The sequence below is a fragment of the Peromyscus eremicus genome, chromosome 20 (genome assembly GCF_949786415.1).
Source record: "Peromyscus eremicus chromosome 20, PerEre_H2_v1, whole genome shotgun sequence".
NCBI classification, from domain to species: Eukaryota; Metazoa; Chordata; class Mammalia; order Rodentia; family Cricetidae; genus Peromyscus; species Peromyscus eremicus.
This window is the reverse complement of record NC_081436.1, coordinates 19,648,491-19,922,675: the sequence shown is the minus strand read 5'-3', so window position 1 is coordinate 19,922,675 and position 274,185 is coordinate 19,648,491. Positions and strand designations below refer to the sequence as shown.

At 52.2% G+C, this 274,185-nt stretch overlaps 6 protein-coding genes, 1 non-coding gene and 1 pseudogene across 10 annotated transcripts; 3 read left to right on the top strand and 5 right to left on the bottom strand.

The window, feature by feature from the left end:
- Positions 1-22,670: 22,670 nt before the first annotated feature.
- Ttll1 (TTL family tubulin polyglutamylase complex subunit L1) lies at positions 22,671-49,775 on the bottom strand. The gene is made up of 11 exons (XM_059247741.1): positions 49,641-49,775; positions 45,253-45,300; positions 44,019-44,135; positions 40,909-41,117; positions 38,143-38,323; positions 35,630-35,764; positions 35,146-35,254; positions 32,770-32,913; positions 30,624-30,710; positions 27,797-27,960; positions 22,671-23,155 (listed from the first exon to the last, which is right to left on the bottom strand). The coding sequence occupies exons 3-11, from the start codon at positions 44,129-44,131 to the stop codon at positions 23,026-23,028; spliced, it is 1,272 nt and encodes a 423-aa protein (XP_059103724.1). The 5' UTR covers positions 44,132-44,135; positions 45,253-45,300; positions 49,641-49,775; the 3' UTR covers positions 22,671-23,025.
- Positions 49,776-53,364: 3,589 nt separating this feature from the next.
- On the top strand, positions 53,365-53,471 carry LOC131897268 (U6 spliceosomal RNA). Its single transcript, XR_009375624.1, has one exon. It is a non-coding gene; the product is annotated as a U6 spliceosomal RNA (small nuclear RNA).
- Positions 53,472-69,065: 15,594 nt separating this feature from the next.
- Positions 69,066-89,665, top strand: Bik (BCL2 interacting killer). Its single transcript, XM_059247448.1, has 5 exons — positions 69,066-69,170; positions 85,847-86,018; positions 88,048-88,146; positions 88,663-88,780; positions 89,224-89,665. The coding sequence occupies exons 2-5, from the start codon at positions 85,852-85,854 to the stop codon at positions 89,314-89,316; spliced, it is 477 nt and encodes a 158-aa protein (XP_059103431.1). The 5' UTR covers positions 69,066-69,170; positions 85,847-85,851; the 3' UTR covers positions 89,317-89,665.
- Positions 82,507-83,293, bottom strand: LOC131896686 (ATP synthase F(0) complex subunit B1, mitochondrial-like; annotated as a pseudogene).
- A 2,682-nt stretch (positions 89,666-92,347) lies between the features above and the next one.
- On the bottom strand, positions 92,348-101,241 carry Mcat (malonyl-CoA-acyl carrier protein transacylase). 2 transcript variants are annotated; one of them, XM_059247103.1, is made up of 5 exons: positions 100,919-101,241; positions 100,241-100,749; positions 98,742-98,829; positions 97,061-97,278; positions 92,348-92,988 (listed from the first exon to the last, which is right to left on the bottom strand). In XM_059247103.1, exons 2-5 carry the CDS (start codon positions 100,652-100,654, stop codon positions 92,566-92,568), a joined length of 1,143 nt encoding a protein of 380 aa, XP_059103086.1. In that variant the 5' UTR covers positions 100,655-100,749; positions 100,919-101,241; the 3' UTR covers positions 92,348-92,565. The 2 variants fall into 2 exon arrangements, with proteins under 2 accessions (XP_059103086.1, XP_059103085.1); XM_059247102.1 differs by having other exon boundaries at positions 100,241-101,241.
- Positions 101,242-106,669: 5,428 nt separating this feature from the next.
- Tspo (translocator protein) lies at positions 106,670-113,973 on the top strand. Its single transcript, XM_059247583.1, has 4 exons — positions 106,670-106,848; positions 111,676-111,886; positions 112,505-112,643; positions 113,533-113,973. Exons 2-4 carry the CDS (start codon positions 111,705-111,707, stop codon positions 113,719-113,721), a joined length of 510 nt encoding a protein of 169 aa, XP_059103566.1. The 5' UTR covers positions 106,670-106,848; positions 111,676-111,704; the 3' UTR covers positions 113,722-113,973.
- Positions 113,974-117,301: 3,328 nt separating this feature from the next.
- Positions 117,302-135,610, bottom strand: Ttll12 (tubulin tyrosine ligase like 12). Its single transcript, XM_059247826.1, has 14 exons — positions 135,408-135,610; positions 132,053-132,222; positions 129,353-129,551; positions 128,324-128,483; positions 128,102-128,235; positions 125,680-125,756; positions 123,163-123,279; positions 122,811-123,005; positions 122,381-122,492; positions 120,837-120,988; positions 120,419-120,500; positions 119,039-119,107; positions 118,312-118,450; positions 117,302-117,556 (listed from the first exon to the last, which is right to left on the bottom strand). The coding sequence occupies exons 1-14, from the start codon at positions 135,567-135,569 to the stop codon at positions 117,405-117,407; spliced, it is 1,920 nt and encodes a 639-aa protein (XP_059103809.1). The 5' UTR covers positions 135,570-135,610; the 3' UTR covers positions 117,302-117,404.
- Positions 135,611-147,285: 11,675 nt separating this feature from the next.
- Positions 147,286-270,509, bottom strand: Scube1 (signal peptide, CUB domain and EGF like domain containing 1). 3 transcript variants are annotated; one of them, XM_059247358.1, is made up of 23 exons: positions 270,422-270,509; positions 267,273-267,404; positions 247,279-247,407; positions 219,738-219,872; positions 201,817-201,942; positions 196,990-197,106; positions 194,398-194,487; positions 180,355-180,471; positions 176,461-176,583; positions 171,106-171,222; positions 169,653-169,775; positions 162,609-162,728; positions 162,233-162,337; positions 161,165-161,281; positions 159,922-160,059; positions 157,462-157,665; positions 156,397-156,558; positions 154,853-155,020; positions 153,819-153,980; positions 151,061-151,258; positions 149,525-149,677; positions 149,023-149,102; positions 147,286-148,209 (listed from the first exon to the last, which is right to left on the bottom strand). In XM_059247358.1, the coding sequence occupies exons 1-23, from the start codon at positions 270,507-270,509 to the stop codon at positions 148,057-148,059; spliced, it is 3,057 nt and encodes a 1,018-aa protein (XP_059103341.1). In that variant the 3' UTR covers positions 147,286-148,056. The 3 variants fall into 3 exon arrangements, with proteins under 3 accessions (XP_059103341.1, XP_059103342.1, XP_059103343.1); XM_059247359.1 differs by lacking the exon at positions 194,398-194,487; XM_059247360.1 differs by lacking the exons at positions 194,398-194,487; positions 196,990-197,106; positions 201,817-201,942.
- Between the last annotated feature and the right edge of the window lie 3,676 nt (positions 270,510-274,185).

The window sequence follows — 274,185 nt, the reverse complement described above, 5'->3', positions numbered from 1 at the left end:
TCTGAGAAACTGACAGCAGGTAATTTTCCCGGTACTGTGTGGAGTAAGGAGTGAGTAGGGGTGGATAGTGGTTTGTAATCCCAGTACTCAAGAGGCTGACACAGAAGAATGGCAGGGACTTCCAGGCCAGCCTGGAACTTACTCTGTTGAGTAAGACTCTTAATTGGAAGAAAGAAAAAGAATAAAGAGCCCTTACAGCACAAGACACTCACACAAATGAGAAAATGAAGCTAGATATGATGATAGATGCCTATCATCCCAGCACTTGGGGAGGCAGAGACAGGAGAATCATTGAGAGTTCAAGGTACATAATTAGACCCTGTCTCGACCTCCCTGCAAACAAAACTAAACGGAAAAGGCAGGTGTGGTAGATAGCACTTGGGAGACAGAATGGGAGGGTCAGGAGTTCAAGGTCATCCCAGCTATTTAGGAAGTCCAAGCCCAACTTGGGCTATATAAGACCCTGTCTTAAAAAATGAAAATAAACCGGGCCATGGTTGCACATACCTTTAGTCCCAGAGACAGGCAGATCTCTGAGTTCAAGGCCAACCTGGTCAATGGATCGAGTTCCAGGACAACCAGAGCTGCACAGAGAAACCCTATCTCGAAAAACTAAAATAGATAAATAAATGAATAAGTAAAAATAAATAAGGGCTGAGGAGGTGCCCAGTGGTTAAAGCACTTGCCACAGACTAGAGTTTGAACCCCCAGCTCCCACACAGAAGCCTAGAAGGCATGGCCTGCCTGAAGAGTCAGGACTAGACTAAGCTGAATCAGGAAGCTCCAGGTTTAACAAGTGATCTTGTCTCAGTGAATGGGGAGCAAATCCAACAAGGAAGATAACCCGATGACAACCTGTGGTTTCCACAGGCATGCGCATGCACATGTGAATGTACACACAAATGCACACCACACATATACACACAAGAGAAAACAGTGTTGAAGCTCAGCTGTGTGGAAGTAAGTACACACACACACACACACACACACACACACACACACACATCCTAATACTCAAGCTGAGGCAGGAGGATCTTGAGTTTGAGGCTAGTCTGGGTAAGGTCCGCTGATGGTGCAGCTGTCCCTGGAAATCCAAAGTTCCTCCCAGGGACTCCAACAGGAGCAATCTCTTCATCATTGTCTAATCATCACACCTGTCCCTATTACACGCCTGAATAATCTTGCTTCACACCAAACGCTGGTGAGTCTAGGGTCACCTGGACACTGGAAACCACAGAGAAGCATCAAGCCTGGCACCGCCCACCAACCAGATACCTCCTCTGTCAGCTGTAAATGTCTGCATAGACATCTCACAGTTTTGTCCCAGCCCCCTTTACTCATATCCGACAGGTCTTCTACCTTTGCCCCTCTCCAAACAAAAGATTTTCCAGATGTCACAGAAGCACCTCTGTGTCCTGGTCTGCAGCCGGGATGGAAGACAGAGCCAGCCTCTCAGAGCCGTGAGCAGATGCTTGGAGAATGGTGCTTGGTCTACAGCTGTGATTGCCCTGTGTCTGAGCAGAGTGACCACACACCCACGCCCCTTTGCCCCATCCTTCCCACACAAGGAACCCACTGTCACAGAGCTATCGGGGTCAGAGGATGACAGAGTTAGTCCTTTATTAGCCATTCTATACAACACAGCCTGGATTAAAAAGTCTGGGTTAAAACATACTTTCAAGGGGCTGGCATAGGCACTCGCTGCCGAGCCTAACAATCTTAAGTTTGATGCCCATGTCCCACATGGAAGGAGAGAACAGAACCCCTGCAAATTGTCCTCTGACTTTTACAAGTATACTGTAGTATATGCATGGGTACATACACACACACACACACACACACACACACACACACACACACAGAGTAAATAAAATGCAATAATATACCATAGTATGTGCATAGCTGCACATATACACTAAATAAATAAAATACAATAAAGTAAAACAAAATAAAAAGTTTTAGGCTGGACATAGTGGTGTCTGCCTGTAATCTTAGACTTAGGAGGTAGAAACAGGAAGATCAGGAGTTCAAAGTCATCCTCAACTACATAGAGAATTCAAGGCCAGCCTAGGCTATGTGAGGCCTTGTCTCAACCCTCCCCCAAAGAAAACCCTCATATTTTCACAGTGACCAAATGTTTTCAATAAATAAATAAATAAGTAAATAAAACACCTAGAGGAACTGTATTGCTGGTAAAATAGTCCCAGTAATTACAAAGTTTAGAATAAGTAGAGACAGCCAGGCAAGGTTCGCATGCCTTTAATCTCAGCTCTCAAGAGGCAGAAGTAGGCTGGGCAGTGGTGGTGCACACCTTTAATCCCAGCACTCGGGAGGCAGAGGCAGGTGAATCTCTGTGAGTTCGAGGCCAGTCTGGTCTACAAAGTGAGTTCCAGGACAGGCTCCAAAAGCTACACAGAGCAACCCTGTCTTGGAAAACAAAAATAAGAGACAGAAGTAGGCAGATCTCTGTAAATTCAAGGCCAGCCTGGTCTACATAGTGAGTTCCAGGACAGCCAGAGATATGTAGTGAGACCCTGTCTCAACAAAACAAAAGAATAGGATGTGGGGCAGCTCTCATGTGTTTGGTAAACCTAGCAGAGACTAGGAAGGGACAACAACACAGTAACATTTTACTGGCCCCAAATGGGTAGAATATGACAGAGAGCAAAGACCTCCCAGAAAGCAACAAGCCCTACAGGGAGAAAGGGGTTCCTCTTGGCTGGAGCATTTCAGGCATGCGAGGAGCAAGGGTGCATGGCAGGGAAGGTAGCTTGGCAGTGAACAGCCACCCCACCCTGCAAGTTCCTTCCCTTCTTTGGGGTGCAATTTTCTCAGCTGCAAAACAGATAAGTCCAGGAAAACCAGGACTAGTGAGTTTAAGGCCACCTTGCTCTCAGGATGACCTGGTGTGGCCTGTGAGTGCTGAATATGTCCCAGGATCTCTATAGTCTGTAAAACTACTTCCGCTTTTATTTGTTTGGCGCAGGGTCTCACTACGTAGGCCAGGCTGGCTTCACACTCACAGAGATCTGCCTCCTAAGTGCTGGAATTTGAAAGGTATGCACTACCAGACTCCGCTCAGCTTTTATATTTGAAATGGGGATTGGCAGCAGGAGGGATGGTTCGGTGGGTGAAGTGCTTACGGCACAAACGTGACGATCTGAGTTCCGATTCCCAGAAACCATCTAAAAAGCCAGATGGAGCAGTATGTGTGTGTGATCTCAGTGCTGGGAGAAAGGAGTTAGAAAGATTCCGGGGGGGGGGGGGGGGGGGGGGCCTTTCTAGCCAGACAGTCTAATTGAAAGCAAGCCCCAGATCAGTGAGGGACTCTGTCTCAAATAAAAAAAAAAAAAAAAAAAATATCAATGGACAAATAAATAAACTTTGGAGAGTGAGAGAGAAAGTTAATCTCTTGGCCTCCATACATGCATACAAAGATCAAGGCACTCAAATACACACACACACACACACACACACACACACACACACACACAGAGGATTGGAAGGTGAGGATGTGACTCAGTGCACAAGACCCTTGGATCCATCTCCAGCACCCACTCACAAATAGTTAAGATTTTTGGAGACACCAAAGTGTTAACTGTTGGGGCCATCCCTGGATCTACCCAGGAATGAAGCACACTCCTGCCAAATGTGTGCAATGAATGTGTCACTGATTAGGAGGCAGTCACCCCGCCCTCACTTGCAGAGGTGGTTTGTCCTTTGGCCTGTACACGTAGACTTGTACTTAATTGTACAGGCAGGTACAACATTCCACTCTCACGTGCTGTGGGCCACTTGCCCGAATCGGCCCAAAGGCGGAGGGACACCGCACAGCCTATGAGCGGGCTAGCCTTAAGGAGGTGTGACCAGCACTTGATAAACCACTCTCATTCCTCTTGCACACAATCCCCGATTGGTTCTTTTTTTTTTTTTTTTTTTTTCCATTAATCTGTATGTGTGCATGCATCCCACAGCATAAGTGTGAAGGTCAGAGGACAAGCCATGGGAGAAAGTCCACTCCTTCCACCTTGTAGGTCCTGGGGATGAAGCTCAGGTCATCAGACTAGAGAGAAAGCACTTTGACCTGCCGAGTCTTCTCACCACCTTCTAAACAACAACAAAACTAAACCGTCGCCAGGTGCCTAACCTGACCAGAACTCACTATATAACCAAGAATGACCTTGAACTCCTGATCTTCCTGCCTCCATCTCCCTCCCAGGAGCTGGCATTACAGAGAAATTTAAATGTGTGCTCCACCACGCATCTCAACTACAGACTACTTTTCAGGGCACAGATCCTGATGGAAACTCTAATTTCTACTAAGTGGAAAACCCATGTGGCCCTAGGGCCTCTAGTACAATGTTACCATCTATGCCAAATTGGACCAAGTAAGACTTGAATGAAGACCCAACAAGGCCCAGACTTTACTTGATAAAAGATAAAAATAGAAATTCCCCGAGGAGCTAGCCACGGTGGTGCACACCTTAATCTGAGCACCACACAAGTGGAGGCAGGAGGAACCAGAGTTCAAAGCCACCCTGAACTCCTCAGCCTGACTCTACCTCCAACAGCAGCAGTCAAGAGTGGTAGTATAAACCTATAATCCTAATGCTTGGGAGGTGGAGGCAGGAGGATCAAGAATTCCGGGTCACCCTCCACTACATAGCCGGGTTGGGTTGAGAGCAGTTTGAGCTGCAGTGTGGGTCTATCTTAAAGTGTCAGAGGATGGAGAGATGGCTCAGCAGTTAAGTGATTCCTGCTCTTCTAGAGGATCCGAGTTCTATTCCTAACACTCTCACTGGGTAGCTTACAACCATCTGTAAGTCCAACTCTATAGCTCCATGGGATCCCACACCATCTTTGAGGACACCCAAACACACATGGTGCACACACACACACACACACACACACACACACACACACACACAAATTTAAAAAAAAATGTCTAGAACAATCTCCTCACATTCTTTCATGGCAGTGGATGCTCTTCAGGCCATCCGATATGGAGCCTGCAAGTCGTAAAACGACACCTGGGATTCAGAATGGAATCTGTGCTGGCAGGTCACCCTCCCTCTCCCGTGCAGCTCCTTATCATCTGTCCCTGCCAGTGCTTTGATTTTAAGCCTCCAGAATTGCAGAAGAGTAAACATCGTTGTTTTCAGCCACCCAGGTGGAGGCTGTGGTCCTTTGTCGGGCAGCTCCAGGTAACAGTGCCACAGGAGGCAGGCCAGGTGTTTGTTCTCAAATCTACGTTTTCATCTCGCACATATTCTCTAATGAGCAAGGACACCTTACAGAAGGAAGGCAGGGAGGGGGAAGGAGAGAGAGTAAGAGAAAATTGTGCAACAAGCCCATGCCCAGTAGTTCAACTGCCATTCTGGGACAAAGGTGAATTCCAAAGCCTCCCCCTCCATTCCTCCGCTAAGCCAGGAGACTTCGGGCAAGCCTGTCACCTCTCAGCATCTGCAGACTTGTTTGATCCGGAGAACAAGCCCAGCCCAGGCTTCCTTCTCAGGTGGCTGTTGAACACACTTCTGCATACATGGAAAGTGCCTAGTACCATGCCCACCAGGCAGTAAAGGCTCGACCCACTGGTGCTGGGTGCCAGCCCGTGCCGGGATGCATCTGTGCCTCGGAGCCACTTCCTGGCCTGTACGGGGGCAGAGCCAGCAGCCGAGGTCCCGCCTCCCTTTTCTCACCCCCACTCCATGCCTCCTAAGAGCGGACAGAGCCGGCCTGGCTAAGCCAGCACCACCTGTTTGCTTGTCTCCCACCAGAGAGATGCCATCACCTCCTCTTCCTCCAGCTGGTCTGTCCTGCCCTGTCACCTACATTCCCACTCCCACAGCCTCTGTCCCTCCCAGCTCCTTTCCGACCTTCATCTCCTCTCTCCTCAGAAGCCTCCACCCAGACTGAGACTACTGAGCACCCACATTCCACCTCAAACAGCCCTGTGTGGGCAGCAAGCCAGTGAGGCCAACTCCACTTCAAGTCCAGGGTGTTTCGTTTAGTTCTGTTTTAGTTTTGGTTTTTGAGACAAGGTCTCTCTGTGTAGCCCTGGCCTGTCCTGGAGCTCAGAGATCTGCCTCTGCCTCCCAAGTGCTGGGATTAAAGGCCTGTGCCACCACAGCTAGCTTCCGCTCCAAGGTTAAACAACTCTGCATGCAGGAATGCCTGCTTATGGCACCCACCATTTCCCTCTAGTTCTGGGGAAGATAATGGACCTGGGTCAGGGAGATGGCTCAGTGGGTAAAATGTATTGCCCCATAAGCTCTGAGGACCCACATACCAGCTGGACAAGGCAAAGAGCATCTGCGATCCCAGTGCTCCTGTAGGAGGCAGACACAGGAGGATGCCTAAAAGCTCTCAGGCCAGCTAGTCCATCACACATACACAGCGGCAAACAACAAGCATACCCTGTCTCGAGTAAGCTGGAAAGTAAGGACTGACACCCACATAACACACACACACACACACACACACACACACACACACACACGCCACAGATACAGATACCACACACATACACACACACACACACACAGATACAGATACAACACACACACATGCACACACACACACAGATACAGATACAACACACACACATACACACACATACACATGCCACAGATACACCATACACACACACACACACACACACACACAGATACAACACACACACACATACACACACGCCACAGATACAGATACACCACACACACACACACACACACCACATACATACAGATACACAGAAAGAAAGATTTCTGAGGCTGAGGATGTGGCTCCATTGGTGGGGTGTTTGCCTAGTACACACAAAGCCCGAGTTCGATCCTCAACACTACATAAACCAGGCATGGTCTCCCATTCCTGTAATCCCAGCATTTGGAAGGTGGAAGCAGGAGGATCACAGGTTCAAGGCCATCCTTGGGTAAATATCAAGTTTAAGGTAAGGCCGGCCTGGCCTGGGATACATGAAACCTACCTAAGGGGAAAAAAAAAAAAAAAAAGAAGAAGAAGAAGAAGAAGAAGAGAGGACAAGGAGAAGACACTGTTGACAAGGACCATGGGCCCAAGCAGGATGGGATGCCAATGGGTTTCAGTCATGTGACCTAGAGCTGAGCCTCACTCTATGTGGTCAGAATCATGCGATGGTGGATTCCTCTCCTCCTCCTCAGGTGCAGGCACAGTGAATGTGGCTCAGTGGTTAAGAGCACTTGTTTTTGCAGAAGTCTTGGATTGGGTTCCCACATGGTGGCTCACAACCATTCATCACTCAGTTCCAGGGAATCCGATGCCCTCTTCTGACCTCTGAGGGCACCAGGCATTGTACATGACGCACATGCATACATGCAGGGAAAACACATAAAAATAAATACATCTTAAAAAAAAAAATCAGAGTGAGATTTCACATCAGAGGCCACTATTGGTCAGTCAGTGACAGATAGTGGCAGGACGAAGATGTATTCAACATCTGGGATTCAGAACCACAAAGCCAAAAGACTGCAAAGATGACAGCCGGTCCTATCGTCCTTCCAAGGTGAGGAAGTCAAGTCTGGGGAAGTCAGGAGAGCTGCCCCCAGGGCCCCCACCCAGTAGTCAGAGACCCCTTTCACGTTTGCCCCCCCCTCCCAAGTTCTCCAATGTCCTTTCTCCTCTCTCCCTGTAATTGAATTCAGTAGACACAGAAAAGGCCAGGTCCCCTTCTACACCACCCACCTCCCAGCAGCCCCTGCTGGCTGGAGCAACGGACGGGAAGATGAGAGCGGGCAGGGAAGGAGACGTCAGAGCAGGGCAGGCACATCAGGTTCTGAGAGAAGCCAGAGATAAGCACAATCTGGAAGATATTTGAGAGGCCAGCAATGGGAATGTGAAGGGTTGGTGTTCCAGGACACGATCCTCCTTCAAGGGTAAGGCCAAGGCTGGGGAGACCAGAAGGGCCCAAATCCAGGGGACGCTAACCTCAGCAGCCTTCCTCTAGGCCACTGGCTCCCAGAAGCTCCCAGGTGGCCTGGGGGGCCGAAGAGCAGGCCAGCGCCCCCCCCCCCCTCCATCCCAGCTGTCCCTTGGCAGGCTCTGGATGTACCCCTTCCTGTTGTGACAGCTCTATTTTCTGTGCAACTGGTTCCAGCCGCGGCTCCGGTTTCAGATTGCAGCACGTGCACTCATTAAGGCTGATGGGAGTATCATGTGGGCACTAGGGAGTGAGCTCTGCCAAACCTGGCCTGGCTAATCACAGGTCAGGGCATTCCTGCAGTGTGCCCAGAGAGCTAACACCTGGTGCCGGACCCTGCCTAGGACTGCCAGGGACCCAAAACCCATAGGGCAGCCCACACGGACAGACAGAGCTTCATGCAAAGCAACCGACATTTACATAACAAATCGCCACCCCCCCCCCATTAGGCTGAATCTAGACAGCTCTGTCCTAGCCTTAAAGAGCCCCCCTACACCATCGCTAAGCTTGACCGAAATCTCCTAACCCGGCACAGCATCCAAAAGATGTTTTGAGAACTGTTTGCTCCTTGAGGGTATATAGCATGTCCCTCATGATCAGCTTGCACAGCATCTAGGAATTCCGTGATAGGAAACTGAGCAAAAGCATAGACCTGTGATGGCTGAAACCTCTGGGGAAGGAAGAAAGGGACTGTTGAGGGAATGTGTCCTCAGAGGAAGACACAGGCTGCAACAAGCGTTCTCCATGCCCTAGAGAAACAGGCGATTTTTCTTTCATCACTGGACGTTTGAAAAAAAACGACCTATAGATGGACGTGGTGGCGCACGCCTTTCATCTCAGCATGTTGGAGGCAGACAGGCAGATCTCTGTGAGTTCGAGCCCAACCCCTCTCACTGATTTTTCTGTAAACCTAAAATCGCTCTCTTAAAAGGTCCGTTGAGGTGCTGGAGAGATGGTTAAGAGCATTTATTGCTCTTGTAGAGGACCGGAGTTTGGTTCCCAGTACCCATGTCTGGCAGCTCACAACCACCTGTAACTCCAGTTCCAGGAGACACTTTCTTCCGGCCTTTGTGGCCACTGACACTCACATGCATATACTACCTATACATGCAATTAAAAGTAAAGGAAATCATTTTTAATTTTTGTTGTTGGTTTTCTTCTTTTCTTCTTCTTCTTCTTCTTCTTCTTCTTCTTCTTCTTCTTCTTCTCCTCCTCCTCCTCCTCCTCCTCCTCCTCCTCCTCCTCCTCCTCCTTTTTCTTCTCCTCCTCCTCCTCCTCCTTTTCCTTCTCCTTCTTTTTAGAACATGGTCTTTCTACAAAGCTCTGGCTATACTGGAATTCACTATGGAGATCAGACTGGCCTCCAGCTCACAGAGGTCTGCTGGGAGCATAGCTCAGTCAGTCGAGTGCTTGCCTTACGTATACAAAGCCTTCAATTTACAGCATCTCATAAATTGAGCACGTTGGCAGACATCTACAGTCCTAGCACTCAGGAGGCGAAGGCAGGACAAACAATTTCAAGGTCACCCTTGGTTATGTAGCAAACTCACTCCCACCCCAGGCTACACAAGACCCCATCTCTGATGGGCAGAGGTTGTGAAGGAGGGCATATAGAGGTGATTTCCCACAGGCCTGCATTCCTCTCCTCTTATCTCCTTCTACCCCTATGACCTCTATCACTTAGATCTTAGGTCAGTGGGCATGGTTGTTACAAATGACTGCTCAGTACTAGTGTATCACTTTTGACTACAGTGCACAGCACCCAGGAGGGTCTATTGTTTGTGTTGTTTTCCATGGAGTTTGACCAATTCGTGAGTCTACCCTTACCTTATCCTACAGAGTCCTTCCTCTACTCCAAATATCTGTACTCTATGCCCACAACTATAATCCTAGCACTGGGGAGGTAGAGAAAAAGGATCATGAATCCCAGGATAGCCTGGGCTACATAGTAAGAACTTTTTTCAAAAACAGTTTTTAAAGTAAAATTGGGAATCAAAACTCAGGCATGTGGTGGTGCATGCCTCTAATCCGGACACTTGGGAGATAAAGGCAGGAAAAGTAGGAGTTCAAAGTCATCCCGACCCACATAGTATGTGCTGGTTAATTTTATATCAATTTGACACATAGGAAAATCATGACAGGATGGAACCTCAATTGAGAAAGTGCTTTCATAAGACCCAGCTCTATGCAAGCTTATAGAACATTTTCTTAATTAATGATTGACATGGGAGAACTCAGCCCATGGCAGGTGATGCCATCCCTGGGCTGGTGGTCCTGGGATCTATAAGAAAGCAGGCTGAGCAAACCATGATGAGCAAGCTAATAAGCAGCACCCATCCATGGCCTCTGCATCATCAGCTCCTGCCTCTAGGTTCCTGCTCTGTTCGAGTTCCCGTCCTGACTTCCTTCACTGATAAACAGTGATGTGGAAGTATCAGCCAAATAAACCCTTTCCACCCCAACCTCCTTTTGGTCATGGTGTTTCATCACAGCAATAGAAACCCTAAGACACTGTGCAAGCCTTGACATCCTGAACTCGATTTCAGGAAGACACAGAGGAAGGAGAACTAACACTGAAAACTGTCCTCTGACCACACACTCGTGAGGCCCCCCCCAATAAATAATGTAATTAAAAATAATGTTAATAAAGAAAAACAAAATTTAAAACTCTTCAAGCTTGGGTAGGGAAAGATAGATGACTTATTTGGCATAGGATAGGGTGACAGAAAGACAAGTCTGGCCTGGATACTGGCATGCCTGGGGCTTCCAAGGTCTGGAACGGCAAGGATGGGTAGGGAGGACAGCAATGGTGCTTTCCAAGAAGATGGCGGAAAGCCTCCACAGCAAGTATGTTTTAATTGGGTCTTAGGGCAGAGCAGGATTCTGTAGGGGGAGGGGAAGACCACACCGGGAAGAGGATCAGTGTGGGCTGTGGCCCTGAGGTAGGCCATCAAGCGGTACTGGGGACATAGATGGGTAGGGAAGGAGATGTTATAAGAGCTGGCTGTATCTGCAACTGGAAAAGCCACTCCAGTCCAAGTGACCAGCCAGGCCAGGTGTGGGCTGCTGCTAAGCCAGGGCAGCTGCTGGGCAAAACTTTCCACTTGTCTCCCGGCTTCCTGTAGCCCTCAAAGCCTTTCTGTTTGAGCTCCCTTGCTGCGGAGACAGGAGATAGGCCGGATGTGGGTATCTGGTGTCACCAGGACACACCCCCAGCTTTATGGCTATGACTCAGCCCAGGGCTCTCCCAGCACAGGGCACACCCTCTCTTGGCTCCGCCATACCGGCTGTTCTTCATAAGCCAAGGGCGGTGGGCAGGGTCTAGGAACTGCCTGCCCAGGGGACAATGGGAAGGGAGAGGGCAGCTCCTACGGGCAGGTGCGTCATTTTCTCTGCTAAGAATAGCAGTGAGGCAAGAAGCCCTGGACCCAGGCCCAAGTGTACAAGTGCAGCCCGTGCTCCTGTCCAAACAGCGGGCATCACTGTTACTCCCATGCCACTTGCCCTCCCCAGGGAAACAGGCTCAGAGAAGCCAGATTGACATGGGGCGGTAGAGAGTCCTCCAGGGGTTCTTCATTTCAGGGTCCAGGCTTTGAAGTCACATTTATTGAATGTCTACTACTATGTGCTGGCAATAGAGAAAAGCCCAGCCCATTATGGGTGGGGTCACCCCTGGGCTGGTGGTCTTGGGTTCGATAAGAAAGCAGGCTGAGCAAGTTATGAGGAGCAAGCCAGTAAGCAGCACCCCTCCGTGGCCTCTGCATCAGCTCCTGCCTCCAGGTTCCCGCCCTGTTTGAGTTCCTGGCTTGACTTCCTTGCATGATGGACTATAAACCAGCTGTAAGATGAAATATACCTACCCGAAATCCTTGGGAGTAGAGTGTGGGAATGGAGTAACAGAAGAGGGCACTGATGGTCGGGATGAGGACCAGGGAGGTCCTGGGCAGCTCGGGCCTTCCTTTTAGAATGGACCAAGCTTCAACAACTCAGCCTGTGAGATCCTGGAGCAGTTCTGGCACTGTGGAGCACATGTCCTTTCCAGACAGGGAGGAGTCACCTGCGTCCAGCACTGTGGAGCACATGTCCTTTCCGGACAGGGAGGAGTCACCTGCGTCCAGCACTGTGGAGCACATGTCCTTTCCGGACAGGGAGGAGTCATCTGCGTCCAGCACTGTGGAGCACATGTCCTTTCCGGACAGGGAGGAGTCACCTGCGTCCAGCACTGTGGAGCACATGTCCTTTCCGGACAGGGAGGAGTCATCTGCGTCCAGCACTGTGGAGCACATGTCCTTTCTGGACAGGGAGGAGTCACCTGCATCCAGCACTGTGGAGCACATGTCCTTTCTGGACAGGGAGGAGTCACCTGAGTCCAGCAGCCAGCCTAGAGCATCTCACATAGTTGGTCACACCCTGAGCCCTCAGCCGCAGGCGTGGTCTCTTCCCTACCCTCCTTCCTCTGAGCTGTCCATTCTCTCCTGTTCCCTTGACCCTAGACTGAGAAGCAAAGACCTGGCTCCTTGTCCACAGCTGGGCCAAGTATCGAATGACCCTTGCATCATGGTTGACAAAATGAAAAATGAACAAAACAAAACAAACAAACAAAAATCCCACTCTTCTGCTTGCTGGGGAAGAACTCCTATAAGCCCAGATTCCTATAGATGATTTTGTTCAAATTTGTTATATAGCTAAGGATGAATGACTTTGAACTTCCTGTCTTCACCTCGGGAGGGCTGGGACCACAGGCATGTGCCAGCCACTACGCTCAGCTCTGGAAGTACCAATTTCATCTTAATTAGAAGATCTGGGAACTGAGACTGGCTGAGTTCCTGGTCATTAGGTTGTTACCTTGAAACAGTATTATTTTATAGCCGTGAGCAAATGACCTCTCCACGGTAAGTCCCTTGTGAAAGTCATCTCTTCGAAGGCGCCAACCCCTTTTCCACGTCTGCCCTCTGCTGGCAGCCTAGGACTACCAGCTCTCTTCTACATCCGCAATCTCCCCGGGTGGAACTCCCTTCTCAAACCCTCAGTGGCCTTCACTGAGGAGCATCCTCAGGACCACTACCCACACCCTCACCCACCTCTCTAAGAACAACAATTTTGTCCCTCTTGCTCATCAAAAACATTCAATGGCTGCCTAGTGCCTACAGAAAGGGTCCACATTCTTTTTTAAAATTATTTATTATTATTTTATGTACACTGGTGTTTTTGCCTGCATGTATGTCTGTGTGAGGGTGTCAGATCTTGGAGTTACAGACAGTTGTGAGCTGCCATGTGGGTGCTGGGAATGGAACCTGGGTCCTCTGGAAGAGTAGTCAGTGCTCTTAATCACTGAGCCATCTCTCCAGTCCCAGGGTCCAAATTCTTTAGCCAGCAGCAAGCATAATCTGCCCCCATCGTCTTTATGAAATGATCCCATACTACTCTCTAGTCTCCCAGGCTCTTTCTGTCCATTCACTGTTATTCAGAGCTCAGCTTGAAAAACCAGCTGCGCCCAGAAGCCACGCCAGACAGCCCACATTAGAAAGGATGGAGCACCTTCATTCCTGCTGCTCTGGCCTGGAGTCTGCACTCTTTAGGAGGATGTGCATCCTGTGAGTTCGAGGCCAGCCCGGGCTACAGAGGAGGATGTGCATCAAGGTCTTGAAAGGTACTGAAAAAGAAAACAAAGTCACTGGAGCTGAGCTCATTCATATAGTACTTGCCATGCAAGCATATGACCTGAGTTTGAAACACTGAACTCGTATGAAAAAAAAAATTGAAAGTACAGCATGGTGATGTGTTGTTGTTTGTTTTTATTCTTTTCTTGGGGGCCTGACACCCAGCTCCCAAATAAATCACACAGAGGCTTCTTTCTTTTTTCTTTTTCTTTTCGAGACAGGGTTTCTCTGTGTCGTTTTGGTGCCTGTCCTGGATCTTGCTCTGTAGACCAGGCTGGCCTCGAACTCACAGAGATCTGCCTGGCTCTGCCTCCCGAGCGCTGGGATTAAAGGCGTGCGCCCCCACCGCCAGGCCTGTTCTAGCACTCTTTAACACTTCCATCTTCCCTTCCTCGGCCATGTGAGGTAGGAGGGCACAGGCTAACTTCCATCTGGTAGATGAGGAAGCACAGCTCCAAGAGACTTAGTAACTAGTCTGCAGTCACACAGCAAAGCAGGAGGAAGGAAGGCCCAGATCCGTAGATGCCTGGGCCTGCCACCAAGCCATTAGCACTAAAATCTTCCCCAGGCGTCTTTCAGTTCCAACTCATACACGGTCAGAAAGTGGTAACAGTCCCCAGCGTCTCCATTCTCCAGGTTCAGCCACTGTTGTGACCAGGGATTTCCTCGCTGTCACCCGCTGGCCCCCATCTCTACTTTTCCCTCATGTAGGCAGCCTCCTGCCCAGAGTCATTCAGGAAGTCAGATGGTGAAGTTCCATAGTGGCTTCCGTCCTTCAGCAGCCATGTGACCTGCGAGAAGTCCCCATCATTCTCGGAGCCTAGCCCCTCTGTCCCGTGAAGGATGATTGATTCTGTGGGGGTTGGAGTTGCTTCCTGGACCACGTGACGTACCTCTCAAGCTAGCAGTATTTTTGTTTAATTTAGTGCCCTGAAGGCTTTGAGGAATGTCATTTGCAAAAGTCATTAACCATACCACAGCACTGTCCAGTGACATGGGTCTGTGGGTCCCTACCTCACTGTGGAGGGTGGCACAGTGCCCAGAGCTGGCTGCCTTGAGATCCCATCTCCCACTGATCATGCACCACTCCCAGTCCCTGAAGTTGCAGACTGGAGAAATCTGTCTACCAGCAAGCTAAGATCAGACTGGGGTTCTACCAACCTGGAGAGGGATTCAACCTCTCCTAAAACTCAGCGGTGTCCAAACCCCACATTCCCAGGTTGTACCATTAAAGGTTTTTGTTTTTGCCGGGCGGTGGTGGCGCACGCCTTTAATCCCAGCACTCGGGAGGCAGAGGCAGGTGGATCTTTGTGAGTTCGAGGCCAGCCTGGTCTACAGAGCAAGATCCAGGAAAAGGCGCAAAGCTACACAGAGAAACCCTGTCTCAAAAAACCAAAAAAAAAAAAAAAAAAAAGGTTTTTGTTTTTTTCCTGTTCTTCCTAAGAGACCACTGGGCAGTAGGCTCATGACTGACAGCTGTTAGAAGGCACAGACTGAAATCAGGGTGTCTCAGTACAAGGAGGGACCCACTGTAGGCTTGGAGTAGTCATTGTAAAGCTTAGAGAAAGTGTAAGGTCAGGGTTCTGTTCTTGGGTGGTGCTGTGGGCGGCAGGCAGTTCAGATGGACTGCTACAACCTTGTCCACAGGGCAGGAGCCCAGAAAAGAGGCTGGGGCCTGATTGGTAAGCCAGCTGTGGTCCCTGTTAGCCTAGCTGGGATGCAGGGGGCAATCCAAGGCTTGGATGGTAGTCATACTGTTACCTGCTTTAGCATTATAGGATTAGGGGCTGGAGACTTGACTTAGTAGTTAAGAGCAGTGGGTACCCTTCTGGAGAATGCAGGTCCAGTTTCCAGCACCCATATGGTGGCTCACAATTGTCTATAACTCTGGTCCCAGGGGATCCAGTGCCCTCTTCTGGCCTGCACAGTCAATGCATGAACCTGGTACACATATATGCATGCAAAACACCCATACACATAAAAATACACTGTTTTAAAAATAAAAATTAAAAAAAATGAAAGAAAAGAATCACAGGACGTTGGAGGGGTGTTCTTTGTGTGGTAACCAAAGTCCCAGGGAAGCCATGTCCAACAGGATAACTACCAAGCTCCGAGGACCAGGCCGACTCCTGGCTCTCAGCGTTTTCTTCTTGAGAACAATGTCCCAGCACTTGGAAGGCAGAGGCAGATGGATCTCTGTGAGTTCAAGACCAGCCTGGTCTACAGAGGGACACCCAGGACACAGAGAAACCCTGTGTTGAGAGAGAGCAAGAGAGCTCACAATGTCAGAGGCCAGGAGCCTCCCACCCATGCTCTCTCTACCTGGAGCAGCCCATGGTGACCTCCCCACCCCACCTCTTGGTCTCTCCCTCAACTCACTACCTGACATTGTTTATGGCAGTTCCAGACTGCTAGGGCCTGACGTCTAGAACAAAGGTTGACCAGGACAAGCTACAGAACAGGACAGCGTGCCAGAAGAGACAGCAATAGGGTGGGAAAAATCAAGAAAACTTAGTTCCTGGATGGAATTCAGAGGTAAGGGGAGAGAGAGAACGATCCCATGGGGCGCACCTGAAGCAAGGTACCCAGCAGGCTGAGTAGCCCAGCAACGGGACCAGCCAGAATGGAAATGAGCCAAGAGGTTCTGGTTGAGATGAGTCGACTAACACCTTGTTTTCAGCCTGCCAAGTCCATAACCACAGCAGGAGGGGTACCCTCTGCAAAGAAAGAGCCTGCCATTCCTGCCCATGCCCTCGGTCCACTTGGGGGGCTCAGAGTCCCCAACCTCTGCTGACAAACTGCACGAGTGCCACCAGGTGTCCCAGAAGTAGGGGCCTGGCCTGCCTCGGGTTTGCCATTCTGAAGGGAAGGGTGGGGCTGGAGGGAGTGGGAGAGAAGGGGTGTGGAAATAGAGGAATAGGGACAGGGTGACAGAGGGGACAGCAATGAGGTAATAAAAATCAAGAAAACTTGGTTCCTGGATGGAGTTCAGAGGTGTGTGTGTGTGTGTGTGCACGCGCACATGCATGTGAGAGAGGGGTCACTGAGATCCCAGAAACCCAAGGCAAGAGGCAAAAATGGACTGGGGTACCAGCCACTGAGTGTGACAGGATTCCAGGACAGTTCACTGAGCATAAGCTGTCAGCTTTGGATGGAGAAATTGGGCTGGGAAAGAGGATCACCAGTGTGCAGCAGGTGACTTCAGAGCTGCAGAGCCAGGGTCAGGGGGAATAAAGCCTGAGGACCCGTGGACAGACCCAAACAGGTACGTCCACCGTCACTAAGCAGCTACTGACTCGGGGACAAAGTCTCTGGAGCCCTCTCTCCTGCAGGAACCAATGACTTCAAACATGGTGGCCTAAAAACCCAGGAATTTATTTGGATGATTCAGGAGGCCTGAGGCCCATAACCTGGTGTCTGCAGGGCACATTGCCTCTAAACCTGGCTTTGTTTCTAGGCAACAGCAGCTCCGGCATGCCTTGGCTCATGGCGCTTCACTTCAGGTTCCTCCTGTCTTTGTGTGGTGTCCTCTCCAAATCAGTCAGTAGGTTTTGAGCTCCTTACATCTGCAGAGACCCTCCTTCTGAGTCCTCATGCTAAAGACATGAGGGGTTTTGTTGTTGTTTTTAATGGGAAAGTGTGTCCTGAAGTCTGTACCTTGCAGAAACAGACTCAGGGGCCAGGTTCAAGACATTGTATGGCACTGGGGACTCCGTGCCACAGTAATAATAAATACAATGAAAAAGTTAAACAGAGGGCTGGAGAGATGGCTCAGTGGTTAAGAGCACTTGCTGCTCTGCCAGAGGACCTGAGGGTGATTCTCAGCACCCACATCAGGTGGCTCACAACTGTCTGTAACTCCAGTTCCAGGGGACCCATCAGCTCTGACCTCTGTGGTCACATTCACATACCCACAAACACAATTAAAAATAATATGGATATGCTGGGTGGTGGTGACACACACCTTTAATCTCAACACTCAGGGAGTAGAGGCAGGTGGATCTCTGAGTCCAAGTTCAGCCAGGTCTACAGAGTGAGTTCCAGGACAGCCAGAGCTACGCAGAGAAACCCTGTCTCAAGAAACAAAGGGGGGGTGGGTGGGTAGAATATAGCTGCTGTTACTCATGGGGCCTCTGTCCTAGACAGGCTTCCAGTGTCCCTGTGCAGCAGGGTGATGGAGGAGATGGTAAGGCCCTGGTGATCCTTGACATCTAGCTCTGCTGTTGGTTGTTTTTGTTCTTTTGGGGGCCTGCCACCCAGCTTCCAAATAAACCATACATGGAGGCTTATTCTTGATTATAAATGCCAGGCCTTAGTTTGGTTTGTTTCTAATCAGCTTTTGTTTGTTTGTTTGTTTGTTTTTTGAGACAGGATTTCTCTGTGTAGCTTTAGAGCCTTTCCTGGAACTCACTCCAATAGCCCAGGCTGGCCTTGAACTCACAGAGATCCTCCTGTTTCTGCCTCCCAAGTGCTAGGATTTAAAGTGTGTGCCACTATGCCTGGTGATTTTTAATTTTTTTTTTTTTAGGTTTATTTTATGTGTCCAAGTGCTTTGCTTCCATGTATGCATGTGTACCACATGTGTGCCTGATGCCTGTGGAGCTCAGAAGATGGTGTCAGATCCCCTGGAACTGGAGTTAAAGACAATTGTGAACTACTGTGTGGGTGCTAGGAACTGAACCCAGGTCCCTAGAAGAGTAAGTGCTTTTAAATACTGAGCCATCTCTCCAGCCTCACCAGCCCTTTAAAAAAATTTTTTTTAACTCACAAGGCATTTTTATATGAGAAAAATCAGCCAGACATGGGGGCTTTCACCTGTAATCTCAACACTTGAGAGGCTGAGGCAAGAGGATTGCTGTGAGTTTAAAGCCAACCTGGACTACAGAGTAAAATTTTCTCAAACTCCATTACCCTGACCCTCAAAAAGTGCCGAAGAAGTGAGAAAAATCTGTTGTTGCTTTTGTTCTTTTGAGGGGTCTGCCACTCATCTCCCACATAAATCACACATGGAGGCTTATTCTTAAATATAAATGCTCAGCCTTAACTTGGCTTGTTTCTCGCCAGCTTTCCTTAAATTATCCTGTCTACCTTTTGACTCTGGGCTTTTTCATTCTCTTACTTCTGTAAATCTTATTCTTTCTTTTTTTTTTTTTTTTTTTCGAGACAGGGTTTCTCCGTGTAGCTTTGCGCCTTTCCTGGAACTCACTTGGTAGCCCAGGCTGGCCTCGAACTCACAGAGATCTGCCTGGCTCTGCCTCCCGAGTGCTGGGATTAAAGGCGTGCGCCACCACCGCCCAGCTAAATCTTATTCTTACTCCATGGTTTGCTGTGTAGCTGGGTGGCTGGCCCTTGGATTCCTTCTCCTTCTCTGGCTACTACTTTCTTTTCAGAGAGGATAGATTTCTCCTTCTATCTATCTTCTCCGCCTGCCAGCCCAGTCTATTTCTCTCTCTCAGCTCTTTATTAGACCATCAGGTGTTTTAGACAGGCACAGTAACACAGCTTCACAGGGTTAAACAAATGCAGCATAAACAAAAGTAACACACCCTAAAATAATATTCTACAAAAAAAATCAAATTAGTTAAACCTGGTGGGGAGAAGCATGTGTGGCAGGCAGGGCATGGCTGTATGCAGGGCATGCTGCAGATGCAGAGGCTGGCTCCTGCTAACAGCTCCAGTTACCTTGGCAGGGGGCAAAAGGCTGCCTTTCTTGGGGTCCCAAAGGAGGAATCTTTTGTTTCTCTTTTCTTGTAAGATATTAGATTGGTTTTACTTTATATTCTAGGGTTAGGTAATACTTTATTCCATAAATAGAACGTGTTCCTAGAGAATGCTGTTTTTAACTTCAAAGCATTGCAGATCCAGTTGAGGCTGCTAAGAACCATAAAAGAAAGAGCCACTGTTCCCTCACAGCAGGTGCTGAAAGGTCCCAGGGCACAACAACAGTTGGCACAGTTCACATTAGGTAACACAATGAATATCTAGGTGCTAGGCCAGGGCTAGGATGTCCAGGAACGCAATGGCAGGGCATTTTAGCTCTGCAGCAGACCCAGCCTGCCCGCTACCCCGAACATGACCTGACACGGAGGTGATAGTGTCACCCAGAGGGAGTGGGCTGTTTTGTTGGAGAAGGATGGCCCATAACCCATGCAGAGAAGAGGTAGGTAAACCTGAGGTCAATGACACTGTACAGGGAGCCAGGCAGGCAGGAACCTGGACCAGAGGACCAAGGACTGGCCCAAGCACAGGAGAGTGGCAGAGCCACATTGTAGAAAAAGCCTGCTGGACAAGTGTAGTCCCAAGACAAATGGTTACGCTAGCAGAGACTCTGCATCAGAGAAGAAGGGAGGCAGAATGAGGGGCTATCTCAAGGCCTGGGGGGCCACAGCAGCCCCTGTGGGAAGCAGGTAGACAGTAGGCCAGCCCTGGGATAGTTCACACATATCTGGTCATGGACCTAACCAGACATTGTTGTTCAGGTTCTGGGACCCACCCATTATGAGGGGAAAGTAACAGGACTGTGATCCAAGACAGTCCCCAAAGGGGTGAGTGCCTGAGCCATGGGCTTGGGCGGTAAGCAGCTCTGTTTCCCATCCTCAGGGTTCCTCAAGGCCTGCTCTGATATCACATGCTTCCTCCTGGTGTGTGTTCTGGAAGTGTGCAGAGGAAACATCTGCCCCAGAGTATGACATCACCACGGCAACAGTCAATCTTTGACACAAATCCATCTGGCAGGGCCTCACACCTAGCAACCGAGCCATCAACAAATCGCCTATCACGTGTTCAGAACAGCTGAGAGCATCCTCAGCCCGTCAGTGGGTCAGCTCGTCTGGCCAGGGACTCCCCCTCTCCAGACCTCCTGAGAAGGAAGACTGGAAGAACCAAGCAGGCACACAACTGGTTAAACTTAGCGGGAGTCATCTCACCACCACCACGGGCAGGGCAGAGGTGGGGGGCCATGAGCCTTGCAACTCACTGTCTCAGGAGAGGAGCAAGTTGGAGCCAGACCATGAGGGAAGCGAGCCAGGTATAGCCTGTGGCCCTTGTTACTTTTGAGGAAAACTCAGCTAACCCCCATTCTGCAGTCAAGGAGTCTGAGACAGGGTCTAGCTATGTCGTGCAGGCTGGCCTCAAACTTGCTATGTAGTCCAGGCTGACTTTGAATGCATGGTGAGTATCCTACCCTCACCTCCCAAGTGTGGGATTACAGCTGTGTATCTCTGAGTGAAGATGAGGACATGACTGCTCCAAGGTACGGCTGAGGAGGAGGTTTTTAACTGTAGGTATGAGGGAGAGAACAGCCAGAGGCATCTGGAAGAGTCCAGAGCCGGGAGAGAAAATAGTAGGCTGAACTTGGCCAGGAGATTGAACTGAGCCATGGGTGGGTGGGGGGAGCGAGAGAAGAAAAGAGAGAGAGAGAGGGCCAGGACGGAGGAGGGTTGAGGGACAGAGTGTGCAGTTGAAATGGCAGGCTTCTATAGGAATGAGAAGCTAGGGAAGGGAAGGGACGCCCTTCTCGGCTAGAGAGATTTAAGGTAGGGGGCAGAGTGAGAAAAGCTGAGAGTAGGCACAGGTGCTGAGCGAGTGTGCACTCTGGCATGCCAACAGGCACCACAGTTAGCCATCTGTCCTCGGTTTCTTTGGGACCTGACAGTCCCCACACCGTGTTCTCTCATTTTCTATTGTAAGAAACCAAAGTCCCAAGAGCCAATGGGACCACACAGATCACAGCTAAGCAGCACAGAGCCCGGCTCTCAGCTCGGCTCCGAGTCCGTCACCAGCACACAGCGCTGCACCTGTGGGGTGCACAGAGTGTGTGTCTTGCCTGCCCAGGAAGTCACATGGAAAAATCACGTGCCCCAGCTGCAGCCTTTTCAGATTCTGGCTGAACACCCGCTGGTATGACTGCGTCTCTCACCTTACATGGCACCAAACACATTGAAGAAGACCTTTCCTTTATTAGCAATGACACATTAATAACATGTATACATGTGTAGGGAGACATGGGCCCCCAGATGTGACATCTATTGTCCAACACAGCTGAGCCCAGGGGTCTTTTATCATAAATTCCAGGTAGTGACTCACATACCAGGGCACAGGTGTTAGATGTGACTATCAGAAAAACGCTGTTGGGCTGAGCGGCGGTGGCACACACACCTTTAATCCCAGCACTCGGGAGGCAGAGGGAGGCGGATCGCTGAGTTCAAGGCCTGCCTGGTCTACAAAGCAAGTTCCAGGACAGCCAGGGCTACACAGAGAAAGCCTGTCTCAAAAAAAAAAAACCAAAACAAACACAAGCCCACTTGCAAGCAGGGCTTATGTGTGTGACAGCTCATCTTTCCCCACACTACTCCGAGGCCCTGGTGTCCAGGGAAGCCGTCAAAACCGGATGCCTGAGCCGCAGCAACCTCCCCTGAGGATCTGTCCAGGCTCACCTGCTCCACTGTGCCTTGTCTCCAAAGCGAAGCGACAGAAACTGGTCCCCCAGGAGGACAGCAGCAGGGGCCTTGCAGAGGTAAATGCCTGTCTGCTCCACAATGAAGTGAGGGAATGAAGCGGAATGAGGGAATGAAGCGGAATGGCTGTCGGATTAAACTTTTTCACGGCAGCAGCGCTCTAGGAAACACGTCACGTTTAACCTTTTTGGAATGTGTCTGTTTAACTGTTTAACCTTTTTCAAAGTGAAAAGTTTAATGACTGTGAACCTTTTTTGTTGTTTTGTTTTGTTTTTTGAGACAAGCTTTCTCTGTGTAGTTTTGGTGCCTGTCCTGGATCTCGCTCTGTAGACCAGGCTGGCCTCGAACTCACAGAGATCTGCCTGCCTCTGCCTCCCGTGTGCCACTGACGCCCGGTGGATGTGAGCCTTTTAAGAAGCTGCATCAGGGGGGCTAGAGAGATGGCTGAAATTTATAAGCACTTGTTGTTCTTGCAGAGAACCAGTGTTTCATTCCCAGAACCCACTTTGGACAGCCTGTAACTCTAGCTCTGGGGAATCTGGTGCCCTCTTGTGTTTACCTTGGGTGCCCCCCCCACACACACACAAATAAAGTCAGATGTGATGGTGTACATCTTTAATCCCAGCACTTGGGAGACAGAGGCAGGTGGACCTCTGGGAGTTCCAAGCCAGCCTGGTCTATATAACAAGTTCCAGGCCAGCCAGGGATACCTATCTCAAAAAATAAAAATAATAAAATAAATCTTTAAAAAAAGGATGTTACATCACACACTGACGCTGTCATTTTCAAGAGCGTGTATGAGCCCTGATGACATGGAGTCTTCCACCTTGCAGAGTGTCTTTATTTACAAGGGCTCAGGAAAGCACTCTAGAAAAAGGAAATCCCAAAATATATGTTGAGCAGAGTCTGGGTGGAGCAATTGCGGGAAGCTGGGGGTCTTTCTTCCCAATGCTGGTCACTTCCAGGTCGTGAGGACATTTCTCCCCGACTCTCTCGAGCGGCCTGCTCTGGGCCCCACCGGCTGGCCTGGGCGGCTTCTGAGCTCTCTGTCAGCCCCGTCACCCTGGGCCAGCTCCTCGTCGTACCTGAAACAGATCACTGGAGAATCACGAGGGGGTCTTGTTCAGGGGTGGTGGTGACACAGAGTGGCCAATGGGGCTGCTGCAGAGCAAATGTATTACTGGAAAGAGCCAACTAGCTCCAGACTCTGGATAAGGCCCTCCCCTCTCTAGCCCACAGGGAGTCCACTGACTACAACACAGGGCCACAGAGCCCGTGAGAGAAACCCAGTTAAACTGCCATTGTGGACAGTCTGCCCATCCTAGGCAGATGCCATTTTCACAGGCCTCCGGGCAGAATATGGCACTAACCTCAGAGGAGCTGTGAATGAGAAACCAGTCAGCCAGCCCAGGGTGGGGAGGGAGGGAGCTCCTGCCTGCAAACACCCCACACACCCTATGGCGTAGGGCCTAATCCCATTAAGGGAACCAGTGTCAGCGGACTGCCAGGAAGGGCTGGGTTGGGCTCATCCATCATGATGTCACTGTTCTGCCACTGTCCTCTCATGGCCTGTTTTCCAGTTGATGCCTGTTCCTCAGCCCACAGGGCTGAGGAACAGACTGGACGTCACATCTGAAGAAGTGGATATAGACTTGGTGCCCGTGAGCAGGGCTCCTTCTTCCTTGAGGCTCCTTGAGAGTGGAGAAACATGTTACCCAGAAGAGATTGTCTCTCCTCACCATGACTTCCTACCCCTCTGGCTCCTGAGTGTTGGGAATAAAGGCATTTGCTGTCATGTCTGGCTTCATTCTGGTCATTTTAAAGTGTTTTCTAGCCAGGCATGGTGGTGCACACCTTTAATCACAGTGCTTAGGAGGCAGAGGCAGGCGAATCTCTGAGTTTCAAGAGAAACTGTTTTGAAAAACCAAGAAATAAATCAAGTGTTCTCTGAGGTACTGGCTTGCTGCTGTTTTGCCTGAGGACCCTGAGTCATGTGCAATCTTTTGTTCTAAGGAAACAGGTACCAAGATGCTTTGCTGCTGCAGAAGCTGAATTTCCCTGACTTCTGTGCTGGTCCAGAGGCAGACTCTGTGGGTGGTGTGGGGTCTGTGTTCGGGACTCCTCTGGTGGATGAACACTCTCTGAACGGTGTGCCTGCAGCAGCAACAGGCTGACGCACAGGGAGTGCCAGAGCGAATGTGCTGACGGCTTCCCTCTCAGGCGAGCCTGTGCTCGGCACTGGTGTGGACTGTCACAACTACAGCACCACATGGATGTGTGTTGTGGAAGAATTGTTCACGCTGCCACTCCACTGTGTCAATAAAAGCCACCTGGAATCAAAGACGGAACCAGCAATTGGCTGATTAGCCATGGAGATGTCGGGAGTCTGGGGAAGTCTGATAGAGAGGGACAGGAAGAGAGAAGGAGGGATTTCTGAGGCTTTGGGATCAGGAAAAGATGGAGAGTGGGGTCAGCCAATTGTCCCTCCGCTGTTCCTTGGATTTATCAGGTTTTTAATCTCAATTTCTGACTCTTGAGTTTTTATTAATACTAGAACAATTTAGGCAAACACAACAGATGTTCCTCAGCATTAGCCTGACTATGGAGGCACAGCCAGTCCCTCCAATAGAAGACAGCTGCATAGAGAGCTCCCTCGAGGCCCAAGAGCTTCTGCTAGGAGGCAACGCTGGCCTCCAGGAGCCGTCCATGTGCTCACACTCTGGCCTGTACTGTGCCTGTGCCACAGACTGAGGGCGGAGTGAGGCTGCCCGTCAGGCTTGGGGTTGCCCTGGTACTAGCTCACGATGGGGAGGGGCAGGATCTGGATGAATGGGAAGACACACACACACACACACACACACACACACACACACACACACACACGGCCTCCGTGTGGCTCTGTGTGGCTTGAAAGCAAAACAAAGCGGAGCATGTGGCAGGCAGCTGGGAGCGGGCTGTTCAGTTCCGGGGGAGCATCTTGCCTGTTAGGGAGCTAATGTAAACAGCTGAAAGGGGGCTCCTAAGGGCTCCTCCTATTGGAGCAGCTTCCCTTCTGGGTTCTGACAGTGGAATCTAGGCACTGAGTTCTCAACAGCACTTTTGAGTCGGGATGAACAAGACTGGCCATGATTGTGACACCAAAGGGACAATGTGGTGTGGTGGCGAGAGCGCCATTTCTGGGCAGTGTGACCCTGGGCACAAGAGCTGCGTGTCAGCCCCCTTCTCTCCACACGGGTATGCTCTGCAGGGATGCTGTCAGCACGGGTGGCATGCAGTACTCCTGGCTGTGTACAGGGACAGGACAGCACCCCAAGGATGTAAACCCCATCCACCCCGTCAGCACTCCGACTGCCACTGGGACCCAACCTGGGGCGATCTGAAGCATCGGGGGCACCGAGACATGTGGAAAAGAGCTTCTGGCTGCCAGTTCCAGCCCAAAGCCTTCTGGTCCCTTAGAGGAGTGTGAGGGATAGCTCAGGACTAGGGGTGAGGCCCTGGCCTCTGCTTCTTAACCTGGAGATGAGCATCGGGCCTGCTCTGCAAATAGAGGGCCTCACAAACTCCCACTGGGTCACCCTCCTCGCCATATCCTGCTAGACTAAAGAGGGACCCACCAAGACCCTCATGGTTCTAGCAAGACTCCCCCTCACACGGGTTCTCCACCACAGAGGCCCTCAGGACTGAGCCCAAAGGCTCCCACTGCAGCTGACATGGGCCACTCTCATACTGCCCTTACTATACTAGCAACCCCAAGTGGCTCTGGACAGGACCCATCCCCAAACGTATGCTGTGCACTCTGGAACGCTCTACTCAGCATTAGAAACACCTGTCTAGCCTTTGACTCTCTCCTTCACCTCCTACTGTATAAGAAGCCTGGCTCTCCCTGGAGCCCTGTGGAGTGGGGACTCTTTGCTCTCTCTAAGACCCCCTGGGTCTGGAGAGGCCTCCTCTCTAGGCCCTCTCAGCCCCTTCCGAGGCAGGTCAGCAGAAACGCTCTCTGGCCCCTTCCTTATATATCAACTCTAGTCCTTCAGGGTCTTGCTGTTGATTCCCATGGCCATGGCCAGGCCTCTGACTTCTGATGACCATCCATCCATCTCAGTGCTGTCCTCTTACAACATCAAGCCCAATCCTGCCCTGGTCAGCGCCTGCATCCAGCGCAGCCTCATACACCACCCCTCAGTCTCTGACAGTTCCCTGAGCGCACCTCCCCAGTGCTCGACCATCGCAGTCCGGATCCCCATCAGAGTGCCAGCCGGCACCAGCAGCCCATTCTCCTCCTGCCTGCCTTGCCATCTCCCACCTCTGGCCGCTTCCGATTCTGCTGCTGTCCCCATCCCAGGCTGCTGACCTCCAGAGAACAATCAGCCACGCTAAGTGGTACTCTTGAGGGCTCACAACGACCACCCGCTAAGGCCCTGACACTTCAGAAGCTCCACTCACTTCCCTTCTGAGCTTCCTTCTACAGGCCCTCCACCCCAGCCTCTGCAGCTGTACACAGGAAGGAGGGAGGTGGCTACACGAGGACTCCAGAGTGCAGGCCTATGTTCAGATCCTCCACCAGCGGTGCGCCGAGACCTGTGTGCAAGGTGCACTTTCACTAAATGTCCCTTCATGTCTAAACTCTTTGTTTAAACTTGTTGTTATTGTTTTTGGTTTTTTGATACTGGGTTTCTCTGGTGATTGTCCTGGAACTAGCTCTGTAGACCAGGCTAGCCTCGAACTCACAGAGATCTGCTTGCCTCTGACTCACGAGTGCTGGGATCAAAGGTATGCACCACCACTGCCCGGCCATGTTTAAATTTTTTTAATTAAATGCTTATGTTCAGGACCAGGTGAGGTGGTACACACCTTTAACCCCAGTACTTGAAAGGCAGAGGCAGGGGGGTTTTCTACAAGTTCAAGGCCAGCCTGATCTACATAGTGAGACGCTATATCAAAAAAGCAAACCAAAAGAAACAAAAACTGCTAATGTGCACACAAGGGCTGTGGAGGTCACTGTCTGTTTTGAGGGGGTCTGTATCGATAAACTACCCTTTCCTGCAACTCATTTTTCTCCCTCACCCTCCTGGGCCACAGTATACACAGCACTAGGCCAATCTTTTTATGGCCATCCAGCCTCCCAGGTAGAACAGACTACACCTTGACCCCCCACTGTCCTTCTGATCCCTGTTACTTTATTTTCCACCCCTACTCCCAATAGGTCCATTTGTCTCCAATCTGTAAGGCAGAGCCAAGCTACTACTCAGCTCCCAGGGCGCAGGGTAAAGGAATAGGATGGAGTGCCTACAGCACTGGCCACGGATCCTAGCCCACGGGAAGCCCTGAGAGGGGAGCCGTAAGAATCACTTTGTCCTTCCCAACCTCCCGTGGTGTTTGGACTGAGGCCCACAGAGCGATACTGAGCACCTCACTGGCACAAAGCTACACAGGAGGAGGTAGGGTATGAGCCCCGGACTGTGTGCACCCTGCCCCAGCACCTCACAACCTGCACAGGTGACAAACGAGCAGTGGGCTCACATCTGCTTGAGCATGTGACAGATGCTTCCTAAGTACCGGCTACACAGAACAGACCCAAACCTCTTTTCTGTCTCTTCAACAGCTACCCCTCACAGCATCAACACACAGACATGCTGCTCAAGAAAAGTGAGCCCCCCACAGACACCCAGAATAGCCAAAGGGCACCTCAGAACACAGGACCCCTGCAGAGCCACACGCAGACTTACAGGATTTCATAGTTGCCGAGAACTTCCTTGGGAGGAGACTTGTTCCATTTGCAGTCGGGGATCTCGCCGTTGGGGACCGCGATGTTGAGGGTGTCATTGATCAAGTTGTACTTAAGGATTCGATCGTTGGCGGTGCTGGAGGTAAGAGACGGGGATGCGTTAACCTACGAGAAGAAAAACACACATCCTTCACTGTGGCGCTCCTTTCTCTGGAATGAGAGGTGCTGGAGCCAGTGTGGGCCCCGCGCTCCAGGTGCCTGTCATCATTTAACGTGGATACCTCACACCTGCCAAGCACTTCATATGGGAAGTGGCCAGAGTTGTCAACCTGACATACCCTAGAGTTGCCTGGTGAAGAGACACGGCTCATATCAGGGGTCTGTGGGCATGTCTGCGAGGGATGTTCTTTTTTTTATACTTTCTTCTTTACACATTTATTTATTTTTCTGTGTGATGTGCGTGTGCATTTGTGTGGGCACACGTGTGTCACAGTGCACGTGTGGAGGCCAGTGGACAACCTGTGGGAGTTGGTGCTTCACTTTTACCCCTGTGGGTCCTGGAAATCAAACCCGGGTTGTCAGGCTTGGCCAGCGAGGGCCTCCACACCCACTGAGCCATCTTGTTGGCCCTGTGAAACATTTTCTTCATAGCCTATTTATGCAGGAGAGCCCAGGCCAGGGTGGGCAGTGCGATCTCTGGGCAGGTGGGCCTTCGGCTGCGTAAGAAAGATAGTCGAGTGAGCCAGGGAAGCAAGCCGCGTCTCTGCTCCAGTCCCTGCCTTGGCTTCACTGGCTGATAGACCACAGCCTGTAAGCCGAGTAAACCCTTTCCACCCCAAAGGTGTGTGCTTTTTCTTTTAAGTCTGATTTATGTTTTGTGTGTGGGTGTTTTCCTGGTATGTCTGTGCACCATCCGTGTGCAGTGCACATGGAAGCCAGAAGAGCGTGTTGGATGCCCTGGAACCGGAGTTACAGATGGTTGTGAGCTGCCACGTAGATGCTGAGAATTGAACCTAGGTCCTCTAAGAAGAGCAGCCAGTGCTCTAACCACTGAACCACCTCTCCAGCCTCCTCCCAAATTGCTTTTGATCAGTGTTTTTTTGTTGCTGCTGTTGTTGTTGTTTTCGAGACAGGGTTTCTTTGTGTAGCCTTGGCTGTCCTGGGCCCAGCTCTGGAGACCAGGCTGGTCTCAAACTTAAAGGGGTGTGCCACCACCGCCCAGCTTGATTAGTGTTTTGTTACAACAGAGAAGCAAACTAGGACAGAGCATCACGTGATCTGTTTCTACCGGCTGTTGGGTGAGCTATAAATAGTACTTAAAGACAGGATTACAGGCTGGAGAGATGGCTCAGAGGTTAAGAGCACTGACTGCTCTTCCAGAGGTCCTGAGTTCAATTCCCAGCAACTACTTGGTGGCTCACAACATCTATAGTGAGATCTAGTGCCCTCTTCTGGTGTGTATGCTTACACACAGGCAGAACACCGTATACGTAATAAATAAATCTTAAAAAAAAAAAAAAAAAAAAAAGACAGGATCACAATTGCCTATTAACCCCAGCTCTGGGGGATCTGATGCCCTCTCTGGCCTCTGCAGGCACCAGCATTCATATGCACAACACCACCCCACCACTGAAGCCCCCATCCCCGAGACACACACACACACACACACACACACTCTGAAAAATAAAACAAATCTTTAAGAGAGAGAGAGAGAGAAATGATAGCTACAACTAGGATCTTAGTTCATCAAGGGAAGTGTGACTTCCATTCAAGTTACTGTATTTAAGATGCAGGAAGCCACCACCTCTGACCCCTGGAAGCCTGGCGTAGGAGGATCGAAGCCACCTACACAAGACCCTGTTCTCAAAATAAAAAGAAGGAAGGTGTGGGGAGGGAGGAAGGGAGGGAAGGAAGTATTACGTCTCCCCTTGGCCTCCCATTCCAGCAGCATTAGCAGGCTCCCATCATGCTCTAGATAGCTTGATTACCATGAGCTCAGCACTGAGGTTCCCTCTGACTTTCCCTGTAGGGGCCAAGCTCTACTCTTCACACAAGAATCCTAGGCTTCCTGCCTTGAAATGAACTGAAGGGCCTGAGCTGTATGTCTCCAAACGAGCTTGTTGAGAGGGCAGGTGTCCACGTGACACACAGAGTGACACAACACAATGGGGGCCCCTGCATGCTCAGGACCTCTTCCATCCTTGTCCTCCTGGCAACTGTGGCCTCAGACAAGGGCACCAGTGCCCACTTCTCTGAAAAGGCTGTGATAGCTCATCTCCATCAACTTGATGGGATTTGCAGTCACCTGGGAGACACACTTCATAGTAACTCTAGGGGTGTTTCCAGAGAGGCTTAACTTAGGAAGGAAGACCCACCCTGGGTGTGGATGGCACCGTCCCAGGGGCGAGGTCCTAGGCTGAAGGAAGAAGGAAGCCAGTGGAGTACCAGCACTCATCTCGCTCCACGTCAACTCTGGGCACACGTGACAGGCCGCCTCATTCACCCCCCACCATGCTTCCCCACCATGATGGCTTATATTCTCAATCCATGTACCAAATAAAACTCCCCTGAAGCTGTTTGTGAGGTATTTGATCACAGTGCTGAGAAAAGTAACTTAACACAGTGGCTGTGGCCAGGAAAAAGCCACGTTACGTGGCTATGTGGCAGGGATGTGTACATCTCATCCTTTCTAGATTGGCAGCATTGTACCCTCTTCAAGAGGCAGCTGAATCCACTTCCAAATTACGCCTTAACACACACTAGAGAACGGTAAGAACGTTCCCTTCTCCCACAGCACTGCTGGCCACGGTGGCAGGGTTGTGAGTTACCTCGATCAGCCAGGGCTTCAGCTTGTCATCGATGATGATGTCGTAGCCGTAGCATTCAAAGCAGTGCTTGTCATTGTTCATCACTGGCTGTGGAGTGACCAACAGGTTATAAAGCCACATCCTGCTGGACAGTGGTGGCGCATGCCTTTAATCCCACCACTCGGATAGGGGGCAGAGACAGGTGGATCTCTGTGAGTTCGAGGCCAGCCTGGTCTACAGAGTGAATGCCAGGACAACCAGGGCTACACAGAGAAACCCTGTCTCAAAAAACAAAAACAAAAACAAAAACAAACAAATAAATGTAAAGCTACATCTTCAGGGACCAAAGGGACCCTCCCACATTGATGACTCCCTGTCCCCGCCTCCACACCAGCAGGCTTTTTCTTATTCCTCCCAGCCCTGTAAAAACCAGATTATGAGAAAAGAAAGCCTATTCCTTTCAATTTTTAGATTTCCATTGTAATTTTCAATTCACTTAAATATACCTTAAATAAAGTTTCCATGCGTATGGAACAAAAGGACTGGGTGTTGGGGAGACAGCTCAGAGCACTTACTGCTCTTCCAGAGGACCCTAGTTCAGCTCCTGGAACACATGTCAGGCAGCTCACAACTGTAACTCCAGCTTCAGGGGATCCAATGCCTCTGTGGGCACCTGCACTCACATGCACATACCCACAAACAAACAAACACACACACACACACACACACACACACACACACACACACACACACTTACACATAATTAAAAAATTAAAACAAAACAAAAAACCCTGCCTCCTTTGAAAACTTGAGAATCACCACCCAGGCAGAGTCAAATGGACACCAGAGGCGGCAGCAGGCTCGCCCGCTGAGCTGAGGGCCAGGAGAAACGCCCCTTCTGTGAGGCAAATCTGTGCACAGGGTGGCTCTTCTTGGGAAGGAAGATGAGTGCAACCTGGGAATTTTGCATCTCTCACATCTCCATGGGGACATATTATCCATGTCCCCAGGCCTGTGTCCTCAGATCCCACACAAGAGAGTGGGTCTGTCAGGGGCCAGCTCAGTAGCAGGTTAAACCACAATGCCCTCAGAGGACGAGCTGAGGAACTCCAGGTCTTACAAGTGACCTCAGCAGTGGGCTGGCTGCCTTCCTGTTCCTCCTGAGAGAGGGCATGGGAGACAAGGAGGCTGGCTTTGGGATAGCAGCCTCTTCCTCTGTTCTTAGCTCTGGGGTCAGATCCCCCATTTTCTTGTGAGTTATGTGGGGAAGCAGAGACACCATCTGTAAAGTCCTGAAAATAGGGGCCAGCACACCACTTACTCCTATCCCTCAAAGACAGAAGTGCACCTGCCTGAAAACTGTAATCCAGCAGAGCAAAGACCCGAGGTTAGGAACAGAAGCAGGCGGTCTCCAACCTTCAAGAGCCACGAAACAGCAACAACCCGCTGCCTGAAAAGAAGGCCGCCGCCACCACTGCCGCATCCCCCGAGGAGTATCAGCTCATGGCAAAATACCCACCAAGAAGGGCTGATGGTGGAGAGGCAGAGGCAGGCTATCTCTGTGAGCTCCAGACCACCCTGGTAACCTTCTCCACGCCAACCCTGGCTACACTGTGAGTCCATGTCTCAAAAAAAGGAAGAAAGGAAGGGATAAGAGATGATGTCAATGGGGCTCTATACTTCTTTCTTAATATCTGTCTATCTGTCTATCTATCTATCTATCTGTCTGTCTGTCTGTCTATCTATCTATCTATCTATCTATCTATCTACCTATCTATCTGTTTGTTTATTTAATGTGCCAAGGGTATCAGATCCCCTGAAACTGGAGTTACAGACAGGTATGAGCCACCATGTGGGTGCTAGGAATTGAACCTGGGTCCTCTGGATGAGCAGTCAGTGCTCTTAACCCCTGAGCCATCTCTCCAGTCCTGGGACTCTACACTTCTGCTGAGGCTTCAGGGTCTGTGTCCATAACAGAGGCTGACCACGCTCACCAGAAATTGGCCCCAATCCCTTCCCAAAACTGTTTCAGCCCTGGCTGACACATAAGCAGGATGAGTGAACAGAAGTACTCCAGGCTGTGGAACACTTCCTAACCACTGGTTAGACCAGGGCCTCCCATCGGGCTTTCAGGGCCCACCTGCCCTGCTCCCAACCTGTCACTCACCGCCACGGCCTTGAGAGACTGCACGATGATCCAGTGGATTTCGTCAAACAGTTTGCTGGTCACCTCTCTGCCTCGGGTGCTCTCCAGGTAGAGTCGCAGGTTGTTAACAGTCCACTTGCCGCCATGGATATGATTGTAGTCCTCCTGGTGAGGGAGGGAGGAAGCGACCTTCAGGACACAGCCTGAAGGAACCCAGCCACTTACCCTCAAGTGCCTCCTGGGTATGAACAGCTATCCTGCAGCAAGACAGAAGGAACCCCTTCCCAGGGTGGTCTGTGCCATCTACTACACACATTGTTAGATGTTCATCTCCCTACTAGTCTCATAAGCAACTGTTCCCACTCAGGAGCCCACACTGTCAAGTCCCACCTGGGTCCCCTTCCAGACCAAGGTACTCATTTCTCCCTCCCCAAAGCTGCTCTAGGTCAATGCTTTTGGTCATGGTATTTCATCACAGCAGTGGTAACCCTAACTAGGACAAATGTGTATGCTCATAGTTCCCGAATTTGGGAGGCTGAGGCAGGAGGACAGCATGTGTTACTTAGCAAGAGTCAATCTCAAAAACTGAAACAAAGAAGGCTGGGCATGGTAGTACACTCCTTTAATCCCAGCACTTGGGAGGCAGAGGCAGGCGGATCTCTGTGAGTTCGAGGCCAGCCTGGTCTACAAAGGAAGTTCCATGACAGCTAAGGCAAGTCTTTATCTCGAAAAATAAGGAAAAAAAAAGAAAGAAAGGAAGAAAGAAAGAAAGAAAGAAAGAAAGAAAACCCAACAATAACAACAAAAACATTAAAATGCCTAAATCAGTAATGTATAATTTTAAGAACAATTGATAAAAAAGAGAAAGGGTCTTGAGGGATCAAGTATCTCCAGCCAGACACCACAGATGTGGACGTGAAAAGCAAGCACGTCACCTAGTCTTCAGTCGCCTCAGAACATCTCATCCCACCAGCCTGCAGGTGTCGCAGCCTCAGGCCCGGCCGGCTCTTCCTTCTCTGCCTGCTAAGCCTGTCCCTTCCAGGCCCGCAGCAACCATGATCCATCTCCTTGCTTGTGAACCCTCCCTGCACAGCAGAGGCTCCTGGGCTTCTGTGACAGCCAGTCCTTGGCCACACTGACTCCTGCTCTCGCCAGGAGGGGCTGCTTTCCAGTGCTCAGAGTGACAGCTGTTCCCTTTCTAATTCTAATGCGGAGCTGTGGAAAATTTTCCCACAAGGCTCAAGCTGCAGCTTCAAAAAAGGAAGTGCTTTGCCATTCAAATGGACTGCATGAAGCAACACACACACACACACACACACACACACACACACACACACACACACACTATGATGTTCAATGGGTTAGGTGAACTGAATACATTTTCCACCTACAGTATTTTCACTTTAAGACAGGGTTAGGGGCTGGAAAAATGGCTCAGTGATTAAGAGCACTTGCTACTCTTCTAGAAGACCCAAGTTTGGGTCTCAGCAATCATCATGTTGAGTGGCTCACTATCATCTGTAACTCCAGTTGCAGAAAATCTGATACCTTCTTCTGGCTTCTGTGGTCACCTATACACACATGCCTATACTCACATACATACATACATACATACATACACATTAGAAATAATAATAGTAGGCTGGGCAGTGGTGGTACCAGATTTGGGAGGCAGAGGCTGGTGAATCTTTGAGTTTGAGTCTGGCCTGGTCTATGGACAGAGTTCCAGGACAGCCAAGGCTACACAGAGAAACCCTGTCTTGAAAAACCAACCAACCAAAACAAACAAAAGAAATAATAATAATAAAAGACAGGTTTAAACTGGGTCTGTTGGTGCCAGTCTATAGCTCTAGCTACTCAAGATACCTAGGCAGGGGGAATTACAAGCCAAGACCTGCCTGGGCTACAGCATGAGCAACTTAGTGAGACATTGTCTCAAAGTAAGAAGAGGCTAGGAGGCTGGGAAGATAGGTCAGTGGTAGAGGGCTTACCCAACATGCACCAGTGCACCAGGTTCTAAGGCCAATTTCAGCACAACAACCAACAGAGGTTTATCAGGATATGACCCATCTCAGGTCAAGGTCCCCTTCTTTTACTAAAGGAGGCTCCAGCACTGAGCCGACTTGCCCACGATCCCAGAAGCAGAAAGGGGAGGCCTGAACCTACACTCTTGTTTCTCTAAGAACCCCCACCTCTATTCCAACCCTAACCAGGCATTCGGATAATGTGCCTGGGACAGTCATACCTGCTACTCTGAGTCCTTCAGTGTCTGGGCCTCGGGCCACTGGGTTGTGAACGGCTCTCCCAGAACTAGCCTGGTCCCCTCTTGCACATACACATGAGAGAGAATCCCACAAAGCCAGCCCACTTCCTGATGCACAAAGAGGAGACACTCACCCCGTGCTTCTGGATGGCTACATTGGTAAGGTGGACGAACATGTTGTCCAGCTCACTGGTGCTCGGGGTGTACTTCACCGTGCAGAAACGGCAGAAGCCAAGCTTGTACCTGCAAAGGAACTCAGACTGAGACACAGGACACGAGAGAGAAAACACACCAGTCCACTCAACAGAAGAGCGGCTGTTAGTATCCATTGCTTTGGGTTTCACCATGCAGCCCAGGCTAAGCTCAAACTCACGGCCTTCCCATCCCCACCTCCTGAGTGCTGGGGTTAGAGGTGTACACACCCCACCACCCCACTTGCTTCAAATGTTCTTATTTGTAAGATTTACAGTAGCTTCTGGGTCAACTGCTCTTAAACAAGAGCTACCCATTTGATACCCACCCTGAGCCAGGCACTGTGTGTCCCCCATGTCACTGAGTCATTAAGCCTCGAAGTAACACTATGAAGTGAGCCCGACGGAAGCAGGGCCAGACTCTTACATGTAACAGCGCAGTGGGCGGTACGTGGATACTAGGACATACAGCCGCAGGTCAAACTTCCTCCCGCCGATGAGTAATGGATTATTGATATAGAGGGAGATCACGTAAGCTTCTTTTGTGGACTGAGACACAAACCTACACACATCAGGGAGAGTCACAAATCTTTTAGGTTGTAAAAGATACAAGATTAAAGGCACAACTTGCAAAGGAGAGAAGTAATAACTTGCTGGCCACTGTGATGATTTGCTTTCCTTTTTAATTAATTAGTCAATGTGTATGTGCATGTATGTCTGTGTACCACATGCATGCAGCACCATGGGGGAACCAGGGTTACAGTTGTGAGCTGTCATGTGGTTGGGTCTCAAACCTGAGTCCTCTGGAAAAGCAGCCAGTGTTCTTAACAGCTGAGCCATCTCTCCACCCTGGTTAGCTTTAATTATCAAATTCACACAACCTAGAATCAGCTGGGAAGAGTCTCAGTGAGGCACTCTCTACATTGGCCTGTGAGCATGTCTGTGGCTAACTGTCTTTTTTTTTTCTCTGTGCACCATGTGCGTGCAGTGCCCGTGGAGGTCAGAAGAGATATGAGATCCCCTCGAACTGGAGTTATTACATACAGTTGTTAGCCGCCATATTGGTTCTGGGAACTTAACCCAGGTCCTCTGCAAGAAGAGCAAGGACTCTTAACCACTAAGTCGTCTCTCCAGCCTTCGGTAGGGGAACTACCTTAATTATGTGGGAATACAGTCTACAGGGAGCAACACCATCCCCCAGGCCAGGGATCCTGAGCTACATGATGAAGAAAGCTATTGAGCAAAGGTAAGCAAGAGGGCATGCTTATATTAATTTCTCTCCACTCGTGACTGTGGGGGTGATGTAAATAGGTGTTCCCAGTTCCTGCCCCCCTTGACGTCCCCGTGATGGAATGTAACCTGGAATTGAGAGCTAAAATCAATTAGCTCCCCCTCTGAGACAGCCATTAAAATCAGAAATCTGTGCACAGCTGGGTGTGGTGATACATTCCTTGGCATTCACCCAAAGGAGCTGAGGATCTGATCTCACACACACACACACACACACACACACACACACACACACACATGCAAGCCCTGCAGAGTGATGCTTACGGCAGCCTCAGTCACAGCTGCCCGGACGTGCCAGCCATCAAGGCGGCCTTCAGTAGGTGAGTGGGTAAACTGTCAGGTAACAGAACGATTTATTCAGTGGCGGAAAGAAATGAGTGCACAAGCCAGACGACATAATGTACGCCAGGTACTTAGGGGGACCCTTAAAAGTGACAGCAGCCAGCCCGAAAAGGCTCCATACTGCGTGATTCTAGCCGAGTGACTCTGAAAAAGGGAGGACGAGGCACTCGGTAAGAAGAGCAGCCACTGCCTGAGGATGGGCCGGAAATGGGGAAGATGGGCTGGAAGTGGGGGGGGTGAACAGAGGCTACCAGCCCAGCGAAACTGCTTTGCATGACCCTGTGGGGGCTGAAGCATCACCATACACTGTCCAGTTACAGAATGGCCAAACCAAGAGTGAACCCTGACACAAGGGATAAAGCCCATGTGTGCACCTGTCTAGGGGTGGGACCGTGGAGGGTATCTCAGCTAGAAGCCACGGCGAGAGTTGCAGGGCAGCCCCCTGGGAACCCACCCAAGGAGGATCCTGGAGCAAAGTGTAATCAGACTGAAACACCCTATACAAGAAGGGTCCTCTGCCACTCTGGGGACTCGGGTAAGTCATCACTCCTGGGAAATTATCACACTGAGGCTTTGCTCCAGGCATCGCCAAGCAGCTTAGGACTCCTCAAGGACAGAAGAAAGCTAGCAAACACAGGGGGTACACTAGACTCCACCTGCCAATCACCCTGCTGTCCACTCAGGTGCCCCCAGCAGGGCACCCCTCCTCTCCCTCGGGCTTTATCGGGTGACCTGTTCCCCCAGGACAGGAGCGGTTACTGTTCTCAGTTCCCTCAGACACAGAAGCAGAGGCATGGACTGGGCCGCCAGCTCTGAAGCATGTGCCTCACTGTCACAACTGTGCCTGCCTCAACCAGCTTGGGAACCGAGTGGCCTGCAAGGCCACGCCCAGGACCGATATCACGTGCCCCCCATGGCTTACCATGGGGAAATCTGGGGTTAATTACATGTCTTCAGCCATAGAGCCCCGCTGGGGGGCCCCATAACAAGTTCACAGCTGGGGCTGGAGAGATGGCTCAGAGGTTAAGAGCACTGGCTGTTCTTCTAGAGGTCCTGAGTTCAATTCCCAGCAACCACATGGTGGCTCACAACCATCTACAATGAGATCTGGTGCCCTCTTCTGGCCTGCAGGCTGAGCACTCACTGTATACATAATTAATAAATAAACCTTTAAAAAAAAAAAAAAAAACAAGTTCACAGCTGGAAAAGCAGGTAAGGAAGGGCTGCCCCACCCATGACTGGGGCTACAGGACAGCAGGACACAGCTAACAGGAACCTTGCATGCATTTCGGGGGTTTGTCAACTCACGAGGACGTCTTGCTGTCCCGGGACCACTTTTTGATCTGTGAGAGCTTGTTGATAAGGAAGATGCCCTTCCCCTGGGCTTTGCCGCAAGGCTTCATGATCCAGGTGCTGGATGGGCTCTTCCGGAACTCCTCCACAAACAGGTTGTAGTCAGCGGGGAGCATGTAGGTGACGGGGACAAAGTCTGAAGAAAAGACACCCATTGCCATAAGCAGCTGCCCGCCTGGGGTCAGGGCTCCTCAGCACCTTGTCACCTCAACCCTGAACCTACAGGACAGGACTGTTGCTGTCCCATCATGTGTATACTAAGAAGGGACCCCGTTGAGCTGTGCGCACACAACTTTACAAGCATCACTTAAACCCCAAGTAAGCTGTCTGCTAGGCAGCTACCATTCCCACACAGCAGATGGAGAAACAGGCCAGAGAAACTGGTGCTAAAATTCTGCCCAGGGCCTGCAAAGATGGCTCAGAAATTAAGAACACTGGCTGCTCTTGCAGAGGACCCGGGTTCTATTCCCAGCATCCACATAATGGCTCACAACCATCTGTGACTCTAGCTCCAGGTGATCCAATGCCCTCTTCTGGTCTCCATGGGCACTGCACACAGGTGGCACACAGACATACATGCAGACAAAACACCTATACACATAAAATAAAAATAAACAAAATCTCAAAAAAAATTTTTTTTTTTTTGCATTCTGCTCTGGTGTGGGATCCTGAACTGCCAAGCAGCTGGTAGACCAGGGACACACACCTGTGGTGATATTTGTTTGTACTCTAAACAAATAAAGTTTGCCTGAAGATCAGAGGGCAGAGACAGCCACAGAGTTAGCCACAGAGGTCAGGCAGTGGTGGCACACACCTTTAATCCTAGCACTTGGGAGGCAGAGATCCGTCTGGATCTCTGTGAGTTCAAAGCCACCCTGGACTACACGAGATCAATCCAGTCTAAAAGAGAAACAGAGCTAGGCAGTGGTGGCACACACCTTTAATCCCAGTATTTGGGAGTCACAGGCCTTTAATCCCAGCACAAGGAAGGTTGAGACAGGAAGTGATATGGCCTGGCAGAGAGAGGAATATAAGGCAGGAGGAGACAGGAGTTTGGCACCCTTTCGGCTGAGGACTCAGGGGCATTCAGTCTGAGGATTCTCAGAGACAGGACCTCGCCTCCCTTTCAGCCTGAGGATTTGGTAGTGGTGAGAAGTTTCTCTAGTGGCTTGTTCCTCTGTCTCTCTGATATTTCAGCATTTACCCCAATATCTGGCTCTGGGTTTTTTATTATATAACCAATTAGGATCCATGCGATACACACCATCCCTGAGTGTAGCTTAAGACGGTAGTGGCATTGGGCACATTCTTGTCCATACTAAGTCTGTCTCTCAGCAACTCCATGGTCACAGAAACTCAAGAGTCCAAACCAAGCTCAGCCCTGCCCACCTACCTGGAGACACACCAGAGGTAAAACAGATGCCCACAGAACCTGCCAACCCATTCACCTGGCAAAGCCAGCCACCAATGCCTTGTGTTCCTGAAATGATTCACTCAGTGTATTGGTTAGTTTTTGTCAACTTGATATAAACCTAGACATATCTGGGAAGAGGAAGAAATCTTTTCTTGTTTTTAATTTATTTTTATTTTATGTGCATTGGTATTTTGCCTGCATGTATGTCTGTGTGAGGGTGTCAGATCTTGGAGTTACAGACAGTTGTGAGCTGCCATATGGGTGCTGGGAATTGAACCCTGGTCCTCTGGAAGAGCAACTGCTGAGCCATCTCCCCAGCCCTGGAAGAGGAAATCTTGTTTGTTTGTTTGCTTTGTTTGTTTTGTTGTCATTTGTTTTTTTGAGACAAGGTTTCTCTGTGTAGCCCTGTCCTGGAACTAGCTCTATAGACCAGGGTGGCCTTGAACTCAGAGATCCACCTCCTTCTACCTCCTGAGTACTGGGATTAAAGATGTATTCCACCCCTGCTGGAAGAGGATATCTTAAGAAAATGCTTTCATTAGACTGGCCTGTAGGCATGTCTATAGGGCATTTTCTTGATTAATGATAGATGTGGGAGGGCACAGCTCACCATAGGCAGTGCCATTCCCGAGCAGGTGGTCCTGGATCATATAAGAAAGCGGGCTGAGCACGCCACGGGAAGCAGGCCAGTAAGCAGTGCTCCTCCATGGCCTCTGCTTCAGCTCCTGCCTCCAGGTTCCTGCCCTGATATCCCTCAATAATGCATTGTGACCCAAGAGTTATAAACTGAAACACACCCTTTCCTCCCTAAGATGCTTTTGGTCATGATTTCTTTCTTTCTTTCTTTTTTTTTTTTTTAATATTTATTTACTTTTAAATTATGTGTATGTATACTGGGGATATGCATATGGGCGAAGGTTTTGTTTTGGGTTTTTTTGTTTTGTTTTTTTGAGACAGGTTTTTTCTGTGTAGTTTTGTGCCTTTCCTGGAACTCGCTTTGGAGACCAGGCTGGCCTCGAACTCACAGAGATCCGCCTGCCTCTGCCTCCGGAGTTCTGGGATTAAAGGTGTGCGCCACCACCGCCCGCTGGGCGCAGGTTTTTAAGGAGGCCAGAGGCTTCAGAATCTCTGAAGCTGGAGTTGTAGGTGGTTGTGAGACACCTGACATGGGTGCCGGGAATCGAACTCAGGTCCTCTGGAAGAGCAGTACACAGCCCCTGGTTGTGATTTCTATCACAAAAATAGAAACGCTCACTAAGACACTCAGCTACTGACTTAGGGCCCAGGGCAAGCAGGAAGCCACCAACCCAGATAGAGGTATTTCCCATTCTCGTCTTTCTCTGCCAGAGGACTTCCTTCCTTCTCCAGTTCCTTCCTGTATCTCTTAATGTTCTTCACCATCAGGTCCTTGCGGGTCAGTTCATAGTGGTTGGGGAAGTGGTTGACGATCTGGTCATCTGAGAGCCGGTACCCAGTTTCCACGCTGAACACATTGCGAATGGTTTGCACACTCATCCTGAAACAGAGGCACAGAAGGGTCAGGGGCTCAGAGCCGTGTCTGAGTGCATGCCTGCTCACAGCCCTGCCTGTCTCCAGGGAGCCCTTACTGGTCACCAGCCTACCCCGTGGCTAGAGCATGGAATGCACATCCAGGGATGGGCCGTGGCCAGGCTGAAGGACAGAGGTGGCTTTGACCCCGTGCCTTGACATTTGCATCAGGTCCCAAGTAAAGTCCACTCACTGTTCACTGGCTGGTGCCAGGCTCATGCATGCACATGCTGTATGCTCGGACGTCAGAAGAGACACTGGATCCCACAGAACTGGAGTTTCAGGTGGTTGTGAGCTGCCATGTGGGTGCTGGGAATCAAACCCAGGTCCTCTGGAAGAGCTCTTAATCTCCAAGCCACCTCTCCAGCCCCGGCAGGCTGATTATTATTCTAACACAGCTGACAGACGAGGTGGGACAGACCCTTTCAGAAGCTAATGTCAGGAAATGAATTTGTATCCAAACATAGAAAATGCATTCGAACACTAAAATCAGCATGGCGACTCCAGACCCCAAGCCAGCGTATCTTATTCTTGGCTCCCACAGGGAGGGCTCGAGAGGACAGTCGACGGACTCATTCTTATTCTGTAATTTTTCATACTGGGTATTGCCTCCCCAGCCTAGAAATGGGTGCCTTCTAATCCTCTACCAAAGCCACTGTCCTCATCAACCTTACAGAGGGACAGGGAAGATGTATGAAGGAAGGAAGGTTGGTTGGCACCTATGAGGGAACCACTGAATAGCAAAACAAGGCAGCCTGCCTCAGGCCTCCCTCCATGGACTGCCTTCCTAACACTGCTCCACCCCACAGAGCAAGCCTGTGAGGACTAAAACAGACTTTTGTCTCATTCTGGGAGAGCTCAGCCACACAGAGCCATAGAAGCCCAGGGCTCAGCTTCCATGGCTGACAGCATGGAACCTGGTCCCCAACTCACGCCCCCTGGTATGGGCTTCCTTGGAAGAAATTCCCAGGCAGGGTTTCACTTTGCCCAAAATATTTCCATTTAACATTCTCTAGCAGTTAAGGGATCCTTTTATTTTATTTAATTTACTTTATTTACAAAATTTTAAGTATATTTGTATATTTGTGCATATCTATGTGTGTGGGCACTTGTGAAAATTATGAGGGCCTGAGTTTGGATCCTCAGCATCCATATAAAAAGCCAGGTGTGGTAGTGCACATCTGTGATCCTAGCACCAAGGAAGCAGAGACAGGTGATTCCTGGGGTGTGCTGACCAGACAGTCTGGCTCAATCAGCGAGCTCCAGTTTCAGAGAGAGACTCTGCCTCAAACACTAAGTGGAGATCAATAGAGAAAGTCTCCAGGTATTGACCTCTGGCCTTGATGTGAACTCACACAGACATATGGAAGTCGGAACACAGATGCACATAAATATACACACACACATGCATGCACACACACATGCCAGCACTCAGGAGGCAGAGGCAGGTAGATCTCTGTGAGTTTGAGGTCAGCCTGGTCTACAGAGTGAGTTCTAGGACAACCAGGGCTACTCAGGGAAACCCCATCTCGAAAAAGTCAAAAAAGCTCTAAAGCCTTTTGTGATAGTACAGACCTGTAGAAGCAGCTATCTGGAGGTTGAGATGGAACTGGATGAACCCAGAAGTTAAAGGCTAGTCTGGGTAAAATAATGAGATTCCTAACCCCTGTCCCCTAAAAGGTAAAATAAAAAAAGCTCCAAACACTCCTTACCTGAACAAGGAAGGCATTCAGTGCCCTCTCCTGGCACTGACGGTCTAATGGATGACCTCACTGGACACCTACCAAGCCAGCTTCAAGTCACTGTTCAGTTCAGCCCTCTCTCCTAGAACTCAGTGGGTGAAGGGTGTGCTGAGTGTCTTAGTCACTTTCTTTGTTTGCGTAAAAAAAACATTCTGACCAAGGCCACTTATACAACAGAGCATTTAATTTGCTAATTAATTAATTCCAGAGGGTTAGAGTCCATGGTCATCATGGTGGAAAGTTCTGCAACAGGCAGGCAGGCTGGAGCAGTGGCTGAGGGCTTACATCTGAATCACAACCACGGGGCAGAGAGAGAGGGGGGCTGGGGAGACTGGCTCTGGGCTTCACCATGCCACCCAAAGAGGACAAAGACAAAGACGGCAGATCGCTGGCCAAGAGAAAACAGAGACCTAGCAGACACAACATCTGAGGAAAAGGTCTCAGTGAAGTGGTCCAAAGTGCAGGCCAAGCCCCCAAACCTGGTCCTGCTGGACGAAGCTGCCGATGACAAACCCTGGAGGAAGCTCCCAGCCACCAGCTCCTCACATCAGCCTGGTCCCTGAGAGACTGACATGTCACCGGGCCCTGGCCCAGCCAGTGCCTCAGAAGCTGCTTAGTTAACTGGTTCCAAACACTGAGCTCAGGTTATTCACACAGAAACACAAAAGGTGGCTGGGCGGTGGTGGCGCACGCCTTTGATCCCAGCACTCGGGAGTCAGAGCCAGGCGGATCTCTGTGAGTTCGAGGCCAGCCTGGGCTACAGAGCGAGATCCAAGACAGCACCAAAACTACACAGAGAAACCTTGTCTTGAAAAACAAAAACAAACAAAAAAGAAACACAAAAGGTGGAGACGCCTCACCGGGCAGTGGTGGCACACGCCTTTAATCCTAGCACTCGGGAGGCAGAGCCAGGCGGATCTCTGTGAGTTCGAGGCCAGCCTGGGCTACCAAGTGAGCTCCAGGAAAGGCGCAAAGCTACACAGAGAAACCCTGTCTCGAAAAGCCAAAAAAAAAAAAAAAAAAAAAAAGGTGGAGACGCCTCAACTGGCTATACATTTAGAAAACTCAAACTTATTAAATTAAAAAAGAAAGAAAGAAAAACACAAAACACGGCTGTTTACTCTCACCAGTAGAAATTCCAATCTTCATTCTCTGTCACTTGGATCCACCCTCTCTTCTCAAAGTTGTTGATCAGTACCGACTTCTCAATGTCAGTGACCCACTTCACCCTTCCCGCCATGATCCTGGAAGAGACCCAAGGTGTTGTTACACATGGAAACTTCACTAGCGACCAACTTTCCCCCAGACCTCATCACCACACAACATAAACATACAACCCCCCCCCCCTTCTCAAGCTCACAAAGGTGTTTCCTAGACAGGGCTAATCCAGCCCCAGGGACTTGTGGTGATGTCTAGAGACATCCTGGTCACCATAAATGGGAAAGGAGGAGATGCTCCAGGCATCTAGTATGAGGGGTTGGAGACACCAGTCAACATCCCACATACAGACAGGCCTCCATCCCTCCATAAATCCCTCAACCCCTATGGCAACCAGGGCTAATTTAACAGTCACTCACGAGCATCCAATGGCACCTGTGTCAGGAGCCATAGGAGAGGCTCTGTTCAGAGCAGCTGGGGAAGGCTGTTCTGGGAAATGGACCCCTGAGCTGACCTTTGATGAAGTAGCAAGGGTTTGCACATCCACCCTGCTCTGGGCATCTTCATTCTCTGTCCCACACTGCCCATCTCCTTGCCTCTCCTTTACCTCATTCATTCTAACTGTGATCTTTTAAAAAAACAAAACAAGGGGCTGGGAGATGGTTCAGTGGTTAGAGCACTGGCTGCTCTTCCAGAGGGCCTGAGTTCAATTCCCAGCAACCACATGGTGGCTAACAACCATCTGTAATGGGATCTGGTGCCCTCTTCTGGCATGCAGACATACATGCAGACAGAGCACTCATATACATAAATAAATAACAAGTGAAAAAAAAAAACCAAAATCACTGTTGCAAGGTGGTGGTGACGCAGGCCTTTAATCCCAGCACGCAGGAGGCAGAGGAAGGCAGATCTCTGTGAGTTTAAGGCCACCCTGGTCTATAGAGTGCGTTCCAGGACAGCCAGAGTTACACAGAGAAACCTTGTCTCAGAAAAACAAAAACAAAAAAGAAAACAAACATTGTTTTGAGATTTTATTTTTATTTTATGTGCATGGCCACTCACAGAACACCAGGTACTTGTAGGTGTGATGTCCTGCTGAGCAAGCCTGAGCCTTGGGAGGTCAGAGCTTCAAACCCACCACCCAGTGCTCTTTCCAGACATCTTACATTCTCAGTCCCCAGCCATGGGAGTGTTAGTACTTACCATAGGTCCTTCTGCAGTTCCTGGAGTGTGCAGAATCTCTCAGCGTCACTGACAAAAGCATAGGGAAATACAGAACTGAGTTACAGTTATGGAGCAAAACTTAACCAGCCGAATAATACCTTGGTTAACAACTGTGCACAGAACAGGCTCTTAAACGATAAAGGTTCGTTCTAGAGTAGCCACCCATGGTGAGTCATCCTAACACGCAGGGGCAGGAAGATCCCATGCAAGTTCAAGGTTAGTCTGGTCTATATGTCAGCTCCAGGCCAGCCAGGGCTGAGATCCCATCTCAAAAGAAAATACAGCCAGATACCTTCAACCCCTAGACTTGGGAAGCAAAGGCAGGTGGATCACTATGAGTTTGAGGTTGCCCTGGTCTACATAGTGAATTCTAGGACAGCTGGGCTATACAGTGAGACCCTGTCTCAAAAAATAAACCAAAAAAAGAAAGAACCTCCGTGGTCACTGCACACACATATGTCCATATACTCATATAGGCACATACACACAAATAATAAAAATTAATAAAAATAACACCCGATGGCCCTCCTTGCTGCTGCCCTCATCCTAGTGCGACCCAGAACTCTGGTCCTTAGACACACACATCAAGTGAAGCTACCAGCTCCTAAGCCTCCAGCTTCTGGGCCACGGTATTCACAATAAAACTAGCTCATGACCTACAAGGCGAGCCCAGCCCTACCTGTCCCACCACCTCCCAGCCCCATCTCCCATCACCCCCTACACTCCTCCCTCTCCGGCTCCTACATTCTTTCATACCCCATGCACCAAACCGAACGTCTGGAGCATGTGTTCTTCCTGCAGACCTGGCCGCTTCTCAAATGTCCTCCCCCAAGAGGAGCTTATCCTGACTGCCCAGCTTCAGTCTTCCTGACAATGTCACAGTCACTTATAGTTCCCCCACTGTCCACAGAGGATGCATTCCAAGACCCTGGTTGATGCCTGAAACTATGGTAAGTACAAAGCCCTACATAAACTGTTTTTCTTCCACCTACACATCTGTGACAAGCTTGTACTTCTTCACTTAAAGGGAAGACTTTCTGGAACGCCAGCATCACCCCTCCTACACTGGGAGGACCATGACCATGAGTAGACAGGCTGTGATAGATCAAGGGTCAATCTGATCGCTGAGGTGGCTACAGAGGTTGACCACTGAGACCAGACCATATATACAGTGGCTACACTTACTGTTACAGGCATGACAAGGCACTACAGTGCAAGGCTTCGTAACAGTAATCAGAATGATAGACCATTTACAACTCAAAAAATCATGTATTTCTTGGGGTCGGAGAGATGGCTCAGTGGTTAAGATGACTCACAGGTAGCTCTTGTAGAGGACCCGGGTTTGGTTCCCAGTACCCACACTGCCACTCAAACTGTCTAACTCTGTATCAGAGAATCTGACGCCCTCGTCTGGCCTCCACAGGTACTGCATGCACATGGTACACAAGACACATAAGCAAAAACACCCACTATTTATTTATATTTAAATAAAATTTTATTTATTTTTGGAATCTTCTGAACTGAAATCTTAGAAGGTGAAACCACGGATATGGGGAGTTACTATATTTTCTCCATGCCATGCATGTTGCTCACCGGCTTAGTCTGGCTCTTACTCAGGGTGTGGCCTACAGGCCACGTGCTAACAGCACAGCATCCTATGAAATGGGTCACAAAAACAGCCTTTTGGGGCTGAGTGGTAGAGCACTTGCCTGGCATGCAGGAGGCCCCCGGGTTCATCCCCAGCACAAGGAAAGGAAAACAGGAGGCCAAGGAGGAAGGGGTAGGGGTCCTTGCCTTCACCCACTGGTGATGTACTGACTCAGATTCTCTGGAGGAGGACCCAGGGAGCGCTCAGATGATGCTCACACATACTCAAATTTGAAATCCACTTCTCTGCTTCATGTATGTCTCACTACATAGGTGTGTCAGCCACGCATGCCACATCTCCTGCTGAATCCCCAGCCCCAGAACTGTGTCTAGCAACAGCAGGTACTTAGTAAGTACCTAATGAACTGTGCCACACCTTTAAGGAGGCAGAGGCAGGCAGATCTCCATGAGTTCAAGGCCAGCCTGGTCTATGTAGTGAGTTCCAGGACTACACAGAGAGACCGTATCAAAAACAACAACAACAACAACAACAACAACAACAACAACAACGTGGGCTGGCATATGGCTGAGCTGGTGGAAGTGGTTGTCACACAAGTCTAGTGACCTGAGTTTGATTCCTAGAAGGCACACAAAGTAGTGACCTGAGTTTGATTCCTAGAAGGCACATAAAGCTGAGAACCGACTCCACAAAGTCATCCTCTGACATCCACACGCATGTGGTAGCATGTCCACCCACGAGCATCATACACCTCATCATAAAAACAAATAAATAATCAATAATAAAAGAAATAAGCAGCGTCAGGCATGGTGGCACAGGTTTGCAATCTCAGCCCTCGGGAAGTAGAGGCAGGAGGATCAGAAGTTTTAAGGACATCCTCAGGCATAGAGCTATATAACTCAGGCTAGCGTGCGCTACATGAGGCCTTCTCATAAAACTCAAAAATAAATTCCCTCTGTATAGGACCAAATAAGTGCTACTCAGGCCAATCAATGAATGAAAGAAAGTCCAGCCCTAGTGGGGGCGGGTCTTCCTCCTACAGGGTTGTGAGACCAGCAACAACAGCCCATAAAGACTTGGCTTTCCAGGAACACGCAGAATGCTATTGCGGGAAGATCGACACTCAGAACACTTGCCTGTTGGAGTGCACCTACAACCCCAGGAGGACAGACACAGGCCCAAGAGCTTCACCACCTGTTGTGATTACAGCCCCAGACACAGGAGTCAAGACAGCCTTCCTGGGAACAGCAAGCAGAAGACAACTTACCAGTCTCATCACCCTTTGGTGTCCAGCCTCAGAAAACAAGGACCCTCTCTGCTTCCCACACTTGGACGTTTTTTACAAATCAGTATTGGTGAAGTCCTAACACCACCAGGATTCCCAGTTTCTAGATTCTTTTGCAACAGAGTTTCAATGAAAGGTAGAAAAAAAGCTCTCTCTGAGAAAATAGAACCAAGGGGCTGGAGAGACGGCTCTGCTGTAAAAGTGGGCACTGATCTTGCGGAGGATCCAAGTTTGGTTCCCAGCATTCATGTCAGGCAGCTCATAACCTCTTGTAACTCCAGCTCCAGGGGCTCCCATACGCCCTCTTCTGGCCTCCACTGGTACCTGCACTGGCATGCACACACCCTCACAAGACACATACACATATACACATAATTGAAAAATTAAATAATGAAGCCAGGCGTGGTGACACATGCCTTTAATTCCAGCACTCGGGAAGTAGAGGCAGGAGGATCTTTGTGCGTTCAAAGCCAGCATGGTTTACAAAATGAGTTCCAGGGCAGCCAGGGCTGCTCCACAGAGAAACCCTGTCTCAATCAATCAATCAATCAATCAATCAATCATCAATTTAAATAAAGACTCAGCTATACCACTCTTGGGCATATACCCAAGGAATGCTCAATCATACCACAAGGACAAATACTCAACTATGTTCATAGCAGCATTATTTATAATAGCCAGGACCTCGAAACAACCTAGATGCCCCTCAACTGAAGAATGGATAAAGACAATGTGGTACATATACACAATGGAGTATTACTCAGCAGAGAAAAACAATGATAGCATGAAGTTTGCAGGCAAATGGATGGAACTAGAAAATATCATCCTGAGTGAGGTAACCCAGACTCAGAAGGACAAACATGGTATGTACTCACTCATAAGTGGATACTAGATATAAAGCAAAGGATAACCAGACTGCAACCCACAGCTCCAGGAAGGCTAGCTAGTAAGGAGTTTAAAAAAAGGAAATAGTATATAGTACTGCACACCCGTGACCAGCATTCCTCTCCACACCACCAGAGGTTGCCAGTGCCATGCCCCAAAGTGGCTGTCTACCAGTGTCTCCAATTCCTTAAGAGCAGATCGGGGCCTCTCTTTGTGCTGTCATATACATGCCAGCATTGTAACATGTTCATTAAATGTTTCCTGAACAAATATTTGCCTGCTTTACCAATTCCAACTCGGTTTGCAGCGCTATACTTCCCGTTGAGGACGCAGTCCCTGCAAAGCCTCCGCTACTCCATAGAGGACCACCACTCCCGAACCCTCCCTAACAAAGACAGCAACACTTCGGCCGGATGTAGTCTCGCACAAGGAGCGAGTGGAGCTGCCCTGAGCTCCCCGCACAGGTGCGGCGCCCCCCACCTCCCCCCACCCCACAACAGATGCCACGGCAAACAATACAGACTGCGAATGCACTGAAAGCCTAGGAGCCCGCGAGCCTGGACTAGCCGATAAGGATAACGATGCAATTACAGCAATCGGACGGCATAAAGCAAGTCCCAGGAGTTCCGAAGAGGGATGCTGAGAGGTGCAGGCCGGGACTGGGCAGCAGGAGCTAAACCGCCCTGATGCTCCACCGTCGCGCCCTTCTGCGCGTGCGCAATCTCCACGCGCGGCCACGCCCACGGCGCACAGGACCCGGCCTGGTCCCTCTACTACAACCAGTCGGCCGAGAGCGCTCCACTTCCGGGGAGGTGTCCTAGCAACCGAGGACGCGACTACCGGCGGCGCGACTGCTTCCGGATCTGGCTTTTCCAGACGGTCTGCGAATCCTTCAGGGCTCAGAAATGAGAGCTTCAGGGGCGTGGGCCAGCGGGTAAAGGCGCTTGCCGCCAAGCCTTATAACTTCACTTCTCTCTCTGGGACCTACCTACGTGATGGAAGGAGCGAACGGACACCTGCAGGTAGTCCTTTGAGCTCCTCTTGCGTGCTGTGCTGTAGTGAATGCACACATACAATAAATGTAATTTAAAAAAAAATTAATGGGTCAGGAGAAATGGCTCAGAGGTTAGAGCGTGCTGTGCTTTGGCAGAGGACCGGAGTTCAGTTCCCAGCACCCTTGTCAGGTTGCTCACAACCACCTACAACTCCAACTCTATGGGATCCGAAGCCTGAAGCCAATGGCTTCCATGGGCACCTGCACACATGTCACACACACACACACACACACACACACACACACACACGCACACACGATAAAAAAATAAAAATAGGGCTGGAGAGATGGCTTGGCAGTTAAGACCACTGACTGTTCTTCCAAAGGATCCAGGTTCAATTTCCAGCACCCACATGGTGGCTCACACCCTTCTGTTAACTATGCATGTGGTACACAGACATATATGTAGGCTAAACACATATACACGTAAATAAGATTTAAAAATAAAAAATAAAATTTAGAAAAGACAGGATTCAAGATGACAGGCTGAGCCTGGCAGCTGGAGGCCAAGGGAGTTTTAGGCAGGGTGCGCCATTCTTCAGTCTCCTCTACTGTCCTTCATTTTATCATCCAGGAAATGGAGATGAGAATTAACTCCTATTTCCAAAGTTGTAGGGCAATGTGAACATTCCACTCAGCATGTAGTGATGACAAGAGGCGGCCCTCTCAAAGGACTGTGAAGCATTCCTCCAAACAGTGCATGTTATGTGTGTATCTGTTGAGCTGTGTGCTTGTGTGTGTGTGTGTGCGCGTGCGTGTGGAAGCCAGAGGCCATCCTCAGGTGTCTTTCCTAAGTCACAGTCCACCATGGGTGTTTGTTGTTGTGGTCCCCACTTCCTGAGCTGGAAGCTGCCATGTAGGGAGACTGGCAAGCTTAGCAAGTCCCGGGGATCTGCCTGTCTCTGCCTCACAACTGTGGGATTGCAAGCACATGCCACCATGCCCTGCTTTTCTCCATGGGTTCTGGGGTGGAACTCGGGTCTTCCTGGAAGCACAGCAACGACTTTACCAACTAAGCTATTAATTTATTTATAGCGTGGGGGATGTGGGTGCATGGTGCCATTGCTATGTGTCGAGATCAGATGAAACTTGACAAAATTGTTTTTTTTTTCCTTCTAGCATGTGGGACCTGGGGATCAAACTGCGATTGTCAGTCTTGGCAGTCACCACCTTGACCTCTTGAGCTGTCTCACTGGCTCCTCAACTGTACATTTTAAAATCCCTTTCTTGTGAGGCATGGTGGCCCATGCTTTTAATCCTAGCACTCAGGCCATAAAAACAGGCTGAGCTCTTTGTGAGACCCAGTTTACATGGTGAGTTCTAGGATAGCCAGGGCTACATAGTGAGATCCTGCCTCAAAACAAAACAAAACAAAACAAAACAAAAAGCCTCAAGTGGTTAGAGCAGTAGTTCTCAACCCATAGGTCATGACCCCTTTAGGGTTGAGTAACCCTTTCACAGGGGTTGCCTAAGACCATCAGAAAACACAGATGTTTATATTGCAATTCATAACAATAGCCAAATTACAGTTATAAGTAGCAATGGAAATAATATTTATGGTTGGGGGTCACCACAACATGAGGAACTGTATTAAAGGGTCGAAGCATTAGGAAGGCTGAGAACCACTGGGCTATAGAGCTAGCTCAGTGGTGAAAAGCATGGCTTCTCTTCCAGTGGACCCAGGTTCGATTCCCAACACCCACACAGCATCTCACAATCAACTGTAACCCCAATTCCAGGAGATCTGGTGCCCTCTTCTGGCCTCTGTGAGCACCAGGCATGCATATGATATATATACATATGCGAAGGAAAAACAGACACTTTTTTTTTTTTTTTTTTTTAATTTTCGAGACAGGGTTTCTCTGTGTAGCTCTGGCTGTCCTGGAACTCTCTGTAGACCAGGCCTTGAACTCACAGAGATCCAACTACCTCTGCCTCCCAAAGGCATGTGCCACCACCACCTGGCAACAAATTTTTAATTAAATAATAAAAGTTATTAAAAAAGAAAAAAAGAACAATCCCTCCCTTTAGGAAGAGATAGCCCACCAATAAAAAAGGAATAGATCTACATCAGCTCTGAGAACCATGTGGTTTAAACAGGTCACATCACCTTTCTGGGCCTCAGTTTTCTTGTCAGTAAACTGGAAATAACAATTTTTACATAGAAGGTTTGTTGGGGCTGGGCCTAGTGACTGAGGCAGGAGGATGACTGGAGTCCAGGAGTTCTGGACTACAGTGCCTTACACTAATCAAGCATCATCACTATCAGCTGTTTGATGGAAGTAAACTGGTCCAGGTTTTTTTCTTCCAGGAAAGATTCTTGAAAAGAAAGAGAAATAAGTAAATAAGTAAGTAAATAAATAAATAAAGAAGCCATAGTTGGTTGAAAGCCTGCCTGTGACATTAGCACTGGAGACGCTGAGGTAGGAAGATGGGGAGATCTTGGTTAGCCTAAGCTACCTAGCAAGACCAGAAAGTGTTGTGGCCTTGGCATGGCACATGGTAGCTGCCCCAATACTTGTTGGGTTAGGTCATAACAGAGGAGCTGTATGTATGCAGCCATGCCTCCCCCGGGAAAGAGCGTGCTGGAGGCAGCAGGAAGAGCTGCACTCACAGGCTTGCATCCCGTGCTGGAGGCAGCAGGAAGAGCTGCACTCACAGGCTTGCATCCCAGCTCTGATAGCTGTGTGAGCATGGGCAAAGCCCTGCCTCAGATTGCAGTTTCCTCACTGTGAGTGAAACTGTGAGGAAACTGTGAGCGGTCTAGGCAAAACGTTTAAGCCCCTTCAGAACTGCAGCTAGAAAGGTGCCTGGCAGGTTTGACCAGTTCCTTTGCATGCAGCCTACAGGGCCTCACAGGACTGACTCACCAGAAGCCAAAATACTGTGAGCCCCAGGGAGACGCACAGAGAAACACCTCAGAGGAAGGGTCATGGGAAGGGCCATTCAGCCAATGTGGAGCATTTGCTGGGAGCTTCGTGGCTCCATGAGTAAAAGATCAGAAATGACAGACTGCTGTGGGATAATCCTTCTGTACACTGTGTGAATATATGTTGCTGTGATTGGTTTAATAAACAAGCTGACTGACCAATAGCTGAACAGGATAAAGTTAGGTGGGAGAGCCAAACTGAGAATAATGGGATGAGGAAGGGCGGAGTCAGAGGAGATGCCAGCCAGCCGCCAAGGAAGCAGGACATGTAGAAAATGAGGTAGCAAGCCATGAGCCACGTGCCAAAGCATAGATTAAAAAATGTGAGTTAGGTGCTCGCTTCGGCAGCACATATACTAAAATTAGAACGATACAGAGAAGATTAGCATGGCCCCTGCGCAAGGATGACACGCAAATTCGTGAAGCGTTCCATATTAAAAAAAAAAAAATGTGAGTTAGGCTGGGTGGCAGTGGTGCACATCTCTAATCCCAGCACTCAGGAGGCAGAGCCAAGCTGATCTCTGTGAGTTCAAGGCCAGCCTGGTCTACAGCATGAATTCCAGGACAGGCACCAAAACTACACAGAGAAACCCTGTCTCGAAAAACAAAAAACAAAACAAGTGAGTTAATCTAAGAGTTAGGTAGTAACAAGCCTGAGCTAACAGCTGAACATTTATACTTTATATTAAGTCTCCGAGTCAGTTATTTGGGAAGTGGCTGCTGGTTATTTGAGAGCGGCTGTGGGACAGGAAAACTCTGCCTACAACAGACTGCCTCTCTGTGCTAATCTAATTATGTAAATTTAGTTTTTAAAAAAGCTTCAAGGAGTCTGAGACAGATTAGGCAGCATGATGAGACCTATCTCAAAACAAAATTAAAGCACACACATACACAATACACAAAGCACACACATACACATACAATACACAAAGCACACACACACACACACACACACACACACACACACACACACAAATACATAATGGTCAGCAAGAAAAAAGAAAACATAATACAAAATAGGCAACTGGGCCTGCAAGATCATTCAGTGGGTAGAGGTGCTTGCTTCTAAATTTGATGACCTGGGTTCACCAGCAGCCACATGATAGAGGAAGAGAATTGACTCCTGCAAATTGCCCTCTGACCCTCACACAAGCTGGTACACGCGTACATACACACACACACACACACACACACACACACACACACACACGCACGCACCCCATGCACCCACTCTCTATACTTTTTTTTTTCAATAGGCAGAGGGGTGGAGAGATGGCTCCATGGTGAAGAGCACTGGCTGCTCCACTCACAACCGTCTGTAACGCCAGGTCCAGGGGATCTGACACCCTCTCCGCCTTCCAGGGTCACTGCACACACGTGGTGCACAGATATACATGTAGGCAAAACACTCACACACATTACAGAAAGATAAGTCTTTAGATAGCAAAACAAAACAAACCCTAAGCCCAGACCTACTATTTGAGCCAAAATCTGATTACTCTCTCTGTGGGTCTCATTCTCTTTCCTTCCTTCCTTCTTTCTTTCCCTCCCTTCTTCCTTGTAAAATAGCAGCTGTCTAGGATATGTGTGTTGGTTTGAATAATGGCCCCCAAAGGCTCATATATTTGAATGTTTAGTCACCGAGGAATGGCAGTATTAGAAAGGATTAGAAGGATTAAGTGGTGTGGCCTTGTTGGAGGAAGTGTGTCACTGGGGGTGGGCTGTGAGGCTGGCTTTCATGCCAGGCCCAGGCTCTCTTTCAGCTTTCAGGTAAGGATGGAGAGCTCTCAGCTTCTTCTCTAGCACCATGTCTGCCTGAGTGCCGCCACGGTCCCCGCCGTGGTGATGGACTAATTTATGAAACTGTAAGCCAGCCCCCGATTAAATGCTGTCTTATAAAAGAGTTGCCTTGGTAAGAGTGTCTCTTCACAGCAACAGAACAGTGACTAAGACAGTGTGTGAGGCCCTAGGCGTGCAAGAGCCCAGTAATGGTGATGATGATAATAATATTGTGCTGGGCAAAATGGCTCACACACACTGGCCTGAGCAACTCTGACTAAATAAATATCTTGAATATTATTAAGGCTGGTTCCAGGAGCCCAGAAGAGAAGCTACGGCGAGAATTATTTTCGGGAAAAGAATCTAAGTACACTAAGCTCTTTTGTCCGTCCACTTTATTCCTCTGGGATAAGATCCTATCTACATAACTTCAGTTGTTCCCATGCCTTGATCCTTTCTTGCCTGATTTCTCTCTACACTTACTTATCTGCTGTCCCCTCTATGTTCTATCTTAATTCTCTCATCTTAGTTCTGCCCCATCTTGGTCTTTCTCATCTCGTTCTTCCCCATCTGGCTCTTCCTCATCTTCCATCTCATTCTTCTAGTTCTCCCATCAAAATCCTCCTCAGTCTCTGAGGTTTACAGTTATATACCCATGCAACAGCAGTGCTCTAGCCAAAGCAAGGTCGTCAGGTGTGAAGTCTTACAGGGTCATAAAGGCAGACAAGAGTTTTCCTCAGGCACTGACATCGGGCTTTCTTTTATAACCCAAAAGGGGAGAGGTAAAGGAAGAGGTCAACTGAGAGCTAAAATTGGTTAATATATCAGAAAAAAGGAATTTATGTGCTCAAACTACATTCCTAGGGGTGGTTAGCTAAATGTTAGGAGTCTATAATGTTAATATAATACCACTAAGGCTGTATAAGAGAGGAGGGTCTGAGCTTAATTTGCCTTAATTCAGGAGATTGTTTGGCCTTGGATGCTTGATAGGTATTTCAGATAAAATACACTGTTATGAGTTCTTGGACGCATACACAGCATACAAGAAAATCACTGCAGGAATCGGCTAATATATATACAAAAGCCAAAATATCACCAAGACTTCTTAAGCCATGGCTTGACCTTCGGAAAAGTCTCTGACTTTTCCAAGTAGTAGCGTTTGTGATAGTAGCTGAAGGCCATTACATTTTTCCTGCTGCTTGCAGCATAAATTAATAAATAAATAAGAAGCTGAAGGTGGAGTTTGGTGGATAGAGTGCTTACCTAGTATGTGTGATGCCCTGGGTTTAATCCCTAGTACCAGACAAAACGGAACAGGTTGGGTGACACACGTTTATAATCCCAGCATCTGAGAGGTAGAGGCTGGAGGCTTAGAAGTTCAAGGTGACCTTTGGTTATTTACTAAGTTTGAGGTTAGCCTGGGCTACATGAGACCCTCTCTCAGAAGCCACAAACAAGAACAGGAGAGATGGCTCAGGCTCTCACTTCTAAAACCACAAACAAGCAAATAATATTATGTTCATATCTTAACTAAATATGATTTTTTTTGAGACAGGTTCTCTTTGTGTCACTCTGGCTGGCCTGAAATTCTCTGTGGAGATGAACTCACAGAGATCCACCTGTCTCTGCCTCCCAAGGGCTGAGATTAAAGGCATGTGGCACCATGCCTGGCTAAATAGATCTGATTTTTAAAAATGATCTGTGAGTTCAAGGCCAGCCTGTTCTACAGAATGAGTTCCAGGACAGCCAGGGATGTTACACAGAGGAAAAAAAAGAAAAGATCTGAATTGTTTCTCAGACCTTTAAAGCTATTTTGAAGAATGCAGCTCTCTCTCTCTCTCTCTGTTAAGATGTCTGAACCGGGGCTGGAGAGATGGCTCAGAGGTTAAGAACACTGACTGCTCTTCCAGAGGTCCTGAGTTCAATTCCCAGCACCCACATGGTGGCTCACAACCATCTGTAATGAGATCTGGCACCCTCTCCTGTATACATAATAAATTAAAAAAAAGACCGTGTCTGCCTACCCCTTTAAAAAAAAAAAAAAAAAAAGAAAAAAAAGATGTCTGAACCAAGGGACTAATCTTAGTCGAGGATGGATCCACTTTTTTTGTTTTTGTTTTTGTTTTTGTTTTTTCAACAGGGTTTCTCTGTGTAGCTTTGCGCCTTTCCTGGAACTCACTTGGTAGTCCAGGCTGGCCTTGAACTCACAGAGATCCGCCTGGCTCTGCCTCCCGAGTGCTGGGATCAAAGGCATGCGCCACCACCGCCTGGCTTGGATCCACTTTTGAATCTGGCTTTCTTCCCAAGTGGCCATCTGCTTTAAGTCTGTGCCATGACTGGAAAACTAGACAATGTTCCCAACAAAAAAACCAAGAAATTCTTAGAAGACTCAAAATTAGATGAGTGTGGAATTAAAAATTAAAAAACCGAGTACAGGCCAGGTGATGGTGGCACATGCCTTTAATCCCAGCACTTGGGAGGCAGAGGCAGGCAGATCTCTGTGAGTTCAAGGCCAGCCTGGTCTACAAAGTGAGTTCCAGGACAGCCAGGGCTGTTACACAGAGAAACCCTGTCTAGAAAAACAAAAAACCAAACTAAACAAACAAACAAACAAAAAACCCACGGATAGAGTACAAATACTCAAGAAAAATGTGAGGTTTTTGTGCAAACCCCTGGAATTACCCCTGCAGGATGCCAGGAAAAAGCCACAAGAAGGCAGTTAGGCCGAGTCACTTGCTGAGGCAGTCTCCTGAGAGAGCAATGGGTATGTCTGATGCTCAGACAGAAGCCATCAGAGAGGTTAGAAGCCCACCTAACCCTTTAATGCAGTAGTTCTCAACCTTCCTAATATGACGATGACCCTTTAATACAGTTCCTCATGCCGTGGTGACCTGCAACCATAAAATGATTTCGTTGCCACCTCATAAGTGTAATTTTACTACTGTTATGAATTATAATGTAAATATCTGATATGCAGCCCCTGTGAAAGGGTTGTTCAAACCCTTGGGGGTCACGACCCACAAGTTGAGAACCACTGTTTTAAGGAAGGCTGGCAATTTTGAGACATGCACAAAACTCAGCAAGAATTGAGCAAGAGAGGCGAGTGCAAGCAACACACTGGACAGGATCAATCCACCTGCCAGAGCCAGCCTGCCGCCTGCCTTCCCACAGCTCAGAGAGTCTCTTAGAGTTTCCAATCCATTTACTGATAAAGAAATACAATGATTTTAGTGCCAATTAACCGAATGGATCCCCTTCCTTCCGGGTCCAGCTTCATTTCTGTTGTTGTGACAAAATATCCTGACCAAAGGCTACTTAGGGCAAGAAAGGGTTTATTTAGCTTATAATTCGTTCCTAGTCACGGTCACGGTCCATCACTAGGGAGGCCAAGGCAGAAGTCAGCTCACCTCACACCCACTGTCAGCAGTAGGGAAACTTTAGTGGGTGTTTAACTGCTTCCTCTCTCATCTAGCTGTTTCCAGTCTTATCTAGTCCAGGACCGGGCCAGGGGAATGGTGCTGCCTCCAGTGGGCTGGGTCTTTTTATGTCGGTTAACAACAAGACCGACCTCCACGGGTAATCTCACAGGCCAAGCCAGTGTAGAGGATTCCTCCACTGAGCCTCTTTCTTCTCAAATGATTTTAGGTTGTGGCTAGTTGGTGATCCAAAACTGACCAGCAGGTTTCCCTAAAAAGAATTCATTCTTGGGTTACAGTTTTCTTAAACAGGAAGGTAAACAACTCAAAATAGCTTCAGGAAGTCCCTGAAACTGACCAGATTCACTGGGACCCTCCCTGCCAGAGTAAGCAATAAAAGCTGAGCGTCCCCCTCAGACTAGGAAAGCCAAGCTGCAAAGATTCTGAGACCAGACCAGCTGCTTGCTGGAAGAAGCAGAAACCAGCTGAGCTGCCTGAAGAGGCTGAGATCAGCTGAGGCACCTAGGAAGGACACTCTCCAACATGTTGAACTGCCTGTAGGCTGTACAGTGTCCCCAGCTTTGTGAGCTGTCCCCTGCACTGGGGTGGGCTTTGGTGATGCAACTGTCTTTGGGTCATTTCTGTTCCTATAAGTAACCCCTCACCCATATTCATGTAAATAACCCCAATAAAATTCATGGTTCCCCAAGTTGGACTTTGATGGTTTCCGTACTTTGGTCTGTCATAGCCTCTCTATCTGCGTTGAATAAACCTATGTGTAGCATCTCCCCTCAAGGAAAGTTTTCTCAGACAACACATGCTTAGCATGTACATACAAGGTACTGAGCTTAATCCCTGGAGGACCTGCAGAGTGTGTGTGTGTGTGTGTGTGTGTGTGTGTGTGTGTGTGTGTGTGTGTGCTCATGCACGCGAGTGCAAACGCTCTCACTGTGTGTGTGTATGTGTGTGTGTGGGGGAGGTTGTTCATTTGTCTCACCGTAAATCTGTATGACCCACGTTTTGTATTCAATTGCTATTACATTTTTATTTTTCCCCAATAAGAAGGTTGTGAAAACGGGCTCGGCAGTTAAAAGTATTTACTGTTCTTGTAGAGGATGGGAGTTCAGTTCCCAGCATCCTCATGGCAACTCACAACCACCTATGACCAGTTCTAAGGAATCAAATGCCCCCTTCTGGCATCGCATGGACACTGCACATCCATCCATGCAGACAAAACACCCATACATATAAAATAAAAATAAATCTTTTAAAAAACAAAAAAAGAGGAAGTTGTGAAAATGTGCGTCACTTGTCGACAGAAGCGCTGAAGTCTTGACCATTCATGCTACAGAACTTCTTGTCAAAAAAAAAAAAAAAAAAAAAAAAATCCCACCCCCACCGACCTCCAGGTCCCAATGCCTTTTCCATTCCTAACCATTTACCTTTAGCACCATCTAGTGGAACCATTTGGTATAATCGGTTCCTGCTGTTGGGAGGCCAGGAAGAAAAACCCCTTTGAGTGAGGCCCTCGCTTCTGCGCTTGGAGAGAGAAGGACACTCCCAGGCCTTGCTCTGCCGCCTCCTGGAAGGTATTCAATAAACCTTGCCCTGTGGATGAGCAGTAGACGCCGAGGCGTGCGCTTCAGCACCGTGTCTAGAAAAAAGTACTTGAAAATCTCTACGTGGGGGTGCTATCCTAGGACACAGTCTGGAGTCTAGAAGTGAACCTGGCCCATGGACAGCCAGAGAGGCTCAGAATGCTACTGTGGTCTGCTGTGGAATGGCCCTTCTGTATGCTGTGAATATGTGTTGCTCTCACTGGTTGATAATAAAGCTGTTTGGCCAATGGTGAGGCAAGATAAGGTTAGGCAGTATAATCAAACTAAGGAAGGAGAGAGAAGGGTGGAGTCAGGCAGATGCAAGCCAGCTGCCCAAGGAGCAAAATGCCAATGGACTGGTAAGCCATGGGCCACGTGGCGATGCAGAGATGAATAGAAATGGGTTAATTTAAATGTAAGAGCTAGTTAGTAATAAGCCTGAGCCATCAGCCGAGCATTTATAATTAATATAAGCCTCTGAGTGATTATTTGGAAATAGCTGTGGGATGGGGCAGGACAGAAAAAAGCCTCCATTTACAGTGGTCCTGATGGTGAGGCTTTTACGGTGGTCCTGATGGTGAGGTTTTTACGGTGGTCCTGACGGTGAGGTTTTTACGGTGGTCCTGATGGTGAGGTTTTTACGGTGGTCCTGATGGTGAGGCTTTTACGGTGGTCCTGACGGTGAGGTTTTTACGGTGGTCCTGACGGTGAGGTTTTTACGGTGGTCCTGATGGTGAGGCTGGTAGGTGGGGAACCAGTCCCTGGGAATAAATCTGGCAGGGATGAATGAATGCACAAGTGCAGATCCCATCTCCACCTCCCCCGTTCTGCACTAGCAGCTCACAGGCCCTGTAGAGGCGGGGTGAGTTCTCCAGGGCTGAGAGATCGAGAGGACATTTCAACCATGAAAGCGCTGTTGTATTGCAGTAATGTGGGAGCGGGCAGGTCTTCACCTGGCAGCCTTCCAGGAGCAGCCGCGGAGAGGTCTGCTCCCTGGTGGGGGCCTGGCTGTCTATCCCCTCCTTCTCTCCTCACTCCCTTTCCTGTTCATTTCTGCCCCTCCGGGGGCTCCACCCTGGTGCCTTCACACTGGGTTTAGCCCCTTTCCTTTTCTTTTCTTCTTTTTTTTTTTTTTTTTTTTTTAACTTTTATTCATTTGCATTGGTATTTGCCTGCATGTATGTCTGTGTGAGGGTGTCAGATCTTGGAGTTATAGGCAGTTGTTATCTGTCCTGTGGGTGCTGGGAATTGAACCTGAGTCCTTTGGAAAAGCAGTCAGTACTCTTAACCGCTGAGCCGTCTCTCCAGCCCCCTAGCCCCTTTTCTTTATTAGGTGAAGCCAAGTGGGTGTTCGGTCTCTGAGGAGGAAGGAGTGATGACAGAATGGATGGATTTGCATCCTGGAGAGCTGCCCTGCAAACCGTGGCTGGACACTACCTCCCTGCATGGCCCTCCTCTAAAAAAGACACCATTCGTTATTAATGTAAGAGTGATCTCCTGTAAGGACCACTGCCCAGAGCGTGTCTTTTCATCCAAGAGCAAGACCAAGGTTCAAGGTTCAGGTTCCCTGTTGAGTGGGGATGGGGCCAAGGGTTGGAAGGGGAGAGCCTAGAACCTAGATCCTCTCTATCAGACTGGGAAACCCGCTGTAACGTCTAGCCTTTTAGCCCCCTCCCCACACCTGCCCCAGCTTATTGCCTTCAGCACAGCTAGTAGGAGCGAGCCGTGAGAGATGAAACAGATCTTCCCACAAGCCAGGCACTGCTCCTCACCTACAGCCCAGGTCTCCTGTTCTGGTTTTTCCCCCATATTGCCAGCAGGTGCCAGAGGAAACTTAAGTCTGCCAGGAGGAGGTGCCACATTTGACGTCCTTTCTTCTACAGAAGGTGGAGGCAAGCAGACTTGGATGGTCAAAAGAGGAGGAGCGGAGGCTGAGTGGGAATGCAGACCACAGAGGCTCGGGGCGTCTAGGTATCACTGAACCTGTCATCTGGAGCCAGCTTGTCCCATGTCTGTCCCCCCAGCTTGCCCAGGGCTGTTCATCTGTGTCCCAGGGAGTTACAACAGAAAACTGTGAAGGTCTGAGGGAAGACTGGCTTCTGGGAAGGAGTTTGCAGGGATACCACCCACCCCTCTTCTTCCAGTCCCTGGATCCCTCCCAGGATGTAGTGAGACCCTCTCTGAAGAAAATGTCGGAATCCCATGAACCGTGTCCTCCAGGATCCTGGGTCGTGGGCTGTCTTGGGGAAGGAGTTGTACATCTGGCCATGTGTGCTGTGGAGCAGACAGACTTTTAGCACTACAAGACATATGAGGCACATGGTCCTGGCCTGTGACGAGCCCTGTCCTCCCTCCAGCCCCTGTACTTTTCACACCTCTTGCCCGCAGACAACACCCAAGGCCCTTATAGACCAGGCAGCTAGACAGGTGAATTGTGCCATCTTGCCATCGAGTAAGCCATGAGGCCCGGGAAGTAAGTGTGAGACGAGAACTGAGCCTCCTACACAGGACCTCCCCATGGCACTCCGAGCTCCATGCCCCAGCCCTGTGGAACATAGAGGAACCAGCCAGTGGTTGGGAGGCTGGGTTGGGTCCTCAGGGCCCATGGGAAACCTTGGCTAGGGGTTCCAATTAAGGTGCCCTGTACTTGACAGGCTGCATCTCCATTTTGTTCCTGTTCTCAGAACTCTAGTCCAACCCCAAAAGAAGATGGAGAGAAAGAATAGAACGCAGGGGGCTGGAGGGATGGCTCAGTGGGTAGGAGCACTTGCTGCTCTTGCAGAGACCCAGGGTCAGCTCCAAGCACCCACATGGCAGCTCCTGACCACCTGTAACTGCAGTTCCAGGGGATCCAGTACTCTCTTCTGACCTCTGTGGGGCACCAGGCACACACCTACACATGCAGACAAAACACTCATACACAGAAAATGAAATAAATCTAAAACTAGTAAGAAGGCCTCTGGCCTCTGCATTGGTTGTTGGACTTTACCATTTGCATCTGTCCCTCTAGATCAGGAGTTCCCTGGGGATAAGGGGATAGGCTTTCCATGTGTCCCCAGAGTCACACTGAGGAGGTGCAGGGAGCTTTGAGGATGCTCCAGTGAGGGACCTAGAAGCTAGGAGTCACACACTGATGAGTTCGGATGAGGGCTGTGCGAGAACGCCGGGCCCCTCTGGCATCAGCTTCCTCCCCTCTGAAATTAGGCTGACATGATTAAGACAGGATACGGAGAAGGAGAAAGAAACATAACACCATAGGGCTATGCAATTGTGATCAGCACCTGAAGCCAGAGGGCCAGACAGGGCCAGCAGCTGCCAGCCTGTCCAAGCCTGTGTTAGTTAGGGTTTCTACTGCTGTGATTAAAAAGAAAGAAAGAAAGAAAGAAAGAAAGAAAGAAAGAAAGAAAGAAAGAAAAAGAAAGAAAAAGGAAAAAAGATCAAAAGTAACTCAGGGAGGAAATGATTTATTTTACCTTACTAAGCCCATCATCCAGGGACGTCAGGGCAGGAACTCAAGCTGAACCTGGAGGTAGTAACTGATGCAGAGGCCATGGAGGAGTGCTGCTTACTGGCTTGCTTCTCATGGCTTGCTCAGCCTGCCTTCTCATAGCCCACAGGATCACCAGCTCAAGGGTTGGTTGATGAATCATCAATCAAGAAAATGCACCACCAGCCATTCTGATGGGAGTCTTCCTAAATGGCTCTAGCTTGTGTCCAGTCAGCACAGGGCACAACACAAGCCTCTTTAGGACTGTCCTGCCAGAACCCCCAACGTCGAACAATCATGCTCGGCCCAGGCCTTGCCAAGGACAGACAGTGCTGTGCTTGACAATGGCTTCCATCTCAGGCAAAGTCCCAGGTCATCCTTTTCTTTCTTTCTTAATATATATTCATTCTCAGCAGGGAGGTGGTGGCAGCGCACGTCTTTAATCCCAGCACTCAGGAGGCAGAGGCATTCGGAGATTGAGGCCAGCTTGATCTATAGAGTGAATTCCAGGACAGCCAGGGCTACACAGAGAAACCTTGTCTTGAAACCTGACCCCCTTCCTCTGTGTGTGTGCGCGCGTGCGCGTGTGCATGTGCATGTACGCGTGCATGCATGCATGCATGTACCCTCAGAGGCCAGAAAAGGACACCAGATCCCCTGAACCCGGAGCCATAGGTAGCTGGGAACCAGGTGGTGAGGAAAAAACTCAGATCCTCTGCAAGCGCAGTAATTCTAACTCCTGCGTCATTTCTCCAACCCTGAGAGAGTAGGGTTTCCTGATGAGGGCCCACACCTGGGAGTCTAACATTCTCATCCTTGCTCACATGACGTCTCCCCATGTTCTCACCTGAAATATGTAATACAACAGTGTTAAATGTCAATTTTACAGAGTTGGTAATCACCCTGGAGATGGGTCTCTGGGCATGCCTGTAGGGGGTTATCTTTATTAGATTAATGGGGGTGGCCACCATGCCTTCCCGGCCTGCGGCTGTGTCCCTGTGCCACCTCCTCCCAACTCTGTCCCTCAGTAACTGTGAGCAACTTTTGTCCCTTAAGTTGCTCTTGTTAGAGTATCTTGTCACAGTAAAGAGAAATTAGCCCGGAGGTGATGGCACACTCCTTTAATCCCAGCACTCAGGAGGCAGAGGCAGGCGGAGATTGAGGCCAGCTTGATCTATAGAGTGAGTTCCAGGACAGCCAGGGCTACACAGAGAAACCCTGTCTTGGAAAAAAAGAAAAAAAGGAAGGAAGGAAGGGAGGAAGGAAGGAAGGAAGGAAAGAAGGAAGGAAGAAAGGAAGAAAAACAGAAAGAAAGAAATGAGAAAGTAACTAAGACACACAGGTCAAAGAACACAAACATTCCAAATGTTTCTGATGATCTCTGGAGACTAAAGGTGGCATCCACATCCTCTTAGAGAACAGGCTGTGGCTTGGCCCCGCCTTGCCCACCCTGTGTCACCCACACTGGCTGGCACCACTGCTGTCTTTATTTACGTTTCTTTGGACTTGGGAGCTGGTTCAGTGGGTGAGATCACTTGCTGTGCATGAGGACCCAAGTTCAGACCCCAGCACCCTGTGGAGCATTGGACATGGTTACCTGTGCACCTGTAACCCTGGGGCTGTGTTGAGCGGAGACAGGAGCATTTCTGGGGCTTGCTGGTCACTAACCTAGCCCCTGGTTCAGTGAGAGACCTTGGTTCAAAGGAATAAAGCAGAGTGGTTGAGCAGGCCATGTGAAATCCCACTCTGGCTCCTATGCACACTCACCTGCATGTACGCATACACCACAAAATATGTAATAAAGCTTTATGTACATTTCTTTCACAATTCAGGGGAACACAGTAACATATAAACTTCCCCAGAGGAAAAGACACGCCTGCAGAACTTTAGAGACAAATAGATGATTTGCCGTGAGAGGAAAAGTCCAGAAATGCTTCTGTCCCTCTCGGTCCTCTTCACTCTTTGAGGCAGGAGAAGCAGCAACTGAGAGAGGCTGAGAAAGGGAGGCCCATGGGCCAGGGTGACAAGCTGGTTCCTGTGGAACCTTGCGGGTGACCTGCCCGATGTGGTCTTCTTCTGTCACACAGGGATAGCAGGGCTGTGGGGATGGGTGAAACCAAAGTCTCTCTGTTGTGAGTCAGAGCTCTACTGTAGGGCCCTTTGTGGGTGCAGGAGAGCAAACACGTTCTCAGGCCCTGCCTTCTCAGTAGAGAGGAGGGGAGCTGGGCCAGAAGAGGCCTGTCTCAGGGGTTCTCTGAGAGCAGACATGTGCACAGCCCCGACTGCCCGTGTTTTGCTGAAGGTGCATGGTGAGTTTCTGGGGCTCTAATTGTTTTGAGAAAACCTGCTATCACGCTGATAAGCTGCCTGTCAAAGGATGTTATTTCTGGATGGGAGGAGATTCCGCAGGGCTGGGGCTCCTTCCTGTCCGCACCGTGTGGGTCCACTGCCTCCCACCAGACCTGACTTGAATGATAACCAGGGGCCGTCCACAGCCTGTTGCTCAAGGCCTCCACGATGCTGGGGGGCCAGCTATCACAGGACCCGGGACAGAGTGGAGGCCTGTTCTCCATCCCCTGACAGGCCACACACGCCAAAACAGGTTATTTCGGTCACTCCAGCCACTGGCTTTTGGCTGGACGCGTATCTATATTAAATTGCTATTAACCAGCCACGGCACCGAGCTGAACAAGCCGCTTTGCCTGTTCTGCTGGAACCATTTTCAGTTACGATGTTCTTTTTTGTCACTAGGGAATCTGGCCTTGCCGAGGGCATCACGAACTCAGCTAACTGAGTCTCCCTGGCAGCTGTCAATCTGGATCTTGGTGAAAAATCCTCATCTTTTAACATTTGGAGTCTGATCTGTTGTCCTTTGTGGATTCGGTTTCTATCTGGTAATGATTTTTCATTTCTCTACCAAAACACGCACAGACTCGGTGCACGGTGGACTGTGTGTGTGTGGAACAGCCTCATCTACGTCACCCAAGAAGTTCTCTTGTGCCCTTTTTTCACTAACCTGTCTCCATTATTCCCCCTCTGTCCATAGATGAACTTTGCTTTGCCTTGAGCTCCATGTAAGTCTCACCATACGTTTAGGGAAGACAGTTCCGTTGGTAAAGCCATTGCTGAGTTCAATCCCAGCACCGATATAAAGATCTGGGTGTGTTAGTGATGGCTTGAATCCCAGTGTTGGGGACACGGAGACAGAGGGATCTGTGGACATGGCTGGCTAGCCAGTTTAGCCTCATTGGTGAATGGCAGGTCCAGTAAAAGGCAGGCTATGATAGCACTCCAACCCAAACCCTATTTTTCTTTCTTTCTTTCTTCCTTCCTTTCTTTCTTTCTTTTCTTTTCTTTTTCTTTCTTTTTTTTTTTTATTTTATTTTTTTTTTTTTGGTAGGATCTCACTATGTAGCCCAGGCTGGCCTGAAACTCAATCCTTCTGCCTCAATTTGTAGACTATGGATTGCAGGTGCCACGGCACCAGACTCTACCAGTATTTGTTAGACAAAGGATCCAAAGTCAGCTCAAGGCCAAACCTTGACTTGAAGTCAGTATGCTTCCGTCGAGTGTCAGCTGGGCTTCCAATCCTTGCACGGATATAAGTGCTCATGAGTACAGAAGGCAGCGGGATTAATTATGAGGACCCAGAGGCCACCCAGGCAGTACCTCTGGATAAATGTCCTCAGAGAAGAAAGGGGCAAGTTCCCGAGTCATGGTCCTCTCAGGTCTCAGGATGCATAGCCTAGTGGCTCTGGGACAGAACATGGGACCTACATAGTGAAGGAGAGAACTACTCCTGAGGGTCAGCCTCTGACCTCCACATGCTATGAAGAAATAATTCAAAAGACTGTTGAAGGTAAGAAGGAAAGTAATGAACTCTGGCGACAGGCAGTGGCAGCCCCCATTATTTTCATTTTTATTATTTTTTGCAGAAGACCCAGGGCCTTTGGGGCACTAATGGGAAACTACATTCCCCCCCCCCCCCCCCTAGGTTTTTTGAGACAAGGTTTCTCTGCATAGCCCTGGCTGTCCTGGGACGTGCTCGTAGTTCAGGCTGGTCTCAAACTCAGAGAAATCCACCTGCCTCTGCCTCCTGAGTGCAGTTTTGCCCCATTTTCCTTCATCTGTCTCCTCCTTTTCTTTTCTTTTTTAAATTCATTTTAGACAGGGTCTCGTGTGATCCTAGGCTGACCCAGAACTCACCGTATAACTGAGGACGGTCTTGAACTTCCCAAGTCCTGGGATTGCAGGTGCACATTAACACACCCAGCTTTCCTTCCTAACTTAGGAAATGGTTTCTCATTGTATTGTCCAGAACCCACCCAACTTCCCAGCCTCCCAGTGGCAGGCAGTACAGGGATGAGCCGGGGCACCTGCCTACCCTCTCCATTCCATCAGTATGTGGCCTTGGGGAATCTCGCAGGCTAAATATTTTCACTCGCCCCTCCCCTGGACCCTTAAGTCCCCATCTGACTCAAACTGGCCTGCTCCCTCCATCTCCTCCGCTAATGTTTACGGAACACTTACTGTGTGCCTGGCATTGGGCCTCCAGATGCCTTCCGCACACATCTTCAAACCTGTCAGGGGGTCTTTCTGGCTTGTGAGGCCCCATCGTCTTTGCCTCCCTTCTGGGAGTCTCAATCTGTTCATCTGTAAAATGCAGTGGCAGAGAGAGACTTCAAGACTTCCTGCCCACCCCACCCCCACTCCAGGCTGTGGGTCCCTGGTGGCTATGAGCAAGGGTCAGGGTTAAATTCGTTTCTGAGCTTGGAGGTGATGAAGAATCACAAAGCTTGGAAGGGTCAGAGTGGCAGGTTAGGAAGGTCTCTGAGATTAAATCCTGCCTGGGACCCGCTAACATATGGGGGCAGGGGCTGTCATCCCATGTCAGGAGACTATTGAGGGAGCCCCAAGTATCACTTCTCTGCTGACAGGAGCGCGAAGAACCAAGCCAACAGCGTGGAAGCACCTGCCCCCGGACCCTGACCTCGGCACCCCGGGAGAAGAGCTGACCTAGGGTAAACAAGCTTTGTTGTTGTCTAGATAATCGTTACATTGTAATTCGGTCAAGCCCTCCATCTCAACACACCTTGGAACTCTGGGTCCAGGGAACTGGCGACTCAACCCCTCCCACTCCGTCTGTAACTCTAGATTTGTCCTCCCACCGATCCCCTCCATCACCCTAAGCTTTCGCTGAGACCAGCTGAGGGGAGACGGGGAAGGGGAATCTGAGAGGTGCAGCGGGAAGCTTGCAGCAGGCGGGAGCACAAGGAAGCCATGGGCTTCACGACTAATTCCATCATTCGTGAAGATTTAAAGACACCTAACTCCCAAGTGCGGGCGACCTAAAGAGCGCGGCGTTTTAAGCATTAGCTTCACACTCGTTTATCAATCAAGCTGTCGTCCATCCTGAGCCTCCGTTTCTCCGTGGGTAAGTGGTCAGGATAAAAAGTACCGAGCCCTTAGGAGTACTGTGAGGACCAAGCAGGCAGCCCTTGCTAGGGTTTGGATGATACACGCAGACCTGGCCAGCGGCGATGTCTGTGGATACTCGGGCGGCGGAGCGCGCTCTCGCAGACGCACTGTCGCGGACACCGTGGCAGGCCCGCAGGCGACGGAGAGACGTCTGCAAGTTAGCGGCGCTCTTCCTGCGGTTCGGTAGCCACTTGGTGGGGCCGGGGATCCCAAGCCGGGTCGGGAGGGGAGAGGGGCGGGGCGGGCGCGGCCACCTATCAGGGCTCAGCCCGCCGCTCACATTAACCCGCCTCTGGCCAGCGCCCCCGACTCTGCCACCGCCGTCCCGACCGAGAGGTGTTCGGGCAGCTCGCCCGCCGCTACGCCAGCGCGCCCGGCAGGTAAGCGCCCGGCAGCCCCAGGCCAAACGGCTGGAAGGTTGGGGGCCGGTGTCCAAGTCCCTCGATGGTCCGGGTTCCGAAACGTCCCCTCCGTGGCTGCCACCCTAGAAGGTGCTAGCGGCGTCCGCGTGCCTCGCCGCCGCGCGTCCGTGCAATGGGGTGGGCCCCTGCGTCCCGGCCCCAGGACATGGTGAGCAAGTGCCCCTCGCTGTCGCCGCTCCCTCGGTGTCGAAACCTTACCGGGGAGGCGCGAATCGAGTCTCTGCACTGTGCGGCCGCGACCAGGGCGCGGCACTGCCAGCGTAGGGCGGCCAGGCTCAGCTCGGGCCGCAGGCGGAAGATGGCGTCGGCACCTGTCCCCGTGAGGACCCGGGAATTCGCATCTGTCCCTCCCTCGGGGATCCTGGGATTCGCACCGTCCCTCCCTGCGGCGACATGGTGGTTTACACCTGTCCCCGACAGAATCCGGGTTTCGCCCGAATCCGGGTTTCGCATCTGTCCTCGCTGGGACCTGGGGACGCACGTCTTCGAGGGGGCAGCAAAAGGGCTTTCTTAGGTGACTAGGGCAGTCCAAAGCAGGACTTCCCCGAAGCTCCTCGCCACCTGCCCAAGCCCAGGCTCAGGGGCCTGGTGGGCTGGACACCCCAGAGGCACCTGCTTTGTGCTCTTTATAATGGGGGGGGGTGTGAGGGGGTCTCAGGAAGGTCGCCCGTGCGCTTCCCTGAGTCACCAGACAGAACTAGCACTGGAGGCTCAGTGTTTGTGTCACTCTTGCTGTCCTCTCCAGCCCTGTGGTCTTGCAGATGCATGTAGCTTTGTAAGCTGCTAATTGGGGCTCTGAAGGCACTGAGCCACCCTGCAAGGTGGTGGTGTTTGTTGTTTTTGTAACACTTACTAAGCCAGCTGCAGCTTCCTAGAAGGCCAGTCTCAAAGTTCCTACTTGGGGAGGGGAGCAGTGACCCTTGCTCTAGACTGAAGAAGAATCACCTAACCTCTGAGGAGCAGGAGGTCTCATTTCAGATAGAGAAACTGAGGCTTCTTCCCCAGTGGTCACTTCTGGCTCTATAGCTTCCCATAGGCTCTGACACCATTCTGCACCTCGGTTTGTTGAGTTGGTGAAATCCATTCCCATCTAGCCTGGTGGGAAGGAACCCTACCCAAGAGGCCACTGAGCTACTCAGCCATGCTGCTGTTCCCTTGACTTCCACTCCGTGCGGACATGTTTTGGAGGAGGCCCTGGAGCAGCACTCTGTATGTTTATTGTTGCTGTTTTACAAGTATCCACTGAAGGGTCATCTGGGGCAGTTGCTGGCTTTGGATAGAGTGTCCTGCACGGGGCAGGTGTGTACTCCTGACCTCCCGTGCCTGCTCCTCCCCACAGTCTCGCTTTCCCTTAGTGCCGATTTTCTCCCCCTTTGTTCTCCAGGATTTGAGGCTTTCTTTTTTGTTTGTTTTGAGGCAGTATCTCATGTAGCCTAGGCTGGCCTTGAGCTCACTATGTAGCTGAGAATGGTCTTAAACACCTGATCCTCTTACCTTGACCTCCTGAGTCCTGGGGTTCCAGGTGTCCTCACTGTACCCAGTTTATTTGGAGCTACGGGTGGAACTCACGGCTTTGTGCACACTAGACCAGTACTACCAACTGGACCCCTTTTTTATTTCTCTAGACAGGGTTTCTTTATGTAGTCCTGGCTGTCCTGGAATTTGTTCTATAGACCAGGCTGGCTTCGAATTCACAGAGATCCACCTGCCTCTCCCTCCCCAGTGTTGAGATTAGGGGTGTGTGCCACCACTGCCTGGCCCCTAGTCGAGGCTAGCCTTCCATTTCCATCCTCCTGCCTCTGCATCCTGAGTGTTGACTCTTTGTCTGTTTTCTGTTGTCAGTAACACAATGCCTCAGATGGAGTCAGAGTTATAAAGAAGTGACGTTCTTTTGACTCACGATTGTGAGTTCCTGTGGGGTTGAGACGCCGGACACACTGGGTGACTGGCACACCTTGAGCATGTGTATGTGACACTTCCGGGTCTCCTTAGAAAGGTGCCAGTATACACTCACAACCTTGTCTCGTTTCAGTCACCTGCCAAAGGTTCCTCCTCTAAACACAGTGAGGTTGAGGTCCCCCCTCTAAATACCTCATAATGGGGATTAAATTTCAAGATGCCAAGCCTTGGGGACCCTCAGGTCACACCTAACCACAGTGCCTTCACCTTCTGAGCTTCAAGGGCACAGGGCTGACGCTGAGCTTGGCTGCTGTTTCTCCAGTTAGGTCTTAAAGGCTGTCTTTGGTTTTGCTCTTTTATATTTTGGAGACAGGGCTCCACACTTTATAGTCCAGGCTATCTTTGAACTCATGATTCTCCTGCCTCTGAGATGTGAGGGTTATGGACCTATGGCACCATGCTTATTTTTTTATTTTTCTTAACTTACGATGTGTACTTTGCCAGAGGATGCTGGCTTCGAGCCCAAGCTTGAAAATGCAGAGTGTCGTTTTCCAACTTGGTGACAAGCTCGTTTAACTAATCTTCTAAGCTCTCCCCTAGTTAGTACTTAAAATTTCCTTTTGTTTTGTTTCCAGTCCTGGGGCCAGGACCCTGGGCTTTGTGTGTTTTAAGCAACGCTCAGCCACACCCCAGCCACAGTTGATCCTTTCTAGTAGGGACATTTCTTCAATCACTGGGAGGTTTGTTGTTGTTTGTTTGCTTGCTTTTCAAGACAGGCATTCTTTGTGTAGCCCTGGCTGTCCTGGAACTTGCTTTGTAAACCAGGCTGGCCTCGAACTCAAAGAGATCTGCCTATCCCTGCCTCCTGAGTGCTGGCACTAAAGGCGTGTGCCACCACCACCTGACCACTGAGAGGTTTATAAGAGATCCTCAGAGTGATCCAGCCCAGTCCCTGGGGGTGTCTAGCTGGATCTCCACCTTTTGATGGCTTTGCTCATGGATACCGTCTCTGAGAAGTCCCCCATGTCTGTCTTTCTGTCATCGCACTACGTGGTTGCTCTGTCCTAAACCCTTGGCTGTCTCAAATGACCTCATGTAATTGTGTCCTGACTTAGGGTAGCCTGCAGGCTCTGTGAGACAAGGAGTATCAAGTGGTAGGTTCCAGGTACCTGTCCTAGCCTGGAGACTTGGAATAAGTAACACTGGATGGAGGGGTTGCCTGCCTGCTGGCCACCACTGTAAGGTGGGTAACACACAGTAATGAAATTACTGCTGAGTTCTCTGAAAGCAAAGAAACCCGAGATCGTGGACTGGAGATGTAGTTCAGTTGGTAGAGTGGCTGGATAATGCACATAGATTCCTGGGTTCAACTCCCAGCACCAAATGAACCAGGGATGACAGTGAACATCTGTAATGCTAGCATCCTGGAACTCACTCTGTAGACCAGGCTGGCCTTGAACTCACAGAGATCCACCTGCCTCTGCCTCCCGAGTGCTGGAATTAAAGGGGTGTGCCACCACCACCAGCAGCAATGCTAGCACTTGGGAAGAAACGGGAGGGGCAGAAGTTCAGGATCATTCATTCTTGGCTGCATATTGAGTTGGAGGCCAACCTGGAGTACAGGAGACAAGAAGAGAAACATGGTACAGCCAGGCATCCTGTCTTACGTTCCCTTTCCATCACCTCTCTCTTCGTGGTAGGGAGGGGGTAGTTAGAAGGACATATTGGCCCATGAGACTTCAAGCTGTCCCTGCCACAGACAGTATTTCCCCCTCTCCCTGGAAAGCATCCTGTTTTTAGTGAGTCAGTTATGTTCGCGGACAATTGATGGCTCCTGCTTCCCTGGCGGCTGACAGAGTGGATCCCACGAGAGAGTCACTGTTTTGCTGTCTGCCTAGAACAATTCAGAAACGGTTTCAAGGAAGTTCCAAACGATGCCCGGCTTTTGTTGGTAGTGGCCACCAGGAAGCCAGCCGCGGGTCCAGGCTGGACATGTGTGGCCGCCTCCTTTGTCCCGCCCTTGGTTGGCTGAAGCCGAGCCTTAGGGGAACAATGTCAGCAAATACATTCCCGGCCCAAGTTTCTTGTTAGCCTCGAGGCAGGCAGGAGAGGGGCGGGCGAGGTGGCCAGGGCACAGGGCGGCATGGAGAAGGGCAGCTGATTTACCTAGTGTCAACATTAGGTTGTGACAATACAAAACACCCTCTGGGCACTGCCAAGCAAACCTGTTTTTCTGGAGATGGGAGAAAACTTGGTGCCCAGTTACTCTGCCTGAGAGGAGCCTTACCGTGCCGGGAAGGGCAGTGAAGGAGAACCCACTGGACTATCCGGTGGAAGGCTGTGTGCTGGAGACAGTGGAAGTTAGGCTATGGAGCAAGGGTTTTTTTTTCTCCAGAAGAGGAAATATTCATGAGGAGGGGACTGGAATGGAGAAGCACCCCCATGTGGGGACCAGGACAAGGCCAGCTGTGCATTGGTGCAGCCAAAGAAGTTCTCAGGTGTGGACAAATGGTAACTAGACCCAGCTGGCAGGAGTCGGTCAGTATGGACAGGACATTCCCTCCTGTGGGCCATTAATGAGTGCATTCTCCTTCTTAAGGCACACCCCAAAGAAGCTCTCCTCCTGTCCTTAACAAGTGACCCCATGGCCCAGCATGGGTATATGTTCACTCTAGGGTCCTCCACACAGGGCATTGTCTGCCCTGTCCCCGTGTGCTGCCACATGCTGTCACGCCTTCTCTCTGGGCAGACAGACAGGTAAACATTTATTGAGGCCATAAAGGGCCAAGTGCCCAATCCAGGTCAGCTGACGCAAGGTGCTGGGACAACAGGGTGAGGAGAAGTTGAATTCTGTCCTGGAGGCGGGAGGGCTGAGGAGCAAGCAGGTCCCCTGGCCAACCTGGAGCATGGGATGCTAAAGGCTTAGTAAAAGGGTTTGGGTAAGAGTTCAACACCATCAGAAGGAAAGGGGAGGATGGAGTCCACCTCCCGGAGGAGCCCAGTACATTCTGGTGCTTTGTGCTCGGGCTTGAGCATTCCAGAACACAGAAAGAATTTAGAAGCTGAAGGAGGAGATGGTAGCTTGTCATTCTGTCTTTCTCTAATGGAGACAGAAAAGCATAGATTTCTGTCTGTTTGGTGTCTGTCCGTCCGTGTGTGTGTGTGTGTGTGTGTGTGTGTGTGTGTGTGTGTATCCAGACGCAGTCAGGAGAATTGTTACGTCATCATACTTCCCCTGCCCGTTGGAGTACTTTTTAGAATTTTTCTCTGGTGGAGCTGAGGATGGAACTCAGGGCCTTGCATGTACTGGCCAGTTGTTCTACCATGGAGTTGGGGCCCCAGACTGCAGTATTCTCAGAGAGGATTAACCAGGCAAACATACCTCGAGCCTCTCTTCTCTGATGAAGAATTCAGGGTCTAGGAAGCCTAAAGGATCTGTCCAAAGTCACACAGAGCCCAGGGGTCCAGAGGACTGTTCTTCACAAGGGAGTTTCCACCAATACATGTGCCCGGCCAGAAGGATAGAGAAGGAAACAGAACCCAGGTGGGCATTTCCTCCTATACACAGCCGAATGTCCTTATGAGTCTTCCTGCAATTCTCAGGGACAAATTAAAGATCTTAGAGCAGTTAAGTGCTGGGGTCAGGGATGATATGCAGTTCAGTGCTTTTTGTCAAACTTTAAACTTGGGGCTGAGGATATGGCTCAGTTGGTAGAGTGCTTGCCTAGCATCCATCCAGCTCTGGGGTCTTTCCCCAGTACTGAATCAAACTGGACATAATAGAGTGTGTCTGGAGTCTCAGCACTCGGGAGGCAGAGGCAGGAGGATCAGAAGTTCAAGGTCATCCTAAGTTACTTTTTTTTTTTTTTTTGGTTTTTCGAGACAGGGTTTCTCTGTGTAGCTTTGCGCCTTTCCTGGGACTCACTTGGTAGCCCAGGCTGGCCCCGAACTCACAGAGATCCACCTGGCTCTGCCTCCCGAGTGCTGGGATTAAAGGCGTGCGCCACCACCGCCCGGCCTAAGTTACTTTTGAGTTCAAGACCAGCCTTGAAACACAGGTCTGAAAAAGAAAAGTTTACATTGTCTGTATACCAGCCCATCCTACCCCCAGCAAGCTATTTTGGACATCTGCAGGTTCCTGGGAAAAAGGGGTCCTGAGTATGGCTTCCCTGCAGGGGGATTGGGGGCTGCACTGAGGTCCTTGGACTGCTCCCCATTACCTGTCAATCATGCTTTAGTCAAAGGTTTGCTTGTAGATCTCCCTTCCATGAGGTTCCATTTACAGACAATGATGAACATTTCCGTGATCTGTGAAATGTAGGCCACTCACAACCACTTGTAACTCCAGTTCCAAGGGGCCCAATGCCCTCTTCAGGCCTGCACGGGCATTGCACCCAGGAGGTGCACATACGCACACATACATGCAGTTAAAACACACAGAACAAGAAGAAATCTCACGGCATCTTTGCTCAGGGGTAGCACTGAGGTTGGTGGTGACATGCAGCGGAGACCGGGGCTGAACTTGCGGGGTTACTTCCAGACCACCACTTTCCAAGTTGTTGGACAACACCCACAGACACGAGTGTCCCTTTTCACGCCCCTTCCTTTCTCTCTCCTCCCTGTCTTCCTTCCTTTTCCACTGTTTCTCTGTCACTGCTGGGAAGTGAGCCCGGCCCAGCCCATCCTACCCCCAGCAAGCTGTTTTGGACATCTGCAGGTTCCTGGGGAAAAAGGGGTCCTGAGTATGGCTTCCCTGCAGGAGGATTGGGGGCTGCACTGAGGTCCTTGGTACAAAAGCAAAACAAAACAAAACAAAAAACCTTTAAGGCAAACATCTCTATTTCCCACCAGTTTGAGCCATTAACAAAAGTTTTCATTTCTTCTGTGAATGGGTGTTGCCAGCCACAGAGTCAGACTGCAAGATGACAGACACATCTGTGGTTAAAAAATGCCAGGCCTCTCCTATGGCTACTATGCGCCCCCCTCCTGCTATCCCTCCTCCTTTGAGAGGGAAGTTTGTGCTAGTAGGTGTATCTGTCTGTGTCCTGTGTGTGTATGTGTGTGGGCAGGTGTGTGGAGGTCAGAGGTCAGTGATGGGTGTCTTCCTCAGTCACTCCCTAGATTTTGGGGAACACAATCTCTCACTGAACCTGGAGTTCACCAGTTTGGCTAGACTGGCTGAGCAGTGAGCCCCAGCGATCCTCCTGTCTCTGTCAGGAGTCCGGCTAAGCACCGTCATACAAGGCTTTTGTACAGATGCCGAGAATTGAACTCATTGCCCAACTTGGGAAAAGTACTGAACTTATGGACAGACAGACCTAGGCTCCAATCCCTGCTCTGCCCCTGCTTTGTGACCACAGACCAGTCACCTAAACTCTCTGGACCCAACTGACACCAGTACCACCCCAGGGCTGCGAAGGAGATGAGATCACACACACACACACACACACACACACACACACACACACACACATTTACTCCAGGACTGCTGGGTGCCTCCAGGGTCACATGGCACACATACCCACAGGTCAGAATGTGTGCGTGCAACTTTGGTAGCTGTCCATTGATCCCTCCTGAGAGAAGGAACTTACCTGTTCAGAGTAGAGTATGGGGGCACTGGCCATTTGCTGGCTGTGTTTCTAGCTACCTTCTGAGTCTGCCATTCAATGGCCCAGCTTTAATGGTGGCCCTGTGTGGTGACAGGAAGTGGGCAACAGTGTGTGTGTGTGTGTGTGTGTGTGTGTGTGTGTGTGTGTGTGTGTGTGTGATCTCATCTCCTTCGCAGCCCTGGGGTGGCACTGGTGTCAGTTGGGTCCAGAGAGTTTAGGTGACTGGTCTGTGGTCACAAAGCAGGGGCAGAGTAGGGATTGGAGCCTAGGTCTGTCTGTCCATAAGTTCAGTACTTTTCCCAAGTTGGGCATGCTCCTGGCACTTTGTGACATTCCAGCTTCACGGTCCAGGGCTGGGTCAGTGCCTGGGAAGGGCAGCAAGGAGCTCTGATGGTGAAGACCAGGGATGTCCAGCTGGTCCCACCCAGCTACATCCACCCAGGTGACTTTGGGGCCCCAGACTGGTCCCATCTGCTCTTAGTTTGAACATCTGTGAGGTGGGCAGCAGGGTCCTGCCTGCTTGTGTCGGGGGCACCGGATAAGATGTAGCATGGAAGTCTCTGCCGGGGACTGAAGCCCCAATGTCTGCAGGGCCACACTGGCCAAGTCTGTCTTTACTCCTGGGAGGGAGGAGCATGCCTTGTTTCCCAGAGGAGCCTGTGGCCACAGCTGAGGGCATGGGGGGAGTCACCAAACACAGGCTGGCCCATGAAGCTCACTGCATTGTCCATCTAAGCTGTGGCATGGCATGACCAGCATTTAGATTTGCATCCCGACACGCATGGCAGCAGGTTCTTCTACCATGACTGAGTAGTAAGGTCACTGTGGGCTGCAGCCTGGGCGGGGACATAGATAGGTGTGTTCTCCTTTCACTGAAGGATTCCAGTACTCATCTGTAAAGTTGTTGGAAGAAAAACAAAAACAAACGAACAGTCTAGATGATGAAAACCAGTGCAGTTTCCCGGGGTCATGCTGGGTCTTCTGGGAATACCTGGCCTTCATTTATTCACTCAGCAAACACCTGCTCCATGTCGTGGGACACACAAACTAATAGTCCTGTTTTTCAGCTGCTCCCTCTCTACCAGGTCCATCAACATGGATTGGATCACTGGCCCCCACTACAGTATCTCCAGTCTAGAAGTGAGAAGAAACGAGGCTCAGACAGGTTTACTAATCTGCCCAAGGACACCCAGCAGCCTGTTTCCATGGTCTAAACTGCCAAGGAAACACCATTGTCTAGTACAGCTGGGTAGAAGGAAAAGGGAGGCAGAGAACGGCTGTGAACTCCTAGTGTCCGGGAATGTGATGCCTGGGCTCAGCTCTTCCTGACCCATAGGAACGGCCAGTTTCCTGAGAATGCCCAGGTGATGGGCACTGCATTCGCAAAGGTCCAGCGTCATAGCATGTCCCAGCTCAAGATTTCTGGGTGTGGTCAGGGAAGGGGCCAAGACTGGGTGGCTGACTGAAGGAAGACCCTCTAGTGCTTGTAGCATGGCGCTCGGAGTTTAGGGATCCACAGTTGTGGCTTCTGCCTGGGGGAGATCTACCAGAGACAGTGTGGCCAGGGTGGGGGCGGGGCTGGCAGGATGATTGACAGCAGGGCATTGCCACTTCAAGAACCAGGGGGCTCTACTCAGCCTCAGGGTCATATCTGTTTGCCCTCTCCATTCTGATTCTTTTTTTTTTGTTTTGTTTTGTTTTGTTTTGTTTTTTTTTTTTGTTTTTCGAGACAGGGTTTCTCTGTGTAGCTTTGCGCCTTTTCCTGGAACTCACTTGGTAGCCCAGGCTGGCCTCGAACTCACAGAGATCCGCCTGGCTCTGCCTCCCAAGTGCTGGGATTAAAGGCGTGCGCCACCACCGCCCGGCTCCATTCTGATTCTTGACCTTGGGTGGACACAGAGGCTCATGGGAAAGGCTTAGACGAGCTGATTTCTGATGGTGTCGGACGGGTTACACTGGACACAGAAGGAACTAATCCACACACAGAACTAAGCCTCGCTCACACACCCATCAAGTTCTAACAGGGTCAAGCTGTGGGACTTTTGCCTGGACAAGGAGCCCCAGCAGTGTGGCTGCATTGTCTCCACTCAACAGCAGGTAGGGAAACTGAGTCCCAAGGATGGGAAAGGTGAGCGTTGGGGTTAGGATGGAAACTTAGATAAGAATGGGGTCTGTCCCAGGCCCATCAAGATGTAAGAGCAGAGGAGTCCAAGAGGGTTTGAAGGAAGACAGACAGATGCCTGACCCTCCAGTAAAGCCTGTTCTCTGTGTCAGCAGCCATCAGGTGCTGGGGATGCTGGGAAATCAGGCTGTCAGGACAGAGGATCAAGGCGAAGGCCAGGTGTCCAGCTTCAAGGCTGAAGTTCCATCCCACTGTGGCCCCTGCCTGGGAGCAGGTTGGGAACAGGGTCTGCTCTGAGGTGGAGACAGCCCGGTGTGGAGGTGAAAGTGGAGAGGTGGAGGCTGGGTTTGGGGAGACAAGGAAGAGGAGGAGGGGACAGATGCAAATGAGGGCCGGGTCTATTTTCCCAGGGAAATGGCTTTGCATGCTGAGTCACCCCGGCCTGAGCCTGCGGGCAGCGAGGTTCTGGACACAGTTTTATAAGGACCACTCAACACACACACACACACACACACACACACACACACGCACACGCACACGCACACACACACACATTTGCACATACTGCTTCTAGTCTGTACCACTCCACAACGTCTTGGCCATAAGCAAGGTCGTGTCTCTCTTTATCTGCATCTTTAATGTGATTTATTTCTTATTTTCTTTTTAGTGTTTTGAGATGAAGCCTCAGGTAGCTCAGGATGTCTTTTAACTTGCTCTGTAGACCAGGCCGGCCTTAAACTCTTGATCTTCCTGCCTTCACCTCCTGAGTGGGGGGATTATGGCTGGTGCTGACACCCTGCTTCTCTGTGTAGGAGTTGGAGAGTTTCTGTATGAAGATTTTACAAGGATAGCTTGACCTGAAACCTTCCTTTCCTTCTTTCCTTCCTTTTTTTTCTGTTTTTGTTTTTGAGACAGGGTCTCCCTGTGTAACCCTGGCTGGCCTAGATCTCACTATACATAAACCAGGCTGGCCAGACCAAACTCACAGAGATCCTCCTGCCTCTGCCTCCCGAGTGCTGGGATTAAAAGCGAGCACCATGATCAGTGACGTCATTTTTGTCTAGTGTGTGGAGCTAGTGATTTTTGCGTATGACCCCTGTCAGTCCACTCTGACATTGCACAGGACCATGAGTGGCCTGACGTGGTATAGACACACATACCGGCTGACTTGTTGAAGGAGGTTTAGCGGGAAGGGAGGGACTCCCTAGTTGTTCATGCTGAGTATTGCCCTTGCCTCAGAGACCCGAGTGTAGGACATCTGTGGCTTCCACCTCCGCCTCCTGCCTTCTGTGTGAGCATGGTATTCTCTCTGCCTTTCAGTAAAGTGGCAGTACAGTGACATGGTCAGGGAGGTCAGGCCGCCCCTAGGAGAGGGCGACATTGCTGGCTGCTGGCCAGGAAATGGCTCCTATGAAATGCAAGTTGAGTCTGGGAAAGGGCCTGTCCTGTCATGGCCCATCGGGGCTCTGAGTGGCTTCGAGCCAAGCTAGCTAAAGACCTGCTGGTATCTCTATATTGCAAATCCTTGATCTCCCTTTTTGTTTTTTAACTGCTGCCAAGTACTCCCTGGGACAAATGTGTCAAGAGTTTTGAGGTACCTGGGTGAACACGTGGGTGACGCCAGGTGACCTTGCCTGGCTCCTTCCCCAGGTCATGGCCTGGTGTTGGTGGGGGTAGGGGCTTTCTCCCACCTTACAGTCTGCCTGCAGGTGCTCTGAGCAGGTGGGGCCCCCTCCCTCCCACTGCAGCTCACAGCTTCTACCTCCAGGCAAAGGTGTTGCCTGGCAGGTGCGGCTGCTGTGGCTGTGTTTACGCTTATCGACCTTGCAGCCGGGCTCCTGTGAGACTTGAGCTGTCGTCGGGAACAGATGTCAACCTCCCCTGTGCCTTCCTCTTAGGAGGGGAGACAGCCACCTCTTTGTTGAGACAGAAACTCTGGACGTGTATTCTTTTTCCACTTCTGGAAGGAAGAACAATGCTGTCCTTATATGGCTTCTCAAAGCCCGGAGCTCACCACACCCCCATACCTGCTGTGGTAGCTGATGATGTCACCTCGTGTGCACTCGGCTCCAGGATCACATGCATTTGGGGTGCATTGCTGACAGTCATCTGTCTCAAGTCAGCCCTGAGATACTTGGAGGGTCCCAACTTATGTTCTAGTCCCCGGAGTGCCTAGGCTTCTAGCCATCTCTTCCTTAAGCGCAGGGAGTGATCAGCGGGACGCTTCGGTGTTTAGCCTCGGGTGTCCTCAGGAGGATGGCTGTGTGCCTGCAGTCAGTCCACTTTATAGTGGACACTGGTCTGCCTTGCCTAGGGATGGGAAGTCTTGGGTCACTGTCCATTCTCAGCTCAGGCAATGAACTTTTCCAAGACCTGGTGTTCTCTTTGATGGGAAAATCACATTTAGGTTGCTGGAGATGAACCAGGGTCTTGTGAATGCCAGGCAAGTGCTCTGCCCCTCACTCGGTTGTTGGGAGGTGAAATAAGAGAATCTCCACACTCTGGACACAGCCTAGTGCAGGATAGGGAAGCAGGCTCAAGCCGCCAGCATGACCTTTGTACAGTCTCGGGATGGGCACCAGAGTGTTTTGGATTTGAGATACCATCTGCTTATATATAATGAAATACATTGAGGGCTGGGGCTCGGGAGATGGCTGTTGGTATCCTCGGCACCGACACCGAAAGCCAAGCCTGGCTGTGCAAGCCCTGCAATCCTAGTGCAGGGGTAGCAGAGAAAGGGGGATCCCTGGGGCTTGCTGTCCAGCCAGGCTAGCAGAAACGACTCCAGGTCCAAGTGAAGGACTCTGTCTCAAAAAATAAGGTGGAGGGCAGGCAATCAAGGAAGTCACCAACATTGACTTCTGGCCTTTTCATGCACACTTGTACACACACACATGCATGTACACACACACACACACACACACACACATGCATGCATGTACACACATGCATGCATACAAAAGAGCTAACTTGGGGATGAGGTCAGACTCTGCTCATGAAATTCAGGTAATTCTCCTATGCACTTTCACGTATGAGGTGAAGGTAATTTATATGGAATATTAAGTGAGTCTGTGCGTGGGATAAAGTTCCCATACTCTGAGACATCACACATGTGATGTGATATGATGTTGGGGCTCAGAGTTTTGACTTTTGGATTCTTAGTTAGGGCCGCTCATTGCTCCCGACTTCCTTTATTTTGTGGATTTTCAAGACAAGATTTCTCTGCATAGCCCTGGTTGTCCTGGAATTCATTTTGTAGATCAGGCTGGCCTCGAACTCAGAGAGATCCTCCTGCCTCAGGAGGGAAGCTGCCCCCTGGTCTGGACCGTTCCTTTCCTTTTTTTTTTTTTGCTTCTGTTTGAATTGTCACTTCATTGCAAGGTGGTATAACTACTTACAAATTCATAACTTGTTCATTTCAGTCGGGCAGCAAGTTGCTGCCAATTGCTTATGCAAGAGCAGTCACTAGGCAATTCCAGATGCAGAGCAAGGAGCAGAGAGACCTGCTGACTGGCCAGTGCGTTTAAGCCACTAAGTGAGCCTCGAGCGTGTCTTAGGAAGCGTACACTGTAATTTCAATAGATGGCATACAGAAGAGTTCGTCACGCAGACTAGTTCCCCTTTAGTTAACTCTCTCCCCCTGTCTCAGTTGAGGTAGATACGTTCACACAGCTGGCTGCCCTTGAGCCTTCTTTTCAAGCGGCTTTTAGACCCACAATGCACTGGGCAGCTGTCTCCCTTTCCTGCCATGCAGAGATGCTCTGCACCACATGCTGCACGCACATCATCTCCTGTACAGAGATATGGTAGTCCTGGCGACTCTTTACCTCCGTACACGTTCTGTGTAGCTGTTCCCGGTAGGTGACCTCCAAGGCCGTGTCAAAGAGGTAATGGTGCTTCTGAACCAGTGCCTGCTGTACCTTCTCCCTGTAAACTGGATCCAGGATTAGCTTGATGATCGACAGCTTTACTTCTAGTTCAGCAATTCTATATTCCTTAAGCTTATCAATAAGCTGGGCAGTGGTGGCACTCACCTTTAATCCCAGTACTCGGGAAGCAGAAGCAGGCAGATCCCTGAGTTTGAGGCCAGCCTGGTCTACAGAGCGAGTTCCAGGACGGCCAGGACTACACAGAGAAACAAAAACGAAAAAGTTTATCAGAATTCTCTAGTAGAGATACCATGTTTCTTCATCACATAGACTATGAACCCTACTACTGATAAGGCAGAGAAGGTCTCTGGGGGTAATCACATATCTTTCTTTGGATAGAAAATATAAGATAATCCCAGTTCCAAACACACAGGGTCCTGTTATACCAGTTTTAGGGGCAAGATGTGGCTGTCCTGTGTGAAAGACCCTTGTTGCCAGTAATACTCCTTGTCCCAGGACAGTGGCATTCTTCAGACATGGGGACGCTGTGGCGGTGGCAGAAAGTTCCACCTGGTGCAGCATGGCCTGCAAAGGTTCAGGCAGTGGTGTTTGTGTCCTGGGTCCCGGTGACACGAGCCTGACCCCTGCACCCTTTCTTCTAATCCTGTGTCCAACTTCTCTGAGACCTCACGGGCCAAACTTGGTCACATGGCCAACACTGCAAGGGATGCTGGGCAAGGGAGTGTGTAGGAGGGTCTTGATGGGCCCCATGACTGAGGGTGCAGAAGAGTTGTCTGGGCAAAAGTTGAGGGATGAAGCTGGGCGGTGGTGGCGTGCGCCTTTAATTCCAGCACTCGGGAGGCAGAGGCAGGCGGATCTCTGTGAGTTCGAGGCCATCCTGGTCTACAGAGTGAGTTCCAGGATAGCCAGGGCTACACAGAGAAACTCTGTCTTGAAAAAAAAAAGTTGAGGGGTAGTGAGGGAGTAAAGTGAAGCCTCTGTCAGGAGCCACCTGAGTCTTGAAGATGCATATATGGCTACAGATGTGTTTAGAGGAAAGACTAGCCAGCAAGGGATTGTGGGATCATGGAGAATTCTCGTCTTATTTTGCCCATTTGCCTTTATTAGTCGAGAGTAATAGTAGACATGAAAGGGGGGGCATAGTGGCACACCCCTTTAAGCCTCGAATTCAGGAGGCAAAAGCAGGCAGATCTCTGAGTTCAAGGCCAGCCTGGTCTACAGAGCAAGTTCCAGGACAGCCAGGGCTATGCAGAGAAGCCTTATCTCAAGAAAAGTGGGGTGGGGGGTGTTGAAGGCTCGAGAGAGACGGCCCAGAGGGTAAGATGCTTGCTCTGCAGACCTGGAGACCCGAGTTTGATTTCTAGAAGCTGTGTGAGGATGGAAGGAGAGAACTCACTCCATGGAGCTGTCTTCTGCCCTCTATGTGTGCCCCCTTCTACCATCCACACACACTGAAACAAACAAAAATGACACAAAACAAGTGAAGAGTGTGAGGCTGGAGCTGCAGTCCAGGGGCAGCACACTGTCTAGTCTACCTTTTGTTGTTGTTTCTCAAGACAGGGTTTCTCTGTGGAGCCCTGGCTGTCCTGGAACTCGCTCTGTAGACCAGGCTGGCCTCAACTCACAGAGATCCGCCTGCCTCTGCCTCCCAGTGCTGGGATCAAAGGCGTGCGCCACCACCGCCCCACTGTCTACCCGATCTGATCTTGCACAAGGTTCAAGTTCTGTCCCCAGGACAAAAGCAACAGAACCGGCTAGGTGTGCTCTTCGCGTGGCTGAGGAGTCGCTCACCCCGGGAACTCGCTTCAGTCCCTTCGTGGGCAGGGTGCCTGACTTTCCTCTGTCCCGAGGAACAGAGCTGGGCGCCCTCATACTTACAGTAGGGAACAGCCAGAGCCCCAGGTCTTGGTGATGTGCTAAGACACACAGTCTGTGTAGAGCAGGACTCAGAAGCTGCTGAGGCTGCAGAACTGGAGGATGGTTTGAACAGCTCAGAAGGAACGGCCACTGAGGCAAGAAGGTTCTTCTTAGGTGTAGGGCAGCAAAGTCAGACATCTTCCCCCATTACAGGGGTCATGGCCCATGTCCCTATCACAGACAGAGAAAGGAAAGTGACTTCACTTTTTCCATCTCAGGGGAGCCTTTACACATGAAGACCTGGAGACGTGGGGGAAATTATGTGTGTATGACTGCTGTGTGGGGTTGTGCATGCACATGTGTGTGTATACATGTGCGTGCATGTATGTGGAGGCCAGAAGTCAATATTGAGTGCTGTCTGTCAGAAGCTTTCCACCTTGAGTTTTTTCCCCTAAGATTTATTTGTAATTGTGTGTGTGTTGGGGGGTGTGGGTATGTGCATGATAGATATGGGTGCCCTTAGAGGGTAAAAGGGGGCTTCTGGTCTCCTGGAACTGGGGTTATAAGTGGTTGTGAGCTGATAATGTGGATGCTGGGAATCGAACTCTGGGCCTCTGCAAGAGTAGTACACATTCTGAATGACTTGAGCCCTGCCTCCAGCCCAGAGACAGGATCTGGAACCCGGGGCTCCTTGATGAAGCGGAGATGGCTGGTCAGCAAGTCCCAGGGAGCCCTCCCGTTTCCAGCTCCCCAGCACTGGGGTTCTAGGCATGCGGCACTGAGCCCAGCCTTGGGTTCTGAGATCCTAAGTCTGGTCCTTGCGTTTGCATGGTGAAGACGAGCACTTCATGGTTCATACTTCCTCTCAGCTCTTGGAGAAACTGGGTTTGATGCTCAGGTCTGGTGACTGGGCAGTGTGTGCAGAGCTGGACAAAGAGTACTGCACACTCTTGTGACAGACTGGGGTGGGAGCAGTGAGGAGTCTGTTCGGATTCTTGGGGCTTCCTGGTCTTCAAGGGACAGGGACAGAGGGACTAGAGGCTTTATGGCTTGCCTTGGGAGAGGTAGTCCGGCTTGTGTGAATGACCTTGGTGATGGCAGCTCTGGTTTCTGGGACTCATTCCAGGGGCAGAGGAGGGTCAGGAACATTCAGATTTCAAGGCCGTGCAGTCCCCCCAAGTGCGTACTTTGGTCTGGTGTTGCCCCCAGCGCACAGTTCGAGGAATCTAGTCACACTCGGTCTATTTTATCCCACAGAAGACATGTCGGAGGCAAGACTCATGGCCAGAGACCTCATCAAGACTGTCTTGCATGACCAGGTCCCCCGACCTCCAGTGGCTCCTGGGGCTCCCAGCATGAAGGAGCCTGTGGAGGAAGAAAACATTAGTCCTGTGAGAGACTTGGACCTCGTGGAGTGCCTGGAGGACAGGTGGGGCCCGCTGACCAGCGCCCTCCTCTGGACATGGGTTGAAACAGCACCTTCTGTATAGAGCAGGAGTGGGGGGGTGGGTGTTGAGGAGGCAGGGTGGGAGAGAACAGGGCTCCCTCAGGACCAGCACACTGCAACCTGGGCCAGCTGGCTTCACTAGGAGGGGGCATGTCTGTTGGTGGGTTATATCCAGATAGGGAAGGCAAGGTCCCTCCCTGCTCAGGCTGTGAGACCCACCACTCGTTTCGCAGCAGAGAGCAGCCATACTGATCAGGCCACGTTCTTCTGCACACAGGCAGGTCAGCACAGCCTCTGCATGTGTACCCTCAGCTTCTGGGTTCTGTTACTCTGGCTGTGGAACTAAGATGGGGCTATTTGGATGCCTGTCTTCTCACTTCCTGCTCCATTCCCGAGTGAGTGTTTTCCTGGGGTCTCCCAGGGTATAAGTGGAACCCAAACATCCCAACTTGGTTGCTGGACCACCTTCCAGGCTCTTCACACTCTTCTTACCATCAGAATCAGGAGTAGACCCGGGACACTGGGTCAGTGGTGCAGATAGCCAGGGCTGTGCTGGGTGGGGCAGATGGCCCCTAAGATCCCCTCTGCAGGGACTTTCCAGTGAGCTGCTGAGTCACTGGGGTGGAATGTTTGGGCAAACCCCAGAAAGGGCTTAATCAGGCCGGTTTCGGTGTGTATATGTCTTAGTTAGGGTTTCTATTAATGCAGTGGAACACCATGACCTTGGGGAGGAAAGAGTTTATAAGGCTTACACTTTAGCATTGCTCTTCATCACTGAAGGAAGTCAGGACAGGAACTCAAACAGGGCAGGATCCTGGAGGCAGGAGCTGATGCAGAGGCCGTGGAGGGGTGCTGCTTACTGGCTTGCTTCATATGGCTTGCTCAAGCTGCTTTCTTATAGAACCCAGGATCAGTAGCCCAGGGATGGCAGTGCCCACCATGGCCTGGGCCCTTCCCCACTGATCACTAATTGAGAAAATGCCTTATAGCTGGATCTTATAGAGGCATTTCCTCAACTGAGGCTCCTTCCTCTCTGATGACTCTAGCTTGTGTCAAGTCGACACAAAACCAGCCAGTACAGTGTGCATGCGTTCACCATGCACACATATGTGTCTCCCATTTCGCTAGAGAATTTTCACAATTTTTAAGATTTATTTTATGTGCCCGAGTGCTCGCCTGCACGTATGTCTGTGCACTGAGTACACTCCTGGTGCCTGCAGAACTCAGAAGAGGGTGTTGGATTCCCTGGAACTAGAGTTACAGATGCTTGTAAACAACCACATGGGTGCTGGGAGTCGAACCTGGGTCTTCTGCAAGAGCAACAAGTGCTTTTGATTAACTGCTGAGCCATCTCGCCAGTTCCTGAGAGTTTCTTTAAATTGAAGGCATGCACCACCACGTCTGGCTAACTTGGGAATTCGGTTTAGCAAGTGTGGTTAGACAAGGGCCTGTTAGCCACTCTCCATCTGGAGAGGGTGCAGACACAGTATTTCAGCACTGAGAACCAGGGGCAGGTCTCGGAGCAGGAAGATAAACTGAGACCCTGAAGGGGGCTTAGAGCACCCCCCACTACTCTACCATCCACTGATACCATCAAAGCCCACCAGGGAGCCCCCCTCCCAAGATCTTCTAGGGTAAAGGTCGGGTGATGGTTTTTCTGGGGTAAGTTGTCCCTGGCTTCCAGGCAGGTTCATGAGACACTCCTAGCGTTAATGTGTGTCTGAGTTCCACAAAAGGTGGACATGGGGTACAGGCTGGAGTAGGTCCCCTCTTGGCCCCTCTGCCTGATGTCTCAGCCTGTGGCCTGTCCTGCAGGGAGGGCCACATTTGAAATGGTCTTTACTCCAAAGCGTACTCACGGATTAAAGGGACACCAAGAAGGTTTGCTGCTGGCCCCCAGTATCCCACTGCCCCTCCCCTCTCGGGGCCTTGAGTCCCACAGGAACTGGGATGGGTGGGTGGTATGGCCTCCCAGCATAACCACACCAAACTTCCCTGTGCCTTCCTGCAGAAACCAGGTGGCCCTGAGGCTGGCCTACATCGGTGATGAGATGGACCTGTGTCTGCGGAGCCCCCGTCTGGCCCAGCTGCCTGGGATTGCCATGCACAGGTAACCAGCTGCCCACGTGGGCAGGCAGAGCCAGAACCAGCCCAGGACTGGGCCCCAAGGGCACCCTGCAAACCACGGAAGAAGTGTGGGAGCTCCCAGGCAAGCCTGAAACCCTTTGCTTCCCAGCCGCCACCTGGGTCCCCCAACCTCCCCTCTGGCCCTAGCAGTTGATTAAGCATCACCCAGGGTCTTTCTGTTGCCCCTCGTCAAGCTGGACGGTCCTGAGAGGTCCCAACTCCCAGTGTGGGCCAGGCCCCAGAGGCAGCCCTTCGGTTGGTCTCCCAGGAGGACAGGTGTAGGTAGCGACTTACTCAGGGGGCCTTCAGAGTGGGGATGCTCCTTGTGGCCCGTTCTGGGCAGAGACCCAGTAGTCTGGGAAGAGACGGCTTTCTTAGTGGAGAGAGCAGGTGTCCGAGGGGCCCAGAGGCTCTGTGAGCCATGCGGTAATGGGTCACACGTGTAGACTTCCAGCGTCTGCTGCTCCAATAACCACTTTGCCCATCCCATGTCTTACAGACTCGCCGTCACCTACAGCCAGACGGGTGTCAGGGGCGTTTTCAGGAGCCTGATTCGTGGCCTCACCAACCTCAGGGAAAACATTTGGTCCTGGAGAGTCCTGACTCCTGGCACCTGGGTAAGAGTCTTGACGCCTCTAGTCCACATGTGACCCTGCCCATAGGGCAGCCAGCAGCTCCTCAGCTGTACTGTCTGGTTTACCACAGTCCCCACCCCTCTCTATAGCCTCTTTCCCACCTCTTTCAACTTCTGCCCCATCCCAGAAGCCTCAGCGTGTGCTGCAGCTGCTTGACTGGCTGGTGAACTCAGGAAGGTTCAAGTACACACTCAACAGTGCCTTCCGGTCTCTGCTGCAGGGATCCTTCCTCTGGCAGACCGGACCCTCTCTCAGCCACGGTCTCAGGGCCGCCATCCCTGCTCACCCCCACTGGCTGAATGCCCATGTTCACACCGTGTCCCAGATCCCGGACTTGTGCCTAGGTGCTTGTTCCCAGGCCCCAGGAGCTGTCTCCTCACTCCAGGTGGTCCCTGGGCCTCACTCTCCCTCTCTTGGTCCCACAGGTGTCACCTGACCAGGCCCAAGGACAGCTGTTTCCCATGGTGCTGTTGGTTCTCTTGCTGCTGGGCGAGGCCCTGCATTTGCAGCTTCAGTGAAGCCCAGCGCGGGCAGGGCCGGTCCCTGCCCCTCAACCACCCCCTAGAGGTGCCGGCACCCTAACTGTGGTGTTTTCTGACAGCCCCCCCCCCCCTTTTTTTAATATTTAACTCAGGATAGTGCTGAGATTTCATACAGGTTTTCTGAGTTTTTGTAAGGCAAATGAATTCACTCTACCTCAGGGGCATTACTGGCTACATGCCCCTGAGGCCTGGCTGGCCCCTCTCTTGACCCCTGCCTGCTTCCTCTCTGTAGGCTGGTCCTGTGGCCACCAGTGGGGGGAGTGCTGGCCACACCCCTGTTTGTGAAGCCTTGAGGCACAGAATCTACTGGACTAGATTCCTTGAGGTGGAGAGTTCAATAAAGTGTTGTTTCCAGCCGGCCTCCCCTTTGGTCCACTGGGGGGTGGTCACAACACTGGATATAGATGGTGGAGGGGGAAAGGGTGGCCTCTGTCCGTATTCCTGTGCACCCTGCCTGTACCCAATGGCCATAAGCACCACCACCACCACCACCCGCCGCAGGGTTTCTCTGCATAGCTCTGGCTGTCCTGGAACTCACTCTGTAGACCAGGCTGGCCTCAAACTCAGAGATCTGCCCGCCTCTGCCTCTGCGCCACCATGCCCAGCTCCACAGCACTGCCTTGTCCCCTTCACAGGAAGCCTGTCTACCTCCTGTGATGTTGGGGTGTGCTGCACAAGGAACACCAAGGGAGGAGGCCAGACTCCCACCTCTGGGGCTCAGTACCTCCCCCAGGCCTGGCCCATTCTCTTTCTAGACCAACCAGGGCCTCCACCTGGAACTTTGCCCATTCCCATCAGACCCCAAAACAGTGCCCTCCCTATGTAGCTACCAGTGGCTGTGACTTCAGGGGCCGGCCACTTTCTCTGCCCCCTCCCAAATGCCCTCATTATGTGTCCTTGAATTGTCCCAAATTTCCCAGTTCTGGGTGGGGTGCTTGTGCTGAGTCCCTCTGCTGTCTTGTGTCCCTGTTACCACCTTGGCCTTACCTCGCAGCCTCAGTGCCCTTCCCGGGAGGATGGGACCACCTGGCTTCCAGACCAAGGATCAGGAGACCAGCTGGTGGATCTCAGCCCAAAGGGCTGTGACCAGGGAGGCCGCCAAGCTGGCTGTTCCTGGGACAGGAGCTAACTCCAGCAGGGTTGGGGAGATGGAGGCAGCAGGAATGAGCACTGCTCTAGAGATGAAGGAAAGGGCCTTCCTGGTCTAGGCAAAGGTGGCAGATATCACTCAGCTCTGGTTCCCACCATGTTTCCCACAGACCACCATCAGCTCCGTGGGCCTCAGTGAGCCTCCTACCCATGTAGCCACAGGCTCTAGGCTCTCTCTTCAGCAAGGCAGTTATGACCCTCAAGCTGGAACCTCACTCCAGGCGGTGGGAAACTGAGGCCACACCCAGAGCACCTGCACTCCCTTCTCAGGGTGCAGATCAGAGCTGGTTGCTCTAGGCTTTCCTCAGCTCCCAAGCCCTGGGTATCTCTGTGAGTTGGCACCAGCCCAGTAGGTGCCAGCTCCCATCCTGTCACAGCTGCCTGAGGCCTCACAGGGCGGGCGTCCATGAATGTTGCTCGGAAGAACAAAGGCCACCTGCTGTGGGTACTTCTCTTTCAAGACACCAAACTAAACACCAGAGCCCCACCCCCAGCTGCGTCACCAGGTCCACAGTCTTCGGTGAGTGCAGTCCTGTTGACTGCAGACCGAGGATTGCTCCCCAGGCTCAAGGGTGGGGGTGGAGACTTGTCACCTCTCCACAGCAGCTTCACACACCACTCCCCTGCCCAGGCCCCAGGACGGGTGGAGGGTTCTGGGACAGTGGGGCAACTTCCCTCAGGTGACAAGGCTGTGGGAGCATCTGGGGCCTTGCATGTGACCACACTGGGTGGGACCCACCACTCCCTATGTGCTGGCATGTGGGATGCAGGAGTTCAGGTTGACCTCATGCTGGGCTCGGGGATGGGGGTGGGGTGAGCACAAGCTTCTGAGGTGGCAGCTACCCTGCAGACAGCCAGGGGCCCAGAGAGAACCACAGGAGTCAATCCCCTGCGAGCAAATGCTAATAGCTTTCCAGAATCCTCCTCATTTACAGAAGGGCTGCTCTGTCTGCTTGATGCCAAACTCAGGAGCTAAAGCCATTCTCCTGCCTCAGCTAGGATAGACGTGCTCACTCAGGGTGGGGCAAGCTACACTTGCACTCATGTTGAAATCCACAGGACATCTAGAGGTCACAAGGCCCCCAAGTACCACCGGCCAGGACCAAAACCAGTTGCACAAGAATGGGGACAGTTGGGTAATAGGACAGGTCCTGTCCAGAGGCCAGCCGAGTCCTGCTGAGGCGGCTATCCAGATTAGGTGCAGGCCTCCCCAACAAAACAAGTTAATGGGCTCCATTCCCGAGATTCCCCAGCATCACTGAATGAGAAAGCCAGCCAGGCAGCTTAGAAAGGCTCACATTTATTATGTGTCTCCCCAGGAGCTTCGCTCTATTCCTGCTGTGGAGCAGGCTGTGTTGTGAGGGAAGCCATACACAGCTGATTCTTCAGTGACCACTGTCCCATGAACAACTTGGTGGTGGTGGGGTCTCTCCATGGATGAACTGGGGCTGGCCTAGGCAGTCAGGGTCCCAGGCTACCCTTCTTGCCCAGATACACCCTACACCTTACACCATGCTCCAAGTTTCCTCTACGAGGGACCACCCACTCTAGGGCATACAGCAGGCACTTACTATGCACTTCTTGGATATGGACAGTATATGGTACTCAATCTCCCAGCTGTCGAGTGAGGAGAGGACAAAGCGGCAGCCAAGGCCACTGGCCAGACTGAAGGCCAAAGGAGCTATGATCTCGGCCCTGGGTGAGCAGCTGGCACAGGTGACTGGTAAACCCCTCCGGCACCAGGCCTGGTTTGCAGCCAAGCAGTGTCCACAGCACCAACAGGGCAAGTCTAAGGCTGCCCCAGGCTAGCCCTTCCTGGATTCACTGAGGGGCATGGTTGGGTTCAGAGGCAGAGCAGCATGCCGGCCGGGCAGGTGGTCTGGGGGAATTCTTTCCCCCAGCAGCCAGACGGCTTGTCAGGTGTAGGGATGGGCTGAGTCACACAATGTGCCACTCAAGGGCTATGCTCTGAGGGAAGCCTTAGCCACAGCTGACACTGCAGTGACCATTGTCCTCAAGTCTGAGGAAAGAGGGCAGGTACAGAGGCTCATCCTGGGGCCATTCCACACACGGCCCTCAGAGGTCAGGATCCACACTGGTCTGCATCACATCCACGTGGTCATAGTACTTCCACGCCTGCCTGTTACAGCTCTTGAGGATGCTTCCCAGCTGCCGCCCTGGGCCTACCTCAAAGGTGCTGGGGAACTCGGTGCCCTTCTTCCGCTCATAGATGGAGTGCATCGTCTGTTCCCATTTCACCGGAGATACCACCTGCTGCCCCAGCAGCTTCCGGATGTGCTGGGGGTGCATGTATTTATGCCCACTGACGTTGGAGTGCACAGCAACCAGTGGCTTCTTGATGTTAATTGTGCCTAGAATTTTCACCAGGGGCTCCACGGCCGGCTCCATGAGGCAGGTATGGAAGCCTCCACTCACCGGCAACATCTTGGTGCGCTTGAAGTGATACTTAGCAGAATTCTTCCGGAGAAACTGTAGGGCCTGATGGGAAAAAAACGAGGGATCTCACAGACAGTTCCAGCTGTTGCTGGCACCCTCGTGTGCGTGCGTGCGTGTGTGTGTGTGCGCGCGTGTGTGGTGCTGGGATGGAACCCAGGGGTCTGTGCGTGCAAAGCAAGACTTCTGCCCCTGAGTTTCATCCTCAGCCCTTGGCTTTTGGGGACCAGGCCACTGTCCGGAGCCCAGGCTAGCTTTGTACTCACAATCCTCCTGCCTAAGCTTCCCGAGTGCTGGGGTCACAAGGTGTACCTTTCCACATGTGACCCGCAAGTCCTTCGGCTATCATCACCTTAGTTCACGTTTTCAATTCTAGTTAACTTGGTTGTACAGCCAATGCCCCAGCAGGCTGTCTTTCTTTTTTTAGGTTTATTTCTTTTATTTTTATGTGTGTGTTTCGCCTGCATGTATGCCACATGCATGCCTGGTGCCCGAGGACAACAGAAAAGGATGCCTGATCCCCTGAACTGGAGTTGTGGATGGTTGTAAATATCATATGGGTTCTGAAAACCAAACATGGGTCCTCTGCAAGAACAAGTCTTCCTAACATCTGCATCATCTCTCGTCCCGACGGTCTTTCTGTAGGGAGGCGACATTCACCTGCCCCAAATGAGAAGTGACCATGGCTGTTAAGTAGAAACGTAGTCTGACATGGCCTAGAACTAACCAGCATAGTAGCTTGGACCCTGTTCCTCGCCCTGAAATGGCACAATGCTGCTGGAAAGGGGGCATTTAACTCCAATGTAGAGACGGGCTGGAGTGATAGCTTATCAGTTAAGAGCACATACCGCTCTTGCAAAGGACCTGAGTTCAGTTCCCAGCACCCACGTGTGCAACTCCAGCTTCAGGGGACCCACTGTTCTCTCTTTAACCTCCACTCATATGCACATGGACCTCCACAACAGACACAGACATGCACACATACACACAATTCAAAATAAATATTTTGTCTGTCTGAGACAGGGATCTCTGTGTAGACCAGGCTGGCCTCAAACTCACAAAGATCTGCTTGCCTCTGCCTCCTGGATGTTGGGATTAAAGGCATGCACCATCAAACCTGACAAAAATAAATCTTTAAAAAAAAAAAAGTGCGGGCTGGAGAGATGGCTCAGAGGTTAAGAGCACTGACTGCTCTTCCAGAGGTCCTGAGTTCAATTCCCAGCAACCACATGGTGGCTCACAACCATCTGTGATAGGATCTGGTGCCCTCTTCTGGTCTGCAGTCATACATGCTGTATACATAATAAATTAAATCTTTAAAAAAAAAAAAAAGTGCACAGGGCATCTGGAGGAGCTGGCAGTATCTAGCACACATACTAGATCTTTTCAACCAAGAATCCTGTTTCCTGGTGATTGCTCCCAAACCTGCTTCATGTCCCTCTCTATAGAGCCTGCAGGACGGGAACTCAGAGGGAAGACCCATGCCCACTTCACCAGCTCCTTGCCCTTAGGGCCCCAGGTGCTGGTACCTACTTGAGTCCCTCTACAGAATACTTCCCAAGGCACGTTCAGAGGGCATCAGGCCAGCCAACAGTCTTAAGCATGCTGCTGTGTGCAAACCACAGAATCTACGAAGATGTCTAGACACAGCCAGAGCTGCCAAGGGGCTTTCTGACAGAAAGACTACCCACTCTGCAGGCCAAGTTCCTGCCACCATCCCGAGCCTGTCCTGAGGCAGGGCACAGGCAGTAAGAAATGGCTCCATACTTTACCTCTGTCTGCTCATCTATAAACAGGATAACCAGTTACCCACAGGCTGTGGTGAGAGCTGTGCTGGGCACGGCAGTCCAATGGTCAGGTCAGCAGACCTTAGGTTCTCACTCCACACCCACTGTAATCACAGGCAGCAGCCGTCCATCCTCCAGGTTTAGGATGGTGCTGGTTTTGGCTGTTTGCCCCTCTCTGTATCCCACTCCCTGAAGAATGTACCTGCTCACCTGGGCATGGTAATGGGACTTCTGACGAGTGAAGCCCAAACCTCCTTCCTGTCTTCAGTCCCAGCTTCCAGCCACAGGGTGACAGACAGTGCCACAGCACCTGGCAGGGCAGGTGTGTGCACCATGCCATGAGAGGTCTGGGCTGCGGTTACTGTTTCCAGTCCCTTTTCGACCCCAGTGCCTTGACATCCACTGAGGACACACCCCAGGAACTGGGGGACTCTCTGACCCTAAACACCATCCTTCCCACCACGCCTGGATTTGACATCATGCAGACCCCGATGTAGACAGCTGTTCCGTGACACTTCCTATGGCACGTGGTCTCTTAGGTAGGGTTCTTGACTAACCAGTGGTAGAGCTGTGGTAGCAAGGCCAGAGTCTCTAGATCCAGAAGGCTCTTCTATACAGCCCCTAGTTTTTAAATGCTACCAGAGGCCCAGGAGCTATCCCCTACCAGTTGCTGGAAATGGCTCCATGTTGGGGAACCCCGGCCTTCACCTGAGCTTGCTGGGGAAGTACTGGCAAGACTACCAGAGTAGTACTTGGCTTGTTAGCCAAGGTCTCCCTGGTGTAGTGCACAGACTGGATGTGGTGGAGCAGAGCCCGCCTGCCTGGGGCCTCCTGAGCCACTTCTTAGGCTGCTCATGGAGGTGGCATGGTGACCTTCTACCACGTCACATGAGTCACCAAAGCGCTGTGGTGCTCACAGGTTCAGAGGTGGTATTTGAAGACACCCGGCAAAGGTGACCCAGACAGTGGGAGGAAACCACCAGAGTGAGGACGGGGGTGGGGGGGTGGGGTGGGGTGGGGAGTTAGTGGCAAAGAACTGTGTGTGTAGTTTGGGTTGCTTGATTTTTTGAGTCAGGGTCTCACCATGTAGCCTGGCTGTCCTGGAACTCACTGTAGACCAGACTGGCCTTGAACTCAAAGATCCTCTTCCTCCTGCCTCTGCTTCCCAAGTGCTGGGATTAAAGATGTGCACCATCACACCTGGTTATATGCTGTTATTTTTGAGACAGGGTTGTAGGTAGTCCAGGCTGGCCTTGAATGCCAAATCCTTTTGCGTTCCTCTCCCAAGCACTGGGTTTAAAAGTATGTGTCTTCAGCCCAGCTACTGGGGTTCAAATTCGGCCTTCAGTGGCACATACTTGAGGCAGCGTTGACTCTGAGTTCAAGACCAGCATAGGCTACACAGAAGTCTCAAACTTCTGGCCCTTGTCTCTCCATCTCAGCTTCCTTTTGTGTGAAACGCGATAATGACGCCTTCAATGGTGGGCTGGCAGCGAGGGAGTCAGACAGGTGATAACTCGCTCTTACACGGCTTCTAGTTGCACTTTCTTGGCACCTCAAGGTTGCACTGGGGCCCAGCTGCCACTTCCATAGGGCTCCTGCCCCTCCACTTAGTGCTTGACCTGCCCCCTCCTGTGTTCCTGGACTGCTGTCACCTTGTCACACTGCTCCTCCTTTGACAACAACAACGCTAATGGGTCTGTGTGTCCCTAGTGCACAGAATATCTTGGTAAGTGACATTTGGAGAAACAGCAGACCACAGAGGGCCGAGCACACGAATGCAAAATCAGACACTTAAAAAAAAAGCCAGGTATCTGGCAGTGGTGGGGCACACCTTTAATCCCAGCACTTGGGAGGCAGAGGCAGGTGGATCTCTGTGAGTTTGAGGCCAGCGTGGTCTACAGAGTGAGTTCCAGAACAGCCAGGGCTACACAGAGAAACCCTGTCTCAATGCCTCCATCCCCCTCAAAAAATAAAGATTTAAAATAGCAAAAGAAAAAGCCAGGTAAAAAAGCCAGACAAAGCCACAGAAAACAGGCCCTCTCGAAAAGCAAGCAGCCAGATTGCAGGCCTAGCGCGGACAGGCCTAGCATGGCGTGGCCGGGCCCTTTGACCTGACCAGACGACTGGTTCAGAAATTCCGTTTGCCGGGAAGCAGGTGATGCCCTGGCTTCTGCTCCTCTCTGCAGCACTCGCTCTGCTACACACACCCTTGGCCATTTCTCCAGGCCACGCTCAGCAAGGCGCCCACTCTGGGACCCACAGACGTGCAGATTTCCCCTGCGCCCCAATGGCCTGGAGTCTGTGAGGGCGGCTCCATCAGCACTAACCTCAAGGTGTCCTGAGATGACCCTGCAGTCGGGAAAGAGGTAGTTGGACACCTGGCACACCGGGTTCTCTATGCCCAGGGACTTGCAGTGCTCCTGGGCTTCCATGCAGGCAAAGGAGAAGTTGGACTGACGCTGGCCGAGGACAGACAGCATCCCACTGGGGACAGCTTCAGATGCTTCTTGCATAGCTTCGGCTCGGACCTTCACCGCATACAGACCTAGCCAGAGAGAAGTGCGTTTGAAGTCTAACTGTGAAACGGAGGGGTGAGCCATCATCGAGGGAAACAGTGGCGGTGGTGCTGACGCCAGGTCGGGGGTCACAGCTCTAATCATCTTTATCTGCCGTGCTGAGGGGTCATATCCAGCACAGAAGAGCATTTACTGCACAGATCGAGTTCAAATCCCTAGCACCCACACAGAGAGTCACGTATGGCTAGGTAAGCCTATAACCCAGCAAAGTTGGAGGGTGGGGCAGAGGCAGAGACCCTGTCTCAGAGGAACGAGTGATTAAGACACCCATTGTTCTTCCCTAGCATCTGTTAGTGCATGCACACAATTCTGCATACCTGCACACACATGTGCACACAACCACGGGGATGGAGTGTGTGTGTGTGTGGGGGGAACAAAAGTGAAAAGCAGTTTGCCCACTCTATTAACACAAATAACTGGGACTGGAAAAATGACTCATCAGTTAAGAGTGCTTGTGTTCCTGCAGGGGACTAGGGTTCCATTCCCATCCCCCACATCGGGCATCTCACAAGTGCCTTGTTACTGAGGCTAGAACTGAACTCAAATCCTCCCCGCTTTTTGAGACAGGGTCTCACTATATAGACCAGGCTAGCTTTGAACTCACATAGATTCACCTGCTTTTTCTCATTTTTTCAAGTGCTGGGATTAAGGGCATGAGCCCCAAGCTCAGCTCAAGTGACCTTCTTGTCACAACCTCCCGAGTAGCCAAGACTACAAGCATATGCTACTGTGCCTGGCTTCAGCAAAAAAAAAAAAAAAAAAAAATCTTAGGAAAAAAATCTTAGCTGATGGTTCATCAGTTAAGAGTATTAACTGCTCTTGTAGAGGATCCAAGCTCAGTTCCCTGCATTCATGCTGGATGCTGGGAATAGGCTTTGCATACATACACTAGGCAATAATCAAAGTATTCATTTACTCTTTCTTTTTTAATGGAACACCTACTGAGCATCTTCCAGGTGTGACAGGCACAGAGTGTGAGTGCCTTAAGAATGCAAAGGGAGAGCCAGCAAGAGGGCTCAGTGGGTAAAGGCACCTGCAGCTAAACCCAACAACCTGAGTTCAATCCTGGAAATCCACAAGATGGAAGGAAGGATAGACTAATTCCTAAAAATTGTCCTCTGACCTCCTCACACACACACTCACATGTATGTATGCATGCACAATTTTATGTAATTTAAAAAAGAATGCAAAGGACAGTGAAGGAAGGCGGCCATGGGAACAGACTTCCTAAGATTACACAGAAAACCTGCACTGAATCCTTCAGACTTCAAAGGGGATCAGTGGAATCCGGTCCTTGAGCTCCAGGATCATCTGCAGCCCTGTGCTCCCTTCCCGGCAACCTTGGAGTTGGTCCAGCACCACTGTCCACAGAGTCCTGTCCCCACTGAGCCCAGCAAGAACACACCCCACACAAGCCAAGGTCCTTGTGTACCTTCAGAAAACTCCATGGCCCCGGCAAACACGAGGGCTGCAAACTCTCCCACGCTGAATCCAGCTGCAGCAACACAGTTCTCAATGGCCTGTGGGGACAGAGCAGAGCGTGAGGCTGAACGCTCGGGAAGAGTTCGGTCCAGGGACATGCACCTGGGAATTGGCAGGGCAGTTAAGTGTCACCATGAGCCGATTCTGTTGGCCTGGTACTCCAGCTTGAAGTAGACACACAGAACTGGGCTGACAACCCCTGAGTCTAGCCCTTTATTGACGAGGACCTTTCCTACAAAGGAAGGCTAAAGCCAATCCTACTCACACCATGACCCAGAGCTCTGGATCCTCTTGCCTCTGCCCAGAGCAGTTTCTTAGGTACATGGGGTACAGAAGTTACGTGCACACTGCCTATGACCACTCATGGCTGTAATCACAGCACTGGGGGAGACAGAAGCTAAGGGATTTTGAGTTCAACGACAACACAGATACTTTACAGTTCATCCTTCCATGCTCCCAACCAAAACAAAAGTACAGGCATTAAAAATATGATTTTTGGGGCGGTGGTGCACGCTTTTAATCCCAGCATTCGGGAGGCAGAGGCAGGCAGATCTCTGAGTTTGAGGCCAGCCTGGTCTACAGAGCCAGGTCCAGGACAGGCACCAAAACTACACAGAGAAACCCTGGGGGGGAGGGTTCCAGGCCACATAGAACTGGATTTCAGTCCCCTAGACCTACTTCACACTACTACTAAGTAGAAAATGACAATCTCTATAAAATCTCCGTACAGGCTTGGCCCAAAGTAAGCACTGAGGAATGTAACCTTGAGCCTCCTGTCATTCCATCTTAGAAAGTGGCTGTCAAGGGAAAACAGAGGGTCTCAGCACCAGTTAACATATATTGTCCTGGTACTACTCTATTTTAACAGCAAGTGAAGTCAGATGCTGTAATATCTGCCATGCCATCTTCTGTCTTTTCTAGACAGGGTCTCACTATGTAGCCCTGACTGGCCTACAACTTGCTATGTAGACCAGGCTGGTCAGATCCACTGGAACTGGAGTTACAGACAGTTGTGAGCTGACATGTAGGTGCTGGGAATTGAACCTGGGTCCTCTGGAAGTGCTCTTAACTGCTGAGCCGTCTCTCCAGCCCCTCAATAAATAATAAAGATTTATGTGTACGAATGTTTTGCTTGCTTGAATGTTATGGGCACGTGGTGCACATACTTGGTACCTGCAGAAGCCATAAAACGGTGTTGGATCTCATGGAACTGGAGTGCTGGGAACCGAACCCAGGCCCTCTTCAGAACCATCTCTCCGGCCCAACACATTCATCTTCAATGTACTATGTTAACTCGGTGCATTGTGAACTGTGTCTCTTCTAAGATGCAAATACCCTTGGAGCAGGGATCCTTTTTTTTTTTTGCAGGGAGTCTAGAATACTATCAATGAGGACCACAATGGGGACCAATAAGAACCCTGCAGACCCAGCAGACTCTCCTCGGCTCACCGCCGGCTGCAGGTGATGTAGCTTCTCCAAGGCGGCCAGCGAGGCCACGAAGACGGCGGGTTGGCAGTGCACCGTGCGGTCCAGGTCCTCCTGTGGCCCGTACAGGCACAGCTCCAGCAGATCGTAGCCCAACACCCGGTGCGCGGCCTCGTAGAGCTGGCGCACGCGCGGGAAGCCGAGCAGGCCGGCACCCATGCCGACCGCCTGGCTGCCCTGACCGGGGAAGAGCAGCACTGAGCAGCGTGCAGGCGGTCGCCGCGCCACCGCCTCCTGGGCCCCCGCCTCGGCCGAGCTGGCGTCCCGCAGCAGCTCCGCCACGTCCACGGCGTTCGGCGGCAGCTCCCGGTGGCTCGAGGCGGCGCGGCGTCCCCAAGAGCCCCAGGCCCACCCGGCCCGAGCTACCCGGGCGCTCATAGCGAGACACAGACTAGGGGTTGGTTACCGCGGCGACTAAGGTGCACTGCGGCTGCGCAGCGGCGCGGTCCTTCGCGTATTTCCTGTCGGGTCGCCTAGGCAGCCAGAAAAAAAAAAAGTTCCTATGTTACTGATCCACCTCAGCTGTCAAACCATTTGCAGGTGTGTCTTGGTCCTGGCGTGGTCCGTGAGTTTCCTTAAACCTCTCCAGCCGGGAACCACAGACAGCATTCCAGAGTGAGCCCTCAATAGGTATTTACGTACTAAATGGTGCAACGCCGTCCAGTAGAACGTGAAAAAGTACTGCGAACCCTGGCACATTTTCCCCCACCATGATTCTGCCAACTGTATTAAGCAAGCAGTTCTTGAGTTTCCTACAAAACACAACTAGGTGCCCAGCGCCTAACAAGCAGTCAATACATCTTCGTGTCATGGAACCAAGTCCAGGATCGTTTTCAGATTCGCTTTTTAAAATCATCACTTAACAACCGTCTCAAAGATTGAGTGACACATGGTCAGTGACAGAACAGAGGACTGGAAGCTGTGCTTGTGCGGTCTCTGAGAGCTTGTGTGTGTGTGTGTGTGTGTGTGTGTGTGTGTGTGTGTGTGGAGAGAGAGAGAGAGAGAGAGAGAGAGAGAGAGAGAGAGAGAGAGTCTGGGTCAGACTGATTCTGACCTTACCCCTGCATCACATTCCGGAACTCTGATCTGTTCTCATTTCCTGCCTGTCTCTGCTAAGGCGCCCAGGACACACACACACACACACACACACACACACACACACACACACCACAGCACTTCACAATGAGATGAGAAGATCTATGTGGAGATATGTTTCAGTATACTCTGGCTGGCATACCAATGCCATAGACTTTAGGGCCTAAATAATAGGAATTATATCTCAGAGTTCTGGAGACTGAGAAGTCCAGGGTCAAGCAAGACACTTGCAGATGCACTGCCTGGAAAGAGTCTGTTTCCCGGTTTGCTTTTCCTATCCCCACACGATAGATGGGGGTGTCTTCTTTTAAGGGTATTAATCTAATTGATGAAGGTTCTACCTCATGATCTAATCACCCCAACCCTCAAGGGCCCTACCTCTAAATACCATCACACTGGGGATCAAGGTTCAATATAGGAATTTTGAGGGGAGGTATCACTCAGTCCACAGTAATCCATATCCGAACATCTATTTCACTGAGTTTGAAGAAAATCAAATAAGCATTTCAGGATGTTCAGTCTTGGTTTTTTAAATTTATTTTATGTTCTTGTATATATGATAGATTAAATTAGATAGATAGATATAGATAAAGAATCTCACTCTGTAGCTAACCGGGAACTCACTATTAGACGAGGCTAGCCTCCAACTCACAGAGATCCACCTATCTCTGCCTCCTGAGTGCTGGGATTAAACGTGTGTGCCACCACACTTGGCTATTTTTTACTTTTAATTATCTGTATATGAGTGTGGGTGCTTATGGAGTTGAGAAGAGGGTGTTGGATCCTCTGGAGCTGAAGTTATAGGTGGTTGTAAGGCACTTGAGAGGGTTCTGGGAATGGAACTCAGGTCCACTGCAAGAACAGTATGTACTCTTAATTGCTGAGCCGTCTTTCTCTGATCCTGAAGCCTTGCTTTTGACAAGGAAAAGTGCTATGGTGATTTGAATAAAAATGCCCCCCATAGGCCCATAGGTAGTGGCACTAAAGAGGTATGACCTTGTTGGAGGAAGTGTATCATTGGGGGTGGGCTTTGAGGTCTCAGATGCTCAAGCCATGCCCAGTGTGGCATTCTCTTCCTTCTGCCTATGGATCCAGATCAGCTCCTTCAGGAGCTGCCTACAAGCCACCATGCTTCCCGCTGTGATAAGGGACTGAACCTCTGAAACTGTAAGCCAGCCCCAATTAAATGTTTTCCTTTATAAGAGTTGTCATAGTCTTTTTGGAACCTATTCCCCATGTAGGGATGCCTTGCCCAGCCTTGATGCAGGAAGAGGAGCTTGGTGCCTGCCTCAGTGTGATATGACAGGCTTTGTTGACTCCCATGGGAGGCCTGCCCCTTTCTGAACAGAAGAGGAGTGGATGGGGGAGGGGGTAGGTGGGAGGTGGGGAAGGGAATGGGAAGAGCAGAGGGAGGGGAAACTGTGATTGGTATGTAAAATAAATGAAAAAGTTTAAGGGGGAAAAAAAAGATAGCCAGGCAATGGTGGTGCATGCCTTTAATTCCAGGACTCAAAAGGCAGAGCCAGGTGGAGTTCCAGGCTAGCCTGGTCTACAAAGCGAGATCCAGGACAGGCACCAAAACTACACAGAGAAACCCTGTCTTAAAAAAAAATAAAAAAAGAAAGAAAGAAAGAAAAAAAAGAGTTGCCATGGTCTCATTTCTACAGCATCATCCCCAAAAGCTTAGCTAGGTGCAGTAGCAGCTGCTCCTAGAAACAGGGGAGAAAGAAAGCTCAAATCGACCTATTTACAAATATCCTTGAAAATTGGTTAGATCCCTAGAAACCTTTCCTCTCCCCAGCCACTGGTCCCTGTCCTGGGAAACATCTGAGTTTCCCGTTTGGAAAAGGTCAAGGGAAGGCGAGGCATGAATGTGGGGATTCCTCTGAAACAGGCTGACACTGAGTGATGGATGTAGAGACTCACTCCAGCATTCTGCTCCATCGAGCTCCCAGAATCCTAAAGTTAGACCCTTATCTTCCAAGTCCTGGAGATGCTGGCCATTCCAAAAGGAAAATCCTGAAGTCATTGATATTCCAAGAAAGTGAACCTTAACTACCAAACTGTCATCCACAGACCTACCTTTCTTTCTTCCTTCCTTCCTTGTTTTTTGTTTTCAAGACAAGGTTTCACTGTGTGACAGTCTTGGCTGTCCTGAAACTAGCTCTGTAGACCAGGCTGACCTCGAACTCACAGAGATCCGCCTGGCTCTGCCTCCTGAGTGCTGGGATTAAAGACATGTGTTACCATCATCCAGCCTTGTTCATTTCTTTTATTGTGAGAAGGCATTCAAGGATTCCTGGGCATCTGAGGAAAGCCTGTTATGAACAGAAAAGAAAGCCAACATACAGAATTTGGAAACTGAGGAAAGAAGAAAACAGTTGTTTTTAAAAATTAGCTTTGGGGCCAGTGAGATGGCTCGGTGGATAAGGGTGCTTGCTGCTAAACCTGAAAACTGAGTTCGGTCCTTGGAACCCAGACGATAGAAAGAAGGAGAGAACCAACTTTTGCAGGCTTTCCAAAGACCTCATATACAAAATAAATACATGCAAGTCAGGCGGTGGTAGCATGCACCTTTAATCCCAGCACTTGGGAGGCAGAGCCAGGTGCATCTCTGTGAGTTCAAGGCCAGCCTGGTCTACAAATCGAGATCCAGGACAGGCACCAAAAAACTACACAGAGAAACCCTGTCTCGAAAAACCAAATAAATAAATGCAAAAAGAAAGAAAGAAAGAAAGAAAATTATCACTGACCTCTTCATGAGGCAGGACAGACAGCGTGCTTATAAGAGAGAAATGGGCAATGATATAACTGTGTGCATGGAAAAAAATAGCAAAGCCAAACTGAAACACTCAGTGAAGTCCAGAAGAAACTACTGGCATGGACGGGATTGAGGGAGAGGCAAACAAGTAAAACATAAGAACTAAAGCAAGACCAGGGAGGGAGAGATCAGAGCAGGAAGTCCAGGGCTCTGAGTGATAGGTGTTCCCGAAAGAGAAGTGAGGAAACAGAGCGTAGGAAACCATTGGGGGCAGGGAGCAATTCAATTCTGAAAAGTAACGACCAAGCCTTTCCACATGGGCAGGGGCTGTGGAAGCCCAGGCAGGGTGGTGCACATCTGTAGCCCCAGCACTTGAGAGGCCAGAATGGAGGATCACGAGTTCAAGGCCTGCCTGGATTACACAGGAGACTCCAAAAGAAAGATAAAAAATGGGGGCTGGAGAGATGGCTCAGAGGTTAAGAGCACTGTCTGCTCTTCCAGAGGACCTGGGTTCGATTTTCAGCACCTGAATGGAGAATCACAACCATCTGTTGACTCCACTTCCAGAGCGTCCAATGCCCTCTCTGGCCACTATAGTCACCAGGCACAGACATGGTGAACAAACATACATGCGGCAAGATACCCATACACATAAAATAAAAACAGCACTTGGGAGGCAGAGGCAGGCAGATCTCTGTGAGTTCGAGGCCAGCCTGGTCTACAGAGGGAGTTCCAGGACAGCCAAGGCTGCACAGAGAAACCCTGTCTCGAAAAACCAAAAATAAATAAATAGAAACAAAAATAAGAAAGAGCAGGTCCTTTGGGTGACGGTTTGATGGACTAAGCTTCTCACACAGGAGGTTGCGTTTGCAAAATTTCAAAACTTTGCAGCCCAAACTTGAACTTTTCCATGAAGAACCAGATAGATTGCATCCAAAGGTTGTAGCAATAAGGTGGCGTCGACAGCCGAGTAGACCAGCAACCTGTACAGTTAGTTGCACACTGGTGTCACAACACAGGTAGCCTGAGGCCACTCGATCACAACATACCTTCAAGGTTCTGAAGGACAGTAGCCTTCTTAGCGAGCCGTCAGTCCTCCACGGGGGAGGACAGATTTGTAAGGTCACCTTCCAAGCACACCAGCAAGAGCTCTAGGAGACTGGCTCAAGCCAGACAAAGCGGGGCCCCCAAGGGGGAAGATGCTTGGTCCGTTTTTTTCTGTTGCTATCACTGAGCGCGACACACCTGTTCATTTATACAGAGTAGAAGTTTATTCCACTCACAACCTTCAGGTTGGAAAGTTCAAGGTCAGAGGCTGCATCTGGCAAGGGTTTCCTTGCTGGTGGGGACTCTGCAGAATCCAAGGGATGCAGGGCATCACCTGGCAAGAGGGACCTCATCCAACAACCAGCACCAGCTGGCTTTGATAACAGACCCACACTCGGGATAACGGATGGATCTATTCCTGAGTGAATCACGACTGGATGGGGCTTGGGACTTCATCCCCTCTTCAAGGCCCACCTGGTCCCACCTCTTGATTCTTCACCATGGGGACTAAACTTTCACAAGAGATTCCCCCACAGGGGACATTCATTGGCAAATACACAGTAGGACATGAAACTCATCCCGGAGGGAGACAAGGGTTTCCGGGAGGGGTACAGAGAGACTGAGAGGTGATGGGCATGTACGAGGCATGTACAGTCATTGCCACAGGGATTGGCGAGAGAACAGAGGTGTGCTGAGAGATGTCACAACCACCCCTTCTGCTGTGCTGCTGTTTAAGAACAGAAGACCCGGGACTGGGGAGATATCTTAGTGGGTCACCTTGTAACCACCTGGATCTGAGATTCATTTCCGGAACCTGTGTGAAAACTCTGGGTGTAGTGGTGCACATTTATAATCCCAGGGCCCAGAAGATTGAAACAGGCTAATCCGGGTGGGGCTCCTTGGCCAGCCAGCTTACTTTAAGTGACTCACAGGAAGAGGTTGAGGGCTGCCAGCAAGTGGGTGTGGCCAGGCATAGTGCCTAGGGCTTTACTACCACAAGGGGCAGAAAGTGGTAAGTTTTGTTTCCTTTTGTTTTGGATAGTGCTAGGAATTCAACTCCGGCCAGGCATGCAAAGAAAGCACTCCACCACGGAACTATATCCCCAGTTCCTCATTAAAAAAAAAAAAATAATAAATCAGAATAAGATGATAGGTCGAATTCAGCCAGGCACAGTCGCAAAAGAATAAATACGCAGCCGGGACTGGCTGCAGGCTCACTGTCATCCTCCTGTCTCAGCCTCTGGTGGTGGGATTACAAGCAAGTGCCACCACACCCTGACATTGGTTATCTGCAGAACAATGGCCTGCCTGCGATGCCCAGAGCAGGGATCTCTGCTCTCTTTGTCCAAGCCCACCAAGAGGAAGACAGGAATGCCTGGCCAAGGGCGTGCATAAGAAACCAGGGTGCCTCCGGTTGCTGCGCTGGGCGGGGCGGGGCGGGGTGGGGCGGGGTCAGCGGCCACCACCTCTGTGTTCAGTGTCCTTTTGGGGAGCAGCCAGCAACTACGAGAGTGGGCCTGCGGATGGGTGAGACCCCGACAGCGGGGAGACAAAAGGGAAACTGAGGCCAGCACCAAGCAGGAGGGACTCCTCCCGAGAGAGTGTGCAGCTCAGGGTGGTTGGCACCCTGGGGACAGCGGCCAAGGTCCTGCGCCACGGTGGGGACCGGGTAGGTTGCCGCTGGCGGCAGCTGGGCGCAGAAGGGAGGGGGCCTCTGGCTGTTGGCAATCCTGCTTCCCTTGCTGGGGAGCACTGGGATTCGTGGGCAGCTGAAGCTGTGCAAAGGTTCACACTCGCGGAGGGTAGGAGTCAGGACTTGCGCCCCGGCTTTTTGATGCCAAAACCTACTTCCCCTTCATGCACATTGCGTGTGCACACATCTGTGCCTGGCCACGGCTGGACTGAGACCCGCTGGCCTTCAGAAACGCCGAAAGTGGGTACCTGACGGGTGGGATCCATGGACAGCAGGCTTGTTTTTTACTCTCTCTATCCTTCAGCTTTTCCCTGATCGGACTTTCTGGCTTCTTCTGTTTGCGTCCCCCTTGTTAGGGGTTATGCAAGCGGCGCCTGAAAGCCTGCTTTGTATGAAAAAGTTGCCACTCCGCAACGCCATTTCCCCACACCCCAGATCTCCTGAGGACCAGTTCCTGCCGGTCCTGACCGACCTCTTCCTGACACCGTGATTACTTTCAGAATGAGAAAGGCTGGTGAAAGGTCTAATGAGGATTTGCAGGTTCCTTAGGAATAAAACGCCCTAAAATTCTTCGGGACAGCAACGGATCGCTGGAAGGGAAGCAAGCTCAAGGATGGGGAGGAGCTTCAGGCAGTGGAAGGAAGAGCTGGCGCCCTTCTGTTTCTGGGTCACAGTCTCTGGGGAAGCCCCAGAGCAACAGGTGCCCCAGACCCACTGGCTCTGCCCTAGCTTCACAGACTGGGACATTGATGCCCCTGAGTAGCTCTGATGCCCCACAGTAGTCTGTGGTTGCCTAGCCAGGAGTGAAATTCTACAGAGGCTGCCGACTCCAGACTGGATGAGGGGAGGACTCAGGCATCCTATCTGCCTGTCCGATGAAGAGATGGGGTCCGAGGCTCCACGGAGTGATAGCGCCAAGGATGGAGAGGGTGGCGCTGTTGGCCTGAGACCTTTCTGACACTGGTTAGAGAATAGTGGCCGCCTGTGGGTCTGATCCTTGCCCAGGGTGCTATATTCCAAGCAGAGCTGACAAAGCTATCCCAGAGTGGCCGTGTGTCACTGTGGGCTTTAGAGACACAGACCTGGAATGTTCTACAATCTCCTGGGCCTCAATTTCTTCACCTGGCAAGGACACTAGTACCCTCTGGGTACTGAGCAGGGTGTGTGGATCAAAGAGAGGTGGCCGACCCCTGCCTTGTGGCCACTGTGAGGAACACAGGAAGCTTTGACAGGGAGAGGAAAGGGCACTGAGCCGTGAACCATGCCTTGGTTCATTCCCCAGAGTCCTGGAGTCGTGAAAGTAGAGATGCCTACAAAAATGGTCTGCTCTCTATTGTCCTACGCCCTCTGTCCAAGGTGCTCTCCAGAGGTGGAGGGGTAGTCACTTCCTCCCCTAGAGGAAGCAGTTGAGTGGTCCCTGCAGATAGCCACAGCTATCCCTGTGTGGAGTTTTCCGGCGAGATCTTGGTGTCCGGACTTCCTTCCTGGAACATCCCAAGCCCCCCTAGTAAGCTAGTAGTAGGGTGAAGTTTAGGATGCTGTGTGCCTTCTGGAGAGACTGAAATAAAGGGTGAGCAGATGGCTTTGCCCACTCTGAGCATTCCTGCCCTGTCCCCTATACCCTCCCGGGACTCCACCCTGGGCTGGTCTCCTACCCAGTTCAGCCTAGCCCAGGGTGACTCAGCTTCATGGGCCCCACCCCTGCCTGTCTGCCACCCCTCCAGGCGGGTGACTCAGGAACTGGGCAGTCTCCAAGAGGCCCCAGGAAAGGTCCCTGGCCCAACTTTCTCCTTCAGTCTCAAGTGGGACGGGGGACTGTCTTGTTTTGTGACCTTGGATGGGAATAGGGGTCCTGTCTCTGATCTCCTCAGAGCAGCTGAGTATAAACACAGCCCGGCCTTTTGGGGGACAGCTGGAGGATGGCAGCAGGAACCTGGGGTTCAGTGTCCTGTCGCCAGAGCCTGTCCTCATGGTATGCCCTTGGGATAGATAGCTACCACCCTTTGCTGTATAGTGGATGGATAATGGGAGACTTGCGGACTGTGAAATCCATCAGTAGATACATTGGTTGATCCTGTTTGGGACTTCCTAGGCACAGAGTTGGGTCTGCCCTCCACATGCTGGGTGCTGTGACAGGAGCACTTTTGTCTGCAGAGCCTTGTTGGGGTCCACAGAAGTTTCCTAGGGACATCTGAACTTGCTTTACCCAGCAGGGCTGTATAAGGGGATTGCTTGACCACTGTGTGGTTACCACGTGTTTGGAATGGTCTGCACTTGGCTGTGCAAGGGGGAGGTCTTTTGCACCACCCCTTGGCATTCCTTTAAAAGCCCTTTAGCAGAGACAGAAGGAGCTGGTGGGTTTTGATCCAGGCCCTCCTGAGGCTATCCTGTGTTTCTATCTGTCTCTCTCCCTCTATATTTCCATCTAATATTTCTCACTGCTTCCTCCTCAAGAGTACCCTGGGAGAAAGAGTGGGGGCAGGTCCCCCACAGAGCCTGCAGAGAGGAAAGAGGTACTGCTACAGGGGTGTGTGTGTGTGTGTGTGTGTGTGTGTGTGTGTGTGTGTGTATGTGAAGGCTGGCAAACCTCTAAGGCGGGGTTCTCAGGAAGGAAGCCAGCTACACAGGGTCTTACCTGGTAGGAATATCCAGAGAAGGTGCTGAGGGACCTAAGGTGGGGGGGGGGGTGTTCCTGGTTGTGGGGAGGGGCAGGGCTAGGTTGGAGCAAGGAGCGACTGCCAGCAGCCGTTGGTTTCTTCGTGGGAGATGGACATGTTTGGAACTTGGTGTTGGCCTCGTTAGTTTAAATTTGGGGAGTTTCACCTCAGCTAATGAAACATGCTAATGGTGGTGGTAGTTCTTCCTGTAATCTGAGCCATTGGGAAGTTGAGGCAGGAAGACTACTATCAGTTTGAGGCTAGTCTGGGCTACATAGTATCTTTGTGCCCTAAAAAAGAGAGAAGAAGCCACAGTATAAGCCAGACCAAAGTCTTGCAGATCTGTAATCCTAGCACTTAGGAGTTAGGCTGAGGCAAGGGATCATGCATTCAAAGGTTAGCCTGGGCTACAGAGTGAGTTCTAGGCCAACTTGGGCTCCTGTCTTAAACAAAACAAAAAACCAAACAACAACAACAAAACCAATAGAAAGCCCTGATGGGTCACCCAGGTCTGAGAGCAGGAGTGATACTGTGAAGGGGGTCTTGACAACAGCAGGAACAGTGACCTCCAGCAAGGACAGTGATCCTCTCCTTCCTCCTCCCTCTGCCCCTCTTATTAAAGCAGAATCTCACTGTGTATCCCATGCTGGCCTAGAACCCACAATCCTCCTGCCTCGGCCCCCCAGTGCTGAGGGGCTGCAGGATGCACCGTGCTGGTGGGACAGCGCAGTTTCTGGTGCAGACTTTGACAAATGCAGAACCAACGGCCCCGCAGGTCCCATCCATTTCCCTCTTTCTCCAGGCACCCCCTCAGGCCCCCAGGTTCTCCCCTCCATACAGCTTCTCAGCTAGGGTTGACCTCCAGAAGTTGCCACCTTCCCACCCAAGTGGGCCCACCCTGCTTCCTGTCGCTCATCCTCTGCAGTTACCTGTACCCTCCCCTCCCTCCAAAAAAAAGATTATGTTGAAAACAGTTTTCAACTCATTAAAAATGTCCTCTAAGCCATGACTCAGATGATGGGTCATCCCAGCTACACAGGAGCCTGGCGCATTCAAGGTCTGTCTGGGCTATCCTAGTTTACCTTCTTTCCCTCAGTCAGTCAGTCAGTCAGTCAGTCAGTCTCTCTCTCTCTCTCTCTCTCTCTCTCTCTCTCTCTCTCTCTCTCTCTCTCTCTCTCATTCTGTGTGTGTGTGAGATGCACTTGTTTGTGTATGGGTGTGGAGGCCAGAGTTAATAGCTGTCCACTTTTTTTTTGTTGTTGTTGTTTTGTTTTTTTCGAGACAGGGTTTCTCTGCATAGCTTTGGAGCCTGTCCTGAATCTCACTCTGTAGACCAGGCTAGCCTCCAACTCACAGAGATCCACCTGGCTCTGCTGGGATTAAAGGCGTGAGCCACCACCGCCCGGCCTATAGCTGTCCACTTTATTTGCTGAACCCAGAGTCTGCCAATTCTAGCTAGTCTGGCTGGCTTGCTCTGAGAATCCCATCCCTGATTCCACAGTGCTGGGATTACAGGTGGGTCACCATACTCATCCAGCATTCATATGGATATTGGGGATCCAAACTCCACTTTTCACACCTACACAGCAAGTGCTTGACCTGCTGAGCCACCTCCCCAACACTGCATTCTTATCTAATGCAAGCAGACACCCCACTTTTCCAGCTACTGTCAGTGTAGGTGTTAGTGGGGACAATTTTTTGATGGGGAAACTGAGCCCCAGTCAGGGTACTGACTGCCTTAATACTCCCACAGAGAGCAGAGGCAGAGTGGGGCCCTGGACTTCCACACTAGGGTCCCCCATTCTCTAACTCACAAGAGTCTTGACTCCAGCCCAGAGATTGGCTGCAGAGGGCCCGAGACCAGCTGTAAGACATGGAAAGATTGCTGGGACCCAGTCTTAAGTGTTTTCCTGAGTGTCTGTGTGAGCCTAGCTTTGTGAACAGGGCAGAGCCTGGCCTAGAATGCTGGGTGAAACCTCTGGGCAGGGGTATGAGTGTGGATGGGGGGTGGACTCTGCTCTTCCTATCAGGAATAGGTGGGCTGGTTGATCCTGGGGGACAGGACCTCAGAGGAGCTGAAGGCAATGCTGGGCTGTTCCCCGTGGTTCTTTAGAACTTCTTCCACTCACCCTGTGTTCTCTTTCAGATCTTTCCAGAACAGCAGTTGCAGTAGCTATGGCTCCATCCTGGGTGCCCGCTGTGGGCCTCACTCTGGCACCCAGCCTGGGGGGCTTCATGGGCTCCTACTTTGTGCGTGGTGAGGGCCTCCGCTGGTATGCTAGCCTGCAGAAACCCTCCTGGCATCCACCTCGCTGGACACTGGGTCCCATCTGGGGCACGCTGTATTCGGCCATGGGGTAGGTGGTTGCAGGTGCCACCTTGCAGTGCCCTGTGCCCCATGGCATCAGGCTGGGCATTGAACCCCTGTGCAGAGGGAGGCCCCAGGACAGAGTGGCATCATTTCCCCCGTGGGAAAGGGAGGGTGGCAAGGCTGCCAACCTATGCATTGCAAGCTTGAACTTTTTCCTGCTTGCCTCTGGGAACCCAGCCTGGGCTCACACTACTGAGGCTGCCCCATGTATAAAGGTCAGTGTGGACAACAGCACCATGTGCCAGGACAAACAGGTGGCAGCTATGTCCTTTGGTTGTACTGTACAGAACCAGACGCTGGTGTGGTTCATTCCCAGAAGCCCTCTGCAGCCATCGCCTCATGACCCCAAGAGCCTACATGACCAAGATGCCACTTGCTTGTCCCCTTACCCCAGCCTTCGTCCTGTAACTACATACTGACTAGGGTCTCAATTCAAATCTCCATAGCAATCTTAGGAGCGACAAAGACCCAGAGAGGGCAAGCAACTTCTCTGAGATCACACAGAAGTCAGTGGCAGGGCATACCCGAGCCATCACCGAGTGGTCTCAGGAGGGTAGCACTCTTGGCCTTGCCCTGTGATGTCCTGACCCATTGTCTGTTTCAGGTATGGCTCCTACCTGGTCTGGAAAGAGCTGGGAGGTTTCACAGAGGAGGCTGTGGTCCCCTTGGGTCTCTACACTGGCCAGCTGGCTCTGAACTGGGCATGGCCCCCCATCTTCTTTGGTGCCCGGCAGATGGGCTGGGTAAGTGTGGCCACAGCTTGACTCTTGGGTCACTGGAGATGGCCCTGGGAGAACAGGTGATATCACATCCCAGATGACGTCAGTATCTGCAGGTGGCAGGGGAGGCCTGTGGCTTGCGGCCCCTTTAGAAGTTCAGTGAATCAGGTGCAGTGGGGCCCCTGTAGTCTCAGCTCTCAAGAGGTTGAAGTGGGAGGATCAGTTGAGCCTGGGAGAGGGCTAGGCCAGCCTAGGTGACAGTGACCTGTGTACTAACGCCGCCTCAGTCCATCTTCCTTCCATGAAGAAAGTCTAGAGGGCCAGGCTGAAGTGGGTGGGGCTGTGATCTTGGGTTTAGAAGCCACGGTAAGAGACACCAGCATCGCATCTGACGCTGTGCGTGATGACACTTGGGGACAAAGCCTCTCCTTAAAAACGTTCTTGTTCAGGTTTGGTGATACATGCCTGGCCTGCAGTCCCGGCAGAGGCAGGAGGATTGCTTTAAGTCTGATACCCTGGTTTACAAAGCTAGTTCAAAGTCAGCTAAGACTACATAGTGAGACCTTCTTGAAAAAAAAAATGTTATTGCTGAGCCTGTGACGTGCACACCACGGCAGTCTGACCCCCTCACACCGGCCTCTCGGGTCAGCACTTGACAACGTGGTATCTTCAGGTCAGAAGTCTTCCAGCCGCTGCTTCACCCTTGGACATGCTGTGTCCCCCGGGGGCTGTCATACACAGGGCTGTCTCCATGCATGGCACAGTCAGGCAGGGACTTACAGACAAGGAAACTGAGGCTGAGAACAGAGAGCAGAGGCAGCCATCACACCACAGGGGTGCAGTTAGGGCGAAGCGAGACTTCTAACTTCTAGACCCGGCAGGGCCTTAGCCTCCCCTCCTCCTGTCTCTGCAGGCCTTGGCAGACCTTGTGCTCGTCAGTGGGGTTGCAACCGCTACCACCCTCGCCTGGCACCGAGTGAGCCCGCCAGCTGCCCGCCTGCTCTACCCCTACCTGGCCTGGCTGGCCTTTGCCACCTTGCTCAACTACTATGTCTGGCGTGATAACCCTGGCCGGGGAGGTGGCCCACGGTTCCCAGAGTGAGTGCACCTTTACCCATGAGGACCATAGCACTGCCGGCCAGGTACCATGGATGGTAGCCCAGCATGCTTTCATGACCACTGGGCCTGCCTGGTCTACCTGGGTCTTGCTTGGCCCAGGGAGCCACCAGGCAGGTCAAGGTGGTCAGTGCCAAGTCCCATTCAGGGACAGTTGTACCTGCCTTTCTGCACTGCTCCAGGCATGCCCTAGGAACATAGGGCTTTTAAAGCTAAATAAAGTCTTTAACTTCACGTATCGTAGACTCTGTACTTTGTGGGGCACCTGGTCTGTGGGATAGCAGAGGCTATGGCCATGCAGCATAGCTCTGCTGCTGAGGCTGGGCCTGTCTGGGCTGCATCACCCAGCTTTTCCAACCTAGGGTGGCTGCTCGCCAACACCCAACTTGCAGGAAGCGGGTGTTGAGTCCTAGCACCAGAGACGGGGCCATCTTGCTGGCCCAGGCCCGCCTACACCAGGAGCTGTCACCTACCCCTCCCCAGGGCTCCATTTGGGTGACCTATAACCACTTTAGGAAGCAGTTGGGAGACAGGACAAGGTGCCTTTCACACAGGCACTGTCTCAGCCCCTACCCTGCTTTCACACGCCTCATGGGTATATATGGTCCCCACAGGGCACCCATGCTGGACACTTTTAGGGACAATGCACCTGAGGCTTGGAGGGGCTTTCATTGTCACACATGCAGGTCACACAGCCCCAGCAGCGCTCCACAGCACGCTACCTGCAGGCCACAAAGCAATTCTGCTCAAATGGGGGTCATCTGCCACCTACACATGTGCTTCCCCAGTCCACCACTAGAGCCACCCTCTCGTCTATGCTGCCATCAGCAGTCACCACAGTAGCTTCTGCAGCCTTTAATGAGAAGGGCACGCTGCATCTGCTGGATTAAATCACTCCCTGGTCTGTGCTCCTTCCTGCAGCAGAGGCCTCAAACCTTCACATTTACGTTCTCAGCCAACTGACGACAGAGGGGCTGGGTGGCCACCCGCCAGCAGGGAAGCCATGTTGACTCAGATTAGGAGAGGGTTGTCAGTTTGTGGTCAGCAACTGGCATCTCCCTGGAGCCTGAACAAAGGCCAGAGCTCTGCCTCCTGCTTCCTTCTTGAGCAGCATTGTGGCTGCCTGGGCTCTCCGGCCAACTCCACGTGCCCAAGGTGGGCAAGTGCTGGTCTTTGGTGACCCCTTAAACAGAGAAAGCGATCAGGGTGTGGATGTCTCTCCAACTGGCTGGTGGCCAAGCCTGAGGTTGCTGTGCCAACTGGAGCATGTGGGGAAGAGAGCCTGACTGCTTTAGAAAATTTTAAATTATATTGTATGGTGATACTTTATTTGTGCTGAAATGTGGTTTTATTTGTATGTTAATAAATAAAGTTGCCTGGGAGTTGCCTGGGGGTCAGAGCTAATAGCAAGCCATTTAGCAGAAGTCTGGCAGTGGTAGCACACGCCCTTAATCCGATCACATGGCAGGCAGAGTCTGTGTGTTCAAGGACATAGCCAGCTTGGTGACACACGCCTTTAATCCAAGTACCAACCATAGAGACCTGGAGGTCTGTATAGACAGGCAGTGACGAAGAAGTCATGTGGTTGGGTTTAGAACCAATGAGAAGGCAGAACAGAAAGTCAATAAAAAATACACACAGGAAGTAGGTCTCTTTCTCAGGGGCTACTCAGGGGAAGGACGGCAGTGGCTGGTAAGCTAAAGGCTATTCACTAGTGCTCTGACCTCTTGGGCTTTTAACTCTTTATTTGGCCGTGTTTCTTATTTAATAAGACTGTTTAGAACTACATCTACAATACTGTGTGTGCATGCATGCCCACTCACATGTACTATGGTGGACACATGGAGGCCAGAGGACAACCTGTGAGAGTTGGTTCCCTCCACCATGTAGGTCCTAGAGAGGCCTTCAGGCTTGGCAGCAGGTGCCTTTACCTGATGAGCCATCTTGCTGGTCCTCTATTGAGGGCCATCCCCGTGGGACGCCTGAACAAAGGCCCTGGCATCTCAAGCATTTGTCCTGAAGGGCACAGATGACCCCTTGTTGGGTGGCTGCTCAGAAGCAGTGTGGCCTTGGCTCTGGGCTCAGTCTTGCTCCTGGGACAAACATGGTGCCACTCAGCAGGGCCTGTGTCCTTCATCAGCCCCCACACCCTCTTGACCACCCCATGAGTCGGGGCCTCTCATTCCCACCCCAGGACAAGCAGATAACACAGAGAAATGTCATTTCAAGACCACCAGGTGGGCCAAGCCTTAGGCCCTATGAACGCCGAAGCCCCCGAGGGTTGGAGTGTAGACAGCACAGGTCAGAGTTCTTCTCCAGCTTGGAACTAGGACTGTCACTAAGAAGTCAAAACGGGTTAGGGAGCTGGGAGGTCTACTGGCCTTCTTTGTCTTCTCTCATTTCCCAAAAGCACACACGGGGGCATGGTGGGTTCTGCCCACAACAGTGGGGACACAGCTGTCATGCCAGCCCAGGCCTGTGCCTCCAGGGCCCCAAAGAGGAAGGACCAGTGAAAAGGAGACACATTTTATTGCAGTATAAAAGGGCAGGGAGGCCAGCAGCTCTCCAGAGATAAAACCACAGGTGTCGGTCCTGCCCCGGCAGTGCCTGGACCCAACATGGATCACCAGGCTCGCTAGCGGGTGGCCCACATGCCCAGGATGGGCAGGAAGAACCATGTCCAGTTATGCTAAGAGGGTCATTTTTACCTTCAAAAGTGCGACAGCCGCTGCCACAGCGCTCCACCCTCTTGAGTGGCAGATCACCTTGGAAGCAGCTCCCACCCACTCTAACCAGACCCACTTCCTAGTGGGCTGGACCCGGGTGCCCGCGGTTACAGAAACAATGGCGGCTGACATTCAGATTCCAGTAACAAAATGAGGAACTAGATTTTACATTTTCTTTCTGTAGATTAAAAGAAACAAACACGCACACACATTTGGACTCTAGGCCTTGGCAAGAGGCAGCCTGGCTGACTTCCACAGGAAGTTCTCCCCAGAGCCATCTGAGCGGCCCTGGCATTTCCACTGTCACCCTTGTCTGGGGTCTGCCATGGAGCCTCACAACTCCAGAGGACCCTGACCACCTCAAGAGGCCAGCGGAACTCGGTGAGATGCCGGCATGCAGAGATCAGCTTCCCATAAGGGAAATACCAAGCCTGGCCTGGCTGGGAAGTCTGCTGGTGAAGGCTCTGGTGAAGGCAATGCCTAGGCATAAGGCTAGGTTGGCAAATGTTTTCCCCTGGCTGTTCTGGGGCCTGTGGGTACAATACAGGGTACTGATACCCTGTTTACAGCAGCCATGGGAAAGGAGGGCAGACATTCTGGGAGAGAACTCCCTGGCCCTGCTGGATACGGGGTTCCCAAACACTTCCCTGCGGAACCCTGTTTCTGCGGAACACCTCTTTCTCTGTACGAAAACTCTGGGTGTACCCAGGCCTGCGGACATCACTTACTGTCCAGCTCTGCCACATGGTATGGACCTGATGTCCCACATAAGCAGCAGGAACATGGCTCAGAGGGTAGAGCCTAACTGAGGCCAAGCTCTGGCTGGGGAGGGAAGGAGGGAAGAGGGAGGAAGAGGAGGAGGGAGAAGGCTGGGCCGGTGGAAACAGCTCCATGAGCAGGGGCTGGAACCGGCTGTGAGCACAGGCAGGAGGGCTTTGGGCACCTAGATGATGCGGGTCACGTGACAGCCGTCGGTCTCATCCAGAAACAAGGTGCTGAAGACATCGTTGAAGAACGTGGGGTGGTATCTGCAGGCTCGCTCACAGTCGGGGTTGAAGTTCACCTCCAGGATCTGGGGCTGCATCACCCGCTTTCCTGGTGGCGAAACCGAGAGGTAGGAACACTGTGAAGGCAGCAAGGTCGGGGTACACATCTGTCTGTGGGACGGGGACTGAGATGCAGAGCACAGACTTAGGCCCTGATTCTCAGTGTGTGGGTACAGGGTGTGATTTGGAACATGGATTTCCTGGCTTGACACCTGTTCCCCAAGACTGGAGCTACTCCTAACCTCATTACCCTTAGGGCAATGAGCACACATCGCTTCAAGCTTCGATGACCAGTTTGGTCACAGAGAGCAGCATGCAGGGCCGGGAGGGCGGCTCCAGCAATCCTGTTCTATGAGTTCTCACGGCCCCCAGTCAGCTACCTTCCCCCTGCATTCTGGTACAGGTGTGTTCCCTGTCTCAGTGGATCAGCCAGGATACCCGCGCTGGACCACCTGGGAAATTTCTCTGTGAAAAGACAGCCACGGGCTGGAGAGATGGCTCAGCAGTTAAGAGCATTTGATGTTTTTGCAGAAGACCTGGATTCAGTTTCTGGAATCCACATGGTGGCTTACAATCATTCTTAACTCCAATTCCAGGGATCCTGTGTCTTCTGACTAATCAGGATACCAGGCATGCACACAATACACACATATCTCAAACACACACACACACACACACACACACACACACACACACACACACACACTCTCAAACACATAAAACATAACACAACAAAAGACAGCTGCTGGCAGGGACAGGGACAGGACTGGTCAGGGGGTTTTGGTGTGGAGAGAGTCCCCTTACCACCTGGATGGCTATCCCACTTGAGCATGAGGTCAACAGCATATACGGCCCGGGATGAGGGGTAGTCGCAGAGGCCCATGGGGGGTGGCTTGGCACATGCCACTTGGAACAGCTCTGTGAAGGCCTTGAAGATCTCAGCCTGGGGACAAGGAATGCTCTATCACAGGGCGTACTCAACCCTGACTTTGGAACTAAGAAGGCCCACTGTCTTTGTCTGAGCCCTGTCATCCAGGTCATCTCAGGCCCAGGTCATCTCTCTTATATTCTTAATGTCTCTAGGCTTGGCAGGATGGCATGTCTGCCTGTCCCCACACTCCTGGAGTCCATTCTGCTTTGCATTAAGGAAGGAGCCCGGAACTTCATGAATTCTAGGCAAGCATTCATCTCCAAGCCATGCCCCAATGCAGAAATCTACCTCCAGCAAATCTGCTGATTGCCTATCCTATGACTAGCCCCCCAACACTCCCTGTGGCCCCAAGGGATGGGATTTCTGGGGGCTGGTGGAGACTATTGCTCTTGGGCTACCTCAGGATGCCCCAAATTCCCTCGTTCCTGCTGAGAAACATTCTGAAGAGCCTCCTGGTGCACCATACACAGGCCCAGAGTGCAGGGAGGGAGGGATCTTAGTCCAGCCATCTCTCCCTGCCCCAGTGAGAAGATGACCCCTCTATCTGTGAGGGAAGGGAGTGGCTTCCACAGCCCCAGCCTGGCAGAGCCCAAGACTCACCTGGACACCACTCCACGGAAACTCTGGGTACTGCTTCTCGAACTGGGGGATGAACTCATCATAGTGCACCTGCAACACATGAGAGCCAGTTACGGTGGCAGTAGCTGTCTCTAGACTGAAAACAGGCCATCAGTCCACAGGACAGGGTTCAGTCCAGCTCTGGCCCGCAGGATACACGAGGACAGGAGACCAAGGATAGTCTAGACAGGCAGAATAACCACTCCGAGCCTCAGTTTCCTCTTCTATGAAAAGGGTATCACTCCCTGCTCAGTCCACGGACTTTACAGGGCTGTTGTAAGGGCTCAAGCGAGGAACAGAGGGTCAAGGGCTATCAGGCATGGCTGTCACACCCAGTTCAGCTCAGCCAACTGGCAGTAGAGCCCCGCCCGACTCCGCAGGGCCCCCCTTCGGAAGCACTCTAGGACAAGATCTCTAGACCAAGACTTTACCCCAAACATCTCAGTAAAGTGGCTCAGATTTCTCCCAGAGAAGAAATCCTTGCTCAAAGGGCCTCTCAGGTGACACCATCACGAGGCAGAGGGAAAGAGCTCAGTGTCCTCAGGGCTGGCTTCCAACAATGCCAAGGGCCTTGATGCGCAGTCTGGGTCCTGGCTTTCAACCCAATCAAAGGTGAGAGGGACAAGAGGCAACAGGACCACTCAGGGTCTGAGTCAGCACAGCCACCCTGCAGTTCCTTTCTCACAAACCCACTTAGAAGACGCTTGGGCAGGGCACAGAGAGGCAACCCCGAGAGCCATCGTGGGAACCAGGTGCCTCTGCACCCAGTACTCACATGTGAAGCTGAGGCAGGGGAACTGAGAGCTCAAGACTAGCCTGGGCTACGTGAGACCATGTCTCAAAAAACATCCAAAAAATAACTAACTGAAAATACAAAAAGAACTAAGGTGTGCCTGCAAAGGAAAATCACACATTCCGGGAAGGGAGGGGAGTGAGGTATATGGTACGGGGTTTCCTGGTCTCCTGTCGGACAGGGTCAGGGGTTATGAGTTTACACTCCTTAGTCAGTCACCATGTCAGAGAGGATCCTGATGTAACAAATCAGTCTGCCGCTTCCTTCCTCCCCACACCCAGAGTTAGGACCTGGTGCCAGCACCCTGGTACATTGCTGGCCTGCTGTCTGCCCTGATGCCTTTAGCACTGGCCTGCAGATGGCACTGCCACCTCACAGTACCCGCTGTGTGGCCGTGAGCCCTATGGAGACCTCACTGCACTGACTCATCCTGGGATCAGGAAATCCTGCTCCTCCATCTTTAACATTGGGTACTCTTTAGCACTGTGGGAAAGACTTCCTGAGAGGACACAGGACCTGACTGCGATAGACAGAACCTAGACTTGCTCTTGGGCCCCGCCAGGCCCTACCTGCTTCAGCACCACGTCTGGGTCATAGTTCATGACGGTGAAATGCTTCTCATAGTCGTCTAGGTCATTGAGTGCGAAGGGCCTGCGGAAAAGTGAACAGACAAGCGTGGGCTCCCAAGCTCCATGGAGAGCAGCCCCACACTGCTGGCTGGGGCTGGCACAGCCCCTCAGTCCAATGTGCTGTGGAGAGTCTCCGTGAGCCACAATCCGTCCTGATTCTGTGTTAACGTCCAGCTCACCGGAGTGTCACACTCATTATCGTAATGATGTCACTGAACACTCGAGAAGCTGTGGGCTGCATGATATGAAGGATGGATTCCAGTGCAAGCTTCAGGCGCCACCGTGAAGAAGGGGTTTCCTTGTCCAGCCCCTTCCCCGCCCCGCCCCCAGCACCTTGGCCCCAGCCCGTCCCACTTACCTATTGGAGAAGCGTAGCCAGAACACGTCATACACGAACAAGCTCAGCGGCCTCACTGAGCGCAGCAGCACAACGTAGCGGATGTCAAACTTGACGTTCCCCACATCTTCTCGAAGGAACAGGACGGGGCTTTCGATGTACTTGGACACAACCTGGAGGACAGATGTGGAGTTGCCAGTAGCTCCTACCTCGGCTGGGCAGAACAGTGCACCTGGGGCCTCCTGCACCGAGTCCCAAGACAGGGGGCATCTCCTTCACCTGGGTCCACAGGACTCTGCATGTCACCATGGCCAGCTGCAGCTGTCCCCTCCTTCTGCATTTTCAAACTAGTTAAGGCATGGCAAGTTCTTTACGCTCACCCGTTTTATACTTTAAAAGATTTATTTATTTTTATGTGTAAGAGTGTTTATCTGCATGTATGTATGTGCACCGCATGCATGCAGCATCCAGAGGCCAGAGAGAGTGCTAGATGTCCTAAACTGGTGTTACAGACAGCCGTGTGCCACTATGTGGGTTCTGGGGACAGATTCTGGGTCTTTTGCAAGAGCAGCAGGTGTTCTTAACCATTAATCCATCTCTCTAATTCCTACCTTTTCTATTTAAAGAAAAAAACATCCCATCAAGTTTCAGCACTGGTGTGTGTGCATGTGTGCATGCTAGAGCCCAACCTTGCCTACCATTCCTTGGGGGTTATCCATATCAATTTTTTTTTAAAAGACAGGGTCTCTTACTGGCCTGGAGTGTGACAAGCAGGCTCGACTGACCATGCTTGGCTCTTTTTGACACCCTTGCCCCCTTCACGGATTCTAGGGACTGAACTTGGGTTTTCATGCTTGTGAAGCAAGCACTTTCTTTTCTTTTCTTTCTTCTTTGAGACAGGGTTTCTCTGTGTAGCTTTGGTGCCTGTCCTTGATCTCGCTCTGTAGACCAGGCTGGTCTCAAACTCACAGAGCTCTGCTTGGTTCTGCTGGGATTTAAAGGCTTGTGCCACCACCGCCTGGCTTTTTTAAAAATAATTTTTACTTCATGTGCATTCGTATTTTGCCGGCATGCATGTCTGTGTGAAGGTGTCCTATCCCCTTGCAACTGGGGTTACAGGCAGCTATGAGCTACCATGTAGGTGCTGGGAAGTGAACCTGGGTCCTCTGGAAGAGCAGCCAGTGCTCTTAACCACTGAGCCATCTCCCTAGCCCTGGCTTCCAGGTGTGAAAAGGAGGAACTCTCACCAGTAATTCCATTCACTCCACCTGCTGTCTCAAGTCCCCACAATGACTGACAGTCCTCCAAGTTCATTTCCTTCCAGCTTGTGCCACGAATGTGTCCCACCACTATAGCCATGGTCCAGGAAAGCCTTGTGTTTGAGGCAGCTCTCCCACACAGCCACTGGAGGGCCCTCCCTACAGGATCGATACCATAGACCCAGGGGCTCCATGGGTGGTCAGCCCATGTGCTCCGTGGTGCTCGCTGATGCCCACAAGCTGAGTGACACTTTGGTGTTTCTGCCCATGCTCGGAGCACCTGGGTGAGGGGAGCTATAAGCCCACCTTGGGGGTGCTTTCTCGGTGCCGAATGATGCTGTGGAGGTTGTTGGTGACGTGCGTGTCCAGGCTGCGGGCCAGGTTCCAGGGCTTACAGATCCAGTGGTTGTCTTCACCCCTGGGGAAGACATAGTTGAGCCATACCTGCCTTTTAGACAATGTGTCCCAAGGATCTGGAGGCAGACTGGCTAGCTGATGTCTGTTAGAAACCCAGTGCCACAAAGGCACTGGGGCAATCAGGAGGAGTTTGCTGGAAGCTAAGAAATGGTACATGGTGGAAGCTGCATCCCCACCCCTACCCACACAAAGGCAACCAGAGAGCCAGTAGGTGCCCAGCTAAGGAGCAGGCTGGGCACGGGATAAGGATGGCGCAGAGCTGCAGCACTGTAACAGAAGCGTCCAGGAGTGTCCCCTGCCTTGAGTCCAGGGGACTTACTGTCTCTCCCGGTGCTGAAAACAGCTGATGAACTGGGGCAGCTCAGTGCGCAGGTTGAAGGTTCGGGGCAGCCAGCGGGGACCTTCAGGACCCCCGGCCCGGCGAGCGATGGAGGCCAGGCAGTCCTTTACGGTCAGCAGGTTCTCGCAGGGGAACTGGTTGAGTAGCACCCGTGGCCTCTCCTGACTGAGTGTCCTGTGGACGGAGGTGGGTACGGCCAACTCAGAGGTCAGCTTAGCATCCCCGAGAGGGGTGTGGGGACTTTAGAGGGAAGCTGGAGGTCCTGGGGACAGCGGCAGGCAGGCAGAGGCACTGGGTGTGAGGCCCTGCGGCCCACAAGGTACCCACCCACCTGTAGTCCTTGAAGTGTGAGAAGTGGTAGAGGATGTCGGCGTCAGCCTCGCTTTCAGTAAAGGCGAAGCGTGGGTGGGTGAGGTGGCAGAGCACCTGCTGCATGTCGGAGTGGACCCTGTGGAGAGACCTGAGTGAGCAGCGGCCCAACGGCGGACAGGAGCCCCTGCTCACCCTGGCTCTGTGGCAGCAAGTCCCAGGGAATTCCTGGCGTTGGCAGCCCGGGCTAGACCCATTTCCTCTGCCCGGCTGTAGACAGACACTTATGCCCCCAGGTTCTCCATAGAAGATGAGGGCACAGAGCTTGCCTCCCATCAGGATACCAGGATGGCTTAGGTGTTCTGTGGATGCTGGTTTGTTAGGAAAACAGGTTGGGTATGAGGCAGGCCAGCATAGGGGGGCTTAGCATCCTGGGGCTCCGTTTGGCTTTGGCTACATTTCTCACCAGCAAATTTCTCCTCCCCATAATGACGCCAAACTTACACAGTTTCTATTCAAAAATACATCCTGGGAGAAGGGTCAGTGTGGCCTGAACGGGCTTAGGGTACACGGGCAATAAGTCGAAACTGTCCTCAACTTTTAGGGAGACTCTTATTTACTGCTGTATGCCCATGAGTAATTAGCAACATGTAAATCAAGGTTGGATGCATTATAGGAATAAACATGCACAGTGAGTAAAGAGTAATCTAAGCCTCTCAGTCAAAATGGAGAAGCCGGGCGGCGGTGCTGCACACCTTTAATCCCAGCACTCAGAGGCAGAGGTGGGTGCATCTCTAAGTTCAAGGCCAGCCTGGTCTATAGACTGAGTTCCAGGACAGCCAGGGCTACACAGAGAAATCCTGTCTTGAAACCAAAAAAAGAAACAAAACAAAAAAGGAGAACCACCCAAAGTTATACCCCCAGAAACTAACCTTCTCTTGAACCCCACACAAGGAAACCCCAAACAGTAACTGGGACCCTTGGAGTCTGTGGCCCACTCCACCAGTCTCGACAGCGTGTTCCTTTCTAAGCTCTACTATCGCTTTGTTGGAAACAAAAGTTTCCTTGCTACTCTATAATCTGTGTAATTTCTTTCTTACATTCATTTATCTGGGCATGTCTGTGCATGTGGAGAGGTCAGAAGACCACCTGTGGCAGGGAGGTGGTTTTCAGGAATTGAATTTAGGTCACCAGGCCTGGCAGCAGGTGCCTTTACTGGCCAAGCCATCTTGCTGGCCCTTTATTTCATTCTTGAATAAGAGACTAAAAACCTGGACACACCTCAGTTGCTGCCATTAGGGAGACACTACTAACCTCCCAATCCCCCTTGATCTCAGCCCACGAAGAGAGAGCTAGAGTCCCCAGAGGGCTCTCCTGAATCTGCAGGCCTCTGGTGGGTGTGTTGTCAAGACAAGTGTCCTGGGACAGGTCTTATGTCATGATTCAAACCCAGCACAGAAGTGAGGACGGGGCCTGGAGGTGGCTGTATTTCCGAAAGAACAGAGTGTGGAGGCAAAGAGGACACAGGACATAAGGGAGAGGCAGGTGGCGGCTGGAGGATGCTCAGTGGGAGGGCTCAAAGCGAGGTGCGGGCCTGCTGGGAAGGGCTGGCATCAGGCAGGTAACCCGCCAGAGTCAGGAGTACGAGTGTGAACCATGGCTGCAAGCAGGACTCTGACTGGGTTCCCATCTAGTCCACTGCAGGGGGGATAGAGCGTGGTGGGAAGAGGGTTCACAGCCAGCTCTGTGTCTCAGGGTATCCCCTTTGCTTAGGCTAGGGCTCTCTCTGGCTTCAGGCAAGAGGGGGAGGACCCAGAAGAGGGAGGCCATCCCTAGGACATGGCAGAACTTGATAGAGTGGAGCACACGGCCCTATTCTGCTGAACCAAGCTTAAGCAGTCATGGATATGGCATCTGGAGGCCTGGAGAGAGGGCTCCTAGGAAGGCAGAGGCCCGGCTCAGCACTAGGTGGGTGTGGCTCTGTACCCAGGCCCTGTGGCAAGTCTTTTCCCGTCACTGCCCATACCCTCAGACTCCTTGGACAGGATCTCCTGGAAATACGGGTGCCTTTTTTTCGTTTTCTTTTTTTTTTTTTTTTGGGTGGTTTTTTTGAGACAGGGTTTCTCTGTGTAGTCCTGGCTGTCCTGGAACTCACAGAGATCTGCCAAGTGCTAGGATCAAAGGTGTGCACCACCACCGTCTGCCAACTTTTTTCCTTTTTTGAGATAGGGTTGTAGCCCAGGATGGCCAAGAACTTGTGGTAATCCTCCTGTCTCTGTCTCTCATGTAGAGATTATGGGAATGTGCCACTGGGCCCGGCTGTTTCTAATTTTCCAGGGCAAGTTTAACAGCTGCCTCCTCCAGGCAGCCCCGCCCACCCTCTTGCTTTCCTCTGTGGTTCCGAGAACCTTGGACCTGGTACCATCGCCAGCATTCCTGGATTCCAAGGCCTGTCTGGGCCACTGACTTGCTCTGGGACCTGGGAACGGCAGTGATTGACATTAAGTCTCGGTGAGAGCAGAGAACAAGGGCTATGTACCTGAAGATGTGGCCCTGGGGACGTGCCACTGGGCTAATGGCGAGGGGCAGTTTCTCCTTGTTTTCCTCCAGGATGGCCTAGAATCAGAGGTAGAAACAGACCTCAGTTAAGGGAGCAAATGACCTCGAGCTTCCCCAATCCCACAGGTCACTTAACTCTCAGTGGCCGCTCAGGGCCACCTGACCTGAGGCTCTGGACTCAGGCCTCCCAGGTCCCCAAGAGTCCAGGCTGGGCAAAGAACACACACATTGTTCCCAGTCTCCATGCTGCGTTCCAGACGCGGGTGGCAAGAGGTGCTGGAACTGTGTAGGGAGGGGCCGCCCGGTCTGAGAGGAGCCCCCGGGGCTATTCCCGGACGAGGCTGGCTAACAATTAAAAACACACCCAGACTCTGACACTCCCTTGAAAGGCAGAGCCCAGTGCATCCCAGGACCCAAGGAGCTACTTGGAATGAGCAGCAGGGACAAGGTGAAGTACTGCTTCTGAGCCCAGACCACAGGCTCCTCAGCTCTCTCCTTGCTCCTGGATCACTCGCTTGAAGAGAAGCCAGCCGCTGTGCCTCTGGGACACTCAGGAGCCCACAGAGAGGCACCTGGGTGGAGAGACCGACACCTGTGACAGCCAGCTTGACTCATCAGGCCCGAGTCCTCCTACATACAAACGTCTCAGCTCCGAAGGGCTCAGACCCTTCGGCTTTGGGGGACAGTCTGTGTGCCCAGAAAACCCTGAACCAAAAGCACTTGTGAGCACTGTCTCCAGTTCCTGCCCCCCAGAAACTGTGGGAGGCAATAAGTATCTGCTGTCCTAAGCTGCTGGAGTTCTTTGTCACCAGCACAGGCCACCCCAGGGCCAGATCGAAGCCTGGACCCCTGGTCCTATACAACAAGGTTTCAGGTGAGGAGTGTCTGGTCTCCTGGCTCTCTTCTCCTGCCTGCAGCAGCTTCCCAAAGGGGGTGCCAATTCTTCATGGTCCATTGAGAGACACTTGGAGGCTGTGGAACCTTCCCCAGCTGTCTTCAAACCTCACTTAGAGCACCCAACTCCATGTTCACCAAACCCTGACTGGACATGAGCACTCAGGAGGCTAGGCGCCCAACTCTGAACCCCCAGCACCCTTCTGTCTGCTGGATTCAGCAAGGTGCCATAAGACCATGACTGTGGTCTGCCTCTGCCAGCCAGCAACTCACACAGCTTCCATTACAACCTGAGTTAATGTGCTTAATCCTTCTACAACCTTCGGAGGCACTCAGTGGTATCAGATGTCTGCATGCCAGAGTAGATTCCAATACAGTAGAGCAAGGTTTTTGACCTCTACTGAGTCCCTGTGGTTCCTTGGCCTTGGACTCTAACTCTCCACACCCCAGTGTGTTTACCATCAACAGAACGGTGAACACTAGGCACAGGCTCCTGTGTGTACAGATTTGGGGACAAGGGGGAAGATTCTTGCATCCCCCTTAAAGATTTTTTTAAATTTATTTTATGTGCATTCAGTATTTACCTGCACATACATTTGTGCATCACGTGCGTGCAGTGCCCACAGAGGCCAGAAGAGGGTGCTGGAATCCATGGAACTTGAATTATAAATGGTTGTGAAGCTACCTGACCTGCTAGGCACCAAACTATCCTCTGCAGCAGCGGCCAGTGCTTTTTACCACTGAGCTATCTGTCCAGCCACTAGGGGCTGTGTTACTGATTGCTATTGGGCCTCTCAGCAGAGCCAGGCATTTCCGAGTGAATCCACAGGGTCCTGACCTGCAGGCTGTCCTGTAACAGCAAGGACCCCTTGAGGGTCTGCTGTGTTGTGAAATGTACTACAATGCAGTTGGCCCTCTGAACCTATGGGCTCCATTACTTCAGATTCAACCAACAGGAGGTCAAAAATATTTTTTGGGGAAAAAGGCCTCTGTTGAGAATGTGTGCAGATGTCTTTCTGTGCCGTCATCCCCAAACCACATGACTGACCCCCGAGAACTACTAACAATCCAGAGAAGACAAGGGACACTGGAGGCAGGGCTGGCAAACCGTGACAAACCGGAGTCCCCACAGATTTTAGTATCCGTGTGGTCCTGCAACCCATCCCCATGGACACCAAGGAACAACTAGTGTCTTCCTGTACCCTGTGAGGGAGCATCACGAGAAGAGGAGGGCAGAGTAGCGTGTACAGCCACACCTAGCTGCCTGGGCCACCCTTTCCCAAACCCAGGCGACCTGGGATCTAGATCAGGACAGATGACAACCTGGCTCAGGCAGCTGGTGAACATTAAGGCCCGTATCTCTCAGGTGTTCGCCAAATGATCCCCTCATCCCACAGTCGCTGGTTCGGAGCCTGGAATCCAGCTGACATTAACATTTGGTGAACGGACAGAGAACATTCCAGAAACCACTAAACACTAGGCCCAGGGTTGCAGGCGCAGGGCCACACCTGATAGTACTTGGCAGGAGGCTCAGGCGTGGAGGAGCTGAGGTCCAGCATGTCGGCAGGGGCCCAGGGCAGCAGCATGCATTTCCGGATCAGAGGGTCTGCCTCTCCGTAGGCAAAGTCCCGGGTCACCTCCTCTGCGCCAAGACACGCATGCCCATCAGTGGGGGTGGCAGGAGGCCCGCCCAAGGTCCATCCTCTGGGGTGTGCGGGCACCTGACTTACCGCCTGTGTCTAGGTCCCTTAGGGGCCACAGCAGTGTGTAGGCCACCTGCTGAGGCATGTAGAAGAATGGAGCGGTGGCGAAGCTCGGCACGTCCGCATGCTGGATCCTGGAGCCGAACTCATCCATGATGTACCACACGGGCACTTTCTCTTCGGCTGTCTGTGGGCAGGATACAACAATCCTCGGCCACACGTCCACCCACCCGCTGTCTCCCTGACCTGTGTACCCACCATCAACCACTGTTCACCTCTGCTTACTTCTGAGCTCGGAGGTTCCCCCAATCCCATTAACCGGCCCAGGCCTATGGAAATAAGGCACTAGGTTCAGTAATGGCAGGGATGAGTCCCATGTGCTATGCCGGGCTAGGGAGGGTCAAGGAGCTAGACCTTAATAAACACACATGGTTTTCCCCAAGCTGAGAGTGGGGAGGGGCCTGAGCCAAGAGGATGAGCCTGGAAGGGTGGCGGGGTGGCGAGAGCCATGGAGGGTAGCATGTTTGGAAGGGGCAGCTGAGTCACTGGAGCTCAGTTTTACAGGTCTGAGAGAGAGAGGCCTGTGTCCCTTAAGTGCAAAGGCAGAATAGGTACCTTGGTCCCCAGCCTTGGTTGGTTCCAGGTACCAAGATAAGGTCTTATATGTAGCCCTGGTCGGTCTAAAATTAGCTAGACCACTGGGTGGTGGTGGCACACATCTTTAATCCCAGCACTCAGGAGGCAGAGGCAGGTGGATCTCTGTGAGTTCGAGGCCAGCCTGGTCTAGAGAGTGAGATCCAGGACAGGCTCCAAAGCTACACAGAGAAACCCTGTCTTGAAAAACCAAAAAAAAAAAAAAAAAAAAAAAAAAAAAAGCTAGACCAGGCTAGCCTTGAATTCAGAGATACATCTGCGTCTTCCTCCCAAGTACTGGGAGTAAAGGGGTGTACCTCCACACCTGGCTGTCACCCGACTGTTTCGCTTTGCTTTATTATTGGTGACATACTTCTGGTAACGGCACAGGGACCAGTCCTGGGAGAAAGGGACTTTACTCACCCCGTGGGCCAGCTGATAGGTCTGGTTGAACTTCCACATCTCCTCCAGCACCAGGGCCACAACTTCTGGGCTGGGCACCTCACCATGGAACTCGATGCCCATCAGGTTAGCCATACGGTGCAAGAGTCCCGGTACCTGCTGCAGCTGTTTACGAGCATGCTCCACACGACATGTCCAGGCATGGTCGATGAGGAAGATGCTGCAGGTATAAGCCACACACGAACCTCTAAGCCGGCGGCTCTCAGCCTTCCTAAGGCTGCGACCCTGTACACAGTTCTTCACGTTGTGGGGACCCTCCCCAACTATAAAATTATTTTCACTGCTACTTCATAACTGTACTCTGAATTGTAACGCAAATTTCTGTGTTTTCCAGTGGTCTTAGGTGACCCCTCTGAAAGGTTCATTCGACCCCCAAAGGGGTTGTGACCCACAGGCTGAGAATCACTTCACTAAGCAGGACAGGAAGGAAAAGCGAGCAGGGAGCAGAAGGCAGAGCAGGCCCAGGCTCTGGTGCCCAGCTCTTCTGAGACTTGCTTGCCACAGCCCAGGGCCTCGGCCCAATGCCACTGCTCTGCCAACCACTCAGCGTGGTTCTGAGAAGCAAGACCTCCTTCTCTAAACTCTGAAGGAGGACAGCGGGAGGTCCCCATTTCCAACCCCAGGTGGACATGAGCATCACATGGAACAAATGTGGTCAGGCTCACTGCAACCACTTGGGTAAATGTCGGAGCCTGGCTGCAGGCACAGGGTGAAGGTTCATGCCGCCACCGCCCTGCAGATCTAGCAGCAAAAAGGCACTCAGCACAAAGCAAAGGCTCTACACACTGGGAGCGGCAGCAGGCAAGTGGCAGGGCTGCAGCCCAGCACACCTGCATGCATGCGCATGTGCCCCAGGACCTAAGGGCACCAAGAACGTCCTATGGGAGAGGTCTGTCTGCCTTTCTTTTTCTTTTTCTTCAAGACAGGGTTTCTCCGTGTAGTCCTGGCCATCCTGGAACTCGCTCTGTAGACCAGGCTGGCCTTGAACTTATAGAGATCCGCCTGCTTCTGCCTCCCAAGTGCTGGGATTAAAGGCGTGCACCACCACCACCATCACCACCCAACCAGGCCTGTCTTTCTAACCCTGGCCCCAGCAAGCTTTGCTGGTTTAGGGGAATCCACACATACAGGTGCCCAATGAACAAGGCAGCCCCTCACTGGCCCCCTCCCCTGAGCACACAGTCCCTACAAAATGAAAGGAACAGTAATGTTCCAGGTCATGTTTGAGACTGAGTTCAGGAATACATTACCATGGCGTTAGTCTCCCAGTCTGTCTGCATATCCTCAAAGGCTGGTTTATTCCTGAACAACGCAGTGTGCGGTACAGAGCCATGCCTCAGAGGTATGCACTTGGGGGTGACCATGAAGTGTGACAATAGTCATACCCAGGTAGGTACGGGGTACAGAAGACAGAGAACTTCTGGGGCCTGGCAAATACGGACTACTCGGAGGGATGAAGTCCTTAGAGCAGAGGAGACCGAAACAGACACTTGTATTCTGTGAAGGCCAGAGCTGTCAACTTGACAGAAACCAGAGTCACCTGGGAGATGGGCCTCTGGGCACACCTGTGAGGCTGTCTTCATTATGTTAATTGACATGGAAAGACACATCTTAATTGTGGGAGGGACCACTCCCTGGGCAAGGGATCCTGGACTTCATAAAATGGAGAAAGCCAGCTGAGTACCAACAATGCATTCACTGTCCTGTTTCTAGATGATAGATAGAACATGAAAGACCCCCACCTCCATGCACAGCCCGCCCCCTCCTCATGATGGACTGTATCTCACATTGTGAAGCAGAATAGCCCCTTTCTCCCTCAGCTGACCTGGTTGGTGTGTTTTATCAGGGAAACAGGAAAAGTTACTAAGACAGGTTCCAAACGGTTTGTGGTGATGGTGGTCCATCCCCAGCCCCTTCACAGCGTGCTGAGGTGTGGGACAGCACTGGGCTGCGTGAGGCTTGAGTTCCTGGGCAGTGCTGGACCTAAGTCACTTGTGCATAGATCTGAGTGCCAGGTGTGTGTGTGGGTGCTACTCTGCCTCAGTGGAGTGGGCCCTACAGCTCACTTGGGGGCTGGTGAAGGAGAAGACAAAAGCTTGGTACAAGACACCAGATGCCAAGGAAACTCAGGAAGTTCCTTCCTTAAGGTTCTGACAAAGCTTCTGGCAGAGGGGTCCACAGGCCCACCCCGGGATCCCTGGGAGATGGGAAGTCCTGAGTCTAGATTTGGCTCTGGGCAACACCAGACTTGGTCTAGGGCTTCCTGCTTTCTGGGAACGTTCCCAGGATTGAGACAGCAAGCTTCGGGGAGAGGGGACAAGGGCCCTCAGCAAAGCCAGGCTCAGTTAGGTTTAGCTGGGTTCAGCAGCCACATCCTTAACTAACTGGACAACCTCATGCAAGTCCTCTCCCTGGGTTTGCCTGCCCTTAGCAAAACCAAGAGCTAGAGCACCTTGTGGTGAGGTTACAAGGATGTGCTTTCCGGGGTGTCAAGCACGATTCCTGGTAGATTGTCAACAGCACAGGTTCAGACACGACCCCCAAAGCCCACGGGAACACCACTGGCCACACACGCCACAGGGAAAAAGAGTCTAGGTGGAATCTCTCTAAAACGAAGTCTGAAACTTAAAAAAAAAAACAACGCCCAGACTCGGGTCCTACCTGTTGGGATCATCAGCCCGGACTCCATTTTCACTGGTCACGATGACCTTGTAGCACAGCTCGCTCCCAGGGTTGGGCTGCTTCCTCTGAGCCTCCCTGGCAGCCTCGTCCTCAGCCTCTTCCACCTCCTCCACTTGCATTATCCCAAACATGTCCCCAGCATCGAAAACCTAGGGCCAGAGAGGACAATGAATAAGGGGTGTGGGTAGGAGACCCCACCCCTGACCCCTTCACCTCCAAGGAGCAAGCCCTATTTACCATACATCCTCTTAGCAGCATCTAACAGAAGAACTGAGACCTCCCAGGGAAGTAATCTCTGCCACACTCCTGTGCTACCATCCACACAGGACAGGGCACTTTGGAAAACGTACAAAGTATCCATAGCAGAATTTTCTTAGTGCACACCCCTTGCTTTCCAGGGGAAATAAGGCCCGAAGCAGAGGGTGGCGCTGGAGTGCTGGAGGCAGAGGGGACTTCACTTTCACCAGAGCTATTCCGATACCAGGACAGCCGAGACAGCCCACAGGCACCTCCCCATACTAGCGCAGCAGGAAGCGTGGCCTGAGGGTGCTGTGGGTACTCTCGGGGCAGAGAGGGGACTGGAAGGTGTGGGCTTGGATTTCCCAGGCCAAGAAGAATTGGGAGTCAAGGACAGCTGGAGAAGCAACAAGCCGGCCTCTTCTCCCACGCTTCCTCCCAGTTCCCACCTCAGGCCTGTCCTAAGCCAGCAAGTGGGGGTGGGGGTGGGGGTTGGACCTTTGGAATCCGAGGCCTACTTGGGAGGTTTGAACCTTGGCTTTGCCACATATTATGTGATCTCGGAAACTCAACCCCTCTGTGACTCAATTTCCCCATCTGTACGGTGGGAAGGTCTGGGTTTGCTGGGATGTTTTAATTACGAATAAAGCAAGGCACAGAACGGGGCCTGGGCTATGGCAAAGGCTCTTACAAGCCGGGCTCCACGATTACACTTGAGACTCAGTTTCCCCACTTGGTAGGACACCGGCCGAGAATCAGATGAAACGGGACTTAACAGGCGAGTTCTTCCCTCAAACCTCCGCCACTCTGGGCACGACGTACTCAGGCACAGACAAGCTTTGTAAGAAGACAAGGGCTTCTCAGCCGGGGCCATGAGGGCTGGACTCTTTCAACTCATCGGGAGCTATGGGAGGGAGCACTGGGGAAAGATTCAGGCCTGCAGTTCTAGGGTGCTGAGGGAAGTAACCACAGTAGGAAGGGAAAGAAAGGAATGGGGTTGGGGGTAGGGTGGAGTGGGGGCACCACTGCTGAGATGCTGCAGGGGGTAAAGGCGATGGTGACCAAGCTTGATGATCTGAGTTTGGTCACAGATTTCTCAAGGTGGAACCAGGTTCTGAAAGTTGTCCTCTGACCTCCACGTCTGACACACACACACACACACACACACACACACACACAATAAATTAATGCACATAAAAGTGTGTGTGTGTGGGGGGGGGAGCAGGGAGGTTACCATACTCCAGAGTGGAGTCTGGCAGGCCAACAGGAAGATAAGGGAAGCTCTTAGGTGGAGAAGAGCAGAGTCTCAACTAATCCTCTTTTGATCCCTGAAGCAGCCCTGGGTTGGGAGGAGGCTCGCCCTCATTTAAGACTGGGGGGCTGGAACCCACAACTCAGGGATCATGGGTCCTCCAACCCCCAGCCTTTCACCCCAGACCTTCCAACCTGAAGCCTGGCCTGGCTTGTCCTCTGCTGGGGTATAGGGGGACCAATCCCGCCCTGTTTAGCTGTAACCCCTTGGGAGGTAACAGCTGTAGATGTTCCTCCAAGTGGGAGGGAGGGTGTTTTTAAAGACACCTCCTATCTTTTCTGTGGCACTGATCAAGGTAAGGAACCAGGGCTGAATGCCTGGTGGGGGAGGGTGGCTTTCTGCAGGCAGGTACACAGTCCTGCTGAGCACTCCCTCTGGGCCTGGTGGCTGGTCTCACTGTAGTGACTCAGCTTTGTCTGGAATGGCTCAGTAGGGCCTGGGGGAGGGGGGGGGGACGGGACACGATGGCTGTCCCTGACTAGGGCCACAGCAGCCTAAGTGAGAAGGGACAGGACACATGCTGGAGCTCATTTCCCCCCAGGGAGCCAGGTGCTTGGGTGCCTCCACCCCTGCTTTCCAAATGAGACACGGCTAAGGTGGGGAGTCACCTGTCCAGGTGAGAGTGCCCCGGAAGGCTGGCTGAGTTGGACCCCAGGGCATTCCAAAAAAAAAACCGGTCCTTTCAGGCAGCATCATGGGCACCTTTTTATCCTCACTAACAAACAGATGGGGGTCCGGGTTCTACCTCAGCATTGGCCTGGGATTAAGGCAAGTCTGCAGAAAGCGGCTGAACAAGGGAGGGCCCACCACATGAGCAGAGGGAACCCAGTTCTGTGAAGTACCATTCTGTAAGGGGGTGCCTCTGACAATGAGCCTCGATCTATGACGTGGTAGTGCCTGAACACCACACTGAAAGTGGAAAACGCATTTAATACCCCTGCTGTGGGGGCTGACTGGGAGCTGTAACATCAGGACACTGCCCCGGACCATTCACAGGGTATCACGCTAGCCCACTGGATGCGCCTCTGCAGGTCCCTTCCTAACCCATAGGGCTAGGGATGGAGCGCTCTCCCCAAGACCAGGTAAGCACTCTACACAGTGAGCTGCACCACAGCCCTACGTACAGGCTTTAAGCAGGAGATAGATATCTGGCTCATATATAGTGTGGAACGGGATCAAAGTCGGCCCCATAGTTAAGGCTCAGGGGACGCCTAGTTCTTGGCCTCTCCTGGTCGGTCACCTGCAGCCTTAGTGGGTCTCTATTGGGAGGCGGTGTCCTGAAGTTAAGCCAAGCTCTAGCTTCCGAAAAGGCCCTCTGCTCAGCCCAGCAGCTGCTCTGTCTTTAACATTCAAACCCACGGCCCAGTTTTCAGGCCTCAAAGGCCGCACACCCCTAGCTCAGGTGAAAGATGGAGCCATCCCTCAAGGATGGGGAACACCTTTCACCCTCTCTTAGCGTCTTCTCCATCTCCTCGGGCTTCCATTCTCCCTAGTCTACAAAGGGTGTGACCGGCGACTCATGCCGTGGGAAGCAACTCTGGTTCTTTACCCCGCGGTAGAGGTGCTGGGATGCCCAGCCAAGCGCATGTCATCTGCAGGTCCCAGCTCATCCTTGGCAGGGCCCAGGTCCTGCAGGATGGCGGCACAGGCGCAGCTCTCGGCCGGTCCCCTATGACTCCCAGATACATCCCCCTCCTGAGCCTGTAAGTGGCTCCCCTTTGGAGCCGCTGGGCTGCGCTCCCCACTCGTCCGCATAGTCCGCTCGCAGCTCGCGCCGCCCCGTACCTCGTTCTCCAGCTTGTGCAGGAGGCGGCCCCACAAGCGCTCCGGGACGCCCGAGGCGCGCAGCGCGGGGCCGTGCAGCGACACGAACTCGTCCAGCATTCGCTCGCTCAGCCTCTCGGCGCGGCCTGGGCTGCCGCGCTGCTGCCCCGGCTCGCCCTCCATGGTGCTCGGATGTGCACGGCACCGCCCACCGCCGGATTTAAGCCTACGGTGCGCACGCGCCTGCGTCCCGGGCTGGGAGGTCCCGAGTGTGCGCACGCGCGCTGGAGGTGTGTCTTCCCTCCATTCATCCCGGGACCGCCGCGGGGGATGCTGGGAGTGCTGCTTAGAGCGCCCCACGTGGTCAGAACCGGAAGAGTTTGTCCTCGAAGGGCAGGTGAGGCTACAATTTTGTTTTGCTCGAGTTTTTGTTGTTGTTGTTGTTTTTAATTTTAGTTAAAAAAAATTATTTAATTTTTTTAATGTATATGAGTGCTTCCTTGCATGCATGTATGTGCACATCTCATGGAGGCCAGAAAAGGGTGTCAGGTCCCTTGGAACTGGAATTACACATGGAGTGCCGGGTTTTCTGCAAGAGCAGTTAACTACCAAGCCATTTTTCCAGCTTTGTTTTATTTTTATTTTGGGGTGTGGCAAGTGCTTTTACCACTGAGCCATCTCCCGGGTCTTGGTTATGATCACCATCATCATCGCCATTTTGCCACAGGGTCTCATGCAGCCCAGAATGACCAACAAACTCACTTTGTCCTGGAGGCTTGCCTTGAACCTTGATCTCCCTGCCTCCACCTCCTAAGCATTGGGAGACACCACCATGTAGGGATCCTTAGCCATATCTTGAAGGCTTACAGACCTTTCCAGGGGTAGAGGAAATCTCTCTCTTTTGGAATTCAGCTTCCCTGAATTCAGAGGATGCAGTATCTCGGTATGATAACTGGGTGTGCCATCAAAAGAGTTATTCACAAGTGCAATTAAGGGGCCACCACACCCACCCAGCTTCCAAGTTATGAGGGAAGTGGAGACAGGAGAACACCGGGGCTTTCTGGCTTCTAGTCTAGCCGAGAAAATGGGAGCTCTATGTCTGGAGAAAGACTTCCTCAAGGAGTAAGCAGAGAATGGTAGTTGAGGATACTCAGTGCCTTCTTCCAGCCTCTGTGTGCACATAGGCACCGCCCCCCCATCTGTGGACATAGACTCATATTCACATGCCCCCCCCCAACAACCAATCAAAAACATCAACCAACCAACTTACACCCCCAACAACCAATCAACCAGTTGACTCCATGGAGAGGAAGAACAAGAAAAGATGACTGACCCCCTTGCTGGCTGGAGGGGTAAGACCGAGCTCTGGAACAGTAGACGTTGTTCTGTCCTCCTACCCCATATAATTTGCTGGATGGAGATAAGATTCAAGGTAGCACCGAGCGGTGGTGGCGCACGCCTTTAATCCCAGCATTCGGGAGGCAGAGGCAGGTGGATCTCTGTGAGTTCCAGGAAAGGCACAAAGCTACACAGAGAAATCCTGTCTCGAAAAACCACCACCACCACCACCAACAACAACAACAAAAAGATTCAAGGTAGCTCAAAATCTTTTCAGTAGATTTATTTTATGTGTATGAGTGTTTTGTTGCATGTATGGTACCCTGGGTGTGCCTGGTGCCCGTGGTGGACAGGCCCTCAGACCTCAGCACAACTAACACCCTGTTAGAGGCAGGCCCCAATACTTGCCCACATGGAAACAAAGACCTAATCCATCAAAGACCTGACCCATAGTTCCAGGGTCCAGGAAAGTCCCTGAATATCCTAACCTTGCTTTCTGGTTTCTGTGCTTCTGCCTCTTACTAACTGAAGTGTGTTGACCAGGATGTGGTTTTTGTGCATAAAAGAGACAAAGAACTGTGAGACTGGGGTTGCATGATTTGGGCAAGTTCCCTGTGCAGCTGCCAGTCAGCAAGCCATACAGACTTTCCATTCAACTTTAAGACTATCTATGTGGGGCTGGAGAGATAGCTCAGAGGTTAAGAACACTGGCTGCTCTTCTAGAGAACCCTGGTTCAATTCCCAGCACCCACATGGCAGCTCACAACTGTCTATAACTCTAGTTCCAGGGGATAAGGTACCCTCACACAGACATACATGCAGGCAAAACATCAAGGTGCATAAAAAAAAAATAAAAAGGGATCATTAAAAAAAAAAGTGACCGGGCGGTGGTGGTGCACGCCTTTAATCCCAGCACTCGGGAGGCAGAGCCAGGCGGATCTCTGTGAGTTCGAGGCCAGCCTGGGCTACCAAGTGAGTTCTAGGAGAGGCGCAAAGCTACACAGAGAAACCCTGTCTCGAAAACCCCCCCCCCAAAAAAAAAGTGTCTGTGTATGTTCTCTGGTGGAATTACCTTACAACAGTGGAGGCCAGAAGGAGGTGTAGGATTCCCTGGAACTGGAGTTATGGGTGTTTATGAACCATGATCTGGGTGCTGGGAACTGAACCCCTGTCCTCTGTGAGAGCAGCCAGTATCCTTAACCACTGAGCCACCTCTCCAGCCCCATTTAAGGTGTTAATCCACTGCCTTCTCTGATTTCTGACTCTGTGAATAAAGCACAATTTAGAAGATTCGATCCCTGTCCCTGGTGACTGGCTTCCGAGTGGCAGGTATCACTAACTCTGGTACTCCAGTTACATATCTTACTATTGGCTGTCTGCCCCCCTCCCCCACGGGGGTGGGGTGGGTGGGTGGACTGGGAAACATCCGTCACTTCTTCCTGGCTCCCGGTGAACCCTCCCTCAATTTTACCTAGCAAATTGAATCACTTGATTCTGGCTTAAGGTTTGTTTGGATTTTTGTTTTTGTTTTTGTTTTTGTTTTGTTTTGTTGTCCCGTCAGTGGCTGTCTTGGGACTCATTCTGTAGATTAGATTAGCATGGAACTCAGAGATCCATCTACTCGCCTCTGACTCCTGAGTGTTGAGATTAAAATCATGAGCTGCTACACCTGGCTGGACTATGGTTTTTAAGTGCTTTCTGTTCTAGTCTGTTCTCATTCCCAGGTTATGGTGTTGTGGGGTATCCACCAGAGAAGACTACTCAGACACAGGTATAAGTCCATAGAAAGTCTTTATTAGGTCGCCCGTGCCTACAGTGAATGTTCAGGATCACAGTATAATCCTTTCTCAGTGTGAGCTTTTAAGCACAAAAACCATATCCTGGGTTGACATACATCAGTTAGCAAGAAGAGTTAGCCAGAGACAGGCGGTAGTGGTGCATGCTTTTAATCCCAGCATTCAGGAGGCAGAGACAGGTGGATCTCTGTGAGTCCAAGGCCAGCCTGGTCTACAGAGCAAGTTCCAGGACAGCCAAGAGCTATTATACAGAGAAACCCTGTCTTGGAAAACAAACAAAAAAGAATAGTTAGACAGAAGCATAACTATAGAAGCCAGCTCTCCCAGAGTTATGGACTTTGATGGATTAGGTCTTTGCTTTCGTTTTGGCGGGTGGTGGCTGCCTATGTGCTGAGGTTTATGGCCTGAATGGTATTTCCATCATGGCGTCAGTTGTGCTAAGGTATGGGGGCCTGCTACAAGGCTTGACTGGCCTCTGATTTAAAAGTTCCTTTCTGTTCTGCTCTGTCCTGTCAGCTCTCTGACTAAGAGAGGAGGTGCCGCAACTCCCATCCCTGGGAACAGTCCCTTGGGCCATGTTCTGGCAAATGTGTCTAACTGTCCTTGTATCTCTATGAACAAAACAGGGTAGCCCCTTACTCACTCTCCACTCTTGAGGGAGGCAATGCCTTTTGTAACATATACACGTTTGTCTCTCTATTCTTTTCTCCCGTCTGCTTTCTTGCTCTGTACAAGATGGTTTGCTGTCCAAGGTCACTGGAAATTCTGTTACGTTGGCCAGCTCTCACTGCTGTGTAACATTGAAACTCCCAGAAATTTGTGAGACAAAGAGTAGAATGTATGAAAGATTCCTTTGAAAACTCTAAGCAACAATAATGTGTGCCTAAGATCTGCCACAGACAGGAAGCTTATTTAGCAATATGCTCTTAATTCATTATGTTGCGAATGTGATTTGTGTTCAACTGACTCATAATCAATTGCTGGGTTTATTATGCTGCTATTATGTAGTATTACATATAGTATATATATAATAGTATATATACTATATAATAGTATTATATATATATATATATATATATATATATATATATATATATATATATATATATAAGTTTGTCTATGGAAAGGTAAAGGTGAGAACAAAATTAAGACCTAAGTATGTCACATAAGGTCCAAGCAAAACCTCATTTAGTTTGGTTCTCAGTCACGATTGCAGACCATGGTCTCCTGACCCTGCTGCTTTGGGCCTGTGTTGGGAACTCACGTGAAGGATGTTGGGTAATAGCCTCAGGTCATGAGGAATTGAGTCATGCTATTTTAGGCTGTAGCCCCTAGCCTTAAAGAATTGCTCTAGCCTGACCATTCTACTCCGCCTGCAGAAACAATATGCCCAGCTATCAAAAACAACCTACCTTGCTCCCCGTCCAACCACAAAAATAGCTGTACCTTCCTGGTAGCTACACACACACACACACACACACACACACACACACACACACACACGTCCCCTAGCACCTCTAAATGCACTGTTAGGTCCCAAACCCCCAAAGGCAGTGACTATAGATGGACTGCTGGCGGCATTCCTCAGGAAACAGGTTTCTGCCTGCCCAAAGGAGCTGCTTCCATTATCTTCTCTTACCTTTGGCTCTCTATTGCCATGTATCTGTGGTTATATATCAAAGCCCAAGCTAACCTCCAAGGCTCCTCTGGTCCCTAGTAACACGTACCCCTTATAAATATCAACAGCTCCATGCTAGCCTCCTGACCCTTTTCATTTCTGCAGTGTGCTAGTTCCCAGGCTGTTCCAGCTTACAGCTCACTCCCCCCCAGCTACTCCCCTCTTTATAATGGCAGGGTCCATTCCCACACCATTTTTTTTAAACCTCTGCCCCTGAGAGAGATAGCTCTGGCTGTAACCAGTCTACTCCCTTCTCTGCTCTCCTTTCCCAGAGGTAGCCATGGCTACTCTGGACTCTTCCAGATGCCTCTGGCTGGTCTCTCACATCTACAGTAAAAACCTACCCGTGGAGCGGTCATTTCAGTGGTTTTACTTCGGCCTCACTTACATGCTCAACCTTCATCCCTTAGAAGTTGGGACCCTTCCTTCACTGTTCCAGTAAAGCAGTCTCTCCCTGCCGAGATTGAGTCTGACCTCTGCTCAGCCTCACTCTTCTTAAAGAGGAGGCCCCTTATGGCCCCACACATCCTCTACCACTCTGCGAGCCCTTGTCCTGTGCCCTCTCCAGACTCCTTGCCACTCTCTGCCCCTCACCCCAGAGTCCTCCCCACTGGCCTTTGGCTGCAGACATTCATCCTGCGGCTCTCTACACAGGGCCCTTGTAGCCATTATGAGACCATTAGTTATGCTCCTTGTGAGCTGCCTGTTTTTTCTTTATGGTTCTTAGTTGTTCTTTTGCAGAGCTGCCAGCTTAAGTCGTGCTGGGATCAAGAAAAATGGGCCTTGGCGGTTCGTATTCCTGGAGTTGTATCCATGCCTGTGGATGCCCACACGCTCCAGAAGAGAATTTGACATCACTGCTGCCGTTTTTGCTGTTATAGCAGTGGTGGCCACTGCTGCTACTGTTTCTGGGATTACCATTTCATAATTGGTTACTACAGCTAGCACAGTGGAGATCCAGGCAGTAAAAGTAGCTACCACAGTTAGTTAATTTTTCATTCTATTGGCCATGATAAATTTAATTCAATAGTTATATACAGTTCGATTGGCTTTGAAAATTATAAATTTATGAACTCAAGATCCATTTGCTTTTGGGATACCATCTTTCAAGGACTTCAATTTGCAATAAGGCTCGTTAAGGAAGGGAATGGCTCAGTTGCCTTTAGCCTACTGGCTATGGGTGGGTTAGGACTTCTGTTGGTCTTTTCTGTGTCAAACACACAGATTGCAAGCCTAGCACCACTTTGATATCTTTGGCAGCAGTTAACTCTGCAGCTCACACATGATTGAGCCTGTATGATAATGAGTATTCAGAGACGGGTAATGCCTGGGGGGCGCTCACCAACCTAAGACAGAGTGCCTGTGTGGTCTGGGCAGGTGTCTCCATGATGGATAAGGTGACCTGCTGATGTCCCACGCAACCTAAGTCAGAAGCTCATTTTCTAGTAAAAGGGAGACCTGTAGGGTCCTGGCCCCCGTTTTGGGTAACTGTTGCCTTGCTTGATGACCTTGCCTTGATATCCTCCCTATGCTAATTCCCTGCCGGGTTCCACCCTCCTGAATGCTTAAGGGAAGTTCCTTGTCTGTGTATCCTGCATAATGGGTGTTAACAGCTTAGATGTCAATATTGTAAAACATCCATAGCAAACTTCTGCCCTCTGGGGTTCTCCCATTGTGCTGTAAGCCTGTATTTAAGACCTCCTCCCTCCTTCAATAAATGACATTTGGCAAAAAAAAAAACAAAAACAAAAAACAAAAAACAACGTTAAAAAAAATACAACGTTAAAAAAAAAAAAAAGAATGGCTTCTGGGCTGGGCAGTGGTGGCGCACGCCTTTAATCCCAGCACTCAGAAAGCAGAGGCAGGTGGATCTCCGTGAGTTTGAGGCCAGCCTGGTCTACAGATAGAGTTCCAGGACAGGCACCAAAACTACACAGAGGAAACCCTGTCTCAAGAGAGGAAAAAAAAAAAAAAAAAAAAAAAAAAAAAAAAAAGAATGGCTTCATGGGTTGGAGAGAGGGCTCAGAGGTTAAGAACCCTGGTTGCTCTTCCAGAGGTCCTGAGTTCAATTCCCAGCAACCACATGGTGGCTCACAACCGTCTGTAATGAGATCTGGCGCCCTCTTCTGGCGTGCAGGCATACATACAGGCAGAACACTGTGTACATAATCTTTAAAAAAAAAATGGCTCCCATAGATTCATAGACTTGAATGCTTGGTTGCTAGGGAGTGGCACTATTTGAAAGGACTAGGAGGTGTGGCCTTGGTGGAGGAAGTGTGTCACTGGGGGTGGGCTTGGAATGTTTAAGCGGCTCAAGCCAGGCCCAGGATCCTGCTGCCTGAGGATCAGGATGTAGAACTCTCAGCTGCCCTGTCTGTCTGCATACTGCTCTGAGGATAATGGGTTACAACTGTAAGCCAGCCCCAGTTAAGTGCTTTTCCTTGATAAGAGTTGCAGTGCCCATGTGGTCTCTTCACAGCAGCAGAACACTGATGAGGACAAGGGGGCTGGACAAATGGCTCAGTGGATGAGAGAACTGGCTGCTCTTGCAGAGGACCCAGGTTCAAATCCCAGCACCCACACGGCAGCTTACAACCACTTGTAACTCCAGTTCCAGAGGATCTGACACCCTCTTCTGGCCTCTGTGGGCACTGCACACACATGGTGCACACACTCATTTGCATAAAATAAAAGTAATTTTTTTAAATGAAAAAAAAAAAGAGAAAACTTCCAGGTTGGAGTCATAGCTATGAGTATGTGCCTATGAATATGTAGTGCTCTTGTAGAGGACCTGAGTTCAGTTCCCAGCATCCACATCACCTCTAACTCCAGCTCCAGGATCTCAGACATCTTCTGGCATCTACAGACACTGTAGTCATCTTCTGACACTATAGACACACACACACACAATTAAAAGTAAAATAAAACCTTTACAAAAAATAATTAAGAAATCTTTGCCATCGCAAGACCAGACATCTATTCTTCCAGAACTTGCTTTTGGAACTCAGAGTCTGAAGACAGGAGCTTTTAAAGTTCAAGGCCCTCGTTTCTTCCTTCCTTCCTTCCTTCCTTCCTTCCTTCCTTCTTTCTTTCTTTCTTTCTTTCTTTTCTGGATTCCAATGACCTTTCCCATACCCCCAGTCATAGCTCTAAAGAAAATGAGAAGTGGACAATACTTAGGCTCATTTCCTGTTTATTATTAAAGTGATTCCCACAAGTGTTTAATTACATGCATAGGGGGAAACGTGGTAGAGAAAAGCTTTGACTATCTGGGGCTGCTGGAAGGCAAATGCGGTTACATGGATATTGGTCAGTGTGCCTTAGGGCTGCGACCCAGTGCCTGGACAGACTGCGCATGTTTGGAGGCCGGGGCAAAGGCCGGGGCTCGGGAGTGCGTCCCTCTCCAGAGCAGCGTGGATGGCTTGCACATGGCTCTGACCCTGGCAAAGCTTGTGGTTTCTGACGATCTGTTTGAATGCCCGGCTGCTTCCCCTGTTCGTGCTGACATGCACTGTGTGACATACATCTCACGTGTAGGGCCGAGGGCCTCTGGGTCAGTGCAAGCACAGTAGTGGTGGCGACAGTTCATGTCTGGCTGGTGACGACCCTGACTGCTACCCAAGAGCAGCCAAGTTCATCCTTTCTCCGAATGTGCGTAAAGTAGAAAGATGTCACCAGCATCAACACTAACTCTTCGCTTAGGGCACTTTACTTGGTCTCTCAGAGTCAAGTGCCCAGGGCTGCGGCCCCGGGCAGAGGGGGTTCAGCTTAGTGTCTGGCCTGAGACTGAAGGACTGTGAATTTCCCGTGCCTTGTTGCTCCCTGTTGAGTCGTGGGAGTGCAGACATTCAGAACTTCCATCCAGGCCTCTGCGTTGGCATGGCTGGGTGCAGGCTGGGGAGGCCGGAGCCAGCAAAGACCCACTGTTGGGAGCTGTCTAAACAGGGTGCTGGGGGAGAGAGCATGGCTTGTACCACATCACCTGGGCCCTGAAGAGCCCTCCCCCCCCAACCACCACATGGTACCTTGACAAAAGTTCTGACAGGTTGAGTAGGACAAAGCCCACCCAGTGCTGTCGTGCCCTGGAGAGGAGCTAATTGTCCTGCTTCCGTGTTTGACAGACATTTTCGTTCACAAGTCCTTCAGCTTCAGTCCGCATGGCATCCGCTGGGCACTGCCTGCTTGAGCAGAAGGGCTGAGTTACCACTCTGTGCATCTTTGGTGAAGCAAAGCTGTACAGTGCTTGCCAGGTCAGGCCCACTTCCTAGGCTAGTCCCGGGGCAAGAAGAAAGCGTTGACCCTCCTGTCCTCCAGGTCACGTAGCAGACGAGCAGGCATGGGGCAAGGCTGCTCTCCTGGGTAGGTTGTCGTGTTCATATTATTCCCCAGTCAGGCTTTCTAGAAGTCTGGCACACAGGAGGTACCCAGTAAATGTTTGCTGAATGACTCAACTCATTTTAGGCTCTTATTTTTTTTTTTTTGCTGGGGGTGGGATGAGAGGAAGCTTTGGAAGATACTTAGCTCTACAAGTCAGTTTAGGGTCCACCCCAAACCCGACCAGCCGGGGCCTCCTTTTGTAGAAGGCAGAGGTGGGTGAGCAGGCTCCCTAGTAGAGCTTTTGAACCAGGATCTGGGGCTTGTATTTTGCTTCTGTTTCATCTGCGTGTTCCAAACTAAAAGTTGTCAAGAGGGGAAAGGTGGTCAAGGTCTCCATCTTGGAGTATCTGCGACCACTCAAAGTGAGGATGGACTGCACTGGGGGGAGCCAGAGTTGGGGACAGTGGTCACCACCAGTAGCCAGTGTGACAAGTGTTGGGGGCCACAGGGACTCCGTGGTTGTGCTGCTTGAGAGCTGGGGAAGGAGCCAGGGTGAGAAGGGTAGTGTGGTCACAGCCTCGAGGCTCTGGACCCAGTACAAATGACCAGGACAATTAAAAGGCCCTTTCTGAGTGGCCGAGGACCTGCCTCACTGTTGCCACCCACGAGTGGAGGACTGGGATGACCACTGACCCTCAGGGAGGTACTGCCAAGCTAAGTGCTGAGAGGTGCCAGGAACACAAGTCAGGAAGGCTTTCTGGGTGTCCTGTTGGGGTGCCTCCAATTCCAGGTCTCATATGGTGACCCTCTCCTAGAACCCAGGGGACAACTTGGTTTCCCTCTCCATAGAGGTCATCAGGTTGCCTCGGGTGCACAGCTCTACCAGGAGCAGGACCAAGCCCAACGGAAACTGGGAGACACAGGCCTTCTCCCCCTTTGCCAGGTGCTAGGGCTTTGGGGGCTATTTTTTGTGGGGGGGCAGGGATGAGAGCTACAAAAGGAAGGGCTTGAGCATGAGAATGAGGGACCTGGCCTGCACTGTACCTGCTCCTCCTCAGGGGACACTGGACATGGTGTGGCCACAGTGGGGGTGGGCACTCTGGAGAGAGGAAATAGTTGGGTGTTGGGTGTGTTGATGGACACAGGGGTGGCAACTGCCAAAAGCCCCTCAGGAGTTGTAGGCAGGACTCAGGAAAACCGGAGAACTCCGGTGTTTTCTGGTTTTTGAGAAGATTAAAAACTAAACCTGAAGCCCTTCAGTGGGTTGGTTAATTTGATACGTCAACGTAACTGGGCAGGGCTGAGCCCCCAAATGCTTCTTATGGTGTGGCGGGGCAGTGATAGTGGTATTCTGGAAAAGATTAATTAGCATATGAATCAGGAGCTAGGGGAAAGCCCCTTCCTCACCTAAGTTGGTGATGTCCTTCAGTAGACTGGGGTGGGGTGGGGAGTAAAATTGGAGGGAGGGCAAATTCACTGGACCTGGGACAGACGACCAACACAGTGCTCTGGGCTCAGGCCTTCAGGCTGGCCACGCCGGTTTCTGGTGTCTCTGGTTTGAATCCTGCCAGCTTTCCTGGTTCTCCAGTTTGCAGATGACACCTTGAAGAGCTTCTTGGGCACCATAATTTCTTGAGTTGTTTCCCATCATTCCCTCCTAGTGTGTATCTCCATGTGTCCTTGTTTGCTTCATTTTCCTGGAGAGGGTGAGTGTTGCTGGGTTCGTGCTGGGGGACGTTGGTCCCTCTGGGGATGACCAGTGGTCCAACAGGAAGACAGGAAGCTTCTCCCTGGTACAGCTGGGCTGCAGGACTGTGAACTGAAGAAAGGCAATAGGCCCCGACCCTGTCCTACCACCAAGTGCACAGAGTCCACCTGCCGCCCTCCACAAGAGAGTGATGGCCGCCCTCCACGAGAGAGTGGTGGCCACTGGTGATCCCTTCTGCTTTGTGGACTGTTGTGGTGGCAGTGACTTGTCCCTGAGTTCCAAGGGAGTTCAGATGAGTTTGTTGTGCCTTGGCATCAAGCTGTGACTCTCCAGGCCTGGCTCACTTGCCCACACGCTTGTTCAGTCTTCGGTGAGCCACATACGTTTTCTGAAACAGCTCACTTATGTCATCAGGGTGGGATGGGGACCAGGAAACCTTGGAGTTGTTTTGAGATTCCACCGTGTTCCTCCGAGTTATAACATCCGTTAATTTGATAAATACAGACCAGTTTCTATGTGTATCTGACAGCTGGCAGCAAGCAGTCTGAGGCACAGGCAAGATCTCTGTGTGAGGGGGTGACCCCCCCAGCCAGTGGGATGCCATGCAGCTTGGCCACACAGGGGTTCCTCTCTTTAAGAGACTGAGAAGCATCAGGGAGGCTCGGACAGCCTCCGCCATGGAGGCCTCCTCTCTCTGGGCCTTGCTGTCTCCTCCCGTAGCAGTAGAGAGCTGGGACTGCTCTCTGAGCACAGCCTGCAAATCCCTGAGGAAGGCCTTGTTTCTGGTGACCTGCAGGCACAGTGCAGAGTCAGCGAGCGGAGCGCCAGTACCCAAGGGGGGCGTAGCTGCTTTCCATTGCGTTCTGTTGAGGGCAGTGATGTTGCTTGTGAAGTCCCCCCTTCCCCCCCAAGTCAATGCTAGTCCAATCCCTAGTCCAACCCCCTAAAAGTCACATTCAACCGCATGTTTAAGCATGCCTGTGTTTTCCCCAGGCTGGGGGAGGGGGCACTTGGCCCCCCCCCCCCCCCCCCGACAGAGGTGGCAAGTGCTTGGAGGTGCAGTTTAATCACTGGGGGAGGCCAGTAATTAAATAGCAACAGTGGTTAATACGACAGCTGCTGAAGAGAGCCCTTCAAGAGTACCCGCCCACACAGAGAAGTATATATATTTAATATTTATATCTATATATATATAGAACTTCATTAGACGTTCTATTAAGGCGAAGCACAAGTCCATGGATTCCTCTCCTGGAGGACCTTTCCATCTCTCACAGAGTCCCTTGAGCCCCATGACCTGGCTTGGTGTCCTGTGCCTGTGGCTGGAGGAGTTAGCAGGGTGTGGCCGTTCCACAGGCACTGGCATAAGCTTATCAACGCCCCCCCAGATGGCGCCTCCACACACCCCTCCTGGCCTGGCCCTCTGTGGGTGACAATGGCTTAGGCTTCCCAGAGCCTGTGGTAGTGGTCACACTCCTCTCTCCTAACACATCAGGCCAAGGGCACAGCAGTCCTGTTCCCCACATGGTGGGTACAGCATGTCCTGCCCAGGTAGGCCCACTGAGGTGGTTCAGGAGAGAATGCTCTAGGCGTCCTGGGAAACAGAGGTAAAGGATTGGTGAAGACTCTCTGAAGCAGGGTTTCCACGCAGGAGTGGCAGACCCCCCCAAGGGGTCTGGGCTGGGCTTAGGCCTTCCACGGACTGGTACAGGCCGGATGGCTTTGCCCAAGGCAACCTGGAGGCCCATGGAGCCTCCTTTCAGCTCCTGCTGTAGAGGGAAGGCACACCCCCCTCCTCCTTGGTTCCCACTATCCCTAAGCAGGACAGCTGGCTGGCTATTTGTAGGGCCGCAGGAATCGAGACACTTTGGAGCGTAGCAGTTTGATAAAAGACCGAGGGAACATCTCCTTGGATTCCTGAGCTGTGTATTTGAAGTAGTTTTGTGGGTGTGCCAACACGTCAAAGAGGGCCTTGATCAGCTTCTTATCCTGTAAGACAGAGGGCAGGCAGGGGATCTGGTCTCTGCCTACAGCAAATGCTAGCTAGCTCCTGGAGGATCCAGGAGCTTGAGGGCAGCTGGTCAACCTTGTGCCTGTCAATCCATCACTGCACCCAGCTCCACGTGGTGTAATAGAAAGCATGGTGACAGCTGAGTGAGGTGGGCCAGGGGGATGAGGCCCCATTCCTGTTCTCGAACCCCAAGGCTGAGGGAACTACCATCACGAGGCTGAGCCAGGGCTCACCAAGCCCAAGCTGATCCCCAGGACTGGTTCCATGCAGTGAGAGCCGGATCCTCTGGGCCTTGGGCTAGTGCGTGTGTGTGTGTGTGTGTGTGTGTGTGTGTGTGTGTGTGTGCGCGCGCGCGCGTGCGTGTGTGTGTGTGTGTGTGTGTGACAGTCACAGTTTGCCCTCTGTGACATGGTGTCCTGCTTCTCAAGGCAGTAGGCAGGATGAGAAGGAAGGGGTCCAAGCCCAGTGGCAGTGGGTCGACTCCCCTGATTTTAGACACTGATCGTAGAACCGCCCACATTTCACAGACAGGAGAGTGAGACCGAGCACTTCAGTCAGAGCACTTCACTAGGTCTTGGTCCCCATCTCCCTGGCAGCCATCTTGTTTCAAACCTCGTGGACTAGGAGGGTGGGGGTGGCAGACAGTCCAGACCCAGTCCTATGTCAGGGCCCTTGACCCAACACCCTCCTCCCATCCCTTCTCCAGGGGTCAGGAGTCCAGGGCAAGGGCAGGGATGGTTCCATCCATTCTCCCAGAATCACAGGGCTTCCCTTCCAAAAAAAAAACTTACTTTCAAAATCTCCTGATGGTTCTCCGAGGCGTACAAGCGCCCATCGCGCACGATGTCTTCGATTAGCTGCTGGTAGTCCTCTGGGAGCCGGCCAGCAGGGAGAGGGAAGGTGGGGGGGCTTGAGACCTTACACCTCCCTCCTCTGCCCTCCCCAGCTCCCTGGACCCGCCTTGGACAGCTGGTGGTGGCTGGATGTAGCGCTGTCTCTTGGCCTTTGCTTCTGGGGTCCCCTCCACCTGCTTTGTCCTCCTGGTGGCTTAGCTGCCCCTATTTAACCTTGCAAACCCTGGTGGGGCAGGACCTTCTGTGAAGCCCACGGACAGCACCAATGGTCCCCTCTCACCTGTACCCCACACCCCTTGGGTTTCCATATCGCCTAGCCCTTAGTTCTGTCTCTGGGTTTGTGCCCTGGCTAAGGCAGGGATGTACAACTCATTCCTGAGTCCCCAAGCCAGGCCTTGGCTGGCACGGGGTGGGCTGTGGGAAGACGGTGGTGCCTTACCATCGTAGGTGACGTAGGGCACTTGAAACCCTTTGCCGCTGTTGGCTTCATTGGATTTGAACTGGATCCAGAGTTTGCGGGAGCGGGAGGTGAAGGCGATGGGCCGCTCGTAGGTCTGGCATGTCTCATAGGTGGTGACTGATGTGGGCGAGGCTGCAGGCATGCAGACCTCCTCAGGTCTCCATACAGCCCACTGCCTCAGGCCACTCGCCTCCCCCATCTCCTCATCAGTCTCTAGCACTAGACCACCCAGCCCCTTGGTTCCTCTGTCCCGCCCTGCCCTTCACCTTGTCCCGCTCGCCTCAACCTTCTGAGGCCTGTTTCCTCATCCTGCCCATAAGGTCTCCCCACTGCTTCCTTCCTCCCGTCATGTTCCTGTTACTCTTTTGAAATCCCCCATTACAGTCTCTGTCTCCCTCAGACCCATGGCTCCTCTATGACAGGGACAGGAGACTGTAATGGGGGATTCAAAAGAGTAACAGGTGTAGGAGAGGAGTCAGCATGGACCAAGGCCACCGGACGCTCGGGTCTAGAAAGTCCTCTCCCTTGAGGCTGAGTGACAAGGGTAAACTCTGGGCTGCCTCCCTGATAGTCACAGGAGAGTTGCCTGTGGGTGGCTAGTGATGGGAATGGATGGAGAAGGGAGTTCTAGGCTGGGCTCTGATCAGCTGGGCGGGTCCCTCACTCCTTCTGGCTGCAATCCTCCATGTGTACACTGGGGCTTTCTGGCCTGTCAGCCAGCCAACAAGTACTAAATGCCCAGGCAACAAAGCTATATAGGACCTATGGCAGGTTAGCCTCTTCCCCCCACACCTGTCTGTCTATCTGCAGATGGTCTAGCTCTAGACCAATGGTGTAGTTTTGGGCCTGTTTGGGTCTCTGGCCTTCTCCTTTAACACTCTGATTTGCAGTTCACTCCTAAGGGTGCCCACCACCCAGTGACAGGAAAGTCCCTGGACAGAATGCTGGGGACAGAGCCAGGTCCCTGTAGGCTTTCACACCGTGGTGGCCTGTTGGGCATGCACTTTCTCCATCCCTGCTAAAGGCCTGTTCTGTTTATCCCTTCCCATCCTTCCCTCACCCGATAGGGTGAACAGCTAGGGCTTCAGGAAGGGCTAGCCCAGGCATCTCTATGTGTGTCTGGATGACCCTTGGCTCCTCTAAGCCCCTGAGGGAGGTCAGAAGCCTATGGAATAGGAGGGAGCTCCCAGGTCTCATTGGAGGTGTGGCGATATGAAGTGGGGACCGGGCACTGCAGCTCGCTGGACAACTGGAAGGACCGGCTAATAGCAAGGTTGAGACCAGAATCGACTAGGTCCCGATGCCCATCTCAGGGTAGCTCTAAGCCTTCATGACCTTTCCCTAGAGTTCTGTATGGCCCAGTTCTTAGGCCTGGCTCAAGTGGGCTTCTTTCCTACCTCACAGGGACCTTGGAGCTACCTGCTTTCAGAGTTCTCCCTTCTGCCAATCTGGAGAAGGGCATGGGCACATGGGCTGTCTGCTCTTATCGTCCCAGCCCCTAAACCCAGAACATACCGCTCTTCCTCATGACCAAGACATCGCCACATTCGTCCTCGATGGGTAGGAAGATCTCAGGGACCACGATGAGGATCCTGCGCTTAGGGGGTGGCGTGATGTGCCACACACACTCGGCATTGGCTGGGTAGTCTCCAGGGTAGTTGGGGGACTCGATATAGCCTGTGTAGTCACCAAGCTCGCCACCACAGTGCTGGTCTGTGGGTACCACGGTCAAAGGACTTGTCAGGCTGGCTGCATGGATGTTCTAGCCTCACAGGCAGTAGAGGTGCAGGGCAGGACCAGCAGGTGCTCCTGTGCCAGCCAGCTAGTTAGGCCTTGTGCTGACCCACTGGGCTTGGGGAGGAGGATCCTGGCCTCAGCTGATAACATTGAGTTCCCTGACACCCGGCCCAGGCTTTCCTTTCTCATGGGCCTCCCTCACCCAGCACAGGCCACTCTGTGTCTCTATGTCTCGGCTTTTATCACCCTAGGAGTTCTGTAGGCTGTCTGCTCCCAGCTAGCCTCACATCTCAGCTGTGTCTCAGGTGTGAAAGGTCAAATGAAGCCTCCCTTTGCATTTCCTGACACTTACTCCACAGCTCCACTGAATCCCTCCGGGCACCGGGCACAGTCGCCTGGCCCACCAGAGGCAGGGCACTGCAGGGGTGAAGGTGCAGAAAGAAGCAGGCGGACCACACAGAGGACAGCAGCAGACCCAACCTTCCCATTGCTCTCCCTCCACTTTTTTTTTCTTTTTTTGAAGACAGGGTCTATGGAGTACAGATTGGCTTCAAACTTGATATGTAGCCAAGGATGGCCTTGAACTCCCAATCCTCCTGCCTCCACCTCCCAAGTGCTGGGACGACAGGTGTGTGCCACCAAGCCAGGTCTATGTGGTGCTGGGGATGGAACCCAGGGCTTGTGCCAACTGAGCTACATCCCTAGCCTCTTCGTTTTAAATGAGTACATTTGTTTGCTCGTGTGTGTGTGTGTGTGTGTGTGTGTGTGTGTGTGTGTGTGTGTGTGTTTGCATACTGAATCAGAGGACAACTTCCACTGTCCTTAGACTTGGCAGCAGGTGCCTTTACCTGTTGAGCCATCCTCCCTCCCAACCTTTTGAGACAGGATTCTCACTATGTAATCCAGGCTGGCTTTGAACTTGAGATCCTCCTGCCCCAGTCTTCTGAGTGCTCGGGTTACAGGTGTGTGCTGCCTGCCCTGCTTCTTTATTTTCTTTCCAACTAAGCTGTTCATCTAAAGAGGCCAGATGTAACTTTTTTTTTTTTTTCCCCAAGACAGGGTTTCTCTGTGTAACAGTCATTGCTGTCCTGGAACTCGCTCCATAGACCAGGGTGGCCTCCAACTCACAAAGATCTGCCTGCCTCTGTCTACCCAGTGCTGGGATTAAAGGCGTGTGCCACCACGCCTGGCTGTGATGTAACATTTTATGAGCCAGATGGTTCCTAGTTTTGAACTTACCACTTTAGCTCTTCAAAGGAAGTTGACTATAAATAGTAAACACTGGTAAATTTTCTGTGCATTTTCACTTCCAAGGTTCTGAGAGCTGGGTGGTGGTGGCACACGCCTTTAAACCCAGCACCTGGGAGGTGGAGGCAGGTGATCTCTATGAATTCTAGGTCAGCCTTGTCTACACAGGGAGACCTAGTCTAATCTAAGTTTCTGAGAAGCAGTTCTGCCTCCACTATTCTAGAATCTTCTCTCACATCTGGCTTCCCCACCTTCCCTAAAACATATTTTTAAGTTTTTTTTTCAGTTAAATATAATATTTAATTAATCTTTAAAACAATGTGTTCGAGGGTGCCTCTTCTGTGTTTGACAGATGCTGCAGGGAGGGGGTGATATGGCAAGGTTGGGGACAGTCCTGGACAAAGGAGTGACCAAACCATCAACCTGTTCAGGCTTCTGGATGGTTCCAGATGTGGCCAGCAGCCAGGGGAGGAACTAAGAACTTATTGGGGGAAGTGTGAAAACTAGAAACTCTGAGAAGTATCCAGGCATGATGGCACACACTTTTAATCTCAGCACTCAGGAAGCAGAGGCAGGTGGGGCAGGTAGATCTCTGTGAGTTTGAGGCCAGCCTGGTCTACGTAGCTAATTTTAAGCTAGCCAGAGTTACATAGAAAGACCCTCAAAATAACAACAACAAACAGTAGCAGCAGCAGCAACAACAAAATCTCTCAGAAATGGAGTAAAAGCCCTAATTTAGCATCCTGTTATACCCAAAGACTGCCGTGCCAAGAGCTGGGGGCTGGTAGGTAAAGGCCAAGCTGTCTGTACCATGTTTTCCTTTGGAACCCAAGTCCCTCAGATGCCCACAAGGTCTATCAGGTCCTCCTCCAGCCCTTCTACACTGGTCCATGCTCAGTTCCCTGTTTTCTGTTGCTTTTGGATTTTGTATGGTGCCAGGTGGTGGCTTAGGTGGTGTGTGCCTTGTACAGCTGAAGGCTTCTTCGGTAGCCGCCTCACAGCCTGCCATGTGCAGGCGGAGTTGGCTTTCTTTCCCTGGGTACCCAGAAACTAGAGCAGGGTCTGGCCTGGGTTAAGGCTCAGCTAGTGTCAAGCATGCATCGGAATTATCAACTGTGGCACGACCATGTTTACTGTAGAGTGGGCAGAGCATGGGCAGCCCCTGCCTCCCCCTGCTTTGCCTGGGGCCAACGGTCTCCTCTCAGAAAGGGAGGTCAGATCTCACTTGCCCCCTCCCCATTCATTACCCAACATTCCCAGCTTCCCTCCTGCTAAGAGCGACACTTACTTTTGCAGTGTGTGACGTTGGTGGACCCATCAAAATCGGTGCTGGTGTTGCCCGGACAGGTGATACAATGGTTCTGGCCGAACTCGGGTTGATAGGTGCCCACAGGACAGCGGATGCACCGGTGGGTGGTGGTGTTGTAGTGGTGGCCGGGCGAGCAATGCACTGCAGGGGACGTGTGGGTAGGGTACTGACAGGCAAGGGTAGTGGAACCCCTGTGCTCCTAAGACCCTCCTCACCAAAGGGCCTCTTCGATTGTTCTCACCATAATGGGGTAAGTGAGCCCAATGGCGAGAGCGAGGAAGAGCTTAGGGGGTGTGCTGTCCACACCGAGGAGGTGTGGGGCTCCAGTCAATCAGCAATGATGTAAGGACCCAACATACTTGAAGGGTGTAATGGGGGAGACAGTGTGACTGGAGAGGGTCAGGGCAGGAAGGGAGGGGGCGTGGAGAGCTGCCCCAGATATTGTACAAAGCGAATGGGCAGCGGAGCTAAGGGTGAGGCTGCAGGGCTCTGCCTGGAACGGAGTGGGAGAGGACCCAGGGCACTCTCTGTGTCCCATGGCAGGCTCTGTGGCATTGAGGGTCCAGCCACCTGGCCTTGGCTGGAGGCACAGGGTCACAGAGGGCCAGCAGGGCAGGGGAGCTGGAGGGGAGGATCAGGGAGTGAGGAGGGGATGGGGGGAGAGGAGAGGGGAAGCCTGGAGGGTAGTGGCTGAGGCTGCCCTTGTGAGGCCCCTCTGCTACTGCTGCCCTGCCTATATCTCCTCTCCTTTTCTCCCATCATCCTCTTTTCCGTCATCTTCCTCTCCCTCCCCTTTAAGTAGCCCACGTACTTCCCTCCCCTTTAAGTAGCCTCCCTTTTGACACTTCCGGTGCTTGAGTCTAGCTGCCGTCTCTCTGGTGTGTGACATGGTACTGGTCACCCCTGTCCACTGCTGGGGTCTCTAGACTCCCTCCTCTGACTTTGGGGTTAGCCTTGTGGAGGAGCGCGCGGTGTCAGGGAGTGTGTCTCTGAGTAGCTGGCCCCTTCCTTACCTTTGGCCTCGCAGTCCTGGAAAGAGGCAGTCCCCGTGTGCTTGGTGAGCAGCCCACCTCCACAGGGGAAGCAGCCGGTACGCCCAGGCTCGGGCTGGTATGTGCCCACGGGGCAGGCCTGGCAAGGCTTGAAACCATCCACCGAGTAGTAGCCTGGAGAGCACTGGCCTGGAAAGTCAGAAGTCACGGCTCAGGTAGGGGAGGGGTGCTGCGGCCGTGAGAGGGTGGCCCTGCCCTCCCTGGAGAAGGTACCCCGGGGTGGGTGGGAACAAAGAGTGGGCAACTTGGGTTGGGGACACCAGGCTGTGCGTCCTGAGGCTAACAGTTCGCCGTGTGGCCTCGCCAGCCTGTTTTCCCATCTCTCACCGGCAGCACGGGGCGGGGCTAAGTAAGGAGCAAAGGGCCTCACTGTCAAGCTGGGGTACAGAGGAGGAGGTGTGTTTGGGGCTTCATGCCCCAGCTTCCCAGGGGCAGGTCACTGTCAAGCTGGGGTACAGAGGAGGAGGTGTGTTTGGGGTCTCATGCTCCAGCTTCCCAGGGGCAGGTCTCAGGTGCTCATAGAAGGAATAGCCCAGGGCTCTAGGCTGATGCTGTCTGATCTCTCAGCAGGACAGGGTGAGGAGGGTGAGGAGGGGGGGGGTGAGGAGGGTGGGGAGGGTCTCTGAGAACCAAGGGCCTAATTGGGACAAAGAAGGACCACAGGAAAGCCATCCTGAGCTCAGTAGTCCCTCAGAAACGTGGGCACAGGTGTTCTGATGTGGAGTGGGTTTAATGTCCTCTTGACCCAGGTCCTGAGATTTTCAGTTTCTATCGAAGTAGTGACTGTCCCCTCCCATGGCTACCCTGTACTTTAGTAGCTACCATTTCCTGGGGATCACATTCCTGGGTGCGGGCAGAGGATCAGGGAGTAGCTGGCAGCCACAGCGGCTCTGTTGAGGCCTGGGCTCTCGTCCTGGAGAAGGCTCAGAGGTCTGCACTCCTCCAGGGCTCTACTCACGCACCCTCCCGGACCATATGCCTTTCCAGGGCTGAGCCCTTGGTGCGTGTTCTCTAGAGTGAGCCCAGCGTGGCTCAGGAGGAGAGGCCTATGGGGAACTATGATCCACAGTGCCGAGGGAGCTGGGTGGGCAGTAAATGCTAATACAACTGCCTCTGGAAAATTGAAAACTGGCTTCTCAGACACCAACAGGGCAAACAACACGCTGAATTCTTTATGTAGAGGAAGTTCTGGCTAAAGTCAATCTCCCGGCTTGAGTGAGCATCTAGTAGACCTTGGAGTGTCACTTAAGCATTCGTGTGTTCTGTTACGAGCCACACCTTGGTCTGTCCATGACTGTATGTGCACACCGTAAGGCCTTTCTTGTGAGTGCTGACTATGTGGAAACCGTGTGGCTTTGGAAAGGGAAGAGCTTCGGACAAAGTCACAGTTTATAACAACTGTACATGGCATTTGCTTTCTCTCTGGGAGCCTCATCAGGGGATGGTGGGTCCTGCCCAGAACCTGTCTCCACCCAGCCCTCCCCCTCCAGGTGGGCCACACTCGCCTCCACATTCGGATACATTGCGGGCACCAGCCAGACCCAGCCCTTCACTGCTGGGGCACGGCGTGCAGCTGAGCTGGCCCTCCATGTCCTGGTAGGTTCCCGACACACACGGCACACACTGGCCTGGCTGACCGCTGAAGTAAGTGCCAGGTGCACAGGATACTGGAGAGAGAGAGAGAGAGAGAGAGAGAGAGAGAGAGAGAGAGAGAGAGAGAGAGAGAGTGGTCAGGGGCCATCCCCCTGTGTGTAGACACCCTTCTCCTCTCCTGATGGTGAGATACCTGCTTCCAGGCCTCTCCATCCCACATTTAGCATTTAGCCTTCCTTCCATGGTCACCTCCCTGTATTCAACATCAAGGAGACAGCACATAGTGAGGGTCACTCACCCAGGGCATGTGGGACTTGGAGTCGCATCTGTGGCTGCAGGGCCCTGCCCTTTTAGCTTCATTTTGCCTCCGTGTACACTTACCTGCTCACTGTCCACCATGAGGACTAGGACTCTGCCCAGAGGGCCACCACCCAAGCCTTGTGCTGACCCGGAATCTGTTCCCTCTCACAGGCCATTCCCATGGGAGACTGCCTGGGTCTGGCTGTGGTTACTGTCTCCAACCCTCTCTTACAGCTTTCTGGGCCTGGTCTCCCTACTTCTTAGGTGGTACCCCGAGGGGCCAGGAAACACTGTGCTTCTCAGCCCTGGCTTAGCCTCCCAGGTTCTCAGCCTGACGGCTCAGCTCACACACCTCCTTCTCCTGAACCATACTGCAGACTAGAGGGGGCCCAGTCTGCTCCCCAGGGACTCGTGCCTCACTTCTGTGACTTTGCTGTGCTGTTGTGTCCTGTCCCCTCTTCTCAGGGCTATGGTGGGGATCACGTGCCTGGTTCAGCACCAGAAGAGAGGAAGTGTGCTCCAAATGGCCATGATAACAGCAAATACTACGCTCTCCTCCTTGGCAGGCCAGTCCCTCTGTCCCTGCCACATGTCTGTGGTCCCTGTGTGCTCACTGCTGTTTACTAAGTTACCAGGGTCAGGAGGGACAGAGTTAGTGTCCGTGAGCAGGGACTCACCACACTTGCCATCCTGTAGTATCTGGCCTATGCCACATGTCCCTGTCCCCTCCAGTGTCTTGGCTGGCCGTTGGGCGACTTCGTACTCAGTGCCCGAGACCTGGACGTAGAACTGGTGCCGGCTGATGGACTTGCGCAGAGTCTTGATGGCGGCCTGCAGGCTCTGCTCGGCACGCTTCCGCAGGCAGTCCGCTTCGCAGGTGTCTGCAGGGGTGAAAGGGACCGAGCGAGAGTAACTCTAACACGCTAATGGTTGCCTTCTTCGCTGAGGGCTCCCCCAAGCCAGACCCTGTGCTCGGCTTCTGTTTAAACCAGCTCAGTACATTCTCACAGTAGACCCGGCTCGGTGTGGGTGGGGGCTTTAGAGATGTCTGACAGAAACGAAAGATTGAGGGTCTAGGAGGCACGGTTCATCCAAGACCACAAAGCACATCTGAGTCTGAGTAAGGCCTCTGCCCATTCGAGGACGGCCACTGTCCCCAGGGTGTAGTGTCCAGCTCTGATATGGCTGGATATAAAGTGTCCTCCGGGACTGGAGAGATGGCGCAGTTGATAAGGGCTTGCTGCCACGCAAACACGAGGTCCTGAGTTCTGATCCCCTGATCCCTAGTACCCACATAAAAACCAGTGGATATGTAACCCCAGTGCTGGGGTAGGTAGACAGGTGAATGTCCAGAGCTCTTTGGCCAGCCAACCTATGGAGACAAGGAGCTCAATGTTCAGTGAGAGACCCTGTCAGGTATGGCTACTCCCCTTTAATCCTAGCGCTTGGGAAGCAGAGGATCTTTGTGAGTTTTGAGGCTAGCCTGGTCTATACAGCAAGTTCTAGGCCATCCAGGGCTAAATAGAGAGACCTGATCTCAAAAAAAAGGTGGTGTATTGACCTTTTGCCTTCACATACTTGTCCCCCTGATGTGCACCAGCACCCCATCTTCTCCATAAAGGTTCCTGTACTGGCAGTGCTATCTGGAGAGGTCTGGAAACTTTAGGAGGTAGGGCTCAGCTAGAGGAAGTAGGGCACAGAGGGAGATCCTCAAGGGTCCCTCTCTGTCTCTCTCTGCTTCCTGTCTGCCTCTGCTCCTCTTTTTCACCCCTCCCTGGGTGCATCCTCTTCTCTCTGACCTGGGTGCCTTTCCCTTCCTCTCCCCGAACCCCATTCCTCGACACTTCTACCAGATTAACTTTGATTTCAGTCTACTTTAGAAGACTTTCAGAGCCAGCCGTGATGGCTCACACCTTTAATCCCAGCATGCAGGAGACAGAGGCAGGCCGATCTCTGAGTTTCAGGTCAGCCTGGTCTACAGAGTGAGTTCCAGGTAAGGCCAGGACTACACAGAGAAACCCTGTTTTGAGCCCCCAATCAAAAGAAGTCTCCCAGTACCTTTCCTTTCAGACCATGGCTCTGCCCTTTGTATTCACACGGCCCATCCAGCTGGTCTCACCCAGCACAGATGACTTACACACATCTGCCTCCCCATAGATGAGACTGTTCTAGGGCAGGGGCCATGGCCACAATGCCCATGGCCCAGACCAGGCACACACCACTAAACACAACTGCCAACAGCAATCAACTCTGCCACTGCCTACCACTGGAACAGGTAGGGTGGGTGCATGCCTGTAAACCCAGCATTTAAGAAGTGGAGGCAGGAGGATCAGGAGTTGAAGATCATTTTCAGCTGCATATCGACTTTGAGGGTAGACTGAGTTACATAAGACTCTGTCCTTTTTTTTTTTTTTTCCGAGACAGGGTTTCTCTGTGTTCCTGGAACTCACTCGGTATCCCAGGCTGGCCTCGAACTCACAGAGATCCACCTGCCTCTGCCTCCCGAGTGCTGGGATTAAAGGCGTGCACCACCACTGCCCGGCCAAGACCCTGTCTTAAGAGCAAACAATTCAAGCCTAGTATGGTGGTGCATACTTTTAATCCCAGCACTCGGATGGCTGAGGCAGGAGGATCTCTGTGAGTTTGAGTCTAGCCTGGTCTACATAGAGAATTCCAGAACAGCCAAGACTGCAAAATAGAGAGAGCCTATCTCAAAAGGACTAAAATAAAATAATAATAATAATAATAATAATAATAATAATAATAATAATAGTAATAATAAAGCAAATGACTCACTTGTCACCCGCCACTCACCTATAGCTAAGAAGGATTGCTTATATGAAGCACAATCCTGTATTACAAGCCCCCCTCCCCCTGCTGGCTGGGAAGAGGGCCTGGTTCAGCCACTGTGGGAGGCTCTGCCCCTGTCCTTCCTGCCCCAGTAGGGACATAGAGTAGGGGTTCTTGTGCTGTTTCTGTCCCTTCGCTGTGCTCCAAGTGTTCCCCAAGGCTCCTGCACTTGGGGCTACGGGGCTTGGCTGGCAGTGTACAGCACTCCCAGCAAGCCCCCACTTCCCCATGGGCTCACTTAGCCTCATGGCTACCAGATTCCCAGCCCCCAAGAACACTTCACCCACCTGAGGCCTCATCCATCTTCAGCTCCACTTCAAACTCTGCCGTGATATGGGACACCTCCTTGGATGGGGACTTGCGGCCTCGGCGCCTCTTCTTGGAGGAGTCACACTTGAGGGTCACAAAAGTCACGTGGCAGTTATCTGAACAGAGAAGAGTACACTGTGGTGGTGTGGAATATTACTTTAACTAGGCAAAGATGTGACACACTGGTTTATGCTTCAGAATATTCCTGCAACTATGTGAAGATGTGCTACATGTGTTTACCCTGGCCTGCCTAACACACCTGATTGGTCTAATAAAGACCTGACCGGCCAATAGCTAGGCAGGAGAGGGGTAGGTGGGGCTGGTGGGCAGAGAGAATAAATAGGAGAAGAAATCTAGGCTCTGGAAGAATGAGAGAAGAAGAGGAGCGGGAAAGAGAGGGACATACCCGGGGCCAGCCAGCCAGGCAGCCACCAGACAGACAGACACAGAAGAAGCAGGACAAGTAGGACATACAGAAAGAAAAGGTAAAAAGCCCCAAGGCAAAATGTAGATGAAGAGAAATAGGTTTAATTTAAGTTAAAAAAAAAAAAAGGATAGCCAGAAATGAGCCTAAGCTAGGCCAAGCATTTGTAACTAATAATGTGTCATGATTTGGGAGCTAGTTGGTGGCCCAAGAGAAAAAGCCTGGTACACTGTGGCAAAGGCGATCTGTGTTGGAAGGAGAGTCCTTCCTAGCCCCACATGCAAACTCCTCTGGGCAAGGTCCCTCCATGCCCAGGAGGCCATGGAACAGATGGGAATACTGAGGCTGCAGAAGAGCCTCAGGGTCCCACAGGGACTGGAGGCTGAAGTGAGTCTCAGGCCCAGCCTTGGGTGACATACCACCACATATGGAGAGGTACCTCAGAATACTGAGGAGGCCATGTGTCCCCTCATACCTACTGAAGGTTTGGCCAGGAGACCTTACACCCAACACCTGAAATCTCTTCCATCAGGGCTCTACCAGGCCACAGAGAATGTGCGTGCGTGTGTGTGTGTGTGTGTGTGTGTGTGTGTGTGTGTGTGTGTGTGTGTGTGTGTACCCATGTTCCTATGTTTCCCACTCATGACCATTGCTTATAGTGTAGGCCAGACACGGCTCAGAGGGCTTAGGGGCCCTGCTGGAGGACAGACAGGAGCTTATGCTTGGCAACCCAACCCGGCAAGACTGAGGACTTCTCCTCCATTCCCTGGGTAAGCAGGGGAGGGTGGTCCACTTACCCAGAAGGGGGTGCCTCAGGGTGTCCTTCGCTCGCTCCTGGCTGCGGGGCCGGAGATGGCACTTGGCATCTCTGATCTTGAAGCGGGCCTTCTGCCTGATGGGGGTGGTGGGGGGATCTGGGGAAAGCCAAAATTCCCCCAGGTGGCGGCCTCTCCTGTGGGCAAGGAGGTAGTGGGGGACGGGGGCTGCCAGAGGACAGGTCCTCCTGGAGCTGGGTGGGACTTGGTGTGGGCCATTCTGCCCTGGCAATCCTCCTGGGTGGAGGGACCTTCCCTGCCCCACTTATTTTTCTCCCTGTAAGGCCCAAAACAAGGGCACCCATGGCTGGCGGGGTCAAACGCAAGGCCAGGGGCCAGGTGGAGGTCTTCTATCGGGAGGAAAGAACACTGCTCACCTCCTCTTTCATGGCCAAAGTCATGGACATGGCTGTGCTTTTAGGAGAGGGGACAGAGAAGGCTAAGGAAGGGAAGGACTTCAAACCTTAGGACACCTAGAATTGTAGGCCTCTCCAGAGCAGACCCCAGCTCCACGGACTAGAGTCCTATGACCCTGGATGCTCATGAACCCATCCCTAGCTGTGTTAGGCACAACATCCCAGCATTCTGTGCAGTACTGGGAGCAGGCTTGGTTCTGAGAGGCAGGGACTCTGAGCAACCTCTTGAGAATAGTGTTCAAGGGCAGCTCTGTGGGTTAAGTTCATGGCTCTCCTTTGCTACATAGCTTGTTCAAGGCCAGCCTGGGCTCTATATGAGAGAGACCCTGTCTCAAACAATGGCAGTAACAGAGGTCTGTGGGATCACAACATTTGCAGTTACTGAGTCACTCCTACTACTGTGACCTCAGTCAGAAAGGCCTCTTATAGCTCCCTGACTGTGGGCTGGGCCGCAGCTTCCAGCCTCTAGGCTTTTAGGTCCTGGTCCTGTCTCCAGAATCCCAAGCCATGATGGGCAGGGCCCAGAATGGAAAATGCTTCCCTGGGCGGTCCCCCTCCCTTCCCTAAATCATGCACTGGATGAAAAATGAACGGGTCATCTAGGCATGTGTGGTGTGGACAGGCCCAAGGTTACCTGAGCAGCTGGGCCCTGCACTGGAGCTGGTGCCATTGCGTTTTGGTAGTGTCTTGCCCTGGAGACCTGGAACACCGCAGCTCAGGATGTAGCTGTTTTCTGAGTCTGTGGAGAGGCCAGTGGGTAAGGTTGGCTAGGGCGTACCTCCCTCCTAGGGTCCCAAATTCCTGAGGCCTCCAAGGGGTTGCTGGATGAATTGAAGATCAGGACCGTGGAAGCTACCCAGGTCCACAGAGAGGCAGACAGTGAGCTGTCTGGGAGTGCTCTGTGACTGGGAGCCCTGCACTGGGTTCTGTCCCGCTGAGCAGTAGGAAGCAGGTGTGTACCTCAGGAAGCAACACACTGACCCATCCCAACCCAGAGGGCCAGGGGTTACCTGGCATGAAGAGACTGTGGCCCAGGCAGGACAGGAAGCAGTTCTCCACTCCACCCACCTTGCCACAGGACAGCTGGGCCTGGGCAGAGGCCTTGGACCGAGACAGGCACCCGCTCATCTCTGAGGAGAAGAGAGAGACAGAGAGGCCTTGAGTGAGACCAGAGGACCTCTGGGTGCTAGCAGGGGCCTTGAATGTGGGTCAGTTCAGTCTCCCAGGGCCAGACTATAGCAGGAAGGCACTTGGGGGCAGGAAGATGCAGGCCTATTTGGCAATGTGGGGTGTTGGCCACTGACAGCCCCCTTATTCTGCACCCCTATAATTCTGGTCTTGGCTGTTTGAGGAAAGGTCATTTGCATCCCCAGACGGGAGCTCTGGAAGGCAGGTGTGTCCTCAGAGCAGGTGCCTGGGGCCTAGCCGGGGTCAGAGACAGCTCCATAGGAACATGGGCATCTGGGCAGGGACCAACTTCAGGGTACAGGGAGGGGGCAGCACCCCCCTCCAGGAGGCACTTGAAGATGTCCAAAGCAGCTCTTTAGGACATCTCTTGTGGTTATTGTTAGAAAATTGAAAACATCAGGCTGGAGAGATGGTTCATCAGTTAAGAGCATTGGCTACTCTTCCAGAGGACTCGGGTTCAATTCCCAGCATCCACACGGCAGCTCACAAGTATCTGTAACTAAAGTTCCAGCAGATCTGACACCCTCACACAGATATACATGTAGACCAAATACCAACGCACATAAACATAAATAAATGAAGACTGAAAACATCATAGGGAAAGGGGCTGGGAGATGACTCAGGTGGTAAGGTGCTTTGTTCTGCGAGATTGAGGACCTGAGTTCCGATTCCCCAGCACATAAAAAGCCAGGTGTGGTAGCACCTGTCTGCAACCCCAGCATGGGGGTGAGTGGTGGTGGGGGTGATGTCAAAGACAGGTGGATCCCTGGAGCTCTTTGGTCAGCCAGCCCAGCTGAATCAATGAGTTAGAGGTTCAGTGAGAGAATCTACCTTAAAAGAATATGGTGGGCTGGGCGGTGGTGGCGCACACCTTTAATTCCAGCTCTCGGGAGGCAGAGCCAGGCGGTTCTCTGTGAGTTCGAGGCTAGCCTGGTCTCCAAAGCGAGTTCCAGGAAAGGTGCAAAGCTATACAGAGAAACGCTGTCTCGAAAAACCAAAAAAAAAAAAAAATTATGGTGGAGGGCAAGAGAGACACTCGGTGTAGAACCTTATGTAGCTTCTGGCTGCCATACCCACATGGATACATCTGCATCTGCATGTGTGTGTGTGGGTGCGCCCCCCCCCCCACAGAGAGAGAGAGAGAGAGAGAGAGAGAGAGAGAGAGAGAGAGAGAGAGAGAGAGAGAAAGAGAGAAAGAAGGAGAGAATGAGAATGAGAATATCTGATTGGTAGGTAATGATAGCAGAATGCCATACACTCTGAGCCAGTTTCAGGGAAGCCGCTCCAGTGACCAGATCACAAGGCTCCATCAGGCCACAACCCCTCACAGCCGGCACAGGCCACACTTAGACTCTCTCCAGTCCAAACCTAATACCACCTGAAACAAATCCATCTCACACTTCCTCTGAAGATGAGCGCACGGCTTTGCTCAGGAGAGCAAGCCTGAAACACAGTTCTCCCTTGCAGAGGCCAGTGCTCAAACTTCCTGTGCGAGACGCTGAGTGGCCGGCGCTTCCTTTGGCAATGCTGAGCCTACCTTCTTGCAGCTTCCTCTCCCCAGGGCATCCACCAGCACCTGTAGTCATCCTGTTCCTCCTGATCCAGAATTAAACGCAGGACCTCACACATGCTAGTGAAGTCTCTGTCACTGAGCTGAGCTGCCGGCCCAGCCACCATGCTTCTGTCTTTGTGTTTAAAAGTTTTATGTGTATGGGGGTTTTAGCTGTATGCATGCCTGTGTACCCAGGTGTGTGCCTGGTGCTCATAAAGACAAAAAGAGGGTGTTGGATCCCCTCAAACTGGAGTTCCAGATGGTTGTGAGTTACCATGTAGGTGTTGGGAATCGATCTTGGGTCCTTTGGAAGAGCAAACAATGCCCTTAACTGCTGAGCTAGGTCTCCAGCTCCTTCTGACTTCTTTCTTAATAATCCCTTGTTTTTTTGGTGCTGAGCTCTGTACTTCATTATACGGAATTCCATTAAAATCATTTGTTCATGGAGCTGGAGAGATGGGTCAGCGGTTAAGAGTACTGACTGCTCTTCCAGAGGACCCAGGTTCAATTTCCAGTACCCACATGGCAGCTCACAACTGTCTACAACTCCAGTTCCAGGGGATCCAACACCCTCACACAGATATACATGCAGGCAAGACACCAATGCACATAAATAAATTATAAAAATGAGCCGGGCGGTGGTGGCGCACGCCTTTAATCCCAGCACTCGGGAGGCAGAGCCAGGCGGATCTCTGTGAGTTCGAGGCCAGCCTGGACTACCAAGTGAGTTCCAGTAAAGGCGCAAAGCTACACAGAGAAACCCTGTCTCGAAAAAAAAAAAAAAACAAAACAAAACAAAAAAACCAAAAAAAAAAAAAACAAAACAAAACAAAAAAATGATAATTTGTCCAGGGCTAGGGGATAGCTCAGCTGGTAAGGTCCTTGCCCCACAAGCATGAGGACCTGAGTTTGATTCCTAGAACGCACATAAAAGAAGTTGGATGTGACATCACAGGCTTGTAATCCCAGTGCTGGGGAGGCAGAGACAGGCTAATGGGAAAGCTTACTTGGTGAGTGATAGAGGCAGACATCTGATACCCTGCTTGGGCTTCCACACGGGTGAGTATCCACACAGTCATGTGGTGTTTCACATAACTCATTGAATGTACTAAAGGCCCACGGTACAGTATGCTGAATTGCATGGGTGAATTCTGCGCATGGCATGTGAGCTATGTCCCTATACAGCTGTTGACAGAAAAAAACAAACCCAAGAGAGATGCCATTAGCCTGAACACGCAGGAATTACCCAGTTGGGTTGAGCCTGTCCCAGACGTGTACTGTCGCTAATGACAACAGGGTAAATGTTTACAGAGAGCCATGGCGGAGCTTTTGGCGTCAGGAGCAACTCTGGAGTGCTAAGAAAACCGAGCACTTTATGGTCACAGCTGAACCGTGAGGTCCTCAATGTAGGAGCCAGAAGTCACAGGAAGTGGTTTCCCAGTTCCCCACTCTGAGCAGGCTGCTCTGACCTGAGTACTAGGGTTAGGGCCTCCGCTAGCACAGACAGCTGAATTCCATGCACTACCATAGACAAGGTGCTTGGTAGCAGTCTGATCTGATAGCCGGGAGGATGCTATCTGGTAAGACCAGGCTGTCCCCCAGGCGGCCCTCCCCCACATAGATGTCTGCTAACACCTTCTTGAGAGCCCACCTTGTGGGACCTTCTCAAAGCCAGGAAGGTTTTCCTGTGTCCCAGCAACCATCACTGTGCTGGAACCAAGAGCCCCAAGCAGATATAAAGACAGATGGGAACTGAGCTTTAGGCTACCCCTGGGGCCCTTGGTGGGTAGAAACACATACAGTAAGAGCTGTTTTCTAGATGAGCTGAAGCAGTCCTGCTGAAAAAGATCTTTTGCCCTCACCCTTGTGGTACTCTGAAGCACTCCTCAAGTAATGAAGAGTCATTTTATTGGAGGAATTGGTCACGAAGTGCTTTGAAATGCCACTGTCTTCATTGGCCTTGCTGCCCTGGAGGACTAGAAATGCGTTCTCCAGGATGTAAGGTCACCATGGAGAAGCCTTAGCTGAGGCTCTGCAGAGACTGTCCCAGCACACAGAAATGGACTACCCAGGATTCAGAGCAGACAGCAAAGGCCACGGAAAGAATCCCACCTAGATGCCAGCTACGGCTGAGCTCCATGTGCTCCTTGGAGTGTGTACATGCCTCAGTCTTTTTTTTTTTTTTTTTTTAAAGATTTATTTTATTATATATACAGTGTTCCATCTGCATGTATGCCTGCACTCCAGAAGAGGGCATCAGATCTCATTATGGATGGTTGTGAACCATCATGTGGTTGCTAAGAATTGAACTCGGGACCTCTGGAAGAACAGTCAATGCTTTTTAACCTCTGAGCCATCTCTCCAGCCCCATTTCAGTCTTTTTTAAACAACAGGGTCTCACGTAGCCCGGTCTGGCCTCAAACCTGCCATGTAGCCAAGGAGAACTTCCGCTCTCAAACTTCCAATCCTCCTGCCTCCACCTCCCAAGCTCTGAGGTGACAAGTGTGCATCCCCAGACCCAGCTGTCCTTCTGTCTTCTCGTGGTGGTTCTCACCATTTGGATTTAAGGTTCCACCCCTCTGACTTAACCTATTACGCTTGACAGCCTACCCACATTTCACCTTTTCCGGGACAGCTGCCATCCGAATTCTATAATCAGATCTGCCAGTTTGAAAACCTCAAGCCGCGCTCTTTGTGATCAAAGAGAGGGAAAGGCCCTAGCACTGGGAGAGGCAGCCCCGGGGACCCCTGCCGGGCACCTGTGGCTGTCTTATCCCCTCTTCTCCAGCCTGCCACCACCGAGGAGAAGAGTCATAGCTCTCAGGAAAAGCTGGCTAGTTTAGTTAATAGCACTAGGACCAGGCTGACCGCTGCGTGGGGGCTGTGAGATCTTTCCACTTCAGGACATTCCACTCCAATACTCTCAGTGACCTGTGCTGTCCTTCCAGGAACTGGAGGGACAGTGTCCTTTGGAGGGGTGTAATAATAATGGGTGAAACAGATCAGGGGATTAGACAGGCCATTCATGGGGGCCAGGCAACCCACAGTGCTCACCAAAAGTTTGCCCTGGGGTAGGGTGATTAATCCTAGCATTTGGGAAGTGGAAACAGGGGGATGAGGAGTTCAAGGCCAGCTTCAGCAACTGGGGTATAGGCTCAGTGGTAGTACTAGCATGCAGGATACCCTGGGTTTCATTCTCAGCACTGCAAAACAAACGGACAGGAAGAGTCCCTCTTTCTGGGTGACAGAAAACTGTGCAAACATGGTATGGGCAACAGGGAGGAGCTCGGCAGGATGACTCCCTGCCATCACAGTCCTCAACTACAGAATAACCTGGACCTTTCCTTGGCCATCTGTGAATCCAGGTTTGGACCTGTTAGCTCATGGACACAAGAAGCCTTCCAGCACCTTCTATTCATGTCCTCAATTATACTTGAGTGCCTCAGTCAGCCCATGCCCAGAGTCCGGAACATTCGGTGCCTCAGGTGACTTAAAGGGGAAGGTGGTATAACATGTCACTCACCAGCACAGCTTAACAGCGGTCAGACCAATGGCAGTTAGCCCTCCACCAGTGACAGGCAGCCCACCACTGGCAGTCAGACCTTCTGGTGGTTTGAATGGTTTGAATATGAATGGCCCCCATAGTGCTTAGACCGGGGAGTGGCACTATTTGAAAGGATTATAAGGATTAGGAAGTGTGGCCTTGTTGGAGTAGGTGTGGCCTTTTTGGAGGAAGTGTTTCTCTGGGGGTGAGCTTTGAGGTTTCAAAAAACGCGTGCCAGGCCTAAGCTGGTGGCCTGTGCATCAGGAACTAGCGATCAGCTACTGCTGCAGCACCTGTCTGCATGCCGCCATGCCTCCCACCGTGATGATCATGGACTAAACCACCTAAGCTGTGAGCGAGCCCCCAATGAAATGATTTCTCCTTTAAGAACTGCCTTGGTCAGGGTGTCTCTTCACACACTAGGACAGTGACTGAGCTAGACCTCCACCCATGGCACATCATTCCGGGATAGCACCACAGTGAAGACAAGAGCTGACGCCTCAGGCATCACTGGCTATGGGAGGGTGGGCGCAGGGTGGGTTGGGATGGAGCAAATGCAGCAAGGATGGTGGTGGTGGTGGGGTCTGATGGCTATTCTAACGACTAGACCCTGGCTAGACATGCTGGAGTGGAGCATGCCTATAACCCCAGCACTTAGGAGGCAGAAGCAGGAGGATTCTATGAGTTTGAAGCCAGCCTGGTCTATATAGTGAGTTCCAGGCCAGCCAGGGTGACATAATGAGACCCTGTGTTAAAACAGAATAAAAATGGGTGAGGGTGGGCCTGTGCTTTGATTCTCAAGGGCATGAAGCCGTGCTGGAGGGCTCTCAGAAGAGACAGTGTGTGAGCTTTCATTATTTTTTCATTAATGGGGGCTAAACCTAGGGCCTCATGTGTGCTATCCCCAACCTTCTTTTTACTTCAGTTTTGAGACTGGGTCTCACTGAATTGTTTGAACTCATGGAATTCACCCAGCTGACTTTGAACGCACTCTGTACCTAGGCAGGTGTTGACTTTTTGATCATCCTGCCTCAGCCTCTGGAGTATCTGGGATTTCGCAGGCCTACACCCCTATGCCTAACATTTGCCTTTATAAGGCTTGCTTTGGTTGCCTAGGACATCAGAGCATGGCAGGGCAGCCATCTGGAGAGCGAGTTTCAGGAGGACAGGCACGTGGCATCCCCAGAACTGCTCCCTGGTCCTGTAGGGGTTCAGCTAACCATTTATTCATTGGACCAATGAACACGAGTCATCGGAACTCAGCTAGAGGGGACAGGGCCCTTGCAGAGAGGACATAGGAAAGCAGGGCTGTCTAACGGGCAGTGCTGGCAGCTGAGCGGGGATTAGGGGTGGGATTTGCAGGCCTGGCACTGCCACAGCAACCACAGGGGGCTAGCCAGTCTATGCCCTGGAACTTCAGAAGGCCCAGAGGACCCGATGGAGGTGAGGTCATCAGTCTACCTCTTTGCGCTTCCAGTAGGGTCCCAAGCCCAAAGCATTGGCTACACAGACTCCCAGACCTCCTGCTCTGTGGTCCATTTCCCCACCTCAGGGCCTTTGTTCCTGTGTCCCTGGCTGACACAAGGCTTGCCTGACCTCCAATGTCCCCCTCATCAACAAGCCCTGTTTCCCATTAGCCAACCCCAGTGACAAGAGACCCCTGCCCACTAACCCAGGACCCAAGGAGCCCCCCACCTCTGCAGTCACTGTCTCTTGCATCCCCACCCCCCTACAGAGGGCAGGGCCAGCAGGTGGCCCCTCCCTACTCACCCACACAGTCCTTCCGATTCCAGTGCAGCCTCCTCCCCGGTGGGCAGACACACTCGTAGCTGCCCTTGGTGTTGACACAGCCCTGCTCACAGCTGCCGTTGTTCACGCTACACTCATCCATGTCTGGAAACACAGGCACAAGAGTGAAGGCAGGAGGGGGTGGGAACCACCAGCCCGGGCTACACCCATGATGCTGGGAGGGCAGGGGGCACCCAGAACCAGAGACCAGGAAGCTCCTGACCCCAGCACAGCCTGGGAGACGTCCCAGGAATCACGGATGTCTCATCTCCCTAGGTAAAGCACCAGCTCTTTCTCTGCCTTAGTTTCCCCATTCTGCACCAGGGTGAAAAGAACCACCTGAGACCCCTCCTCTGACCCCTTGCTGCCTCTAGGCAAGGACTGGCTCTTCCATCTCCAGGCCACCCAGTTGCCAGCACACAAGTGTCCTGCCAGTCAGGGAGGTAGCACTTGGTGTTCGAGAGTCCCTTGACAACGGCATCAGCATCTAGTGGCTACTCCGCCCCTGTCGCCAGTATTACCTGGCCCTCTCAAGCTTCATACTATCCTCAGGTCACAGAAAGAAGAGCGATTATGACCCTCCTCCCCAGCTCCCATCTTTACCAGCCACATCTGGCCCGAGGCCCTTGGCTCAGCTTATGCTCCTGTTCCCTTTGGTACTGGGCATGGAATCCAGGGCCCTAGGCAAGAACTCCCTTCCCAGGCTTGATGGCTCCCGAATCTTCTCTCCCTCCCTGGCCCCCGCCCCCACCTCAGAGGCTCAAGGTTTCAAGCCATGGGTCATCTCCCTCCTGGGCTGCCTGGATCCTGTACTCCCTTTCTCCACAGCCAGAGTCTATTGTCACACGAACATGACCATACTGCACACTGCTTCAAGCCTTCCTGCTGCTGTAAAGAAGCCCTCCAGGCTCACGCAGCCCTGTATATCCTGGGCATGCATCTCCCTAGGGGAGAGTGGCCTGTTTCCCGCTGCTTGTGGGCTCATCCCAGGTACAGCCCGGCCTGTGACTCTGTACATGCCCTTCCCTCTGGATTGCTTTCCCATCTTGACCTAAACATTCCTCCTTTTAGGTTTCTCATTGTCTTACCATCCTGCCTTTCTCCAGAATGTACTTTCTGGAATTTTCTGTGCACTGGCCACCCCCCCACTTCTGGACTGAGGCACCCCAGAAATGAGGTTCTGGTCTTATGTTTCCAAGCTGGCTAAGGTACCCTGTGGTACTTTGCATGCCCTCTCTCCCCGCGTCCTTCTGTCCTTTACCCTGTGCCTGTGCTTGGTAGAATCCCTCTGTCCCCAAAGTTCCCAGCCTTGCAAGGTCCCTCCCAGGCCCACCAGGGTCCAGGTGGGGGTTGGGGCATGGGGAGCAGTGTTAATGGCCATGTGGCCAGGCGCGTGCCTCGAGGGGGAGGTGGCCCTGGTGGGCGGGCTGCAGACCTCCGCAGTGGGTTGTCCCGTAGAGTGTGTAGCCTCGGTGGCACAGGCACTGGAAGCCGCCAGGGGAATTGATGCAAATGTGGTCGCAGGTCCGCTCGAAGGAACACTCGTCGATGTCTGTGGCCACAGGGAGACAGCGTGGGCATCAGTGTGAGGTGACTAGGTAGGTCTGCCACCCAGTGAATGTCCCATCTGGATGGTCCCTGGGTCCTGAGGCTCAGCACAGCCTCCTGCAGTCTATTAGGTTCTTGTTGCTCACTTTCCCACACTGCCTCTAGCCCTGTTTCTGGGGCAGAATCCCCTCACATCTGTTTTGGAAGTGGGTGGGGCAAAATATCGTGAGTAGAGGATTATTATGGGACTCTGTTATGTTAACATCTCATTAGCCTGTGGTTAGGAAAGATATTTACATTTGATTTTGGGTGTGTATGTGTGTGTGGTGTATGCACATGTATACATGTGTGTGTGTGTCCATGTGTTTACCTGTGCATACAGGTGCAGGCCAGGGGTCAATATTGGGTATCTTCCTCACTTATTCTCCATCTTAATTACTTATTTAAAAATGTTTATGTTTTAAATTATGTGAGTACAATGTCCAAGGAGGACAGAAAAGGGCACCAGAGCCCTAAGAGCTGGAGTTACAGGCCATTGTAAACCTCCTGATGTGGGTCTGGGAACTGAACCCAGGTCCTTTGCAAGAGCAGTTCATGCACTTAATCGCTGAGCCATCGCTCCAGACTTATTTAGTTTTTGAGACAGGGTCTCTCACTGAATGGGAGGTTCACTGTCAGCCAGACTGGCTGGTCTGCACGTCCTCTTCTCTCACCCCGCTCCCATGCTGGATTTACAGGCCATGTTGTCAAGCTTGGCTCTTACATGGCTGCTGGGAATATGGAATCTTCAAGCTTGCTCAGAAAGAGCTTCCCACCGAGCCATCTCCCTACTCTGTTTTCATTTTACTTTTGAGACTGGGGCGTGTGTGTGTGATCTCATAATGTAGCCCAAGACAGCTTTGAATTCCTGGCTCTCCTGGCTCTATCTCCCAGGTACCGGGATCACAGGCCTGAGGTGCCTTGCCTGGATAGAAAGGGAACACATGTCAGGAAGGAAAATGACTGGGACTTGCCCAAGAACTCTTAAGAGCTGGAATGGAATATAAATATGGTCAACTCATAATGTTGACCAAAGTGTGTTCTCATCACTCCAAGATGTTTCTGGAGAGGTTAAGTAAAGGGACACAGTAGAAGAGGGGCCAGGGAGTACACTACCCATAAGGCTTTAAAAGGTTGTCCTGATAGCACAGGATATTTGACTATGAACTTCCTCTTACAGACAAAAAGAGAAAGGAGGGTCACGTGCTGCCTGCTCATCAACCATCCCATAATACAGAGGTTGGCACCAGAGACTGGGGTGTTTGCTGTGACAGACCTGACTATCTGTTTGTTGGAGGACTATGGAAGACTTTGGGACTTTGGACTGGGACTTAATGGGCCATCCTTGCAGGAGCATGGAAGACAGTGTTGGGGGCGGTTTGAACTGAACTGTGGGGGCTCAGCTCAAGAAGCTTCAGAAGGGAGGAATATTGATACGTGGTTTAAAGAACATTCCTGTGATATTTTGGCAAAGAATGCGGCTGCTTTTAGCCCTTGTCCTAGAAATGTACCCGAGGCTACACTGAAGAGTTTTGGATCAATGGCATTGGCAGAAGGGATTTCAAGACAGCCTAGTATTGACTGTGCCACGTGGTTATTCGTGGTCACCCTTACGTGGATCAACAATGACGAGGAACAAGCTGGACAAAGAGAAATAGAAAGTGTGAAGGAGAAAGGAACGCCAGGAAAGGCGATGATGAAGCCAAGTCCTGAGCTCAAAGAGTTTAAAGGAAAGCCTGATGCGAAATGGAATAAAGGGAGCGGTGACCTCAGGGCAAGACCCCACCCAGCTAAGCTTCCAGCTTGTGAAGAGGAATTCAAGGAAGGCACCAGCAGGAGAGGGAACCATCAACAACTGATACAAATGCTACAGAACAGGGGCCAAGTTCCAGCCCAGTGAGCAGAAGCAGCCCCTTGGCTTCATCCAGGTATTAGCTTTGTCATAATCAGCTGAAATCCTACTTCATATATTTTTGTGGCTTGTAGCAGGGAACATGGTGCCAGAGCAGCAGCTGAGCGCCACATCCTGATCCACAGGCAGAATGAGAGACTAGACTTGGTGTGGGCTTTTGAAACCTTCCAGAGGTCAAGCTGAGGCTCAAGGAGTCTTGGTGATATTGGCTTTTGATTATTAGCCGTTTCCTACTATGAGTTCTCATGTGCTATTGTAGCTTTTCCATCATCCATTGGGCACAATTTCTCCTCTACTAAGGAATATTTAGATAACCTTCTGTGCAGTAACGCAGCCAGGATCCCTAATTTCAGGCCTTTCTGTCATTATCATCATTAGCAGCATCCGGCCAGGACCATCCCCAGACAGGACTATCCCCAGAGGGCCGAAAGTATCTTATCAGAGATACCTCTGTACTCTCTAAGAACAGACTTAAGCATCCAGACTATGTGTCTGAGGCGGCCTGGCGGATGTGCTAATTAAGCTTAACCTTCTCCTTTCCAAAAGTCTTATCTCTAGTTTTAGATCACCCTTAACAATTAACTCAGAACTAAAGGGTTTCTACTTACAGGTACATCTAGCTGCAACAGAAGTTGCCTAACCAAGTTGCCTATCGAGTGAACACACTTGCCAGAGATGGCAGGAGCAGAGATAGCTTGGAGAGATAAGGGTCCAAGGGATAAAAAGGCAGTTTTATTTTCAGAGAAGGACGAGATGGAGAAAAGAGAATGGAAGAACTAGATGGGTAAGAACTGAAGAGGAACAAACTGAGATGGGGAAGAACTAGATTGAAGGGCTAGAAGAGAGGACTAGAGGAACAAGATGGAAGATGAGGAAGAGCCAGATGGAGAAGAACAAGATGAGAGAGAAGGAGATGGGAGAGGAGCTGAGATGGGAAGGAACTAGATGGATGAGAACCTAGATGGGGCAGAACTAAGATGAGAGAATTAAGATAGAACTTAGAGGGGACAGCAGATAAATGTAGAGAGAAATCAGGCAAGAAAGGAGCTAGGCATGAGAGCAGAATAGAAGCTGTGTAGAGAGAGAACTGACTCAGAAGAATAAAGTGTATGGACTAAAGAGTTTTTTGTATGTACATTCATTTACTATTGTCAAAGATTAAATTATCAGCTGGTTGTAGATTCTTCCCGGACCCTGGAAGAAGACTAGGGGCAGGACTCCCATAGTACCTGTTAGTCCCCCATCATGACAATAGTGGACTAAGCCTCTGGAACTGTAAGCAAGCTCTCAATTAAATGCTTTCTCTTATGAGTGTTGCCTTGGTCATGGTGTCTCTTCATAGCAATAGAATATTGACTAATACACGCATAACAGCTATTTCCACCAGGGTTTACGTTTAGGACAGACTGCTTCCTGTGAGCATGCGGTTCATTTCTCTTGAGAAGTTTGCGAAATAGACACTGACCTGACCCTCCATAGGCATAGCAATTAAGAGTTTGTTCTCTGAATACATTGGCTCTGACTCTAGTAATGTCATACTTATTTGAAATATGTATGTGTTTATAGGTCCCTAAAGCAAGGGAGGTGCTGTTCTGTGGGTTCTCAGATGAGGGTGTGAGCTCTCCCTGGGGTCTGGGAGATGGGTCCACATCCTGGGCTGTGGATGGGTCCTGCATGGAAAGGAGAAGGGATGCTCCAGACAAAGGCAGGGAGGCCAGGGGACTGTATGAAGGTCAAAGGGCAGTGGGAAGGTACCAGAGTCCCTAAGGAGCTTGGACTCTTCTTTGATGGACCCAGGGAGCCTTCAGATAGATGAGCTGGAAGAGGATGGAGATACCAATGGGGCCGGGTGGAGAGTATGCCAGCAAGGGCCTTGGTGCAGAGTCTGAGTGTGCCTACCTACTTGACTGTTCTCTCAGGGCTGGTTGAGGATTCAAGATCAAAGGCTCTTGTTCTCAACCTTCCTCATGCTGCGACCCTTTAATACAGTTCCTTGTGTTGTAGGGACCCCCAACCGTAACATTATTTCATTGCTACTTCATAACTGTAATTTGGCTACTGTCACGAATTGTAATTTAAATATCTGATATGCAGCCCCTGTGACAGGGTTGTTTGACCCCCAAAGGGGTTGTGACCCACATGTTGAGAACCACGGCCCTTGGCCCTCCCCAGAGCTTGGTAAACTAATGGTGAAACAAAGTGGGAATGTGGAGGAGCCCTCGGGCTGGCCAGCTGCTGGGATCCAGACCAGCCTGCATCTAGAAAAGATGGGCTGGGATGTTCCTCCAGGGGAATGAGGCCTGGCCTGGGGGAGGGTGTGACTGGCCTTGACCCTGTGAGTAGGCCAGGTTGGTGTGGGTACCCTTTGGCAGCCTCTTCTTACCAGGACCCAGGACTTGAGGGTCTCACTGCCCAGACACTGACCTGTACTCACAGGCAGAGGCTGCCAGTCTAATAACCAAAGGGCCGCCTGCTCTGTAACTACGGGGGCCTTACGGGAACAAAACAGCCAGATGCTGTGTAGCCCAGGATAAGATAGTCACTGTTAGAACTGAGGCCATGATGTTTTTCATATATTTCCTCTCCATGTTGGTTCTCCAGGGCAGCTGCCTCCATCCCAATGGCCCTGCTCAGCCCCACTAAGGTCTCATGTACCCCAAGCTCCCTCTCCTAATGGACCAACTTCCTGTTTCTCTTGGGAAATGGGTTGTCTAGCATGCCACCAGTAGCTTTCCCAGGAATCTCCCTGACTACCCCCCTCCTGGGATGCCTGCATCCTAGCGGCTACTGTCCAGCCAGATCCTCAGTTAGCTTTGTCCTAGCAGAAGACAAGCCTCTGCCGGGAAAATGTCTGTGATGTGCGATGCCTTCCACCAGAAGGCAGTATTGTGCCTTCAGAGCTGGGCTGCCTGCAGGAGGAGGGCATGGATGGGAGGTGGATCCCTCTCTGGGTCTTAGTTTCCCATAAATAGATTTTAGATTAGGTCTCACTGTGTAGCCCAGGCTAGACTCAAGGTTGCAATCATGTCCCAGCTAGAACTGGGGCATGCACCACCACGCCCAGCTCTTTCCCCATCTATAAAAGGGACAGGAGACAGGGTTGGATTGCATGGCTCTAAGTCAAGAAGGACAGGCAGGCAAGAGCAGGCACCAAGTTCTGGAGAATTCTGTATCCTGAGCTACCCCGAGGGAGTGCTTTCCCCTCCTGGGAGTCCGCAAGAATCTGGGAGACAGGGACATTGACCATGAGGGCTGACTGTGAGTGGCACCTAGGGCCTGGTGGGTGCTTACCTTGGCACGTCCGCTCGTCCGTCAGCAGCTTGTGGCCCTTTTGACAGCCGCATTCGAAGCTGCCCACTGTGTTTCGGCAGAAGTGGTCGCAGCCTCCATTGTTCATCAAGCACTCGTTGATGTCTGAAGAGGTTGGGGGGAGGGGAGTGGGCTCAGGTGCCATGGTGGAGATGGCCTGGGGAAGGGGTAGCGCCATCCTGCCTTCGTGGCCTCGACCCGCCTGCTGCTCACTGCCTAGGGATGGCCTCTGGTCCTCAGTTGAGCACAGACGTGAAGAACCTGGGTACGTAGCTAAACCCTGGTTCCCCAAGGTCCCTGGCTTCCCCTGTGATTGGTGACTCTGGTACCTTGTTTCAGGATCAACAGTGACGCCTCCCGTGTCCCTTTACCCAAACATCTGGGGAGGCCGCAGCAATGTTGCCTCAGGTGACATGGGCCAAGCTATGCCCCCCATCCCAGGATGAGGATAAAAAGGCTCCCACAACCCGGGACAGACATCCTGAGGATGACAGGAAATCACATCTCCAAGATGCTGGGGCTTAGTGGGTGTCAGCAGACTTGAGAAGTCAGTGTCACTGCCTGCTACCTGCTGAGGGGGAGGGAGCACCTGGCGATGAGGCTTCCTCAGGTGAGTGAGGTCTGGGCCCAGCCCACTTCCCCGTCTGTCGGCTTGACCTGTTCTTAATTCAGCAGTTCGTGAGTAGTCACTATACTCCACAGATCACTGACGCCACCCTAGGCCATTTATGATGCTCCTCACACCATTCCCCCATCATGAGCAAGCTGCCAGTTGGCCTCAGCTCACATTTTTCCAGGGATAGGGAACTTTCTCCCTCAGAGTGTGGGCCTTCTGGCTAACACTTCAAGGACGTGTGTCCACCTCTGTGAGCCCCTCTCCATTCATGTCCTGCTCACGTGAGCCCTGGGGCTGCATGGTTGGACTCTGGACCCCTCCCACAAAGAGTGCCTCAGGCCTTTGGAGTTCTGCCACAGGGTCAGAATGAGGAAGAGCCTCAGGCTGGTGGAGCCAGCTAGCTCCCTGGAGGTAGTGGGAATGCCGTCCTCTCCAGCACAGGATCTAGCAGGGGGTTGCTGGCTGCACAGGGCCCTCAACCTCCAATGAGTCCCCAGAGTGCAAGTGCTTTTCCTCTCACTCTTCCCCTTCACCCTGGGTCCGCCTCCCCGCCATGGCAACCAGTACCACCTTCCACGGTATATCTGTCGAGCGTGCTGAGGCCTCTGGCTTCCCAGGATAAAGGGCCTGGGTCCTCACAGCTCTTCCCTCTGCACCTGGGGCTGGCCTCAGCTGTCCACTTCCCCCTGCCGACCCTCTGTGGGGCTCTACCCACCACACTCCTAGAGAAGCTGTGCCAACCACTTTCTTGTCATGGATCCTGTTCTCGGGGGACATGGGGAAGTCTGAGGACAGCAGAGGTAAGCCCTCAGGGCCAGGGACTGCCTGAGAATGTTCACAAAGTTAAGAGATGAGTGATGTCTTCAGTAGCAAGGCAGGGATCCCAGACAGTAGGGGGAGCTGAGGGCACAGAGGCTTGGGGCCCAGGTTCATGTGTATAGGGGTGCCCTCGTGGGGTGTGCCACAGGAATGCACACACCAACCAACCTCCTCTCCCCTTCTGCTCTCCCACTGGGCACAACCTGGCCGCCTGTGGGGCCTATGTGTGAGGGTTTTCAGGTGGGTGCAGAGGGAGACCACGGGCTGGGCTGGGCTGGCCTGCAAGTCAGGTGAGGACACCTTCTTTCCCACTTTGATGGAAGTCCTGGCAGGTGGCCTGCTTGGCTCAGGGCATCAGGGAGGAGGAGGAGAAAGAACAGGCAGTGGGTGGGGGCTCTCCCAGGCTGTTCTGGGAGATGGTGGGAGGAGGGGCTTCGGCATCAGAAGCAATGATGCCCATCTGATAGCAAGTGGCACTGTATTAAACAGGGTGCCTAGGGCTGGCGGCCTAGAGCAGAGCTAAGTCTGGGGTAAACTCCCCAGGCCCTTGGTCCCCATGCCTGGGAAAATGGTACATCTTCCCACCATGCTTCCACTGGCTCTGCTGCTCCTAGCTGGTCCAGGGCTTTCTGCTCTGGCTTTCCCAGCTGTCTCCGCCCCCCTGCAGCCACCTGGCTTGCCTGATGATGACTTCTGGGCTTTCAGAAAACACCGAACCTTTGAAGTCATCCCTTTGATATTGTCCCTGGGACCCTCGCCAAGATCAGGGTGTGCACCTGACTAGTGAGTTGGAACCCCAGGGCAGGCCCTCAGGTTCATTAGGAATCCCCCGTTGGCTTGTGCCCGGGTCCCTGAGCCCTGCTAGAAACTCTAGTCCACTGTCAAGAACTCCACAACCCCCACCCCTGTGTGTGGTTGCCATCTGGCTTCTTGGACTTGACGATGTCATGATGGCCATGTTGGGCACTTACACATGAGTCCCCACCCCGGCAATGCTTGTAGCATCCACAGAGGAATCTCAGCTTCGCTTTCTCCCCTGCCATGGTCACCTGGTCCAAGCAATGTCACCAGAAGCCTTGATGCTCCTCTAGATTCTGCCCAGAGGCCATGTCATCTCAAAATGACAGTCTAGGCCTGTGCCCTCCCTACCTAACCTTGACTGGGGCCTGGCCAGCAGTCCCCGGAAATGCTGTCAACACCCTATGCTGGTGAAGGCCACTGTCCCCCACCTTCCACCTGCAGCTCACAAGGACTCCATCATGCATGGGCAAGCTGCCGGTGCATCTTCACATCAGACACCGAAGCCATCTCTACATACCCCTCCTCCCAGCACCTGAACCAGCAGGAGCCAGAGCACCTCAGTTACCTGAGTGTGCTGGCCCACTCTAGAAGTCAGGAGGGAGGGAGGGCCCCAAGGAGTGACTCATGTTCATGGAGGAGGTTTGGCCAAGGGCTGGGTTAAAGAAGAGCCAGCCTGGTTAAAGGGTCCAACCGTTTGAAGTAGAGCCATTGGAAACCAAGAATCAGCGGGAGCTAGGGCCAGTGGGCCTAAGGCTGTGATGTTTCCTTTACACCTATCTCCCCCGCCCTCCAATGGAGTACAGAGCAGAACATGGTTTGGGCTGCTGGCCTGGGGTGGGGCAGCAGCTCCTCTCATCTCAGACCACATATGGCCCAGGCCCTTTCTGGCTACATAAGTTGGCTCTCAGAGGTGAGCAGCTGGTCTCTATTGCTCTATTCCTGACCACCCTGGGCTCATCACAGGAATGAAGCTCTACACAACCCTCACGTCCAGGGTCAGCCTATGCCTCAGAGGGTACGGTAAAGCCTGGATCTACTCTGCTGTCCTGGGGTACTGTATAATGGCTGCCTTATTGTAACATCATTGGGGAAAGCAGTGGGAGCTTCATCCCGCCTTCTCTCTTGCACAGCTGGAGGGCAGTCTGGCCTTCCACCTCAGCCACCTCATTCTCACCTCCAGGCTCCTCAATTTCTATGCCAAACTAAGTTCCTTTGCCTTTGGTTGAGGTCCCGTCACACATTTGTGGTAGCGACACACAACGATGCATGCCCTGTACCAAGCTGTCCCTACCGGCTGGACACTAAAGGCCATACAACCGAAGGCCAAGGGTTGGGCCACACACACCACACCCCCATTCTTAGAGCTGAAGGTCCAGAATGTCCTGTTGTGGTTTCTGTTAGTTCTTAAGCCACAGGCAAATTCTATGGCACCGGGACCTTCCTGACCCAGGACACTCCGGGTGTGCCGCAGTACCCTGCTGGGGACTCTTCCTTTTCTTATCATCTCTGACAGCGACTCCCGTGGTTACCAGCTGCCTTCTTTCATCTACCCTGCAGCCTGGTTAACAGGGCCCAGCTGTAGGGCCATATGGGCCTTCTGGGGCCAGGCAGGGCGGTACCAACACAGCCCATGTGCTGACCTTTGCATGTCTTTCCATCTGGCTGCAGCGTGAATCCAACTGGGCAGCTGCACCGCACGCCGGTGGCTGTATCCTTACACGTCCGGTCACAGCCTCCATTGTTCACTGCACATGTCTCTGGGGAGGGGAGGGGAGAGACAGAGACACTTAGTTTCCCGGGGAACCAGCTACCATCCTTGCCCATCAGTGAGAGCAGGAATCTAGGCTCATGTTTTATCTGTGGTACCCTGGCTGTCGGGACACTTCCTGAGCTGGTACCAGTCCCATGGAAATGTCTGCAAATGACTTAGGGCTGTGCTGGGGTAAAGGTTACTCACTGTGGAGAGGTCACTCTTAGGATCAGCGCTGAGACCAGCCTAGCAGCTACTTAGCGGTGTTCTAAATCTTGACCCTGTTTGGGTTCAGACACCCAATCCTGTTGGTGGCTGCCAGAAGGCAAGGGGGCTCCTAAGCCCCACCTGGTGTGAAATGGCTTTCCGGCCCCGGTAAGAGGACTGCACATCATCCATCAGCCTAGGGGTGCTCCCAGCCCCACATCTGCTCTTGCTGAACCTTTTGCCAAAGCGTCTGGTTTGTGTCCACTTGAAGTCTGTCTAATGCTTTTTTCCCCCTCCTCCTGCAAAATTCAAAGGGGCCAGAGTGGCTGAGGGCATAACGGAGGTCACCGAAGCCGCCGGGGGGTGAGAGTGATCCTCTGCAGGCCTGCAGGAGACTGGCAGAGCTGGCTCTCCAGGCCGTGCTGGCTCGCCCACCACCCTCCCAGACCTCTCTGGTCATTTGCCACCTGGTTTTCCTCATGAGCACCTGGAAGCCTGGCTTCTCATGAAACAGTGCCCGTGCGAGTGGGCTTCTCTGACCCCTTCCTGTGGGGCAGCAGAGCACCACTGAGCGCCCATCTCCACAACGTGCGCTACCTTAATGCCTCCATCATGCGTCACCCAGTGCCTGGCTATGGCTGCTTTCCTGGAAGGTTCTCCCTCAATTCTGCAAATGTCATGAGTCTCCTCGGCAAAGACTTTGGGAGTGAGCCCGAGTGAAGGGATGAAGGAGGACTCTTGGGGATCAGCAGTCCACGCTCCTCATTCCATCAGATTCATGATTTCTTGCCTTTGAACTTTGCCCCAGAGAGGGTAGGGGTGCCAGGAGAGGGACAGAAGACGAATATCCTTGTGTGCATGCATGCACAAGTGGGTGGGTTGTGTCTGCTAGGTCACACTGGTGGGTGTCATCTGCTGCAGAGGCTATACTGTCCCCAAGGACAGTTCCTTCTTTCTCAAGGCCAGCATCGCTACTAGCCACCGCCATCCCAGAAGAGCCGTGGTTCCCACTAAAAGCAGATGTCCTCCCCCTAACACTTCATGGCTGGCTTCTCTGAGATTCAGGCTAGCATCTCCAGCCAGGGATGGGAGGTTTCTGTGAGTGGGTTTCTTTGTGGCCTTCAAGGCCTATTTCCTTATCCTTCCTGGTCCAAGCCGTCTCTCCGAGGCATTCCCCTGAAGTCCAGGCACAGACAAGGCCGACCTTCCTCACACTTAGGCAGGTGGGCCTCAGTGCCAGGATGGACCAGTTCTAACTGGTTTGTACCCTATGTGTACCCTCTCATCTCCTCACAGAGGCATCCACTGGGGCAGTAGGGTAGAAGGCAGCCCCACACCAGGGAGTGAGAAGATGAGTTTCTTCCCCCAAGGCCAAGATGAAGATCAAATACACTTTCCACTTAAAAGCCATAAGGCCCAGGTGTTGACCTGGGGGGTGCTCACCAAATGTTTCCTTTCCTGGGGTTAAACCAGAGGGGAATCCTGCCGCCCACCCCAGCAGAGAGCCTGCCAGCCTTTCATGTGGGAGAGGGGCAGAAAGGCTACCTGCCTCACAGGTGTGGGTAATTATAGCTCAGTGGCAGGGGAATGTGGGGGAGGGGGCAGGTGATGGGTGCCAGGGCTGGGTGGGCCCTGGGCCTCTCTGGTGGTGGAGGTGGGATTCAGGTATTGGGGACTGTGTCCTTGGGAATCAAACCAATAGTCTGTGACTCCTCCTTTCCCTTGGATGGGACTTGGAATTTAACTAAGGAGGCCTTGGGGACCTGCTGGCTCCATCTGCTCATTGGGTAGACTGCAGCTTAGATGGGGAGCTGGGCTCTGGCAGAGTGCTCACCCATTCTTGCACCGGGCCCCACTGCAACTCATTCCCTCCCATGCCAGCCTTTCAGTCCTCCTGGAATTGCCCCAGCCAATGGCGATGCACCGGCTTCAGGCTCTGAGTCCCCAGTGACCCGGAAGTCCTCTGTGTCTTTTCTCAGGTGCCAGCCCCGTAGGCCACAGCACCTCATTACAATGATCACCAGAGACCAGACACTCCATCTGCCTCCCATGTCTCACACTCCTGCCTTCCCAGATTCCTGGACCTCTCTTCCTCAATGGGGAGCCTATGCCCAGCTGCACAGATCTAGTGGCAGCGGTGGCTGGGATCTGCTTGGCTGGATTAAACTAAACACATAGCTCCCTGGGCACAGGGTCCAATCTGCCAGACCAGCTCCAGGGGCCTGTGCAAGCCACACACATGACTAAACAAGTGTCTTACCTAGCAAGGGAGCTCCTTACTCTAGGAATGCTTTTCTATCCATCCCCTTGAGTCCGAGCCTCTCACCTGCCTCTCTTGGGACCTGCTCAATGGCTTCTTCCTAGCTCCCAACTGCAGTCTCTGTTTTTACTGTGGCCATGCCATCACTGTCCTGTGACCTCACAGCTAAACGGTCCCTCCTCTAGACCACCGCCTCGCGCTAAGGAGAGTAGCTAAATGCTTTTGGGAGAACATTTCCTAAGCAGTTTGGTGGCTGATCTGGCCTCCATGGGCCCTCTACCCTCCTGTTGCATGAAGAAATCACCTCTCCCTTCTCCACCTCAGCCATATTGTTCTGGGTGAGGGGTAACCACCAAATGTAACACATGTAGAACCCACCAAGGTCCCCTGTGGGGCACAGGCTGGCAGGGTGAGACTGAACATCTTGTCTCTAGAAATGTCCAATCAGAACTTCCTGGGCTCTGCCGAAGGCATCATCAGCACTGGAGTATTCCACGGCTCTCATCTCCGAGGACCTTAAAAACAGCCTTCCCTCTGCTCCCCAAGACTAGAGGCCGCCCTAGATCTGATGTTTGGCCACTACTGTCTCAGAGAAATTTGGGAAACATTCCTCTCTTTACATAGGTGGTCGATGAGGTTTGCAGTCTGTGGCAGGCTATTCCAGGGGATGGGCTGCCCCCTGTTTCTCTACCCAGTGGCCTCCTTTGGTCTTCATTCCAGTCCCTGAGCTGGGGTTGGTATACAGGTCAGCCCAGTAAGGCCTGGGTCTGTCCACCGGAACTATGATGCTGGAGCTTAAGGAAAGAGGGCTTCTCTCAAGGTCAGAGACAAGTTCATCTGTGATCCTGTGAGTTCCATCTTCCTCTTGTCCCCGGCTCCAGCTGAGAACTACTGGACTCTTCCTAATGGTTGTCCCACACCTCCTGCAAGAGAACCACCCTCCAAAGGCATAGCCCTATTCATCCAAGAACCCACTACCCTCAAAAGAGCTCACATCTGCCCCGCCTCCACCCCAAAAGCAAACCAAAACAAAACCTGTCGCTTTTGCGGACAGGACTGAGACTCGGAGGAGTCTGCTCAGGTGGAAATGGCTGCCTCACTTGTGGTTCAGTGAGAAGTAATGAGGGGGCCTGTGTTCAAAAATGATTCAGAATTTTCAGATAGAGATTGCAGGGCACCAAACCAGTTGTGGGCCCATCTCAGGCCAGCCTCGTGACTGTACAGCCATAGAGAAGCAGCCTGTGTGTTCATATGGCCACCAAAGGAGCTGGCATGCTTGCACAGCCATGAGACATCAGGCTAAGAAGTGAACCGGACTAGTCCAGAAGTGAGGGCTTTGGGGATAGGTTCCCAGGGTGGCTCAGTGAGAAAGCGGGGTGATGGCCTGAGGCAGGTGGGAGTCTGTACCCATGGTGTCATGGCTCTGATAGAGAGAGGCAAGAGCATAAGACCTGCTGCCTGGGGGCAGCCCCTGTGTGGGCTCTGCAGGCTGGTGCCACCACTGATCATCAAGTTCCCTGAAGGACAGTCTTGCCTAGGTGAGCTGTGCAGTCAGACAGGATTTGTGTGCCCATGGACCGTGTCAGCGCGGGAAGCCCCTTTGCACACAGAGACTGTGTCCTTATCTGCTCACTGAGAGGACAATGTTTACCATGTGGTTTCTGACCGGCCCTGACACAAGGGCAGAGGTGCCAGTGCTTTGTAGGCTGGTCTATAATTGCGACCACTTCACTCTTGGTGCCGAGTTTCACACCCTCGGCACATGGAGTCTGGCACCCACTGTCCATGGCTGAATCATTTAACAATCCTTTCCCGAGGGGCTGGAGGGATGGCTCAGAGGTTAAGAACACTCAACCTGCTGCTCTTCCAGAGGACCCAGGTTCAATTCCCAGCACCCACATGGCAGCTCATGACTATCTATAACTCCAGTTCCAGTGAATCTAGCACCCTTACACAGACATACATGCAAGAGAAATGCCAATGCACGTAAAAATAAATATATAATAAAAATGACCCTTTTCTGAGTGGCTTTCAGCTGGGCAGATGTGTTTGGGACCCAACCCTGGTCTCACAGACACCCCAGTCTAGTGAGCAGTATAGAGTTCAATAAGACAGTGCTTTGGCTACGAGGGAGGAGCCACAGAGATGAACTGACCTACCCAGGAGTCCGCTGCTTCCCAGGGGAAATGGCACAGGGCTGAGAGACCTTGCTTTTCTCACTGGCTTCTGCTGGGTAGCCCCTTTGGCTAAGCCAGCGAAGTCCCTGGGGCTCAGAAGCCCACAGTTCCACATTTTCTGCTGCCAGCCATCAAGATGACATTACGTTTGGCTGTCCCCTCATCCACTACATGGCTCTAAGAAGAGCCATACCTGGGTATCCCTTTTGCCCAGTGATCAGCACAGGCCCAGCCCTGGGGGGGGGGGGAGGGATGGCTCCTGTTTAATGATGGGATTAGCAAGCAGGGACTTGGGAGGTCCCGGAATAGCATGGGGCATGGGAAATGAATCCTACCTCGTGTCAGTCCTGGCAAAGAGGGAGAGGGTTGAAGCTGGGGTAAGGAGAGTGACCCCAGGGTTCGGGCCCACACGTGAGGCAGCGGGGCAGAGCTCTGACAGTTTGACATTAGAGCTGGGTACAGCCCATTGGCCGGTCCGCCAGACTGGGCTCCTGCCAGCTGGGGGATTTTAGGCAGACTGATTCCTCTCTCTAGAATGCTGGTTCCCATTTGTATGTGCCTGGCCTGAGGGCTTCAGGGTCTTCTCCTCCCAAGAGGCTCTGATAGAGGTGGGGTGTGGGGAGGGAGTTCTTCCTGTGGGCCCAGCACCCAGCATCTGCCCTGTCCCTGGAAGACACGACCCTGACAGGGAGCTGCCCCAAGCCCTGATTGCATTTGCATAGGCCTCCCTCAGGGTGGGTCCATCTGCCTTTCAGCCTCTAGAACTGGCTGAAGCAGCTGTGAGGGAGCCAGCCACTGGCCTTCTCCATCTACCTACTGACTGACCTCTGACCTTCTCCCTCAGCTCACTGCTGACCCTCCCCCAGATCTGGGATAAAAGCCGCTCTGCCTGGCATGGCCATTACACGTGGTCTCTTCTCTTCTGTCTCCACTGGGGACATCTCAAGTCTGGCTCTGTCATGAGTACCAGGTGGGCAGATTTGTGTCTGTCACTGGGTTGGGCATAATGAGCAAGGTGTCTGGTGCTCTGTCCTGTCACTCAACAGGGAGCGGGACAGTGCATGCGTGGGGCAGGGCAGGGACAAAGGCTCAGTGCAAGGAGATGGGGAGTATGGGAAGGCTAGAACTAGGGCCCCAGGGAAAGCAGGAGAGAAGGCTGCCCGCATTTAATGCTCAGGCCTGAGGCCAGCAGACCCCTGCACCCATACTGCTCAAAGGTTCCGGCAGGCCCCTGTATCCATACTGCTCAAAGGGTCCAGCAGGCCCCTGCATCCATACTGCTCAGAGGGTCCAGCAGGCCCCTGCACCCATACTGTACAAAGGGTCCAGCAGGCCCCTGCATCCACACTGCTCAGAGGGTCCAGCAGGCCCCTGCACCCACACTGCTCAGAAGGTCCAGCAGACCCCTGCATCCATACTGCTCAGAGGGTCCAGCAGACCCCTGCATCCACACTGCTCAGAGGGTCCAGCAGGCCCCTACACCCATACTGCTCAAAGGGTCCAGCAGGCCCCTGCATCCATACTGCTCAGAGGGTCCAGCAGACCCCTGTATCCACACTGCTCAAAGGGTCCAGCAGGCCCCTGCACCCATACTGCTCAGAGGGTCCAGCAGGCCCCTGCATCCATACTGCTCAAAGGGTCCAGCAGGCCTCAGAGGCAGTCTTCGTGCTCCCTGGACTCTCTTCCTAACACAGCCTGGTGGTGGTGAGGCCCATGAGGCCCTTGCTGACGGTGGCCTGGCTGTGCAGGTCCCACCCTTCAGAACTTATTGAGACAAGCTCCCGTTCGAGAGACTGTCTTCTGGAGCACTGAGGGCTCTCGTCTCTAGGGATTGTGGGAGTGCCAGGGAAGAGCTGCATGCACCTAAAGGGGTTAGGATGTTTACGTGGTTGTTGGAGAAGCAGAATCCACCTTGGGGATGGGGCCCTACAGGTTTGCAGAAAGAACTGGAAGGAGCCGGGGTGGGGTGGGGGGGTGGGGGTGGGGGAGAACAACTCAGGAGAGACTTCAGCTGGCAGGAAGACAGGCTCCTTGTCTACACTGAAGGACAATGGAGGCTTTTTCTTAGGTCAGGAGGCAGGAACAGGGACCTCAGGACGCTAGCCTGTTCCTGCTTTCCTGCTCTTTCCCTAGCTGTGAGGTTCAGAGTGCCGGGAAGACAGAGGATGCTCACAGGAAGCCTCTCTCTAGAGTCCCCCCACCCCAGGAGGGAAGGTCAGGGGGCAATGTCATGTCTGTTCTATGCATGGCTCAGGGAAGGACCCAGACAGGTCATGCAGCTGATGAACATCTGGGTCTGCTTTTCCAGGTCACACAGCTGGTGACTATCTCGGTCTGAGCCCTTTTGTCTATGTGGGGCTATCCTCTGGCTGGGTGTGACACAGAGGTCTGCAATGTACAGACCTCTGTGCAGAGTTCCCATCAACAGCAGCAAATACCCACTGAGCATGCCCTTGCCTGAGCATGCACAAGCAGACGGGGCCACAGTGCCTGGCTGGAGGGACTGTGTGTGCCATTAGGGATCTGCGGTTAACCAAGAGGTGCTCAACAGAAGGAAAGCCCCTCTTCAGATTTCAGCGGCTGCCCCAGGAAAATGACCCCTGGCCTAGAGCAGGCAAACCTCTATGGGAGGCAGTTTACCCTCGCTCTCCCAGCCCGCGAGCCCCTGGGGTGGAGATCGCCTTCCTGGAAGGGTCCAGATTATGAATTCCTGACTGATCTTTGGTAATCCCATGCTTCCTTGGATTAGTTCCACCAACCACAGCAGTAAGAGATGACCAAGGCCAGGCAAGGCCCTGGGTCTCTGTCCTCACCGCTGGACCTGCCTCAGTTTTGGTTCCCTACTGGTATTCCATAGACCTGGCCAAGTGGGAAACACCGAGGAGACAGAAAAGCCTGTAACCGAGCACCTGCTCTGGGCTACACACAGGGCCAGAAATTGCACACGGGACTCTTTGAAGCTCCTCTGAGCTCCTCTGGGAACACAGCCCCCACCCCATCCCAATCAAAAGGGAAAGTGGAGCTCAGGAATGTGAGGTGGCCCTGGTGGGTGCCTGGGAAGCCAAGATGGAGGCCATATCTGACTGTAGAAGCTGGGCCAGAATGAACTAGAAGGAGGGGCCCCCTCCATGTGGCTGGACTTCTGTCTAGCCATGGGGTTTCATGCCACAAGAACAGCCACACATCCTTAGCAGCAAGCTCCATCTTGGAGGCACAACCTGAAGTCCTTCCCTAACCCCAACCCCTGCGGCTTTGCCCACGTCAGTCTCAGAACCCTGCTGGAGAAAGACTTTAAAGACTGTCTGCCCACTCTGGCCTGCACACTCAGTTCCGGGGGACTTGGCTAGAGATATGCAGAAGGGCAGCTGGAGCTGGGGGAACAGGCCATGCCCTTCCCAGGCAGGTAGGCTGGGAGGAAAGAGCCTCAGAGGTTTGTCTGTTTCCACACTGAGGCTCACTAGAGTGGGGTGAAGGAGGGGTGTACTCTTTTTCTGGTACCATTCGTGGCACGTAGCTATATGGAGCCACCGGACCACATCACGGGGTAGAGATGGGCAATGTGGTTAATGGTAGAGGGCTCTGAGGTCCTATTTCAGAAGGTTGGGAGTGGGCCACAGGTCAAATTCCAGGGGGACAAGGAGCTGAGGAAAGAGCTATGGTGTACGCCAGGGAAGATGGTTGTGATGAGTGACTGGGAGGAGGCGGGGCCTCGAGGGAGAGAACTGTGGCGGGGCAGTAAGAAACAGGCATGGATGGGCCCAGGACAGAAAAAAAAACCCTGGAAGGGCTGAGGTCTAGGAGAATCTGAGTGTTAAAGTTCCTGGTCCTGCTATGACGGATGGAACATGGGACACAGGCGAAGAGCGCCTGAGGCAGGGCTGTCTTCTATCTGTGAGGCTCACTCCTCAGCTAAGCTATCCCTCAGCAGCAGACTGCTAGACAGCAGAGTCCTCCAGCTAGGCTTGGTCTCTTCAGATTTCAACGGCTGCCCCAGGAAAATGACCCCTGGTCTAGAGCAGGCCCAGAAGTACTGCTTCTGCGGCTTTGTGTGACTCCTGTGTTTCAAGCCCCAGTTTCTTTACCTGGGGTCAGCCAGAAGTTCTTTTTTTTTTTTCCTCTTTCCTTTGGTAAACCCTGCCAGGACTCTGTACCTCTGTCCACTCTTTGTTTGGACAGCTGAATCACCACTAACTTAACTCTTACCAGCCCCAGATGTCTGTATGACCAAATCAAGGGAGGGACTCGGGCCACAGCCAGGGACCCAAATGACTAGCCACATGTGGGATCAGTCCAGTGGCTGGGTGAAGCTTGGGCACCTGATCCTTTCCAACGGTTCGGTGCCCAGTCTCTGGAGTTCTGTGGGCAGTTAGGCCCTGTTAGGTGTTGGAGCCCACTGAGGTTTCCTAGTGGCTTTACCAGCAGGACTGCATAAGAGGATGGTTAGGCCATGGGCCTGGGTACCAGGTTTTGGAAGTGTCTACACTTGGTTGTATCTAGCAGGGGGAAGTTTGTTTGTTTTTTTTTTTTCCCTCACCCCTTGGCATTGTTATAAAAAGCCTTTTGAATAAATTTCTGGGCTGGTGGGTTTTTGACCCAGGCCCTCCCGAGGCTATCCTGTGTCTCTCTGTCTTTCCTCTCATTGGCTAGGTATCTCTTTCTATCTAAATATTTCTCACTTCTCCCTGCTCAAGAGTACCCTGTTTGTAAAAGTAGGGGCTGGTCCCCCACAGTTAGCACAGAAGGGGGCACACAGCTGGTGCAGAGCTGGACTGTGGCCTAGTGGGGGTGTGAATGGGGACACGGGGAAGGTCAGGTGAGGGGTGGAAGACTGAGGTAGCCTTGTCAGGCAGAACCACCCTAAGTAGCACTGAGTAGTGATGGTGGTGAGTGGGACCCACCGAGGCAGGAAGCCCAGGACAGGAAGAGGTTACACCCAGAGAGACAGGGGCCATCCAGAGGAGTGGGCATGTAGGACTAGGAAAATCAGGAGCAGGTATAGAGTCCCTGGTCGGAAAGAGCCGATAGGGAGTGGGGAACTGGTGGGGGGAAGTGGAGTGAACTTCCAGGCTTGAGGCAGCGTGGGTCAGTCTGCACCCCTAAGGATTAGCCACTGTTACCTCTAGTTTTTCTTATCTCACCGTTCTGCAGCACCCCACTGCTTCCTGGACCTTTCACAATACAGCACCCTGGGGTGCTGCCCTGCCTACCACGCTCTCAACCTCCACCTCCTTTGAGGCTGGTTGGGTAAGGGCAGGAGACCCACTCCTGGGAACCCCAACCTCTGCAGGAGAAGGCTGCAGCAGGAAGCGCCTCCCAGCAGGGCACACCCACAAACGAAGCTACCCCTACCCTCACCTCAGCAGCTTCCTCAGGCACCAGACGCCTTGGGCTGGGGAAGTGGGAGGGCAGAGACAGAGCAGGAGAGACAGGGCTAGGGGAGGACAGGGCAGAGCCAAGGGTCATGCTGGCTCCACCTTGCCGGCTCGCCCAACAAACTTCTGGCTGCCTCTCCCTCTTGGGTTGGTACCCTGGCCACCTATATCAACAGCTGGCACTGGGGCAGGTACCATGCTAGGCACTTTCTCCAGGTGGAAAAATCATATCATCTTCATGACAGCTCTAGTGAGTACATGCTGTGCAGGTCCCAGTTCACAGAAGTCTCTGGGGGAACCCAAGAAACATCCCTGGCAGGTGTGACTCCCAGGGGCCTCACAGGCTGACCTCAGGGCCAAAGTCTTCACCTCTCTTCCAGGTCCGGGCACCTCAGGGCCATGCCTATGCAATGGCTGCTGATCAAGAGAATCATGGATGCTGGGGCAGGACCTAAATTCTGGCCATCAATGGGAACATTTATGAAGAGGGCCCTTCAGGTAGAGAAGGACAGGTAAGGCTTTAGGGGACGCCTATCACTGTAAACCCAACCCCCCCTCAGGCCAGGCAGTGTTCCATTAGCTCTGGTATCTATACATATCTGGCACCCATTTGTGGACAGACTCCGAGAGGAAGCAGAGAAATGTGGGCCCAAAAGAGTCAGGTGACAGATGCAGAGTCAGCCAGGACAGTCCAGGGAGGAAGTTTCTCACTCCTCTCTGTGTCCTTATCTATCAACCACACCAGCACCAGCTCTTAGTGAAGCCTGGACAGTACAAGGCTGGAGTCACTGCCCTGGAGGGACAGGCACCCTATTTTCCTGAGGGCTCCTGCAGAACCCTACTGGCTGGCTGTAGGTTCTGTTACTTGGTGCCTTTGGGCAAATATATAACTAGAACCCGAAGGCTGCTGAGCCTCAGGTACATTCTGTGATTGGTGACTGGCTTTGGACTCGGTAACTTTCAGGAGACCGCCCTAGCGTATTTACCTCCCTCCTCAGGACTGAGGTCCTGCACTCACGACGTGGGACAGATGCCTCTGGGACTGTGGGGACCCAAGGGAGCAGCACTGTAGAGGACGGGAAATTTGAGCAGAGGGGCTGAAGACACTGGGCTGTCAGGAAAGGTGGGCACCGCTGTAAGGACTGAGGGAGAACCATGGCTCACACTGCCCAGTAAGTCTCACATGTGTGGGACTGGCTTTAGAGCCTTCCACTACGGGCAAGGAACTTGGGGTCCTGGGCTGGATCAATGAGAGAACCACTGTGGACTGTGCCTTAACAGAGAGTCCTCTCAGCCTTGGCTGGACCACTTATTGTAACTCAGAACCCACATGGCAGGAAGGGTTGCCACTGTGTTGCAGGCCCTGTGCTGGGAGGCCTCCTGGTCTGAATGGACTCTAGGTCTCGTGGGGGTTCTCTCCTTACTCCCTCCAGAAGGGTACAGATGGCCTCATTGGGGCTCTCCCTCAATCATTAGCACCCTGCTGTCCTACCAGAAATGAGATCACCTCTGTCCTAAGGGAGCATTGTGGCCTCCCTCAACTACACGGATTTCACCAGGGTCAGTGGGCCTTTCCTGCCCTGCCTGGTGCTTCCGGAAGTGGGGTTCTGAGCCTGAAAAGCTACCAGCACCCTTGTATGAGTGATGCTACAGGCTTGAGTCAAGACTGGGTCACTTCTAGACTCTAAACTGGGACCCTCGTAGTCAAAATACCACAGCTCGAGCCAAGAGTAGGTAGGTCCCCAGAAGGAGCTGAGAGGCTTGGAGACTGACATGTGCCCAGCGCTTCAAGTATGTCTCTGTGTGTTGTATCCGCTGGATTTTTGTGTGTTCCCTGGCTCTGGCTCACAACTCTGAGGTTGATAATGGACTTGTAGACATCTAAGGGATGTGGCCTCTGTGGTCAGGGCACAGAATCTCTCCTGGAGAGTTCCTGGTTCTAACAGCTAGAGTGGCATGTGTGGTCTCAATCCTGCACCTCCACTGTGGAGCTCACGATGAGAAGCCACTGCCGGAGGGATTTGTGGCCCTCGGCACCCACAGGGAAACAAGGTTCTCTTGGCCTGAGAGTCAGCCTGCTCCAGATGTGTACAGAGCACAGAAAGCCAGGGTGGGAGGCAAGGTAGGAAGCGGGGGTGGGCAGAGCTACTCCCTCACCATTGCTTCCTGAGGGGTGAACCCCCTGCCTCCAGCATTCTCACTCCCCAAACAAACCCCATCCGCAGTGGCTAGAAGAAACCTGCGTGGTCATCTTGGCAGTCATGTGACTCCAGTGGACTCTGAATACTCCGTGCCTTGGCCCTATCTTCTCTTACATCACACCCTCCCCTTGGTCCTCTGGTGGACAGCTGGCCAGTCCTGGGGTCAGAGGCACAGTCTAAGCAGCCAGGTGGCCCAGGATCTGGCCTGTCATGGAATTTCCTGTCCCTCATCTTCCTCTCCCACTGCCCGATGCTGCCCTTGGCCTATCCTCCCTCCCTCCCTCCCTCCTCCCTCCCTCCCTCCCTCCCTCCCTCCCTCCCTCCCTCCCTCCTCCCTCCCTCCCTCCCATCTTGGGACCTCAGAGGGCCCAAGCCACCTCCCGACTTAGAATCTCCCAGGACGGTATGCTGACACTCCCTCTCTGAGGCCAACACTTGACTCAATTCTGCCTCCCCTTCCCATCTATCTGGCTTTCCACACATGGCCTGGCTCTGAATGTGAGGCCCAAGTGTGCTCCAACAAGCATGAAACAAAACAGGGATGGCCACCTCTGCTACCCTCCGGACCTTACATCTACTCACATCACCGGGAGCTGTCCTGCCTCACAGGGGGTTTGCTGCCAGCTAGGGTCTGCAGTCCTAGAGCATCCTAACTCTTTTCACAGGGGCCTATTTCAGAGAGAAGTACTGGGAATTCACGTGCTTTCCAGCTGGGGCCTCCACATTAGTATTACAAAAGGAGATGACCTCTCTACGACCTTCAGGCTCTGACCTCCAGGACCCATGTGGCCATGATCCCTAGTGGTGCTCAGCAATGTGGGGTAATGAGGGCATCTCAGTCTCTTCCTCTAAGGAACAGGGACTCTTCTACCCAACCAGACAGTTTTCAAGGCTGTATGAGCCTGACAGTGCCAGGGAGCAGGGTGTGACAACCCTAACGGCCGTGGCTCTGCTCAGGAGGAGCAGTCAGCTGGCACAGCCCACATGCCAGCAACCTAGAACCAGGGGACCCACTGACGGGCAGGAAAAGGAGCGAATGCAGAGGCGGAACCCCGTGTCTTGTCTACACTCTGCTGTCAAGAGTGGTCACACTCTCCTTCTTCCCTTCCCTTTCTCCTTGGGCTGGTCTAACAGCAGCCCGTCCAGCAAGCCTCCCCTGACACTCCAAGAGCAAGGTCAGAGGACCATGCTGCACAGAACCCCCTCTCGCCAGGGTCCCAGTGGCCACTGGGTCTCTGTGGCTGATCCTGGGAGCCTAACGTGCATGTTGGTTTCTAAGTGAGCGGAGGCGGCTTATGCACTCAGGCCACTAGACACGGGTGCTGGGTCCTTTGCTACAATATACAAAGAAATAAATGTGTTTGATGGAGGGCAAAAAAAAAAAAAAAATCTTAAAAGGGAAAATAATGAGTTCACATCTGTAGTGGAGCCTCCCCACATTCACATACAACACATGGAGACCCCACACCCTACAGACGTACATCCTCACGCTCACACACACCCACATGCTAGCGCACAGACAGGCTCACACAGCAGTATACCTCCCCGCCAGCATCCAGACACTCACACGTCAGTACCCAGGCTCTCCTACTCCCCAAAGCTGGCATGTGCACACAAGGCCACACACCAGGACCCGCCCCAGGCCAGCATTCATTCACAGTCACCCACACATCCAACAGGGTAAGGAGGACAAAGGAAGTGGAAGAAAAGTGTTACCCATGAGGAGCCGCCGTTTCACGCGCTTGTCCACATCAGCTACTGACGTGGCATTGAACTGAGAGCGCTCAATTGCAGCCTCATCCTTCTCTAGAACACAAGTAAGGGACAAACACGGAGCCGGTGGTTAATGAGAGCCCACTTCCCGCGGCCCAAGACAGTCAGCCTCTTGGCGTGGCGCACACAAAGCCAACACAGCATGCCGGGCCAGCACGGTGCCCTCGCCAAGGGCTAATCCCAGGAACTTTCAGGCGGGTGTGCTCAGGGTGAAGCAAAGAGGAAGCACGGTGGGAGGGATGGCATGCAGACAAGAAAGGTGGCCACAGCACGACCTGGACACAGTGGGGGAGTGGGGGGGGGGACACGCAGGGTCTGTGTGCAGCCCAGCAGGGTAGGTGGCTAAGGTCAGCAGGAAGCCTGTGTGGAGGACACAGAGGCAGACAGCATGCCGTGGGCTCACAGAGAGAAGCGGTTACAGGTCCCTGCGGCTGGAGCAGGTACAGGACAAAGCACAGGACAAGCGGATAGGTTTGCGAGGTCTAGTGATGGATATACTCGGGACAGCAGATGCCCTGTTACAAGGATGCTGCCACTCATGCAAAATTAAGAACAAAACTCACAGAGAAACATACACATACACACACAGAGAACACTGGATCCCATTGGACAGACAGGAAGTCCAGGGGATCTGGGCAGCACTGGTTGCCTGCTTGTCTAGAGGACCAGAGCTAAGCATTCAAGTGCTCAACGGGGGGGGGGGGGGGGGGGGACTGTGGAGAAGGGTCAGTCATTTTAGGAGCGTGCAGGAGGGCCATGGCTGGGGCCAGCAGGGGAGCCTCCAGCCACCGGGCACAAAGCTGTGCCAAGACGCTTCGCCGGGACCGGGTGACCGAGAGCAAAGCGGGACTGGAGGTTTCTCATCCTGGCCGGGAGTTGAAGTCACAGTGGCTGGAGTCGAGTAGGGGGACAGTTTCTAACGAGAGGGGACTGACAGGAAGTGTGGGCTTGGGAGGAAAGAGATCCAAGCAGGGACTGTCACATGCAGCAGACATTAAAAAAAAAAAATTATAAAAATCAGATGAGAAAGGATGAGCGAAGAGGACACAGACAAGAAGGGTCAGACCCAGGCTGGGGCTCATATGCCCGGCAGTTGTCTGTGCTGGTCCAGTGGCTGCAGGGCAGGCTCAACTGGACATGGGAGACTTGAACAGACAAGACAGAGGGAAGGGCCAGAGCGGCTCAGAGAGCTCTGGGCAGGACAGCGGAGGGAGGGAGGTCAGAGGACAGAAAGTTCTAGATGGGATCAGGCTGCAATAGAGACACTGGTCTGAGACCTGGTTTGGCTTCTAATTAATTAATTTATTTTTTTTTTTGTGATTGGTCGGTTTGGTTTTTGGCTTTTGGCTCTGAAAGATGATTAATGAGTGTCAGTTATCAGACAAGACAGGCAATCAGGGACCATCACGAGAGAAGCAGCGGGAATGAGGTAAAATGAAATTAAAAAAAAAAATGGCTGTCTGGGAGAAGAGGCCACACAGAGGAGGGGAGAGCCACCAAAGGCAGCAGGGCAGCCCCCGACTACAGAGGGGATGGCCTGGGATCCCCGCGCGGCCCAGCACCCAGCTTTCCGAGACACCAAGGAGCAGCGACAGGGGACGGGAAAAGACAGCAGCTAACACGTGTGCGTACATGGGTTCACCAGACACCTTTCTGTCACTCAAAAGCCCCTCGAGAATCACCCCTCAAGTTGTTCCTAAGAAATGGAGCCTTTTCAAAGAAATCAGTGAGTGTGATCCCACCAACTCACGCTGGGTCCTAGCAAGTAGACCCTTGGCTCCAAAGTCTGAAATTCCTTTTTCTTACTTAAAAAAAAAAAAAAAAAATCTTGCTGTTGCTTTTGAACAGGAGGGAAAAAAAACCCCATATTAGTAATGACTGCATAAAATAACTACAAATGTTCGAGCTGCCCTTGGGAACACGGGCCTGGAAGAAGGGAGGTTGCTGAGTTTCAATCAGGATTCCATGGAGCAAGCAGGTGTTGGGGCAGGAGCATGGCTGAGGAGGAAAGGACTTCGGGTGGGTGAGGAAGTCCTAAGGGGAGCCCTCCAGCTCAGGATGAGAAGCAGTCCCAAGCACACATACCCGCCCGCCCCCACGCAGGGTGAACACCTCCACCCACACAGTGAGCCACGTGTCAGGAAACTCAGTTTCCACGTGTCTGCGAACAGCGCCCAGACCGACAGTGCTCACACAGCGACTCAGGGAGGCTGCCAAGAGTTTTTCACATTAGAAAATACCAGTGCTTTAGGGACAGACGATGTCCCCAGGCTGAAGCACAGGGCTGCAGGCAATCCCCTGCATCGAGGCCAAGCGGCAACCCCGCTAGGGACGCCCAACCCTAGAGAACTTTGTCCCAGGGTACTGAGGGACCCAGGACAAATTCTCACAGAAGCTGGCCCTTGGGATGCCTGCCATACCCATCGGCCTTATGGGTGATTCTTCTTCTTGTCTCCCTTCTGTTTCCTCCAAGACAACAGGGGGACCACACAGGGTACCTGCAGGGGCAGTGTGGCAGTCGCAGTACCTACTTACCAATGCACGTCCGACCATCCGCATGCAGGGCGTACTTCTGGTGGCAACCACACGTGGGGCCTGTGTCTGTGTCCTCGCAGCTGTGCTGACAGCCTCCATTTCCATAGTTACAGGTTACTAGTTAGTCCCAAAGTGTACACACGTGTGTATAAACAGAACAACAGAAACGGTTAGTTACCGGAACTGGTTATTTTTTTTGCGGGGGGGGGGGGGGTGCGGCGTCGCGCAGGGGGAGCAAGAGCCCGAGGTGGCCAGGGAACAACTGAAGGCAGCAGACTTGCATCTCTGTCAAGGAGCCCCTCCAGGGTGCCAGATAGAAATGCTAGTCTCTAGAGGTGGGCCCAAGAGTGGACTCTGAGCTCCCCATAACTAATGCATGAAGAGAGTGGAAGGTGGGGGGGGGGGGAAGGGAGAGGCTAGACACACATGCAAGACACTTTAGCCCCATCAGTCCCATTGGGACCCGTGCCTGTTTACACCAAGACGTACAGGGCCAGTTGTGGGGGAGACGGCAGCCATGGTTCAAAGAACCGTTTGTTTTCTGTTCTCGCACAGCTTTATCCACTGCCTGTGTCTTGGCACAGGTGGAGGGGTGTTCCCCTGGACGCCACTCTCTGTGGGTCCTTGTTGTGAGCTCCCCCCCGCTCTGCTCCCTCACGGCACTGACCGTGGAGCTCAGCTATCTATCCCCAGTAGACAGAACTTCAGCAAGTTCAGGTCGTCTGGGGTGTATGCTAAGAACAGCCTCCATCGTGTGGCTGCTGATGCCTATGGCTGGAGGATCTAGGGTCCTTCCGGTCCAGACGCTCCACAGAAGCAGCAGCAAGCTGCATCCACGGGCAAGGGACCGAGCAAGAAGGGGCCAGCCTGCAGTAGGAAACTGATGTTCAAGTTTATTTACATGAAGCTGGTCCACTGTCACTGTAGGGGGGAGGGAGACGGGCAAAAGAGGATGAGGATCTGAGTCAGCTCTCCCGCAGGGGCCCTTGGAGACTCCACTTTATCACACAACGAGCTGCTGGCCAACCTAGCTGTCGCCTGAATGCCCGGACAGCATGTCTTCATGGAGACCTTGACTGGTTTTCCATAGTCTATCTACACACAGTATTTACTTATCAAAGTCAGTCTGAGGCCAGACCTGGTTAGAGGAGCACCGAATTCCAGATCTGAGAGCTTGAACTAATCATGCCCTAAGTAAGCAGATCCATTCAGACAGCTGGCAAGGGAGGGAAATCAGTGGAGATGAGTATAGGAGGAGAATGGCTGGACAGGGGTGGGCATCTCTCTGGCATCTCACACAGTCTGCAGCAGCCAGGGCTTCTAAGCAGTGTCCTCCTCTTGACTCAACTGCCAGGGCAGTCAGATGGCCCACAGGCTCTCTTCCCTGAAGCCTGTCCTTTGCCTACTCAGGGATGGTGGTGATAGGCAGCAAGCTGGTGTTCCCCAGTCTAGTGTTCCTTCTTGGGGACAAAAGCCCAGGGCTCAGGAGCAGGGCCTGCATAGGTCCCAGGGGATGGGTCAATCCCCAACTGGACATTTTCTTTTCTTATTATGGAGAATCCTCTTCAGAGTGGGCACAGGGGCATCTTGGAAAGAGGCAATGAGAATGTTACAGTTCCTCCCACGCTCTGCATGCTGGACTCTGGGGAGGCCAAGATGGATAAAGGAATATCCTCATTCCTGGAAAGGGCCCTAGACTCTGATGGGATGAGGGATGGGGGTACAGAGCCATGCAGTCTCTCCCCACCAGTCTAGAGATTGCTGGGCTAGCCTGGGCTCCTGACCAACTCTACGGTCCAAGGTTCCTAAATACAAGTGAGCTTGGGGTCCATGTAGGTCTGCCCTGTCCTTTACACAGATCCTCACCTTCTACTTTGTTTGAGGCAGGGGTCTCTTATTGTTTGCCACTGTGTACACCAGGCTAGCTGACCTGTGAGTTTCCAGGTATTCTCCTGCCTCCACCTCCCATCTCACTACAGAAACACTGGGAACACACACACACACACACACACACACACACACACACACACACACGTGTCTAGGTTTACATGGGATCAGGGGATTCGGCCTGCCAAGCCATCTTTAACCATGCCTAGCAAAACACACAGAAAGAACCAAAGCCAGACCTCCTGAGTGCCACCTTCCAGGGAGGCTCTAGGGTTTCCCAACTCCTTGGCCTAGGATATAGAATTAGGCTTCCTATACCTTGTCATGGAGGGTAGGGCTATGGATTTATGGACCAGCAAATGTCCCTAGGCTGCGCTTAGCCCTTTCCTGACCCCGTGGTGACTAGGGGAGGGGTCTTAGCTTTCTGTAGACTCTGGCTTGTCCCATGTCCTTCCAGCCAAGTCTGATACCCAGAGGAGTTTTGTGGGTAAACTTTCCTGTGGCACTTGTCCCAGGTGGGTTATAGTGGTAAATTGGCCCAGTGAGGTCACTGGAAGCCCACTTGCTAGTGTCTGCATGGAGCAAGTCTTTGGAGACCATGCTTGCCTGTCACCCGTGCCTGGCTCCTGTCCTTGCCCGGCACGAGGACTGGGAGAATTATAGTTATTCCCATCTGCTCTGAAAGTGGCCAGGTAGCAAGTGTTTTCTCTGAAGTTGGAAGAATCCATCTGTGGGGCCAGGCTAGGGCCTAGGCTATCTCTGTCCTGCCTTGGTGACAACTGGCATGCATGTCTTCGCTGTCCCATGGAAAAGACCTGGCAGTAATGAGAAAGACTGGCCCACATCCTGACCACGACCAGATGTTGTAGCATGTTATCCTTGAATATAGCAGCAACTGTCATCTTTATCTGAACATATGTATGCAATTCTGCCCCAGATGTGGTCAGAGGTGGTGATAGAATACAGAGAATGTGGAAGGCTGACGGATGAGGTGGGAGATCCTGTCTGCAGCTGTGGGGAAGGCATCATCCACGCTGGCACGAGACTTTCTGGTGGTGTGGTTGCTTCGAGGTCATTCATGCTTCATAAATAAGCCCAGTAAACTCATTGGCTCCCCAAGTTGGACTGGGGTGAAATCATACCTATGTCTGTCACTATCTAGGGTGAGTAGGCACTTGTTCCCATCTCCCTAGGAAAAGTTCACAAAACACTCTGATGAAGAAGGTGCCTCCACTTTGGGAGTCAGGTAGATAGCCTCGAGGGTTGGAGCATGAGTCCCTGGGGGCAGAGACAACAGCAGGTACTCATGGGTCCCCAGGGTCTTGGCAACTGTTCAGGGAAGATGAGCTGAGAGAGTCACAGTGGTTGGGGATGGTGGTCCAGCTGTCTTCTGTCCAGAATGGAGGAATAGAGGAAAGCTGAGGCCTTTATGGTGGAGTTGGTCAAGAACCACAGAAGCTCAGGCAGGCGGGAGCACATTCTCCAAGAGTCAGAAGCAGGCTCCTCCGGCATGACATGTTTCTGCAACATCACCGTGTGAGACTGATGAAGCTGTGCTCGGGCTGAGTTGGAAGAACTCTCAGTTCTCGGCAGACCCAGAAGGAATAAAATTCATCCTGGGTGTCTCCACGACCAGTGAGCAGAGCCTGCAGCCCATTGCCTTCTCACAAAGCGGTTGGCAGGGTGTGTTGGGTTTGATGCTCTGGAAACCTTTGAATGTCTTAAGCTCTGTTTCCTTTCCCAGTTCCATTCCTCCTCATGACCTGGATGCCCACGATGAGAGGTTGGACAAGGGATGGGTGTGATGTCGTACGACTTTAATCCTAGCACTTTGGGAGGCAGAGGCAGATAGATCTCTGCGATTCCAAGGCCAGCCTGGTCTACAGAGAAAGTTCCAGGACACAGCCAAACCTTTTTCCCATACCCCAAATAAAAAGAGGCTGTACTATGTTGAGTCCTGGGGCAGATATCTCCAGGCAAGCAAGCAGGCCTTGAAATGGTACCTCTGGACTCTGTCTTCTTCAGACCAGACATGGGGCTCATGGTTTGTCATCAGTCCTACGGAGGTCACTAAGTTCTGTTTATTTTATTTTATTTTATTTTATTTTATTTTAGACAGGCTCTTATTGTAGCACAGGCTGGCCTCAAACTGTCTACATAGCTGAGGTTGACTTTGAACTCCTCCTCCTGTCTCAACCTCCCAAATGCTATAATTTCAGGTGTGGACCACCACACCTGGTCTATGCAGTGCTGGGGATGGAACCCAGGGCTCTGGGCCAGGCAAGTGCTCTTTTTTTTTTTTTTTTCCCGAGACAGGGTTTCTCTGTATAGTTTTGGGCCTTTCCTGGATCTCCCTCTGTAGTCCAAGCTGGCCTAGAACTCACAGAGATCCACCTGCCTCTGCCTCTCAAGTGCTGGGATTAAAGGTTTGCGCCACCACTGCCCGGCTATGGCGAGTGCTCTTTTACCTGAACTATATCCTCACCCTGAGTTCCGACTTTTGAACCTGGGAAAATGTCATCACTGGGTTCACCCCATCCCATCCACCCTCTCCTTCCCGTCCACTCTCCCTTGGTTCTTCACACTCTTCTGTCACCTAGGGCCTCTCGGGCTGACAGAGAAAGCGGGGCTTTTAGACCTCAGAGCTGTAACCCTCCATCCCCTCAGGAGAGTTTGAGTTCAGGGCTCTACAGATGGTCCAAGCCGGTGCCTGGGGCTGTGTTGACGGTGTCATACCAGGTATAGACAATCCCAAGCTGGGAGGTCAGGACCCATCCCTCCAGCTTCCCCAATTCCCTCAGCAGACTCTGTCCTCCCTGCCCCCCACCCCACCCCAGGGTGCTGAGATCCCTCCCTCACCCAGCACCCTGGGCAGACCCGCCACAAAGCATGGCAGGAGACTCATGGGGGGGTCTGACCCATTTGCCTCCATCTACCTACGTGTGCAGTCCTTCTGGTTTGGGGCAAGGTCAAAGCCCGGCCTGCAGTCACAGGCGACCCCACCTTTGGGCGTCTCCCGGCAGATGTGGGCACAGCCATGGTCTTTGTTCATGCAGTTCATACCCTCTGGGAAGAGAGACAGACAAGACAGAGGTTGGAGACCAGTGGGAGGAGACGAGAGGAGGAAACCTCGGGCTGTGGAGAGATGACTAGTGGAGCGTCCCAATCCAGTGGTGGGTGTGTTCAGTCAGCTACTACAGGCACCCTTTCCATGTACACGCGCATGTGTGTGCACACACACATTCAGCCACAGGTGCATTCTGCCACAGTGCCACAGGGCCCTGAAGGTACAGTCTAAATGACAGAGGCACAGCTCCCGCCTGACAGCAGATTGGAGAGTTAGCTGTGTAGCACTGCCCTCCGTCCGGGCTGTCTGGATTCTCTCCTTAGCCACCAATGGCTCCAGGATACCTTCGTATCCACTCAGTAAACTCTATCTCCTGCCCTGTTTTCCTGGAGTGGCTTGAACCTCCTTCTGATGACCCTAGTTGATGTTTATCTTCTTGGGGATTCGTGAGGAGTTCCCAGAATTTATGAGGTCAGGAGTCAAGTGAGAGGTTGTAGGTCACAAGTCCATCAGGAGGCCGGGGCAGATCAAAGGCCAGAGAACCACTGTGTGCTGCACACTAGCTCTGGGACCTGATGTCACCCCCGTCTGAAAGAGCATGACAAGTGAAGCTGTCTGGGAGAGGGGAAGACACCCCTGTGGCGGTGACCTCTCTTCCTCAGGGGCCACACTGGATCTCTAGGGAAAGAGTGTAACTGTGACCCTGTGTGCTGTACATGGGCCCTCAGTAACACAGGACATGTTTAAAAGGCTAAGTCTCTGGTAGTTTTAATATAGACCAAAAATATCTTGGGCTGGTTGTATGACTCAGTGGACTTCGGCTAGCATGCGGGCAGCCATGGGTTCCTCCCCAGCTCATAAAAAAAGAAAAAAGGAAGAAATGGCAGTCTAAAGCTAATTCACAGGTAGAAATGAATGACGGCTTTGCCCAGCACCAGGCTTCACCTGATCATGCTCTTTTTTCCCCGACCCTTCAGTTTTTTCATTAATTCAAAGCAAGCTGCCATACCAATGCAGAGCATCACCAGCTGAGCCATGGGCAGACAGTCAAGGTGCCCAATGCATCGAAGGAAGCGCCCACCACGCCCTCTCCTCTCCTCAATTTCCAACAGCACCTGAGCCCGAGAGCGGTGACAGAGTTATGATAATAGTCCAATAGTCACCAGGAGGGAGCTAACCTGTGGCCACAGCCTATTTCTGTACAAACACCTCAGCTGGTTACCAGTAACCAGGGTTGCCACTATGAGCCCACCTGGCACCCTGGCATGTAGCTTCATTCACGGAGTCCCTGTGAAGAAAGTCAAGCAGACGTGGAAATGAGTCTGGCTTCCTCATAAGCTGTGTGCCTTGGAGAGACCACTCCCCCCCGCCAAGACAGGGTTTCTCTGTGTAGCTTTGTGCCTTTCCTGGAACTCACTTGGTAGCCCAGGCTGGCCTTGAACTCACAGAGATCCACCTGGCTCTGCCTCCCGAGTGCTGGGATTAAAGGCGCGCGCCACCACTGCCCGGCGGAGACCACTCTTTTAACTTCTCCGAGCCTCACCTGTAAACATGCACAAGACCCTCAGCCTTGAGGATTAGGTGGAAACATTCCCTGAAGCCACAGCCAGGAAGACGCCAGGTGCTTGGCATGCATTCAACAGGCCGAGTACCTCTCTGGACCCTGGCTCCTGATGGCAGGGCCGGTTCCTGCAGATCTGAGGGAGGAAACTCCCCCATGGGTGCTGGCTGGTAGAGCACTCTTCAGAGGTGGCTTCAGGATAGGAGCTTCCTTGGCCATCCGAACACAGTTTCCTGGGACACCCTGCCTGTCTAGAGTCTGACTGCCAAGCAGCCCCCTGGACTCAGAATGGGAACTGTCAGTGGGCAGCCCAGAGCCGAGGCCATGCTTTACTCCCTACTTAATGTGGCCACTTCTGTGGCTCTCTAGTGTTTCAGCTGTGATCCGACCTTTGGTCCCCTGTCCCCTGTACATTCTCCCAAGGTCCACAATCCCAAACTGTCTGCTGTATCCCCTGACTTCTTCCTGGTTCCTTCCTCTTGTCTTCCATAAATGACTTCCTAAGACCATCTCTAATTCTATCAATTCCATAAACCCCCCTGATCCCCAGGCTATCCTCCAGGCCACACTGATTTCCCAGAGCTGCCTCATATTGCCTCAGATCAATGCCCTAAAGTACCTGCTTTTTCTTCCTAGGCATGGAAGAGCCCATATGCCCTGTTTAGCTCAGCTTGTGTGAGGCAAAGAAAAGGAGATTGAATTTCCATTTCTAGTCAAAGAATTGCAACTTCTGAGAAGCCCTGTACATCATTAGACAGCCAGGAATTCATCCCTGTAGAGCTGATGCAGCCCTGAACCCTGGACCAAAGATTCCCAAGCTTTAGAAACTGCTACACCTTCTCCTCTGAGGACCTGTTATCACCAAGTCTTTAGAGTATCCAGACTTCAGTCATGATCCAAGGGCTCATATAACCTGGAGAGGCTCTGGGGGAGTGGTCCAGCACCACTATGACTATAACAGCCGACGGTCAGCAGTGGGGCCACAGGAAGGGGACAGGGAACGCCGGAGCTGGTCTCAAGGGTGCATCCAGAAGATTCCTAAACTTTCTCTTAGTCTGCTTCACAACTCTGTGTGTGTGTTTGTGTTTGTGTGTGTGTGTGTGTGTGTGTGTGTGTGTGTGTGTGTGTGAAAGGCCTCTGTCCCCGTTGTAACCTTGAGGCAGAGCCAAGGCTCCCGAGCATAGCCTCCCATCTCAGGCTCCCATACCAAGCCCTCTGTAGGTACGCTGCAGCCTTGGTTCCTCTCTGTCAGGATCCAGAGATACCTGCTTCCCACGAAGGGTAGGGACAGGCTGAGGGCATTAGTGCAGCTGAACTCAGGTCCTCTTTATGTTCCTAACAGTTATAAGCTTTGTTGTATTTACACATAACAGCTTAAAATGTACCACATGCAAACATAATGATCTTCATCAAAAACTGTATTTTTAAAACAAGGAGAACATGGGCTTGAGAGGCATGCCCTTGCAGTAGACATGCAAGGCACTAGGCATCGGCTACTCCTGTCTCATGAGTGTGACTTGGACTGTAGATTGGAAGCTTTTCCCCAGCCTCTGTGGCCTCTGCCAGGCTGCTCTGGCAGCTTCCGGCTGCAGACTGCTTCCTCCACCAACCTGTGTACCTCTCAAACACAGGCCTCAGTCACTCATGCTGAGCCCGTGCATACTCAGCCCCAGGCCCAGGGCCCAGCTGGGGTGGCACAGCATAGCTTCTGTGCCTCAGGACTGCGAGCCTTGCTTCTCTGCCCTCCCGCAGACCTCTGCCTGGACCACATCTGCTCCTGAGAGGGCGGCAAACCACACGCTTTCTAGCACACCTCCCTAGGTGTAGGTATGGGAGCCACATGTGCCAAGTTCAGAGAAAGCTTGCTTGTTTCCCTCTACAGAGGAGCTGAAAGAATTTCAGTCATTCCCGGAAGTCCCGGTTTTCTCATGCCTGGTGCCCGCCAGCCCAGGCTGCCCGCCAGGTCGAAGCTAATCTGATCAGATCCATCCAAATCCAATTACGCTCTGCAAACTTGGGCTGAGTGTCTCCTCCGTGCTGGACCAGGCCGGGCGCAATGGGGAGACAAGGCCCTTAGCTGCCACATCGATCACCAGGTCCGCAACACGACTGCCACATGCTATGTGACTGTGGGCAGCTTACCTCACTTCTGAGGCCCACCTCCACCTGTTGGGCAGAATTAGACAGCCATGGGTCCTGCTTCCAAGGTGAGACAAGTGACGACCAAGCTGTGCTTGGACCTCAACCCAGGCAGGAGGGAGCCATGGAAGGTTCCAGAGGGGTGACGTACATGTGCCAGGGGGATCTCTGCCTGCTTTAGAGGGATAAGGTTTCAAGCCAGGAACAAGGGGAAAGCTGTCACAGTACCTTGAGAGGAATGAGGAAGCAGTTGGGAGGGCAGAGGCTTATTTGGGACATCTTTTATAGCCTCCTCCTAGAGTTTTCCGGAAGATGGGACATGCAGACGGAAGCCCTCACCATATTCCATTTGCTCTTGACAGGACTGAGAAGCAGGTATGCCTGCTTTACAAACCACTCGTGGAAGCCGGTCAGCATGGGGGAAGATGTGTCTGGCCACACCTGGCCCGGTGCCTCTTTCCATGGCCTTCCCTGGATCCTTTGACAGGCACCTACCATGGTGCTTTCCTACCAGGCTTTCCTCCCATAGGCCAGCTGTCGGTCTAGGAGATGGTCCCACGTGTGTGGAGATATGACAGCCACATTAGTGTGGATGTCACCTTCCCCCAACACAGGTCTGGCATCCTCGCCCAAGTCAGAGTTGGAATGTGTGCCTCCGGGGGTCACTGCTATGACAACTTCAACAATATCACTCTCTGAGTCCTTGTCCTTCAAACTCAGAAGAGAACAATGGCCCTGCTCCACCCCACCCCCACCCCCTTCCAAGGCTGGGACCTTAGGGGGTTTCCATAGTCTAGAACTGCCCCAGCCTATCAGGGAAAAACAAACCTGGCTTATGTCCTTGGAAGAACCCCTGAGAAGCCACATGAAGGGAGGGGCAGACTGAGCTGGGGAAGAGAGTATGATAATGAGGATCCCTGGGGTAACTGCCGGGGGTCAAATTTTGTGCCAACCTATAAATATGTCATCCTGTCAGTTCTCCAGGCCAACCTTAGAGGGATGCAAGCTGGGGTACCACATGCCCTTTGGAGACAGACACACTGAGGCACGCACTGGCCGGAGTACCACATGCCCTTTGGAGACAGGCGCACGGAGGCACGCACAGGCCGGGGTACCACATGCCCTTCAGAGACAGGCGCACGGAGGCACGCACAGGCTGATAACTTGACTAGGGTGAAGGGCTGGACCACAGGACAACACAGAAGCCAAAAGAGATGGTATCGCCGCTCTGGGCTGTCCAGCTCTCTCTGGATGACGACAGCCAGAGCCACTTATTCCCCACGGGCACTTTGCACAAACAACCCGGGAGCTGAGTGCTGAGAATGTCACAGCTCCAGTAACAGGGACGCGGTGGCTCGTGAGAGGTGGGGGCCCTTGCCCCAGGTCCCCAGTGTCCACTATAATGCTCACTTCCCATCCCATCAGCCCGGTCCCTGACTGGCAGTGTTGGTCCCTTAAGAGAACCCCTGCCCCCCGCCTTCCTTCTTGCCTCCCCTCTATCTCATCTGGAACATACAGGGGACAGAGATGCTCCCTCGGGGCCTCTCAGGGTCTTGGGTCCCAGCTGGGTATGTGACTGAGCACAGAGGCCGGTTCACTGTCCCTTCTGCCCGGGAAGCACCCTGTTCCTCCTGCGGGGCTCAGTGCAGCCCCCCCCCCCCCAAGCCTCAAAAAAGGACAGCCCCTGGGCTCTTTGAGATACTGACCTGCCCCCTCAGTGGCCACTGCCTGCTGAGACTATGACTGTCTGTCTCTGGGCTGGATGAGACAGGGCTTAGTTTTTAGACAGTTCAGGACACACACACCCCCTTGCCCCCCGGTGTGCCCTGGCCTGTCCCATCTCCTGGATGCTGGGAAAGCTGCCTCCAAGAAACAGGGCACTCTTCACAGACAGTTAGGAGGACAGATCTGAGGTGTTTGCAGACAGGTGTATGCCGAGTTACCGAGGAGGATCTGTGTGGCAGAGGCGGGTGATGTGACCCCATGCCTCACTGCAGCCTCCTCTAGTGTGCTCTTACGACTTGCTCAGTGCCTCACCTGTGAACAGAAGGCCTTGAAGCTCCCTTTTTAAAAGAGTGCTGAAGGACATGGAAAGTGGCACTCTGGGGCAGCCTCCCTGTCAGCCCTTCTGAGAGGTAGGGCCACCCTTCCTTCCTCCTCACCTCTTGAAGTTCTTAGGCCAGTCACTAGGTGTCACCACACCCGAGCTGAAGCCTCTCCGGGGACCTAGAGGCGGCTTTGGAGGTCTGGCTGTGAGATGGACTAAGACCCAAGACTGGGCTGGCCTCCGGCCCACTGGGCCACGAGTCACTCACTCTCTCCAGCAAACAGCCACATGGCATAGCCAGCTAGACTGGATTTCAGATAAATGGTAAGTACTTCCTAATTGTATGTCCCAAATGTGGCACAGGTCATGTTTACATGTAAAACAGTACCCCATCTGTTTTAACTCATCGACCTTATCCCTTCCCGCAGGATCCCTAAAGGGAGTCACATGGTGGACAGGCTGTCTCATGCCATGCTTAGCTGGCCCCAGACATGATGCAGAAAGATCCCAGGCCTCTAGCTGTGGATGGCCTTCTCAGGGTAGCTTTGGTCTTACCAGATCCTGGGAGGATACCTGGAATGCCTCTCTGTGTCCCAAGGATACTCCCACCATTTAGTCTGATCTAAAAGTGGTGCTTAGTAAGTACAGGCGTTCGTGCATGCGCAGTGCCATGCAGAGGTGGCGTGGGATCGGGAGAGCGGGATGGGGAAGGGTGAAGGGTGGGATAAGAGTCCGGAAGTGTCTCCTGGAGAAGCCAGCTTACATAAGAAAGGCTGGACAAATGAGGCCGAGGGACTCTTGTATTTCTGACAGATGAACTATGGGGGCAAACCCTTTGGGAGGGATCTGGTGGGGTTGGAAGATCAGCTGACCTGATGGCCACAGTGTCGGTGTGAGTCCTGGCTGAACCAGAGACCCATGGGGAAGTAAGTGCTGGGTGTCCCTGGGTGGCCTCTCTAGGCTGTGCTCTGTTCAAGGAACAGGAAAGCACTTTATAAATCAAAGCCACGCAGCCCAGACATCTGAGAAGGTTCTCCAGGGAGCAATGGTCAGAACAGACAGGAGCTCCAGACAGAGGGAGCAGTGTGAGGAGACAGGGCCACGGGGTGGCAGGATTTTTGCAGGGGTGGATTTGTGGCAAGGACGGGCCATGGAGATCCGAGTTAGAATGCTGTGGGGAGCTGGGGGAAGGTCAAATGGGGAAGGACATGGTCACGGGCTGGATGTGTGAAGGCTCAGGGAGAGCTGGGAGCAGCTGCACTAACCTGGCCAGAGGTCAGCAGCTGGCAGCTCTGACCTGGGTAGAGGGCAGGATGCATGGCAAGGCTGGCTGGGGTTCTCTGTGTTTCAGGGGCCTAGGCTGCACAGTACCCGTCTGCCTGTTTGTTAGGTATATGGTCAAGCTGCCAGACCTGAGTTCAGAGCCAGTCTCTGCTAATGGCCAGAACCTACATCCCACCAATGGGATAGCAGTACCACATGGATGACACTCAGGAGCCATCAAAATCCAGGCCCAGTGCCAGGCCCAGTCATCCTCAGCTGGGAAGCTTTCTGGCTGTATATGATGCATGTGCTGGTGACCCAGTGCTGCAGAGCCCAGGGATGGACACTTCCTGAGGGACACAGCTTGTGCACACAATCTCGTTCTCATGAACAATTCTGACACATGCTTCACTTTCACTGCGAGAAACCAAGGCTCGAGGACTGATCCCTGAGAAGGGGCCTCGGGCCAGGTGGGTGGACCGTCTCTCGTCCTGTTCCCTCTGGGCTGCGGCTCACCTTCTGCCCTTCACCATCCATTCCTGAAAGCCCCCAAGGGCCGACAGACAGCTTTGTGGAAAGATCCCCCGCCAGCCTTGAGAAGTCGGCCCTGTGGTGCCCTTGGCGCCGGCTTGAGGCCGGGCCAGGAGAAGTACGTGAAGCTGGCTTACCAGCCAGAGGAGTTGTTTATGGGGTGGGAGGCTCATAAAAAATAATGGGATGGATTTATTGTCCCCGCCTTGAGGGCCATTCCAGACCGCACAGGGCCAGGCCAGGCCTCTTCCAGTAGCACCATAAATCTCCACGCTAAGTGCCAGGGATGTCCGTCCTCCCGCCCACCTGGTCTACAGCAGACAAGGAGTTCGAGGAGCCTGCAACCCTACGTGGCCTGTCCCAGCCCCCCATAGTCAGTGATGGAAGGCCTTCAAAGGGGGCAGGGACGACCCTGGCCCTGCAGGAGCTACGGTGGGGCCCCTGGAGCGCAGGCCTGGCTTGCTTCCCAAGATGTGAGAATCCTATCCGGGGAACTACTGACAGCCGCCCAACAGCCATGCACACTCACGGGATGCTAAGCCATGACTTGGCTGGGGACTTTCATGAGGGACAGGGGGCTCTGTCTGTGGGCTTGCTCATTGGGATTTGGAAGTGAGAAAGAAAGAGTTGGCTATGGTGTCAGAAATCTAGCCTACCCCATCTTTAAGTCCTCCCCACTCTGACACACACACACACACACGCACACGCACACGCACACGCACACGCACACGCACACGCACACGCACACGCGCACACACACAGTACTGCACAGGAAGAGAAGCCATTTCCCACCCAGGGGCACGGTGGCACTTATCTGAGGCACTTCGCAGGGTGGCTGTGAGCATCAGGGCAATCCCCAGGGGAAAGCCACCGTAACGCTTAAGGGATTGGAGCTGGGCCTGGCGAGGGCTCATGCGGCTGACGCAGGGTAAGAGAGGGCAAGTGTCCACTCAGCCTTCAGGACGGGGTTAAAGGAAAGCAGGAGAGGCCGAGCTAAAGACAAAGGTGGAAGATTGAAGGGCCAGCCTGGGGGGTGGGGGAGTGGGAAGAAGGCAGGGGGGCCCTGGACGGAGTTAGCGTTGGGATATTAGCTCAGAGGCTGCACTTACGGCAATCCCCGCCCCAAACTCCTATACTCCAAAGGTGGCCTTTGCCAAGCTGCTCCCAGCCAGGCCTGACTCCACTGTGAGCTTGGACAGGGTGCTCGGATCCCAGAAGCGGGGTGATCTTGGCTTTTCCCACAGCTCTGACCACAGCCGACTCAGGTGAGTATGGCAGGCAGGGCCCATGCCTCAGGAGTCTGGATATTGGTTTGAAAGGAACATTTCATTCCTAATCCTAGCATGTAGGAAGCATGTGTATGTCCCCTTCAAAATCCACACTAAAACGGGACCCCGAACACAACAGTATAAGAAAGAAGTGGGAGCTTTATGAATGATTAGGCTGGTAGGTCTGGAGCGGGGGGGGGGGGGGGGGGGCCCGTGGTGAGGTGAATGCCCTCAGAAATAGGCACAGGCAATAGCTAGGCCCTTTGACCCCTGCCTTTTGTTACATTTGGACTCAGAAAGAGGCAACATCTGTGAAGCAGAGAAGTCCTCACCAGATGTGGAACGTTCTGGAGCTAGTCCTTCAGCTTCATCGCCTCCAGAACAGAACAGGAATACTCCCGAGCAGTTATAACAGTAAGAAAGGACCAAATCAGCTCACAATCTCCTTTGCTATGGGCTGACTGACGAGCGAGTGAGCCAATGCGTGGGTGAGTGCGCCCCTGCTCCCACCCCCACCTCACGCCCAGTCCTTGCGATGCAACTGCCGCTGTGCATGGTCTGGTAGGCACCTGCTTTGGATCTGCTCCTCCTGCAAGCCCATGGTCTGGGGAGGATGTACCCAGGAACAAAGAAGGGGGCCTTTTAAGTGTCGCGCCACAGAGGTGGGACAGAGGAACTAGGGTACTGTAGGGTCACTGAAGTGCCTAGCAGATGACAAGTAGAGTCTTGCTGCCTCTGCCCCCTGAGAACACACACGGGGAGGTCTGAGACTCAACAGTGTCCTAGGATCCTGACCTCCAATGAGATCCCAGAGCCTCAAGGCTTTTTTCCTCCTTCATTCAGACCCTTTCAGACCCCAGCAGGGGCCGGGCCTGAACCAGCCACTGAGGAGAAGGAGGGGCAGGTGCTCTGTACACACCATTCTCCAGGACCCTTAATCACAGATTCTGATGGGACTTGGCATTTTCAGCTTCTAAAAATGTAGGAAATCGGCTGTTCCATATAAGGCCCTGGGCCATATCTAGAAGAAAAAAAAAAAAAAAAAAAAAAAAAAAAAAGCAGACTGACCCTGTCATCCAGGCCCCACTGACTCCCAGTCAGGCTATTCTGTAAAGAGAACAAAGCTCTGCCTTGTTCAGAAGCACCCGCCACTGAAATATTCAGCACCTCCGTGACGTGAGTCACAGGCTGGTCCGAAGTGCAAAGCTGAGGGAGGCTGGCTCTCCTGAAGGCCTGCTGGCCCCATCTCACACCTGCCTCGGCCACCTTGACACCTTCTCCCCAGCCACTCTCCAGTCACCTTCCCCTCAGTACCCTGTCACTTCCCCATCAGTCCTCACCGCTCCCTCGGCCATGGCCATTCTCCCGTCAGGTCTCCCTTGGCCTTGTCACGCCTCCGTCAGACATCTCCCCCGTCACCTCCTCTCCTGTCACCTCCTCCTCAGCTACCCTGCGATTGTCTCCGCCATGCCTGTCCTGTCACCTTCCCGTCAGCCACCTTCTTGTCTCCTCTCCCCGATGCAGCCATTTTCTTGTCATCGTCCCCATTTGTCACCTCGTCACTTTCTCCTCCTCAGCCATCTTCCTGTCACTTCTCTATTAATCAGCCCCTATTAACTCTCCACCTGACTCTTGTCACCACCCTCCCATCTCCCCATCAACTTCCCCTCAGCTACTCTCAGACAGCCTGCCAGCTTCCCCTCCTCAGCCATCCCCCTGTCATGCTCCGCTTACCTTCCTCTCCCCCTTCATGTTTTTTTTTCTGTCCCCTTCCCCTCAGCCACACTCCTGTCACTTCCCTGTCAGGCATCCTGTCACCCCCCCCTCCCCATCATGTCCCTTTCACCTTCCCCTTGGCCACCCACCCCTCCTCCCTCGGCCATCCTATCAGCCCCCTCTCCACGTCCCTCCCTGCCACCTTCTCCCAAGCCATCCTGCTCACGGGACCTGTGGGATGTCTGGGAGTGTGTGACAGCCCAGCTCCCTGCTTGCTTCATCCCCGTGCCCTCCTCAAGATGGACGGTGATCTTACACTAGAAACGTGGCTCCGACATCCACGTCTCAAGACCGAGTTAGCAAACTCCAAACTCCTGCCACACCGTTTCTCGTCTCCCTTGGCTCTGCCAGTTTGGAGAGCGGGGCGGCACCCTCTCTTTAGACTCCCGGGGCCACCCTCTCCAACAGGCAGTGGAACCTGCCGCAGGGATCTTAGGGGTTAAAGAACACCGGGGAATGGAGAGAGGCGGGGCTGGACAATGGCGCTGCCGCTGCTGGACCTAACCGTGGAAGAGGGTGGCGGTCCCTGGGGCAAGGGAGGCAGTGGACTCGCAGTCTAGACCAGGCTGGAGGCAACTCAAAAGCAGTCATGCAAAGAAAGATCAGGCCCAGGGCAGGGGGAGAGCAATGCCCTCTAGTGAGGCTGCATGGTGCACACAGGAGTGTAAACACTGATACCCACTCTGCCAGGCTCTGGTCCCCTTGATCAGATGGCACTGGAGGACAGGGGTGTCCGAGGACCCTCCTTGACATTCTTCCGGACAAATGACAGAGAAATCTGTGTAACAGCTAGCCAGTGGTTCTGAGGCTTTGTCTTCAGAGGCCGTTTTAAAGGCTCAGCTGCCATTGGTCCACGGCCAGATGACCCCATAGCCCCTTGTTATCTCATTCCCACCACAGACTCCTCTCCCCCAGTCTCCTTCCTTACCCCACCCACACTGTGGTGGCCCTCAGTCCGTGCATGACTGCTCCTCCCTTCTCTAGTTAGCTACCAGCTCCAGAGGCTTCACAAGCCCCTTGCTCCACAGGTCCCCAGGGCCAGACTAACCTCAGTGCCCTCTGTCTGACTAGTCTGTGGGCCCCTCAGATCTATTCCTCTGCGCATGTGCCAATCAAGCAGCATATCACACCCACGCCTGCACACATGTTGGTACCACAGTCCCGACATCGGCCGCTAGCATGTTAGATAAAGAAATGATTCCCCTCTTTTGATCTCCATTGCTTTCTACCTAAAAGAGAAGTGGGAAACCATGGGCAAAACGCCAAGGAGGCAAGTCATGACTTGAACTCAGACCCCTCGGGTTCTTGTCTTGTCGCTGCTCCTAAGGGCCAGAACCCTTGGACCCGGTATTTACATGAGTCTCTGAACTTCTCACCCCTGTCTGTGCCATGGAGTGGCTAGTGTCCATCTCATAAGGCTCAAGGGCTTAACACTGGAGGTATCATCTCAAGGCTAAGGTCAAATGAAGTACCACTGGAGACCGTCTTGGTTTTTCCCTAGATGACCTAGTTAACATCCACTGCTTCCTTAGAAGCGCACAGGCTTGGATAGTAAATGATGGAGTCCTTCTAAGTCATTCTCCTGGCATGTCAGTGCCTGGCAGAGAGTGTAGTTGTTCTTAAAATGCAAGTTCTTTTTTATTACGTGTTTGTGTGTGTGTGTACATATGCCACAGTATATGTGTGGAGGTCAAAGGTCAACTTGTGGACGCCTGTTCTCTCCTTCTACTAGGTGGGTCCCAGGAGTCTGTCTCCGGTCATTAGATGGGGCTTGCTGGTTAGGAACCTTTACTTGCTGAGCTATCTTGCTGGCCCCAAATACAAATTCTTGATGGTGGTGTTGATTCCAATCTGCACTAACCAAAGGCATACACACACACACACACACACACACACACACATACACACACACACACACACACACACACACACACACACACACACACTGTGCCAGTGCTCACTTCCTGGCTTGGTATTACACTCTAGTGACCTAAGATGCTGCCTTTGGGGAAAACTGGGTGGAGGGTACCTCTATCTCTCTTTAAGACTTTTTTTAAAGCTTTTATGAATCTAGAATGATTTCAAAACAAAAAGTCGTTAAAATCCCTATTATTTTGTCTCGAGTTGTATTGGGGGTATTTTACTTCTCCAAAGTTCCAGATAAAATAAACAGATCCCCAGATGCTTCTGGTGTGGCTTAATAAGGACAACAACCAAGTGTAATTTAACCCAAGGTCATTTTCATACAACCTGACCCTCTGAGACACAACTGTATCCAGAAACTATGAGCATGGCCAATGGCAATTCCAGAGCTGACTGTGCCTTCTAAACAAGCTGAGAGCCCCTTAGCCCCTGACCTGGACTCCTATATGACTGAAATCATGGCCCCTGACCCTGAGAGTCAGACCTGTCACACGTCAGTGGCACATGACAGCCAGCAACAGCGGCGTCAAAAGACACCCCTTCACTGGGTACCCAGAGATTTGGAGATGTTCAGCTTGGGGACAAATAGGAATGCATGTTTTCTGTCTGGAGTAGCAGCCATTGTCTGTATAACTGAGTTCACAGCAAAAACTGCAAACTGTAGAGGGGAGGGGGGAAGGGTCAGGTGGGGAGGGTGTCTGCTACACTAGGACTCCTCCTGAGTCCTGTGGACCTGGGTCAGCCATTGAGAAGGACTCCTGGAATCTTCTGTATTGCCTGTTCTCTGCACCAGCCAGCTGTCAGGAGCCCAAGCCTTGAATGGCAGAGACTCTCCCTCAGCGACTCTGGCAACTTCGTGCAAGTTTCCTGACTCTTGAGTTCAAACTTGAAATGGACCACTGCAAGGATGCAAAGGATGAACAGTGAAGTGGTCAGCAGCACGCCTTTAATCCCAGCACTTGGGAGGCAGAGGCAGATCTCTGTGAGTTCGAGGCCAGCCTGGGCTACAGAGTGAGTTCCAGTTCCAGGAAAGGCACAAAGCTACACAGAGAAACCCTGTCTCGAAAAACCAAACCAAACCAAACCAAACCAAACCAAACCAAAAAACAAAACAAGGTGATGTTTCCTCTCACTCTGCTGCCTCCAGCCCCCACCAAGGCTGGCCCACAGCAGGTATCGAGTGAGACTCTAAGCCCAATCCTGCGGAACGGTTTCCTGCACAAAGAGGCAGGTACACCTCAATGTCACACCCCATGGGCCAACAGGAGTGTTCAGGACCATGATGCTCACGATTACAACACCATAGTCAATGAGGTGACCATGGTTACCATGGCTCCATTGGTCACCCCTTAGGTGAGAAAAACAAATTGCCAGAATTCCTGAGGCACTTGTCCCTCGGGATTCACAGTCAATCTTGTTCTAGACTGAAAAAAAAAAAAAAGTCACATGGCCCCAAAGTAGGATCGGAAGGCATCAGGGTTGTACACAGCTAACCGGATCCTGTAAATGGGGAGGTGAGAGGGGAACATTGCTTCACAGAGGTGGGAGTCCTTGGCCTTCAGAGGCCCTTCCAGATCCAGCCAGTATGGGTTAGCCTGGAGGAAATAATACTTCCCTGAGGAAAAGGGGGGAAATCATCCAGGAGGACATATCTTCCTGGAGCATGAACTTGACACACTTTAAGGATCGGAAGGGCAGGGGTGGGAGAAGTAGAAGTGTTAGCCTCTGAGTAGCCAGGTGTGTGGCTAGCCTGGTGTAGCAGGGGCTGGGTTGAGTCTGGAGTGACTGTTGGGCTGAGGGCCAGAGGAGGCATTGTTAGAGCTTGGGCCAGAGGCTGAGCAGTGGCGGGCCTGTGGGTTGTCACCAAAGCCGGTACCAGGAAATGCTAAGCAGAGGGACTAGCCAGATTCCAACAGCCCCAGGGTCCCTTCCTATCCATCCAGTGCAGACTGAGCATTGCCCATGTCAAGTCAAGCCATGCCAGTTCTGGTTCTGGGGACCAGAAGGAATTAACTGTCTATGCGTCACACCCCTAGGGCAGATTTTACACTTAGGCGCTTCAAAGCATTTTCCCCAAGTGCTATTTATTTATTTTTTTCTTAATAGCCAAAGGACCCAAAGGGGCAAAGCGACAGCAGAGGCCCCAGGGGATCTGAAACCAAGAAACCAGTGCTCCCAATCCAGCCTGGGCCTGATCCATGAGCCTCAGGCCAGGGTTTATGCTGGCGCCTAGGAAGCCAGGCTACTCAGAAGTGCTGAGCTGTAATGGCCTGGTTCCTGGGCCAGGAGCCCAGACTGACCTTGGCCTGCCCCTTGCATGCATCTAATCAAAACCGGTCTATGCTTTGGGTGGGTGAGTGGGTCGGGGAAGTCCAGAGATCTGGAGAGGAATTAGCCAGTCAGGTGACATGAGGGATCCAGCTGCCTTCCCGGGAGCCACAGAATCGGAGGCAAGAAGCCGCATCCTAGCACTTCCAGGCCGCCTCTGACTTTTGAGTGGTGAGACGCTGATGCCACGGTGGGCGCCTGTGACAACCGCAACTGTGCCACTGGAGGTAGGCTACCTGCCCGCCCAGGACCCTGTGTCCTGTCTTCTCCCAGACTTTGTGCACACTTTCCTCCGGCTCGGAAGCCGGACACACGCTGCTGTCTGCCCTGCAAGACGGGCTTCCAGAAGCTCCCCAGGAGCGTTTGGATTGGCTACATGGCCCAGATTCAAAAGTCCAGAGATTCCACCCAGAATTCCCAGTAAGAAAAGGGACCTCTTTCCATCCACACGTTGGTCAACACAGACTGGGAATGAAGTGCTACCCCCCGGTATTGTAGCCAAATCTGTATGTCTAGTTTTATAAAAATCCAGGGGAGCTTTTGGGTGGGATGGACTCTGTGTCCAAGGCTGTACCCAATACGGGGCAGTACACAATTCTTTCCCTTCCAGCCTCTAGAGTTCCTAAGTTCCCCTAAAAGCCATCGACTGTCACCCTCCCTCCCAAGTGCCAGTATTCTATGATTACTCTCTTCGGACATACGACCTCCTCCCTGCACCCCCAACCTCTCAGGATCCCGACCATGACTGGGCACTCAGCTCCCCTCCTGGGCTCCTCTCTTTCTGCCGATTACATTCCATCATGCAGTCTTGGTTCCTAAACTTCCAGGCCTTTGTACACACCCTGCCTAGTGAGCTGCTTCAGGCTTCCACACGGCTCTTTTTCATCATTTGGTCTGAGTACAACCATGGCTTCCACACAGAGGCCTTCAGCTCTGGCCACTGTCCCACCACCTGCTTCTTCTCTGACAGGCCTGATTACCTGAACAGAACCACTACAGCGAACACAACGGGGCTCCAGTCCCAACCCGGCTTCCCTAACCTCGCTTCCTCCCTTGTCAGTGGAGTCATAGCCAGCCTCCTACGAGCCCTCTGTGGTGGTGGTGTTCAGGCCTATACCCTGGCAGTTACCTGCTCATCCCAGGGTTGTTACCTCCCCCCACCCATCTCCTGTGGCGAACACAGAAATCTGTAACCTCTCAGCCCAGGAGATGCCAAGAAGGCAGAATGGGCCAGCCACAGCTGCCCTCTGAGAATACTGCAGTCTGTCCTTCCTCATACACTCAACTAGAGGCATGGCTTCACCACAGCCCACCTGAGGCTCTCTCCAAAGGCAGGAAATGAGTGTATGTGCTGGTGGACACAGCTCCTGGAGTGTGACTGTAAGCTACTCGCAGAAATTTCCTCTCCTCAACATAGGCAGGACCCAGGGCCTTGTCACATGCATCTCCTTTCTGTCTGATGAACCAGCTTCTTATGATCCCTGTGGACGCAGGCCCTCATTTACATCACCTGCCTCCATCTTGGACAGCTCTGCCCAGTGGCACCATAACTAAGTGTTTACTAGGAGCAAGATTAGCACCTGTCTCCCTGAGACCACCTGTGTGTGGTGGCTCTGGTGTCTAGAGAAAGCGTCCAAGAAACACCAAGTTTGGCCTTCCTATCCTTCTGAGGACACCGCAGTGCCAGGGGTCAGTGAACCAGACTTGCCTGTAAGGAAATTGCTAAAATAAACCCAGGCAATCTAAGAGTCTACTAGAAAGCTTCTGGTTTACCGCCTCAATGTATTTCAAGTGTATTTTTGCTTTTTATTTTCCCAGGAATCATTTTCTAACAGAAACCCCACACAGTTTCCCAGAATTCCACTCCACAACCTCTGGCAGCCCCACTGAACGCCAGCAGGTCACACTAGTTCCTCCTTCTAGCTTCAGACACCCAGCTAGCCCAGTGCCATGGCCCCTCTCTGGTGAATGAGGAAGTTGAGACTCAAGCACACAGGGAGCTTGCTGAAGAGCGGCCCCAGAAAGGGATGGCGGAGCTGGGTTCACACCTGGGCTCTGCTGAGCTGAGCCCAGCATGAATCTTCTTTGCCCCTTGTCTTACATTGGCCAATCTCCAGCTCTCCCTCCTTGTCAAAGGTCAGGCTTGGAGAAGGGACAGTGGGCTGTTCTTCCTAACTTCACATCTCCAGCCTTGACTATTCAGGACAGCCTGGCCCCGGAAGCCTTGGTTCTGGGCACTGTCTTGCTAGGCCTCTCTGCAGTCCTACAAAGCCCTGCTTTGGGATCCAGAGCCAACACAGCAGCTGATGATGATCCTATGTCTTTGTTACTGCTGTTCACTCTGCCTGGGTTCCATACATGTGTTGACACAGGTTCCACACACATGTTGGTTTCTGACCAGCTCTGCCCACCTCACAGCCCTGCTGTAGGCCCAGGCTTCAAAAAACTCCAGGATTGAACCATCGGTGCCTTGACACCAAGAATCTTCACTTGCTGAGCTTGGCTAGCAACTACCTCTGTCTCAGTCTGTCCAGCTTCACAAGGTCCCTCAGCAGGCTGGTAACCCAGGAATATACAGCAGATAATCATCGGTGCTGGAGGCTTATGGAGACATAAAGTGACACCAGCCTCTTTCAAAGGGGTCTGGGGAACATGGGGTCCCAGCTTCCTGGCCATAGCCTCTCCCACAAAAAGGAAGACAACATCTTTGGTTGTATCTACCACTTGTGGCCCTACCACATACAGACAGGAGAAATACCAACAGTTGGCAGAGAGAAGGAACTAGAATGATTTTTACAAAGAACAACACTGGTAACACAAGAGAGCCACTGAGGTCACCACTGAAATCCCCTACCCCGACCCTGAGGCTCCTGGAATCCATATGGAATCCAAACAGGAGAGGGCTGCCTGTTTCCGCGGGGTTGGAAGACACGCCTCGTCAACACAGGCTGTGCTTACCGTTGGAGCGGTGTATGCAGGTGTGTTGGTTGTCACTGAGGAAGAAGCCGCTGTGGCACTGGCACTCATAGCTGCCCATGGCATTGACACAGATCTGCTGGCAGCCACCATTGTTGTCTTGACACTCATCCACATCTGTGAGAAGAGGGAGAAAAGGGGAGAAGAGATGTCACACCTGGAGCTAGTGGGTCACAGAGACAATTTCTTCATCAGTTAATGAAGGGTCTCCACAGAGGTGCTACACAATGGAGATACTGCGCGAGGGTACTCCATGGCATCGTGCTATGATGGTACTGCAGGAGAGTATACTCCATGGCATCATGCTATGATGGTACTGCAGGAGGGTATACTCCATGGCATCATGCTATGATGGGGTACTGTAGCTAGAGTTTTCCTGCCTGGCCCACAGTCAGGACAAATCTCTCTCACCTGCCAGTCCCACAGCCTCAGACCCGACCAAGTAAACACAGAGACTTATATTGGTTACAAACTGTATGGCCATGGCAGGCTTCTTGCTAACTGTTCTTACAGCTTAAATTAATCCATTTCCATTCATCTATACCTTGCCACATGGCTCGTGGCTTACCGGCATCTTCACATGCTGTTTCTCATCGTGGCGGCTGGCAGTGTCTCTCTGACTCAGCCTTCCACTTCCCAGCTTTATTCTCCTCCTTGTCCCGCCTATACTTCCTGCCTAGCCAATGGCCAATCATTGTTTTATTTATTGACTAATTAGCAACAGGGTACTCCATGGCATCATGCTATGATGGTACTACAAGAGGGTACTCCATGGCATATACTCTGGAGATGATGCATGGGGGTACTCCATGGCATCATGCTATGATGGTACTACAAGAGGGTACTCCATGGCATATACTCTGGAGATGATGCATGGGGGTACTCCATGGCATCATGCTATGATGGTGCTGCATGAAGGTATTCCAGAGGTACTTCATAGTACTCCACAGGCATACTGCATGGTATTCCATGGTAATCTTCCAACAATGGAACTCCACAGAAGTAGTCAGTTACAAGGGCTGGAGTGTTGTGACTGCTCCCCGTACGACTAGCATAGTTCTAAGCCCTTTCCTATGTTAACTCTGGTCCTTGCACCAACCCTATCAGATTTAAGTGTTAGCCCATTCATAGATGAGAAATCTGAATTCCGGGCGCCAGGCTACATGGAAAGTGACAGGGGTAGGACTTCAGACTTGGCACAAAGACTCCCAAGCCTGGCCTTCTCCTCTGTCACCACCAGACTCTTCTACCCAGGATGACAGTGCAGACTGAAGTGTCTCCCTAACACACGGAGTTTGGCTAACCACAGCCCCGACTTCTTCAACCCACCTCGGTTTACAGCTGGCAGCATAAGAGCCTGGAGCCCTGAGGGGGGCCGGAGGCCGGAGGCCAGGGCAGCCTGCGCCACCCTGAAGGTCTCAGCTTGGCAGATTGATTTCAAAAGCCTGGAGGGTGGGGGAAGATTTGAAAAGCCCCTGACCTCTGGCTGCCAGGACTGCCGGGGAAGGCTGCCAAGAGGTCTTTCCCACTCTGCGGGAGGCACCGGCTCAGGGCCGACGCTCACTTCTGACCAGAGGCTGCTGGCACGAAGGGTGTGACTGGCTGAAAGGGCCTTTATGGAACTCTGGTCCTGAGCAGAACAGCATGTTTCAATTACCAGAGTCATAACCCCTACTCTGTCGGTTTGTTTAATGAAAGAAGGGCTTCTTAAACCTTAATGTTCCATGGCTGTATTGTCATTTTAATAGGCAAATACATAAAACCACAAAGCAATGTGTGCATGGAGCTACTGGCTGTGCCCAGCCAATCCCCAGCCTCCAACACACACACACACACACACACACACACACACACACACACACACACACACACACACTTCCTTTTCATGCATACGCGCACATACACTTTGGCACTGAAAATTTCCTACGCTTCTTCACACAGACATCTTTTGCCAATTGAGACCAAAAAGATGTGAGGCAAAAGGTAGAGGGCGGCGGTGACCTGCTCTGAACCGGGGACAGCTTGGCTCTACAGTGCTGTCAGCTGGGTCCTATTTAGGCTCGAGGACTGCAGACCACTTTACCACCCAGGAGACCGCGCGGCTGCCTTTGAGGCCCACAGCGTGGAGCATCATTATTCTCTGGCAAGCTCAAATGTCAGCCGTGTGGCTGTCAGAGGAGGGAAACAGAGCTCTCAACTCTAAAAGCCACTGAAGGTTCCAGCTCACATGTAAAGGTGGCTCTTGCTGAGAGGAGCGGCGGGACCAGAGGCTGAACTGGGAGGTGCGGGGGTGGGGTGGGGGGGTGGGGTGGGGTGGGGGGGTGGGGGGAGAGTGGGGGTGTGTGGAGGGGTATTACTAGTTCTTTGAACAGCCTTCACAGTCTTGTTGATGGCTCCCTCCCGGCCTAGTGCTACCAATACCTTTGCTTAGTGAACCCCAAAGTGCACGGAGCTGTTACCTCTCCTCCATGCTGCAGGAGTCTGTCTCTAGCCTCTGGGTCTGCACTGGGCACTGCCTGGTTACCTGAGCAACAGAGAGCCAGCATCCTGGGCGCTTTCTGTGAACCGAAGGGCCTCACTGGAGCCTCAGCGGCTCATGTGATAGGGTGTATTACTAAGTGCATTTCATCGCTGGGACTCTGACACTCAGGGAGGGCCAAAGGGATCTGAGTGGTCCACACAGGAGGTCAGAGTGAAGGCAGAGCCCCAGAACAAGAGCCCTCAGACGCTTTGCTTGGCTGGTTGTGCCCCAAATGTATTCAGACTGGTTATGAAGAACCCGCTCTCTCCCGATCTTGAGTCTGGGTCAACTTAAACGCACTCTCCTGAGACTCAGAAGGCATGATCCACTAGCAGGGTGAATCCTATCGTAGACCCAACTGCACTGAGAAAGGCAGGCACCTGTGCCTGCGTCTTAGCTCACAGCTGACCACGAGCTCTGACCATGGCCCTCTGCCATCCATTACTGCCTCTCTTCTGGTTCCCAGACTCCAGTCCAAGCCAAGTCTCCATCGCAAGACAGACAAAGCAGATATGGACCCTCCAGCGTGTCGTGGGGCAGCAATGCTGCCTTGGCCTGGATGCCACCCCTCTGCAGCCCTCTGGCCTGACCCAGCTCCGCACCTCACCAAAAGCTAGGAACCAGGGCAGTTGACAGGAGGCATCCACAGGCCCTCAGTGATCTGGCGGGGTGGCGGTGCTGTTGGGACATGGCTGTTTATACTAGCAGGGAACAATGGCTCCCCAACCCCGATGAATAATTTGAAACAAATGCAAGGCCATGTAAACATGTCTTTCCCTTCTCCCAAGTGATAAAACCCCAAGATTAAGCAGGCGGGAAAAGAGAGCTGCCCCTCTGCACCCTTCTCCACTGCATCCAAACAGGGCCTCACATCCTACCCAAGTCGGGTGGAAAGTCCTGGGGACGCTGAGTCCCTCTACAGGCCACACTCATGACCTCTTCCATAGACACTCTGCATCTCAAGCTCTCCAAGAGGACTCATGGGGGCTGGAGAATGATCAGCGGGTGTAGTTGTGATCACGGGAAGTCTGCCTACCACCTAGGCCAGATGGGGGTCACCTGGCAGAGCACCATGGAGAAACAGCCCCTTGGCTGTTCCTTGGAGTTAGCCGGCACACTGTGACCCAGCACAGGGTGCATCCAATTATGAGAGGTGCCTTCAGGGCCAGAAGGGAGTCCATACCAGGCATTGTGCCCCCTGAAGTCTGCTCTGCTTTTCCCTCAGCGCGTGGGCAGTACTGGGCCTTGTCTCCAGGAAGTGTGGCTGGACCGCTGAGTGTCCTTCAGGAAGCCCCTTGGAGCACCGGGGTACAAGCTTTCCCCTCTCTGTGTGGAATCATGATCGTTCTTACTGAGGGACTGTGTGTTTGGTCCTGTGGGGAACTCCCTCAACAGTCAGAGGCCATGATGCCCTGTCACTGCGCAGAAGGATGCCTGATGCTAGTTTCAGCTCCAGCTCGGACACTGCTCACTAGATCCTCCCAGAAGCCCCACTCCCCCGGGTCTGGCTCCTGTTACTTCTGGTTCTCAGAAGAGAACAGAGATAGGAAGAGACTTTCTCAAAGCCCAGAGGATGCAGAGTGTTCTCCAGTCAGTGAGAACAACCCAGTCAGGGGTCCACGGGGCAGAGGGCAGTTCCCCGTTCCTCCTCGTCACCTCAGTGCCTCCTTCCAGGTCTCCCAGCTCTGGAGGCCTTACTTTTCCACTTCATCCCTTTGCCTAGACCACAGGTTTCGCAATGCCATCCCTGCCATGGGTGGGGATAAGCCTGTATCTCCTTCACCAGAGGCAGGCCTAGGGTGGCAGGGCAGGAGGCCATACCTGATAGTCTAGGGTGAGCTCACTAGGGGTGATACCACAGCTCACTTTCAGAGGAAGGCTCGCTGCTGCAGGGGAATGCTATCTTGGCTCACCAGGTGTGGTGGTTTGAAAGAAAATGCCCCCCCCCAAAAGGAGTGGCACTATTAGGAGGTGTGGCCTTGTTGGAGGAGGTGTGGTCTTTTTGAAGGAAGTATGTCACTGTGGAGGTGGGCTTTGAGGTCTTATATATGACCCAGTGTCTCAGACCACTTCCTGTTGCCTTCAAGATATAGAACTCTCAGCTACCTCACCAGTACCATGTCTGCCTGCATGCCACCATGTCACCCCATAATGACAATGGACTGAACCTCTGAAAATGTAAGTCATCCCAATGAAATACTTGAAAATTTTCTTTAGAAGAGTCTCTTACAGCAATAGAAACCCTAACTAAGACACCAGGCATCCAGAGGGACTTGGGCAGGCGCTCTATGCCATTTTCCAAGAGCCCGCTTCTTCTCCTATCAGAATGCGTCCCATTCACACACACTTATACCCTTCTCCAGGGACAGCCTTGTCTCCTCAGACCCAAGCCTTTGCCCTTCTGCATCCATAGACATTGACTGAGAATGAATGCCACTTGGGGGTTTGGACCAGGAAACAGGGATGGCAAGCTTCCTGGAGGAGGTGATGTGAACCCCGGGCTGTGAGCACGGGGAGATGAGTGACCTGAGGCTGGAGGATTGGCAGGGCAGGGCACATAGGGAAGGGACTGTGAGTATGGCAGCAGGAGGAGAGTTCTGGAAGCCCCCAAGGATAGTAACTGGCTAGGTCCTGCGTGCTGACTCAGGCAGCCAGGAAAGCTAAGCCCTCTGCATGGAGGTGTGTCCTGAGCTGGGCTCATGACTCTGTAAGGCTCTCAAAAAACCATCGGTTCTGCTGGACCCCACAGTCCAGCCAGCAGAGCGATACTCTTAGAGACATTCTCAGAGTAACTTGACAACCCTTAAGGTATCAGCAAGACTGAAACTGTGTGTAGCCCAGACCCTGAGGGGCCTTCTCCACCCCAGGCTCAGGGGTCTTGGAAGAGCTAGGAGAGAGGTGAGGACATCCTGCTTCTGAACGCTGATACTCTTCCATCTTCCTTTATAACCACAGCGGGGCTTCCAAGAAGGCAGGGAACCCCTGGGCACTGGAACTAAGCTACGAAGCAGATTCTAGGAAGCTCTGGAGGAGACCCTGAAACCAGTTGGCAGGGCTGAAGGACACACAGCTTATCCTGAAGCCCCAGCTTGGGGAGGGATGCCGGGACCACCTCTGTGGGGTGAACAGGTCCCCTCCTTCAACATATAGTGCACTTCTGCATGGAGCCCCCCTTTCTTTTGGCTAGCTGAGGTGGTAGACAACAAATGGGGGATGGGAGCTGGGCCTCGGGTGGTCCCCAAGGCGACCCTCAGTAGGAATACTGTTTGGTAGTTGTTCCTTCAGTCAAAGGCAGTAGCCAGTGGCAGCGGAGAGTGCTGGAGCCTAGGAAGGCCCGGGTACCCAAGGTCACAGAAGACCTCAGCTCAGCTCAGTCTGGCCTGAACCTCATCTGGCCATCCAGGCCTGAGAAGCACCCTGTTTCCTAACAATTTTTTTTTTGTCTCCCTCCCACCCCAACAGTCACTAGGGCTACTAATTTGTCCTCCACACCTAGTCCGTCTCTCTCTCCAGCTCCCACGACACAGCCCATCTTAGTTATACTCTGTGTCTCACATCTTCCAGCTTCCCCGTGAAGCACCCCTCAAGGGTGTGGCCACTGAGGACTCCAGCTTTGACAGGACATGGTAGCCATGACAGAGCCTCACAGAGTCTCCGGGGTCACTGCCCAGTACAGACCCAGGTCTGGCACTAGCGAGGGAACAGGAAGCCCTTCGCTACGACTCCTGCCCAGCTTGGCTCTGCGGACACTACCCTGTTCCCACCAGCCCTGAGGGGTCATGTCAGGGCTGGGGCCCACTCGCTGTGGTTGTCTCCCCACAGGAAGGGTTTCTGAGGCCAGGCCAGAGGCTTCTGGAGGGCGTCCGTCTGCAAGAGGTCTGTGGTTTGCCCTCAAGGGCCGCTGCTTGGCCCCAGGTGGGGCTGTTTGTTTTTATTAATAGTGGGCTGTTTGTCCTCTTCTGGATGAGGAGTCCGGAGTTTGCCGTTATTTATAACTCCCTGATCCCGCTTCAGCTGCTTTGTGTTTCCTACGAACACTCACAATTCGACACAGAGACTCTGTGTTTTGAGCGGACCCCGCCCATGTTTCTGTGGCTGACTAGAATCCACTGTGTGTCAGGTCTTGCAACAGGCTCCAGCAGCATCCTGTATCCCGTGGGTGGGAACCAAAGCTCAGGCTCATTGGTGGAGCCAGGCTCAACCTCCACCACTGAGCTCTGCCACCCGGTCCCGGCAGAAGCGATGCCCTCTCCCCCCCCCCCCCCTCCACACTCCCCTCTGGAGGGCAGCTGAGGCTTGGCTATTGAATGACTCTTGCAAAATTGCATTTGATGAGTTAAGTGTAAATAAACAAGAACCAGATGGATTCGATTTCGGGTAAAACACACCCGGGTCTTAGAGATCTGGGGCCTGAGTTCTGACAGAGTCCGAACACTCCTGAACTGCTGAGATCTCCAGCTTGCCTGGCAGGAGGGATAAGCGGGTCACTGAGGACCCGTCTGCTTCCCGCTCTGGGTGTCATCTGAAGCCTTCTCCCGTGACTCCTGGGTCCCCTGTAGGTCAGCAGCATGCAGCCTCTTGGGCTGGGCCCAAGTCTGTACTCAGGACTGAGAGAGGCCTGTGTGGAGCTTGGCTCTCTAGACCAGCAAGCCTACCATTAGTTCACCCCCAAGCCAGCCCAGGAGGGCCAGGCTCTGCTGGAGCTACCGGCAACCAGGCACTGCTCCTCCTCAGGATCCTGCCTTCTGAACGCAGCTGCTCACCCAGGCTCCCCCAGGGTTCTGGGTTGCCAAGGACACAGATTTGCAGCTTAGCTCAGGCCTTCAACTACTCCCCCTTAGAACTGCCTGTGACCCTGTGGTCACTGCCTATGGGGTCTGGATCTTTTCCCACAGGCCACACCAGATGGGGCACGAGGCAGCTAGTGCCTGCTCTGACCTCAGGCCGCTGAGCCCAGTCAAGGCCCGGGTTTCCTTCTCTGTAAGGCAGGGATGGTAATAGTGCTGAAGTGTTGGGGTGTGTGGGGGTGGGTTGGGGTGGTGGGAGAGAGTACAGAGCCAAAGCCTTCAGCACCAGATCTGGCCCACGCGGCTACCAACAAATGGGAGCCATGCTAGACACACTGCACGGAGTGCCTTGAGTCTCTGGGGATCGCAGGCGCAGCATGCTGGACAGCCAAGTCCCTTCCAAACTGGAAAAGAGACAAGAAGACACAGGAGAAGGGAGGAGGGTCCAGCCTGCCTGGCTTGCTCGTCTCTGAGCAGAGGAGTTCCTTAAACTGCCTCCCTCCCAACTTAGCTTTGGCCCGCTCATCTCCCAGGACTGCTCTGGGGGGGCGGGGGCGGGGGCGGGGGCGGGAGGTCAGCTTATGGCTGTGCTTAATGCTGACCAGAACCAAGGGGCGGAACTGTGCGTGTGGTCTGCTGGTCTGCTGGTCTGCTGGTCTGCTGACAGTGTGTGGGACAGCACTCTCCCGATGTTTCATTTCCACAGCTGCTTTGCATAATGGAGATGCAATTCACACCTTGGATGTACCTTGGCCTTTTTTTTTTTTTTTTTTTAGCACACTTACTTCATCATGTAACTGTCACTACTAATTCTAAAACATGTCTTTCCCACCAAACAATAGCGATGTGTCCCTTTATAACGAATCCCAGTCCCCCCACTCCCAGAACCACAAGTCCACTCAGTCTCTATGTAGTTATCCTGCCTAGACATTTCACATTCCTGCCTAGACGGGATTACATATGACTTGTCCTTTTGTGTCTGGTTTCTTTTATACAGCATTGTTTTTTTAAGCTTTGCCAGTGTTGTGTAGCATGTATTAGAAGTTTCATCCTTTTTTATGGCTGAGTAATATTCCTATGTCTATATACCTGCCATGATTTTGTTTATTCACCAATTAATGGACATTAGGGTTGTTTCAGCTTTGATGCAATTATGAATTATACTGTGGATATTCACATATAGGTTTTTGGGTGGACATGTTTTAATTCTCTTCGATATATGCTAAGGAGTAGCATTACTAGACAATATGATAAATCTATATCTAATTTTATTTTACATTTGTTCATTTATTTAGTGAGTGGAGATGGGGATTATGCCATGGCAGGTATGTGGAAGTCAGAGCTTGTGGGAATCGGTTCTTTCCTATCATGCAAGTTTTGGGGATTGAATTCAGCTCCTCAGTCTGGGTTGCAAATGCCCCTATCTTACCAGCCCTGTATCTAACTTTCCCCCTAGTTTAATTTAATTTAATTTTTGTTTTTTGAGACAGGGTTTCTTTGTTGTAGCCTTGGCTGTCCTAGAACTAGCTCTGTAGACCAGGCTGGCCTTGAACTTACAGAGATCTACTTGCCTCTGTTTCCTGAATGCAGAGATTAAAGGTGTGCACCACCACACCCAGTTTATTTTTATTTTAAATTCTATATGTCTGTATATGAGTACACACATGTGTGAGTGTAGGTGGCCATGGAATCCAGAAGATAGTACTGCATCCGCTGAGCTGGAGTTACAGGTGGTTGTGAACCACCTGATGTAGGTGCTAAGACTCAAACTCGGGTCCTCTGAAAGGACAGGAATGCCTTCAACACTGAGCCATCTCAGACCATGTTACCTACTTCCTGAAGCCCACAAACAGGCTTCTCTTCTCCTGGTCACCAAAGTCTATGGTGACCACTCTGTCCACATGCTCGCCAGCCTGGCCCTCTGCCTGCCAACTCCAGGCTGGCCACACCCATTGGTGTCTTAGCTTCCTGTCCAATTGCTGGGATAAAATATCTGGGGCAACAAGCAACCTAGGTGTGAGCGGGTTTATTTCCGCCCATGGTTCTGGGTTATAGTCCACCATGGCGGGGCACTGCAGGGCAGAAGCTTGATGGGGCTGGTCATGTCACATCCACAGTCAGGAGCACAGAGAACACACATATGGATACAGGTTCTCAGCCCACCTTCTCTTTCACGCTGTTTAGGACCCAGACCAGGGAATGGTTCCACCCACATTTAGGCTGGGTCTTCCTATATCAATGAATATAATCAAGAAACCCCCTATCAGACCTATAGGGCCCTGGCCCCCGTTTTGGATAACTGTTGCCTTGCTTGATGACCTTGATCTTGATATCCTCCCTATGCTAATTCCCTGCTGGGTTTCACCCTCCTGAATGCATAAGGGAAGTTCCTTGTCTGTGTATGCTGCATAATGGGCATTAACAGCTTAGATGCAAGATTGCAAAACATCTGTAGCGAACTTCTGCCCTCCAGGGTTCTCCCATTGTGCTGTAAGCCTGTATTTAAGACCTCTTCCCTCCTTCAATAAACAGCATTCGGCATTAAAAAAAAAAAAAAAAAAAAGAAACCCCCTATCGACAAGCCTACAGGCCAACCTGCTCTAGACAATCTCTCATGGAGACTCTTCCGGTGCATTCTAGATTGGGTCAAGTTGACAATGAAAACTGGTCCTCATATGTGCTAGGATCAGCTCTCCCAGTAACTTCTCAGTACAGTGGGGTGAGATGGGACTCTGCCTCAACGGGGCACTAGCCCCTTTACAGGAGGCTCCCCAGCCATCAGCCTGCCCACAGTCCACACGTGGGTGACAGAGCAGGGACAGGAACAGAACTCCCCTCCCCATGGGCCCCACACAGCACAGCTGTGCATGTGACCTTGGCCGGACATCTGTGGGAGGCACTCGGGTTTTTTAAAATTTCTTTTGATGAGGATAAGAATGGAGGGCTGGCGAGGGGGAGGGAGCCAACCAAACAAACAAGGCATGGAAACAGAACTCTGGGAGGAGAGCTGGGAGTGGGGGGAGCTCAGGGTCCGGCAGGGCCTGAGGGAGAGGCCTGCATGGGCCCAGATGGGAGCAATGACCTCTGTGGTGTGCCTGCCGGAAGCCTTTCTCTTCTCCCAAGAGAACCGTAGAGTGGAGTAGGCCCGGAATCGCCCTGACACCCCCACGGACATGAGCTGACACAGTCCCTCCGGCCAGCCCATCCCACCTGATGTCAGCCAGTTTCAACCTTACCACTACCTGCATTGGGAATTTCTAGGCCAGAATTCTGGCTGCAGCACTTGGCAGGTCCAACCTCCTCAAGCTCTCGGGCACAGGGCAGGGCAGGCAACTTCCTTCAGCTGATTGCTATGGGGCTCCGGGCTGTCTTTCCTTTCTTTTTGTATGTATGTGTACATACATATGTGTGAGTAGGTAGGAGTGCATGTGGGCTCATGTGTGTGTGGATGCCAGAGGCCAACACTGGGTGTCTTTCTCAACTCAGACAGGGTCTCTCACTAAGTCTGGAGTTTTCCAGTTGGCTAGGCTTGCTGGTCAGGAAGTCCCAGGGATCCTCCTGTCTCTGCCTAGAGCTGTGCCTTTCTCGTGGTTTCTAAGGACCCAAACGCACGTCCTCATGCTTGTATTCCAACTTTCTAGCTTCCTCTCCTTGTGCAGCTCCATGTGGTGGTATTGTGTTCCCCAAAATACTGTGTACGCTAATAAACTTATCTGGGGTCAGAGACAGAACAGCCACTAGATACAGAGGCTAGAAAATGGTGGCACACATGCCTTTAATCCTAGCACTCCAGAGGTAGAAATCCCTCTGGATCTCTGTGAGTTCAAGGCCACATTGGAAACGGCCAGGCATGGTGACACACGCCTTTAATCCCAGAAAGTGAGCCTTTAATCCCAGAGAGTGGTGGTAGAAGGCAGAAAGGTATATAAGAAGTGAGGACCAGAAACTAGAAGCACTTGGCTGGTTAAGCATTTGGCTGGTTAAGCGTTCAGGCTTCTAGCAGCAGTTCAGCTGAGACCCATTCTGGATGAGGACTCAGAGGCCTCCAGTCTGAGGAAACAAGACCAGCTGAGGATCTGGCAAGGTGAGGTAGCTGTGGCTTGTTCTGGTTCTCTGACCTTTCAGCACTCACCCCAATAACTGGCCACAGGTTTGATTTTTATTAATAAGAACTTTTAAGATTCCTATTACAGCTCCATCCCAGAGGCCTCTGTGAGAAAGGACCACGGCGGCCCACGCCCCGTCATACAGCTCAGCCTTCTGCCCCATACATGTCCCACACTGGCCCTCTAACTGGCTTGCACGCCTGAGTATTCTTTCCTACACTCCGCACCCCTAACGGTCAGCTTTGGGGGTGGAGCAGTTGATGACCACCAGGACCAAGTGCTGGCTTCATCTCATTAGTCAACACACTTGAGAAGGCAGGAGGCCCGGAGTCAGGCCAGTCAAGGACTATGAATCCATCCCTCTGAAGCCAGGAGATCACCCCCACCCCTCACCTTAAATTGCTTATATCAGACATCTTGTCACAGGGATGTAAAGCCTGACACCATGAAAGGGCTGCGGAGGCGGAGACGGGCCGGGAGTGTGCTGGGAGAGGAGATGGGGGCCAGATGGGCCAGCCCAGAGCCTGTGAGTCTCTTTCTGAGATACCTGGGGCCAGTGAGGGCAAAGGCACCTTTGGTGGTGGGATGTGGTGAATGTCGTGTGTGTGTGTGGGGGGGGGGTAGGGGCGAAGAAGGTGGGGGGGTACCACAGCAGTAGGTGGGCTGGATGGCTCAGCCCTGGGTGTCATGGCAGGACAAGCTGTGAGTCTGTGGTGCACTCAATGTGTGGTGGTTTGAAAGAAAATGGCCCCCATAGGAGTGGCACTACTAGGAGGTGTGGCCTTGTTGGAGGAAGTGTGTCACGGTGGGAGTGGGCTTTGAGGTCTCCTTTGCCCAAGCCACACCCAGTCAACCAGACTACTTCCTATTGCCTGTGGGTCAAGATGTAAGAACTCTCAGCTCCTTCTCCAGCACCATGTCTGCCTGCCTGCTGTCTTGCTTCTGGCGATAATGGACTAAATCTCTGAAATGTAAGCAAGCCACCACAATTAAGTATTTGTTTATAAGAGTTGCCGTGGTCATGGTGTCTCTTTACAGCAATAGAAACCCTGACTGAGACACAGTGTCTGCCCAGTGGCCCTGATGACTCTTCCACCCCAAGGATACACCTGCAGTCTCTGGCCAGGCTCTGTTTGTGCACCTGGCTCCTCTGGTCCACTCTCCACCTGCCTGGGATTCCCACCTCTATGCTGTGTGTGTGTGTTTCTCATCTCTTAAAAGACTCTTTCTTGCTGGGGGTGGTGGTGCACGCCTTTAATCCCAGCACTTGGGAGTCAGAGACAGGCGGATCTCTTTGAGTTCAAGGCCAGCCTGGGTTACAGAGCTAGTTTCAGGAAAGACAAAGCTACACAGAGAAACCCTGTCTCAAAACAAAAACAAAAACAAAACTCTTTCTTCTCCCCTTTCCACCCCTATACTCCTTCCAAGCAGGATGGGCAATTACCAAAAAGCACTGGACTGCCCACCCCCAGCACTGATTACACAGAGGACGCCATATTGGAAGTCATTATCTAACCCCAGAACCAACTGACTGGTGGACATGGGCATGAAGGGAGCCTACATGGGCAGAGAGGGCTTTGCCATGTTACAAGTCATTTTCCCCAGGTACATTGTTGTCTGAACCAGAGTGTCACAGCAGCAGTCTTAGCAACTGGCTACCAGCTCCCCACATCCTGGGCCTTGATTACATTCCCTCTTCTTGGCTACACAATTATGTATTAGTGTTGAGGAGGGTTCTGACATTGGGGTGGGGAGCATATAAACATCAATGCAATGCTTATAACCATAAAGTTATGTCTATGTCCAGACAAGTCTGGACATGGCCTTAGAACAGGGTGGCCAGGGCAAATGTCCTCTGACTTTGCTTCTGATTTCTCTGGAAGTTTCAGTATAATTATCCCACATGTGGAAGAGGGATAAGTAAACAGACACTTGTAACTCAAATTTGGGGGGGGTGGCTTTTCTATGCAGGGTGGGGGGGTGTACGGCAGCCAGTCACTCTGCAGGGAGGCTAGGGCAGAGACCGGGGCAGTTGGGGACTAGAATACCTGGGCCAGCAAGGGACGAGGGCTTCCAGGCAGGGACAAGGGGACAGCTTAACATTTAGTTTGCTGGATGCTTAGGCAAGAAAAGTAAGGCTGGTGTGGCAGGCAGGACCTCCTGGGACCCCTGTTTCCATTGGGGGAGCCAGGCTTTCTCACCATGGAGCCGCCACTGGGATCCAGCCCCTGCATATTCTATGTGGAAGACTCAACAGTTGGTCTTAAGTGCTTCTGCTGGTGACCGATCCCTGGGCAGCCAGCAGACGGGCCAGCGGCGGTGGTGGTGGTGGTGGTGGTGGTGACAAGATGGCCTGCAGAATCCTGTCCTTGTTGAAGCCGCACTTGGGAGGTGATGAAGAAGGACCTCGGACTAAGCAGCCGTGCCCACGGTCCACTCCACAAATGGAGAGCGCCAGCGGGCACAGGGTGTCCCTGCCAGACACCTATTTCTAGTTGCATGTGGTCGGGATGAGGTGGGTAAGAGGGAGGGTTGCTGGGCAGGCGGATGCACGGGCTGGCTGATGGCCATCAGAAACAGGCAGGGCCCTGTCCTGCTGTGCCAGGGCAGGAGCCGCTGCATCATCTTCCCAGACACAGCCTGGCCCTGGTTATGTTTGGGTGACCCAAGATGCTACCCAAGACGTCCAGTCAATCCAAGATAAGCAAGAGTGTTGGCAGAGGTGTGGGTGACAGACGGGGGCACCCTCATTTGTTGCCAGTGTCCCTTTTAGGTGCACAACTCAGAGCTGGGTCTGGGCCTCTGATTTGGAGGCAGGATATTTTTAAAGAGTTTTCATGAGACACTTATTTATTGTTTATTCCCCAGGGTTCTGCCTGAGCTCTTGGCACCGGGTCTGCAAACAGAACGTGGGGAGGACAAGTGTCTGACTTGCCTGCTGCCCTCTGTCCATGGCCTCTGTTTACTCTGCTGTTTGTGGACTCTCTGTTGTGGAGTCTCTGCTCTGGGACAGAGCTGGGCTTCTTCCCCAAGCCACCCACCAGAGACCTCGCTAAAGGTGGGGCTGGTGTGGGGCGGAGCGACAACAGACTTCAGGGCAAAGGGCTGCTCTGACCATCCCCTTGTCCTGCATGACCAAGTCCTGACTTGACTGCTGGCTGAAGGAGGGGGAAGGAGCAGAAGGCCTACGCACCTCACATCTACTGTTTCTCCACACAGACCACAGTCGGCTTCCACAGACCGTACCCACCCCACAGGCCACACCCCACAAACTACTTCCCCACACACCACACCCACACAGACCACTCCCTGACCACACCCACACAGACCACACCCCCTGACCATACCCACAGAGACCACACCCCTGACCACACCCATACAGACCAATCCCCTGACCACACCCACACAGACCACTCCACATCCTGACCACACCCACATAAACCACACCCATACAGACCACCCCCTGACCACACCCACACAGACCACCCCCTGACCACACCCATACAGACTGCCCCCTGACCACACCCACACAGACCACTCCACATCCTGACCACATCCACATAAACCACACCCATACAGACCACCCCCTGACCACACCCACACAGACCACCCCCTGACCACACCCATACAGACCGCCCCCTGACCACACCCACACAGACCACTCCACATCCTGACCACACCCACATAAACCACACCCATACAGACCACCCCCTGACCACACCCACACAGACCACCCCCTGACCACACCCATACAGACCGCCCCCTGACCACACCCACACAGACCACTCCCCTGACCACACCCACACAGACCACGTCCCTGACCACACCCACAGACCACCCCCTGAGCACACCCACACAAACCACACCCGCACAAACCACACCCTAACACAAATCATGAGTTCTCATACAGACCACTCCCCCACAGACAGGTCTCCACAGACCACTCATGTATCTAGACCACACTTCTCCACAGACCATGTTCACTACACAGACCGCTCCTCCATAGAACGCGCCTCCACACACAACACGCTACATTCCCAGGGCCCTCTCCTGGTTCCATCACCTCGCCACCTTTCCGGATGAAACTGAGCCCAGAACTGGGCTCTGACTCCCCCTCGGGCTGGGGAGGGATTCAGGAGTGAGCGCCTAGGGCACCTGACTTCCCGGGGCCTGCTCCCCAGGCATCTGGAGCAGACGTGGTGCGGGTGGATTCCGAGGCACCCGGCTCCAGCCGGTGAGACACCTTCCCATGGACCTGTCCACTTCTATGTGTGCCGGGGAGCTCTGCGCCTGTGACGGGTGTGCACACTACCGCTGTCAGGTGTGCACTCACCACTGTTGTGTCTGCACACTCACAGCTGTCCGGTCTGCACACTCACTGCTGTCAGGTGTGCACACTACCACTGTCAGGTGTGCACACTACCACTGTAAGTGTGCACACTCACAGCTGTCCGGTCTGCACACTCACTGCTGTCAGGTGTGCATACTACCACTGTCAGGTGTGCACACTACCACTGTCAGTGTGCACACTCACAGCTGTCCGGTCTGCACACTCACCACTGTCAGGTGTGCACACTCACCACGGTCGGGTGTGCACACTCACTTGTGTCAGGTCTGCACACTCACTACTGTTGTGTCTGCACACTCACCACTGTCAGGTCTGCACACACCGTTGTCAGGTGTGCACACTCACCGCTGTCAGGTGTGCACACTCACCGCTGTCAGGCGTGCACACTCACGGCTGTCAGGTATGCACACTCACGGCTGTCGTGTCTGCACACTCACCGCTGTCAGGTGTGCACACTCACGGCTGTCAGGTCTGCACACTCACCACTGTCGGGTGTGCACACACTGCTGTCAGGTGTGCACACTCACAGCTGTCGGGTCTGCACACTCACCTGTCAGGTGTGCACACTCACTTGTGTCAGGTGTGCACACTCACTGCTGTCGGGTCTGCACACTCACTTGTGTCAGGTGTGCACACTCACGGCTGTCGTGTCTGCACACACCGCTGTCAGGTGCCCTCCTTCCCACGGTCCCCTCTTATCCCTGTCTTACACAAGAACCTGCACAGCCCTCGTGGATCTCGGGGACGCAGGACGACCCACGCCTCGACTCTCAAGGCCGCCTCAACAGGAGGCCACAGAAAGCGTGCTGTCGGGGAAGGCTGCTCTGGGGCTGTCCCTTGGCCACGGCCTGAGGACCAACTGTGTGTGTGTGTGTGGGTGAGCCAAGCAGGCTGAACTAGGAGGCAGAGGGCGAGCCGTCCCAGCAGCAGCAGGGACCACAGAGACCAGCCTGGCGAGCAGGAGGAAAGCTGGTTAGGGACTGACGGTCACTCCAGGTGCTGGAGGCCCGAGGAAGCCAGGGGTTGTCCCCCTCGGATAAGGAGGGCACAGAAGGAGTGTGGCTGCTCTCCCTGAGGCTAACTCAGGATCTGGAGGGAGAAGCAGCCTGGCCAGGAGGTCCCAGACTGTTCCTGAGGCTCTGGGAACCTTGTGGGGTGAAGGGATGGCTTCCCAAATCTGGCTTCCCAGTTTAGCCAGAGCAGCGTGACCCCAGCATGATCTCCGAAGACAAGGAATTCTTCTGCAGTCCACACAAGCCCACAAAGTCTGAAAACCGCTGGCTGAATCCCATTCACTCAATCTCACATACCATGTGGAAGCCGAGGCTTAGAGACAGTGTCCCAGCATCCTCCAGTGAGGCAGCAGCCCCCAGCGCCTGACTCTTAGCCCATGGACCTTTCTCCCTCAGTGCTGGCTTGGGCTCTTCTGAAAGAAGCTCACCCCACTTCTTGGCTGACCCTGGAGAAGGGGAGGGGAGCCCCCCCCCCCCCAGCTTGGAACCATTCCACTTCCCCACACCTGCTTCCCATTTTTGCCGAGATGGGGCAATCCAGCACGTGTTTCTTTTTCTTGGGCCAAGGAATTTCTATCAAATTAACAGATGCAAACCTGCGGTGCTGGAGCATGCCTGTAATCCCAGCGCACTAGAGGTAGAATCAGCAGGACAAGGGGTTCAGGGCCAGTCCCCCCGTACAGAGCAAGTTCAAGTCCAGGCTGGGCTACGTGAGATCCTGTCTCAGCAAAAACTGAAGCCAAACGAACAGTTGTAAAAAGCTGAGAGAAGCAGACTGACGGACGTGAGCTCCAACAGCCAACACAGCCCAGGGTTTCCTTCCAATCACCTCAGCATGGGCCACGGAGAGCAGGGAAGCAGGCGGGCAGAGGGGGGCACAGGGCGCAGGGAAAAGTTCTTCCCTTCACCTCAGAAACACCGCTGCTTCTGCAGAGGAAACAGGGCTGGCCCAGGATGTTTAGTTTTACATTAAGATGGTCAACATTTTTTTCCCCCAGCGAGAAATACTTGCGAGCTGCTGGAGGATGAAAACAAATAGAGACGACTGGAACCTTCCGTGGGGTTCAGAGGAGCAGTGCTGGTTCCAGCTGTCTTCCTAGAGGGGCTGGCAGTCCTTTTATCACACACCCAGCCCAGCACAGGGAGCAGCCGTGATGGCCACCCCCACCCCCAGCATCTAGGCATCCCAGCGACTTCCTCCCCACACACAACTGCAAAGGCCCTGCAAAGGTCTCCCCGGTGCCCTTCTCCTCCTCTGCCACTGGGAAGCCTCCAAGGTCACTTGCACACTTGCCTCCACTGGACTCAACAGAGAAGAGCTGTTCCCAACCCCACAGGGGCCAGAACAAGACAGAAATAAGAGGATATGACCGGACTATACAGCATGAGAAGCACTGAGGTCATGTGACCCCACATCCCCTCGAGAGGATGGAGGCCTGTCTGACAGGGAGTCTGAGAGCAGTGGTTTGTCGGACAGGAGCACCTCGTAGGATGTGGGGTTCGGGTCTCTGCTGCAGGTCCCGCCCACAGCCCACAGCCCAGGCTTGCCCCCTGCCTCTTCACTGGCTCAAAACCAGACTAGTTTTCTTTAAAAAGTGCTCTGACTTTGCACACTAGGACAATGGTAAGTAGGTGACTGACATCTATGGAGCTTTTGGTGAGTGCGAGGCACCAAGCTGGGTGCTTTACAAAGTTCATCTCTTTTGGGCTCAGAAATAAACATGGTCACTGGCTCCACCTTATAGAGAGAAGCCCAGAGAAGCTAAGTTACTTGTCCAAAATCACACAGTGATCAACTCAGACAGGATGACCAAAGCCAGGCAGGTTGAATGTCCGTGCTTCCTAAGGTCAGGGAACGGGTCGTCCGTATTGGAGCTCTCCTCCAAGGGGGCTACACAGGGCAGGTACACACGTGATCTTTTTGAAATGAACCATCCACAACATCTCTGGCATTCAAAGCTATCCTGAAGCTAGTGAGTCACACGTCCCCCAGGTCGGACTCCAGAGACATCTGACCTTGTGTGCCATTTCTACTGTGTGTCTTCTACTGTGAAGACTGGTAACTATCTCAAACAGAAGTCAACCAAGCTGACGTGAGTCCTGCAGCCCATCCCACACAAACATCTATCGGTCCCTTCCCCATCCAAGGCATCTTCGCCTAAGTCACAAGGCAGAGCCACACAAACACTGACGGTCAAACCCTTTGGTCCTTGCTTTCCCTGACCTCTTCTGTTGAATCCATTGGGACTTCCTGTTGGCTGTTGCGAAACGTATTCTGAATGGAGCCACCAACTCCACCACTGTCACCCTACACTGAGTCACCAGGACCCAGCCAAGCCATTATAGGGGCCTCCCTGATGAAGCACTCTGCCCTTATCCCTGTAGCAGTCTCTACCTGCAACCAGGAAGGATATGTATTAGAATGTCAATCAAAACATGGTAGTTGCTGGTCAAAATGCTCCCCCAGCTTCCCAGTTACCCACCCCCTTCTAGGGTCCCGGAGTAATCTGTGACTGCTTCCGGCCTCCCTCTGGAACTCACCTCCCTCCCTCTCCCACACTAGGATTCTCTAAACACAGTGACCTGTCCCCAAACTCATCTGTGTCTCTCTTCTGTTAGCACAGCGTTCCTCAGACCTCTACAAGACACTTCTTCCTCCTCCCTGGTGTCCCCTCCCATATCTGCTCCCCTTAAATCAGGGGAGACCGCTGAAACCACCCTCCCCATGAGTTTGTGAGGGGGTTCCCTTGTTCTGCAGAGACTCAGACACCCTGCAGGGGAGGTGCACTCTGGCCTGCAAGAAAGCCCAGACAGAAAGGCTGCCCATATACATTCTGGCTTCCATCCAGCAACCACCACCAGACATGAGCCAGGAAGCTTCCAGATGGTTCCAGCTCCTGGCCATCAGGTCTTCTCCAGTTTCATGTCTTCCACTTGAGGCTCCAGACACGCTGGAGCAGAGACTGGCTATCCCTGACTTGGTTCTTGACCCACGGAACCCACAGGCAGAGAATGGCGGTATTTCATATCACTTGGTATGGTGTGGTTTTCATGTGGCAATGTGATCAGAACCCAGTGGTCTGGCACAGCCATGCTCCCCCCGCCCAGCACTTTCTAGCAGGCTGTTCGGCTGTTATTATTATTATTATTGTTGTTTTTTGGTGGATTTGACCCGACCGAAATGACTTTGCTGAGCTGTATGTTCACGTGTGGCTGTCTGTGTTCCTACTGTGTGGATCCAGAAGGGTGAGCCCGTGGTACTGATTGTCATTACTGCTTGTGTCTTCAGTGGGTACACAGTAGGAACACAGAACAACTTTGGTTCACACACAAATGCTTGAGCACTGGGCAGCAAGTTCAATGGCACTTCCTCTTCCATGGGTGCATGCTTCCATCCTCGCCAATCCGGGGCCCTGGAGGCTTTCCATCGAATTCTTCTCTGCCCCTGGTACCTGCGGGTCCTGCACAGCGATGCAGCAAAGGCTCTGTTCAGGTGGGAAATCCTCTGTTCACTCGTTCTACAACTCTTTATAGGCATCTTGTCAACAGCAGAGGCACGTAAGAGGGCCCGAGGCATGGACAATGGGCGAGGGTGCAATGCCAGAGGAACAAGGGTGAGCAGGGCCCTTGCTGCATTCCTCGAGAGCTGGGTGCCCTGGGGAAGCAGTGGAACTTTGGGGAAACAGGGCTGAATACGGTCACCTGGGGCAGGACAAAGTCCCAAGGGAGCTGCCTGAGTAAGCCAGCAAACTCTTCCTCAGTGCAGGGAGGAGGCGCCCTCTTGCCTTTTGGCACACCACTGCCCACCTGATCTGGCACCACAGAACAGTGCTGGGACCACACAACGGACTTGGTGGCTCCAGGACAGGGTGCGTGCGTGCTTGACAGGACACATCAGGGACCTGTCCCCGAACCTGGTCTGCTCTCCTGGGCGCTGTGGGGCAGGGGTGGTCAGCAGGCACAGGCTTAAGACTTGAAGAGACAAAAACCACCTGCTGGGTCTGGTCTAAGCTGTGCTTCTTACTGGCATTGGTGACTTTGAGTAGGTCATTTCCCTGAGCCCAGGTTTCTTCATTTGTAAGAGTTGTTGCTAGGGGCTTCTACCCAACTAGGTCCTAGGAAAAGGCTGCCACTGGCACCTACCTGTGGATGTTGTGGGGGACCTGTGAAAAAACATAAATGCAACCTGGGGCATGCACAGAAATGCACCTCTCATCTGGCCCAGTCTCTGAGCACAAGGTGAGGCACACAGTAGGTGCTCAATACATGTTCTCTGGTATAGAGCCATCTGGTTAATCAATCAGCATGTCTGCTGGACGCAGCTACAAATGACTTCTCTTCAACGGGGATCAAAGTGCTGGGGGCCAGTCCAAAGTTCCAGCTGTGAGCAACTTGAGAAACACATTTTTCAGTAAGTCAAGGTAAAGACGGAGGCCGAAGACATCTGGCTAAGTGAACGGATGGCTTCAGAAAAAGAGAGCTTTGCTTTGTGGAGATGGGGGGAAAATGACCCGCTGCTGGTTCTAATTTAAGATGAAAAAAAAAAAATCTTATTCTATTAGCCTAAATATTGCTCAGCTGGCCGATCGCACTGGGTTTGGAATAATATTTTTCAAACAGAACTGCTATTTCAAGTAATTACACAGCTAAAGGCAGCCATTTCGGGCTGAGTAAGATCTCATCCTGGTTTCAATTCCCTCCGGTGTCATTTTCTGTTATATTTGAGAAATTCCTCAATAAAGATGTCAAATAGAGAGAGGCCTTCACTCTCCAGAGCACAGACTTGGCTCCCGTCCAGGACCTGGTCACAGACAAGCCATCTCCACAAGAAAATAGACCCGCCTGCTCAAAAGTAAAGAAACTGTGAATGCTGCAGACGGGAAACCGACCTCAGCCCACTCCGGGTACTTTTCAAACCCCCCAGTTGTTCTCTCAGATGGCCAGGGCTTGCCCCTGCCACCATCCCCAGGAACTCAACGGGGCTCCACGAAGGTTACAACTGGAACAATACTCTCTACCAAGACTTCTGCAGTCAAAACAACATCCAGGCCCGACGCTTCCCACTGCCCGACAGACAGGCCGTGGCTCTGTGTCTGAGGAGAGGCGCGGGGCCACATGCAGCAGTGTGGACAGGGGACCCTCTAGTGACTCAGGGGACCCTTCATACACACCAAACAAGCTTCGGGGGTAAAATGATGCTGGAAGCTTTGGCATCCAGCAGGAAGTTCTAAGAGCAAGTACTAGAGTGTGAGAGGACTGACTATACCAGTCGGGGGAATTCACACTCTCTCCGGGCCAGGACAGCCCCCTCTAGTGCCGCCCTGAGGGGTGGGCAAAGGGTGCCCTGACTTGGACACCACACTTTTAGGCCTCTGCTCTGCTTCCCTCATAGCTGCCAGCCTCCCTCTGGAAGACTGAGTCCAAGACGGGGACACGATCACCTGCAACATGTTCCCTCCCCAAACCCTGTTGCAGACCATTCCCTGGGCATCTGGGGCCCTAACACGTCCTGTGTAAATGGCCCCAACCTTTTGATTACCAGGACAAATGACATTTGTGTCTGAGTCACAGCCATCGGGCTGATGCTTTGGGGCGCAAGTCAGAACCCCGACAGGTTAGTAGTCCTCACGCCCCGGGGTGGTGTTGGATGGGGGAGGGGACAGAAAAGAGGGAGAGGAGCAGGCTCCACCCATGTTTGTACCGTCTGGCACAAAGTGCAAGGAGTCCTAGAATTCAGGAGTCATATCGAGTCTACAGGTCACCAGGAGGGCGCTTGTGTCAAGGGTGGGAGAGCTTCGCCATCACTGTGGGATTATATTTATATTGGATCGTTATATCACAAGGCCTTCCTTGTGATCCTGCCTTGAGTCTTGTAACTATCGGGGGCAGGACAACAGTCACCAAGCAAGAGTGAGAGGAAAATGTCATCCCCCCCCCTTTTTTGAAATAGGGTCTCATGTAGCACAGGCTGGCCTTGTGAACACCCAACCCTCTTGCCTTTGTCTCTCCAGTCCTAGGATCACAGGCGTGCACCAGGATTCCCAGCAGGAAATGCTATGCTATCCCCTAACTCGGAAGTGCTGACAGTTCCTTCTGTGATGGCGACCCAACACGGCAGTGGGGAGAAATCAAATGCGCCCTGGGGTCAGGGGTGGGCGCTAGGCAACCAACTTGAAATCTCTGCCAGGATACGATGGTGACAGTCAGCCCCAAGTCTCCTCTGGATTTAGTCAGCCCACCACTCTCTGGGAGGCTGGTCTCCTAGACCATTGCCTAGCTGTGGCAACCAAGGAAGGGAGGACCCAAGGAGCTGACCCCAGGCTCTAAGACTCAGGAAGAGTGGGGGCACCAGAGTCTTCGCTGGACTCTTCTGTGTCCCAGCCCTGCTCATTTCTCAATTACAGTTTGCCTCAGTCCTCACTGCAACCCAAGTATCAATGTCCCCTCCCCCTGCTCCGTGTGTGTGTGTGTGTGTGTGTGTGTGTGTGTGTGTGTGTGTGTGTACATGTGTGCCTGTGGCATATGTATGCATACATGTATATGGTATGTGTGCCAGAGAAGGCCAAAAGCCAACCTCTGGCCTGGAACTCACCAAGTAAGCTAGGCTGGGTGGCCAGTAAGCCCAGGGGATCTTCCCACCTCTGCCTCCCAGTGCTAGGATAAGTGTGCACTCCTCTGCCTAGATTTAGAGTGTAGGTTCTGGGGATCAAACTAAGGTCCCTGTGCTCACAGAGCGAGCACTTTACCAACTGAGCCGTCTCCCCAACTCCCAGACATCTGTTCTTAATGTGTTCCATGGATGTAAGACTGAGGTTCTAAAAGTTCGGCCAACAAGCCTGGGGTCACACGGTCGGTCTGGGCTGTAACCGGCTGTAACCGGCTGTAACCGGCTGTAACCAAGGCCTGACTTCTCTGAGTCGGAGTTTTCTCTTGAGAAGGAAAAAGACCAAAAGGAAAAAAAGACCAAACAAAAGAAGTCTGTAGGAAAGGTCTGCCCTCAGCTGCCACAGGATCTGTGCTCAGGGTGGAGGTGGGGGGGGCAGAGAGGGGTCTTGCCTAGGTCTTTCATATCTATCAGTGTAAAAAGAATCCATAGTGAAAACAATGTTGTTGAAACAAAGACCCGTATAGACTTCACCATCAGGCTTGGAGGCTGGAGGGGTGGGGGTTAGGGGTGCCTACCCTAGCAGGGGTTAAGGGTGGTCCTTCACAGAAAAGGACACAGAGCCCAGCCAAGGAGTCCAGGGTGCCATACACCATCCAGGGAGCACAGACCATGGTCCTGTGAGGTGTTGGGCGCATCAAAGCAGCTCATATGATACATCTCCACTGGCAGCTGAGCATCTGACCCATGCTATGACATTTCTGATGTCAGACACTCTGCTAACTACATCTGTGGTTTCCCCGAACCCTCACCCGAACCCTCCAAGACAGGGATTACACGTTCCATGTAAGAACAGAGGCACAGAGAATCCAAGATACTGACCGAAGACTAAACAGCTCGGAACTGGAGAGCCAAGACCTACGCGTCAAACCAGCAGCGTCCAGGTCTGTTCGCTTGGCCAGAGTGACACTCCTTGCTCCTAACAGGCAATCCCCAGGGACAGTGGTGAGCTGAGCCTTCACTGACAGCTCAATTACTGAGACATATTTGCTGCAGGAAGCCGAGGAAGCAAAGCAAGCCGAGGAAGCAGCACAGGCACCAGGTGAGGGGTCAGCGACAACGCTCCACCTGGGTGCGGGGCACTGTAAAAGCTGTGTGGTCCCTAGTCAAAGCCCCTGCCGGGCTCTGCAGTCCCCGAGCCCAGCCTGAGGAGCTTCCTGCAGCCCTACACACACTGTGCCCAGACCTCCAAAGGTCTTCCCGCTCCGAGAGCCCGCTGAGAGCCGTCTCTTTGAAGCTCTGGCAAGCCAGCTTTCACCCCCATGCTCACCCAGCCAGGGGTAGCTTTTCACAGGCCCTTCTGGTCTTTACTAACCCTTGTCCAGACCTCTGTTTTGGCACTTATTTGGGGTGTAATTACATGTTCACAGATCTGTTTCCCATAATGAGCTCATCTGAGCCCCAACGCGCATTAAACAAAACCAGACAGCAGCGGCCCTCAGACTGACGTGCCGCTCGGAAGGGGAGGCCCAAGCGCTTGGGGTACTGAACCCCTCTACCCAGTGCTGACAAGCCAGCTGGCACCCCGAGGGTCTGCTTGGCCCTGGCAGAAATTCTCGTATGCAAGGCTAGAAAATCCCGGTGATCTTTTAACCCTTCAGATCCATCTGTGGCAATGATTCTGAAGGATCGCTTAGGGAAACGGGGAAGAAAATGTTCTCTGCCCAGACTCACTCTGGATTCTCATGGCAAAGGCAGAAAGATGGCGGACACTGGCTGGTTGACCATTTAGTCTGTACTCCGTGCAGGCCCCTCGGCTTTATACTATCACTTCATCCTTACACTCAGCTTGGTGACATAGTGGAATCTCAGAGACCATGACAATACTAAGAGCTGTGACAGCCTTCTTTCATTGACCAGGGACAGAGACCCTGACAGGCCTGTGACCTGCTCACAACCATGCTCCTGTCAATCACACACATACCCTCCTGGATCCAGCGGCTCTGCTTCTACAGCTGATGGTAGAGGAGGGCTGAGAACAGGCAAGTCTGTTCTGAGAGCACTGTGTGGTCCACTAGTGGCTGTCCCTTGGGTTACAGGCTGGGAACCACCTCCATGTCCCCTCAAAAGATTCTGAAGGCTTAGTTCCAGAGCTGTGAATGTGGCCTCTGGAGGAATATTGGTCTTTGTAGTTATATCAGTTACTTTTCTGGTTTCTGAGATCTCCAGCACTTAAGGGAGGGAGCTGAAAGGGACCCACTCTGTCATGGTGGGAGGTTGTGACGGCAGGAGTTTTGAGGAAACAGCTGGACACATCGCACCCACGGCCAGGAAGCAGAGACAAAAGCCCCCGGGCAGCTCGCTTTCTCCTTTTTATGAAGTCTGGGACCCCAGCCCATGGAATGGTGGCCCCTACATTTAGTGTGGGTTGTCTCACCTGAGTGAACCTAATCTAGAATATCCCTTGCAGACATACTCAGAGGTGTTTCCATGGTGAATCTGAATCCAGCCAAGATGACAATTACAACCATCACAGCATATGATCAGGATGAGATGAAGTAGCCGTGGTGGGCCCTCATCCAATATGACTGATGTCCTTATGAGGAAGGGAATCCGGACCCTGAGAATGTCTATGGAACTGAGACGATGTGAAGACATGGGGAAGCACTGCTTACGAGCTTAAGAATTCTTGAGTGACCATGGGCCAGGAGAAAGGCCTTGGAAATAAGTTTATCCCCAGCCCTCAGATAGAAACAGCCCTGCCGCAATTTTGGATTTCTAACATTTAGAGGTACGAGAGAGTCAATGTCTATCACATACACCACCTAGTTCATCTCTATGTCATGGGAACCCCAAGAAGCCTTGTGAAGATGCCTGATGTGTGCCTGACGGTAAAGGCCCCAGAGGTGGACAGAGGACCAGTGGAGACTCGCCAGCAGAGCCCGACATTTTCCCTCCCTAGTCTTCTACACGCTCTCAACTTTACTCACCAAAAAAATCAGCGTATAAATCTCATCTAATCGGCTTAAGATAGATTTGAACTGTGGAGAGTTGGAGGTATACAAGACAATGGGCTGAACTGTATTCCCTCAAGTCTCATGTTGAAGGACTTGAACCACTGTTACCTCTAAATGTGATTATATCTGGAGACAGGGATTTAAAGAGGCAGTTACATTTCAGACTGGAGCTGTTGGGGATGGACTTACTCCAATATGACAGATGTCTCAATTAATTAATTAATTAATTTGTGTGTGTGTGTGTGTGTGTGTGTGTGTGTGTGTGTGTATGTCTGTGGGCAGGAGTGCCACAGCACACGTGTGGAGGTCAGAGAACAACTTGCAGGAGTCAGTTCTCTCCTTCTACCACAACTGAACTCTGGTTGTCAGGCTTGGTGGCAAGTCCCTTTACGCACTGTCCACTGTTGTGGTTTGAATAAGAGATGTCCCCCACAGGCTCATGTGTTTGAACACTTGGCTCCCCAGTAGGTGGCGCTGTTTGAGGAGGTTATGGGAGATGCAGCCTTGCTGCAGGAAGTATGTCACTGGGGGCGGACTTGGAGAGTTTACAGCCGTGTCTCCCAGTTTGTTCTGTCTGCTTGGTGTTTGCAGTTGAAGATGTGATCTCTCAGCTTCCTGCTCCTGCCTCCATGCTCCAATGCCGCTGCTCCTGCCTCCACGCCTGCTGCTAGCTGCCATGCCTCCCCTCTATGATGCACTTTTATTCATCTGGAACCATAAGCCCAACAAACTCTTAGTTGCCTTGGTCATAGTGTCTTATCACAGCAACACAAAAGTACCTAATACACCCACTGAGTCACCTCACTGGTCCAGGTGTCCTTAAAAGAAGAAGCAGCTAGGACCCAGAGAGATCCCACCAGACGTACGCATGCACAAAGTGCACGTGCTGACATATACACAAGAGGGCAGCCGTTTGCCTGATCTTGGTCCCCCAGCCTCTAGAACATCGAGGAGGAAAATTTCTGCCATCGAACCACATGGTTTACAGTATTTTTGTTATGGCAACTTGGCAAACTACTTCAAGGAGCCAGAGGAAGGTGCATCTTTGCACAGCCCCCAACTCCGCGTGCTAGAACGGAGAAACAGGGAGGCTGTGATCAGAGGTAAGGCCCAGCCTCCCCACTCACCCAGGCAGTTGTGTCCATCATGAGCCAGCATGAATCCATCAAAGCAGGTGCACCTGTAGTTCCCGGGGATGTTGATGCAGTCATGGACGCAGCCCCCATTGTAGTAATCGTTCTCACACTCGTCGATGTCTGCAAAGGCAGAGACACGGGAAGCATCAGAACAAGAGCCTGGGTTCCCTCTCCCGCCGTTGCAAGGTGCTATGATGTGACTTATTAGGGGATGTGACAGCTTTTCCAACTTTTGAGACAACCTGGAATGACCTGGGAAGAGGGTCTCAGTGAGGGAGTGTCTGCATTGGGTTCACTTGTGGGCATGTCTGTGGGGCGCTGTCTTAAGGAGGTTTGATATGGGAAGACCCAGCCCACTGTGGGTAGCACCATTCCCTAGGCAGGAGGTTGAGCTGAACAAGAGTAGAGAAATCAAGTGGAGCACAAGCAAGCAAGTGAGCAAGCATTGTGTACTCATTTCTCTCCGCTCTTGTCTGTGGGTGTCACGTGACTAGATGCCTGAAGTTCCTGCCTTGACTTCCCCATGATGATGGACCACATCCTGGAGTTGTAAGCAGAAACAACACTCCTTTCCCCTCAAGCTGCTTTCTGTCAGGGTATTTTTTTTTTTTAATTCACAACACCAGAAATGAAATTGGAACAGGGGATAACTCAGCAGATTCTCACTGAAGTTTACTGGGAGGGATGGAAGAGTTATTTGAAAAGATCTTGGCTCAGCAGCAAGGCTGACCACCAGTTTTTAGAAAAGAGTCATATTGTGATGTGTGGGGGGTGGGGAGGAAGCGGGGGGGGGGGGGCTTCCAATTGTTGCCACCCTGGAGCAGGTAAGCATCAAGCCTGGCTCTGGCTCCTTCTAAAGCCTGCCAACACTGCCAACATATGGGATGCTTCTACATCCATGAAAACTGGCTCCTTTGAAGCAAGGAGACCAAGTAAATAAACTCTGCCCATCACCAAAAAGTGTCATCTCTGGAATGAAAGAATGTCCACTGACCCCCCCCCCCCCCCAGTAGCTGCCTTCCCTATGGCCCGAGGCCTGGCCTTCAGCTGCTCGGGCTTCCTTGTTATAACAAAGACTTCTGTCTCATAAACAATGGTCAATAGCTTTCGTAAAGGTCACTTTTTCTGCTGTTTTAAGTCTTTTCTCAACATTTCCCAGCAGGGTTCAAAGGGCTATCAGCTCTGGGGTTCCAGAAAGAAGAAGAAGAACATGTCTAGTTAACATTCAATGAGCTGCTTCTACGCCCAAGGAGTTGGCCAGACTGTATGCCATTACCTCTGAAGTCCTCACAGGGACTGTGGTAGATAGTTTTAGTTTTTGTGTCAACTGAACACAAGCTGAAGTCATCTGAGAGGAGGGAACCTCAATTAAGAAAATGCCTCCATAATGTCGAGCTGTAGGGCATTTTCTTAATTAACCCATTGTGGGTGATGCAATCCCTGGGCTGGTGGTCCTGGGCTCTGTAAGGAAGTGGACTGAGCAGCCCACTACGCTTGCTCCATAACCCTTGTGGAGCAAGCCATTAAGCAGCTCCCCTCCATGGCCTCTGCATCAGCTCCTGTCTCCAAGTTCCCAGCCTGTTTGAATTCCCGTCCTGACTTCCTTCAGTGATGGACTACAATGTGGAAGTGTTCCCTCCCCAACTTGCTTTTGGTGGTGGTGTTTCGTCATAGCAACAGTAACCCTGACTAAGACAGGGACTCAGTCTTAGTCTGCTTGCACGGTGCGATGAAGGAACCTTGAATAGGGAGGGAGGCTAAAACCTTGCCAAAGGCCACACACCTAGAAGGGATGCGAGTGGGATTCTAAGTAGTGAAACCTGACTCTGGATCCCCAGGGAACCTAAGCTCAGCCTTGACCTCTCAGGGATGGCTTCCAGGCACAGAATGACCCTACCAGCTGTGGTCTGGGGCCCTGATGCTTCTGCTAGGAAGTGGCCACCCCACTTCCAAATACTTCCTGGGCTCAATGCCTCCCACTTACACTGAGCCCAGCCTTCATGGACACTCTAGGATGACCTTTATAGAGAGGGAGCATGTCAGAGCTGAACTGAGAGTGATTCTCGGGACACAGAAGAAGCGTTTCCTCCCTTGTCTGTCTGTCAGCAGTGGGAGTCTGGGGTGAAGTTCTAGCAGAAGGTGGGAAGACTGACCCCAAGCCTGGAGTGTGGCAGGGAAACCCCGAGACCCATGCTCTCACCAGCTGGGGTACAGGGGAACTATGGCATAGCCATTTGATGCTTAGTATAGGGGTACTAGTCTGGAAATCCAGGGGCTCTCTCTCTTACTCCTGATTCATCTAGGGAGTGATTAAGCGTAGCACAGATACCCCAAAGAGCAAAGGCAATAACCTGTGAAAAGAGCGTATTACACAAGTCCATCCTGGTACTCAGCCGGCCAGCCAGAAGGACAAGATAGGGGTCCCCAAAGGTCTCAGAGTCATGATGCTCTGTCTCACCTGTGCCAGCTGGGGAGCAGAAACGAGTCTGCAACATCTCTAAATCATCTTTAAATATACCTAGTAGTCTAAATAACATTAAAGCAAGATGTCAGACTTTAGATTTATGGAAAGGGAGCAGGGTGTTATGGCTACTGAGGAATAGTCATTGCTTTCAGATTCTGCTTGAAGCTCTGACCCTGCACACATCACGCTAAACACATCTCCTAGGTCTTGGACCTACACTCCTAAGACAATGCAACCCGGCTTTAATTCACCAAGCTACGCAGTTCTGGATTTCCCCAATCACAGGCCATATTGTTTTCCTTCCATATCTCAGATACCAAGAATGGCCTTTCCTTTTTACTCTGTGTGTGTGTGTGTGTGTGTGTGTGTGTGTGTGTGTGTGTGTGTGTATGTGTGTGTGTGTGTGTGTATGTGTGTGTTGCACAAACGTGTCTATGCAGGTGTATACATGTGTGTGAGTGAGCTCGTAGAGGACAGAGGTCAATATCCACTGTCTTCTTCTATTGCTCTTCATCTTATTTTTTGAGACAGGGTCTCTTAGTGAACCCAGAGCTCACTGATTTGGGCAGCTAGGCTGGCTCCCCAACCAGCTCCAAGGATCCACTTATCTCCACACCCCCCCCCCACCATGTCCCTCACCATTACCCTTAAGTGTTGGAGTCACAGGCACAGGTCTACCTGCCCTTTTTTTTTTTAAACCTGTGTTGCAGAATATTTAACTATGTAAAGATGTGTTACATTTGTTTATGCTGTGGAATATTACTTGAACTGTGTAAAAGTGTGTTACATTTGTTTCTGCTGCCTTTGTTAACAATGTAAAGATGTGTTACATTTGTTTATACTGCATTTGTTTAATTATGAAAAGATGTGTTGCATCTGTTTCACCTTGCCTGTCTAAGGCACCTGATTGGCCTAATAAAGAACTGAACAGCCAATAGCTAGGCAGAGAGAGGATAGGTGGGGCTGGCAGACAGAGAATAAGTAGGAGGAGAAATCTAGGCTCAGGAAGAACGAGAGAAGGAGGAGGAGAGGAGAGGAGAGGAGAGGAGAGGAGAGGAGAGGAGAGGAGAGAATGAATGGGGTAAGAAGCCAGGCAGCCACCACCAGCCAGACACAGAAGCAGTGAGAATAAGATATACAGAAAGAAAGGAAGGTAAAAAGTCCTGACACCAAAGGCAGATAAAGAGAAACAGGTTAATTTAACTTAAAAGAGCTAGCCAGAAACAAGCCCAAGCTAGGCTGAGCATTTAAAACTAATAAGTCTCCATGTCATGATTTGGGAGCTGGTTGGTGGTCCAAAAGAAAAGAAAGCCTGGTATACCTAAGTGTGCTTTTTCTACATCTTTACCATGGTAACAGGCTTCCTTCCACTGCCTGCCGGAATAAGCATCACCTCTCACCGAATGACCCAGCATCCTCCAAGGACTCCCTTCCCTCTTTGCTTCCCTCCATCAAGCTGGAGACTGGCCAGCAGCCTGTGTCACTTGCAACTGCTGTTGGTCCCATGGTGGGTACGAGACTTGGAGTGGACCAGATGGGGAAAAGGCTTTTGTGTTGTGTTTGAAGCACAGGCCCTTCCAGTCCTCATTGCAGCCCTCTGAAAAGCTGCTTTTTGTTTGTTGGTTTGTTTTTTCTTTTTTTTTTTTTTAATAATTTATCTTTATTTTATGTGCATTGGTGTATGAATGTATGTCTGTGTGAGAGTGTCAGATCTTAGAGTTACAGACAGTTGTTAGCTGCCATGTGGGTGCTGGGAATTGAACCCGGGTCCTCTGGTAGAGCAGTTGGTGCTCTTAACCACTGAGCCATCTCTCAAGCCCCGGCACACTGTTTTTGTTTTTTCAAGACAGGGTTTCTCTGTATTGTTTTGGAGCCTGTCTTGGATCTCACTCTGTAGACCAGGCTGGCCTTAAACCCACAGAGATCCGCCTGGCTCTGCCTCCTGAGTGCTGGGGTTAAAGGCGTGCGCCACCACTGCCCGGCTTGGAAAGCTGCTTTTTACGGCTGATTCAGCTGAAGTGCAGAGGCTGGAAAGCTGCTCAAAGTGACACAGTAGGTGACAGGACAAGGGTCAGAACTCAGTCTACAAAGCTCACATATTTTCTCCTAAGTCACGCTGTCTAGCACAGGCCAACCATGGGGAAAATGGTCCAGACAAGCATTTCATCCTTAGCATATTTCTACTGTGTCCTGGGAAAGTGTTACCTAGCCATCCAAATGCTGTTCACTCCTCTGCCCTTCCACTTGTCCATCCTGCATCCACACATGGCTATATATCCATTCAGCCAAACCCCACCTCTTCCTACTATCAATCTGTCTATACACTCTATGGCATAGCTACTCAAATTCCCACCCAGCCCTTCTCCCATTTATCCATTTATGCTAAAACATACTTAATACATAACTTGGTTGATCATCTTTCCATTCACCAGTCACCTATGTACCTATCCATTTATCCAGACAAGTACTCACCCCTATTCAAATATTCATCCTTTCATCCACCCATCCATTAACACATTCAGCCATACACAGTCCTCCCTTTAATTAAAAGACCATGCATCCACACATCTATTCCCTCATATGTCCATCCAAATGCTTAACTACCCATCCATGGATTCATCGATGCAAACACTCACCCTCCAAATGCACATGCATACCCCACCTACCCATTCCTCCATGTCCAATGTATGAGCATTCACCCATTATCTATCCAAACTTCTCTTCACTCATTCACTCATTTCCTTCAAGCAGCTTAAAAACAAATGCAATATGATTTTCAGAAATACAGGTTCAAGACAGACAGAAACAAATGAGATGGGTTGGCGACACTGGTCAGTGATACAGTTGGCAATCCCAGCACAAATGCAAAAGGGGAGTCCACAAACACAGCTGAGCTGCCTAGGTGCCACCAGAGAGAGAAACACAACCTATTATAGGGCCAACATGTCTATAACTTACAACTAAACCAGCTGTTCAGCGGTGGTGAGATCTGAGCATCCGTAGGTCTCCAAACAGGGGGCACCCCTTCTCCTGATTGGGGATAATTGACTCAATTGGTTTGGCCTAATTTCAATCTCTGCCTGTTGTCTGTGTCTCGTGATTAAGAGGATCATTTTTACTACCGGGATGATAAATAGTTTAAGCATCACACTTATCATATCACACATATCACAAGATGTAATAAAATGATTGTTGAGCAGTCACTGAAATGATGTCTAGAAACTTCCTCCCATTGACTCTCCATAGAGACGGTCGTAACAGATGCCAATGGGCTGAAGAGTGAAGGGGCTTTGCTGCCCTTGTCCCTGGCCCCTCCCACTCTTGAGCATCTTTGAGAATGATACCTCCTCTTCCAGGCCTGGCATGCTCCTGCAGGCTCCTACGCTGGCCTGCACGATCTCCAGTACCCAGAAGGAAGGACATTGGCTCACAATGCAAACCTCTGACTTCTTAATGGTACCTTGAGATTTTATTTTTTTTTAATGATCATTTCATGAAGTCGGGTAAAGTAGCATGTAATCCCACCATTCCAGAGTCTGAAGCAGGAGGATCATGAAACCACTCTGGGCTACACAGCAAGACTTTGCTTCAAAACAAAACCATATCAGCCTCCTCCTTGTGAGAGAAGCATGAAACAACCAAAAAAGATCCCTGCATAAGCACGTGGACTCAGTACAAACCACACCCAGGAGCCACCAGCCCCGGGTTTAAGAGCTTATAGAGAGCTGGGCAGTGGTGGCACACACCTTTGTTGCCAGCACTCGGGGAGGCAGAGCCAGGTGGATCTCTATGTGTTCAAGGCCAGCCTGGTCTACAGAGATAGTTCTAGGCCAGCAAGGCCAAAATAGTAAGATCTGTGTCTTAGGGTTTCTATCACTGTGACAAAACACCATGACCAAAAAGCAGCTTGGGGAGGAAAGGGTTTATTTGGCTTACACTTCCATATTGCTATTCATATTGCAGGAAGTCGGGACAGGAACTCAAACAGGGCAAGAACCTGGAGGTAGGAGCTGATGCAGAAGACAGAGAGGGGTGCTGCTTACTGGCTTTCTCAGCCTGCTTTCTTATAAAACCCAGGACCACCAGCCCAGAGTGGTACTATCCACCATGGGCTGGGCCCTCTCCCATTGATCACTGATTGAGAAGATGCTTTACAGCTGGATTTTGTGGAGACATTTCCTTAGGTGAGGCTCCTTCCTCTCTGATGACTCTAGCTTGTGTCAAGTTGACACACAAAACCAGCCAGTACAGCTTGTTCCAAAACAAACAAAATAAAACAAAAAAACTGCTGGAGCCAGAGGAAGGACAGGCAGGTGGATCCACAGAGGCAAAGGAAAGGAGGGACAGAGGGACTCAGGGTGCTTTTCCTCTTCTTTTCTTCCTTCCTCTCCCTCTCTCCCTCCATTCCTCTCTCTCTTTCCAGACAGGTTCTCACCATGTAGTCCTGGCTGTCCTGGCACTAGCTCTGTAGACCAGGCTGGCCTCGAACTCACAGAGATCCTCCTGCCTCTGCTTCCCGAGTGCTGGAATTAAAGGTGTGGGCCACCACTGCCTGGCTAGGATGGTTTTTTTCAAAAGACTGCTGTGGGTTGAAGATTTGTCTAGGTCTTAACACTCAATGCCTGAGGCTGTGACCTGGTTTAAAAAGTTTTTGGGGTTTTTTTTGTGTGTGGTTTTTTTTTTTTTTTTTTTCATATGTTTTCAAGTTTAGAAGTGATCACACTGGGTTTGGGTAGATCCTAACTCCATGGCTGGTGTCTTTCTAGGGTGTGTATGTGTGTGCCCCTATAGGTACATGTATATGGCACACCTGTAGGTACATGTATATGTTCATCAGCTCACTGTCCATCTCTGCTCTTCCTTCGGCTTAGATTTTTTTTTTCTGGAGCTGAGGACCGAACCCAGGGCCTTGCGTTTGCTAGGCAAGCGCTCTACCACTGAGCTAAATCCCCAACCCTTAGACTTTTTTTTTAATTAAAAAAATTTAATGATCAAATTTTTATTACATTTATCTCTTTATTTTTTGTGTGTAATAATTTTTTTTTTTTTTTTTGGTTTTTCGAGACAAGGTTTCTCTGTGTAGCTTTGCGCCTTTCCTGGAACTCACTTGGTAGCCCAGGCTGGCCTCGAACTCACAAAGATCCGCCTGGCTCTGCCTCCCGAGTGCTGGGATTAAAGGCGTGCGCCACCACCGCCCGGCCTGTGTGTAATAATTTTTAATTACATTTGTGTGTGTGTGTGTGTGTGTGTGTGTGTGTGTGTGTGTGTGTGTAAGTCAGAGGACAACTTGAAGAGTTTGTGTTTTCCTTCCATCATGTCGGTCTCAGGAATTGAACTCAGCTCAGCAGGCTTGACAGCAGTCACCCTCACTCTGTGAGCCATCTCACCCCTTTTAATGAAAACTTAATTCCTAGTAGAAGATAGTTTTCAACATCCAACAGAGTAACCAACACAGGACCTGTGCATTATGGGAGTTTTCGAAGATCACATGGTCCTGCTTTTCCTACATTAAAATGTCAGCACAAACATCATCCCACAGCCATGGTCTTGTGCATGCAGCACTGGGGTGGACCCCAAAGGGGATGGATTTTTTTTTCTCCACTTAATTCAAAATTGATTCTCACTGCCTTACAAAATATATATTTATTCTGTGGTGTCCAGGTTCTTGAAGATTCTTTCCCAATGAATCTGAGTGCCTTCTTATTTTAATACTGTTTCAGGACAATTTTGTTCTTTTTTCGTTTTAAATAAAGGCTGATGAAAAACCTTAAAAGGTGGACTTTGAAAGCAACCACACTTTCACTCCCAGAGGCCATTAATGATAAGGTCTCACTCCCCCACCCCTGATTGGCATTTTTCTAGACATTCCTCCCGGAAGGGAAGCCCCAGTGTTCTAACAAAGCGACTGTCCCCGACTGGGAGCTAGTCTGTCTCTCCTTTGTCTGTGGCTTTAGGAAAACCAAGCACTCTTTAGATAGACGTCCATTCTAGGAGAGATGTATGGCTTAGGAAGTTGAGTCCTTATTGATGAATAAATCTTAATCCAGTTTGTTGGCTAATTACGCTCTCGGGAAGGTAGTTTCTGCCTGGCAGGAAGGATTAAGTCCGCCTGTCTCCGGCGGTGCGGGGTTAAGCTCCAGGTCTGTAATGACTGAGTAATGAGACCAACTCTCTGAGGACCCCTGGCATCCATCGATCAGGTTTCTCCTCTGCAGGGACAATGCCAGAAGTGGGCCCAGCAGTTAATTACAGGAGAGGTCAAAGGTCACGCAAAACCAACACCCATCTATACACTTTCTCATTCCGAACTGTGTACAATGTCCACGGCTCAGCCAGAGGGAGTGAAGGTCTCCCTACCCCACTCTGAGATCTGAGATAACTATGGGGTTACGGCTACTTTGTGACCTCTTCCAGTGCCCCATGTGACTTCTGGCCATCATTAAGTATTCTTCTGCAGCTCTCTGTGCCTGGAGCACCTTCCCCAGCCCAGGCTCCTAATCACCCCGGCTTGGGATTTTTGCCGCCTCTGAGGCTTAGCCTGCCCCTCTAGCTTGCCCCCTCCTCCTACACTGGCCCTAGCTCCCTTACCTATCGACACCAACATTACTGTGAGAATGGAAGCCACCAGTCCATGGGGACTTGTATCTTGTTCAGTCGGAGCCCCAGAAGCTGGCAGAGTGTATGCCATGAACATCGGCTGAATGCTGAGCACATGAACAAGCAACCCGGCTGTCACTTCCACTGACTGGCCCTTTCGATGCGTGGAACAGCGCAGGGCCAGTACATGGGCCCTGCACATAGCACAGCTCCAAGAGATGGGTGCCAACATTTTAACTTTAGGTCAAGGAAAACAAAGACTACCAAAGCCAAGAGAACCAGGAACTGAGCCAGGCTGCCTGACTTCCAAAAGAAAAAAAAAAAAAAAAAAACCAAAAAAAACAAAAACACTGTTCGTCACAAAAAGTCACATACTATGTGATCCTATCCGCAAAGCATCTCCTGAACAGGCCTAGAGACAGAATGTATACCAGTCATGTCCAGTGATTTCAGGGACTGCAAATCCAGGGGTTGGGGGAGTGGCTAAGAAATACGGAGTTTCTAGACCGATTGTGACGACGAGCAACTGTGGGTTCACTAAAAGGCATTGGCTTGTAGACTTGACATGGCTCAACTCTGCGGTCTGCAAGCTCTCTCCACAAAGCGGTTTTGAAAACAAAGAGGAAGGGCTGGTGAGATAGTTAGCTCACGATTTCCCAGAACCCACAGAAAACCGAGAGGAGAGAGCAGACTCCATTGTGTCTCCGTCCTCCACGGCACGCTGTGGCACGAGTCCCACACGCATCATAGAACCGGGCGATAATACTCATTTTTTAATGGAAGAGATGCCATTGTTCTGGCTGCACTTATCCACTGAGTGAGCCGGCCTTCTGGCTTCTGCCTGGATGCAGGAGGACCACGAGGGTGGTCGCTTGGTGTGTACTGTGTATTTTTAGACAGGTTTCTACTATGTAGCCCAGGCTGGCCTCCAGCTTTCCTCTTCTTCCACCTCCCAGGTACTGGCATTTCAGGTGTGCACCACTACCTCTGGCTGAACCAGCTTCCATGCCACCTGCTCAGCCTGGGTTCATGGTGGGGTGTATTCTTCCAAGATCAGAGGGGTGTCTCTACCAAGTCACTGGGAAGAGGATGGGCAAATTACAGCAATTCTCCCTCGACAATACCCTAAACCCTCCCTTGGGGCTCTTCTCCAAGTTCTGGCCTCAAGACCTCATGAAACACTAGTTGCTGGAAACTGAGCCCTGGAAGTGTCTGGGGGTGGCAGTGAAGAGGGCCTGGGGGCTCAGCCAGTCCTGTGCTCTCTCTTGCCTCTTACAAATTGGATCCCAGTAGTTATCAACCGTTCTCTCCTTTCTTTGGCAAGACCGGGGTTGGGGATGGGGATGCAGGGCTGCAGACTCGAAAACGTAGGAGTCTTCAGGGGCTCCAAACCCAGCCCCCATAGCATCAGAAGCCACACAGGTGCTAGCATTGAAGTTCCAGCTCCTAGTCAGAGAGCTGGTCCACGTTCTGTGGTTTGCACAGAGGTGTAACTGAGGGTCCAGAGGGAGTCGTGGATACCGAGCGCATCAGCAAGCCGGAGCTGATGGCAGCTTAGGCCCGGGACTCCCAGATCAGCCTTCCTTCTGTCCCTGCTGCAACCTCTGCAGACAGGCAGCCGACTGGGGCTGAGTTGAGCAGACCTGTGTGGGTGGGCTTTCTTTCTTCCAGATCCCTGGAAGCCTGCCTACCCCAAATAACAGCAGTAACAGAGGAGACCCCTCATGGCGACTGGGTAAATCTTCAGTGTGGCCCAGGTAGGAAAGACCATTTCCACTTCCCTACTCACAGGGCAAGTTTGCTGCAAAGCCAAACCCCAACACAAGCAGGCTAGCTTTGGAGGTGCCCTTAATCGGGATGAAGCCATCCAAGGGCAGCCCCATGTCTCAGCGGACCAGAGCTTCATGGCCATGGTATCCACTGGGGATCTGGACACTTGCCTGCTTTCCTTCTGTGACTATGCTTACCCTCAGCCTGGACCCTGGCCACAGGGAGCTGCCAGCCTGGCTTCGGGGAGAAAGTAACAGGACCCCAGTGAGGTCCAGGTCTGCCAGTGGGACCGGCAGTGAGAAGGACCAACAGCATTTGTGACTTCTCGGGTGGGGAGTTCCCTGAAGGAGGAGCTTCTCATAGTGGGGTCCAAGGGGCCTAAGACCTGCTGGCCTTCTCTCTGAACTTGGCAGTCAGTATGCTAGGGCCTGAGAGACCCATAAGGCTGGAAACCCTGATCTCGATGGGTCCATTCACAGCTCTACACCCCTTCCCAAGGAAGGGAGACCTGGGAAGAAGGCCTGGGTTCTCTGAGAGAAGGGTGCATCTTGGAGGCACTGGAAGGATGGGGAAAGCCACCCTGGCAGCTGTAAGGAGCCCAGGTCTGAAGCCTCAGGCAACCACAGCTGCTACAACCCTATTCCTCCCAGGGCTGCAGCCTGGATCCATATGGAGGACCCAGCCAGGACAACCTCTGGGACCCCCTGACCTTGCCCGTATACACAAGCCCCCGGCACTCTTTGTCTCAAGGCCTTTGGGGAAGGCCCATATCCATTTCAGTAGCACTCAAAGGCCAACGAGCCCACAGTTTATTTTCTTAGAAATAATGGTTTTTTTCTGGTTAGCATTCCTCTGATGGAAACACAAATACAGCCACTGTAATAAGAAGCAGCCGAGGTGAGAGGGCCTGGAGGCAGAGCTGAGAAGGGGTGCCGCCTGGGGGGACAGGAGACCCAGGGGGTGGGAAGCCAGGTGGAAAAAGGTTTAAAGGGAAGAGCCCAAACACAAAGCCTCTGAGGCCACCTTCAACACACCTTAGAGCAGTGGGTTCTCAACCTTCCTGGTGCAGTGACCCTTTAATACAGTTCCTTATGTTGTGGTGACCCCCCATCATAAAATTATTTCGCTGCTATTTCATAACTGTAATTTTGCTACTGTTATGAATCATAATGTAAATATCTGATGTGTGGGCTATCTGATATGTGACCCCAAGGGGTCGAGACCCACAGGTTGAGAACTGCTGCCCTAGAGAGAGAGACAGGCTCCCTCCTACAACTTCTACTCAAATGTATGCTCCTAGGCAGGTGTTGCTGCTCCCGTTGTCAAGGGAGGCAGACTGAGGAAAACCCATCACTTGCAGAATTTCAGGCATCAGTGAATCCCCTCTGAGCTTTCTTCTATCCACTGGCCTCAGAGCTGGAGGCAACCTGAGAGACCTCCTTCTGCTCCACCTTCCTAGCATGGCTTGGATGACCCCTCCTCCAAGAACACTCTCCACCCCCAGCCCCTTTCACACACACACACACACACACACACACACACACACACGCACACACACACACACACACACACACCCAAGGCCCCTTTCTTCCTCTCCAGGCAGGGGTAGATATCCACTTTCTCTTCTCCACCTCCACAGAGTCCTGCCTCTATTTCTCTGCTGCTTTCTAACTCATTTGGTCTTTTCCCAGCTTCTTGTCTGTCAGTGAGGTCGTGACCATGAAACATACCTGGGCCCAGCACAAAGCCTGATGGTGAGAAGACCCTCAGCTAACACTCTAGGCACCCCGGGGCCAGATCCTACATTTGAGGTGAACTTGTCTCCAATACAAAACCAAGTGTACAAGGTTTTCCTCGTCCCTGCTCAGATGGTCATGGGCACCAACAATTCTCCAAGTGACTTAAACTGCCATCGACTGGGACCAGTCACGAGTAAGCCTGCCTGTGCTGGCTAGGTTTTTTGTTTGTTTGTTTTTTAAGATTTAATGTATGTGCCTGAGTGTTTTGCTTGCATGTATGTATGTGTACCACATGTGTGACTGCTGCCCACAGAGGTCAGAAGAGGGCGTTGGATCCCCTGGAACTGGAATTACAGAAGATTGTGAGTCACCGTGTGGATGCTGGGATTTGAACCTGGGTCCTCTACCAGAGCAACAAGCGTTCTTAAAGGCTGAGCTATCTTTCCAGCCCCTGCTGGTTAATTTTAACTGTTGTCTTGCCACAACCTAGAATCACCTGGAAGAGAGTCTCAGTGAGGGATTGTCTAAATCAAGGTGACCTTTGGCATGTCTGTGGAGATTTGTTCTAAATGTTAACTGATGGGGGAAGGCCCAGTGCATTGTGGGTAGCACCATTCCCTGGTTTGGGGCCCTGAACTGTGTAAGAGTAGAGAGGGTTGGCTCATCCCCAAGCAAGCAGCCAGCAGGGGTGCGTCTGTCTCTCTGTTTTTGAGTGTGGACGGACGTGGCTTGACTAGCTGAGTCTCTGCCTTGACTTCCCCACAGTGATGGACTGTGCCCCGGAACTGTAAGCTCAAATCCACCCTTTCCTCCCCATGTTGCTTTTCATCAGGGTATTTTGTCACAGAAACAGGAACGAAATGAGAACACCACTTAATTGCTACCTGGGAATAAGTAACTGGGAGCTTGAAGTCTCATCCAGAATCCTCCTGCCCCCGCTGGCCGGCTGGGTCCCCTAGCTTTCATCCTGGGCAGCACACACATTAGCATGCATAATTGCATGTTTTCAGACTTAAGGGGAGGAGAATTCTCCCTTGCTCGACTCCCCGCCCCCCAAGTCTTTCCTAGCCTCCCCTGCCCCAAGCAAACAAATCTACCTAGAGTTTCAATAAAGTATGCTATAATCACGATGGAAATGACTTAATAAAGCCTTGGCCATTATTTGCTACAAAGGCCAATTGGTTTTAGATTTTTTTTTCCCTTAATGATAAACTAAATGAATCATTGGGTGTGTTATTAAGAGTTTGGTTTAAACCCTTTAATGACATGCTCTGTAATCTACCTAACTTTAGTGACTGACAAGTACACCCCAGGGATATAAAATCCAGGAAGTGATTATTTACATTCATTACATACATGCTAATTTTGCCATCTCTGATGGTTGTCTTTTTTTTTTCTTTTCACACACACACCAAAAGGAAAATAGTAATATATTTAATACACTGTGGCCAAAACAAAATCTCATTTCCCCCAAGAGCTTTAATTACAGCATTTTGAAAAGGGCCTGAGTTGAAACTTGCGAGAGGAATAAACCGCTTGAATGAATGGTCTAAGAACTAAGCACACATAGAAGGGCGATGTGCGCCGTGGGTTCAGACCAAACAGCCATTAGCGGGGTGGCGTGGGGGAGGGGAGGAGGTCTCGGTTACTTAAACAAGCCATTTGAGGATGGTTTGCTCCTCGTTTCAGGCCTGGTCCTGATTATAAACGAGAGCTTTTAATTAAGATTAGTAAGACCCAATTCAAGCTATAATTTGGTCCTTTTCCTTCGCAAATGTCTATGAAAACAAGGCGATTAAGGGTAAATGAGTTGAAGCATTTAAAGGGGATGAGTTGCCCCCTCCCGGCCCCAGTGTGCTGTTCTGGCAGAATGAGCTCCAACAGGCCCGGTTAATTCAGAACAGGGGGGCTCGCTGGTGCAGGGCTGGCCCCCGCGGCCTCCAAAAGGTCTGTGTCCGAAGGGCCCCACGAGATGCAGATGGACCTGCTTGGATAAGGGAGGAGGGATTGAGAGATAGGTGTACAAAGGTCCCAGGGTAGAAAGGAGCTACAGTTTGAGGAAGGAAAAAAAAAAAAAAAAAAAAAAAGGCAGCTGGGGGGAGATTAAGGAGGGAAAGATTTAAAAAAACAAAACAACAACAACAACAAAACCAGAAGCTCAAAGTGTTCGGGCAGAGACCTGGGGTGAACCCAAGGTGAGGGCCTCCTATCTATCCCATGGGTGATGTGATTCTAGTGAACCTGTCATACACCTGTCTCCAGGGAACAGCTGTAGAGAAAAAGGTGCTATAACCTCGTCCATCAATGCACAGCCAGGGAACCCTCTCCCCACAGCCTGCAGTGTGGAGACCCTGTGGCCCATGGCTGGACTCAGCCGCTGCTGTTCCTCAGCTGGATCAACCTGTCAGAAGACGGACCTCCCTGGACCCAGTTTCCCCAGATGAACTCTGTCACTGGTCCACACCAGTCAGAGGCCTCAGTCTCCTCATTTGCAAGTCTTCAGAGCCTGTGAAGCTCAGGGAGGCCTTCCCTGACATTCCCAGGGCTGCTAACTGCCTTCGGACAACAGCTTTGGGCCAGCATCAGGGGACTGGTGTGGGACATCACAACCTAGAGAGACAGGCTCTGAGGAGGGACGACAGCGGATGGGAACTCAGCTGTTTGGGGACCAGGGAAAGTTTCTGGAGGGAGGTGGCCCTGGGGGCACCCTTCCTCCACAGCCAGGTTCCTGGGATGGAAATCTAAAAGGTGACAGCCGCAGGCCTTGAGGCAGGTTCAGGAGGAACCCAGGAACATACACTGCAGTATGGCAGGCCTTAAAATGGAGGCATGAGTAGGTCTAGAAAAGGCCACCAGGAGCAGTCACCTGTCAAGCTCAGGGGCCACCTGGGGGTCCTATGATGCTTTTTCCAACTTTCTACACCCACAAGCTCACTTCCATCAGATCACAAGTCACAGAGAAAACCCTTCTGCCTCACCAGAACCTTTTCGGCAGCCGGAAGCAGCCCCATTTGTCCTCAGCAAGTCCCTTACCTCAGAGTCACCCTGTCAGCCCACAGCAAGCCCTCTGCCAGTATGAATACATCAGCAGGATGAGATGATAATTAAACAAAAATGGACACTGCCTCAACGTCATCCTCATCCATCACCACCGTCACCATCAGTATCGTAATCACTATCACCACCATCAACATCACCCTCATCTCATCACCATGACCACCACCATCAATATCACAATCACTAACGTCATATCATCCTCACCCTCACCTTCACCTTCACCACCGTCACCACCACTCTTACCAACGTCGCCTCCATTACTATCACCATATGCACCATTATCAATATCACCTTCATCATCAATATCACTATGAGCCACAGCATCGCCCTCGGCAGAGGGTGTAGCTCATAGTACAGAGTTTGTCATGTGGCTTCCACAAAACCCTGGGTTTGGTTCTCAGCATTGCAAAAAAAAAAAAGATAAAAAACAAAACAACAACAACAACAAAAAAAAACACCACCTTGCTGGGCGGTGGTGGCACATGCCTTTAATCCCAGCACTTGGGAGGCAGAGCCAGGTGGATCTTTGTGAGTTCAAGGCCAGCCTGGTCTACAGATTGAGATCCAGGACAGGCACCAAAACTACACAGAGAAACCCTGTCTCGGAAAATGAAAAACCAGAAAACAAAATAAAACAAAACAAACAAAACCCACCACCTCATCATCACCTGCTAGCCACGCCACCATTACCACAACAACAGCCGCCAATGCTTGTGTATTACACTCAACATGCCAGGCTATGCTTTCATGCTTTAAATACTTCAACGCACTTAACCCTTGCCTTCTACAAAGCACCTGCTAGAATGATGCTTACTGTACACGCAGGTTGAGTGACTTGACCCGACACACAGGCAGGATGTGAATCCCAGCAATCTGGCTCAACAGCTATTTTTTCCCCCCCGAGACAGGGTTTCTCTGTGTAGTTTTGGTGCCTGTCCTGGATCTCGCTCTGTAGCCTAGGCTGGCCTCAAACTCACAGAGATCCACCTGGCTCTGCCTCCCGAGTGCTGGGATTAAAGGCGAGCGCCACAACCGCCCGGCCTCAACATCTGTTCTTTAATGACTGCTCAGCTGAATAGGGACCATTCAGAACGTGACAGACAGCAGTGACCACAGCAGACCCACAGCAATGGGCCCACCACACCTGGGCTCTCATCCCAATCCTGGCAAGGCCCTTCTCTCTCAGATGGCCCCTGGACCATCTAAACCAGGAAATAAACATCTGGGTGGTCTCTCCCTCAGGCTACCCTGAATGTGGCCTGTTAGTCCCTCCAGATGTGTGTGCAGTCTTCTGGGGGTAGCCATCTTAGAAGATCCTGTGTGTTAATGTTCCAGCAGGCTGTGCTGACACCAACCAATGCCTGTGTGTGAGTCTCCAGGAATAAGACACCTAAGGCAAGCAGGATGGCTCCACCCAGGCCCTTGGAACCCAGGCAGGCCAGCATGCGCTCTGATTTAAGATTGCCACTGATAAACAACTTTAGCCCTGAGGGCACCCCACCAACTGAAGGGCAGGGACACATGGTACCGGTACCTTACCATGAGTGTCACCTCCAAGGTATATGTCACTGAGGGACTCTGAAAGGTCTTCCCCATTCACAGCCCCCTGGAACATGCAGCTACTCTGAAGCACAGTGTGGTGATTAACACACTCATCTGCATGTTGAACACTGGGTGCTAGGTCCCAAGGCAGGTGCGCTTCACACACCGCACTGTGTCCGCCCGGTCTTCAGGGTGAGTGGGGAACAGTTTGGATCCAAAGAGCCAAAGGAGACACTGATGCTTGCTGAGGGCAAATCATCACTCTACTCCTGTCAGAGGCGGGCTAATATGCAAGCAAGGCTCCTTGCAGAGGCCAGGCTATCCCCTGCTTTCTTCTGCCGTGACACAGGGTCAAATGGCACCACCACAGCAAGGATCGTCCTAGCCACTCCCACGCTCCCCACTTCCCACTCACTGAGGTCTCACAGATTGCTCATCGGAACTCCAGTCTTGGTTGGGGACTGGACTCAAACGAGGGTTAGCATCGGACTCTGCCCCAGGAGTTGGGAGCAAAATGATAGACTTTGTAATGGAGGTGCTCCTGAGTTCCTGGGGGCCCAGCAGGAGGCATATGGCTTGAGAGCGAAGGCCCTGACACCCAGCGGACAGCAAACAAGGTTGGGGAGCAAGACATGAAATTAGAACCCAGAGTCAGGAAAGTAACAGTGAAGGGCACCCGAGGGGCTTCTGGGAGCATAATGGGTGCTTAATGCAGATGGGTGCATGTGTATTCCCACAGGGCACTCAAACTTCCTTCTGGAGCAGATGTGGGCAAAAGGATCCACAGAGCCAGGTGGCCGAGTGGGTTGGGAACGTGAGTCTGGCTCTTGGGCTGGGACATAGCTCAGTTGTAGCGTGATTACCTAGCTATAGGGGACCCCGGGTTTGATCCCTAAACACTCTATCAACCAGCTGTGGTGATGCACACCTGTAATCATCTGTGATCCCAGAGACAGAGGTAGGAGGGTCAGGAGTTCAAGGTCTCAGCCTGGGACTCCATCAGGATGGGGAGTTTCAGCTGAGCTCTGAAGGGCTTCAGAGGACCCAGGCAGAAGATGGGGAGACCCTGAGAGCAGAGGAAGGCAGGAGCTGAGCTGTGAGAAGGACAGGCTAGCTTAGTGGCTTCAGCCAGCAGAAGGGTTGTGCCAATCATGGCCCTCCCTTGCTAGAACACTGGGTCTCAAGGACAAAGAGCGGGTCAGAAATTACACACACGCCCTCACTCTACCACCTGGACCACTGAGTTACATACCCTCCAGATCCTGCCAGCAGCCAGGCCAGACCATCCCACCAAACTTTTTGCACATGACCTGCTCTCCCTGCCTGCTGCCTGGCCACTTCCCAGAAGTCTGTAGTTCACACTAGCTTCCCCCTGCAGCTCCTGGGGGCCCAAGCCAGCCAACAAGGTGCTGACACTAAGCAGGACCCAAGGAGATGCCACCTGTTCAGGCTGGAGAAGCTGAGTAAAAGCAATGGGCCAGTGATGTCACTATTCCTGGGGGTGCTGGGCAACTGGAAGCCCAGACTCTGCAGAGCCTGGTCAGAAAGGGCAGAACCTCAATCCTGTTGACACGGAATGCTTTCCCAATGCAATCCCACACTGAAAACTGAGCTGGTGTTAGGGCCAAGACAAAGGACCAGAAACTCTGGGTTTTAGTCCTGTCTGCGTGGCCCCTCTGTCAACACCTACCTCAGCTGACATTCCTCTGTCCATTGAGGACGGATGGGAAGGTCTGGGTTGGGGAGGGGCATGGTTCAGGGAGACTATCTTTTAGACCCCAATACCCAAGCTTTGCCCAACTCGAATGGGGTCAAAATGACCATGAGATCTTTATGAGACGATCCCCCACCTGGCTCCAACTCCTGGCTCCTAGTATCACAGAGGCTTCATTTTGCTCTGTGAGGGAGGCAGTTTCTTTTCCTTCGTTTTTTGAGATCTAATGATCTAGCCTAGGCTAGTCTCAAACCCACTGTGTAGCCCAAGATGGCCTCAGCCTATAGATTCACTTGCCTTGAACTCTTTATAGTCTGTCTATCTGTCTGTCTGTCTATCTATCTATCTATCTATCTATCTATCTATCTATCTATCTATCTATCTGGCTAGCTAGCTATTTATTTTGAGACAGGGTTTCTCTGTGTAGCCTTGGCTGTCCTGGAACTTACTCTGTAGCCCAGGCTGGCCTCAAACTCAGAGATCCGTTTGTCTCTGCCTCCGGAGTGCTGGGATTTCAGGCATGCACCACCCTGCCTGCCCTGGGGAATGGGTTCCTACTTCTGAACCATCAACCCAGAACCCCAGGTGCAGTGAGGAGAGGCTGGACAGACGGATGGATGGCTTGAAGCACAGGCTCTGTCTAAGATCTGGGGCTAGAAAGAGGAGAGCAACTGAGCCACTCTTACAGCCCAGCCCACTCAGAGGCAGGGCCCTCTGTGGAAGCTACAGGCTACACAGGGTGGCCTGGAGTCTGAAGTTAAGGATACAGAAGAGAGGTCACTCGGGGCCTTTACTGGCTCCCATATGTATTCAGGGCCAGACACACAAATAGTCATTCGACCTTGATTTCTTCAAGAAATAAAAGCGCTAAAACTTAGGTGAAAGCCAGGTACCCTACATTTCCATCTTTCACCTTCCAGATGACCAGCTGTATCTCCTGGAGGCCCACAGGCCTCTGAGAAGCATAAGACTGACAGAACCCAAGCTGTCTATGTCCACAGTGTTGGGATGCAGGGACATCACCTTTGTATGCCACAGGGCGGGCGGGCCTCGGCCACCTCCCTCTGGACCCCGTGTGGTGGGGAGGACTGAGGGAACTCACCTTCACACTGCCTCCCTTCCCCCTTGTAGCCGGGCTTGCAGAGACATTTGTAAGACTTGGGCGTGTTCTGGCAGATGGCATCTATGTGACAGTCATCTGTGCCCTCTGAGCACTCATCCACGTCCACGGCTCCTGTGGAGGAGGGGAAACTGCAGGTGAAGCGTGCTAGGAAGACCTCTGAGACCGCGCTGGAAGTTCATGCCCCCATCCTCCCACTGACCGCCGGGGTAACTGACATTAACAGTCACGTAGCAATCTGGTGTGACAAGGAGCAATTGGTAGCATCCTTGAGGCAGTTTCTCTGTGTCAGGCACATCTCACCACACATCTGGTCTTGATTTTCTTAACAATCCCATTAGGTATGGCCATTATCCTCACTCAAGATATGGAGAAAAAGAAGGCCAGGGACACCAGAAAGAAAAACCCCTCTGTGGATCTTAGTTTTACCACAGGCATCACTCCAACCCTCCACACTCCTCATTCCAAAAGAGTCCACGGAAAAACTTAAATCCAGTCCCTCTGGGTTGCAGATGAGGAAGCTAAGGCAGAATGGTGTGCAAATATTGAGCAGTGGCCATCCATGGGGGTCGCAGGTGACCTGGATGTGAGATCCCACCGAGCCCCAAGGCAGTGGAACTGTGGGGAGGATTATGTCCCAGGACCCAAGCCAGAGCAGAGTCCATAGATCTGCCTTTAGCCCTGCTAACCGAGGCCCCTGCCTCAGAAAGCCAATTCTCATAGCCCAGCTTCTAGACCCCAGCACCATTCAGGCTCAGAGGGCTCCAGTGCACCCCGCCTCCTGTCCCCAGTACATAAATACAGAAAGCAGTCATGGTTACACGATGAACAAGGCCTTTTGTACACACGCCTGATCTCTCTCTCCCTCTCCCTGTTCCCTCACTTGCTCTGAGTTTACTCAGGGAACAGCCAGAACTCTAGGTTTAGACGGGGCATCTGAGAACAGTGATACATGCTCCAGGACTGGACCCCATCACACACAAGCCTGTCTGGGCATCAGTCTCCTTCCAGCTGGCTGTGACCACCACACAGATGGACAGGCAGAAGGACTCAGGTGAGCAGACAAGGGACTTTCAGCAGCTGCCCTGAGGACAGTCCCCCTGGGAGGCTCCAAATGTCCCCATCTCTTCATCCATCTGGCCTCACCCTAGACTTCATGGTGCCCAAGAATGTCCACTTTGAACTCACCCCCTGGCTGGACATTGGGCTCTAGCTCTGTGCCCCACCCATACCCAGACTTCTCTTCCTCACTCTAGACTCTAAGGTTCCAGCTCACCAGAGGGGAGAGAGACATTGAAAAGAAGCACAGCAGACTCTTCCCTGAACACATTTGCACATGCAAAATACAGGGACTCACATGTACACATACGTAGCATCCCTCCCAAGGCCAGCCAGTGTGCTCAAGTGTGCGGTCCACCTCTACAGATGCCCAAAGGCAGTAGGTAAAAGCCCAGAGGCAGGCAGCATAATAAACCAGAGAATGCTTTCTAGGGCCAGTGGGGAGCTTGTGGGTGAGGGGCTTTCTGAGGAGCTGGCCACAGAGGGACCAGTGCTTCAAGGGCAGGACTCTAGAGAGAGCCAGACCACATAGGGTGCCTTTAAGAGACATCTTCCTACTTCCCATGGGTCGGGGCATGAGAGTGAGGGGCAGAAAGCTCCCTGGGAGTTTGAGATCCCTTCTATCTCCCACCTAGGTAGGTGAGATGGAAACACAGAAGTTTGGAAGGGATGAGTGGGGCTGTCTGTCTTTCAAATTATAAACTTGGCCTGGGAGCAAGGGAGCCTGGCTGAGCCAGGCTGCAGACCTCTGCACAGTGCTCAAATCTCTGCACAGCGCTCAAACACAGGCTGCTCACTTCAACCCTGGTTTTCTTACTGTGAGCTCAGCTCCTGGAGTTCTACAGTTATCCAGCTTGCACAGAGGGAAAAGGGGAGCAGGCAGAGGCAGACAGACACCAGGAAGGGCAGAGAGGAAGGGAGAGACACACAGGACAGTCCTACAAAGGTGAAGGACCTCAAAGCCTGGAGGGGGAAAAATGCCCACAGACATGTCTAGTAACCCCAACAGTTTCTGGAATGGGGCATGGAAGAAAACTCAGCGCTTATGGTGAAGTAGCATGGACTAGCATAAACTCCCTGGCATTGGATCTGCTGTGGGACTCTCAGGAACAAACAGACCTCGGGAGACCCAGCTGGAGGGAGAGCAAGGCAGGACCCTCCCCCCACCCTTTCCAAGGAGAACAAGGAGGAGAACACTGGAGATGTGAAGAGAGCCTGGGTGTGCAGCTCTGCCCCGGAGCCCCTACCAGGAAACTCAGATCAGGGAGGGACACCTCCACTTAGCAGCTCCTTCTGCCCTGCCCTGCTGACTTCCCCCGGTGCCTACTGGCCCCTCTCTCTGATGTCTTCCACACGCAGTACTGGTTTCTTCTGTGATTCGTGTTCCCCATCCACCTCCTTCCCTATGTCCGACTCTTCTCCCCCTCCGCTCTGACAGTCCATCTGTCCATCTCTTCCCAGACATCTCCATCCTTCCTCTCTCCCTCGGTCCCCTCCCTCGGCGCCGCCCCTCCGAGTCCTCCCATTTCTGGTGTCCATCTGTCTCCTCCTCTCCGTCCTTTGATCTGCCTTCCTCCTTCCCGCTGTCCACTGCCTCCTCGCTCCCCTCCCTTACCTCCTCTCCCCTCTTCCCTCCCGCGGCTGTCTTTCTCAGGGCTTCTTCCTGGGCCCTTTTGTCTGTTCCCTCTGCTCCTCGGCTCCTGTCCGTCTGTCCCTCCATCTCTCTACCTCCCCTCCAGCCTTAGAGTGTCCTTTCTGGCCACCTCTGGGTATCTCCTATGTGGCAGCTGCCGAACCCTCGGCCCTGGGGGAGCGCTGCTCTCGGCTCGGGGGGTCCCCGCCGGTCTCCGTACGCATGCCGGGCCCCGCAGGCGGCCCTTGCTCTTCCTTTCTTCCTTCAGCCTCCCGCTTCCCCTCCCGGGGCCTCAGCCCACCCCGCCCCCGCCGGCCCCGGGCGCTCCCAGAAGTTACTTTGCAAGGAGGCAGGACCCGGCGCAGGGCAGCCTCCGACGGCACGGGGTGGCAGCCCCTAGGTCCCCGCGCGCCTCAGTCACCCGGGTCCTCGCGCTTACCTGGGAGCCCGCTGCCCCCCACCATCCGCCCGCGCGCTCCCAGAGCGAGCAGCACGCACAAGTGCCAGCGCACGGCCGCCGCGCCCATGCTCGCAGCGGGCCGCGCGGGGTGCGGGCGTGCGGGGCACGGGACGCACCGAGCGGCCGCTCAGCGAGCGCTCCTGTCTGCAGCAAGCTCCGCTACCGCTCGGGCTCCGGAGCCACCCAGCCGGCGCGCAGGACGAGCTGACAGCCGCGCGCTCATTGGCCCGTGGCCGCGGGAGGCGGAGCTCCGCGGGAGGCCGTCCAGTGGGCGTTGGGTGGCGTGGCTTGCGGGAGTCTGGGCCCGCCCCCTCTCCCGTGGTGGGCGGCAGGTGGGGGGTGGGAGCCCCGGCGAGCTGGAGTCGCGGTGCAGGATGTCACCCGGGCTCGGACTGGTCCCCAAACCCCCTTTTGCGGGCCCCGCTCTATGTCCTGGGTCCCCAAGGAACGAGGTGTTCCTCGGTCTCGGCACCCCTCAGCCCCGCACACAACACAATCAGGGAAATAGAGGTGGAGAGAGGCCCAGAGGCACTCAGGGCTGGTGACGGCGATGCTCGGTGCACGCCACCAATCCACAGGCATTTATTGAGCCCCTAATGGGTGCCAAGTGCTGCCTGGGCAGCCGCACACCAGCAGGCATGGAAAACTCTCGAAGATAGTTTCAGAATTTATGTACAAAAATCAAAGGAACTTTTCAGTACTGTCCCGAGGACGATGGTTTTAGAAGTGCTTGTCTTGGACAGTCAGGCATTGCCTCTGGAACCGTGTTCCCGTGGAGTGGACGCGCGATCCGGCCCGGTTAAGCAGCCTCTCTGTCCCGAGATGCTTGCTGCTCCGCCAAGCCCAGGTTCTCGGGTGACAGGCCCTGCGGGGAGCAGGGGCAGGGGGAGGCGGTTGTCCCTAGCATCGCGGTCACCCTGGCCCAGAGTCTCCCCCGGCTCGGGGTCTACACCTGACCCCTCGGCCTTGAGGCCTAGCGAGCACTCAATGGCCGCTCTCTGCTCGGGAGGCAGGACGCTGAAGAAGTTCAGCAAACCCCAAGGCCCATCTCCTTGACAACCACCAATAAGAGCTACTGTTTTCTCCTGCTCTCCAGACTTTTCTTTTTGTCCACTCTGCCTGCGCTGTGTTGCACCCAGCGGTTCCCCTTCACGCGGGCTCCCTGCCCCCAACACACAGTCTGCAGCCACCTCCAAGGCCCCAGAAGGCTAAATGCATGTCTCTCATCTCCTGCTGCCAGCCAGATTTCCCGTAGGCTTGTGGCACCGGGCTGGAGGCTGAGGCAAGGCATCCATGCCCACATTGTGCAGAAAGGATCAGGGAGGAAGTGGGGCCCTGGCTTCTATTGTGTCATGCATTTTCTTTTCCTGGTTGTTCCTGGTCATGTAGTCTAGTTTGGGGGACCTTGCTAACATGCCTGTTCTATCAGCTGTACGGCTTTGAGATTCTCTCTCCCTCCCCGTCCCCCGTTCATGAGACATCAGGGCAACCAATCTATTTCTGAGAAATGTTTTCAAGGGGGCTCTGACTTCTTAGCACCATGTTTTCCCATGTGTCTTCCTCAGGGGCTCCCATCCCCCCTCAGGTGTCCCCAAACACAATAGCAGCCATAAGATCTTTCTGGTTCTATCTTTCAATATTAAGGCGAGAATGGAGACTAGGGATGGTTTGGGATTCCCTACAGTTTGTAGGGACTCTTGCAATAATATGAAAATTTTATCTGCAGTGTGCCGCCTCAGTAACCTTGAAGGTCCCTCAAGTGTGGAAAGAAAAGTGACTCCCTCTAGGAGCCCATGCATGTGAGGCAGAGCCAAGGGACAGTGGAGGAGGGGAGAGGAAGAAGCTGTGTCTGATTTCCTGACCAAGGAGATGGCTTACGGGGCAAAGAAAGAAGCTCGCTTCCCAGAGCAGAAGCAAGACATGATGGAGGCTGGTGTGACGGTACTGGGGTGGGGTGGGTAGATGGGGTCGGCATCCTAACATCAGGACTCTGGCAAAGGATGTCTTGGCACCTCTCCATATTGAGCTGAGAACGCAGAAGCCACTCACTGGTTTGGGGAGCAAACTGGGCTACTTCATGCCCAAGCTACCTGTGTGAGCTCTGAATGTCAACCAGTGCACCTGTGCCCTCCACTGAGGCCCTATCTAGACCAACCACAAGTAAGGTAAGGCTGGCAGACAGTTTGCACCCTGAGCCCAATGCCACTCTGCCAGGACAGCCTTCAACCCCTCCTACGCACACTCCAGTCCCTGCCCCATAAGCTCCATGCTAGACGTCCTTCGGGCTCAGAAAATGAACACTCCCCTCTCTCACCCCTAGTTTCCTCTCTGTCTCCGCCCAAAATGGGATCCTGAAGCCCTTGTCTGTGAATACAGTTCCCAAAGGGAGTTGAAGCAAATATCGTCAAGTGAATCCACGCATGAATGAATGCATGAATGCATGAATGAATGAATGCTTGCATGAATGAATGAATGAATGGTGAGTGAGTGAGTGAACGAGTGAATGAACAAATGGTCACAGAAACAGGACAGAACAGCTGTGAACTTCCATTGCTCTGTTTCGGTGACTTGGCTGTGCCAGGTTCTTAAGAATGAATCCAGCTGTTGTCTCTCCCCGGAACAACACCACTTTCTGTGCCCTATGTGGAAGCCAGGCTGGTCAGCAGAACCCCAAATCTTGAGTGCCCCGAGCAGACGACCTGAGACTTGGGGCCCTTTGGCTCCCTCTGGTGACGGTTCACTAAGGTGTTTGCCGATAAGGAGGAGAGAGGAATTACCCAGTTTCCCGCTGCCTTCTAGGTACATCCTCTGTGATCCCACCTCACCCCACCATGACAGGAAAGTCCTGGCCTGGGCTCAGATCACAATGTCAGCACTGACCAGTCCTATATGGTGTCCCCATCGCTGACATCCCTTCAGCTTGGGTTCCTCAGCCTGAATGGCCTCTTAGAGTTGGTGGGAGGATAAAGCCGGGCAGGCATGACATGAGACCTTTTTGAACCTCAGCCTCCTTCTCGGTAACAGAAGAGTGATGCTGGCATCTTCTGAGGAGGGGTGAATGAGACACTAAACCCGGAGTGCTCAGAATCACGGCATATGGAGGTCTTTGTGCTCTTGTTAGGGGTCATTATAGTTACTCCTGCTGGTTCCAACAGTAGCAATAGCCACTGTTATAAACATCTTCCTTTGGGACATTTTTTAATCAGGAAGGGTTAGTTGTGAAAGTGCTTTGGGATAAAATGTTCTCTGCAATTTTAAAATGTCATCATACAGATGTCATATCTCTATGTGGATGAATTTCGGGGCTTTTACCCTTTTTTCTTTAAAAAAGGAAAAGAAAAGAAAGAATAAAAAGAAAACAACCAATTCTTCCCGTGGCTGTGTGTGCGCCCCTTTGTTCTTCTATGCTGGCCTTTCTGCAGTTCCCTGTGCGATCCTGGGCCACACAGGTCCTTTCTTGGGCTGGGCTGGGTTGTCAGAGGGGGTCTCAGTCTCCAGGAGCCTGTGAGCTGGACTCTGAAATGGCCAGGAGTTGTGGTCCAGTGCCGTCTTCCTCTCTCACATCTGTTGGGCATCCCTGGGTATTGGTGTGGTACCAGGGCACGTTAGTGACTCCTGTCATCTACTCCCGTGACACAGAAATTGCTGCCCTCCCCACTGGACACCTGAGAAAATGGATCTGAGGTTGCCTGTCCAGGATGTCAGAGCTAGCAAATGTCAGAGGTGGGGTTTGAACCTGGGTC

Bases quoted from the DNA above. Each gene is read 5' to 3' on its own strand.
- Bik (XM_059247448.1), top strand. From the start codon at position 85,852: ATGTCGGAGGCAAGACTCATGGCCAGAGACCTCATCAAGACTGTCTTG. The intron at 86,019-88,047 runs GTGGGGCCCGCT...GCCTTCCTGCAG, and splicing joins GTGGAGTGCCTGGAGGACAG to AAACCAGGTGGCCCTGAGGC. The intron at 88,781-89,223 runs GTAAGAGTCTTG...TTGGTCCCACAG, and splicing joins TCCTGACTCCTGGCACCTGG to GTGTCACCTGACCAGGCCCA.
- Scube1 (XM_059247358.1), bottom strand. From the start codon at position 270,509: ATGGGCGCGGCGGCCGTGCGCTGGCACTTGTGCGTGCTGCTCGCTCTG. The intron at 176,584-180,354 runs GTCAGCACATGG...CAACCTCTTCAG, and splicing joins AGATGGAAAGACATGCAAAG to ACATCAACGAGTGCTTGATG. The intron at 169,776-171,105 runs GTCTGCAGCCCG...CTGTGTTTCCAG, and splicing joins CGGGACAACCCACTGCGGAG to ACATGGATGAGTGTAGCGTG.
- Tspo (XM_059247583.1), top strand. From the start codon at position 111,705: ATGGCTCCATCCTGGGTGCCCGCTGTGGGCCTCACTCTGGCACCCAGC. The intron at 111,887-112,504 runs GTAGGTGGTTGC...TGTCTGTTTCAG, and splicing joins ACGCTGTATTCGGCCATGGG to GTATGGCTCCTACCTGGTCT. The intron at 112,644-113,532 runs GTAAGTGTGGCC...CTGTCTCTGCAG, and splicing joins GTGCCCGGCAGATGGGCTGG to GCCTTGGCAGACCTTGTGCT.
- Ttll12 (XM_059247826.1), bottom strand. From the start codon at position 135,569: ATGGAGGGCGAGCCGGGGCAGCAGCGCGGCAGCCCAGGCCGCGCCGAG. The intron at 120,501-120,836 runs GTAAGTGGGACG...ACTTTTCCGCAG, and splicing joins TGGCTACGCTTCTCCAATAG to GCCCTTCGCACTCAATGACC. The intron at 117,557-118,311 runs GTAAGGGGACTC...TTTCGCCACCAG, and splicing joins GTGGGATAGCCATCCAGGTG to GAAAGCGGGTGATGCAGCCC.
- Mcat (XM_059247102.1), bottom strand. From the start codon at position 100,654: ATGAGCGCCCGGGTAGCTCGGGCCGGGTGGGCCTGGGGCTCTTGGGGA. The intron at 98,830-100,240 runs GTGAGCCGAGGA...CTGTCCCCACAG, and splicing joins TACATCACCTGCAGCCGGCG to GCCATTGAGAACTGTGTTGC. The intron at 97,279-98,741 runs GTACACAAGGAC...CTCTCTGGCTAG, and splicing joins GGCCATGGAGTTTTCTGAAG to GTCTGTATGCGGTGAAGGTC.
- Ttll1 (XM_059247741.1), bottom strand. From the start codon at position 44,131: ATGGCGGGAAGGGTGAAGTGGGTCACTGACATTGAGAAGTCGGTACTG. The intron at 30,711-32,769 runs GTGAGTGACAGG...GTCACTCCACAG, and splicing joins AGTCTCTCAAGGCCGTGGCG to CCAGTGATGAACAATGACAA. The intron at 27,961-30,623 runs GTAACTCACAAC...TTCTTCTCGTAG, and splicing joins TGAAGCCCTGGCTGATCGAG to GTTAACGCATCCCCGTCTCT.